The sequence below is a fragment of the Schistocerca serialis genome, chromosome 1 (assembly GCF_023864345.2).
Source record: "Schistocerca serialis cubense isolate TAMUIC-IGC-003099 chromosome 1, iqSchSeri2.2, whole genome shotgun sequence".
Taxonomy (NCBI): domain Eukaryota; kingdom Metazoa; phylum Arthropoda; class Insecta; order Orthoptera; family Acrididae; genus Schistocerca; species Schistocerca serialis.
In genome coordinates this window covers 696,585,916-696,824,055 of record NC_064638.1, presented here as the reverse complement: position 1 = coordinate 696,824,055, position 238,140 = coordinate 696,585,916, and the positions used below count along the sequence as shown (strand labels likewise).

The window sequence follows — 238,140 nt, the reverse complement described above, 5'->3', positions numbered from 1 at the left end:
GTCTTCAGTCCTGAGACTGGTTTGATGCAGCTCTCCATGCTACTCTATCCTGTGCAAGCTTCTTCATCTCCCAGTACCTACTGCAACCTACATCCTTCTGAATCTGCTTAGTGTATTCATCTCTTGGTCTCCCTCTACGATTTTTACCCTCCACGCTGCCCTCCAATACTAAATTGGTGATCCCTTGATGCCTCAGAACATGTCCTACCAACCGATCCCTTCTTCTGAGGCACTGCAAATAGTCTTCGATAGACAGAGCTCATGATGCCATCCGTCGAACCCCCTTAGCCCGTCTCTGAGTGGGACCTTCCAATGTGTGATATGCATACATCTTGGACCGAAGACCTACAAACAATTGACAATCCATTCGACTCGTCTTTCATGAGACTGATAACCTTCTTGTTTTGAGGAACAATACCATAAGGATTATCGGCCGCATAATAAGACGTGTCGAATTCATTGGCGTGGTACCTAATAACTTCATATACACTCCTGGAAATGGAAAAAAGAACACATTGACACCGGTGTGTCAGACCCACCATACTTGCTCCGGACACTGCGAGAGGGCTGTACAAGCAATGATCACACGCACGGCACAGCGGACACACCAGGAACCGCGGTGTTGGCCGTCGAATGGCGCTAGCTGCGCAGCATTTGTGCACCGCCGCCGTCAGTGTCAGCCAGTTTGCCGTGGCATACGGAGCTCCATCGCAGTCTTTAACACTGGTAGCATGCCGCGACAGCGTGGACGTGAACCGTATGTGCAGTTGACGGACTTTGAGCGAGGGCGTATAGTGGGCATGCGGGAGGCCGGGTGGACGTACCGCCGAATTGCTCAACACGTGGGGCGTGAGGTCTCCACAGTACATCGATGTTGTCGCCAGTGGTCGGCGGAAGGTGCACGTGCCCGTCGACCTGGGACCGGACCGCAGCGACGCACGGATGCACGCCAAGACCGTAGGATCCTACGCAGTGCCGTAGGGGACCGCACCGCCACTTCCCAGCAAATTAGGGACACTGTTGCTCCTGGGGTATCGGCGAGGACCATTCGCAACTGTCTCCATGAAGCTGGGCTACGGTCCCGCACACCGTTAGGCCGTCTTCCGCTCACGCCCCAACATCGTGCAGCCCGCCTCCAGTGGTGTCGCGACAGGCGTGAATGGAGGGACGAATGGAGACGTGTCGTCTTCAGCGATGAGAGTCGCTTCTGCCTTGGTGCCAATGATGGTCGTATGCGTGTTTGGCGCCGTGCAGGTGAGCGCCACAATCAGGACTGCATACGACCGAGGCACACAGGGCCAACACCCGGCATCATGGTGTGGGGAGCGATCTCCTACACTGGCCGTACACCACTGGTGATCGTCGAGGGGACACTGAATAGTGCACGGTACATCCAAACCGTCATCGAACCCATCGTTCTACCATTCCTAGACCGGCAAGGGAACTTGCTGTTCCAACAGGACAATGCACGTCCGCATGTATCCCGTGCTACCCAACGTGCTCTAGAAGGTGTAAGTCAACTACCCTGGCCAGCAAGATCTCCGGATCTGTCCCCCATTGAGCATGTTTGGGACTGGATGAAGCGTCGTCTCACGCGGTCTGCACGTCCAGCACGAACGCTGGTCCAACTGAGGCGCCAGGTGGAAATGGCATGGCAAGCCGTTCCACAGGACTACATCCAGCATCTCTACGATCGTCTCCATGGGAGAATAGCAGCCTGCATTGCTGCGGAAGGTGGATATACACTGTACTAGTGCCGACATTGTGCATGCTCTGTTGCCTGTGTCTATGTGCCTGTGGTTCTGTCAGTGTGATCATGTGATGTATCTGACCCCAGGAATGTGTCAATAAAGTTTCCCCTTCCTGGGACAGTGAATTCACGGTGTTCTTATTTCAATTTCCAGGAGTGTAGATTGCAGTTCTTCACCCTATAGATGAAACTATCTGTATCCTTATAAAGTAATTTAGGATCTGCGAAATGAGTTTTCGTGAACTCATAATCAAAGCGGTACATGTGGATTTTGGATAGGTCTAGTATGCACATCCCCACATAGATAGGTTTAGTAAACTCTACTGAAGTTTTATCCATCTCCACAGCAACAAAATTCTTATTGAAAATGGTGACCCGTTTAAAATTTGGTCTGGCAATGCATTTTCGTGCGCCATAATGCCCATCCCATTGCGTTCTAATAAAAATTTCACGTCGTTCCCTCAAATTCTCCATAGTTTTCCTAAAATTGAATTATTCATTAATTTATAAAAATCTTTCTCAAAGCCACACGACGCGGAAGTTCTCTGTCTCGTATTCAGATCAATATACTCCATCAACCAGGGGGACTGCTTGAAGGAGATGGCCCGGGTGATTTTAACCAGCTTCATACCCAAGCTGAGGCATTGCTGGAGATTAAGATAGTGAATGATGTACCTCTGCTCGTCCCCCAGTGTTGTCATCAGTTTCGGTGTGGAACCTCCTCGCGGAACTAGTCGCTCTGGACACAGTGGCAAATCGGCATGCGCGTCATGCAAACTAATAGGGGTATTTCTGCCTCCACAACATACCTTACATCAGAATCGGCGGCCATACGCCCCCCCCCCTCCCCCCCTCCCGATTTTTCCACCTAATCCCTTGCATCCATCTTCGGACAGCCACGTAAACTCGCCAATGGCAGACATTGCTTCTCAGGATGTCCGTATAAGTTATTCACATGGAGATACAATATATACACTCCTGGAAATGGAAAAAAGAACACATTGACACCGGTGTGTCAGACCCACCATACTTGCTCCGGACACTGCGAGAGGGCTGTACAAGCAATGATCACACGCACGGCACAGCGGACACACCAGGAACCGCGGTGTTGGCCGTCGAATGGCGCTAGCTGCGCAGCATTTGTGCACCGCCGCCGTCAGTGTCAGCCAGTTTGCCGTGGCATACGGAGCTCCATCGCAGTCTTTAACACTGGTAGCATGCCGCGACAGCGTGGACGTGAACCGTATGTGCAGTTGACGGACTTTGAGCGAGGGCGTATAGTGGGCATGCGGGAGGCCGGGTGGACGTACCGCCGAATTGCTCAACACGTGGGGCGTGAGGTCTCCAAAGTACATCGATGTTGTCGCCAGTGGTCGGCGGAAGGTGCACGTGCCCGTCGACCTGGGACCGGACCGCAGCGACGCACGGATGCACGCCAAGACCGTAGGATCCTACGCAGTGCCGTAGGGGACCGCACCGCCACTTCCCAGCAAATTAGGGACACTGTTGCTCCTGGGGTATCGGCGAGGACCATTCGCAACCGTCTCCATGAAGCTGGGCTACGGTCCCGCACACCGTTAGGCCGTCTTCCGCTCACGCCCCAACATCGTGCAGCCCGCCTCCAGTGGTGTCGCGACAGGCGTGAATGGAGGGACGAATGGAGACGTGTCGTCTTCAGCGATGAGAGTCGCTTCTGCCTTGGTTCCAATGATGGTCGTATGCGTGTTTGGCGCCGTGCAGGTGAGCGCCACAATCAGGACTGCATACGACCGAGGCACACAGGGCCAACACCCGGCAACATGGTGTGGGGAGCGATCTCCTACACTGGCCGTACACCACTGGTGATCGTCGAGGGGACACTGAATAGTGCACGGTACATCCAAACCGTCATCGAACCCATCGTTCTACCATTCCTAGACCGGCAAGGGAACTTGCTGTTCCAATAGGACAATGCACGTCCGCATGTATCCCGTGCCACCCAACGTGCTCTAGAAGGTGTAAGTCAACTACCCTGGCCAGCAAGATCTCCGGATCGGTCCCCCATTGAGCATGTTTGGGACTGGATGAAGCGTCGTCTCACGCGGTCTGCACGTCCAGCACGAACGCTGGTCCATCTGAGGCGCCAGGTGGAAATGGCATGGCAAGCCGTTCCACAGGACTACATCCAGCATCTCTACGATCGTCTCCATGGGAGAATAGCAGCCTGCATTGCTGCGAAAGGTGGATATACACTGTACTAGTGCCGACATTGTGCATGCTCTGTTGCCTGTGTCTATGTGCCTGTGGTTCTGTCAGTGTGATCATGTGATGTATCTGACCCCAGGAATGTGTCAATAAAGTTTCCCCTTCCTGGGACAATGAATTCACGGTGTTCTTATTTCAATTTCCAGGAGTGTAACTTGAATCAAGGGATGCGTTAAACCTGTCACCCATCCGCGGGTTATTTGCTTTCGCGTGTCTATGATTACATTGGCAGAGCCCCCCATGGATCCTTCGCTCAAAGAAAAGAAGCATGTCAGGATCAGTCAATAATTCGATACTGCACTTCGTTTTCTTGAACATCGCGTCCCAAGACAACCCAGGTGCCGTGTAATAAAAGGCAGGATCCAGAGAATATGTGGTCATACACAGACTCCGGAACTTCTCGAAAACGTCCGCAAGCAAGCGCACGTCTGTGTCCATGTAAAGACGTGCGTACTCTCCTAAATTAGAAATATTGAATTCCCGCCAGACATTCACGGCATGCTCATACTCTGCATTCGTTATCGTGTCGCCTGTGAGTTTGCTGGAGAATGCAGTTATGTCGGATAGCCTGGTTTCGTCAAGTTTGGCCATACTATTCACATACTCGTATGGAAAAACCTCTGTCCTAGTCACAAGTTGAAACTTTTCCTCATCTGGAAACGCAGCTCGAGTGATATGCATATCCGCCAGTGGTACAGCTTCAACAAGTTTCTGTAGTGGTGCCTGCATAAAACGTAGTGTATCGAGGAAGCGCAGCGTAATTCTTGGCGTCATTCGTTTGGAGAATGATGTATACTTCTCGTTGCTTTCAGGTAGGACACTCGTCTGATCTTTCTCCAAACCGAAATCTGCCAAGTGCTCAACTAGAAAATGGGCGTCATACCCAGTTAAATTATGAAAGAAAACTGGTATGTGCCTAGGTAATTGGTACTTCAAATTGCACGCGTTGTGAGCTGCGCCACGGAATTTCCCTGTAAGATGACAGTGGTCCCTAAGAGGAGTTTCCGCTTTTCTGTCCAACGGCAGCCCACAAATATGACACTCGGTGGCTATATTATACAAATCTTCATTCTCCTTCGATTTGGTCATTGGAACGTTGCCGCTGTTTAGTTTATCAACTTCCAGTGAAAATTTTTCAAGCTCAGAGAGCAACCAAATCGATGGATTATCGCAGATGTAAGATTTGTATCGGTTAAGGTTGGTGTCGTATGATGATACAATTTGGTACGCTGCTGCATACGGTACGTGTTCTTCTGTAAAGGTGGTGTGGGAGGTCGTAGGGTCACCCTCACAGCGGGTCACAGGAGCGAGGAGGCATTCAGAGTCGGCATACACTACAAACGGACATCGCTCCTGGTGGTGAGCATTCCTAAACTTTATGAATTTGTTTTCCTGGGTAGGCATAATAACACGTACCGCATCCTTGGAGGTACAGCCTACTAGATGCGAAGCTAATAACTGTTCAGGGGAGAAATAATTGAGGCACCTTAAAGAAATATGTTTTACACGACAATCAGTTGATAGTAGGGAGGAACTGGATCCGAGCTCGCGGCCGCAGACTATACGTACCTGGCGCGCCAACGTCCGAGGGCTTCTCCGCGGTCATTTCCGGTGCGGTTCTCCTCTTGCTACCTGCGACGGTCGTTCGCTGCAGTACGGAAAGCCAGGATCCTTTTACCTTAAGACTTTCCTCTTTCTTGTTGAAACTGTTCGCGTGTTTTTGGATTTCTACAGCTTCTCTGAACAAGCGCGTGTGATAGTGCTTCTCTACAGCCAGAACTTCCGTGTCGGCGAATTTTATTACGTGGTCGGTCTCATTCAGTGCGTGCTCTGCCACGGCCGATTTCTCCACCTGCCCCAACCTGCAGTGTCGCTTATGCATTTTGATCCTGGTGTTAATTGATCGTCCAGTCATTCCGACATAAATTTTTCCGCATGTGCATGGTATTCGAAGCACAGGCACTGGACTCGGCGACTTGGAAACCTAAGGTGTGGTACAGGTACGTCGATGATACTTTCGTGGTGTGGAGCCATGGTGAAGAACAGCTCGGTGACTTCCTAAGTCACTTGAACAGCCTCCAGGCCAACATAACATTTACCATGGAAGTAGAAAAAGACAAGAAACTGCCATTTCTAGATGTGCTGGTCACAAGGGAAGGCGAAAACCTGGGACACAGCGTGTATCGAAAACCGACACACACGGACCGATACCTGCACAAACTGTCAAACCACCACCCGAGCCAGAAAAGAGGCATGATTAACGCTCGTAACGAGCGCAGGACGAATATGTGAGCCGCAACACCTCAAACGAGAAACTGTTCTGAGGAGCAATGGGTACTCCACAAATTACATTAGAGGTGTAACAGAGCCAAACACTCGGCGAAGTAAGGAACCAGAAAAAGAAATGTCGGGTACGGCCTTTCTGCCATACATTCCCAGAGTGACGGACAGAATCGGCCGTATATTGCGCAAACATGGCGTAAAGACGATTTTCAAACCGACAAGGAAGATCAAAGAGTGTCTTAGAATGGCGAAGGAGAAAAGAGACCCACTTGCAATGTCGGGAATATACCGTATACCATGCACATGCGGAAAAGTTTATGTCGGAATGAGTGGACGATCAATTAACAACAGGATCAAAGAGCATAAGCGCCATTGCAGGTTGGGGCAGGTGGAGAAATCGGCCGTGGCAGAGCACGCACTGAATGAGACCGACCACGTAATAAAATTCGCCGACATGGAAGTTCTGGCTGTAGAGAAGCACTATCACACGCGCTTGTTCAGAGAAGCTGTAGAAATCCAAAAACACGCGAACAGTTTCAACAAGAAAGAGGAAAGCCTTAAGGTAAACGGATCCTGGCTTCCCGTACTGCAGCGAACGACCGTCGCAGGTAGCAAGAGGAGAACCGCACCGGAAATGACCGCGGAGAAGCCCTCGGACGTTGGCGCGCCAGGTACGTATAGTCTGCGGCCGCGAGCTCGGCTCCAGTTCACCACCGGCAATGGAGGGTGAAGCTTTGACAATGCCAGCCACTCGTGCTGGCGAAACGTCAGAAAAATCATTAGATGAACGTCGGCCGAAGAACCTGAGACAGAAGCCAATAGGCAGTTTGTCAACAAGTGGCCACGAAAGCCTTAACAATTTTCAGTCGGGACATGTCCTTGATCCAGACATAGTGATAATTGTCACCTTCAGAAAAGAGAAGCATATTTACATGCAGCTCACGCTCACCGGCAAATTTTGAGAAATTTTGTCTTGCTCGTCTGACTTGGTTTTCTTCTTCTCCAGGCCATAAACGTGTACCGATATTCCGGTATTTTGTGCGCTTTGACCGGTGATGCACGTCTCCGGGGGCGCTGCTGATTTGCCGGTTTAGCCGCCGCGACAGGCAAACTCGTAGCAGCGTGCTGAGAGTCGATCTCTGTAGAGATAAAGTAAATAAGTACATTGTATATGTACGTGAGTTGTAACGTCCTGGATCTTGACGGGGAACTCAATACCATCAAAGTTATAATATGCGTTAATATCAGTGACTTTGTATGTACCTGGACGACGAAGGCAAGCTCTATAATTATACTTTCTTTCGCAAGCCAGGATTGACCACGCAAAACAAGCCTGATCTTTTCTATTTTGGACATTAATGCATGCTTGTTTATTAGCTCTATCTTTAGGGAGCTTTATATAGCTAGACCCTCCATTTAACAGATTGTGGACATGTATATGGATGTCCAGGTGCAGAATTCTGCTGAGTGCCTTAGCTGAGCCGTTGACTTCCAACTCGGAAAACCGGCCCAATATGACACTCAAGCTGGATTTATGAAACCACTCGGCGATCGATGTGCTCCGCGTATATCACGCCATTATCCCCCCAAAGATAATGAATGTTGGTCTCTCCATCACCAGACTGATCTTTGGGGGGTACGATAACTCAATGCAGAGCACTGCACTGCACTTAACGGCGGGATAACGCGGATTTTGAACAACCATGAGGAGCTCGGTTTCTAGGACAGGGAGGCATGCGTTTAAAAATCCAACAGGATCGCGGTACCCCACTGCCGGGTTCTCGATCCTAGTGACCGAGATATGCTCCTCGAAGGCGTCGGCAGTCGCCGAGTACTGTAACTGCGGCATGGTGTCACCGACCTGATTTACTTCACTAAAAGGGTGGGAGAGAGAACTGCCACTAGCCATAGGATCACTAATACTAGAGCTATAAGTAGGTGAGGCGCGCTGTACCTCACACTATGGAGGTGATGCACGTGCTGGCCGCTGTGAGGAACTAGCGGGCGTGCCCCAGTGTGAGCAGCCGGGGGTGGGGTCCGTGATGTCCTTGATCCAGACATAGTGATAATTGTCACCTTCAGAAAAGAGAAGCATATTTACATGCAGCTCACGCTCACCGGCAAATTTTGAGAAATTTTGTCTTGCTCGTCTGACTTGGTTTTCTTCTTCTCCAGGCCATAAACGTGTACCGATATTCCGGTATTTTGTGCGCTTTGACCGGTGATGCACGTCTCCGGGGGCGCTGCTGATTTGCCGGTTTAGCCGCCGCGACAGGCAAACTCGTAGCAGCGTGCTGAGAGTCGATCTCTGTAGAGATAAAGTAAATAAGTACATTGTATATGTACGTGAGTTGTAACGTCCTGGATCTTGACGGGGAACTCAATACCATCAAAGTTATAATATGCGTTAATATCAGTGACTTTGTATGTACCTGGACGACGAAGGCAAGCTCTATAATTATACTTTCTTTCGCAAGCCAGGATTGACCACGCAAAACAAGCCTGATCTTTTCTATTTTGGACATTAATGCATGCTTGTTTATTAGCTCTATCTTTAGGGAGCTTTATATAGCTAGACCCTCCATTTAACAGATTGTGGACATGTATATGGATGTCCAGGTGCAGAATTCTGCTGAGTGCCTTAGCTGAGCCGTTGACTTCCAACTCGGAAAACCGGCCCAATATGACACTCAAGCTGGATTTATGAAACCACTCGGCGATCGATGTGCTCCGCGTATATCACGCCATTATCCCCCCAAAGATAATGAATGTTGGTCTCTCCATCACCAGACTGATCTTTGGGGGGTACGATAACTCAATGCAGAGCACTGCACTGCACTTAACGGCGGGATAACGCGGATTTTGAACAACCATGAGGAGCTCGGTTTCTAGGACAGGGAGGCATGCGTTTAAAAATCCAACAGGATCGCGGTACCCCACTGCCGGGTTCTCGATCCTAGTGACCGAGATATGCTCCTCGAAGGCGTCGGCAGTCGCCGAGTACTGTAACTGCGGCATGGTGTCACCGACCTGATTTACTTCACTAAAAGGGTGGGAGAGAGAACTGCCACTAGCCATAGGATCACTAATACTAGAGCTATAAGTAGGTGAGGCGCGCTGTACCTCACACTATGGAGGTGATGCACGTGCTGGCCGCTGTGAGGAACTAGCGGGCGTGCCCCAGTGTGAGCAGCCGGGGGTGGGGTCCGTGATGGCGGTTGATGCATGTATTGGCCTGGGGAAGTCTCAGCGGGAGAGCGGTCGGGCACAGCTTCAGTGGCCTTGACAGAGGCGGCAGCTTTGCGTGAGGCGACAAAGGGCGCTTTGACCGGTGATGCACGTCTCCGGGGGCGCTGCTGATTTGCCGGTTTAGCCGCCGCGACAGGCAAACTCGCAGCAGCGTGCTGAGAGTCGATCTCTGTAGAGATAAAGTAAATAAGTACATTGTATATGTACGTGAGTTGTAACGATCACACACATGGTTATAAGGAGAGGGACTAATTACATTTTGGCCCTGACTCCAAGGCGTGAACAACTGATCGGGGCAGTCTACTGCTCCCTCAAAAAATTCATCGAATCCATCGTCCATTACTTGTTTGTAATCATCTAGAACAAACAAACAAGATATTTTATAAATAGAATTGTTAGAGAAAAAGAAATAAGTATATTATTATTAAAGATAGGTATTTTTTTAAATAAAACTTACGAGTGGGCTGTTGTTGTTGTTGTTCTACACTCCTGGAAATTGAAATAAGAACACCGTGAATTCATTGTCCCAGGAAGGGGAAACTTTATTGACACATTCCTGGGGTCAGATACATCACATGATCACACTGACAGATCCACAGGCACATAGACACAGGCAACAGAGCATGCACAATGTCGGCACTAGTACAGTGTATATCCACCTTTCGCAGCAATGCAGGCTGCTATTCTCCCATGGAGACGATCGTAGAGATGCTGGATGTAGTCCTGTGGAACGGCTTTCCATGCCATTTCCACCTGGCGCCTCAGTTGGACCAGCGTTCGTGCTGGACGTGCAGACCGCGTGAGACGACGCTTCATCCAGTCCCAAACATGCTCAATGGGGGACAGATCCGGAGATCTTGCTGGCCAGGGTAGTTGACTTACACCTTCTAGAGCACGTTGGGTGGCACGGGATACATGCGGACGTGCATTGTCCTATTGGAACAGCAAGTTCCCTTGCCGGTCTAGGAATGGTAGAACGATGGGTTCGATGACGGTTTGGATGTACCGTGCACTATTCAGTGTCCCCTCGACGATCACCAGTGGTGTACGGCCAGTGTAGGAGATCGCTCCCCACACCATGATGCCGGGTGTTGGCCCTGTGTGCCTCGGTCGTATGCAGTCCTGATTGTGGCGCTCACCTGCACGGCGCCAAACACGCATACGACCATCATTGGCACCAAGGCAGAAGCGACTCTCATCGCTGAAGACGACACGTCTCCATTCGTCCCTCCATTCACGCCTGTCGCGACACCACTGGAGGCGGGCTGCACGATGTTGGGGCGTGAGCGGAAGACGGCCTAACGGTGTGCGGGACCGTAGCCCAGCTTCATGGAGACGGTTGCGAATGGTCCTCGCCGATACCCCAGGAGCAACAGTGTCCCTAATTTGCTGGGAAGTGGCGGTGCGGTCCCCTACGGCACTGCGTAGGATCCTACGGTCTTGGCGTGCATCCGTGCGTCGCTGCGGTCCGGTCCCAGGTCGACGGGCACGTGCACCTTCCGCCGACCACTGGCGACAACATCGATGTACTGTGGAGACCTCACGCCCCACGTGTTGAGCAATTCGGCGGTACGTCCACCCGGCCTCCCGCATGCCCACTATACGCCCTCGCTCAAAGTCCGTCAACTGCACATACGGTTCACGTCCACGCTGTCGCGGCATGCTACCAGTGTTAAAGACTGCGATGGAGCTCCGTATGCCACGGCAAACTGGCTGACACTGACGGCGGCGGTGCACAAATGCTGCGCAGCTAGCGCCATTCGACGGCCAACACCGCGGTTCCTGGTGTGTCCGCTGTGCCGTGCGTGTGATCATTGCTTGTACAGCCCTCTCGCAGTGTCCGGAGCAATTATGGTGGGTCTGACACACCGGTGTCAATGTGTTCTTTTTTCCATTTCCAGGAGTGTATTTGCCGTTGAATGGTCTTGATCTCACAATCAACGGCTATGAGATCATCAATCGAGGTTCCTGCAAGAGAACGAAATAAAAATTTTAATTATTTTGAAAAAAAAGGATAGATAGAATCAAAGAAGATTTATTTTTCAGTATACTCACGTGAGTGGCGGTGTTCTGGAGCTGGGGGCTGAGCCCAATTATGTAGGGGGCTATGTGGGACAGCCCTGAGGTCTGTTTCTAGCTCGAGCTGGAATTGCCTTAAGTGATGTAGAAACAAAGAAAAAAATAACAAGTACGAAATAAGAAAACAAATTTTTAAATGGTTAGTATAAACGATGAACAAGCTAGAATTAAAATTATACTCACAAGGCAAGCAGGCTGTCCGTCGAGCACAGGAGGCTGGGGCTGTGGAGCCTGTTGCGCTTCAGACCGTTCCTCGCAATCGAGGATAAAATGTGCGAGGTCCACTATAACAACGAGATATGTAATTAATAAGGAGAATAGATAAGATATACAGGAAAATTGATAATGAAAAAATAGAAATTATTTACTTACTCGGTAATGGCGTATCATGGACCCTGGACCTCTTGGCTGATGAGGACATGCTCGTAGAGGTAGCTCTCTTCATCTTATTCAGCAACGAAAAACAAACGAACGATGTGGCGGACAACGGACGAGTGAGAAAGATGAGTGGGGGGTGACTCCTTATATAAGTGTGATGACGTAGATCACGTGATCTTAGGATTAACGAATGGGGGTTGAGGATTCTGTAGGGGGGGGGGGGGGGGGGAATGAGTTCACTAGCAACTCTGGTGGCTGAAAGCTGAATTACACAGATGCTTCCAGGACATGGAGGAGAGCTGAGGATTTTATAAAATTATCGAAAAATAATTGATCGTATTTAGAATGGAGAGTGAATTGAAGATTTGAGATAATAAAGTGTATTAGGATGGGTGATTTATTATTAAAAGTATGTTATATAGGTGTAATTGGATGTTGACGGTATTAAGAATGGCTCTGAAGGAAATGTTTTTGGAGTTGAATATTGTTAGCTGTTTTTTTTTTCTTGGTAAAGAGAAGGTTAAGTATTTGTGAGCAGACATATAGAATTTGGTTGAGTTCTTATTTTGTGCAGATGGGGATTTGATTTGCGAACTTCGCGTTAGATCGACTTGCAGAGGGGAGTAGCTACGAGCGCGCGATGGATTTCAGTAGTCGCGGTTAACTACATGTGGAGCGAGCGATGTTGTCGGCGTAGGTACTGGAAGGCGTGCTCTGGCCATGTTCTAGATGGCGTGGATTGAACAACTGTATTCGGTTCATAGTTAGAATATTTACAGAGGAGTATGTGGGACGAGAGTGTAAAGGTGGAGACTGTGACGTGGGCGAAATCGAGCTCGTGGCACGAGAGAAGAGGCAAAGGCGACTTAGGTTAGCGTCTTTGTTTGCTAGAAGTGGAGTACACATTAGTACACGTTAGCGAATAAACATGGATCGGTAAGGGGACGTAGTGGTCGGTAGAGAGTTTAACTATTTCATTCGAAGTCCAGGTGGACGAAAATTGATTCGAGGTCGATGTGGTCTTCTCATTTTGGGACGAGAGAGGTTAATTAATTGGTCGATTTAATTAAGTACTGACGGGCAGTTTGTGTTAAATTAAATTGATTGCGCACTCGACTAGGGACGTGCGATCGCTCATGTGTACAGGAGTGTGTTTGTAATGGAAGGATATTGTTTGGATAATGAGAATAGGGTGATCTGTTAAGTTGGGGCCGAACACACGTGCTGTTGTGGAAGTTTCCAGTCTCAAGGAAATAGCTTTTGGCGCGAAAAGCGTGGCAGTGCGGTCTGTTTCCGAGAAACGCACGTGGTAGATGGTGAACGGTTGGTCTTGGCAGGTACTAACTTGTTAGGGAAAAAGAATTTTGGCGGGAAACGTGTAGACAGCATCTGTGAACAAAACAAATTTTTACAAGGGCGGTCGTGAGGTAGGTATGGACAGGGCGCAACATGTCCTGCAGGAAGAAAATTGGCAGGAAACGTGTGGCATGGCTTTCTTTCTTTCGTAGAGATGTGCAGTTTTCGACGTGCTGCTTTGGGGAGGGGGTGGACTCCCCTGTCCGGGAAAATATGTTGTTGTTGCCGACGAGAACGCTGGACCGGCTGTGACGTGGGGGTATGCAGTTGCTCCCTTACCTGCGGCGACCGTGGCAGGTAGGAGTAGGTCCCTCAGCTGGCGACGATTTCAACTAAACCAGTTTTTGTGTGAATGTCGTGGTGAGCTCACTGGGTGCAGCTGCCATCTCCAAGATGTGTGTACTAAGTGAGATGGAGAACAAGTGATGACCGTACTTACAGAAATAAAGACTTCCATCCTCTTTTCCTGCCAATTCACAGGAGGTGACTACGTTAGTACAAGTGCAATTTATTATTATTTGACACGATTTTGATAGGTTAGCAGTGAAAAAAAATAAGTGAGTGGGAATGTGGGCTATTTCGTACGTGTGATAGATTATGGTGTTGGAATTTGAAGTTGGGACAGATTTTTGTTGCGGGTGTAAAGGAAATGGTTTTCCTTTTCAGACATCTTGATTCTGTGTTAGTGGAGGCAGGCGAATAATAATAATAATAATAAATGATAAATAATAATAATAAAAGAGAAGTACAGTTTTGCATGCATTATCCCATTGGAATTGGAATTTGGAGCCTATTTTTCTGTAGGCGTAGATTAGTGGACGTAGTCCAATTGGTCTATTTAAATAATAATAAATGATAGTGAATGTTAATAAATGATAATCAATAATAATAAGGACAAGTATGGTTTTGCATCCATTATCCTGTTGGAATTCAAACTTCCCGCCATTTTTTCTTCTGGAGGCTTAGGTTAGTGGACATAGCACAATTGGTCTATTTTCCCGCCAAAATTCAAACTTCCTGCCATCTTTTCCTGAGGTTAGGTTACTGGACATAGAACAATTGACCTATTTCGCGCCAAAAGCCGCCATCTTGGATGATGTCATGTGCTGTTGCCAAGTCTACATGCTGCCATCTTGGATGACGTCATCGCCGCCATCTTGAATAAATTTGGCAACAATGCAGCGTGCCCTCATACATAGGTTGTCCCTCTACTATTGCTCCTCCCCCAAGTCTCTTACTCCATGTCAAACGAGCAATGTCAGTAAGTCATTATGTGGAAATCAACAGCGTACCAGTGGATTGATGGGATGGAAAAGACATCGTCGTTGTACTGTAATAATAGGCCTACACATCACAGTCGATAGTGTGATCACTTTTAGCAATTTTACAGTAATTTTAACACTGAACAATGATGCAACAGCATGCTTTCCAGTTTCAGTATCATCGCTTAACTGCCCCTTCTCTACTTTGCAAGTACCATTGCGAATGGTGCAGTATGACCATTCAATGTTAATTCTCGAACATATATGAGGGTTGAATGAAAAGTTATGTCTCCACCTTCGTTAATTGGGTTTGGATGGGAATATTTTAATAAGTCAAACGTAGAATTAATCCTTAGAATGTGATCTTTAATTACCAATATTCACATTTTCACATAATCACCAGTCAATTGAATACATTTCTGACAACGGTGAACAAGTTTTCTGAAGCCGTCACGGAAGAAGTTGACACTCTGTTTCTGCAGCCACAGTCTCACAGTTCTCCCAACGTCTTCATCAGAAGAATAATGGTGACCTGGCAGATTGTCTTTTATTATCGTGAACAGATAGAAGTCAGACGGGCTAAATCTGGACTGTATGGAGGATGCCGTACGGTGGTGAGATTCAGTCTCTGAAGTTCTGCTGTGGTTTCACGTGAAGTGTGTGGTTTGGGATTGTCATGCTGCAGGGAAACATCTCCCTTTTCCTTTCGAACCCTCGGTAGCCATCGTTTCAGAGTTCGCAGCGCTGTGATGTGACATTCTGAATTTGTTGTCGTTTCAAGATCAAGGAAATTAACATGGATAACACCATTTGAGTCCCAGAAGACTGTTGCCATGATTTTTCCAGTTGAGGGCTGCGTCTTGAATTTCTTTTTTGGGGGCGAATCTTTTTGTCGATATTCCAAAGACTGACGTTTCGTCTCTGGGTCGTAATGGAGTACCCAAGTCTCGTCTCCTGTCACAATTGAATGGAGAAAGGCGTCACCTTCATTCTCGTAACACGAGAGAAGTTCCTGCCAAATTTCAAGTCTGCGCGCTTTCATTTCAGGAGTCAGCATCCAGGGTATACCCATGGAGCAGAGATCTTCTGATAGCCAAGCAAAGCAATAATGTGACCCACATGTTCTTGTGAAAAGCCGATTGTGCTTGCAACTTCTCTCTGAGTGGTACGACGATTGTCTTGAATCAATCTGTCAACATTTTCTTTATGAAACTCGGTGGTTGCTGTCACAGGCCGTCCAACTCTTTGTTTGTCACACAGGTCAGATGGTCCCACCTGAACATCTAAAACTTACTCGCCCAACGACGCACAGTACTCACATCGACACAATCACCATAAAATGCTTTCATTCTCTGGTGAATCTCCTTTGGGGTGACGCTTTCTGCTGTCAAGAATTCAATGACTGCTCGTTGCTTAAATGTTATTGACTGACCGTCTGCACAGGGTTCCATACTTTACACTGTAACATCACAGCTGCCAACTGTTGAAGAGTTATGAAGGTGGTGGAATTACTTTCCAGTCAAGCCCCATACATCATACAGAAAACAGAGCAAACGCACAGAACATGTAGAATATGTGGGTGGAGGCGACTGGATGCAATCGAGTACAATGTTGTACTATGCTCCCCGATCAGAAAAATAGTGCATTTGTGCTAGGTGTTGGTAGCTGTACTACATTTACAAGTAACTTTAGAACACGGAAAGAGAAGTGGTGTCATGCTCACATGGGTAGAAGTGACATACAATCGACAGAATTACAAAAATGACGGAAAATACGTATAAACTGAGGGAAAATATGCGGAAATGTGAGGAAATTGAGGAAGTACTTGCGTGTCTTCTGGTTGGCACAGAACAATTCTTGTACATGGGAACAAGTATGTCACGGAAAGAGGAGTCCGAGAAAACGTTGACAAGGAAGTGCTGGGAATCAGTGAAACAGTCACTTTTTTTTTCCTTCGAGGTAGCAGTCTACTGTTTGTCTATTGAGGTAACAGTGATACACGCGAGTTGACTACTGTATTTGACGCTTTCCAGGAAAACAGAGAACCCTCTGCCTCTAAACTTACATGCATCTGCATTAAAGGATAACAGAGAGAGGATAGAGTGATCGGTTGAAATGGAGCTGTAACGAGGTACGATTTAATGGCAGACAGATGATGCATTCTACGGAGGTAGAGAGGGAGAGAGATGTTGCTGCAGGTCATTTGGCCATTTCTTTCTGCTGTTCTGTCAGTCATGTGACATAGCCTGCGTTTGACTCGTGTACAACCATGTGTTCTGTGTGTGACTTAGAGCACTGTCTACTTGTGATCGTGAACAGCAAACCTCTTGGTCATCAGAACACTTCCATCTCATGTGTGAGCCCGCATCTCGTGGTCGTGCGGTAGCGTTCTCGCTTCCCACGCCCGGGTTCCCGGGTTCGATTCCCGGCGGGGTCAGGGATTTTCTCTGCCTCGTGATGGCTGGGTTTTATGTGCTGTCCTTAGGTTAGTTAGGTTTAAGTAGTTCTAAGTTCTAGGGGACTGATGACCATAGATGTTAAGTCCCATAGTGCTCAGAGCCATCTCATGTGTGATGAAATGTGACCAGCCTGTTTCGACACATTCCTCTAAACAAACGAAGATTTATGTGATGTACTCCATTCCCCTGTCGCATCTTAGGTATAAAATCGAGACTTCGGTTTCGTAACTAAGATGATTCCAAGTTAGCGATAGATGTTTGTGAGGCAGTGCAGTCCCTGTGTATAAATCCGCTTGACAGATGTTCTGTTAACAGAATTGGTGGTGACATGACGTGTAATTTCACATGGCAGACGCTGCTGCTATGCATTTATCTGTTTCCTTGTAAGAGGTATTCTCCATTACTAACGATCATTTTATATAGGACTGATTCGGGCATAGTATGATTTCTGAACCGTGATCGGATGTGAACAGTGGATGCTATACATCTCGGGGAAGCTGTATTGTGCGCATATCACACAGAGCCGACGTTTTAAGGTAGAAGCTTTTTCATTTTACAGTTTGTTATCATAGTTTATAGTAGAGAACCTGCAAGAAGGATGTATCTCACGCACTGGAAATATATTTCTTTCATTAGAATATTAACAGCGCTACATTCCACATGACTAATAGGCCTGGAACTGAAGCGATCTAGCCGGCCGAAGTGGCCGAGCGGTTCTAGTTGCTACAGTCTGGAACCGCGCGACCGCTACGGTCGCAGGTTCGAATCCTGCCTCGGGCATGGATGTGTGTGATGTCCTTAGGTTAATTAGGTTTAAGTAGTTAAAAGTTCTAGGGGACTGATGACCTCAGAATTTAAGTCCCATAGTGCTCAGAACCATTTGAACCATTTTTTGAAGCGGTCTAACATTATACCCTCCCTGAAGTGCAGAACCGTATAGTCTTAGGAGTGCATGTGTTTATGTTCTCTCTTACCAATACCCTCCAGGTACTGATCCTAGACTCTAGAAGAATACTTTAGAATTGATATCATCGCTGATTTACATAAAATGCTTCACACTCCATCCGTCTGAAGCTCCATGATGCACAAAAACCACCCATTTCTTGTTCTTCTTGATCTTCTGCTATTACGTCACATTTTCAAATCTGCTACTATACACCGATAAGGGGTACTAACCCCCTCGATATGGGCACACCTGAAGAAATCTTGTGCACTTGGATGGGTGCGGACTCGGCAAGCTCGACTCATTCATGACACACGAAATGTAGCGGCCTACTCCTGGTCAGCTGCAGATTAAATCGAAAATGGTGCTGCAGGATGGGTTGGTCAATTACAGTGCAAGAGGATCTTTCAGTCTCTAACTTTATCCTAAGACTGCTAGAATGCCCTGTGACTCCCATCCACATAGAGAAGGTCGTAAATTATACACTATGCTCGAGGTGCTAGAAATATGTAGATCGCTGTTTGGTATGCTTTGATGATGTATATTTTTAAGAATTAACATTGAATAGTCGTACTCCACAGTCATCTATCTACCATTCGCAGTGGTACTCGCAAAGAAGAGAAGGGGCGGTTTAGTGATGTTACTGAAATTGGGAAGCATGCTGTTGCATCATTGGTCGGTGTTGACTTTACTGTAAAGTTGCTCAAATTGTTCGCACTATCAACTTTGATGCATATTATTACAATACATCGATGGTGTCTGTTCTATCCCATCTTTCCACTGGTATGCTGTCGATTACCAAATAATGACTGACTGAAATCGCTTGTTTGAGATGGAGAAAGAGTCTTGGTGGAGGAGCAACACTTTCTGGGGGTAGCTAGCACCATAACAGTGATCATGCACACGATTGCAGTATGAGGAATCAGTCAAACCAGAACACAGAGTCGTCAGCTATCACATCACTGTGACAGATGAACTTAAATGCAGAGGTCGTCAATCACCTTCGGACAGCAGTTTGGCATTGCTCCACAACACCGCAAAACTTTTCCAGTTTTCTTATGGTATAACTATCTTTTATTTAAAATCATCGAGTATGTGTGTGTGTTTCTGTGTGCTATGCAGCACCGACAACATGATTTACACCATGCGATGTCTAGTTTTCTGTGAGAGGCGATGGATCAGAACGTGTTGATGTCAGTTTAGAACCTGACCCGGCACAGACCACGAGTCATGGTGGTAAAAAAATGTATGGCACTATACAAAGCGTGATACAACAGCAAAAAAAAAAAAAAAAAGTGTTCCAAGCGACGACAAAGGCAGCTTCTCTTGCAACTGACAGTGTAGTCTGTGGGATACGGTCATCCTCCTAAAGTACGCCATTAACACATTCCACCGGTCTGTGCAAGCGACTTAGATCACTGGATACCTGCATCAATGGATCAATACCTGTTTATTTAATAGGATCGCCTCGTGCCCCCGATGCCAGCACACAGATGGTATTTGTTTTTGATGTATTGGAAGAGAGAGATGTGGTAAAATCTTGCCCAGTTCCTAATTTTCCCGATAAGAAACACCACCGTAACTGTTCTACTGTCTTTATACTACATAATGTTGCAGGAATGGGTGTCCTTTGGCATTGACCTTGCACATCGTACACTGTTAGTAGAGATACGACAACCTGTTCCCATTTCCATCAAATAGTCAAAACACGGTCCTGTCGCACTAACTCAGCTTAGTCTGTTTCTACACGGATTGCAGAATGTGATAGATATAGCTCTCTCTGACTTCAGTTCAGTTCTGACTTAAATTGTAACGATCACATGCGCAAAGCTGCAGGGTGGAAGCACAGAGTATGAGGGGCAGTTGCAAGATGCATAGGGACTATCTAAAGTTTTACTGTAGCAGATAGGTTCGAGAAAGGTGATTCGTTTCGAGATATGAGAGTGCCAGAAATATGATTCCCTAGTGGCTGTAATCATTAAAAGACTTATGCATAGGATCCAACGCAGGTATGTGGTTTAATGGAAAGACTTGATTGCAAATCACAGACATCATTTGTACTGGAAAGCGTAGCACTAGAGATCTGAAAAGCTAGTGTACATTTCTTACGACCCCAATCAGCATGCCATCTACTGTATGTGAATCTTCTCAATCAACCATCGCCTATAACCCAGTGGATATATCACAAAACCTCTGACATGGCATCGAGAAAGAATGCAACACAAATACTGGAGAAATAGCTAGCGGCTGCATGAGAGAGTTGCAAATACAGGCTTCATACCGCATTCCATAGCCGAAGCACTTTCTAAATTCGGTGATTATATTATGAGCTTAAACCCATCGGTAACGTGTAGCCGCACTGCTGCTCTGGTTATATACACTTTGGCAATCACTGTCTATATCCAGTGTCTTGGTATTTGTCTGGAAAAACTACTTCTCTCTGAGATAATGCCATACCTCAATTTATAAGGCTTGTACAGTTTTTAACACAGATATCGTTAGTGATATTTGTCGGCACCTATATAACTAAGACCGGTTCTGACAGTAATATAGTTGTTGCGATCGCGTTTTTGACGTCTGGCGGTTTGTAAGACGGTTACGCTTCTCTTTTTAAGACACTGTGGTATCACTTGCAAGGAAAACTTATGAGACATGTCCACCAATTGCTGATTTTTGGTCAGTATTGTTTCGTATCGCCAGCAATCAGTTATTGTCTATGTGTTATACTTAGTAGTAGGGGATATGTGATAGGTTCGCCTTAAGCATCAGGCTTATAAAGTATTTGTGTGTGTGTGTGTGTGTGTGTGTGTGTGTGTGTGTGTGTGTTCCAACATGATTATGTCCGATCATAGCCGGCCGAAGTGGCCGTGCGGTTAAAGGCGCTGCAGTCTGGAACCGCAAGACCGCTACGGTCGCAGGTTCGAATCCTGCCTCGGGCATGGATGTTTGTGATGTCCTTAGCTTAGTTAGGTTTAACTAGTTCTAAGTTCTAGGGGACTAATGACCTCAGCAGTTGAGTCCCATAGTGCTCAGAGCCATTTGAACCATTTTTTTTTGTCCGATCATAGAAAGGTACGGATTTGACGTGGAATACTGCGATAGCTGCAAAAGGAATGAAAGATTTTTTTTCTTGGAAAAGTATGTCAGGTCATAAGAATGGTACAGATATCTCTATTTTCAGAGCCACAGCCGTCAGCAGGTTGTATTAATGATACTTCGCTCTTTGTCGAATGTTGTCCAATTGAGACCGCGATCTAATTATTTAATTGTAAGTATAGTGATCAAATATGTATGTGCCGTTTTCCTAGGACGATTCTGTCTTGGGGTGCGTGGCAAGAATGATTCGCGTTTCTGGCTAATGGTAGGAGCTGTCCGAACGGAGAGGTCTGTTGGGGTGCAGGAATGTACTTGAACTAACTGTCTCGTCCTCTAGACAGCTGAATAGCGAACTAATACCACAGTCTCAGTATATGTTGGACTGTCTTCATGATCGCTTGGAAATTTGAGAAGATTCGGTATGGACAAGTGTTTGTGCTGCAGCATTATTTCCTTCCATGTAATTTATCTGGGGACTGTTTCTGCATATTTCCTGTCTTTATTTGGTTGAGAGAACATCGGCTGTGTTGTGTGCATCTAGCAGGTGGGAGAGGGGTGGAAGCACGTTAGCTGGTTCTCTAGACATGAGAAACACCTTAGTTGACTTTGTAAATTATAAGGGTGATTTGGAATCTGTTACATCACCGACATCGGTATTCGCAAGTGGAAATATCAGTTACCTCTATTTTTTTCGAGTTTTCACGTAAAAGTCTTCACAGACGAGATAAGTTTCTAGTTGCTCAGTGGATTACAGCACGCGCCACCTCGATAAAGTTTCGGGTTTCTAGAGAAATAATTTCCAGTCTATATCTTCGGAATTATACTGCCCAAGCGATACTGCTATGCAAGCGATATTGCTATGTGCTTGGAATAGAGAAGTATCGCGTAAATGGTATAATATTCCGGCAAACTATGTGTAAATACAGGTGTTCCTGTAATCCCAGTGTCTGGAGATCTGTGTAGAAAGCAAGCAAGCAGATCTGGTCCAGAAACAATGATGCTTTTGTTCCGCGGGGAACCTACCCAACCTTTGTAGAACAGTCTTTATGGTATATGTACTAGTGTCTGGTGGTCGCTAGCTATATGCAGGATACAGAAGTAATGATTTTGTATGGCGCAGGATACGTACTGTGTTTTTACTATATCACTACGGTATGTGGAGATCGTTTTCATGCTACAATATTGACGCTACCGTCGTCAGTGGCAGTGCAGTGTAATTGGAGAAGTGTCTTCCCGTATTTGACGATGTGTAGACAACTTTTGCAAGGTTTAACTGTTAGGACAAGAACTTTCGTGCAAACAAGCTGAGACATCACGAAACCCCCTACAAAGCGACTGTTAACTATTTCTGCGGCACTTTACTATTTCTGAGAGGTAGACTTGGCTTTTATTTACATAGGCATGTGATGTCAGTATAGCATAGAGAACCTTTCTAGCTGCACCTGCGATGGTGAGTAGCTAGTCAGACATCTCTCACTTGACGCTGGACCAAAGGTACAAAAACTATCCGTCAGCCATGGTAAACACGTGAATGGCTAGACACATCTCGCACCTCCCGTTAGGATCGCTAAGAGCGATATATCTTCTGCTATTTTCGAAAGTATTGCAAAAGCTGAAACTTCCTGGCAGATTAAAACTGTGTGCTGGACCGAGACTCAAAGGAGTGCTTCTGTGATCTTTGGAAGGTAGGAGACGTGGTACTGGCGGAATTAAAGCCATGAGGACGGGTCGTGAGTCATGCTTGGGTAACTCGGTAAGTAGAGCACTTGCCCGCGAAAGGCGAAGGTCACGATTTCGAGTCTCGATCCTGCACACAGTTTTGATCTGCCAGGAAGTTTCATAGCAGTGCACACTCCGCTGCAGAGTGAAAATTTAATTCTGGATTGCAAAAGATTTCTATAGCGTGTCCAGAGGGAGACTTGGCAGTTATTTACATAGATACATGACATTAGGGTAACATTTAGAACCTTTTAGCTGCTATGGTGAGTTGCTCATCAGTTAGGTCTTCGCTGGACCACAGATACAGAAGCTATGCATCATCGCGTCTACAACGGTGAACACAGAGTGCTTGGCCAGAGGTATCTTGCAGGCTGAATCGATGTGCTCGCGTCGCCCAGCGTACGCACCTTGGGGTCTCTGTAGGGTAGCGAATAGTTCGTTGATATGTTGCGATTGATTATAGTTCAAAAGCATTTTTACATGCAATTTGTGTTTGTGCAGTGCATTATTTTCGGCTGTTTAAGTGTTTTGAGCATGTTTGCACAGCCTTTTACATGCATTATTTTTACCAATTTTGCGTGTAGCAAACACATCTGTTGCATTATTTTGTGAACAGGTCTCTGGGCTGTTCAATGCATTATTTCGACAGTTTTTAATTAGTGAGCATGTCCACAGAGCGTTCTACATGCATTATTGTGACAACTTACGAGTTGTTTGCATCTCTGTACATCAGCATACTGCATTATCTCGGTAATTTAAGAGTAGTTTGCACGTCTGTAGGCTGTGCAATGCATTATTTCGACAGTTTATAGTTAGTGAGCGTGTGTGCAGAGCATTATACATGCATTGTTTTGACAATTTACGTAGATAAGTGTACTGCATTATTTCGATAATTTACTTGCAGTTTTCAGGTCTGTAGCCTATTTGCTGTGAACCAAAGCACGCCAGCGCGAGTGTTTTGTATCAGTGTAATAAATATACTACTTGAAACCCGTCCCTAAATAAATTGTTCCAATTTCCCACTGAAAATAAATAAAGTGCACTTCTTCCTCCCTCCAACATCTGGATACGGACTGAGCCCTTTTCCCACAATTTTTCCCCAGGCCACCATGGGACAAGAGTACCCTCTGGTGGCAGTACTGTATACTAGGTCAGTTGGACTCCAGAGCTCACGTTGAACACACACTGTATGGAGCTACTGCCAATGACAACTCAAAATGTTTAAACAAAGACTGTGTGCAAAATACTTACCTCCATCCTATCCAGCAGCCCAGCAGAGGCTGAGTCATTTTTCCATCAATCCCAAGGGAGAGGTGGCGGTCAGATGACTTATGTTAGTGGAGGTAGCCAAACTGACCTGTTTTCCCGTCAAAATTTGAACATCCCGCCATGATGTCATTGCGACATTGCCACATCCAATTCCACCATCTTGGATCCACCATCTTGAATAAATTTGGAAACAATGCAGACTGTTGCCCTACTACTGGCACCACATTACATTTTTTATGCATCTTGGGCATACCCCTTCTTCTACCGAAGAATTTAAAAGAAATATCAGTGGTTTCATCAACTGATGAAACAGTTTTATTGTACTATCTGGCCCTTCAGTGGTTTTGCTTTTAAGGTTAGATATTATTTCTGCCACTCCTGTTTAGTTTGTTGGGAATATGGAAAGATTTTGTGCTGTACTTGGAGCTTAGTTTAGCTTTTTGCTACGGCATTTCTAATATTCATGTAAATGTTCAGCACTTAGTCAGATATTGTACTAAGAAAATGTATTATATTTGCAATAATATATATTTTGCACCACAGTCAAGAGAATGCAGCTGTGGTCCGTGTAAGATGCAAATAAATTATTAACTTATTTACTTCCAGCTATGCTATAGTGGACACTCTAGTTCCCATCAGATCACTGAATTTAAGCACCATTGGTTGTGCCCATTACTTGGATGGGTGACTGTCTGGGTATGCCACATGCTGTTGATAATTTTTCCTTTGCCTTTAAGGCAGATCGACAGGACGGGTGCTGGCCTAAGGCCCCGGATCACCAGTCTTTGTGCCATTGTCCTGGATTAAGTTGCAAACTTCTCTGCATTGACTCATGAAGTGAGGGCATGTGACACTGTCGGTTGGGATTCGTCCATCAGATGGGAAAGCTAAGCTCAGTGGCCCCCTGAATGCTAATCAAGAGGAGTAGGTTATGTGCTAGCACTGGGTTTCTCCCTTTCTCTTCTCTCATTATCACTCATACAACACATACCTCACACCATACTACATAAAAACCCATTATAGTTGTAACACAGTGTCTTAGCCAAGCACATACTGCATGTCATGTGGCCAAAGTGTCTGTACAGACCAGTCCTCACCAAAACGAAGAGAGAGCAATAAATGTAATCCATTAATTCTGAGCACAGGTTCGAGCTCTCAATAGAGTTCAAAGTAAAATGATACCAAACTTAGACCGATCAGTTAAGTAACTAAGACATCCATCTTAACTATTCATTTACTACTGCTAAACTAATGTTTTCAGGTCCACAGACGCTAATGAGTCATGGTCTATGTAGAGAATCTTCAGTTGATTAGATTAGATTAGATTAATTACTCATTCCTTAGACCCATAAAAGAGGGAATCCTCCTGGGTGTTGAACATGTCAGATAAACACATTACAAAAATGTAATTCGAAAAACTTGAGTTTCATTGATTTTAATGATCCTCAGTCAATAAACAGTAAAATTATGTACATGAATTAAATTTAAACTTCTTATATTTACAGGTTTAATACTTACATCTGCTTTCATTTAATCCATCATTCAGACATTTGATAGTTTCTTGGCTATTACAACCAAGTATTGCCAAAAATTAAAGTAAATTATTCAGTTCAGTGATCCTCTGTTAAGAACAGTCAGATTATGTACAAGATTGGAAATTAAACTTCCGCTATTTACAGACATAAAACTTACGTCTGCTTTCCATACATCCATCATTCACACATTAGGTAGTTGCTTGGCTGTTACAACCAAGTATTGTCAAAAATTAAAGTATAATAAATTTTCATTAAAATCGTCTACTGCACTTGTTGAGAAGCTCATGGGTGGAATAGAAGGAGCTGGCCACCAAAAATTCTTTTAAATTATGGTGAAATTGTGCCTTGTCTGAAACTAAACTCTTAATGGTTACTGGTAGCTTATTGAAAATGTGCATTGCTGAATACTGGACTGCTTTGTGGGCAAGAGTAAGTGATTTTAAATCTTTATATATCTTTTTCTTATTTCTAGTATTGATACTGTGTACTAAGAAGTTAGTTGGAAAAAGAGATGTATTATTTACAACAAACTTCATTAAGGAATAAATATACTGAGAAGCTGTGGTTAATATGGCCAATTCTTTGAATAGGTTTCGACATGATGTTCTTGGATTTACACTACTCATTACTCTTATTATACGCTTCTGTACTCTAAAAATTTTTTCTCTGTTTGTGGAGTTACCCCAAAATATGATACCATATGACATAATGGAGTGAAAATAAGCAAAATATGCCACTTTTTATATTTATATCTCCTATGTCTGACATCATTCTCATTGCAAACACAGACTTGTTTAGGTGCTTTAGCAGTTGGTTTGTATGTTGCTCCCAAATGAATTTATAATCAAGTTGTAATCCCAAGAATTTTACACTCTCAACTTCTCCTATTTCCATGTCATCATATTTTAATACACACACCAGAAGGAAATCTCTTGAAAGCTCTGGACTGCATATAGTGGGTCTTTTCAAAGTTTAATGACAGTGAATTGGCTATGAACCACTTATTAATGTCAGTAACAATTTGATTAGCTGCCCTTTCTAAATTTATATTTGATTTACTATTTATTGCAGTGTTTGTATCATCTGCAAATAAGACAAACTTGGCATCTGGTAATGTAACAGATGACATGTCATTATTATACACAAGAAACAGTAGTGGACCTAGTATGGAACCTTGGGGAACACCACATGTAATTTCTTCCCAGTCAGATAATGTCTGATTGCCTAATGCTGAAGTGTTACGTAATGACACCCTTTGTTTTCTATTAGTAAGATATGACTGAAACCACTTTGCAGCAGTACCAGTGACGCCATAATATTTTAGTTTACTTAAAAGAATGCCAGCTGAAGTGGCCGAGCAGTTCTAGGCGCTTCTGTCTGGAACTGTGCGACCACTACAGTCGCAGGTTCGAATCCTGCCTCGGGCATGGTTGTGTGTGATGTCCTTAGGTTAGTTAGGTGTAAGTAGTTCTACATTCTAGGGGACTGATGACCTCAGCCGTTAAGTCCCATAGTGCTCAGAGCCATTTGAACCATTTTGAACTTAAAAGAATACTGTGATTCACACAGTCAAACGCCTTTGACAGGTTGGAGGGGGCAGGATAATTTTAGCATTCCCCATTTAATTAATATAGAAATTACCAAGATGGCGAACTCCAGCTTGGTTTATTGGCTGTTATATTGAATCTTCGTTGATGCCACGTAAAGAAGAGAGATAGCATTCTCCTGCATCCTAGGAATCTCCACCAGCTTGTGCCACTGAACTTGAAAGCAGGAACTTGGCTACTCCAATCGGCCAGAACAGCAGGAACGGTCACACGTCTAACCCCTTTCTGGCTGGCGACAAAGACCTTTTCGTATACCATGGAGGTGCACTGTAGTATTTCAAACAAGTCTTTAAGCAGCTTGGAGAACAGCTCTCCACCCCTCAGTCCACTGCAGTTTCTAAAGGTTTCGACATTGCGAGGTTCATCGTTTAGCAATTACCATCATTTTGTGGCAAGCATTGTTTTCCTTACATTGTGGACAACCTTGTGTTAGAATAGTTGCGACCATGTTGTCAGTACATTTGCTCCATGAGACACCAGAGCTACAAACTGACACATAGCATTGTAAGTTCTACTGTATGACCCCTGTTACTGTGGCCCCGTGTCTGGCTTCTTTCGTTATAGTGATTCATGTTAATTCACTTCTATACTCTCTCTAGGGACTGGTCTTTATTCGGAAAACATTATCGATTGCGTGAACTTTTGTTATTTTGACTTGTCCTACAGCAAATCAAATGTTTGCCCAATGGGTGCATTACTGGGAGTGATGGTTTAGGAAACTAGTGACAGGGATGCTTCTGATCTATGTGCCAATTTCTAAATGGATGAATTGCCAGACTACATACTGTCATTGGCCTGTAGCTTACCTACTGTTCATTTTTGTTAATAATTTCTTTACAAAGTGATGGTACACCTGCTGTAAGAAATGAAGTTTGATGCCATGGACAGAAGATTAACAAGTGAGTGAGCTGCTAAGGAAAAATGACAGTTGATGCATCTCTGTAGGCCATTTATTTTATCTTCGATAATCTGTATCTATTCAAATTCTTAAGTGGAGTAACTACGGAGACCGCAGTCAGAACTACAGTTACACACCCAACAAACAGGCTACACAGTCACCTACATCTACCAGTCACCACAAGTGACAAGGGGGGACAAGATAGGGCATTTGTCCGCTCCAGGAATATGGGTTACAGACGTATCTCACAGGCTGTGCAATAGAAATTATGCCCTTTCTTTTGACAGAGTGAATGTTTTTCGCATTGAAGCTGGTAAACCTAAAGTCGTTGTACAAGAAACTCTTCTGTTCTAGCCGGCTGGTTTGGCTGAGCGGTTCTAGGCGCTTCAGTCTGGAACCGCTACGGTCGCAGGTTCGAATCCTGCCTCGGGCATGGATGTGTGTGATGTCCTTAGGTTAGTTAGGTTTAAGTAGTTCTAAGTTCTAGGCGACTGATGACCTCAGATGTTAAGTCCCATAGTGCTCAGAGCCATTTGAACCATTTTTTTCTTCTGTTCTAATGTTTCATCCAAAACTGCGCTTGGCGTCTTCAGAGGCGCAACTCCTCCGTTGAGTCTTGCTAAATACCCAAAAAGGTTTATCAGTAGCAATGACTTGTCTTTGCCATGGCCGTGATTTGGCGTTTGTCCTGCATTCAAAGCTGATGTGAAGATTTACAGAACTTTGCCAAAATAGAGTCCCTTTTTTATACACTCCTTAACGAATCCGCCAGCGTGAACAGAAGAGTAGTTTCTTAAGTAATAGTGTTATTAGTGGCATAAGTTCAATAAGCATTTATAAAATTTATTTCCTGTTTCTTTCCTCTGAGTATTATTAATTGCTCCTTCTTGCACAATTTTCTGTGGGCATCAGGCCAGTTACATTTAAACTACTCACAATGCTCATACTTCGTGAGGGAATTACGCCTACGGGTGCGAAGGATAGACAACAACTGTTCTATGTAGGCGGTTGAAGCTGTTTTTCGGGGTCTTCCAGTCAATAATGTCATACGACTTTAATTTCAGCAATCCCTTCACCACCTACCTGCTGATCAATTTATTGCGCATGACAAGTCTTTTTGTTTTACTTCCTGTTTTTCTGTTGCGGGATTAGTAGCTCCCAGTTTTTTATACTCAAGTGAACAACGTTTTCTGTACGGTACGATGTATAAAATACCAGACAGACAATGTTGAATTTGCAAATAAAATAAAATTCTTCTTCTTGGCAGTTCCATCCAGTCCGTAGAATAATTTGAATTTGTATGATGTGTAAAAGGTAGGCATATTGGGTAGGAATTACTAACCTTTGTATTTTTATAATGTGTCAAAGGCAGGCATATTGGGAGGAATTATTAATACACACATCAGCATTGAATAAAAGAAATATGAATGTGAAATGACTCGATCAACAACATTACGATGAATCCTACAAATGATCCATGGAACATGAAACTGAGTCAACCTGCCAGACCCACTGCCTCTTACGCGATCCATAGTTTATGATGCGAAATCTCACGGGAAATTTCTAATTCAGATCTCGACCTCTGTTTTCTGTATAATTACAATAAGCGATAAGGCGACTAATTTTTTTTAGCAATAGAATAGCCGGTAAAAGTCAATTGATAGAAGTGCTGGATATATTGAATGTACGGCACTGAAACGGTTTTTCGTTACGTGAATTCCGATTGGTTGACTGCGTGCGTCGAGTGGAGCCCGACGGGAGAATATTGTAATATCTGTGCAGCGAAAACTTCTAATGTGGTTGTTGTAATTGAGTTAGAAACTAGGTGAGTTATGTTTGTAAATACGAACTTAAAAGTTGTCTTAGTGAACTGAATTTATTGTAGTGAGTTGAAGTGACTTTGATATGTGAAAAATTTGCGTCTGGGGAGTGGAGTGCTGCTTATTTTAAGAATCACACGCGGTGTAGTTTACAGTGAATAACGCGGCTTACATTCAGCTGTTGGAAAGTTGTAAGTTGTCAGAAATTATTTATATTCTGCGGTCATATTTGTCGCCTGTAGTAGGAGTAGGCCTTACACAATTTACAATAACATACCAATACCAGCTGTAATTGTTTATACGGTAATGCACAATATCTAGACAGTGTGCCGACCATTATTCCTCACGTAGTAGTAAGAAGCTCTGTGAAAGGTGAAAAGTGACCAAGAAATTTCGTTAGTTGGAATACCTTAGGTACATGCAAAATTCTTTTTTCATAATCGCAGGCCTATTCAATTATAGTGAAAATAAAGCGTCGTACAGTCGCAATGTTTTTCGTACTTGCAGCCATAGATCTCTTAGGGGAGGGATGTGTGGGCAGAAAGAGTGAGCAACAGAATGGAGACCTGATAATATAGTTGTCCTGCAATATACTGCAAAGATGAATGTAGAGTCTTGTTGGAATAGGGTTGATACAGTGACTTTCGGATATGAAATTCTTAATAGTATTTCCTTACTAGTAAATAATAGTGATGTTCATGCCCAAACACCACTCTGGGATGCACACTCTGTTGTTATTTTATCATTTAATACGTGAACTAAGTTTGGTCTTTCTGCTACTTTTTCTGATCATGTACTTTGGGTATGTCTGTTGTTTCAGTGTGTGCTTTTCATTTAATGTTGCTTATGTAAAATTGTGTGATATGTATTTTAGAACATGGGTGACAGCGATGACGAGTATGATCGAAAGCGTAGGGACAAATTTCGTGGTGAAAGAACAGAATCTTACCAGAGAGGTGAGGGTCGCCGTGGGGGTGGCAGTGAAGATAGACGGAGGGACGATTGGATTGAAAGGTATGATTTTCAGTCTTAAATGTGTCACACAGACGATTTATCTTGAGTAACTTGGCTTTTGTTCAGTTTGTAGTGTTGCAACATAATTACTATTGTGTTTAATTTTGCACACGAAAAGATAAGTTATGTTGTAGTAGTGAATACACTAGCAGAATTGGATGTGTTGCTTCTATGATATGAGTGTAAGTAAAGCTTACATACATATGTGATTTGTTAGCCAGTCACTGTCATAAGATTTTGGATAAATATAATACAATCTTTATTTTAAATTTCTGTTATGGCTGTTGAACATGAGCAGTGTTATGCTGTGTAGTCATATATGTTGGTTGTTATTTATTAGTTACAGTGTATTTCATAAGCATAGTTGTCATAAGACTGTTCTTGATTGGAAAAGATTTTGAAAAGTTTTGACTTTGACTTGAAGTAATTACTAGCTTGCTAAATTTAAGCAAGTTATAATAGGCTGGTCATACAAACTCTGGTCTTGAATTCACTGATCTTTTGATTCTAATTGACCTCACACCATTAGGTCAGGGGGGAAAGGAAACTGAAATTTATAAGAGTGAACTGCATATGGATTTTCTAGGAGGGTTAAGTGTAAACCAATGCTGTTCTGTGATGTCTGAATATTTTAAAGAATGATTATAATAGTCTTGACAATTACTCCAAGCTAGCCGAGTGGTTCTAGGCGCTTCAGTTTGGAACTGCGCGACCGCTATGATCGCAGGTTCAAATCCTGTCTCCGGCATGGGTGAGTGTGATGTTCTTAGGTTTAAGTAGTTCTAAGTTCTAGGGGACTGATGACCTCAGCTGTTACGTCTCATAGTGCCCAGAGCCATTTGAACCGTTTTGAATTACTCCAAGTAACATATTAAACATTCCAAAATATACAATTTTTGAGTGGAATGTATTAAATAACATTACATTTGAGGTAGTAGGTAACATGCTTCTTGCTATACATAAACAGAAAAATATGACTCTCTCATGGGCATCAATGGAATTTTGAAAAAAGATTGAAATTCAGTCTCCACATTTATGGAGAGCTGGTTATGGCAAAATAGCTAAAATGTCATGTTCCCATAAACACGAAATATGTCATATCGCCGTGTTTGGAATATCTTCTTAATTCTGTCCACAGTTTTGAGGATCTTAACTTTAATTTCCTGGTTCTTTATCTCTTGCACCACAGGTACATGGATGTAACAGGTCAATAGAGGCGTCCAATCCCACCCGTTGGCTTTGACCCGTCACGTAAGGGTGTTGTGTTGTGTGACATCATGATGGCGCGGAGTTTAGTTTATGAGTGTGTTGTTTGTAGAGGTCTTGTTGCAATTGGTGGTGTCCTCTGGTGGTGTATCGGGTTCATTTGGGTGTCAGTGTTTGAAGTCTGCATTTGTCGGTCGTGACTGTTATAGGAGAATGGAAATTAGTTTCAGTGAGTTAAGAATTAAGTTTCCATCGTGTTTATGTTATTGCAGTGTTGTTTGAAGTTATTGGTTTGCTGTTTGTCACGCGGTAAGTCGTTTAATTCAATTTGTGGCTTCTTTTGTTAGGTATGGATATGACTTCTAAGTTTAATGGTCCATCATTAAGTTTCTGCAACTTTTTGGGCTTGTGATGGAGATAGTGAAAGGCGGCGTATGCAAGCAGAATAGGCGAGTTGGGTTTTAGTGTGTAGCGCCGGAACTTTTTTATGGTAAGTAGTCGTTTTTTTAGGTCAATTGTTCGCGTGTTACGATGTTCGGTGGTGTTTGTGTGTTGTTGGGTCACTGCTATTTACTGCATGTGTTGGTGGTTGATGTTTTGGTATCTGCACTTGTGGTTGATTTATGTATCTTAGGGTGAAGTACTCGATTTCAATTTTTTTGGTATCGTGAGTTGTATTTGAGCTGCATAGGTGATGAGAAGTGTTTGATTCCAATGTGTCATCGTAGCTGTGTGTCTCTTGGTATCGTTAGTTGCTGTTGACCTATATAGGTCAAGGGAAGTGTCCAATTCCAATTTTGTTGTTTTAGGTGTTGGTTTTGTGGTATCGATAGATGCGGTGTGAGTATAATTTTTGGAGCAGTTGGTTTTCATTTTGTGGTATCGACAACTGCGGTTGAGCTATGTAGGTGAAGCGAAGTGACCAATTCCTGTCGATATTGTAAGTGTAGCGGAACTTGGGAATTTTGTGATGTTTTTATGTCATCGTTTTGTGTGGTTTGGGATTGTGGTGTGTGTGTGTGTGTGTGTGTGTGTGTGTGTGTGTGTGTGTGTGTGTGTGTGTGTGTGTGTGTTTATATATAGTTTGTCCCCACCCAAAAACCCCCAATTTCTCATGCTGGTCCCATTAGTTTGATTATGTTTTTGGAGAGAGATGTGTGTGTTGGTTTTATATGTATTTTCATGTTTGTTGTCATTTATGTAATGATGTCATAGACGCTGTATTGGAAACAGTGAGAATGGTCGTTTCTGCCTTATTGGTGATGTCATGGGTCAAAGCAGACAGATGGAATCTGACGCTTCTGTATTCCCGATGCAACTGACAGATTTTCTCTTCCCAGAAGAAACTCTTGACTAGTACATATGCTCTGGTATGAATTGAAGATTTGAGTTGGGATAGAATAATCAGGCTGATTCTGTTATCTTCACCAGACACTTCAGCATCTTCTGTTAATCATAAAGCTCTGGCAGCTGCTTCTCATCTTCACTGTTGTCTCTTAGTTGTATTTTTCTCTTTCTATTGGTGTTATACTTCCTTTTTCCATTTTTCTTCTCTTTGGCTTCATTCATCTGAAATAAAATTGTTTAATTTGTCCATACTAAAGCTTTTGCAAATGTGGGTGGATTGACTTTCCTTACAGTGTAATTCGATGTTTTGCAGAACAAATTTACAAGGCTAATAGGAATGAAAATGGACTTGTCTTGGATATTTTGCTTTTGTGGTGAGAAATGCAATTGTGTCCTTATATCCAAGATACCGTCTTGCTCTATGGTGCGAACTATTACATAGGCTAGGCTTACATTATAAAGAGCTGTAGGACTTGAATCTGGTTTGGGAAAGGGTAATGTGCCCGGCAAATTAATGGATGAAGTGCTGGGAGAGGTAGGGCTTGGGTCTGAGGAGAATATCTGTATCGTTGCAAGTCCTTAGTATCAAATAAATTTTCTGAAAAAACTTCAAAGTTAATTGGAAAAATCGCAGTGGTAAGGAATCTCCATGTAATGTTCTCCGATGTTAATGCAGTTGACCAAATCTAACCAAGAAGTTTAGCAAATTAATTTTTGTGCAAACAGCACACTGTTTTAGCTCTTTGCTATGCACCGAATTTCGCAAGATTTATTTATTGAAGGGTTGTTGTCTGTCAGGCCAAGGACTCGGCAAGTGCACTTAATGAATGTCATTTTGTACAGCTGTATCCACTAATTGCAGACTGACATGTCCATCAAATATCAAAATAGCAGTTCTGGGTAATTACTGGTTTGCTTTATAAATTTTTTTCTTTGTGAGGTATAAAAACCATAGTGAACCACTGGTAAGACTGGAGCTCCTCCAGCCACCCATTTGTTTAAAGCAGCATAAAATGTCCCTGGGTAGGTATTTTGCAGATTTCATCAACATTGAACTGCAACACTGTTGTATATGATCTATGGTGGCAAGTAAGTGTCATCTGCAGCAACACAGGCTAAAACAGCTGTTCATTGCCTACGTGATCCAGCAGACAATTCAGTGGCTTTACCTTTTTCCCCAAGAACTCGTACCCTAGTTGGGTCACTGCCAAACCCAGACTCGTCACCCAAGTTATTCAGTTCAATATTATCAAAAGGATGGATTGCTACTCATCATATAGTCGCTGCCTGCTGAGGCCAGAATGTGAGTAGCAGCATGTGTTGGCAGTAGCAGTCTGGGTGGTGAGGGTAAGGAGGAGGCTGGGAAGGGATATCAGGGTAGATGTGGGAGGCCGTAAAATGCTGCTTGTGGGAGTATACAGAGAAGAGGTGAGGAGATGTTAGGGCGGCTAGATGCAGTCAGGAGGGTAGACAGAGGGCGGGGTGGGGGGCAGCAGAAAAGTAAAAAGACTGTGGGTGTGTTGGTGGATTATAGAGCTGTGTAGTGCTGGAATGGGAACAGGGAAGCAGATAGGTGGGTAAAGGACAGTGGCTAACAAAGGTTGAGGCCAGGAAGGTTATGGGAACATAGTATTTACTGTAAGGAGAGTTCCCACCTGTGCGATTCGGAAAAGGTGGTGTTGGTGGGAAGGATACTGATGGCACAGGCTGTGAAGCAGTAATTGAAATGAAGAATGTCTTGTTGGGCAGCATGCTCAGAAACTGGGTGGTCAACTATTTCTGGGGAGAGAATTTGTCAGTGGCCATTCATGCAGACAGCTCGTTGGTTGTCACATCCACGTAGAATGCAGCACAGTGGTTGCGGCTTAGCTTGTAGATCACATGACTGGTGTCAGGTTGCCCTGCCTCTGATGGGATATGTGATGTTTGTGACCAGACTGGAGTAAGTGGTGATGGGAAGGTGTATGGGGCAGGTCTTGCATCTAGGTCTGTTACAGAGATATGAACCATGAGGCAAGGGATTGGGAGCGGGAGTTGTGTGGGGATGGGCAAGGATATTGTGTAGGTTTGGTGGGGGGGAGTGGAATACCACTGTGGGAGGGATGGGGAGGATAGTGGGTAGGAAATTTCTCATTTCAAGGCATGAAAAGTAGTAGAGACCCTGGCAGAAAATGTGATTCAGTTGCTCCAGTCTGAGGAGAATGCTCCTATGTGGCTGAACAGTAGGACATTGGGTGGTGGGGGTTGACTGGAGAGATAAGGCATAAAGGGATAAACTACAAATGGATCTCAAGAATTCTTTTGGAACTTCTGAAGGGTCTCAGGTTTCTTCAGAGAAGTAATGGGGTTGGGTTTCATAAAGGCCTGATACCAATCCTCTCCAAGATTGCCATTCTTAAGTGGTGTTTTCAGTTTGTTGTACAAACAACTTAAATTCTTCTTTGTGTGTTGATATTCCATTTCTGCACGAGCAATTAATCAGTTAGCCTGTGTAGCTTTAATATGTGGAGGAAGAGTTTGTGGATGCCGGGGACCTGGTTTATGCAGTGGTACCTTCCAACCACAAGAAAAAATTGGAATAAAATTGTGCACATCCTGTATAAAGCACCAGATTGAATTTCTTCTTTTTATTTTTTACTGTTAACTGGGAGAAAGATAATTCGGTGATATGTGACCAATTTTCGGGGCACCATAAGTTGCTTCTTTTTCCATATATGTTTTAACTTCATTTAAAGCATCACCCACAACCCTTGACATATCATTCACAGTATAACTGTAAGCTTTATAATTGGGGTCCTTGGCATTTTCCAAAACATAATGTGTAAAAAATCAATGTGTTTCATTCTCCACTCCGTATTTGCACCTAATTGCCACACTAAGTAATTTATTTGTGAGGAAACACTAAACATGCAGTGGTTCTTATCTGGTTTGAAATTAAGTAATTGTCATTGGTATAATCTTGTTTTGGAATGATAAAATAATTTGATAAATCATAAATCTGTTGAACTTGCCAATAATTCCAGGAGGAAAATACAATTTTCTTCCTTCAGAAATCTGTAGCTAATGAACTTGTACACATATCGAAACCTCAGCAATTAACAAAATCCATCAATAAAAAATAGAGGGAAGTGATATCAGAATAAAAAAGTTGTGAGTGAAAACAATGCTGCCAACAGTTACAGCAAACATCTCTCCAGCATAATTTTGTACCTGATGTTTCAAATTATGCCTACTGTACAAATAGCCCACCTGACCATAATAGTCTAGTCTAGTATTCCTGCTTTTAAAACCAAAATCCAAATCTGGGGCTTCTGGTTTGAAAAATCTTCATATATTGCCAGTGTTGCAAGATTGAGTGGAATATAGTTGAAATGGACTCACTGTTAGATGGTAGCATGATTGCGTGTCATAACCATACTAGAGAAAGATCTTGGTGCTGTGGACTTTGCATGCTGTTGTAGTAAAGTATCAAATTAGTATCTTGTATTTTTGGAGTCCTTTCAAAACAATATGGTTTTAGCGAACCATTGTGTTTTTTCACAGTCGTGCAAACCAGTGATGCTATGTACTACAGTTTCGGAACTGCATTGTACTCACAGTGTGGTAAAGTATTCATATTTTGAAATCTGAATTCATCTGTTAATGATATTGTCTTTGATGGGTTGTTACATCCGAATTTTCCTTGAATTCTCTACGGAAATAAGACCACAATACTGTAATGTTTAATGTACCCCAAAACAAGGATTAATTATGATATTCAGATGGTTTCATGTTTGAAGAGCTGTTGAAATAATCTGAAGTAATTGCTAGGCAGTTTTTAAGATTTATGTAAGCTGTCAGTACATGGGATGAGGCAGCTGTGCACGCAGACGGGATATCGAGTGTCACGAGAGACAGTGCTGTTGCACACGGGGCAAGCTGGTTAAGGTTATTTTGTGCTCTCAGTGCTGTCCAGTGTCCTTGTAACAAGCTCAGTAGAATTCAAGGTGTTATTTTCTGTTGGGATCTAATGCTACGAACTGCTGAAGAGCTGCATACTAATCTGGTGCGGCATGGAGTCCAGTTTGTTCACCACGTCCAGAGGGGACTTGAGGATAATAGAGTGGGCACTGGAGCTTTTATCCTAGTCTTCAAAGGCAACTTTTGCCTGAAAAGGTTAAGGTCATGGTTTATAGGTGTGATGGCAGTCCTTATTTTCCTCCTCTGATGTGTTTTAAATGCCAAAGGTTTGGACACACATCCTCTCACTGTTGTAATGAGGCTATCTGTGGGGCATGTGGATGGATGTCCCATGAGGGCAGCCATTGTGACCAACTCCTCAGTTTGTCAACTGTCCAGAACCGCACTCTCTTCGTTCACCGCAGTGCTCGGTGTTCAAGAGGGAGAAGAAAATTGAAGAGTATATAATACTTGACCACCTGTCATATCAAGAAGCAATGAAAAAGTTTGAAAGACTGTATCTGACTGGTATGGTCTCAAATTTTGTGACTGTTGTGTCACAGTCCATCTCTCACGCGGGTACAAGCTCTCGCATGCACCTCCTACCCCTGGCGATATCCCAGGGGCTGTCCTACCATTGGTGGAGGGGATGCCAGCTCTTTTGCCCCGTGCACTTATACCCCCATTGATTTCCACACCATTGGTCCGGCCAGAGATGCCTATTCACCCTTTGGTGTCATCAGGGATGGCTGAAGAGAAGTATGATCCTCTTCGTTCTTGGAAGACAGTGGGGAAATCTTCACAGAAATTGAAGTCTCACAAGGATAAGGTTATGTAGAAAGATAAACTACTTTCTGAAGCTTCAGATGTTACGCTTCCCAAAGAGGTTGAGCCTATGCACATTGATGATGGATTACACTATCATCGACTACGACCTGTTAGTGAAGTAATCACACCTATCTTTTCCACTCGCCACTTTCTCAGACCTGACTCCAATGCTCTTCAAATGAAACTGTAATGGCTATTATCACCATCTGGCTGAACTCCATCGTTTAATGGCTACTTACCGTTTAATCGGTATAGCACCTCAGGAAATGTGGTTTACAGCAATACAACTCCCTGCTCTGAAAACAAGAAACCTTGCTGTACCAATCATGTTAATATCGAGAGAGCCTGTCATGGGGTCTTTACCCTCTTATGCTGTGATGCTTCCAGTGAGCAGGTGCTCTGTACCACTGCACTAGAGGCCATGGCCATTAGTGTCTACACGTCAGTTCGGATGACAATATGTAATGTTTATCTACACCCTGGTGGACCTTTCCAGTATCATGAGCTGTCATATTTAATGGAACAGCTACCTTCCCCCTTCCTCTTATTTGGGGGATTTTAATGCCATAATCCTCTGTGAGGCGGCTACTAAGTCTCGCAGAGGCTGGGCACTAGATCGCCTCCTTTCAGAATTGGATGTCTACGTACTCAACACTGGAGGTGCAACAAATTTATTATGGCCCACAAAACATACTCAACTATTGATCACACAGTTTGCAGCCCGAGTATCTTATCCGTGATTCAGTGGCACGTCCATGACGATCTTTGTGACTGCAACCATTTTCCTATTGTTCTCTCCCTCTCCATTCATACATCCGGAACACACTCCACATTGGTCACTTCAGAAAGCTGACAGGCAGGCTTTCTCCTCTACAACCTCTGTTGCAGCCAGTCATGTGATGGATATTGACAAAGCAGTACGGGATATTATTGATCATTTTTGCTGCAGCAGCAATGGCACCCCGCTCCTCCAGCTCATCCCGACAACCACTGTTGGCAAGGTGGTCCACAGCTATCAGGGAATGCTGCAGGGCATTTCAGTGGCACAAGCACCTTCGCTCTATGGATAATTTAATAGCATTCAAGACCCTGGTGAAAGTGCAGTTTCTAATAAAGAAGAGGAAGCAGGAGTGTTGAGAGCAATAAGTGTCATCTACGCCATCCAACCACCCATTGTCCCAGGTGTAGACAAAACTCTGCCTCATTTGTGGCCATCTGCCATATTTGACGGTTCCTGGCAATCTTGTCAGTGGTAACACCTGCACTGATCCCATGGTACTTGCCAAATGGAAGATGATATTATTCTTGTCCTGAAACTCAGAAATGACCCGCTTATTTTAACTAACTACCGACCAGTCTGTCTGGCCGTCTTGGCTGTTTCCTTGAAGTCAGAGGGCATATATCATGATTCCAAAGTGGCTTTGGCTTTCTGGTCTGCGACAGATCGCCTGGTTCATCTTAAATACGGAGTGCGCAGTGCTTTCGCATGTCGCCAATATCTGATTGCCTTGTTCTTTGACCTACAGAAGGCATATGGTAACACCTGTTGACACACCACATCCTGTCTACACTGCATGAGTGGGATCTCTGGGTCAGTTTACCCATTTTTATCCAAAATTTCCTATCCCTCTGACTTTTTCGGGTCCAGATAGGTTAGACACTCAGCAACCAATATATACAGGAAAGAGAATCAGTTCTGCCTATAATGCTGTTTGCTGTTGTTATTAATGGCATTGTAAATGTAGTGGGCCCCATAGTCTCTCCCTCACTGTATGTGGATGATCTTTGTGTGTACTATGCCTCTACATCACTGCACACTGCTGAGCGCCAACTTCTGGGGACTGTCTGGAGACTACATGATTAGGCCTGAATTACAGCTATCAATTCTCTCCTGCAAAATCATGAGTTGTGCATATTTGCCGACTCCAGACTGTGCACCTGCACCCAGAAATTTCTCTTGGAGACCAGATACTTGAACTCGTTAAAACTTTTCAATTCTTAGGCATTATATTTGCCAGCAAGCCAACTTGGTTGCCACATGTCTGCTGGCTCAATGCAGCGTCAGTGAATAAGCTAAATACTCTCTGTTTTTTAGTAACTCCTCATGGGGCGTGGACTGCATAGTTCTTTTGAGATTTTACAGAGTGCTGATTTTATCCCAACTGCACTGTGGATGTGTTGCCTGTGGGTCGGCAGCATTGTCCATACTGAGCTTGCTGGACCCTGTAAACCACACTGGCATGAGGTTGGCAATGGATGCCTTCCGTAAGAGCCCTGTGACAGTGTCCTTGTGAAAGCCAGTGTCCCATTGCTGCGGGTGAGACAGCACCCACAAGTTCCTTCTGCGTCAGGAGTATCCTCCTCACAACAGCTGAAGCAGTCTACTGACGACAACGCATGTTCTTGTAGAGTGTGCCCTTCTGGCCTATCTGTAGCGCGCTCTCAGCTTGCCTAGCTCATTATCTCAGAGGGTTGCAGATGATGGGATGGGCACTACCAAAGTGTTGCATTTCCTGAGGGAGAGCAAATTCTACAGTACACTATAATACTCTGCCACTTTTAGTATTAGGAGTGGATATGTATGTGTGTGTGTGTGTGTGTGTGTGTGTGTGTGTGTGGTGAAACAACACTCTAGTGGGCGGTTTGCGGGTTTAAATCACTTCGGGGTATGACCATACGGTGCATTTGACCTGCGGTCGTCGCACGGTAGCACTGGCAGCAGTCCATATATGCAGAGGTGTGTTGGTGCATGTCAGAGTACCGTGCAGCGAGTAAGTGTGCAGACGTTTTCAGACATGCTAATGGTGACTGTGTGTTGAAAATGGCTCAAAGAACACATATCAATGAGGTTATGAGGGGCAGAATACTAGGGCAACTGGAGGCTGGTCAAACACAGCAGGTCGTAGCACGGTCCCTCCGTATGTCACTAAGTGTGATCTCAAGATTATGGCAATGATTCCAGCTGACAGGAAACGTGTCCAGGTGCTACAGTAGGGGACGTCCACAGTGTACAACATCACAAGAAGCCCGATATCTCACCATCAGTGCCCGTAGACGGCCACCGACTACTGCAGGTAGCTTTGCTCGGGACATTACTGCAGCCACTGGAATAGTTGTCTCCAGACACACAGTCTACAGATGACTGAACAGTCGTGGTTTATTTGCCTGGAGTCCTGCAAGGTGCATTTCAATGACCCCTGGTCACAGGAGAGCCTGTAAAGCCTGGTGTCAAGAAAACGGTGCATGGTCATCGGAACAGTGGTCGCAGGTTATGTTCACGAACGAGTCCAGGTATAGCCTGAACAGTGATTCTCACCGGGTTTTCATCTGGCGTGAACCAGGGACCAGATACCAACCCCTTAATGTCCTTGAAAAGGACCTGTATGGAGGTTGTGGTTGGTGGTGTGGGGTGGGATTATGATTGGTCCACATACACCCTTACATGTTTTTGACAGAGGAACTGTAACAGGTCAGGTGTATCGTGACGTCATTTTGCACCAATAGATCCGCATTTTCAGGGGTACAGTGGGTCCCACCTTCCTCCTGATGGATGACAACGCACGGCCCCACCGAGCTGCCATCGACACTTCAGGAGCTCCGACAGGCACTGGTGCAAGAATGGGACGCTATGCACCAGCAGCTGCTTGACCACCTGATCCAGAGTATGCCAACCCGTTGTGCGGGCTTTGTACGTGTGCATGGTGACCATATCCAATATTGATGTTGGGGTACATGCGCGGGAAACAGTGTCGTTTTGTAGCATGTGTTTTGGGATGGTTTTCTCAACTTATCACCAATACCGTGGATTTACAGGTCTGTGTCGTGTGTTCCGTATGTGCCTAATCTAAAGGCACAATAAGGTGAGGAGGGAAGAAATTAACCTGCGGTCACATGGGATGTACCCACAGCAGGGGGAGGCTCCTCCCCCCCTCCCACCGTCCTGAAACACGTGCTACAAAACGCCACTGCTTCCCGCGCATGTACCCCGACATCAGTATAGGATATGATTACCGTCTACACGTATACAGGCTGCGCAACAGGTTGCCATACTCTGGATCAGGTGGTCGAGCAGCTGCTGGGGTATAGCCTGCCATTCTCGCACAAGTGCCTGTCGGAGCTCCTGAAGTGTCCTAGGGGTTTGAAGACATGCAGCGATATGTCGACCAAGAGCGTCCCAGACGTGCTCGATGGGGTTTAGATCTGGAGAACAGGCAGGCCACTTCATTCGCCTGATATCTTCTGTTTCAAGGTACTCCTCCACAATGGCAGCTCACTGGGGACATGTGTTATCATCCATCAGGAGGAATGTGGGACCAACTGCGCCCCTGTAAAGGCAGACATACTGGTGCAAAATGACGTTCCGATACACTTGATGCATTACAGTTCCTCTGTCAAAGACATGCAGGGGTGTACGTGCACCAATCATAATCCCACCCCACACCATCAGACCACAACCTTCATACAGGTCCCTTTCAAGGACATTAAGAGGTTGGTATCTGGTACCTGGTACCTGGTTCACACCAGATGAAAACCTGGTGAGAATCACTGTTCAGACTACCTGGACTCGTTCGTGAACATAACCTGCGACCTCTGTTCCGATGACCATGCACTGTGTTCTTGACACCAGGCTTTACAGGCTCTCCTGTGACCAGGGGTAATTGGAATGCACCTTGCAGATCTCCAGGCAAATAAACCATGTCTGTTCAGATGTCTGTAGACTGTGTGTCTGGGGACAACTGTTCCAGTGGCTGCAGTAAGGTCCTGAGCAAAGCTACCTGCAGTAGTCGGTGACTGTCTGTGGGCACAAATGGTGAGATATCGGTCTTCTTGTTATGTTGTATACTGTGGACGTCCCGTAATGTAGCACCTGGACACATTTCCTGTCTGCTGGAATCATTGCCATAATCTTGAGATCACACTTAGTGGCATACGGAGGACCCGTGCTACGACCTGCTGTGTTTTTACCACCCTCCAGTCGCCCTAGTATTCTACCCCTCATAACCTCATTGATATGTGTTCTTTGAGCCACTTTCAACACACAGTCACCATTAGTACCTCTGAAAATGTCTGCACACTTACTCGCTGCACGGTACTCTGACATGCACCAACACACCTCTGCGTATATGGACTGCTGCCAGTGCCACCGTGGGACGACCGCAGGTCAAATGCACTGCATGGTCATACCCCGAAGTGATTTAAACCCGCAAACCGCCCACTAGAGCGTTGTTTCACCATGTATCAGCATTATCCTTCATTTATGAGCACGAGTGTAGTTGGAGCAGACAAGTCCCCACTTTTTTCGCTTTTTGCGGGATGTGTATACCCTGCGATGACCAGGAAATTGGGAAAACCCAGGAATTTTTTCATCTGGGAGAAAACAAGTAAAAATCTGGGATTTTTTTTGGAACTCCAGGAATTCTTAATTGTTTTAGCTGTCAGTTAAATATTTGTAATATTGACTTGTAAGAACTGATACCATAACAAAGAATATTACTGTATCCTGCTACTGCAGAATATTACTGCAGCAATAAATCATAAATGAGAGAATAAAAACTTAAGTTGCAAAGGAAATACACCATTTATAACAACAAAACACAATGCACACACAATTGTGTGTCAACAGCAAAATGTGTCAAAGGCCTTACAACAAAGACTATTCAGTACTTCATAAAAGACTATGCAGTACTACATAACAACAAACTGCTTCTGATGAGCATGACATCACAACCTTTTATGTGCTTACATTAGATTCATTTCGGCAATCGCCAATGGGCTCGTGTGCATGCATAGATGAGTCATGTATGAACAGTACCTTCTCCCACTTCTGGCTCCTTGAAATGTGGCTGTTAGCTGTGTCAACCGCAGCAGCAAGCAGGCAGATGCCAACTGGAAACGTTTTTCTGGCATACCTAAGCACCCAGATTCATGCATGTGCAGAGCAGTGAGAGTTATTGTTGGGAGGGGGTAGTCACCACATGACCCATGTTTACTTTTAGTGATTTTGTTGTTTCCTTTTCGTTTACAGCCTTCATGTTATCAGTTGTTAGTTTTTGAGACCATAAATTTTTATGAAGGAAGAGACACTCTAGTAATATGTTATTTCTGTGTTGCATACTTGCATAACAACCTGTTGTATAAGTTTTACTCCTGAGAATGTCATCCTGTTTTTTCTAGAGCTTTTATAAAATGTCTGAAAATCTTTGTCAATCTTCAGGAGTCAGTATCTAAAAAGGGACTGAATGAAAACAAGTGAGAATTTTACAGAATATTCTTCTTACTCATAGGTATATCCCACAAAGAATTATCACAGATTCAGCGAGATTGAGAGTAATAGAGCAGTGAATTTCAGTAAATACGCACCCTTCCACATGCTCACTCAGTGCCAAGTCGGCAAACAAAGGCTTGAAATTATTGCAGTTCACATTGCCTGAATGATTTTTAAATCATTGCATATACAATAATGAAATATTTATACCTTTAAATAACAGTAGGTAGTGATAACGAGAGGCGTGAGTTCTAATTCTTAAACTTAATTTACTTGCATACAATATACACACAATAATCATTCTCTATGTGTTTAGATTTAAACTTTACTTGTAACTACTTGCCAGCTGCAATTTTCGTCAGAGAGTTAAACAAACATGATATTTCATTGTATAGTTCATCAGTTATGTTGTGTGTTCTACCAGACACTGTTGTGAGTTCCAATGGAGTCACTTTTCATACTATTTTCTTTGCAGGCACCCAAGCAATATCATGTTTGGAAAGTTGAAAGGCAGTGTTTGGTCCAGATTGGTGGAAGAAATGCACCAAAACATCATTGTTATGTTCACTTTTGTCTTCAATTTTTCCGAGCCACCACTTCTCATCATACATATGAACAATATAGACATTATTTGTGAAAGATGATGTGTGTGTAAAAACAGTTGAACTTTGATGATCATCAAAGTTGGAGCCTTTGGAAGTATTGTCACTTATGGCCACATATCTGTGATAGCTTCTTTTTCCTTTGACTGGTAAACAACATTCAAATATCTCAGTCAGTTTTGCTTTCATTTGTTCAGTTTCAGGTGAAGAAACCAATATATATCCAACTCCAGTAATATTCTGTCGACAGTATTTAAACCTATCTTGTTGAGTCGGGGTATGTTCCGTGTAAGGTCTGTGAATGGAAGCTCATGTAACTTCTCATTTTGTTTTTCCGTCTACACCATTGCAAGAATTCTTTCTGTGTGATGAGGTAGAGAAATTTCACTCTGCTCGTGAACCAAAATAATTTTCATGTTGGCAAACACTAATGAAGTTTTCTTATTTTTGTACTTGCTGCTTGCACTATCGCTAAAGTTGGTGACCATTTCAACATTGCCTATGATATTCTTAATTTCCCTAATGAGGTGATGTTGAAGTTTGTATGCAGTCATAGTATTATGATTAAGGTGGTCACTAATTACACTACTAGATTTGCAACATACTTTGTCTTCTTCTTTAAAATATGTGACAAATGGATGAAGTGTCACTTGTGTATTAGTCCAGTGAAAGCTTTGAATGTACAGATTTCTGCAAAACCACCAATCAGTGGGTTTCTTCCAGGTTTTCTTTAATTTCCTTGAAATATTAGGCCTGAACTTTTGAGATAAAGTGATGGAATTTTAAAAACACCAGCTTACCAATAAGAGAATGTAAAAATTCATCACTGGGCATTACCTGTGTAATGAACTCAGCTCTGTCAGTTTGTACACACTGTTTGAAAATTACTTCATCAAGCAGTGTTATCTGGTCCAGAACATTCTGCACTGGAATAAAGCATACATATTTCATTATTAATGTCGCATACCATGAAAGCTATCAGGTCTTAATAATTTGTATTAAGCTTTGTGTTTTGATGATGCATGCAAACCCATACACTATGAGTTCCGGAAGGACGCAGCACTTTGGTCGTAGAGCACAAAAATAGAGCTGCCAATTTTGTGAGCTGGATATTTCCATTTATAGAGGCTGTAGAACTCATTTAACGAGAGAAGAATTAACCTTTTCTGCTTCTGGACCTTAACATTGTTAATCACAGTTGAAACACAATTAATAGCAACTTCACTTATTTTGTTGCCACTTGTCTTTTTGAAAGTTGTGGTAAGATACCTTGATCCTTTACTAGCTGCCTAGTTAACTTCCCCCAGTATTCAGATGCACCAAATTCCTCAATTATTTTTTCTTTGACCATGACCTAGGCGAGAGGTCAATTATCTTACTTTTATCATCTTTAGCAGAAACTTTGAATTTTTCTTTCATTTTGGTAATAAGTATATCATACTCTCTTTGTACATTTTCTTTACTATTTTGATTCTGAGCTTCTAAGTCATTATGGAAAGATTCTTGCAATTTTCACTTGACTGTGCTTGTGATTTTATCAGTTTTTCTTTGTAAAGCTGACACTGTTCTGTGTTGTAGTTTGTTATTTGACACAAAGGAGATAATTCTGAAGCTTCACAAATGGATTCTACTTGATACGGTGCATTATCCTCAACTAATTCAAAAGTCCCAGAAAGAAATTCATCATTATTTTCAACACTATTTGCTGATTCTTCAACTGATATTTGTACAAATATTCTTGATGCACAAGTTGAACTAGAGCTTGTCCAGGAATAAGGTTGATATCCACATTTGTACTCTTGGAAAGGTGTTCAACTAGTATTTTACGCAAACTGTTTTTAACTTTTTCTTGTGAGTACCAAATATTTTCTTCCAAAAAATGTGGTTGTATTGGTCTAAATATTTATCTTTGTGGTAATGGCGTATATTAATAATTTCTTCTGAAATGCTTAATTTTAACAGACATTGTTCTTCTTCTGGCAAGTCTTGAGCCAGTTATTGCTTGTAGTTTTCTTTATGGCAGTGTTCATCCACAAAACAGCTCTAACTTAATACTTGAACGATCTGTTGTTCCTGAAAACAGTTGCAAGTGGAAGAGTTTATGTCTATACTTGCAAAACTCTCACTGACTTGGTCATTGACTTGAGTGCTTGCAAAGAACACAGTAGGAAAAGTGACTTCATTAGAACTCACAACAGTGTCTGGTGGAACACACAACTGGTAAGCTATGCAATGAACTATCAGGTTTGCTTAAGTCTATAATGAAAATTGCAGCTGGCAACTAGTTAAAACTAAAGTTTAAATCTAAATACATAAAGGAAAATTATTGTGTGTATACTGTATGAAAGTGTAGTACAACAGATCTATTAGTAAGTTAAGTTTAGGAAGTAGAACCTCTTGTTATCACTGCCTATTGTTATTTAAAAGCAGAAATATTTGATCATTTATTGTATACAAAGATTTAAACATCATTCAACCAATGTCAGTTGTAATAAATAATATCAAGCCTTTGTTTGCTAACTTGGCACTGAACGAGTGCATGGAAGAGTTGTGTTTTTTACTGAAATTCTCTGCTCTGTTACTCTTAACGTAATTGAGACTCAGTCATAATTTTTTTGCGAGATATTCCTATGAGTATAAATAACATTCTGTGAAATTCTCACTTGTTTTCGTTCAGCCCCTTTTTTGATACTGGCTTATGAAAATTTATGTTCAAGGTCCTCCCCATGAACCATGGACCTTGGCCGTTGGTGGGGAGGCTTGCGTGCCTCAGCGATACAGATGGCCGTACCGTAGGTGCAACCACAATGGAGTGGTATCTGTTGAGAGGCCAGACAAACGTGCGGTTCCTGAAGAGGGGCAGCAGCCTTTTCAGTAGGTGCAGGGGCAACAGTCTGGATCATTGACTGATCTGGCCTTGTAACAATAACCAAAACGTCCTTGCTGTGCTGGTACGGCTGAAAGCAAGAGGAAACTACAGCCGTAATTTTTCCCGAGGGCATGCAGCTTTACTGTATGGTTAAATGATGATGGCGTCCTCTTGGGTAAAATATTCCTGAGGTAAAATAGTCCCCCATTCGGATCTCCGGGCGGGGACTACTCAAGAGGACGTTGTTATCAGGAGAAAGAAAACTGGCGTTCTAGGGATCGGAGCGTGGAATGTCAGATCCCTTAATTGAGCAGGTAGGTTAGAAAATTTAAAAAGGGAAATGGATAGGTTAAAGTTAGATATAGTGGGAATTAGTGAAGTTCGGTGGCAGGAGGAACAAGACTTTTGGTCAGGTGAATACAGGGTTATAAATACAAAATCAAATAGAAGTAATGGAGGAGTAGGTTTAATAATGAAAAAAAAAAATTGGCGTGTGGGTAAGCTACTCCAAACAGCATAGTGAATACATTATTGTGGCCAAGATAGACACGAAGCCCACAGACACGAAGCCCACGCCTACTACAGTAGTACAAGTTTATATGCCAATTAGCTCTGCAGGTGATGAAGAAATTTATGAAATGTGTGATGAGATAAAAGAAATTATTCAGATAGTGAAGGGAGACGAAAATTTAATAGTCATGGGTGACTGGAATTCGAGTGTAGGAAAAGGGAGAGAAGGAAACATAGTAGGTGAATATGGATTGGGGCTAAGAAATGAAAGAGGAAGCCGTCTGGTAGAATTTTGCACAGAGCATAACTTAATCATAGCTAACACTTGGTTCAAGAATCATAAAAGAAGATTGTATACATGGAAGAATCCCGGAGATACTAAAAGGTATCACATTTAGGACCCAGGCTTTAAATTGTAAGACATTTCCAGGAACAGATGTGGACTCTGACCACAATCTATTGGTTATGAACTGCAGATTAAAATTGAAGAAACTGCAAAAAGGTGGGAATTTAAGGAAATGGGACCTGGATAAACTGAAAGAACCAGAGGTTGTACAGAGTTTCAGGGAGAGCATAAGGGAACAATTGACAGGAATGGGGGAAGGAGAAAATATAAAAATGCAGTAAATGAAGCAGGCAAAAAGGAATACAAACGTCTCAAAAATGAGATCGGCAGGAAGTGCAAAATGGCTAAGCAGGGATGGCTAGAGGACAAATGTAAGGATGTAGAGGCTTATCTCACTAGGGGTAAGATAGACACTGCCTACAGGAAAATTAAAGAGACCTTTGGAGAAAAGAGAACCACTTGTATGAATATCAAGAGCTCAGATGGAAACCCAGTTCTAACCAAAGAAGGGAAAACAGAAAGATGGAAGGAGTATATAGAGGGTCTGTACAAGGGCGATGTATTTGAGGACAATATTATACAAATGGAAGAGAATGTAGATGAAGATGAAATGGGAGATACGATACTGCGTGAAGAGTTTGACAGAGCACTGAAAGACCTGAGCAGAAACAAGGCCCCGGGAGTAGACAACATTCCATTAGAACTACTGACAGCCTTGGGAGAGCCAGTCCTGACAAAACTCTACCATCTGGTGAGGAAGATGTATGAGACAGGTGAAGTACCCTCAGACTTCAAGAAGAATATAATAATTCCAATCCCAAAGAAAGCAGGTGTTGACAGATGTGAAAATTACCAAACTATCAGTTTAATAAGTCACAGCTGCAAAATACTAACACAAATTCTTTACAGACGAATGGAAAAACTGGTAGAAGCCAACATCGGGGAAGATCAGTTTGGATTCTGTAGAAGTATTGGAACACGTGAGGCAATACTGACCTTACGACTTATCTTAGAAGAAAGATTAAGGAAAGGCAAATGTACGTTTCTAGCATTTGTAGACTTAGAGAAAGCTTTTGACAATGTTGACTGGAATACTCTCTTCCAAATTCTGAAGGTGGCAGGGGTAAAATGCAGGGAGCGAAAGGCTATTTACAATTTGTACAGAAACCAGATGGCAGTTATAAGTCAAGGGACATGAAAGGGAAGCAGTGGTTGGGAAGGGAGTGAGAGAGGGTTGTAGCCTCTCCCTGATGTTATTCAATCTGTATATTGAGCAAGCAGTAAAGGAAACGAAAGAAAAATTTGGAGTAGGTATTAAAATCCATGGAAAAGAAATAAAAACTTTGAGGTTCGCCAATGACATTGTAATTCTGTCACAGACAGCAAAGGACTTGGAAGAGCAGTTGAACGGAATGGACAGTGTCTTGAAAGGAGGATATATGATGAACATCAACAAAAGCAAAACAAGGATAATGGAATGTAGTCGAATTAAGTCGGGTGATGCTGAGGGAACTAGAGTAGGAAATGAGACACTTAAAGCAGTAAAGGAGTTTTGCTATTTGGGGAGCAAAATAACTGATGATGGTCTAAGTAGAGAGGATATAAAATCTAGACTGGTAATGGCAAGGAAAGCGTTTATGAAGAAGGGAAATTTGTTAACATCGAGTATAAATTTAAGTGTCAGGAAGTCGTTTCTGAAAGTATTTGTATGGAGTGTAGCCATGTATGGAAGTGAAACATGCACGATAAATAGTTCAGACAGGAGGAGAATAGAAGCTTTCGAAATGTGGTGCTACAGAAGAATGCTGAAGATTAGATGGGTAGATCACATAACTAATGAGGAGGTATTGAATAGAATAGGGAGAAGAGGAGTTTGTGAAACAACTTGACGAGAAGAAGGGATTAGTTGGTAGGACATGTTCTGAGGGATCAAGGGATCACAAATTTAGCATTGGAGGGCAGCATGGAGGGTAAAAATCGTAGAGGGAGACCAAGAAATGAATACACTAAGCAGATTCAGAAGGATGTAGGTTGCAGTAGGTACTGGGAGATGAAGAAACTTGCACAGGATAGGGTAGCATGGAGAGCTGCATCAAACCAGTCTCAGGACTGAAGACCACAACAACAACAACAACAACATGTTAAAGGTTTTTGGCCATTTTTGTAAAGCTCAAAATAGGACTGCATTCTCAGGACTAAAACTTATATTGCAGGTAGTTACATAAGTACTCAACACAGAAATACCATACCGTTAGTAAGTGTCTCTTCCTTCGTAAAAAATGATGTTCTTATAAAGTAATGATTGGTAAATTTGTTTGGAGTGCTTTACAGAAAGAGTTTGACTGACTCTCTTGCATGACAGAAAAATTTAAAAAATCTATGCCTGAAGTTCATTTCATGCTGAACACATTGGTTTTTAGATTATTCTGGTATGTTTTAAAATAACTTGGCAATTAAACTTTCTGCAAACCACATTTTCCATTAAAATTTGCCAGACTGCCATTTTAAAAATGGCTGTCACAAAAACTATGGATTGAAAAAATTTTCAAACAGTGTTTTATGACTGTTTATAGGGAACTCATGATAAAAAACAGCAGGAACATAAAAAAAAGGTGAGCAACAAATTTTATTTATATTGGGTGATTTTAAATGGATTGACCTATCTTCAGAGGCTTACAGCACATCATCAGCATGCAGTAATGCCCAGGATGCAGTTTTCTGCAGATCTCTTGTGATCATATGAATGACTGTAGTGAAGAGGTGATTCCTGATGTATTCCTACAGAAACAGAAAAATCTCGCGACAGTCGAGCAGCTGATTGTATCCGGCTGGTTCTTGTCATATTAGAGCAGTCTGACCCATCTTACTAGTACTTCTGGTATTCCATGCTCTTGCAGGGCAATCCAAATCAACTTATGTGCCACTTGGTTAAGTGCTTTTTCGAGGCCGTGGAAGATGAGGCATAGATGCCTCAACTTTACAGTGTTTTTCGATAAGCAATCGAGCTACATGGGTAGCATCTATCTCCCACAACATGTTGGTGTTCTCCATGTCCGGTCAGCTGGGATCCTTCCCTCATCAATAATTTTGTTGAAGAAATGTGTGAACCGTTAAGTAGAATCCCAGTGCTTTGATTTCCACGGATCTGCTGGTATAATGTCTGCTACCGTTGCCCTTCTGCTTTTCATTTTATACAAAGCATCAACTACATTTTGTTTGTGGTTGATGCAGTGGCTTCCCGTGCAGGTGTTGACACTAGAATTGGAGCATGTGGAAACTCCTCATTGCAAAATTTCTCAAAGTTTTGCTGCCATCACTCTGCTACTTCCTTCCTATTTTTTTACAGGTTTGCCGTTTTCATTATGATGCTGCTTAAGTCAGTAGATTTCGTGCTCTCTGGTGGGTTTTTCTAGTTGATCACAGATTTCATTGAAGTGGATGGATGTTGCTGACACAACTGCCTTTTTTGTTGCACTCATAGTTCTCTGTCGTAGAAACGAATAAACTTTTGCTTTTTAATGTGCTCACCTTTCTTCACCTCTTCAGTCAATAGCCTTGTCTGTCCATCAAGTTTATGTTGTCCGGGTTTCGTGGTGCCTAATTTTTCATTAGCTTCTGCTATGACACATTCTTTTATTGATGTCGATAATAGGTGGAAGAGTGATGGCTGAAATGACATTTTTCACTTCTGTGAGTCGTCGTCATTTAGAGCATGATGGGCCATTGCATTCTCTCCCCCTTTTACATGGTTTGATGTGCATGTGGACAATTAATGTGCAGTGTTATGTAGCAATGAGTTTTGCATCCAAGACAACTTTTAAGACATGTCGCCGCACAAGAATGAAATTGAACTGGCTCAGTTTGTTACCACATTAACAAGTCCAAAGATGAGACATTCATTTCTTCATGTAGGTGTTTGTGATGAGTTCTCCCCAAAGTTCAGTATTCTCCCCATCTGAAAATTCTTCTGCCCAGAACAGAAGTAAATGTGCCACAGTGGAATAAACCGAAAGTTGCTGTATGCTAAGAACTTGCTTATTGATTGACACAGAGAGAAAAGTAATTATGAAATTGATATGGAATTGGAGAAACATGCTCAGTTGTGTTTATGCTTAGCTGTTGAGAGAGCCTACTCTCAGCACTGAAAATGAAGCACCCCTAACTGAACACTTGAAGGTATGTACATGTATAAGTTTTAAAGTTGTGAACTTGGTAGCAAATAATAGGTAGTTGCTTATACCCTTCTGTGGCACCATCCTCATTTGTCTTTCCTACGTTTAAACATTTCCTAGTTTCAAATTATTTTCCATGTGTACAGACTTTTCTTTCCTTTAATTCTGATTTGTGTTTCCTTTGTGTTTCATTCACACCTTTCCCACCTATCCTTGATGTGCTGTGGTGTCTGACCTAAAACACCGCCTGCTTAATAGACGTCATGGTACAGAGAAGGTAAAAAAAGATGTAATGTTTGATACAAAGAAAGGTCACTTGGTAACCCAAGGAACCATCCATAGGTAAGCTACAGTCTGTTGCTCTTAACATTGAGTAGACTTGTTTTTATAAGTACACTGTAGTTCGTAACTTAATGCTGGAATGAGAGCCATAGTACTTGATAAGTTCATTTGCATGAAGGTATTGTGCTCATTTCCACACATTTAAGGAAGAAACATATAGCAAAGAAACTGATAGCATACTTCAACATAATATTAACTAACAACATATTTACTCATTTATAGACAACAAGGGTACAGAAATCTTCGCACCTCTAACTGCTATTGGAAACCCTTCGAATTTAATTAAGAAAAATTCTGCACGATCACACATGCCACTCCTTGTAAATGAGTAAGCATGTTCCTACTTTTTAAGTAACCTAACTCATGTACAAAATATGATAATAGGAATTTTATTTTTCATTTGTATGTGACATAAACATAGTTCATATTTGTTTTTTCATCATTAATTTATTATCATTGTACTTAAAACATTTGTAGCATTATGTAGTGCTTCTTAAAAGCTAATAGTTCAAGTTACATCAGGTATGTAGCCATGAGTGATATATATTCACTTATTTTTGCTTAATTATTGAAGCTTAAACACTAACTAGATGCTATTTTGAGATATGTCACATATGACTTTTTACAATTTTTTTTTATTATAACAAATAGTTTATTGGATTTTCAGCATAGTGTTTTGTTCTTGTCTTCTATGTATCATTTTATTAATTATTTATTTCAAAATAAATTCAGGAAGTGTAAATTTCTTTATGGTGCTAAAATTTCTGAATACTTTATGTGGAAGCTACTTGCGCATTGCTTCAAATAGCCACTTACTTAAACCATTAAGTGTTTCAAAACATATCTTTATCATAAACTATTTGTACATTTCTTCAGTGCAGCTTAACATGTTGACTAAACTACAAAGATGGCTGGTTAGCCACTTACTATTCTTGCTTAATCTTATAGCCTAGTGAAATTGACTACTTGCAGAAGTGAAGCTAATTTCCTTTTAACAGAAGTATCTAAACCCAAATGTTGCATTTAGTAACCTCAAAACAGTAAAAATTCCCTTTTACAAAACCAATTCGAATCATTATTATTATCACACAGTAGAAAATAGTACATTACTAATTTAAACATTAAAAAGGCAGTAAATTAGTTTACTAAAATCTTCATCCATAACTTGCCATTGGATGCACACAATTATTAAATTAGAATAATGATTTTAATCGAATGCTTGTTAAGGATTATTATCGTTAAATTATACTGTCTCTCTCATAGTGGAAAAACTTTAGAGGCAGGTCTGTTTCTTCCAGCATTTCAACTACCACTAACATAACCATTTCTGGTGGACTCTCCTATCTGAGAAATTCCATCGAGGAATATGATCTCTCTCTGTTGCAAGGAGTATTGTTTTCCATCACAGGGTACAAAGACCACGGTAATAACCAGTAAATTGGTACTTTGCTGTAGCAAGGAAGGGAGAGTTCTTTCTTGTACTAAGACCATAGTAATTGTTGGTAGACTCTCCGTGAGTTCCCACTTCACCACGCAGGTGCAATACACATCACTCACCACTTAGCACTAGAACACCCAGTGTGTTCAAAATGACGTATTTCATTTTTAACTAATAGATTTGTTTTGCAGAATGATTGAAGCAACATTTCCTTTTATGAGTCCTGTTCATTTCGAATGTGTTTTAATTATATTTTATTAGGTGACTCTCTCTCCACTCCAGATAACGATAGCTGTAGAAAAGCCAGAAGAATCAGTATGAGCTTGAAAGAAATGCCTGGCACAGGTGAGATTATTAAAATCCTAATGTTAAACTGCTAGAGTTCGAAGTGCTCATGGGAAGCAAGTAAGCTCATGTAATACCCAGTACAGAAAGCTGGATGAAACTTGAAATTCATATAAGTGAGATTTTTTGGGAAAATTTTAGTGCACATCGAAAGGATAGGCAAATGGGAAATTGGAAGTGGTGTATTTGTTGCAGTAGACAAGAAACTCAAATCCACCGAGATACAAAGTGAAGATGCATGTGATGGGCAAGAGTCAGCATAAGGGATTGGCATAAAGGAATTGGATCCTTCTGTCCCCACCAGACTCATGTCCTGATGTAACAGAAAACTTTAGAGGAAACCTCAGTTCATTTGTATGTAAGGTACCCAATCATACTGTAATGATCAGTGGAGACTTTAATCATCCAACAGTTAATTGGGAAAATTACAGTTCTGTTAGTGGTGGGCATGATAAGACATCCTGTGAAACTTCACGAAATGCTTTCTCGGGAAACTACCTAAAAAGATAGTTAGGAACTCCACTCACGATGGAAATATATTGGATCTAATGGCAACAAGTAGACCTGTCTTTGAGGATGTCCGCATCGAAATTGGTATCAGTGACAATGACACAGTTTACTCTGGCCAAAGCTTAAGAGAACAATTGAGCATGCACTGGATAGATATGTACCTAGTAGAACAGTTCATAATGAGAGGGAACCTCCGTGGAGTACAGTCACTGTAAAGAAACTTCTAAAGAAACAAGAGATTACTGCATATTAGGTGTAAAACAAAGCATAGGGCTACAGATGGAGAGATGCTGACTGAAATGCATTTGGGTGTCAAGAGGGCAGCGAGTGTTGCCATCAGTGACTACCGTAGCAGAACACTGTGAAGTTATCTTTCACAGATCCAAAAGAAACTCGGGTCATATATAAAGGGTGTTCGTGGCACCGGTATTACTGTCCAGTCCCTAGTGAATGAGACAGGAACTGAAATTGAGGGTAGCAAAGGAAAACCCAGTCGAACTCCCCCAATGCAAGAGGAGAGTAGTGAGCTCCCATCATAATTCAGCATGGAAGAATTAGGGAAGGCTATCAAACATATCAAAAATGGAAAATCATCTAGCGTAGATGATATACTAACCAAGCAAACTAAACACTTTGGCTTAAGAACAAAGAACCGGGTTCTCCAATGTTTCAACAACTGTGTGAGCAGAAGCCAAATCCCAAAGATATGGCTGATGAACTGAGTGATTGCATTGCTCAAACCTGGGAAGGAAGGAAGAAATGACCCTAAGAATTTTAGACCCGTAACACTATTATGTCATCTTCACAAATTGCTGGAAAGATTGACTTCAAATCGCCGATATCACTTGTAATTGACCTCTTACCTATACCTCAGCACTCTGGATTTTGACCTGGTAAAAGCTGCACAGGGCAGTTGCTAAATCTCACACAGTTTGTAGAAGATTTATTTGAAGCTTGTGAGGTGACCAGAATGGCATTTGTTGACTTAACAGCGGGATACGATACTGTCAGTCACTTACTACTACTAGTCAAGTTCTATGACCTGGCCAAGGATTCTACCCTAACTAGGCTCTTCATCACTCTTTTGTAGAAGTGAAGGTTTTTTTATCGACTTTCAAGAACAGTGTAGCTGATGGAGACCACAGAAAAAACAGCCACCTGCAGGGAAGTGTGTGAGCTCGCATTCTGTTCAATATAAATGTGAATGACCAACCTACAGTACCCGATAGCAGGAACTCCTTGTATGCCAATGATCTTGCTATAACCACGTAGAGCACAGTTTTTGAATCAGTGGAGAACCGTCATGAATGATATTAAACAACTTTCCAGATAATACAACACAAACTAATTTAAATCAAACCCCTCAAAGACACAAGTGTTTGCTTTTCATTTGAGGAGCAGGGAAGTTAGTCGCAAATTAAAGGTAGGACAGTCTGGTGTTGAACTGGTACACTATGAGACCACAAAATGTCTAGATGTGGAAAGGTTTCCACCAGGCACAGTCTTTTTACAGAACCTGGCTGGATCACAGTGAGGTTGTCACCCTGAAACTATACAAACTTCTGCGATGGTACTATGCTATTCTGTGGCAAAGTACGCATGTCTTGTTTGTTATAATTCAGCACATGCCAAACGGGTGCACATAGCTCAATGTGACACGTGCAGAACAGATTGCATGAAATCCAGTCCTGTCGAATGGCTTTACTACCTCCTGTTTGAAGAGAAATGGCTGCAAATGAGGAAAGAAAAACATTGCAGCAGGAGAGAACCTATCCTCTGTATGGGTCCACACCACACCCACAACTATTGAAGTAAAGGAGCAGTTTTCTTAGAACATCGATGGCACTTGAAACAACTGCTGAAAAACTAAGTTACAACTATGGAGGGCTATGACCTACCTTCTCCCTGGTTGGAAAAAAGTTTCTGAAACTGTACATCCTGCCTATGATGAGAGCTGGATGACACGGAAGTCCTTAATCAACTGAGAGCTGGAATTTGCAGATCAAGGGATAATTTGGCAAGATGGGGCTACGCTGATCCAGGTAACATTCATTTTGACTGTGGAGAAGACCAGATTGTCAATTATATGCTTATTGCGTCAGGCCTTCTGCACAGAAGATGAACTTCATCAAAGAACAGAAAATGTCTTGGAAGTGGCCAATTTTGGGCAAAAGTAGTATGGTCATAACTGTGTATATAATATGTGTGTTTCTGATATGAGACTAAATGCAAAGTCTTTACTAGACCCTTGTCATCATGTTGTTGCCCAAGAAAGTAGACTTCAGTGGCAGCGGTTTCCCACGAATCAAGATAGTTGTGGTCACTCACAACCTGGTTACTGTCAAATGTCCTGAAATTGCCCTCGGTACAGTGTCCCACCTGTGGCTAGTACAGCATTTGATGAGCTCTACCATGTGACATTGAATTGTTGCTGAACAAGTGCTTCCAGTCAGGCATAGCAGGTCTCTTTTCATTAAATTGCTCATAATTGTAATACTTAATGCCATGTAATATACGAGAAAGAATCATTATTAATGACTCGGCTCCAACAGAATGTGAAAAGCATTACTCTTGTGATCATATTCAAAATTCATTTTTCCGTCTACGACAATTTATACAATTAAATCTGTTTCATTAGCAGGACAATGCTTAAATCTCACTTCTAGTATATGTAATTGGTACTGAAATTTTGATATCACAAGGTGATGGAAAAAGGCCTATTCATGGCAAGTTTTTAGCAGCTTTTGTTTTGAGTGTCAGCTTGTACACACTTTGACACTTAATATTGAGCTGTTGTATGCAAAAACTTCCTCTTGAGATTAGCGAAACAAATGAAAAAGCGTCGAAATGTCACATGTATTTTGAGAAGGAATGGGTGACAACATCCATAAATGAAAGTTATATACATAGGTTGGAACTTAAGTAGTGGCAACACTGCTGTGGAGACACTATGCAATGGAATCTACTATTGTTGCTGATAGCACATGTTGAAATACTACCTTACCTCTGAGGCAATGGACTCGCCCATCCCACGTCACCGGCGTGCGCACAATTGAGGGAAACACAGTCACATGTCAGCGAGCGGTGTAACGTAATGGTTTCACTATGTTTTTGAAACATGAACAACGGAGTTGGATTAAGATATAATGTTCCAGAGGTCATACAGAACGACAGTGTCATAAAGGTCTTCAGCAGGCGTGCAGGGAGTTGGCATTGCCGTACAGAACAGTGGCACGTTGGGTGAAAGTCTTCAGCGAAGTTCGGAAAACTGTGGCAGACAGGCATCGGGCAGGTCATCCTAGCGTCTTTGAAGTAGTAGTGCATGCTGTTGCCACATTAGTGGACAGTGATCGACACCATAAGATTTGTGAGCTCACCCACGGAACCAGATTAGCTCGTACGACTGTGCTTCGCATCCTGAAGGAACGCCTGGGCATGCAAAAAATTGCATCGCGACGGGTTCTGCATGACTTGATGGAAATGCGGAAATGGATGCATTATGACGCTGCTCAGACGGACTTGGAGTGCTATGAGCACAAAGGAGATGCTTTCTTATGCCGTATCGTAACACTGGGTGAGACATGGGCCACATTGTACGAGCCAAAACTGAAATGCCAATCCAACGAATGCCATCATTATGGGTCGCTGTGAAAGTCGAAAGTGCGTCAGAGCCCCAGTATGGTGAGAGTTATGGTGATTCTTGTGTATGACTGTGGTGATGTTATCCTAATGCATTACGTTCCTCCATGGCAGACCGTTAATGCACAGTATTACTGTTCGTTGTTGGAGCATCTCTTGCGACCAGCTTTGTGAAAGAAGCGGCGACACGTTCTGCGCAACCCACCCATCATTTTGCATGACAATGTGATAGCGCAAGCTATGGCTGTGGCTGCTCTGCTCGGTCAATGGGACTGGGAAGTACTGTACCATCCACAGCAGTAACAGAAGGGATTAGGCACTACAAATAAAATTGGTATGACCATTTCAAAAGGACGTCACCTGAACACCAGTCGTGACAGTCTGTTACATTTTAATCAAACTGGAAGATGGGGTATAGGACGGCCATTGAAGAGATGGGGACAACATTTCTGTTCTGTTAAATTTCTTTTGTTTCATAATGGGCCAACACACACTCTTTTGATGATGATGATGATGATGATGATGATGATGATGATGATGAGGAGGAGGTGGAGGAGGAGGAGGAGGATTGGTTTGAAGCTAGTGCTGTTTCTGTTGGATTAGGCACTTACAGGAGGGTTATTGTTTGTACAGGGTCCGGCATAAAAAACTCCCCGATTACAAAGTAACGTGCAGCGGACAGTAGAAGGAGCAGAGGGGTGGGGGGCGCGTCGTTAAGTAGCTGCCTACGTGCCGTTTTCAGTGTACGCCATGGCGTGGTCTGGTGAACATCGTGCCTTCGTAGTGGAAGATTATATTCAAAATGGCGAATCGCCTATTAATACTCAACGTGCTTTTCGCGTTCGCTTTGCGCTCGGACGACGGGACCCTGTTCCCGATAAGAAAACAATTTATTCTTGGGTTGCTAACTTTCGTGAGACAGGTTCCGCATTAAAAAGGAAACCACCTGGACGACCACGGACTGCAACAGGCCCCGGAAATGTTGATGCAGTTAGAGCTTCAGTTCAACAATCTCCTCGACGATCCGCTAAAAAGCATGCGGCAGCATTACGGATATCTGATCGAAGTGTGAGAAGAATCTTGCATCGAGATCTTAAAATGCATCCTTACAAAATTGTAACTACGCAGGAACTGAGTGAACGAGACTGTGGTGTCCGTGTAAGTTTGTGCCAAGACCTTCTTCGGAACATTCGTCCCAACGATATTGTGATTTTTTCTGATGAAGCACGCTTTCACCTAGCCGGAACAGTGAACAGCCAAAATTGCAGGTACTGGTGTGAACACAATCCCCAAGAACTTCATCAACGACCACTTCATAGCGCTAAAGTAACAGTATGGTGTGCTGTTTACAATTCCGGAGTGATCGGTCCTTACTTTTTCGAAGAAAATGACAGGAATTTAACCGTCAACAGTGAACGCTATTGTGCCATGCTCCGCGACTTTCTCCAACCGCAACTAAGGGAGCTTTTTGGTGAAATAGAGAACGTGTGGTTCCAGCAAGATGGTGCTACTGCCCACACAGCGCGGCAGTCACTGGCATTGGTGAAGGAAATGTTTCCTGGACATGTGATCTCGTTGCGTGGAGACGTTGGCTGGCCCCCACGATCGCCGGACTTAACGCCCAGTGATTTCTTTCTTTGGGGCTATTTAAAAGCAAAAGTTTGTGAACAACGTCCACAATCTTTACGAGCCCTGAAAGAAGCAATTACACAAGAGGTTGAAGCTATTCCACCTGAAATGACTCAAAGAGTAATGAATAACTTCAGGGAAAGACTCAAACAGTGTATCGACAGTGCAGGAAGCCATTTAAGGGATGTTTTATTTAAAAAGTAAGACCATAAGAGTATTTTCTAAAATGGCATAATATGTACTTTTATTTAGTATAAATAAAATTGTTCTACCTTATTTGGTTTTGTTTTTATTAGCTTTCCTTAAAGGGGAGGTTTTTCTGCCGGACCTTGTATTTGCCTCTTGAGATTTATCATGAATTATTTTGTGTCTGCTCTTCTAGTAACATACAGTTGCGTTGTAATTATTAGTGGTTGACATATTGAAAACTTCAGACTTTTCTCAGGAACATGCAGTTATATTTTTCTGTCTAAAGCTGAAATTCTTATGATTGAGACCCTACATACTGAATTTGTAAAAATAACTGGTTCCCTCCTCAGTGTTCTCCAGTAAGAAACTTGCACAAGAGGCATCTTGTACCTCTATCTTAACCAGGAGGAACAGTGTTCTAGACCGAAGCGATTCTCCTTTTAGTAATGGATCTGTACTGCCTCTAGCAGATTAACACCAACTGACACCTACAAATAGTTAAAGTTGAAACACTGCTATGCATCAGCTAGCTGAGAATGGCCAGTGATAAATTGCTTGAGAAGCAGGCATTTCCTCTTTTGCAACATAACAATACACATTAATTGGATGCTTACAAACATTACCTAGACTACAAGTTTTCTTGTCTTTCTTATTTTATCATGGAACATGACTTTATTTGACAGGTAGGTGGCACAATTTATTTCATTGCAGAGAACTCAGGAAGTGTGAAAATTGTCTGAAGATTGGGCTATTTAATTCCTTGTTTGTATTTATGAATCCATTTGTACTAGCAATATAAAACAAATTCACAATGAAGAGATGTGCAAAGGAATAATTGCATTTTTTGTTAACCAAAATGTTTGTGTTTAGTGTTCCAAAGTATCCTGTGCACTAGTTGCTCCGCAAGCATTGCACAGAAGATAGAGGAGAATGTCCACAGTAGTCTCAGACTTGGTCCTCATGTAATTTCAACAAGAGAATATCAGAAGACTGGAAGTACTTGGAAATTAGAGTTAATTTTCACTATGTTCTTATGTTACAAGATATGCAAACAAATTTATTTTTTGAGGCACCTGTAGATGTAATGTCACTTAATGCAGCAGTTGTCACGGTAATAGAAATAGGTGCAGAAACTCCATTCCAGATGTTCATCAAAGAGATGGAACAAAAACTGAAATCTTATAACTATGTAGGACAGAACTCAGAGTTAGCAAGTTGTAGTTGAGTTAATGTTCTATAAATCATATGTACAATCTATGCAAAAACACGATATGGACCAAGTCAGTTTAGAATTATTCCAATCAACTGCTTCTCCAGTTTCAAATATAGCCAATCTATTCAACTTACTGCACAAATGAGCAAATGGGGTATAAATTTAGGACAATATCATCACATATATGATTTAGAGAAACTGGTGTGCAAATTTTGGGCCATGTTATCATACATATGACTTACAGTAGCTACATCAGTTCATGCCCTATGGAAGATCTGAAAATTGGAACAAAAACTGATTTTAGATGTAAAAGGGTAAATAAAAAAAAACTGTCTAGGTTTGAATTCAAGCTTTCGCAACCCACGGTTGCTTCATCAGGAAAGAGGGAAAGACGAAAGGATGTGGGTTTTAAGGGAGAGGGTAAGGAGTCATTCCAATCCCGGGAGCGGAAAGACTTACCTTAGGGGGGAAAAAAGAACAAGTATACACTCGCGTGCGCGCGCACACACACACACACACACACACACACACACACACACACACACACACAGTTATACAGACACAAGCAGACATATGTAAAGGCAAAGAGTTTGGGCAGAGATGTCAGTCGAGGTGGAAGTACAGAGGCAAAGATGTTGTTGTGCCGCCACTCATATCTCACCTGTCATTCAACAACATCTTTGCCTCTGTACTTCCGCCTCGACTGACATCTCTGCCCGAACTCTTTGCCTTTGCATATGTCTGCTTGTGTCTGTATATGTACGGATGGATGTGTGTGTGTGTGTGTGTGTGTGTGTGTGTGTGTGTGCGCGCGCACGTGTATACCTGTCCTTTTTTCCCCCTAAGGTAAGTCATTCCACTCCCAGGATTGGAATGACTCCTTACCCTCTCCCTTAAAACCCACATCCTTTCGTCTTTCCCTCTCCTTCCCTCTTTCCTGATGAAGCAACCGTCGGTTGCGAAAGCTTGAATTTTGTGTGTGTGTGTGTGTGTGTGTGTGTGTGTGTGTGTGTGTGTGTGTGTGTCTCTATCAACATACCAACATTTTCGTTTGGTAAGTTACATCATCTTTGTTTTTAGATATATTTTTCCCCACTTGGGGTGTTACAGAAAGGTACGGCCAAACTTACAGGAAACATTCCTCACACACAAAGAAAGAAAATATGTTATGTTGACATGTGTCCGGAAATGCTTACTTTCCATATTAGAGCTCATTTTATTACTTCTCTTCAAATCACATTAATCATGGAATGGAAACACACAGCAACAGAACATACCAGTGTGACTTCAAACACTTTGTTTTAGGAAATGTTCAAAATGTCCTCCGTTAGCGAGGATACATGCATCCACCCTCCGTCGCATGGAATCCCTGATGCGCTGATGCAGCCCTGGAGAATGGCGTATTGTATCACAGCCGTCCACAATACGAGAACGAAGAGTCTCTACATTTGGTACCGGGGTTGCGTAGACAAGAGCTTTCAAATGCCCACATAAATGAAAGTCAAGAGGGTTGAGGTCAGGAGAGCGTGGGGGCCATGGAATTGGTCCGCCTCCACCAATCCATCGGTCACCGAATCTGTTGTTGAGAAGCGTACGAACACTTCGACTGAAATGTGCAGGAGCTCCATCATGCATGAACCACATGTTGTATCGTACTTGTAAAGGCACATGTTCTAGCAGCACAGGTAAAGTATCCCGTATGAAATCAGGCCGGTGAATCGAGGAAGTACAGTACATACTGACAAAATTAAAATGAGCTCTAACATGGAAATTAAGCGTTTCCGGACACATGTCCACATAACATCTTTTCTTTATTTGTGTGTGAGGAATGTTTCCTGAAAGTTTGGCCGTACCTTTTTGTAACACACTGTATATATCTGTGTGTGTGTGTGTGTGTGTGTGTGTGTGTGTGTGTGTGTAATATGCACAATTATATACTATATGGTGCTCCAGTAGGCATATAAAAACACGCTTATATTCAAATAAAATGTTGGCAGTATTTCAAAGGAATAGGTGAAGAACTTTGAGAGATATACGATTTTGAACTAATGAACTTTTGCATTTTTATTTATATATATGAAAGTAACAATTCTTTTTAAATAGCATAGAGTTGGTTTTGAATTGTGTTCATGAACTTATATCTGTTCCTATGAGGCTCCGTACTACTAAGATGTTCAGTGAGAAGAAACAGCTTAGATACCTATGAATGAAAGTATCTCAAATTCTTATGAAAAAACCTTCTCCATTGTGCCTCAAATTGCTGCATTATGATATCTCAAGAGTGTTCAAGGAACTTTACGCACATTTTCTGAAAAATGCAGAAGGTGGCATTCATTGTCTGATTTCTCAGAGCCAGTATGTGGTGTATTGTTGTATTCTGAGAAGTATACACTGTAAGATAATTTATTCAGCGCAGCTCCTTTTCCATATAACATAGCTGTTTTAATGCTTCTTTCTTTCTTATTTCTAGTGAATAATTGTTACAATCATTTACTAGTGTTAATATGTTTAGTTCATTGTTGATGTGGTGAAAACTTCTACATACCAGTTTTGCACCAGACTAAAAATTTTGATATTATGATTTCATTTATGATACTTTAATGGTTTGCTTTGAGATTATTGTAATAATTTAATGCTTGTTAATTGCAGAGATTCTTGGGGTGGCCGAAATCGTCCTCGCACTGACTATCGGGACTACAGAGGGGGAGGTAGAGAACGTTACAGCCCAGTTCGAACGCATGATATTTCACCACCAATGAAACGTGTTCGAACTGATTGGTATGTCAGAACAAAAGTTGTTTAAATGTTTTCTTGAATTTATTTTTGAAACAATAATTCACATTGAATTATAAGAATGGGAAATACATAATACTGCATGAATTTTTCTAATCATCTAAATAGTATACAGGGTGCATCACCAAAATACAGACATTTAAATTTCCTACAACAATATTCTTCTGCCAGAGGTCATTGTTAGTGCTGTGCATTGCCAGTTGTTTCTAGTAAACAATCAAGATCTCCATATGGCCAGGATGTTGAAATGAAGTGCAGATTATGATAAATGAATTGTGATTAGCAGAGGTCTTTGTGCTAGCTGCTTGGCCCTAGGTACACTTCTCTTCTTTTAACTACTCAAACTTCATGGCATTATTGCGAAATACAAGGTGTACCTATGGTCATAAAGTTTTAATCATGTCCCTGAAAAAAATCAAGGTGTAACCATGAAACTTGATGATTATGTCAGTCCTCCGCTTATTCCCTTTTCAGTGTGGCACATTTTTCCCAACAATTGATGAATGCCTCAGTTGTAGAAGTCTCAATTTTTGCTTTTCAGGAAACATTCAGACCTTGAAAGTCACCTCAGCATTTTCAAAGTACCTGCTGACAAAGCTTTCTTTGTCCAAGGAAAGAGCAAGAAGTCACTGTGTGCCATGTTCATAAAATACATGAGATGAGAAAAAAATTGCTGGTTCAAAATTATAGTGTGTGACTGTATCCTGTTCAGAAAGATCTATGTTGTTGTAGTGGATAAAAATACTCCCCCTTGGACGGCGTCTAGTGCTGCTTCATCCTGAGAGCCTCCTGTAACCTGATCAGGAAATTTCACTAATATGCGCGTGTGCTCGTTTGGCCCCTTACGAGCATATTAGTTATTAGCACCACACCAAAACTACCCCAAAAACACACATCACTTTGCCCACTGATGGTTAGGCCTTCATCTTTTTTGATGGTGCTGAATCCACGTTTCCTCCGCTTGCTTTGCTCATGTGTCCCAGGGCTACAGTGGTACACCAGGCACTAGGATAAGGTGATTAGGTAACTAAAGAAATTCTTTGGATTGGTCTGACACAGCTTCAAGACTGCCATTGCTGCTTCAGTTTGACAATTTTTTCTGAACAGACATGAACGTTCAAGGAACCGAATGAAAATCCACCTTTGTCATGTTCAAAATGTCTGCTAGGTGTGAAAAGCTGATCCATGGCTTTTTCATCATTTTCACTGTCACTTCAATTGTGAAATGCTCATCTTAAGAGCACCAGAACCTCAACTTCTCTTTGGTGTCATGTTTTTTCACAGAAAGATGATAAGCCAATTTGGTCTTTGTCATTGATATCTGTGTCGTGGTTCAGTGTTACTGTAGATTTCCACCAACTCAGAACAGATTGTTGAACCATTACTGTCCTTAAAATGCTGAAAATAAATTGAATTGCTGTGCAGTAATCCAATATATCATTGGGGTTTGCCACTTTGTTTTTACTCCTCTAGCAGCACACTGCAGCACTGTGGCATGGGGATTTCAGCATGTATGAATAGCTTTGTACCTGCAAACAAGCAGAACAGTAATGGTATAAGTTATTTCTAAGTATAATTAAAACTTTGTGATTACCACACATATTTGGCTTCAGAAAAGTAAAGTGAAGGTTCCAGTGTACTGACAAGGAAGCTTCACTTGAAAGACCATATTGTGAGGAACTTTGAAGTCTCAGAAGAGTTCAGGTGCTCATTTTGGAGCATCCAAGGCAGTAATGTTCATTAATAGATCATGATTTAGGGTGACTTAGATTCTTTTCTGATTAGAAGAGCTTTATGGTAGTCACACAAAGCAATTGGGAAAATGCCTGCTGGCTCACACGCAATATATGAGATGCCTTGTTGTTGTCAAAACAAAATACCTGCCAGCCTCGAGATGGTAAGTGTTGCCCAGGTAGGGGAGGAATAAAAAAACCTGTTTCAAAAGCAAATTTATTTTAATGTTATGTAGAATGTTGCGAAGCTGTGGATGGAAACAGTTGGGTCCATGTTTTCACGAGCCATTTAGTAAAAAATGGTAAGTTTAATATTTTTTGCCTAATAAATTCTGCCCCTGCCCCCAGTAGTCCTGATTTAAGTCTCTTTCTATGAAGCTTAGTTGAAATGATCTTGAAATCCTGGTATCCCATTATTGAGGACCACCATTGGGGCAGCATTCGCCGATATCAATACAGCATATGCGCACTGTAGATCTAATTGGAGGCTGTTATTCAAGCTAAAAGGTATACACTGAATGATGGTTCTCTAAAGAGAACCTCCTGCCCCTTGTACCACATAAAAGCCTTTTTTGTAATATGTAATGTTTTGATAGTAATTTTTCTTAAAGAAATTGGTAATTTGTCTGGATTATGGTGATGCACTGTGTGCATCCACCATTTTACTGCTGATCTGTTTGCTCGTACTTTGTGTCTTTTTTGCAAAAACTGACAATGAAGCCTATTTTCCCTCTGTGGTGCCTACAGCCTTTTTGCTAGTAGATCCTTTCTTCAGTGTTGTGTAAGAATTATTGAGGTGAAGGTTAAGTCGTCAACCCTAAGGTTGGTTTGATAAACACTGCAGTCCTCTGCTAGGCAAAAGTGCTATTGGAAGTGGGGCTAGTGTAACTGGTTATAACAAACCATAAAAAATGCACAGAAGTATGTTTTTTAACACAAACCTACGTTTTTTTAAATGGAACCCCGTTAGGTTTGTTAGCACATCTGAACATATAAACAAATACATAATCAGTGTCGTTTGTTGCATTGTAAAATTTTAATTATGTGGTTTCCGTTTTCAATTCCGGAGTGGAATAGATGTTCAATGTGGTGGCCATCATTTGCTGTACACAATTGCAATCTCTGGCGTAATGAATGTCGTACACGCCGCAGTACATCTGGTGTAATGTCGCCGCAGGCTGCCACAATACGTTGTTTCATATCCTCTGGGGTTGTAGGCACATCACGGTACACATTCTCCTTTAACGTACCCCACAGGAAGAAGTCCAGAGGTGTAAGATAAGGAGAACGGGCTGGCCAATTTATGCGTCCTCCACGTCCTATGAAACGCCCGTCGAACATCCTGTCAAGGGTCAGCCTTAGTGTTAATTGCGGAATGTGCAGGTGCACCATCATGCTGATACCACATACGTCGACGCGTTTCCAGTGGGACACACTCTATTCCACTTCGTAATTGAAAACGGAAACCACGTGTGTACGTTTACCTCACCCCTCATGGTAGTGTACATGTGCGTCAGTGAAAAAGACCAATAGAAAGGTGTTAGCATGTGGACGTAATGTGGTGTTCCAGTCTCTTCTGTACCTAAGGTCCATCACCGTTCCCGTTGGATCCCTACGTAATTCGGTACTCTCAGATACACACGATCGAACAGCGGAGGAGTGGTACTCAAGCATCAACTTTAGGTTACAATATCTCCGGATGTAATTAGCATTCTACAATGCAACAAACGGCACTGATTACGTATTTGTTTATATGTTCAGATGTGCTAACAAAACTAACGGAGTTCCATTTAAAAAAACATAGGTTTGTGTTAAAAAACATACTTCTGTGCATTTTTTTATGGTTTGTATTAACCAATTACACTAGCCCCTCTCCTCACATTCGGTCTGTGGAATCGATTCGTCAGTATTTGATGTGGTTTACGAAATATATCCAGCGGTATCGTTAGGTGACTCACCCTGTATATTCCATACATGGAAAAATAACAAAAGTGCACCTCGAAGTACTGGTCCTTTGAAGTGTTTCAAATTGCAGTGCATACATCCACACAAATTTTCGAAATGGTGGGCTGCGCTATTCTGTGGCTAAAAACCAGACTTTTAAAAGATTTCCCAGTCGCCAGGAAACGTAATAAACGTAATGTTACAACCAGCCTGCAACATAATAGGGCATGTACTGGTATTTTATCAGTGATCTAGGCTGGTATGATCAAAAAACATTTAAACATACGAAAGAATTCTTACTTTCGAGAAGGTGAGATAGCCTCCCTCGTGAGTGTGTCACACTTGCTAATTCCTTCTTCTATCATAGACAGCAGCATCTCAAAATCTCGGTTTTCATTGTTGTTCTGCCTTAATTGGAAGATTTACTGTCACTGCAAGGGCAATAGCTCTGAAAACAAGTGGGTCCTCCATGTGCAAAATGCTGTATAAATGCAAATTGAGATGTACATATACCTGTGTAACCAAGTGTTGTAATATAAAACTAAACGTTTTGCCTTAATTCATTACAGTAGTAACCTACATATGAGAATAACAATTTCTTAATAAATAATGATAAAAAAACAATGTGTTATGAAATAGGAACCTTGAGTTCACAGAAATAATTTGAGTGAATGACGTTTTAATGTATCACACGATCTCCCTTGTGTTTTGCGCAGTGGAACGAATGACTTTCCAAGAAATCAGACAGTTTTTCCATTTTTTCTTCTTTCATGTGTTATTACCATCTATTGGACATGTGCACCAGGTATATCCCATGCGGATGATGCCATATATCCTCATGCATGCTTGGGGTGCTTGTGCATAGGTGTATGGTTTAGGTGCATCATGTAATAGGGGATTTAACTCCCTTTCCCACTAACTAAACAACCACTTTTCATGAGGTTTTCTTCAAGGGACATAAGACCATGCTTGAATTCAGACTCATATTTATTGACGTATTGAAAATACGTAAACAGACGCTTTATAAACCTTCAACTGCTTTGGATGAGTTTCCGGTTTCCCTCTCCCCAAAAGAAGCTCACTTAATACAGTTACTTGAAAAAAAAAAAGTAAAGTTAATCAGCAATGATACACTACTGGCCATTAAAATTATTACATCAAGAAGATGACGTGTTACAGATGCGGAATTTAATCGACAGGAAGAAGATGCTGTGATATGCAAATGATTAGCTTTTCAGAGCATTCACACAAGTTTGGCACCGGTGGCGACACCTACAACGTGCTGACATGAGGAAAGTTTCCAACCGATTTCTCATACACAAACAGCAGTTGACCGGCGTTGCCTGGAGAAACATTGTTGTGATGCCTCGTGTAAGGAGGAGAAATGCGTACCATCATGGTTCCGACTTTGATAAAGATCGGATTGTAGCCTATCGCGATTGAGGTTTATCGTATTGCGACATTGCTGCTCGCGTTGGTCGAGATCCAATGACTGTTAACAGAATATGGAATCAGTGGGTTCAAGAGGGTAATACGGAACACCGTGCTGGATCCCAACGGCCTCGTATCACTAGCAGTCGAGATGACAGGCATCTTATCCACATGGCTGTAACGGATCGTGCAGTCACGTCTTGATCCCTGAGTCAACAGATGGGGATGTTTGCAAGACAACAATCATCTGCACGAACAGTTCGATGACGTTTGCAGTAGCATGGATTACCGGCTTGGAGACCGTGCTGCTGTTACCCTTGATGCTGCATCACAGACAGGAGTGCCTGCGGTGGTGTACTCAGCGACGAACCTGGGTGTAAGAATGGCAAAACGTAATTTTTTTTGGATGGTTCCAGGTTCTGTCTACAGCATCATGATGGTCTCACCCGTGATTGGCAACATCGCGGTAAACACACATTGGAAGCGTGTATTCGTCATCGCCATACCAGCGTATCACCCAGTGTGATGGTATGGGGTGCCATTGGTTACACGTCTCGGTCACCTCTTGTTCGCATTGACGGCACTCTGCACAGTCGACGTTACATTTCAGATGTGTTATGACCCGTGGCCCTACCCTTCATTCGATCCCTGAGAAACCCTACATTTCAGCAGGATAATGCACGACCACATGTTGCAGGTCCTTTACAGGCCTTTCTGGATACAGAAAATGTTCGACTGCTGCCCTGGGCAGCACATTCTCCAGATCTCTCACCACTTGAAAATGTCTGGTCAATGGTGGTCGAGCAACTGGCTCATCGCAATACGTGAGTCATGACTCTTGATGAACTGTGATATCGTGTTGAAGCTACATGGGCAGCTGTACCTGTAAACGCCATCCAAGCTCTGTTTGACTCAATGCCCAGGCGTATCAAGGCTGTTATTACAGCCAGAGATAGTTGTTCTGGGTAGGCCTACTGATTTCTCAGGATCTATGCACCCAAATTGTGTGAAAATGTAATCACATGTCAGTTCTAGTATAATATATTTGTCCAATGAATACCCGTTTATCATCTGCATTTCCTCTTGGTGTAGCAATTTTAATGGCCAGTAGTGTATATAAATTAATCAGTTACAGCAGGCGTGTGTGAGAAGTGTGTCAGCTTGTGTGTGTGTGTGTGTGTGTGTGTGTGTGTGTGTGTGTGTGTGTGTGTGTGAGAGAGAGAGAGAGAGAGAATCCGTCCCCCCTGCCTTCTGCAATTTGAAGCTGGTTTGGATGTTGAAGGATCTTTGAGCATGTCCACATTGAAGCTGCTATCAGTGACCATGACGCCATTGTAGTAACAATGATTACTGAAGTACAAAGGAAAACTCGAACAAGTATCATATCTCAGTGAGAAACTTGAAACTTTCAGCACAGGGCAGTAGCATGTAGAGGAGCTATGGCTCAGGTTTAAAAGAATAGTTGATCATGCACTGAATAGATATGTACCCAGTAGAACAGGTCATAATGGGAGGGATTCTCTGTGGTTTACTGTCACTATAAAGAAACTTCTAAAGAAACAGAAACTCTTGGCATAACAGGTGCAAAAGAAAGCATAGGACTATAGATTGAGAGGTGTGGAATGAAGTGCATTTGGCTGTCAAGAGAGCAATGCATGAAGACTTCAGTTCAGAAGAATATTATCAGCTGTCTTTCACAAAACCCAAAGAAATTCTGGTTGTATGTAAAGCCTGTTCGTAACACCAACATTAGTGTGCAGTCTTCAGCGAATGAGACAGGAACTGAAACTGAGGGTAGCAAAAGAAAACCCAGGAGAATTATCCCAAGGTAATCCTCATATCACTGAAAAGACGAGTGAAATCAGTATTAATGTCAGTGGTGTTGAGAAACAGCTGAAATCGTTAAAATTGAACAAAGCTCCAGAGCCCAGTGGAATGCCTGTCAGATTCTATATTGAATTTGTGGCCGGGTTAGCCACTTTTCTAAATATAATCTATTGTAGTTCCCTCGAACAAAAAACCATGCTCACTTTTTGGAAAAAGGCACAGGTGACACCTGTCTACAAGAAAGGTAGTAGAAGTGATCCACAAAACTACTGTGCAATATACTTGACATCAATTTGTTGTTGCTCTGAGGTTAAACATAATGAGGTATCTTGAATAGGATGACCTGTGCCAAGCCAACCAGCATGTATTCTGAAAATAAGTAGTGTGAAACCCAACTTGCACTTCTCTCACACGACATATTCTTCCAGTGCTCCATATGTGAATGGAACAGGGAGAAACCCTAATACAGTAACTTGCGCAATGGGAAGTTTCCTCTGCCATGCACTTCATAATGGTTTGCAGAGTATAGATATAGATGATGATTTGCTGTATTATCCTCTGCAATTTGTCCAAAAACACTTACTTTCACCCCCGTGACAGATTTCTTTAATATTCCACACTTGCTAATGATAACCTTCAGTCTCTGGTGGCGTATGTTGTAGTATGCATTTGTCAAGTCAAAGACTATGTTATGGACTACAATGTTTATTGCATCTTACAGGGGATATCGTCTTAACCACTGTTATATTTGGTGTAAAGTCTGTGGCAAATGGTTCTATCATCCAAAGCAGAAAGGTTGATGTGCAGAATTATAGTGATAACTTTCTGAGTATTATGTAGTAGGATGCTGCTTGGATTTGCCTTTTTAAAGGGAAGGTTGTTTCAAAGTGTGATTTTATATACCACCTCTGAGTCGTAGAGAATTTACTGTTTGAAATTAAGTAATTGTAATACATGTCTCACAGTCCGTTCTTGGTACGCCTTATGGTATGTTTTCAAGAAATGAGATAATTTTGTATTGTTGTTGTTTTCAGTCTGAAAACTGGTTTGATGCAGCTCTTCATGCTACTTTATCCTGTGCAGGCCTCATCTCTGAATAACTACTGCAACCTCCATCCTTCTGAATCTGCTTACTTTATTTGTGTCTTGGTTTCCCCTCTAAGATTTTTACTCCTAACACTTACCTCCAGTACTATATTGCTTATCTTTTGATGTCTCAGAACATATCCTATGAAACGATTCCTTCTTCTAAACAGGTTATGCCACAAATTTTTTTTCTCCCCAAGTCTGTTCAGTATCTCCTCATTAGTTATACAGTCTACCCATACAATCTTCAGCATTTGTGTGTAGTACCACATTTCAGAAGTTTCTATTCTCTTTTTGTCTAAACTGTTCATCGACCATGTTTCACTTCCATATATGGCCATATTCCATACAAATACTTTTAGAAATGACTTCCTAACACAACTCAGTCTGTAGCACAATAGTTGCTTGCTGTACAGCCAGCTACATAGCTCTTTAATGCAACAGCATCTTTTGGTGACCCATCAGGAAAGCATCATGTTACGTACCAAGGATTTTGTCTGCTTTTATAATTTATGTCTTCAGTTAGTCTTGCTAGGATGGTTAGGATGTGTGCATGCTGTTTGTGGATGCAAGAGGAGTTGGCTATACTTTTGGCTATGGTCAGTCACCTTCAGGCTGCTGTCTCGTGATGTAGTGGTGACGGAGAATCTGGCTTGTCACGTGGGACACCTCAGAGACAGCTTGTTTTGCCCATGGGCTGCGCTTCTGAGACACATTCTAGTGTACTTGCTGCAGTGGATCCGCCCTCACAGCAAGGTGAGTGGGAGGTGGTAACACGCTTGCGGTGCTCAAGATGAAGCGCCAGTGTGGAGACTGGTCACCTGACCTCACTTATTCACCCTGTGAGTGGCCAGGTCGCCACTCCTTCTGCGGGGTTCAAACAGACACTCAGGAGGAGGGGTTACTAATTGTCTGGAGCTCCAAAGTTAGGCACGTTATTGCAGCATTTCTCCCGGAGTTGATCGGGTCCTTTGGGTTGGAGCTGAGTGGAGGGTCTCAACCAAAAGCTTCATCTTCTCTGTGATGGTTTTGGCTGGAGATTTCTAGACCAGCGTTATCATATGAGGACTTTTAGAACTCCTCTTGATGAGTCAGTGGTGCACTACACAAAGGAAGCAGCTACTTGGATAGCAGTATGTGTGGAGTGCACATGAGAGCTTTTTAGGCTAGATGGTAGTTTGAGGTGCTCTGATGAACACTCACCAGTCGATATGCAGCAAGGGAAGTCAGATGGCATTCAGAGTAAAGAAACTTTTTGACTGTCAAAATTTTATCAGTAAACTGTCGAAGTACTTGTAATAAAGTTCACAAATTTACTGCCTTTCAGGTGAGTTGTCATGCTCAAATCATTCTTGGGACTGAGAGCTGGCTGAAACCGAAAGTGAAAAGCTCTGAGATATTTAGTAAGTCGTGGAGCATTTATTGTAAAGTCAGATTAGAGGCCATAAGAGGGGAGTGTTTGTTGCAGTTGACATAAATATTGACTCTATTGAAGTCGAAGTTGAGTGTGACAGTGAAGTTATGTGATCGTGTATCACAAGTATAGGTGAAACCAAGTTAATTGGTGGAAGTTTTTACCAACAACCTGATTTCCCTGTGACAGTTTTAGAGTCTTTCAAAGAAAGTCTACTGGTAGTAGCGCATAAACATCCAGATCATGCAACACTAGTTGGTGGTGACTTTAACTTACCGAGTATGGACTGATATGTCTATGGATTCATTGTGGGGGAGGGGATACAAACAGTCAGTCGTGTGAAATACTTTTGAACATTTTCTGAAAACTGTTTTGAGCAGCTAGCTCGGCAGCACACTAGCAATGGAAATATCTTTGACCTTGTAGCTACAATTAGGCCTTTTGACAATGTCAGTGTAGAAACAGGGATTAGCGACCATGATGTCATTGTGTCATTATAGCAATTATGGTTATGAAAGTTAATAAATGAGTCAAAAAGGCTTGGAAAGTATTTCTGCTAGATAGACAAGATAATCAGTTGTTGACATCTCACTTACACAGTGAACTGACATCACTTACTTCCAGTAAGATGAATGCAGAGGAATTATTGGCAAAGTTTAATCAGGTTGTAAATCATAGTCTGGAGAATTATGTACCTAGTAAGTGTATAAAGGATGGAAAAGACCCACCATGGTTTAATAATGAAATTCGGAAGATGTTGAGGAAGCAGATACTGTTTCACTCTCGGTTCAAAAGAGAACACACAAATGACAACAAACAAAGGTTAGTAGAGATTTGTGTGTCTTTGAAAAGATCTACACGTGAAGCACACATCATCTACCACTGTCATACCTTCGCAAAATATCTGCCAGACAACCCGAGAAAATTCTGGTCCTATGTAAGATCACAAAGCTGGTCTAAGGCTGCCCTGCAGTCCCTTGTTGATCAATCTGGTGTGGCAGTTGAAGATAGCAAAACAAAAGCCAAAGTTTTAAATTTTACTTTCAAGAAATAGTTCACACAGTTGAATAATTCAAACATACTGCCATTTGACCATTGAACAGATTCCCGTACAGATGCCACAGTAATAAGCATCCCTGGGATAGAGAAACAGTTGAAAGATTTGAAAGCAAATACATCACCAGGTCTGAATGGAATTCCAATTCTTTTTTGCACAGAATGCTCTACGGTATTGGTCTCTTACCTAGCCTGCATTTATCGCGAATCTCTTGCCGAGCCCAAAGTCCCAAGCAACTGGAAAAAAGTGAGGTAAAAGAATGGACATGTAAAATTCCAGATCAACGATATCCCCAATTTCGGTTTGCTGCAGAATCCTTGAACTTATTACAGATACTGAGAAGCTTATGTCCATGAATCGCATTGTTTTAGAAAGCCTTGCTTGTCCAAAACTCAGCATGCCCTTTTGTCACATGATATGCTGTGAACTATGGATGAAGGGCAATAGGCAGATGCCAGATTTCTAGATTTCTGTAAGATGTTTGACATGGTGTTCCATTGCAGGCTGTTAACAAAAGTATGAGCATATGGAATAAGTTCACGGATCTACATCTACATCTACATTGATACTCCGCAAGCCACCCAACGGTGTGTGGCGGAGGGCACTTTACGTGCCACTGTCATTACCTCCCTTTCCTGTTCCAGTCGCGTATGGTTCGCGGGAAGAACGACTGTCTGAAAGCCTCCGTGCGCGCTCTAATCTCTCTAATTTTACATTCGTGATCTCCTCGGGAAGTATAAGTAGGGGGAAGCAATATATTCGATACCTCATCCAGAAACGCACCCTCTCGAAACCTGGCGAGCAAGCTACACCGCGATGCAGAGCGCCTCTCTTGCAGAGTCTGCCACTTGAGTTTATTAAACATCTCCGTAACGCTATCACGGTTACCAAATAACCCAGTGACGAAACGCGCCGCTCTTCTTTGGATGTTCTCTATCTCCTCCGTCAACCCGACCTGGTACGGATCCCACACTGATGAGCAATACTCAAGTATAGGTCGAACGAGTGTTTTGTAAGCCACCTCCTTTGTTGATGGACTACATTTTCTAAGCACTCTCCCAATGAATCTCAACCTGGTACCCGCCATACCAACAATTAGTTTTATATGATCATTCCACTTCAAATCGTTCCGTACGCATACTCCCAGATATTTTACAGAAGTAACTGCTACCAGTGTTTGTTCCGCTATCATATAATCATACAATAAAGGATCCTTCTTTCTATGTATTCGCAATACATTACATTTGTCTATGTTAAGGGTCAGTTGCCACTCCCTGCACCAAGTGCCTATCCGCTGCAGATCTTCCTGCATCTCGCTACAATCTTCCAATGCAGCAACTTCTCTGTACACTACAGCATCATCCGCGAAAAGCCGCATGGAACTTCCGACACTATCTACTAAGTCATTTATATATATTGTGAAAAGCAATGGTCCCATAACACTCCCCTGTGGCACGCCAGAGGTCACTTTAACGTCTGTAGACGTCTCTCCATTGATAACAACATGCTGTGTTCTGTTTGCTAAAAACTCTTCAATCCAGCCACACAGCTGGTCTGATATTCCGTAGGCTCTTACTTTGTTTATCAGGCGACAGTGCGGAACTGTATCGAACGCCTTCCGGAAGTCAAGAAAAATAGCATCTACCTGGGAGCCTGTATCTAATATTTTCTGGGTCTCATGAACAAATAAGGCGAGTTGGGTCTCACACGATCGCTGTTTCCGGAATCCATGTTGATTCCTACATAGTAGATTCTGGGTTTCCAGAAATGACATGATACGCGAGCAAAAAACATGTTCTAAAATTCTACAAGAGATCGACGTAAGAGATATAGGTCTATAGTTTTGCGCATCTGCTCGACGACCCTTCTTGAAGACTGGGACTATCTGTGCTCTTTTCCAATCATTTGGAACCCTCCGTTCCTCTAGAGACTTGCGGTACACGGCTGTTAGAAGGGGTGCAAGTTCTTTCGCGTACTCTGTGTAGAATCGAATTGGTATCCCGTCAGGTCCAGTGGACTTTCCTCTATTGAGTGATTCCAGCTGCTTTTCTATTCCTTGGACACTTATTTCGATGTCAGCCATTTTTTCGTTTGTGCGAGGATTTAGAGAAGGAACTGCAGTGGGTCTTCCTCTGTGAAACAGCTTTGGAAAAAGGTGTTTAGTATTTCAGCTTTACGCGTGTCATCCTCTGTTTCAATGCCATCATCATCCCGTAGTGTCTGGATATGCTGTTTCGAGCCACTTACTGATTTAACGTAAGACCAGAACTTCCTAGGATTTTCTGTCAAGTCGGTACATAGAATTTTACTTTCGAATTCAATGAACGCTTCACGCATAGCCCTCCTTACGCTAACTTTGACATCGTTTAGCTTCTGTTTGTCTGAGAGGTTTTGGCTGCGTTTAAACTTGGAGTGGAGCTCTCTTTGCTTTTGCAGTAGTTTCCTAACTTTGTTGTTGTACCACGGTGGGTTTTTCCCGTCCCTCACAGTTTTACTCGGCACGTACCTGTCTAAAACGCATTTTACGATTGCCTTGAACTTTTTCCATAAACACTCAACATTGTCAGTGTCGGAACAGAAATTTTCATTTTGATCTGTTAGGTAGTCTGAAATCTGCCTTCTATTACTCTTGCTAAACAGATAAACCTTCCTCCCTTTTTTTATATTCCTATTAACTTCCATATTCAGGGATGCTGCAACGGCCTTATGATCACTGATTCCCTGTTCTGTACATACAGATTCGAAAAGTTCGGGTCTGTTTGTTATCAGTAGGTCCAATATGTTATCTCCACGAGTCGGTTCTCTGTTTAATTGCTCGAGGTAATTTTCGGATAGTGCACTCAGTATAATGTCACTCGATGCTCTGTCCCTACCACCCGTCCTAAACATCTGAGTGTCCCAGTCTATATCTGGTAAATTGAAATCTCCACCTAAGACTATAACATGCTGAGAAAATTTATGTGAAATGTATTCCAAATTTTCTCTCAGTTGTTCTGCCACTAATGCTGCTGAGTCGGGAGGTCGGTAAAAGGAGCCAATTATTAACCTAGTTCGGTTGTTTAGTGTAACCTCCACCCATAATAATTCACAGGAACTATCCACTTCTACTTCACTACAGGATAAACTACTACTAACAGCGATGAACACTCCACCACCGGTTGCATGCAATCTATCCTTTCTAAACACCGTCTGTACCTTTGTAAAAATTTCGGCAGAATTTATCTCTGGCTTAAGCCAGCTTTCTGTACCTATAACGATTTCAGCTTCGGTGCTTTCTATCAGCGCTTGAAGTTCCGGTACTTTACCAACGCAGCTTCGACAGTTGACAATTAGAATACCGGTTGCTGCTTGTTCCCCGCATGTCCTGACTTTGCCCCGCACCCGTTGAGGCTGTTGCCCTTTCTGTACTTGCCCAAGGCCATCTAACCTAAAAAACCGCCCAGCCCACGCCACACAACCCCTGCTACCCGTGTAGCCACTTGTTGCGTGTAGTGGACTCCTGACCTATCCAGCGGAACCCGAAACCCCACCACCCTATGGCGCAAGTCGAGGAATCTGCAGCCCACACGGTCGCAGAACCGTCTCAGCCTCTGATTCAGACCCTCCACTCGGCTCTGTACCAAAGGTCCGCAGTCAGTCCTGTCGACGATGCTGCAGATGGTGAGCTCTGCTTTCATCCCGCTAGCGAGACTGGCAGTCTTCACCAAATCAGATAGCCGCCGGAAGCCAGAGAGGATTTCCTCCGATCCATAGCGACACACATCATTGGTGCCGACATGAGCGACCACCTGCAGATGGGTGCACCCTGTACCCTTCATGGCATCCGGAAGGACCCTTTCCACATCTGGAATGACTCCCCCCGGTATGCACACGGAGTGCACATTGGTTTTCTTCCCCTCTCTTGCTGCCATTTCCCTAAGGGGCCCCATTACGCGCCTGACGTTGGAGCTCCCAACTACCAGTAAGCCCACCCTCTGCGACTGCCCGGATCTTGCAGACTGAGGGGCAACCTCTGGAACAGGACAAGCAGCCATGTCAGGCCGAAGATCAGTATCAGCCTGAGACAGAGCCTGAAACCGGTTCGTCAGACAAACTGGAGAGGCTTTCCGTTCAGCCCTCCGGAATGTCTTTCGCCCCCTGCCACACCTTGAAACGACCTCCCACTCTACCACAGGTGAGGGATCAGCCTCAATGCGGGCAGTATCCCGGGCAACCACAGTCGTAGTCCGATCAGGGGATGCGTGGGACGAGCTGGCCGTCCCCGACAAACCCCCATCCCGACCCCCACAGTGATGCCCATTGGCAACAGCCTCAAGCTGTGTGACCGAAGCCAACACTGCCTGAAGCTGGGAGCGAAGGGATGCCAACTCAGCCTGCATCCGAACACAGCAGTTGCAGTCCCTATACGTGAGTGGCTCAAAGACTTCTTAAGTAATTGGACCCAATATGTTGTCCTCGATAGTGAATATTCATCAGAGAAAAGAGGATCGTCAGGAGTGCCCCAAGGAAGTGTGATAGGACCACTGTTGTTCTCGTTACATGTAAATGATTTGGCAGACAGGGTGGGCAGCAGTCTGTGGTTGTTTGCTGATGATACACTGGTGTACAGTAAGGTATCGAGGGATGATTGACTGTAGGAAGATAGAAGATGATTTGGACAAAATTTCTAGTTGGTGTGATGTCTGACAGCTAGCTCTAAATGTGGAAAATGTAAGTTCGTGCAAGAACAAACCTGTTATGTTAATAAAGGAGACCGCATGTAGGGTGCTGGTTCAACCCATTCTTGAGTACTACTCGAGTGTTTGGAATCTGAACCAGGTCGAGTTGAAAGACATTGAAGCAATTCAGAGGCAGGCTGCTAGATTTGTTACCAGTAGGTTCAAACAACACATAAAGGTTACGGAGATGCTTTGGGAACTTAAATGGGAACCTCTGGAGGGAAAAAGATGTTCTTTTCAAGAAACACTGTTGAGAAAATTTAGGGAGCCAACATTTGAAAGTGGCTGCCAAATGATTTTACTGCCGCCAACATACATTGTGCATAAGGACCATGAAGATAAGATACAAGAAATTAGGGCTCATATGGAGGCGTGTAGATAGTTGTTTTTCCCTCACTCTATTTATGAGTGGAACAGGAAAGGAAATGACTAGCAGTGGTACAGGGTACGCTCTGTCATGTACCGTATGGTAGCTTGGAGAGTGTCTATGTAGATGCAGAAATCTGTATTTGATGTTAAGACATTTCTTTTCTTCAGAAATGCTTTTGTTGCCATTACCAGTTTACATTCTGTATCCCCTCTGTTTAACCATCATCTGTTATTCTGCTGTCCAAATAACAAGTCATCTGTGCTCTAATTGTCCCATTTCCTAATCTTAATTCCCTCAGCATCACCTGATTCAGTTCAACTACATTCCGTTAGCTATATTTTGCTGTTGTTGATGTTCATCTTTTATGCTCCTTTAAAGACACTGTCCATTCCATTCAACTGCATTTCCAAGTCCTCTGCTGTCTGTGACTTATTATTCTTATAATATTTAGCTGGTAATATATTAATGTTACTCTTTTTGTTATTTTCTTGACTATAGAATGATGTATATGGCAGGAGACATTTTGAGTATAGTTACTCCCCTTAACAATCAATTTTGTGCAGTGTGTGTTCATTAGTTAAGTTACATAAATTCTTAATAATATCTGTAAATTTACCTTTTATAGAATTTGTTTGTATATGCTCCATTCAGTTATTTCAATGCAGTTAAATTTGCAGAGTACCTCATACTATGTGAACTCACTATATAGCTTCGTGTTTTGTTGTATTTTGTTGAGAAAGAAACTTATTTATTCTCAATAAAGATCAGGGACTGACAAAAAGCGGTGAGTTTGGTTTTCAAATACTTAGATTTATTCCGAATCTGGAGGCACTGTTTACACAAGAAGTCACTTGACCAAGGAGCTTCTAAAAACACCTAAGAGTAAAAGTGCAAATGTTCTGACGCAAAATAAAAAACAGATAAACAAAACATTATGCTCACATATGATGTTGATTAATAATTTAATGCACAACTTTTTTTAAATACGTTAATAAAAAGAATTTACTTTAACATGTTATTTTCGTTCTGTGATTCACTTCACATATCATTACTAATGAATAAAGTTCTCATATCCTATTGTGTTACCAGTCCGCGTCATAGATGAGCAGTTTGTACTGTTTGTGTAAACTTCATGGTTCATGCGCTTTTATGTGGCTGGCAGAGACTAAACTATTTGATTTTTAATTAAATGTTCTGTTTGATTCATTGAATTTTTGTAATGCAGGAACCTTTGTATATCAACTTCTCACACTGCACTTTTATAAAAACTAATTTATCAAGTAAAATAATTGCATAAAATAAATATGTAGCTAAGGCATTGTTTATTTAAACAACAATGAAATAAGAGTTTTCATACTTTCTCGATGGATCTGTTGCAAATACATTTCTCGGATTTGCCGACGGATCATATTGTGTAACTCACACAATATCTCATCGATGCAACTATTTGACATCACCAGTTGGTACCTACTGCTGTCTCTGCTGCAAGGCATGACTGACGATAATCGCATGACGTCGTCGAAATTTATCATGCCGGGAGCAGGCAACATGCGTGTGCGGGAAGACGCTTGTTGTTGGTGGAAAACGGTGCTGCAGGTGCCCCCTGCTGGGAGCCGCAAAAAGGACATCTCCACTTGAGCTATGCCAATGACCACACTGCTGGACGCTCCTGTGGTTAAAGGCTGAATTAAATCTCAGTAGCGCATTGCGTCATGCGATTAATCGGATGTTCTTGTTTTCCCCATTTTTCATTTAATGGCAGCCAGTGCTCGATTCTAGGCAGTGCTTAGTTGAAAACCTGCATCCCTGTTGGTAAAATTGTCCGCCGTATAGATATATATGGCCTCCTTAACAGCACAGACCCAGAAAGATAACTGGGGATAAAATTTCAGTTTTCGTAAAACATACGAAGTCCCACATCCAGGCAATGCTCTGCTACTGCAGATTTAACAGGTTGCCCCAGGCCTGTATGATGATGGTGTTCGACTCAATGTTTCACCCAATTTAAGATTTTCCACATTGGCATAGGATTTTATACACACCAAGTTTCCTAAGGCCAAGGTCGTCTTTGACTGAGCACAATAGATTCCACAATTTCGCTGGCAGCCAGAGAACTCACTTGATACCCAGCCTTTGTGAGGATTCTTTATATTCTTGAAAACATGCTGCCAAAATAGAGCAAGAACGCTGTTGCAGTTAGTGCCTCTGCATCTTCACCTACATCTCGGCTTAGAACGGAATGCATGGCATATATGCCTATTGGAATAGCCATTCTGTTGGAATATCATTCTTAGGTGCTGCAGCTCACCAGGTAGACTGTCGGCATCTGAGACCACATGTGCTCTTTGCACCAAAGAGCATAAGACTGTACCATGTTGTGCAGGGTGATGACAATTTGTGGCCTGCAAATATAGTTCTGTATGAGTTGATTTCCGATAGATGCTATGTCCCAGTGTATCATCAACTTTTCATCTGACAATGATGTCCACGAATGGTAAAATGGCATCCATAGAAAGAATCCTCAGAAGGCACAAAATCAAGTGTGTTCTTCAGCCACCAGCAAAATTGAGTAATTTATTGTGCTCGGTCAAAGACGACCTTGGCCTTAGGAAATGTGGAAAGTCTTATATTGGGCAGACATGTTGAACTGTGTAAGAACATTGCGTTGAGCACCATCGTCATAAACGCCTGAGGCAACCTGATAAATCTGCAGTAGCGGAGCATTGCCTGGACGTGGGACTTCATTTGTTTTACAAAAACAATGTGATTTTATCCCCAGCATCATCTTTATGGGACTGTGTTGTTAAGGAGGCCATACATATACATACGGCAGACGAACTTATCGACAGGGATTCAGGTTTTCAGCTAAGCACCACCTGGAATCCAGCACTGGCTGCTATTAAATCAAAATGGGGAAAACAAGAACTTCAGATTCATTACGCGATGCAATGCACTACTGAGATTTAATTCAGTGTTTAACCACAGGTGTGTCCGGCAGCACAGTCATTGCCCATAGCGCACCAGGAGTACCACTTTCCTCTAACTACAAGCGTCTTTCCATGCATGCATATTGCCTGCTACTGGCATGATAAATTTCGATGCTGTCGCACGATTATCGCCAGTCGCACCTTGCAGCAGTGACGGCAGCAGCTACCACCACCTGATGATGTCGAGCAGTTGCATCGATGAAATATTGTGTGAGTTACACAATATGATCTGGCAGCAAACCTGAGAGGTGTATTTGCAACAATGAAATAAAGGTTCGTTGTGTCACGTGCAGGTGTTACCCCACAGTAATGAGATTCTTAAAGGCTAAACAACTCAGCTGTGTCAGATCCCAGCTAATCTCTTATTTGATTACTAATCATCTCTTGGACAACTGTGTCCATACGGGATTGTGCTGATAGCTCGTAATCTGGGATATTTTCTTGTACGGACTGTAAATTTTTTTCTCACCGTACCCGCTGTTTATTTTATATTGCTGCTGGTCCCTTGTATGCATGACAGCACGATCAAGCAATAATGAAGGAATGAGTATGGGCTCATAGTTGTGAAACAGCAATGGAATGGTGCAAATTAATTTTATTTGTGGTTGACACACTTTTTACGTAGGTGCACCCACTTGAGGGTTAAAAATATCAGGCAGAAAATTTAGTTTAGAAAACTTAAACTAATAAAATTTCTGGTGTGTGACTTTAGGAGGCAAAATTCCCAATGCTGTTTATTTAAATACTTACAGTAAAAAAAATGATTCTCCCTTTTGGAACATTTTACTTCATTATGGAGGAAGGGATTCGTTAGGGACTTGGAAGCTGGTGTTTAGATCGCTCTGAAACCAAGTTAAGAGTGTCTCACCTGTTATGAGGATGAGAGGGGATATATCTGAGTAATCTTTCACTGATTTGTAGAGTGAACATGTAAACTTCAAAAGTAAGGATTAATATTTTCTATTTTTAAATGTTTATTTGCAGTACTGGCAAGATTGCACTTTCTAGACAGTATTTGCCAGCCATTCTCTCTCTTCGTAATTTTAACAGTGTTAATTAAAATCCAGTTGGATCTGCTGTTTTAATACTAAATTGCCTTAACTAATTTTGCTTTTGATGAAAAGGGATGAAGGTGTCAGCTCCTAGGAGAATGCAGATAAAAATGTGATCTTACATTTTTGTATTGTTTTTTTCCCCACAATATTAATCCAAAACTCTGAAAACTGAATCATTTACAGATGGGAGCTCAAGTATTTACCACTAGGAAAATAATTCAGTTGCTAACTGTGCTTAAAGAGTGATTATTCATTAAACTTTAAACATATTACTGATAAAGAAAATTCCATTTCAAGCCTTGATACACATCCCTTTAGTATTATTCTTCAGATTTCAATGTACTTCACAGAGGAAATACGTGACATACATATCCAACTTAAACTCTGAAATTTTTCTATTAAAATATAAAAGAGTCTGTAACAGCATTTTGAAATTACTTCATGCTGAAAATACTAATTTTATCAGCTATAATCATGTCCATTTTTCAAAATATTCCTTTGGAGCAAATAGTTCTATAATTTTGGGTTCATCTTCTTCTGGCCCAGAAAGATAGGCATTTCCATCATTATTTAAAATTTTACCAGCGCATTTGTGTTTGGTACGTCTTAAAGGGTAACACGTGCAAGAAATACCCATATTATAAGTGAAAGCCTAGCTTGTCTTGCAGGTAAACTATATGTATATTAATTAAACCTTAACTTTTCCTGTTTGCATGTTTGCACTACTTAACATTGATGTTGCTATTGGCTGACTATATCACATGTGCTATGCTTTGAATATCTGCTGTCAGGCTGGCGAGATCATGTGATGTAAGGTCTGTCTGGCTGACAAAAGTGCATCACAATCTTGATTTCAAAGCTTCGGAAACTAATGTGCTGTGGTTTGTGGAATTTGCATTTATACTTTTGTAATATGAAAAATGTGCAGTGTACTGTTGCTATGCATCAAAAATGTTTCCAAATTCCTTTATTTATTTATTTTTGGCTGGGTTCATTTCCTAAAGTGCCACGAACTTCTGCGCCAGTGTATAAAACCTTTACCATTGAAAAGATTGACAGGTTTTACAATTCCGGGGGAAAGTATACAGTCACTTAATACAGAAACTGTGTGTTTTCGCCAGGGAAAACTGTGTGTTTTCGCCAGGGAAAACTGTGTGTTCACCTGGGAGGTTGTGTAGTTTTAACCAGGAAATCTGGGAAGGATCCAGGATTTTTTTTTTTTCCTCTTCGTCCGTGTATACCCCTGTATTTAACCCATTACTGCCCAAAACTCCATCGGATCATTTTTTGCAAACTTTTATACATAAATATGTTACATTGAGTGATCAATTGAATAAAAAGTTGTTTTGAAATTTTCAGTTTGTTAGAACTAAAACTACAGACTGTCCCATTTTTGGGAGATTGGCCAAATGCGCTATCCAAATTCACAACCTTATTCTCCATGCATAATATTGTAAGAAACAACACAAACAATAAATAAAGAATGTTTTAATATTATTGAATGTCTATTCAGTATGAAATGAAGCAGAACACTTGCATGTACACCAACATTGCACCTATCACAGATTTTTTTTTTTTTTTTTTTCTTGCAGTAAGCACATCTCTTCTGTGTTTTACTTGGCACAATGAAATGATTTCCTGGATCCAGTCATACATCTGTGCTCACCTGTCCTCCCATCAATTTGCTTCCTTGTGGCCCTCTGCGTTTTGGTACTGATCCTGTATTCTTTGATAGGTAAAACATCACTATTCTCCGTCGGACATCCAAAAGCGAGAGCTTCTCATTAGAGTCAGCAATTTGGTATGCACGCCATGCATGTGTTTACTCCGCAGATATCTATCATCTGTGTGAATAATGGCCACCACTATTTCTTTGACCTGATCCTCGTCCTATAAAGTGATATCTGCTTGCCAGTAGATCTACGCCACCCATATGGGCATTGTATTCTCCAATAAGATATGGCATTGTAACAGAGATTTCCTTTTTCTTTGCCTGTGAGTATCTTTTAGTAGAACTCAGAGGAGTAATAGTACTGTAATTTGTCGCTACACATACTGGTTTGTCTCCACTTCACAACCAGAACTTCGTTCTCTTTGTCAAACATGTAGTCATAGAAACCTCGTTCCTTTTCTTTTGCCATTCTTTTCGAGTCAGTCAAAGGACATGCATTAGTTCGGATCTCTCTTACTGTTCCTGTAGCTTTCATTTTACTCTTTCCGAGTGTGATCAGTGTGTCAACACTGGTGAAAAAGTTGTCAAAGAAAAGCTTATAATTCGGATACTCTGATCCTGGAATCATGCTGATTGGTTCATTTATTACCCTTGCACCTACTGGCTCCTGTTTGTTGTCAGTCTTGCCACAGTATGGCGAAAAATTATAAAGAAAGCCATTGGAACTTGTAAGACACCAAATTTTATATCCAAATATCCCCTCAGAAACATTTTAGCTGAATGTTTGCCATAATAACGTACCATCATTTCATCAATTGAGAGTTCTGAATGAAATACGCCACATTTACCAAATTCCTTTTTCAGCATTTCAAAGTACAACCTCAGTTTGTTAGTCTTGTCGTTTCTGTCTATTTTGGAGTTGTCATTCAGATGAATTTGTTGACGTGCAGTTGAAGACTAAAGGAACGACGACTTCCCGGTACATATTCTCATGGGGAAGCTTATGATAACCACTCAGATGTAGTATGCAAATAAATGATATTAGTTCTTCTTTGGTTAGCAGAAAATTTATTTTGTTATGTTGGCAAGCATGGATTTCGCTTTGTTCAATAATAGTATCCATTAGTTTCTCAGAAAAAAATCCTCAAACACCTGGGGCACTGTCTTATTTGCTAGACATTCCACAACATAATGTTCGTTGCTCTTCCATGGTTCACTAGTGTTTGTGTACGTTGGTTGACATTTATACCACTTACATTTATATTTTTTTGTAGATAACGTACCATTTTCTGCTCCATCTCCTAACACTTTCCCTCTTATGGCTTCTGGAGGTACAACTGTAGCACTCGCTTCATGTCGGCTGGTTATGACCTCTAAAGTACCGGCTGCATCTTGTACAACAGACTCGTTGTTCAGTACATTTTTGTCAATGTCTTCTTCATCTGTTATTAGATCTGCATCGGGTGGAATAATCGCCAGTTCTTTGTCATCATCTTCATCGTCACTCTCTTGATGGTTCTCTAGTTCTGCTAGAATTTCTTCAAGTGTAAGTCCACACGGCATGTTTTTATCCTGTTGGAATCGTAAAATTCGAATAGAATATGAAAAAAAAAGCAGACATAAAGAACATAAAATGCAATTCTTCTCTGTATAATACATGTATACAAGAATAGGGCACATCAACAATAAATGATAGTGTAACATGCCATTGTCCCATTATTGGGACGCATAAAATATATCGATATTGCACTTACTTCGTTGCAGCATCCCTGAATATGGAAGTTAATAGGAATATAAAAAAAGGGAGGAAGGTTTATCTGTTTAGCAAGAGTAATAGAAGGCAGATTTCAGACTACCTAACAGATCAAAATGAAAATTTCTGTTCCAACACTGACAATGTTGAGTGTTTATGGAAAAAGTTCAAGGCAATCGTAAAATGCGTTTTAGACAGGTACGTGCCGAGTAAAACTGTGAGGGACGGGAAAAACCCACTGTGGTACAACAACAAAGTTAGGAAACTACTGCAAAAGCAAAGAGAGCTCCACTCCAAGTTTAAACACAGCCAAAACCTCTCAGACAAACAGAAGCTAAACGATGTCAAAGTTAGCGTAAGGAGGGCTATGCGTGAAGCGTTCAGTGAATTCGAAAGTAGAATTCTATGTACCGACTAGACAGAAAATCCTAGGAAGTTCTGGTCTTACGTTAAATCAGTAAGTGGCTCGAAACAGCATATCCAGACACTATGGGATGATGATGGCATTGAAACAGAGGATGACACGCGTAAAGCTGAAATACTAAACACCTTTTTCCAAAGCTGTTTCACAGAGGAAGACCGCACTGCAGTTCCTTCTCTAAATCCTCGCACAAACGAAAAAATGGCTGACATCGAAATAAGTGTCCAAGGAATAGAAAAGCAACTGGAATCACTCAATAGAGGAAAGTCCACTGGACCTGACGGGATACCAATTCGATTCTACACAGAGTACGCGAAAGAACTTGCCCCCCTTCTAACAGCCGTGTACCGCAAGTCTCTAGAGGAACGGAAGGTTCCAAATGATTGGAAAAGAGCACAGGTAGTCCCAGTCTTCAAGAAGGGTCATCGTGCAGATGCGCAAACTTGAAAAAATCTGAAGTATACTTAATTTTACGCGGACATCCATATGTTCATAACAAACCCTCCCAGACACCTAAATCACAGCTCATTGTTGTCCAGGAACTACCAGCAGACATACAGTGCTGCCAACTGCGAGAACAAAAAATCGGCAAGTTTATAAGTTTCCTGACGTGAAGTACTTAGAAAAAGTTATTTATTTTACATTTACAGTTATTATAGCAGTTAGTTGAGCCTACAGGTGCAACAATAAAGGCTAAAAGCTCCATTGCTTATGTAGAAATAAGTAAAATATATGCGTCCCAAAAAAAGGGACAATGGCCAGTAATGGGTTAATACAGGTCCCACATACTTGAGCCATATTCTAGAAAGGTTTGCACGAGTGATATATAAGCAGTCACCTTCGTAAACTGATTGCAATTCCTCAGTATTCTACCAACAAACAGAAATCTGCCAACTTCTTTACCCTCGTCTGAGCATATGTGATGATTCTGTTTCATATCCCTACAATGCGCTACACCCCGGTACTTGTATGAGGTGATCAATATCAACTGAGACTCATTGATATTATAGTCATAGGATACTAAGGTTTTTTTACATTTTCTGAAGTACACAATTTACATTTCTGAACATTTAAAGCAAGTTGTCAATCCTGAGAAGGATTTGAGTCACAGACAGGCACAATGGAGGGGGGGAAATAGAAATGCTAGAAGTTTCTAGCATTCTGTTTCCTTGTGCTTGTCTTTGACTCAGTGCCTGCTGGTCATTACATTGATCATAGTTCGTCATATTAAAAATTCATGAGGAGGTATTATGGTTTTACATTATCCCGACTTTGATGTTGACATCTCAAAAAAGAAACATCTAGTTTTTGATTTTATGGTATGACCTTTATTGTGGAGATGTGTAGTGTCCACAGGAGACATCAGTATACATATTAATGGACAAATGACAAGCTGTGTAATAACTATTAAATTTTGTGGTAAGATTTATAGTTTGGCTGGTACATTAATTTTCTGTATACAGTTTGTCATACTCTTCTATAGCACACTTGGTGATAGTGAAAGAGGCCACCTTTGCTCCTCCTTAAGTGTCAAAAATACAGATGTTTTAACTTTTTCATCTGGACCTTGAGTTTTGGAACTGTATATTTCTGAAAGCAACAGTAAATGTCACGTTGTGATAAATGAGGTCCTTGAAGAGCATATGCCAGGAAACAAAGAGATCACGAGATCAAATCCCATTCGAAACATGGAAATTTTTTCAGTCTGTGTTCAAATTAGCCTTCATCTTTTATTATTATGAAAATTCATCAGGAATGACAGTGGTTTGGATTCCATGCTAAACTGTACTGTCTGTTTACAAGAAGAAAAACAAATTCTATGGAGTGGGGGTGGGGGGCGCTCTAGGAAGCCAGCTGCACCAACTGACTCCGAGCACACACGCTTCCGAGGAGTGGCAGGCACAGGTAGGGGAACAAGTCGTACTTGCTTTAGCAGTGCTGGCTCTACAGTGGCACTCAGATGTCAGTTTACACTCCAAGTGGTGTCGATTGTCTCATATATTGAACTCCATACCAGCTGTCAGTTGATATCTATTGCACCTCTAAAAAGTAAAAACATAGACAGGGATGTAACAAAACTAAACAGTATTCATGAAATGGAAATTAATAGTTTTATGTTGAGTGGTGGTGCTTGTTGCTACTACTCCCGTATTAGTTCTCACAGACAGTTTGAAATTAAAAAGAGGGATTAGTAAAACTTAAATTGTGACAATAATTGATTTTGCTATTGTGGCTTTAGTCGTGTAGTGGATGTGGGGAAATTCTTTTTTGTTTGCCACTCATAAATGATTGCCCACCAGGGTAAATGGTACCAGGGTGTCACAACTGCCTATATGGTTTCAAAAACAAGGGAAACAATGCCAAGAATTCCTTCAGTCAATGAAGGTGATTTCACACAACAAACAAAATTATCACTTTAAAGTAATTCAGGCAAATGGGAAGGCAATTCCAAAGTACTGGCAAACTGAATAATTTGAATCAAGATGTACGTCTTTTAGCTGGCAGTTTGTGATTTCGTAGAATTATCTTTGCAAAATTTCCAAACTTTTCTCACAGTGTTTAAACTTGCTTCTGCACATATCATTGTTCATCTCATCAGCTGAGGGACTGGATGGAGGAACTCTTTATTTTTGCTCTCCTGCTCCCAGCATTAATGGAATTACTAGCTATTTTTCTTGCTCCACCACACAAAGTAATACCACTTGCCCTACACTGATGGATAGAAAGTGTATCTGGCACTGCCCATGGTGGGCCAGGAACTGCTGTGACACTTAGCAATAGACGTATTCGTGAGTGACACAACACAAAATGGCACAACACTTATTTTGTAGTTGCTGTAAGTAAGGTCCTAGATTAGATTGCTGAGGTGGGCAGCAGATGGACATGAGCAGGTCGAAGTCATCCAGCTTGGACTGTCTTCAGTTGATTCAGAACTGCTGGGGCCCACTCTCTTCTCTTTGTGAACCAACTTTAGGTCCCGAATGATGATGATGATGATATGCCTTTTCTTTTTCACTGTTTGTAGATAGAATAGAATTTCATGTTCCTGTAACATACCAATTTGTGTAGGTTTTTGTAACGTAGGCTCAAACGGTGACCACAGATGCTTGAACAGACTTACGGGGCATTACGCTGGTGCGCAGTTTCAGTACTTGGTGGAGTTTCTGACATCACAGACAGCTCCTAGATATTGAAAGTCATCTTGGAAAGATATACAACCATAGCTGTTATTTGTGTTTAAAGTGAACAGTAATTATTTCACTTCATTTCTTCCAAGGAGAAATTTGAAATAGAAAGTTCTGAAAATCTGTTCTTTCTTGGTAGTGACTCTGTATATTCCTTGTTTTTTAGCAGTGGAATAATCTTATCTAAGCACCAGAAGTTGTAATGTTCCAGCGTATTATATTGTTCTAATTGAACTATTCATGTTAAGAGATCTTTTATAAATAACAAAGTCAATATACAATGATCTTTGTCTTTTTACTGGCAGTTCTTCATGATGATAATCACATCTGTGGTTGATCACCTAAAAATTTTACACACTTAATCACTTGTAGTCAATAAAAAATTATTTCCTTGCTGCAGTGTCATTATTATGTAGATTTCTGATCAAGAACTTCACATGTGCCTTTATTAAACTTGACAAAAATTCATCCACAGAGTGGCACGTGCTAGTCAATCCAAGTGCCATGCATCAGTTATGTACCAATCACCTATTATCAACTCACATCTGTGACTTATCTCACAATGAATCAACAGTTGCCTCCAATTATCTTTCAACTACCTCTCTGAATCTTACCCCTCAACAACTATCGCTCTAAAACTTATCCGGTTATAACTACCACTCCTTAACTACCTTCAACTGAGAATGCCCTCATGTCTTCTTTCATCATTCTACATCTAGTATATGTTGAAGTGTATACTAATACTTCCTAAATTATTTAAAAATTCTAATTTAATGACGTTTTAGTAAGCAACATTATATTAATTAACAAATGTCCTTATACCTGTCACAAATTCAAATATAAATTAATCTGGTTCTACTTTCTTAACAGATTTAAACAGTGCTCATTATTACATTTTTATACAAATGCTGAAATCTTTAAATTAAAATAACATAATAATTATTGAATATTAGGTCAAAATCTCTCACATTTCTGTAATAAGGAGTCTTAGTGCTTGAGATAAGTATTGATGAAATAAAAGTTTCTCAGTGAAACTAGCTACAATGGAGCAATCAGTGAAACACAAATTACTCTCTGAATTATGAGAAATTGGCAAACATGGCTTTTGGGGTAGTTTTGATATTTATTATGTAATTATTGTTCTAAATTGAATTGCTAAAAGGAAAGAAAAATTATCATTCATTTTCTCAAGTGGCAAGTGGAAATTATCCACTTTGTTACATTCCAAATTGAAAAACAGAAATTCTTAGAGCTCTTTCTGTTCAGGAGTTTGTTGTATTTTTTAAATAACTAAAGTTATTTTAGTCACTGTTTTTTAAGTCATATGTCACTACCTACATCAAGTACATAAATTCAATTGCTTCAGAAAACTATTACTTATATTTCAGTTTGATTGCTATTTTGGATTTCATCTCTTCATGTTTTTAGCACTTTTCAAGCACACTCTAAAATGTAGCTTTTAGATTTTTGTTGGATTTTCATAATAATGTATGCACTAATCTGAAGTATAGGTTTAAATAATATGTTTAGGAATTTTGCTACATTGTTTCACTATTTAAACTTACCACAGTTGAAATTGCAAAATGTTCTACAGATCATGTGAACGTTGTGTGTGTGTATTTTTAATTGGATAGTAGCCTTACAAAAGTGCTTGCTCCCACTTCTAGCATTGAGTAAAAATTTTGTGTGTGTCACAGCTTATGCTTTATTATGAGTAAACTGACACGTAACACAGCAAGTTAATGGAAGGAAAATAGAAATGTCTGATATGCTTTGGAATCATGCTGATGCTTGGGTATTATGCGATATTTTGTAACATAATTTAAAATTGGATTGTAATGTGGGTAGAATTGAAAGAGTCTTATGAATGCTGGTACCCGAGCTCACATGTGAGGCATATCTCACTTGACTTGAACATAGCTTCATCTTTGAGTTGTCCACTTGTTGTTTTGGTCCCTTCTTGTTGTGCTGTGCTACCTCATCCTTTCTTTTTATTCTCATGGAATTCTTTTCAGACTGACCTTGCTTGCACTCTTTTTGTTCTATACATCATGGTGCACTCTGACAATATTTCACTAAATATATGTGTTTTCTTGTGTGTTCATTCTTGGCTTATATCACATGCTGTGTTAGTGTTGTTATTTGGGTGGCAGGGATGACAGGAGAGGAGCCGGGGGATACGGCCATGAGGGTGCTGGTGGTGGGTATGGTGGAAACTATGGTGGCTCTTGGGCACATGAAAGCTATAATTCACAACATTCTTATGGAAATCACTCCAGTAGTCAAAGGTAATAATTGGCATTGTTTCTTAAGATATTTTGTATTATTTAAGATCTGCTTCTGTTGGTTTATTGGTTAAGATTAAATTTAGCATGCAGTTTTCATTTTGTACTGTCATAACATACTTCTGGTGCTAATCATTTGAACTGTTGCTCAAAGTTTTAACTCATGCACTGCTTATAGGTTTATGATAAATGTATTTCCAAAAGTTGGGCTATAGACATTGTTGTGTGTCGTGTGTCTTAAGGTTGTGTGCTTGTTGTTATAATGCATTTTAATTGAATATCCCATACATTACATTCTGTGACAATGAATTTCATGTGCTTTTATGTAGATTTTGTTAACTAGTGTTGCAACTAGAAATAAATATTCCTGTTGACAGTCATGTGTGACTTACAGACCAAGGTTGAAAAACTGGCGAAAAGGAAAGGAAAGGAAAGGAAAGGAAAGGAAAGGAAAGGAAAAGAAAAGAAAAAAACCACTTGTTCCTTGAAAAGAAAATTGAGAACTCAACTTCATTATTGCTTTATATGTATTTAAATGAGCATCTGTAGAGTTAACTGAAGGTGATAATTGGTTTTATGTCTCTTCTTTGCAGGAACATTAATTTATGAGTGTGCTGCTGTATGTGTGCACAATCAGTGCTGTAGTGTTCTTTCCTGTTTCCTTTGACCAAATGCGTGCATGCGCACGCACTCTTGTGTGTGTGTGTGTGTGTGTGTGTGTGTGTGTGTGTGTGTGTGTGTGTGTGTGTGTAAATGATTCATGAGCTGCATCACTTGAAGGTATTTAGGAGAGGTTTCCTGTTAAATCAGATGTGCACACCTCATTGTATCAGTCTGTTTTAAGGATATATTTAGCTGATTTCTCGTAACTAGTTATTACATCATGAATGTTGTAACTACTTTTTAGAGTGGTTATACAGAAACAGTATTAGATTAAATTCTGTAATACGAAATCCCCTAAGAGCCAAAAAACTGTAGTAGTATTTCGAAGTAATATTTAGTTAAAATTTTACAAAGAGTAGATATTCGAAATAGAGTAACGCAAAGTAGTACAAAGGGAATACAAGGAAGACATAACAGAGGTGCGTTTTGTTTTGGATGTAACATATAAACCAATGTGCAGCATTGTTAGGTCTCTTGAGTTTCTGTTTCCAGCGGTGACGAGTGTGTTCGCAGTTCTTCCATGGTAGTTGGAATTTTGGGATTAGAAGCCTAATTAAATTGCATTCTTACAACTGGATTAGACATTGGAGTGGTGGAGAATAGATTATTTTGGAATAAATTCAGAGACGGAGTCAGTTAAAGGTGATTGGGTGATTCGGTGTATGCGAATGATTATAGAGTATTGGGACCAAAAATAGTTTGGACCTTATCACATTAGTACCTTTGCCGCTCATTGTCAAGGTGATTCCGTTAATAAACGAGAAGTGAAAAATATTGCCCGTTAAAAGACTAAACTTGTGCTGAACAGACATTGAAAGGATTTGAACCCATAATTAATATCGTGTCGTGAGAACTGAGAAGCTTAGACATTGTAAGGCCCAGAGACATATTTATAATTTATCGGACATTAACGGCAAAGGACAGTTTTATGGGAAAGCATATCTTTGGTGATAGGTACAGGAAAGAACGTAGTACTGACTGACTGTTATCATACCGAAACAATACACACTAGGATCAACTCTCCTTTCATTGATCCGCCAGTGCCATCTCTCGTTAATTTAAGAACTTAATTGTGTCAATAAAACAGAAATATGTGAGACATTCACAGTGTTTACTAAATTCCATAATGAGCTAGTACATAGACAATAATATCTGTGAACATTCAAGGGTTATTGAAGGAAGCTGATAAACCTTTATACAGGGTGTTTCAAAAATGACCGGTATATTTGAAATGGCAATAAAAACTAAACGAGCAGCGATAGAAATACACCGTTTGTTGCAATATGCTTGGGACAACAGTACATTTTCAGGCAGACAAACTTTTGAAATTACAGTAGTTACAATTTTCAACAACAGATGGCGCTGCGGTCTGGGAAACTCTATAGTACGATATTTTCCACATATCCACCATGCGTAGCAATAATATGGCGTAGTCTCTGAATGAAATTACCCGAAACCTTTGACAACGTGTCTGGCGGAATGGCTTCACATGCAGATGAGATGTACTGCTGCAGCTGTTCAATTGTTTCTGGATTCTGGCGGTACACCTGGTCTTTCAAGTGTCCCCACAGAAAGAAGTCACAGGGGTTCATGTCTGGCGAATAGGGAGGCCAATCCACGCCGCCTCCTGTATGTTTCGGATAGCCCAAAGCAATCACACGATCATCGGAATATTCATTCAGGAAATTAAAGACGTCGGCCGTGCTATGTGGCCGGGCACCATCTTGCATAAACCACGAGGTGTTCGCAGTGTCGTCTAAGGCAGTTTGTACCGCCACAAATTCACGAAGAATGTCCAGATAGCGTGATGCAGTAATCGTTTCGGATCTGAAAAATGGGCCAATGATTCCTTTGGAAGAAATGGCGGCCCAGACCAGTACTTTTTGAGGATGCAGGGACGATGGGACTGCAACATGGGGCTTTTCGGTTCCCCATATGCGCCACTTCTGTTTATTGACGAAGCCGTCCAGGTAAAAATAAGCTTCGTCAGTAAACCAAATGCTGCCCACATGCATATCGCCGTCATCAATCCTGTGCACTATATCGTTAGCGAATGTCTCTCGTGCAGCAATGGTAGCGGCGCTGAGGGGTTGCCGCGTTTGAATTTTGTATGGATAGAGGTGTAAACTCTGGCGCATGAGACGATACGTGGACGTTGGCGTCATTTGGACCGCAGCTGCAACACGGGGAACGGAAACCCGAGGCCGCTGTTGGATCACCTGCTGCACTAGCTGCGCGTTGCCCTCTGTGGTTGCCGTACGCGGTCACCCTACCTTTCCAGCACGTTCATCCGTCACGTTCCCAGTCCGTTGAAATTTTTCAAACAGATCCTTTATTGTATCGCTTTTCGGTCCTTTGGTTACATTAAACCTCCGTTGAAAACTTCGTCTTGTTGCAACAACACTGTGTTCTAGGCGGTGGAATTCCAACACCAGAAAAATCCTCTGTTCTAAGGAATAAACCATGTTGTCTACAGCACACTTGCACGTTGTGAACAGCACACGCTTACAGCAGAAAGACGACGTACAGAATGGCGCACCCACAGACTGCGTTGTCTTCTATATCTTTCACATCACTTGCAGCGCCATCTGTTGTTGAACATTGTAACTACTGTAATTTCGAAAGTTTGTCCACCTGAAAATGTACCGTTGTCCCAAGCATATTGCAACAAACGGTGTATTTCTATCGCTGCTCGTTTAGTTTTTATTGCCGTTTCAAATATACCGGTCATTTTTGAAACACCCTGTACGAACAGATTTAATAGGATTCAACGAATGCATACAGACTGCTAAAGTAACTAAATCAGATTACTCAGGGGAACAAATTACTAAAAATAGACTAGAATTCAATTGATATCTCTCTCCAGAGTAATAAAAATAAAAACAAAACTGTCTTTGGATCCACCATGGTTGAAAGTGTATGAAATATCTCTGGAAAAATGCGTTCAATTTTCAACAGGTAGTTCGCACGACTAGATTCACAATGTGATTCAGAGATGTTTTATGCCCGACCCACATGACAGGGAATGGTTCTTAACTAGCCGGGACAATATATACGCAAACTTTTGAGATCAGCTCCGCTGCCTGGAGGTGGGGGGGGGGGGGGGGTTTCATGAAAGCGACATCTGTGCAGTCGCGACGACAGTGGGTGTGCGGGCATAATGTGGACCTACATTTCATTTACCAGTACAATTTCCTATCCACCACCAAGTACTGCAGTCATTCTGTTTAGTTTTAAATTTTTTGTATTGGTACTTGTTGGATGAATCATGCAGTTAGCATCTTTATTACATAGATGGCACATCTGATCATTAAAGAACGTGTGCAAGAACATGTAGTTCACAAAATAACTGATAACAGACCTTAACAAAGTATCATGGTAACTAGCCCTAAAAACAATTTTTTTAAATTATTGAGGGGGGGAAGGCAAATACATTAACTTGTTCAAAGTAAAATTGCTAGGTAAACTTCTGATTATACGGTAGATTCATTAAGGTATTGTCAGATATGTAAATATGGTATTATCACCTTAAAAACAAGTCCGTAGGATGACACAGGAGCCCTCCAGAAAATACAGACTTTATTATACGTGCAGGTTACACTCAGCACAGTAGTTCAATCTGCGAGTTTTAGCATTTTTTAAGGTGAATGGGCCTGTAGGGAATCAGGAAATGGCGTTTTCAAGTTGCTCAGTCCCTTTCACAAACTGACTTGCTTGTCTCAATGCTGTTCACATGAAAAGAGTAGGCTATATAGTCAACTTCAGGTATTAGGCCGCATGTACAAGTAGGGGAGTCATTGATGCCTATCCTGTGGAGATAGTTGGCGTAATTCCATTTATTGAAGCACATGCTCTTAAGTAGAGATAGACAAAACTATTCTTTTCAGAGATTGGATCAGAACTGGTCACTCACTGTAATAAACTAGTTCTTGTTCACGACTCACTGCTCACCATTCGCTCACAAAAATAAGAAAAGGAATGTACACTATCTTTTTAATTCACGTCACTAAATCTATATTTTTATCTGATTTGGCCCTGTTTTGAAAGAACATATATAGACGAGTAATAATTTTGTGCTATGTCCCCAGTAATTTTCAAATAAAGAGCTTTAAATTTTGTCTGCTGTAAAAAAAATTATAACTATTACAACAAAACCCTAAATATTTTTTATCAAGTGGAAGAATTTTAAGAATGAAGCCTGATTTGTGTTATATTTTGATACTTTTACTGGAAAAAATGCAATATAGGTGTTATAACAACAGTAATTCAAGTGTATCTGCAGTCATTATTTACAGTTAGTATTACTATATATGTTCCCATAAAGGAAAAATTAATCAATATTGTCATTTATAAATAATATTTGGCACATTTCAGGAGATGTGAGTCTCTCTCACTTCTCAGGGCATATTTGTCCTGCTTTTGAAAATATTTGTTCACGGGCCACTGATGTTGCTGTGATACATAACACTTTTAGAACCAATTGACATAGTGCTGAAGGAAAATATCCCTCCACTAAATATTTGTCCAGTTTGACAATTGGAGCACTTTGTGGGTTGTGACTTGCCAGAAGCTGACCAACAGTTTCATTGAACTTGTCCCAGATTGAAGAAGTCTCATGTGCCATCGTTGTAATTGGTTTAGAAATGAGCTCTGTTTTTTCTTCTTGAATAACAAATGCTTTCATTTCTGCAGTAGCCTTCATGCAATAGTCCTGAAATGTTTTTTTGTCATTTGAAAATCCTTGCCTTTGGATCGGGGTCCAATAACATTGCCTGACTAATCAATTCTTTTAATTTTTGGCGAGATCTCCATTTTTGAAAGCGAGACACTCATCTCTGAGGACATCTCTTTGGTTACCTCATCAAAAACTTTAAAAATATGTAAAGCATGTCGCATTATCTCCCAGTCTGTACCTTTTAAGTTTAAGGTCATCGATTTTACACTTCAAATAGTGAGAAAAGAAATTATGGGATCTTTATTTAAAGTAAGTGTTTGCAATATTTCATAAGTAGAGTTCCGTGTGGTTTGGACATCTTGTTTCACTTTGTCGGTCGGGATATGTGGAAGTTTCAGAAGCATGACAGTTAATTTCATATTTGATGCATTTTCTGTTATTATGGAAGTAATTTTAAAATTGATATTGTATTTGGGATAAAAGACTTTACCCAGTTTGAGATGTTTTCTGCTGTGCATCTGTTTTTGAATAGTATTATCTGAAAATCATTTTTAAAAGCTATATGTCTAATGTCCTACTTTTGTTTTTGAATAGTATTATCTGAAAATCATTTTTAAAAGCTATATGTCTAATGTCCTACTTTTATTTAATGTGAGCGTCTTTTTAATGTTGAAAAATTTACTTACTGGGTGTTGTAAATGAAAAGCACTTGAGGGTGAGGACACTACAAAAGGAAATAAATCAGGACTTGATCCAAAACCTGATGACACTTGTGGGCTGCATACTGCGTAAGACTCGTGTGCCTTTCTCGGAGGATATCTTCTCCCGAGATGGAAGCAGATGTCAGTGAGGACAGTTCAGAAGAAATGATTTTTTGAATTTCTGCACCGACTGATTGGCTTCCTGACCAACACTGTTCCAGAGGTACTGTAGGATCTTCGATTTTAGATATGTCATCAGGATTGATGATGAGCCAGAAGCCATGACAATTATCTGCTGTTAATAGCAGTGTTTTCCTTCTCCATCCATTTTGGTAAAATGGTACTGAACATTGCTCGTAATTCTTCTAGGCGAAGCAATGTGGATGACATATTGTGCAGCACTGTAAAGTACACTGGTAAAATTAAAATATTTGCTATTAACATAACCATTTTAAATTGTAAAAGCTTAAAGTGAGAGCAAATACACATGCAGCATGTTCTATAATCAGAAGTTACAGAGTAAGATGAAGGAAGTTGTGATCTGCGAAACCTAGAGCCACAATTGTGAAATTTGTATGGTATATGAAAAGGTCTGAAATAGTCAGAGCTATTAAGGAACTCGTAAAGACAAGCCTGACAATATGCGACGATTTCACCGCTGAAAGATGAAAATGTTCAATAATGTGATACCCGAATTTGGGCTACATCATGTGTGAACGAGAGATGGCAGGATAACGGTGCAGATAAAGGCTGGAAAAAAAGCAGTGCAAATGAATTCTAAAGTCTGTGGTTTAGGAGCTACAAACTGTTACTGTAGAACATAGTTGGCCATCACTTTCAACTCATTTTGACAAACTCCTCCATATATTTCAGAATATTGACATTCATGTCTTTCCTCTTAACGAATGTGGACAGCTGGCTCAAGCCAAGCATGGCCTCCAGTTCCTTAAATGTAGACTCCATTGTCCCAAGACACCACAGAAAGAACAGATAAGGTGGTGCAGTAGTGGCAAACAAAAGTTTTGACTTATTACCGACAGTGCTACATACGTACAATAGTAATGAAGACGAACAAGTCAAATACATCTTCATAAATATCAAATCCCTTAAGAAAATTTGTCTAATCTGCATCTTCTACAGACCTCCAAAAGTAGGCAGGATAGCCTGTTTCAAAATTGACCTTCCAAAATTTGATTCAACTTAGGAGCATACATATAATGCTAGGACCACTAACATAAGTATTCTGCCTCTTCACTGTGAAGTTCAAGTGTGCAGTTTCTTCATCAAATGTAACAGTATGTCAGCTTGTACCTACCCATAATGCAGCTTATAGTCAGGCCCCCATACATATATTTTACACAAAATTCACAAGCAGTAAAATTTGTACCTGGAATATCACATCATCATTTGATGACTGACTCCCTCTAAAATATGAAAGGAAGAAACTGTGACAACATACAGAGACTTTTAAGTGTATCAGTGTACCTGAACTTGTAGCAGAGCCACAAGAGATAATTTGGGAGATGATTTCCATACCATTCCTGGACATGAAAGACCAACTCCATGGATTTACTACCAAACTAACTATATTACACATTAAATATGCTCCCCCAAAGACTGGAAACATGAAGGGAAAACCTGCACCTTGGCTAATGCAAGAGATAAAATAGTTCATGAATCTCGGAGACACTGCACGTCGGACTTACAAATGGCCTGGTACCCTTGAAAATAGAATTGATTATAAGCATAAAGCAAACAGAGTCAGTCAGTCTGAGAGAAATGATAACTAAGACATGCCAATACATCAATCTAAAACATAAAGACCAGATGCTCTATGGAAAATCTTGTGCGATCTAGGGAGCAGCACGCAAAGTAGAAGCTCCAGCTGATCCCATTTTCCCAACCAAGGAACTAAACGAGAACTTTGCTTTAGTGATAACCTTCATTGAAATGTAAACAAAACATAGACTTACTATTTATTTCATGGAGGTAAATGGCAGTATCCGCAAAAAATTCTTTCCTGAGCTGACAATGCTGTTGAAAAATCCTTCAGCTCAGCGTTTACTGAACAGAACAACATCGCGTCCAAATGGTCAAGCTTATTATTGATCCACTATTGCTCATAACAACTACTGTCCCCTAGACAAATGTTGAAGCTTATTATTGATCCACTATTGCTCATAATAACTACTGTTCCCTAGAATTTGAAGCTTTTGCTTGGAGGCTGCACCTGAAACATCAGACCCGTCAGAATATAAGCACTCGAGATCCGATTGCCAAGAAGAGTAGCTGGGTCATTCTGTCTGACAGGAGAGTGAATGTAGACATCAGAAAAAAACTAAAAGTAAAAAACCTAAATGGGCAGATTAAAGAATACAGAAACAACTGGAAGGATTACGTCATGAGAGTGGAAGACAACGGATTACCAAAATTGATGATAATTATTATTCAGCTGGCAGAAGATATTTAGGAAGACTGAGGGAAATCAACAACTTCAGCTAAGAAAGCGTAACAGGCAAACGCCTAATACATGCAGAGGGAAGACTAAGAGATATCATATTAAAAATGTTATGATTTTTTAAGTAACTGTAATTACATATAAAACTCTGGTCCAGTGTAAGAGAGCTCCTAAAAGCATAAAAGCATTAATCTATTCAGTTTAAATGAATGAATATACAGCCTGTCACTGGATGAAAGGTAATTATTCAGAGATATGACAGGAAAGACTGTTTAAAGCAAGAAAACTTCATATGGTCAGATGCACTAATGTGAATGGTTTCCAAGATAGAAAATTATTAGTGTACATTGTTACTTATTTTCTTTATTTTTCAGTACACTATCATTGTTTACAATGGATCATAGTAGTGTAGTCGAAGTTGAGACAAATAATTTTGTATAGGGCACGTGGTCTATCAAGTCGGGGAAACTACCTCAAACTTTCTTATCTGCACCTCAGTGCACGTACATAGTGCAAGATTTTCAGTATTTTCTTGCTCTCTTCACGCAACCTATAAGTCCTTGAGTAAAAATGAATAGGACCTTTGTAAAGGAAATTAAATGTAATTAAATTTTGTACTGCACCAAGTTTTTGCTAGAGGCTACAGATTTCGTGTTATTCAAGAAAAATGTACAAAAGTAACTTTAAATATGTTCCATCTCAAAAACCATTTGGAATAGTGCATATGTCCAGATTTAGTTTTTTACTTCGAATGATCATTCCTGTTGTATCTCTGGATATTGACCATTCCTCCTGAGACAACATTATGCATGGATATCTTGTATGTTAAAATAATTATCTGTTTTGCATACTGTTATATTTAGTATCCTATTCATCCAAAGTAATTAAAGCCCTCATAAAGGCTACTGACACACCAACAGTAGCAACTATAAATGTAGCAGTCATAGAGGAAGACATAATAGTACACCTAAAAAGACCACCCACACAACAAGAAAACAGAAGAACAACAAGAGAAGACAAGACAATGATGACTAAACAAATCAAATAAGGATACAAAGAATAAAGAGCTGAACTCAGATGGAGAAGTACTCAATCAGAAAAATGAGTTGCCAAGCTGTATCACTGTGCCAAGAGTACAAACAAGATTGACACCTAAAGTCGCTGTGTGGTCTGCTACATGCTATCTTGTCTACGAGAGTGGTGTGGAGAGCAGTGAGCTAGTGAGACGGCCTGCAGTCCAATCGGTGAGAGTGGTGGGGAGTGCTGAGCTGTTGGAGGGTGGGGGGGGGGGGGGGTGATGCTTGTATCACTTTGTGATACACTACAACCATGCATTGGCTGAAGACTGCAGCTTTTATGGTTTTTGGCAGCATATTCCGTGTGCAGTGCTAAGTCAAAAGATAAGAAGTAGCAACACACTAAGTATGTAAACATTCGTTGAACTTCTGAAATTACAGAGATTCTTTTGAAATCAAGAGTGGAAACGTGATGCTGGAAGTGTTTTCTGCCTTAATGTATCATTCTGAAGAACTTCGGTATCATTTGCATCAGCGTGGTCGACGCAGTGGATTTTGAAGTGTTGAGACCCAGGTTCGACTCCCACCTGGGTAGAAGATTTTTTTCCATTCACGGACTGGCTGTTATCTTGTACTTACTTTCATGTCATCCTAATTAGCATTACTATTGAAATGGCTGAATAGGTACTGCCTGATAGCCAATAAATTGGGGGGGGGGGGGGGGGGAATGGAGCTTTTGTTATTTATCTCCATGGATGGGGAAAGCTACTAATAAGGTATGCTGATCCACACATATACAGGTCTATAACAGATTTTTTTGTAGCTTTTGTAACATTTTTGTAAGGATGTGGCGTGGTGTGCCTTTGTAGCAGCCTAGCACAAAATTTCCATCCCATTCATTATGAAGCCACCAGAGACGCATTTTGAAATCACTGAGCTACCACTCATTTTTTCCAAATAATACGTCATCCACTCTTTAGAAAGATCTGGTTCTTTGAATCTGTTCAGGAGCGGACTGCCCATCTGTACTCATAATAGACATTAGCTGCTGTCTGCTGCATATCCAGTTTGTAAAACACTGGTTTCTGGATGGGGCACTGTCCCATAAACTTATGTTTAATGTTGATTTTCCAAAAAGAATCCTATTGCTTTGGAATATAGTTTCACAGAAAGTATCCTTTTTAAAAATAAGAATGGGCCATCATGAAGCAAAGGATTTACAACTTTTTGCGTCAATGTAGCTTGTGATAAATGGTTTAGACAACTGATAATTTGTTAATTGAAGTAAAAATTGCATTTTCCATCCCAATTTCAGAAAGTTTAAATTCATTAATGGTTGGGTTACAAAGTACATAGTATCAGCTCTGAACACAAACCTGATCAGTGGAGGAGGAGGAAAGGCAGTGAAAATGTTTATTTTTGGAGGGGTTCATAATTTATTTTTGTGCTGACAGTAAAAATTCAAACTACTATAGGATCGTTGCAAAACATTTTTGGCTTTGCAGTTCATCTCTTCAGCAGGCAGCACATAAATATATCCAGTTTCTTATGATGTTCTGTTCATCAACTTGGTTTACTGACAGCACTTGGTGTTGTATCAAGGGGCGTTACACTTATTTTGAAGCCCAGGAGTGCACTCTAGGGATGAATGCTCATTCATTGCTCACCCACAGTAATCATTTCTCAAGCAGCCCCACTCAGCTTACTTGTACTACTTATGTTCTAGCGTTGCCCTTGTTGCAATTGTAGGTAATGGATTTGAAATGATAGCAACAGGGGTGATAAAACAAAATAAAAGCCAGAATGTGTTTTGAAATCACTGTTTAGTCATTGTATCAAAAACAATAAAATTGAGATAATCATCTGGAACAGGTAAATGGCCACAGGAAATGGTGAAGCATGAGATTCCAGAGTGTGCATTGATTTTTGGAGGCAGTTTCATGTGGAAAATTTGTGCATTGTAGCACACTGAAGTTAACATGGCCTTATTTCCATTCTGTGTGTTTCAGTGGCGAATACATTTCACAGAGATAGCTCACTTTTAACATAATTAAGCCTGAAATGAAATTTATTGAGCTGAATGTGGTGGAGTAATCATTCTGTTATGAAAATTAACTCGCTTCTATTGTACAATGCTTCATGATCTGATATAGGCGAAGAAACATGTTGAGGTGGATAGTAGTGCCTTTTCCAACTTCTTGAATTTTATTTAACTTTTTTGCCCCTTCATTTGTGTAGCAAGTGTGTGTGTGTGTGTGTGTGTGTGTGTGTGTGTGGTGGTGGTTTTTAAAAGAATAAGTTTGAAAGAACGACAGTCTTCTTGTTCTGGTTCATATTCAGTACAGATTATATAAGTTCCAAAAGCAAAATTTTATATTCAAAACATATATTTTAATGTTACTGCAGTGTATGACAACAGTGATAGTCTGACATCATTAACGACAAGTAGCTAATTTTGTGTAGTGCATGTTGGAGATGATAATGAAGTGTTCATCATAACTAAAGATTTTTTGTTTATATTTAACTGGTACTGATCAGAAGTATAATTAGTAACAAATACATTCCTTAATGGATTTTGAAAATCTGTTATTTAGTCATTTTTAAGAAAATTAATTTATCTATATGGCAAAAAATACAAACCTAGCATTTTTTAAAATTTGCAGCCGTGATATGCAGTCCATTGAGACACAGCCTCCAATGATGTCATTCAAAGCATACCTGCAAACCCAGGATGACAATATAACAGATGAAGAAGCTATCAGGAAGTACAATGAATACAAGTTAGAATTCAAGAGACAGCAACTAAATGAATTCTTTGTGGCACATAAAGAAGAAGAATGGTAATTTTACTTTTACGACAGTCATTCATGAATTTGAATATCTTGATCTGATGCAGATATCACTGCACAGTAGAAATGAGAAAGTTCTTGTTTAACCTTGTGACCTTTTTTTTCAGGGGTATTAACTTAGGAAAGAAAAGTGTCTTCCCCCGTTTTATATATAAATATGTGTATAACACAGAGTTTTCTGAGATGGAAATATCTAGTCATTAATTCATTTAATTTTGTCTTTTTGTGTTTTCTCTTAATTAGTGTAACTGCACTGCAGATTGTGCATATAAGTATTTTGTTACGATGCTGTTTGATCTCATTAATTTGTTGCAGCCTATGTTACAAATTAGCAGATAATAGATATAGTATGTATGCTGTCCAGGACAAAACACGTTAAAAAGAAAGTATATCTAAAAACAAAGATGATGTGACTTACCAAATGAAAGTGCTGGCAGGTCGACAGACACACAAACAAACACAAACATACACACAAGTCTGCTTGTGTCTGTATATGTGTGGATGGATATGTGTGTGTGTGCGAGTGTATACCCGTCCTTTTTTCCCCCTAAGGTAAGTCTTTCCGCTCCTGGGATTGGAATGACTCCTTACCCTCTCCCTTAAAACCCACATCCTTTCGTCTTTCCCTCCCCTTCCCTCTTTCCTGATGAGGCAACAGTTTGTTGCGAAAGCTTGAATTTTGTGTGTATGTTTGTGTTTGTTTGTGTGTCTGTCGACCTGCCAGCACTTTCATTTGGTAAGTCACATCATCTTTGTTTTTAGATATATTTTTCCTACGTGGAATGTTTCCCTCTATTATAAAAAGAAAGTATGTTGTTCATATTTACTTTTTATGCAGTTAAATTTATTCTAAAGTGACAGTCTGTGTTTTCATACCTTTTTTAATTATATTAGTCATTTTGCTATGGTACACATTTACACTGTGCTTTGAAGAATTCAGCTGTTTTATGGGCAGTCCAATAGTTAGCGAATAGTTTAGAATATGGATGGAAGCAACCTTGTGGTAGTTGTCGTGTTCCAGTTAACTGTTCGGGAAAATAACTATTACCAGACACTTGTAACTTACTGTGAGACATTATCCTTCTGAACGGCAATTTTGGGAGAGGGGTTTTGCTATGCTTACTGAAAAGCATAACTTTTTAGGCGCATTTCTTGTATTAATTTTCATATTGTATTTTGTACCAATGAATCCCATCTGGTAGATGTAGAGGCATCAGAATCAATATTTTGAAGATTACTCATTAAATTCACATTTCAGTTATTCTTTTGTGGTGAAGGGTGTGAAAGCTGTGAATGACGAAAGAAAATAAGTTTTTCTTGTGGTTTGTGACCACTGTCTCACTTGTTGATGCCAAGTTACTTACTTGCGAATTTTCATTTCATTGCTCAAAACAGTGTTACATTCATTTCATACCGTTTACATTTGCTACCTATTTCAAGAGAGAGCTGATCATTATTTGTCATTTTCAGAGAAAGAATTAAGATTTGAATATTTTGGCAAACAATCTTTTGTACGAGCTAGGATAGTTCAATTTATCTTTAGAAAGCACTCTCACACTCTCAACAGCTTTTGTGTTTAATGTTCTGCCTCTATAGGAGAACCTACAGTTTATCATGCACTTATCATGTTTTGCATGCATCAGTAGTTACTAGTTGTGATGGAAGTTGCATATGGTAGGAAAAAATCTGCAGCCAAACACTGGGTCAATCCTTCTACCTTTATATGTGATGTGAGGTCAACATAGCCAACAAATCACACCTCTGTGCATAAAAAAATTAAAGAAAATGACACAGAGTGCACTTACATTTATACACACATTTATCTTTATAATTTGAAACTGTGGAAGGATGCAGTCACACGATATTCTTCAATTTTGTGTCAGAAAGTCTTGCCACTCATTGCTAAGGCTGCAAAATAGAAGACATATAAAATTAGTTTGACCATTGTTGAATGGTTTGTTGAAATTAGTCAGTACACATTGTGTATGGATTGCTATTGCAGTGGAACAATGTCAACAGAAGTAGATTCATGTGAGGGAAATTTGTTTCGAAAATTAATGTTGGACTGAAGAAACAGTAGACTTTTAGGAATAATGTCTCTAAAAAATTGCATTAGCTAGCAAAACCTAACTTTGCATTTAACTGTAATGGAAATTCGTGGATGGGGCAGTATGTAAAATAAGGGAAAGGCAGTCACTCGCCTACAATGGATTGATGCATGGGGTACAATAACAGAAATCAGGGTTCACACTGACTTTTGAGAACCAACTCTTTTTTTTTGTGGCAAAAGTACACACATTAACACACACAACCACACAGACACCCAAATGCATGCTCCCATGGCCCCGGGAATAATGTGGCCACAGGAATGTGCATTTTGGTGTCTGTGTGGTTTTGTGTGTGTGAATGGGTGTACTCCTAGAGAAAGAGCTAGTGCGAATGCTGTTTTCTACTGTGTGCTACTGCGCTCCACGCATCGACCTGGTGTAGGTGCGTGGTTGTATTCCCTTATTTTATATTTATCTTATGTATCTTTTCTGCAAATATAATCTCTATTTTTGACAACACTAAATATTAAAATAGTTAAAATGCAAATTTAATGATGGTTTTTAACTATTTCAGCTTTGGAGGATTTCTCTTTAAAAGTATGTGCTCATATTTACCTCACTGTTCTCTCACTGGGGGAGTCACTGAAAGCGTAATTACTTTGCCTGCTAAATGTATCATGTTACTGGTGACACTGATACCGCATTTACTCGACTGTAAGAAGGGATTTTTTCCCAAATTTGTCATTCGAAAAATATTGGCCCTTCTTACATTCACAAATCAAGGTTTGGTTATGAACTCAGTGTTTTGACGTTATGTAATAGCTTAATATAAGGGTTCTCTTAAATTAGCAGAGGAGGCTTTGGTATTTCAGGTTACACACAGACTTAATTTGATGATTTCATAACGGTGGGTGATGGGATGCTGTGGCACCAGAGTGCCTGAATGTGAGAAGGGTAGTGGCGAGGGGGCAGCGAATCTCATCGTGCTGCCAGCTGTGGGAATACATCTCTTGTACCTGGACTTTGATGAACATTTACCACATTTAAACTGTACTTTGCTCAAATGTAAATGTAGTCAAAACTGAATGGACGTTACAAATGGACAAATAGTCAGCAACAGCATACATTTCTGCAGAACATCCAAAATGAAGGATAATGAACGAAAAACAAGATTCAATAGGCATTAAAGCAGCTACTGTGTAACAACACTGTTGATTTTCAAGACTTGAAAAGAAGGATGAAACACAGTGTTCTGTTAGTCTGAAGTGGACACATTTCTGTTGATTCCGCACTAAGAAGCCAAGTGCATAACATCTTTCTGTTATTCAGTTTGCTGTAAGAACAGTAAATTATAGCAATTTATCATCGATGTAAATAACAGCCATGATTCGGTTGAGAAACGTAGATGTATGAGTGTACAGTTCACAATTGATTCTCATTGACAGTGTTGTTTCTTGTGTTCTTCAGTCTGAAGCTAGGTTTAATGCAGCTTTCTTTATGCTGCTCTGTCCTGTGCATACCTCTGTATCTCCTGATAATAGCCCACCCTCTATCCCCCTGACACGCGCGCGCGCGCCCACACACACACACACACACACACACACACACACACACACACACACACACACAGTGGCTCACAGTTCCTTCACGAGTTTGTGCATGGCGCCCACAGGGCCCTGAGCTGTTGCAGTCCATTCTTCCTTTCCAGGCTGCATTTTCTTCCCAGCGCCCTTTCACCCTGTCCTCACTTCTTCCCCACCCTCTCCTACACCTCTTTGTGTTTTTACTTCTGTTAACTTGGCTATCCACAAGGTTTCCTGTATTCCTTGTGATTTTGTTTCTCTTGCCTTTTCTCCTTCATCCTTTTTTGGGTTGTTTTGTCCCTTTTTGGGCTTTGACCTCCACTGCTAAATGTATGTTCTGTCTGTAGTGTGAGCCATTTGGGGAAAAACACCCTTCCTAGCATCTACAGTGTGGATTCTTCCCTCTCCCCCCTCCCCCTCTTTACCCCCTCCTCCTCTACCGTAACCCCCCTCCCCCGCTATGCTAGGTCACCAGCATGTATATCCAGTCCGTATGGCGGGGGCGGGGCTGTCATGTACTCATCTGGCTGAGCCGTTTGTCAACACAGGGATCACACTTCTGATATTTGAGATGTTTTCTTCTCATGTGTGCCTAGAAGTGGTTGCTTGTCATTTTGGATCACTGTAAAACTCCCGGAAATGACTTCCGTGCCAGACGGTCCTTGCTGTGGCTGGGTGGCACCCGTAGAGAGAGCCCTTGATCGGAGTGGGTGGTATCAGAGTGGGTGCTTTGCTCATGAAGCATATCAAACTCAGGAAATGTGGCCATTCTCCTACGGCCATCGCCTAGAGTGGTAACTGATCACTGAATGGTGCTTCGTATGACCCTGCAGCCTTTCCTTCCCTGGCAACATCCTGAGAGGAGGCCAGGCTCGCTGGCTTGGGGCGAAACACTTTCCCTGCTATGTGGTCTATACTAGGACGGACGGAGACACATTCACCACCACAGATTCACTATTTTTTGTGGAAAATATCGAAGCCAAGTTTACCAAAGCTTCTTCTGCCACCCAGTCTGCAGTTCTTTGTACTTGTGATCATCTTTGCAACAGGCTCTCCTGTCTCTGAAATGGTCCTGGGAGGCATTTTTCATAGGGACCTCATCTTTCAAACTGATGAACTCCATGCTAATCTGGAATGACGAGGTGTTTGATGTGTGCAGAAAAGTTGCAAGGACAACCACACCAATACCAGCATCTTTATTCTGGCTTTGGAGGGAGATATCTTCTCAGGGAAGGCCAAGGTTATGTGTTATCGGTTTGATGTGAATCTGTACATGCCGCCAACCATGAGCCCCCTGTGGGTCCAGGGGTTCAAATAGGACCACACTATTCCTGCCTGTCGTAAGAGGCGACTGAAAGGAGTTCCAACATTTCGCCGTTTTTGTGATGGTCCCCTCTCAGATTTGACCTCCACCTTCTCCAAATTTCTGTTGCTAGTGCGTGCCAATTGGGGAAGGATGCCTTATGTGGTGTTTTTTGTTTGTCCAATGTGCACCAAGCTCTTGAATGCTACTTATTGTGTAGTGGGCTTTGCACCCAACGTCTTATGGGTTGCCTACTTCTCGTCTCCTGTGCCGTCCCATCCTTCGTGCCCACAACAATTCTGGACCATTTCGGCACCCAAAATCCAGCGCGGTAGCCAGTCCGTCATGGTGGGGTTGTCATGTACCCTCTTGGTGGTAGCCCCCTGACAACACAGGGATCGCACTGCTGATGCCTGAGCTGAGACTTCCCCACATATGCCAAGGAGTATGTGCCCATCCTTCCTGGGGCACCAGAATTCCCGGCAATGGCTATTCTTCCAGGTGGCCCTTGCTGAGGCTGGGTGGTGCCCTTGGGGAAGCCCCTGGTCAGAGTGGGTGGCATCAGGGTGGATGACCCACAATTAAACAGGTTAAATTGAATCAAGCTGGTGATCGCTCGGTCCCAGCAGTCTCAAAGCGAGTAAGGAATGATTTTGATGCTGTGAGCAGCAGGACTGATGAAGCGACCTTTCAGGCAATGAAGCCCCAGTTTTTTGTCGATAGGTTTGGGAAAGTGGAGGCATTGTCCAAAATGCGTAGCGGGTCGATTTTGATCCAAACAGCTGCCCCTGCCTAGTTGCGGGCGTTGTTCGCCTGTGATAAGCCTTAACATGGGCCAGGGTGTTATTTTCCATTGAGACCCTTTGCAGTCGGATGAGGAGCTACGTGCCAACTTAGAGCGATGGGGTGTCCTCTTTGTCCGGCGCATACATAGGGGACCCAAAGATAACAGGGAAGCTACCAGTGCCTTCATGTTGGTTTTGAGGGTGACTTGTTATCTGAAAAGGTCAAGGTGATGGTTTACCATTGTGACGTGAAACCATGTGTCCCCCCTCTTATGCGGTGCTTCCAGTGCTGGAAGTTTGGACACATGTCATCTTGCTGTACCTCCAGCACCACATGCAGGGATTGCAGTCGTCCTCTGCACCCAGGCGCTCCGTATATGCTTCCTCCCATGTGTGTTAGCTGTGGGAAGCACCACTACCCCTGCTCGTCTGACTGCCTTGTTCTCCATAAGGAGTGGCGAATAATGGAGATAAAAACCCTGGACAAGCTCACCTATCAAAATGCAAAGAGGAAATACGAAAGACTTCATCCTGTTCAAATGACTACATCATATGCTGCGACTGTGACTTTGTTGCCCCATTGGCAACAGCTGTCCCTGCATTTGTTAAACCTCCAGTGGGCCCTCAGAGCCGCACCGACTCTTCCCCCATGTCCATGATGGGGGACACTGCTTCTTCTGGTGCTCTCGAGGTACCTCCTTTGGGAGACCAACCCCCCCAAATTGATGGGGATATCGGACCCTGTCCCCAAGCCAGAGGCACGCCTGCCGCCTCCGGCTTCTCTCATGCGGAAAGGGTCCCTTGGAAATCTGCCTTCTAAGGCATCCTCCAGCACGACAGCTGCCACCAGTCAGTGGCTCGAGGAGCCACGAGTGGCAGATCGAAGAACTTCCTGCTCTTCGTCTGTCTGTGGCCCTCCTTCTGAGACTCCCTCCCAATTTGCTCTTAAGGAGCAGCGGGCTGGAGGAGGAGGAGGAGGAGGAGGAGGAGGAGAAGAAGCTGGGTTAGAAGGAAGAGGTTCAAGCTGCCTTTGTGCTACCTGTTACTAACAGCTCTGCGTCTGAGGACGATTTCCAGATTTTGGCATCCCCGACGACCTCGATCTCGCCTCTATCTCAGACGCAATGGTTCTCGATTCAGACTCACCTTCGGTGGTGGTAGATGACTCAATGGCGTAATCTGACTCCTCGGTCCCTTCATGATTTTTTCGGCTGCAGACAGTGTCATTCTCCAGTGGAATGCAGCAGTTTTTCCACCACCTTGCTGAGCTCCGACAACTTCTCAGCCCTGACCCTTTGTTCCGCATTGATCTCCAGTAAACCCCCATCCTCCATGGCTATCGGGGTTATTATAAGAATCGGGTAGCTTATACGAGGATATCTGGTGGAATCTGCATCTGCGTCCTTAACTCTCTTTACAGCGAGTGTGTACCTCTTCAAACATATTTAGAGGCTGTCACTGTTAGGGTGAGAACGCCACAGGCTGTTACTATCTGCAGTATGTATGTTCCACTGGATGGTGATGTCCCACAGCGTGTATCGGCTGCACTGATAGCCCAACTGCCGCCACCTTTTCTGTTACTGGGCGACTTCAACGCCTGTAATCCTTTGTGGGGTGGATTTGTGGCAACAGGCTGAGGCAGTGTCATTGTGCAAGTGTTGGTACAGCTCGACCTTTCTCTCTTAAATAATGATGCCGCCACACATTACAGTGTGGCGCATGGCACGTACTCAGCCATCAACCTTTCGGTCTGCAGCCCTGGCCTTCTAACATCTGTCCAGTGGAGTGTGCATGGTGACTTATGCGGTAGTGACCACTTTCTGATCTTTCTGTCACTGCCACAGCGTCATTCTTTTGGGCGCCTCCCCAGTGGGCCTTGAATATGACTGACTGGGACTCGTTCACCTCCATTGCCACTATTGAGCCTCTTTCTCATGATGCCATTGATGTGGTGGTTCACACGATAACCACTGGGCTCGTTTCTGCAGCAGAATCTGCAATTCCCTATTCTTCTGGGTCCCTTCGGCAGAGGACTGTGCTCTCGGCGGTCACCAGAGATCGCTGAAGCGATTACAGATTGCAGATGGGCTTTCCAAAGTCATAAGTGGCACCCATCACTGGAACACCTCATTGCCTTTAAACAGCTCCGTGTCCGAGCCCAACGCCTTATTCACTGACTGTAGCTGGAATGCTGGGAAAGGTAGTCTCCACCATTGGCATCCGTACCTCTCCATCACAGGTTTGGACCAAGATTAGGCGACTCTGTGGATATCAGATCCCCATCAGCATACCTGGTTTTCCCTGAATGGAGCAGTCTGTACTGAATCAGACACGATTGCAGAACTCTTAGCAGAGTATTATGCTAAGCGTTCCACTTCTACGAATTACCCGCTGGCCTTCCGCTCCCTGAAAGAGTGGTTGGAACATCGGAGCCTTTCATTCCATACGCACCACCCCGAATCGTACAATGTTCCATTCAGTGAGTGGGAATTCCAAAGTGCCGTAGCCCCTTGCCCTGAAAAGGCTCCCGCGCCGGATTGCATCCACTATCAGATGCTCAAACACTTCTCGGTGAACTGCCAGCAACACCTCCTAGACCTTTTCAACCGTATCTGGGTTGAGGATGAGTTCCCATCACAATTCCGGAAAAGCATCATCATACTGGTGTCGAAACCTGGCAAGAACTCCCTGTAGGTGGACAGCTACTGCCCCATTAGCCTCACCAATGTTCTGTGCAAGTTGCTTGAACGCATGGTGAGCCAGAGGTTGAGTTGGCTACTTGAGTCTTGGGGCCTTCTGGCTCCGTCTCAGGGTGGGTTCCGTAAGGGCCACCCTGCCTCCGATAATCTGGTATGCCAGGAGTCCAACGTCCGTACAGCATTTGCCCGCCATCAGCATCTGGTTGCTGTCTCTTTTGAGATGCGGAAGGCGTACGATACAACATGGCAACATCACATCCTCACCACGCTTCATGGGTGGGGTCTTACAGGCCCGCTCCCAATTTTTATTCAAAATTTTCTGTCGCTTCATTCCTTCTGCGTACAAGTTGGTCCCTCCCATAGTTCCCCCTGAGTCCATGAGAATGGGGTCCCGCAAGGCTCTGTCTTGAGTGTCTGCCACTTTTTAGTTGCTATCAATGGGCTAGCTGCAGCTGTGGGAACATCCGTATCAGCTTCTTTGTATGCTGATAACTTTTGCCTGTACTACAGCTCTACTGGAATTGTAGTTGCTGAATGGCAGCTGCAGGGCACTATCTGCAAGGTGCAGTCTTGGGCTGTAACATACAGCTTCCAGTTTTTGGCCGCCAAGACTTGCGTCATGCATTTCTGCCGGTGTCGCACTATTCATCCTGAGCCACAGCTTTATCTTGACGGCGAACCTCTTTCTGTGGTGGAGACGCATCGGTTTTTGGGATTGCTTTTTGATACTCAGTTGACTTGGCTCCCTAATATTCAGCAGCTTAAACAAATGTGCTGGCGGCATCTTAACGCTCTTCATTGCTTGAGTCACACCAGCTGGGGTGTCGATCAGTCTACCCTTCTATGACATATGTTCTCTGCCAGCTACGCATTGGCCACACCTGGTTGACGCACGCTCATTTATTGCGCTGCGAGAACCCACCTCTATGTCGCTGATTTCACTAAAGTCAGGTGTCGCAGGGTGTGGGTACTGCGATGTTTGCGTACTTCTGGTTAAGGTTATACGTTAACACATGCTCATCTGGAGATAGATTGGGTCGAAGTTGAATGAAGGGTAGCGGTTTGAAGGGCAGAGGGGAAAAAAAAGTGCCAAGGTAAGAACCAAGGTAAAAAAACCTCTGCGATAGTTAGGTCAGGTGGTAAGAGCAGTAGCGGATGTCTCGCTGCCTGCGATAGGTCATGCAAGGGTAGGCTTTGTTAGTAGTGGGTATCATTCATGTCGATACCTTGACATTGTGCGGTGCTGTTGCTTGGCAGTTGCCACTGGGTGCCAGTGTTGCACTCTCGATCAGCGTCAGCAACCTGCAAAAGTTAGGTTTATCATCGTTTTTGTGTCTGATAGGTCATATATATCGGATGCACAGTGTAGGGTGATGTTGGTGAATTGTTTGTGTGTCAGTGGGCAGGGCTCGTCTGTTTCCCTGCTGTTGCCTGTTGGTTGGCTCTAATAGCAGCTGGTAATTTCCAGTCAGCATTGCTGATATGCAGGGGCTTGCCGATGTTTGTCGCTTTTTGGCGTATGTTAGCTTGCCATAGGTGGTTATGCCCTAGCTAGTAGTGTCTTTGGCCGCTTGTGCTTCCACTTATGGTTGTTGGCCTGTCTGCTTTTAACTGCACTCAGGCAGAGGTTTGTGCTGCCTGATACAATCCCTGCACGTTTAACGGATGATGCTGCAATGACAGGCTTAGTCTTGAGTTTTATTCGAGCAGGGTTTTTTTTCGCTCAATCTGAGGGATTGTCTCTTTTGTGTGTTGAGTCTGGCCTCTGGTTTTAGATTGGGGTTTTTATTGTGTCTCTTGGTGGTTGGCCTTTTTTTTTTTTTTCTCATGGTCAGCCAACCATTGTAACACTCTGTGTTCTTTTATTTCTTTTTTTCTGGTCTTTGTTTGTGTCTTTCTTGTTCTGTGTTGTCCCTTGTCCTCTCCATTGCTTATTCCTTGTGGATGTTTAATGGTCGTGGATAAAGGGACTGATGACCTTTGCAGTCTGGTCCCTTCAACCCCACAAACCAACCAGCCAACCATGAGGTGCTTTCGGTGCTTGCATTTTGGGCACATGTCTTAATGAGATACCCTCTGTGTGGTGGCAATGGACACTAACTCCGTGAGGGGAGCCCCTGTGTTCTACTTTCCACGGTCACCAGATTTCCCAGTGTACAAGAAATAAAATAAGATACAAGAGTATAAGTGCCTGGATCATATATCTTACACTGAGGCTCATCAAAAATATGACCGACTCCACCCTGTGTCAATGACTTCTACTTTTGCCTCTGTTACTTACTCCCCCCCCCCCCCCCCCCCTCCCCTACCTCTTCCTTACCTCAGTCCCACCCCCCTCTCCTCTCCCCCTCTCGTGTGATTCCCACATCCTCCCCTCCAGGTTCCACTCACCCTGCTTGGCCAAAGAAGTGGCACCTCCCCCCCCCCCCCCCCCCCCCCCCCCCTTCTTCAGTGCCAACTGGTGATGGGACTCCCTCCCAGGATCCCTCCCCACAGTGTCTCACAGCCACCACAACTCGACTGCAGGACATACAGTCTGGGTCCCCCCAGGTTGCCTGCTCTTTTTTGGTTCCCGATCGTGCAGAAGCGTGCTGTCCCTCTGTGCCCTGCCCTCCTCAGTCTATGCAAAAGTGATGCCTTCCGGAGGTGCCATCTCCCCCCTCGTAACTTGAGCCTGACATCTTATTTATGTATGTCACCTTGTTGTTGTTGGTGACAGATGTTGACCCGGGACTTGATTGGCTCCAACCCATTCACCTCCCATTTGGATACTGACTTCATAATTATTCAGTGGAACTGTAATGGGTACTACCACCAATTCCCAGAGTTGCAGTGCCTCATTGCCTCTTACTCAGCAGCTTGTGTCGTTCTGTAGAGTCTCATTTTACTGACGCTCATTCACCAATTCTTAGTGGGTCCCATGCTTTATCAGAACCAGGTCAACCCTTTGAGGACTTCTGGTGGTGTCTGCATGTTGGTCCATACAGATACTGTTAGTACTTGGGTCCCACTTTTACCGCATTGGAAGAAGTTGCAATTCTGGTGCATTTGGACTCTGCTGTCACGATTTTCAATCTCTATCGTCGTCTTGACAGGCCACCTACATCTGGTACCTTAACTGCTCCACTGCAACAACTCCCCTCTCCCTTCCTCCTCCTTGGAGATTTTAATGCCCATCAACTTTTGTGGGGCATGCTTGTTCATTTAGTCGGGGGCTCCTCATTGATGAAATTCTTGTGGACCGTAACCTATGCCTTCTTAATGATGGTTCCCCCACTCATTTTAGTGCTGCGTATGAAACTTTCTCTGCAATTGATATTTTGCTTTCTTGCCCTCTTTGTCCCTCTTTTTCCCTCCCCTTCTTTCTTCCTTGCACTGGTCGCCACACAATGACCTATGTGATAGTAACCACTTCCATTGATTCTCTGATTCCCTTCCCACCTCCAAATGACCAGGTTTCCCTACTGGATCTTCTGTCGTGCTGATTGGCCTTTATATACCTCCTAGGTCGTGTTTCCTCCTTTTTGTCAGGTTGTATTGATGAAGCCGTTATTGCTCTCTCCGATAAGATAATCGACATTGTCGGTCCCCACTTGACGGGCTCCATTCACTGTCGGCTGTTGCCTCCACTATCTGTGATCATCACACATTGCAGCATCTTAAGCAGCACCCGTTCTCTGCTAGTCTTATTACCTTTAAACATCTTCACACCAAAGCCTGTTACTTAATCAAATAGAACATATGGGTGTGTTGGGAACACTTTGTCTCCTCTCTAGGTTCTTCTTTCCCTTTGTCACGGGTATGGGCTACACTCTGCATCCTCCTAGGTTGTCAGCGGCAATCTTCCATTCTGGGCCTTGCCCTTCCAGGTGGCCTTTGTACAGTTCCATCAGATCTCGCAGAACACGTCACGACCCGTTTTGTGATGGCATCAATATCAGTCTCCTACCCAGTTGCCTTCCACCTCCAGCTATAGTGGGTTGAAGCTTCCCACTAATGTTCTACGTATTGTCAGGTGGCATATTACAATGAACTTTCACTGACTGGGATCTTCTTCTGGTCCTCTCTTCTTCCCACGAGTCAGCTCCTGGCCTTGACACCATCCTTAACTAATTACTTCAATACCTCAGTCCTACACAGTGGCAGTATCTCCTCCAGGTGTTTAACCATATTTGGCTGTAAGGCATTCTCCCCTCTCAGTGGAGAGATAGTATTGTGGTTCCTGTCCTTAAGCCTGACAAGGGCCCGTCGTCCCTTGATATTTACTGGCCCATCAGCCAGACAGATGTCTCCTGCAAGTTAGTAGAATGGGGTGGTTCATTGGCACAGTTGGGTCCTTGAATCTCGGGACCTTTTATCTCCTTATCAGTGCGGCTTTCGAGAGGGATGGTCTTGGATCAATTATCTGCTTTGATTGGAAATCTTAGTTTGGTAGGCCTTTTCTCAGTGCTGCCATATTGTCAAGTTTTCTTCGATTTTCCTAAGGCCTACAACACAGCTTGGTGCCACCACATCATCCTTACAAACCATGAGTGGGGTCTTTGGGGCCCCCTCCTGATTTTTCTGGCAGTTCCTGTCCAACTGGTTGGTCAAACTCAGAGTTGGTACTGTTCTCACCTCTCCACGGGCCCAGTAGAATGGTGTTCCACAGGGCTCCATATTAAGTGTTCTTCTTTTTCTAATCGCTGTTAATGGAATTGTGGCTTTCCCAGGCTGTTGGTACCCCTGCTCTGTATGAGGATGATTGCAGTGTTTGGGCTAGCTCCCACTCGGTGGTCTCTGCAGAACGACAGCTCCAGGATGCCATCTGGCATGCCTCCACATGGACACTCTCACACTGTTTTCAGTTCTCTCCCCTTAAGTCAAGGGTGGTTCAGTTCTGTCACTCTACCGGTCCATCCTGATCAGAGCTCTACATCAATGCCCAATGCTTGACTGTGGTGCTCCAACTCAGTACTTGGGTCTTCTTTTTGACAACAAGCTGTTTGGGTTGCTCCATATCTATCATCTGAAGGTTGGCTGTTTTTGTAATCTCAGCATTTTTTGCTCCCCTGCCCACATCCTTTGGGGTGTGGATTGTTTGGCCCTTCTCCTCCTTTCCCAGGCATTAATTCTTTCCTGTATGGACTATGGTTGTAAAGTTTGTGGACCAACTGCCCCTTCTACACTGCTCCTCTTGGACTCAGTGTGCTATCCGTTAATCCACTGGAGCCTTTTGCACTAGCCTTATCAATAGTTTTGTGGTTGCCGCTGCAATCACTTCCCTTTTGATTCGGCAGTCCCAGCTACTGGTTTCTTATGCCATCACTATCCACTCTTCCCCAGCCCACCCTTCCTGTTCTATTGTTTTTGCGACTTCAGGCTGTCTTCCGCCATTGCCTGCCCTCAGTTGCATTTACCTCATGGACTCCACCTTGCTTCTCTCTGCTCTGACTTCCATCTCCCTTCCTTGTCGTCTTCCCTGCATTATCTCCCAAACCCCACCCCAGGTTAGTTCTTTGGCCACGGATTTGGATGGATATCTTCCAGGGACTGAAAGCCCCCATTGTTCCAATGGTGTTCTGTTGTTTGTCCCGAAAGCTCTTGCGTCAGGATGCCATTATTTTTTACACTAATGGCTTTAAATCCACTGATCATGTGGGATACACTTTCACATCTTCTGTTGGCATGGAACATCATCTCTTGCCTGCCATGCGTGGGGTGTTACTGTGGAATTGTTGGCCATCAATCGGGCCCTCTGCTTTATTAAACAGTCCTCCCTCATCCAAGTTTTGTTATGTACGGACTCAATGAGTGGCCTTCAGGCTATCACTCAGTTTTTTTTCCCGCCACCTGTTGGACTCTGCCATCCATGACCTTTTTGCTGATCTTGGTGATGCTGCTTGTTCAGTTGATTATCTTTGGGTTCTTGGCGACATAGGTATCCTGAGTAATGAACTGGCTGATCATCTGGCTGGAGGGGCAAATACTACCACCCCCCCCTTCCTCCCCTGCTTATTTCTATGACCCCTCCAGGGTGGGATTTGAGGCTTTACATCAAATACCGTTTTGCTCAGTTGTGGACTGTCTCTTGGGAGGCTACACCCTGTCTAATAACCCTCGTGCTGTCAAATAGGCTCACACATAGGGCGTCTTTCCCTCTGCCTCTCTGGGCAGGAATCTACCATCCTCTGGCATCTTCATATTGGCCATACTACATTGACCCATAGTTTTTTACTCCACTGTGTGGACACCCCCTCTCCCTTTAGCAAAGCTCACAGTCACCATATTTTGCTGGAGTGTCCCTGCCTGTTTGCCCTTCACACTAAATATGCCCTCCCACCTTCCTTGTTGTGAGTTTTAGCGGACAGCCTTGCATGTTTACATCTGTCCTCAGTTTTCTTCGCGAAAGCGGTATGCACTCCCAGGTATAAGTCATTGAATTTTCCTCTTAGTCCCTCAGCATATGCATTGGTTATGGAGACCTTAACCTTGTCTTTCATGGGCCAGATTCTCCTCACCTTTTCCCTATATTTTGTCTGATCTGTTGTGCTGTTTTGTTTCCCCTTTTCTAGTGTTATCTTCCCTTGGTGTTGTCCTCATTTTATTGTGATATTGGTGTGGTGTGGATGTCAGGATGTGTCAGTGGTGTTGCTGGTGCCCCAGCACATGTAGCTGACACTCCTGCTCTCCCTGTTTCCACCTCCCTCCCATTTTTTTTCCTCTTCCTGCTGCCCTGCCGTCCCTTTTCCCTCTTTGTTTGGATGTTATCCCTTCCCCTTGACTGGACTGTGCTGTTTTTGTTGATTTTCCCTTGATTCCTGCCATCCTAGACCATGGGACTGATGACCTCGGTATTTGGTGATCTGTTGATGTCTCATAATGTGTCCTACCAACTGATCCCTTCTAGTCAGATTGTGCTATTCAACATTCTTCTGTAGCAACATATTTCAAAAGCTTCTATTCTCTTCGCGTCTGAAAGTTTGTCGGTGTTTCACTTCCATATATGGCCACCTCCAAACAGATACTTTCAGAAAAGTCTTTCTGACACTTAAATCTGTAATCGATTTTAACAAACTTTTGTTCTTCGTAGTCAGGCTACACTTTATATCCTCTCTACTTCGGCTGTCAACAGTTATTTTGCTGCCCAAATAAGAAAACTCATCTACTACTTTAAGTGTCTTGTTTCGTAACCTAATTCCCTCAGCATTGCCAGATTTATGATTGGCTACATTCCATTACCCTTGTTTTGATTTTGTTGATGTTCATCTTATAACCTCCTTTCAGGACACTGTCCATTTCATTCATATGCTCTTTCAAGTCCTTTGCTGTCTCAGGCAGAATTATAATGTCACTGGCAGACCTCAAAAGTTTTTATTTTTTCTCTCTGAATTTTAATTCTTTCTCCAAATTTTTCTTTTGTTTCTTTTACTGCTTGCTCAGTGTATAGATTGAATATCAGCGATAGTCTCACTCTCTTCTCAACCACTTCTTCTTCTTGGTGCCCCTCAGTTGTTATAACTGCCATATGGTTTATGTGCAAGGTGTAAAAAGTCATTTGTTCCCTATTTTTTACCGTAGCTGCCTTCACAATTTCAGAGCATATCCCATCAACAAGGCCAAGGTTTCTCTCTGTCTGCAAATGCTATAAACAAAGCTCTGCCTTTCCTTAATCTACCTTCCCTTCTAAACGAATTTGTAGGGTCAGTATTGCCTCGCGTGTTCCTACATTTCTCTGCAAGAATTCGTGTTAGTATCTACAATTTACAATTTGGCGTTTGATTCATGTTAGTATTTTGCAGTGATAGTTTGGTAATATTCACATGTCAGCACCTGCTTTCTTTGCAATTGGAATTATTTCATTATTCTTGAAGTTTGAGGGTATTTCACCTGTGTCATACATCTTGCACCCTAGATGGAAGAGTTTTGTCTTGGCTAGCTCTCCCGAGGCTGAATAGTTCTGACAGGATGTCATATACTCCCAGATCCTTGTTTTGATTTGGGTCTTTCAGCACTCAGGCAAATTTTTGTCGCAATATCATATCTCCCATCTTGTGTTTACCTACGTCCTCCTCCCTTTCTATAATACTGCTTTCATGTTCATCTCCTTTATGTAGACACTCTCTATACTCCTTCCACCGTTTAGCTTTCCCTTCTTTGCTTAGTATCATAGACAGTAAAAAACTAATTTGGAGTGATTGTTATTTATGCTGCAGAGATTATTTATGAAGCAATGAGCACAGACAGTTGTGCAGCAGGTAGAGAGCTTGATGTAACAAAAGTGAATCTTTGTAGGTGGTGTCAGATGAAGACTAAATTATAGAAAACCAGTTCTACACACCGACTTTAAAGGACCGAGTCAGCGAGTGTATCTTGCATTGGAGCAAAATGTTCTTTTGTATGTATAAGAGAAATACAGTTAAGGTTTCCTGATTGCTTGATAAATTATTGGAATAAACATAAAGAAGACCTTTTCAACTTCATGCATTATGAAATTTAAGCGAAGTACAAACTAATATGCAACATTGATGAAGAGGGCGAGGCTTATGTTTTGGTGTATATCATTAAAACAGTTTCTAAATTAGGTTAGTCAGAATACATTAAGAACATAAAATTCTTAAGGAGCCTGTTCAAAAATGGTATCGTCTTATGCTCAGAATTGTCTTATTGTCAGGTAAATACATGAAGTGTCCATTAATGATAAATTAACATATATTCACTCCATTTCTTTTGTATATGTTGTCCAACTCTGAAATTTTTGGCAGAAACTTTGTCATTTTTACAATGTCAGCACCCCAACTTTCAAGGAAGTAGTAGTAAGTCCCTTACAGCACTGCAGAGGATTTTCCATTAGTCTTGTGTTTTTTTCTGCCTTTGTAATTCCAATGAATTTGATGTACACTTAGCCAAGGAAACTTGAGACTACTTTCCATGGGTTACAAATCATTATTGAGGTGGTGGTTCTAAAATTGTTTGTACATTTACAGACTTATCAGATGACATACTTTTATTTTGCTGTCGTTAAGATGTGAAAAATTCTTGCAAAGACACCAAAATGCTTTCTCAGTATCTCCTTCTATGTCCAGCAAACTTCTTCATAATGCCCAATTTTACACAAAGAGCAGAGTGCACAACTCTGCTTCATTCTGCAAGTGGTTTGTCATGTAGTGTTTTCTAGGTTGAAGTAAGTGATACGTGTACTAATATTGTTGTTGGTACTGACTTGCTGTCAAAGGATATCCCACAGACACAAGAAGCAATCATATTTCTATTTTGAAACCATAGAAATACAACACTGACTTTGGGATACTGGAAATTTCTCTTTTAACCTTATCACAGTTCACTGTGAATAATAGTTCTTCCACATTGTTATGTGCTTCCTGCTTTACAACTGATTTGAAATCATGAAAACACATTTACTTTATGCAGAACAGTCTTTGCACTGAATGGAGCTAAAGACAATCTCCAATTATCAGTTAAGTAGTTGATTTTCACAGCTGTTTGGAGACTTCCCATATGATTTCAAAATACCATGTTTTTGTAAAAGATTATAGGAGTGGGATACCATGGTAACAGAGTGTAGTCACATCCTCAGTCTGACCTAGACAGTCAGGATATAATATAGTGCTTTACTTTCAGGCAGTTCTAGATGTCTTAATAAAATCGCACGGTGTTGTCTCTTATATATTGTGACCTTAATTTTTTTTTTTTTTTTTTTTAAGAAGACCCCCTGTACATAGGATTCACTCTTAATCACTGCAGGTCACAGCTTACATCTATTTGAAGTGTGGAATTGACCTTTACTTTTAGTATATGACATGCCTACTTGCAAATGCTTGAGGGGCTGCCTATATTTTTAGATTGCATTCTATACCACGAGTTTGCTGTCGTAGGGGAAAAAAGTATTTTTAAATGTTTCTTAAAGAATTATTTTAACTGTGTACTTTGATTTTTTTTAAATCACAGAATGGCCTGATGATGGTACTTGATACCAAAATAGGTAGCCTATAGATGGTTGCTGTTCCAATTGTCAGTATGTCAGAAACAACTGTCTAAAAAATTAGTATTGCAGCAGCTGTAAATTTATTTATCTTATTTGAAATCTAGAACTCGTACAAATTTCTGCCAACAGGTCATATACATTTTAAAGGAAATAATTTTGTCCATTGTGATATTAATGCCAGAAAATTCCAGTGTGTGGCCCAGCTTCTCATGAATATCATCCATGATTAGAAATAAGGTACCTTTAATGTACATTAAGGAAAATTAATGTATGTATAAATTCATCACTTAATCACAGTCTTGAAAAAAATTAGGCTTAATCAACAGTGTTGACGCCATGTGCGACACTATTGTAGATATTTCAAAAGACAAACATTGCAAGTCAGTCACTTCATTATGGGTAGAGGATTCCCTGCAATGTAATTAGAAGCAACAGTTTCCACTATCAAAATTCAAAAAGTGACAATGACAGTTACGGTGTAATATGATAAAAGATATTTACTTTCCAGTGTCCAGTGCTGGGAACATGGAAAAGCTTCAGCTATCGCACTTTCAGTATCAACAACTATGTCATTAGAGATCCTTGTTTAACACTGTCTGTGAAAGTAAAATTTATAGCATTTTCATATATGACAGAAGTTGTCACCCTTGACAATATTTTATATCAGTATACCTACAGTCATGAGTAATTGCAGAAAATTTCTTGTGAAATCAAACAGCGGAAAATCCAGGATGGAGTGTAACAATATTATGAGAAGGAAAGTAGATACTCACCATATAGCGGAGATGCTGAGTCGCAGATAGGCACGACAAAAAGGTTTTCACACTTACAGCATTCGGCCAATGGCCTTTGTCAACAATACACACACACACACAAACGCAACTCTCACACGACTGCTGGTTTCAGTTGCAGTCATGTGTGTGAGTTGCGTTTGTGTGTGTGTGTGTGTGTGTGTGTGTGTGTGTGTGTGTGTTGTTGACAAAGGCAATTGGCTGAAAGCTTTTAAGTGTGAAAATCTTTTTGTTGTGCCTATCTGCGACTCAGCATCTCCACTATATGGTAAGTAGCAATTTCCTTGTGAAATAAAAACTAGTCAAATGATAAATTTATCAAGATTTCTGCAAGACAGGTAGGTTGTTACTAAAATCAGTAAAGGACAAAGTCACCTCTTATTCCAAATGTTGTCAGGAGAACTTTCTGTTTACTTATAAAATTTGGAACTATGTTTTTCTCCTAATGTTGTTCCATTTAGTTCGAGGTAGACAAATTCCTTTGCCTGTGTTTGATAAGATATGCGTATGAGGTCAGCTCTAAACATTGGATTTTTGGTGATTTACGAAATACACTTTTTATGGTTCGCTTTACATTTCTGTTAGTTAGGTTATTAGCTATCTGACATGAATTACTTTGTTTATTACTAGACAAAAAAGGTGTAGACCATGCACCAACTGACATCTATATGCTTATTTGCAACAATGCAGCTATAGCTCCCAAAAGGATTGTAATATTTCACCAAAATAATTTATTTAATATTTGGAAACTGCTTAATTTGTTTAGTTACATATTTTTTTATACAGCACTTTGTGGCCAAAAGTCTTTGGACATCTGATTTTTTGCCCCACAGGCCAAGCACACGCTGGTAGGGGTGGTCGGTTGTATATGTGCAGAATGCATGCAATAGGCAGTTAGCATACACTGGCTGGGCCTGCCAATGAGTGTGCTGACAACTGCCCTGGGGTGCCCTTCCTCTATTGGGCATTATTGGACTAGCAAATTATATGTGCCTCCCCAACCTTCCTGCCCCAGGTTACAGTACACATTCATCAGTGTCAGTGGACAGCAACATGATCTTAACCACAAAAGAAATAATCTTTTTCCATCTCGTGCTGTAGCAGACTTCTGTATCTTAGCTGTTTATGTAAGTCCTGTGCAGTAGCTGATTGGGATATGTGACATTCAGTTTTTCATTGTATTTTATTAGGTGCTCCATATCACTTTATTTCTTTGACCTTTCAGAAGAATGATTGGATTTATTGTTTTCCTGACTGGTCTACTTCAGAATTACACTGCTAACAGTGGTCCAGAACATGTCTATTCACATTGAGCCTGCATTTATATACCTTCAGAAGTGTAGCCTCTCATCACATGGAATGCTTTTACTGGGAAGTCCATAGACTTTTGACCATATTGTGTGTGTGTATATTATATAGTTTTGTGTTTATTCCAGATATGTTAGCAATTTTTTGAAACCATGCTTTAATTTGTATTGATTTTTCTTTAATGAACTGTTTCCTTATTTTCTCCTTGAATTAGAAGTATTATTTCTTCCTCTCTCAATCATTACTCCTACCTTTTGCCCACATGTCCTTCAAATCACATTTATTTCTCGCTGTTAGAAAATTTTGTGAGCAATAAAATGTTCATTTTGTAAAATTAGTTGTTGACTATCAGTATTCTGTTGATATGAAATAATTATTGTCCATGCATGTCTAGCTACTGCCAGAATATTATTTGCTATGTATTTATAATAATTTTTAAATCACTGGTGGCCCTTGTAAAATATATACAGTATATTTCCTGTTAGTCAAAATGTTCCAGAAAGCAGAGGATATTTTGTGCAATTGTATTGGCAAAACACAATACATTGAGCATCAACACTCACACTGTAAAATGGCTTAAGATGAAAAAGCTGATATTCCCTCTTCTGGAGTTTTGTACGGCAGATTATATTATTTCATGCATTTCAGATATGGAGACTGTTGTTTCCAACTTTTGTTTTATATCTGTATCTAATTTTGCTTCTGTTTGTTAATCTGCAGTGTTCTGCCATATGTGAGACAAATCATATGTAGAGAACAGTAGGTTGTTGTTATTATTGCTAAATTGTTACTTGTGACTGTCATAAACCTGCAAATATCCTGAATAATACCCTTTTCGTATCTTCTACACAAGCTATTTTGTTACATATAGTGTCCTGACTGTGTGTGTGTGTGTGTGTGTGTGTGTGTGTGTGTGTGTGTGTGTGTTAGGTCAAGTGTACTTGATAGTAAGTGCTACTCAAGATAAAATTATTTCTTAGGTATTCTTCTTAAATGTATGTACTCAAAAAGGCATTATGTGGTGTGTAGCACATTGGATACAAGAATCATTCCCTCTGTCCTACATACCAAATGTGGCTGCAACATGGTAGAACAGTTATTAATACTTCCATGTAAGTCGTCTCCTATCATAGAGATCCTTGAACATATTTGCAACACTCACACACTTGAGTAAATAAATTGGTGATGATTCATGGTACTTGTCTTGGAGTCAGTAGCAATTGCAGCCACCATCTGTAGTGTGTTGTGTTAGTGCACGCATGTCAACCCGAGTGCAAGTGTTAATTTTCACGCGTACACCAAGTTGGCACATTCTACTAGGGGCACTGTGTTTTGTTCTCGTTAGGTTCAGAGCTTTTATTTCTTGTTTCATTATATTTTGTAAGTTCGTTATTCTACTTTTTTGCCTTTAGTCTTGTATGGGTTCCTATGTACAGTGTCCTAGTAATGCAAGAAAACAATGAGATCACCAAGTGCAACTGATCTGTTCTCGCATTCTTAGTCTCACGTGCCCAGTATTTACTATTTGTCCTCACGAGCTCTGTATTTACTATTTGTCCTCACGAGCTCTGTATTTAGCATTCTGTGATCAAATAAAGTTATGTTGTTGTTATGAAGATATCGTGGTGTATGTGTTATTCGTGTAGCAGGCATAGTAGAATCTCAACGCTTGATTCTCGTACCCAGCAGCCAAATTGTGGACCCTAACATGATTGGCTGCCTACACGTACATAACACAAGTAAACAACATAATCAATGCCTGAACCCGACTCTGTCCAGACTATCTGTGGGGCTACTGCCATTCTGGCTTCACAGTTCGGCCTTGTGGTTCGCCCAGATGGAGGCAAAATTTTCCTATTTTTGTGTGACTACAGATGCTTCTAAATTGACATTGGTGGTGAGCCAATTGGAACAGCAGTACGCGGCAGGAGTTCAGGACTTCATCGTCGCACCACCTGAAGGGAATGCGTATGACCGCTTGAAGTCGGAACTCATCTTCAGTGTTTCTGCATCTCAAGAGGAACGCATCAAACAGGTACTGACCCAAGAGAATATTATGGAATGAACACTGCCACGGTATCTGGGCAGCATAGAAGCAGAATTGACATGGGTACTGTACCGGATCAGCTGTTGCGTGTGACCTGGAGTAGTTGCTTGAGTCCCTCTAACAAGAAAATTATTGTGACACAGTCAGAGGTGCCGCTAGACACCATGGGAGAACTGGTCGGCAAAGTACTGGATGCCATATAGCCTGCACCCATGACTGTATCAACTGCGCAGTGTGTGAGTACAACTACTGAATTAGTGCACACTGAGTATGAGGTGTTAGCGGTGAAAGTTGATCAGCTGATGCTACAAATTGGCCAACTGGTAGTGTGTTGCAGTGTTGGTGGAGGTCACAGCTGGCAAAGGGATAGAAGGTGCTCTCTCTCCTGCACCAATGCCTGATGCACAGAAGGAGATCTGGTGGTCCCATCAGCATTTCGGGGAATGTGCACAATGCTGCACCAAGCCGTGTGTGTACCCAAACGCCAGCAGCAATCGTCCGTAGGTGCTTTGTCAGATTACCGTCCAATGGTATAGTGCCTATTCATCAGCAATCGACACATCGGCCATAAGTACGTGATAGACACCAGCTCAGATTTATGCATTTACCCACCCATGCTGCTACATTGGTGTTGCCCATGTTCAACATTCTGCATAGTGGCCGCAAATAACTAGCCTACCCCCACGTATGGCCAGAACAGAATAGAACTGGACTTCGGCTTTTGCTGCGCGTCCCCATGGAATTTCACTGTGCAGACATGTGAGAGCCAATTATAGGTGCGCATTTCCTGACATACTATAACATTTTGCCACTCATGGCCAATGCCCACTTTCTAGACCAGACCACCAGGCTGATGGCTTCAAGCTTCCCTCGCCACACACCCATCCAGTCCACCTGGCTGACAACTACTGCAGACAACGAATATGCTGCACTGCTGAAAGACTTTCTGGCGTTACTGAAGCCACCAGGCATACCGAAGGATGTCCGACGCAGTACTGTCCATCACATAGCGTTCAACCAGTTGAAGGTAGCAAAAGCATAGTTTGATAACGGGATCAAAGAGGGCATTAAGTGTACATGTGATAGCCCATGGTCTTCACCCTGCACCTCATTCCTAAGAAGTGTGGTGCATGGTGACCTTGTGGAGATTACAGAGCTCTTAACACCTGCATGATTCCTGACAGATTCTCAGTACCTCTGCTCCATGAGTGCTACTATGCATTGAGCAGCGCTTATGTATGCATTGTACTAGATTGCACCAAGGCCTTCACACAGATTCCAGTGGTGGCAGATGAGGACATTCAAAGACAGCCATTATTATGCCATTTAGCTTATTTGAGAGCAAGGTCTTGACTTTCAGCTTCTGGAACGCGGCGTAGATGTGGAAGAAGTTTAAAGATTCATTGCTGCTTGGACGAGATCTTAGTGTTCTCTGCATCACCAGAACAACTCTACCAGCATCTCATCCAGGTTTTCCAATGACTGAGTGAAAATGGAATCATACTGAACATGCCAAAGTGCATCTTTGGACAGCTGCAGATAGACTATGTAGGGCACCTCATTACTCCCTCAGATTTGCTACCATTGCCGGACAAGTTTGAGGCTATCCACCAGCTGCTCTGGTGAGCCATATACAAAGAATTGAGGTGCTATTTAGACATGCTGAGCTTTTATTGACGATACCTGCCACTGACAGCTACCCACGTGGGTCCGAAGTTTAAAGTCAACTTAACAATTACCTCGACAGGCGATATGATCGTGACATTTGATAAGTCTAAACAATGCACAGTTGGCTGAATGCCGAATGCACAGTTAGCTGTAGTACTAGTAGTAGACTCGAGTCAGACGGCAATAGGCGGTGTACTTGAACAATGTGTTGACAAGAAGTGGCAGCTGCTAGCTTTATTTTCTAAAAATCTGATTGCCTTACAGAAGAAATGGAGTGCATACGACAGGGAGTTAGTGGCAATGTACAAAACCATCAAGTACTTCTGCCCTCATGTTGATGTTGAACTTCGAGCCTTCACAATGTTTACTGACCACAAGCCATTGACTTTCGCCTTCGGACAAAATAACCTTAGCTGCTCAGCGAAACAATACAATCAGAAGCTGTACATAGCCCATACACTGCTGACATCTCAGGTATGGACAGCAGCGTGGCAGACTGCCTCTCTCTTGTTGGAAGCACCTCTAGAATCGGTATACAGCACTCGCAGAAGCACAGATGTCGGATCAAGAGCTTACAAGACATGCGGTCATCATGACAACTACAACTGGTGGACATTCCTGGCACTGGCAAACAAGTGTATTTTGATGTGTCCACAGCCAAGCCACAACCATACCTGCCTCCAAACGTTTGTCAGCAAGCATTTGAATCCATGCACGACCTGAGCCACCCAGGTATGAGGTCTACGCTCTGTTTAGTTCTAGCTTGCTTCATGTGACAATGCATGTGACAGTCATCAAGTTTAGCTGGTATATTTCATGTACCAGTAGGTAATTTCTTCAATATTACAGTGAGCTTTAAACAAGTCCACATTGAAATCGGATCGCCTCAAACAGCCAGTGCTACTTGCTACCACTGTCGACACATCCACTCGTTAGCCTGAAGCAATTCTGATAGACAACACCTCAGTCGAAACCTTGGCGCAGGCCGTCATAGGACACTGGATATCGTAGTTAGGCGACTCTCTCCATGTCACAACCGATAGAGGCTGGCAGTTTGAGTCAGAGTTGTTCGCAAAACTGGCAACACTTTGTGGCATGAGCCATCATTGAATGACTGGCTACCACCTCGTCAGCAAAGGAATGATAGAACCATGGCACCACACCCTAAAAGCAGCCCTGATGTGCTGTGCAGTGGGATGGACTGAGGCAAAGGCTTTGCCAATCGTTGTCCTCGGGCTTTGCAGCACCTACGAGATCAGACCTGGGTGGTTCCTCGGCAGAGTTAGTGCGTGGGGAAACACTGAGACTATCCTGAGGTTTCATAGAAGCCATCGCATGACAAAAGATAGACCCATCTATGCTCAGAGAGTACATTGAGGAGTTATGCTCCCCACAACCACCCAAACACAGTACCAGTCCGCTGTTCGCGCACAAGGACCTCACCTCATGCTCACATGTCATGCTACCTAGGGAAGGCATTAGACTGGTCCTCAAGCTGCTGAACACTGGTCAGCATCAGGTTGTCAGCAGGGGAGAGTGCACCATGGACATTCCCTTCAATGGAAAATGTACCACAGTTGCCGGAAACAGTTAAGCCGGCCTATGTGTTGCGTGAGCCGCTATCCCCTGTGGACCAACTGCTAGCATGTCCTCCGCCACTTGGTCCAGTGCCCACCTGTGCCCCAGAAGTGACCCAGATAACTGCACTGCCTTCACCAGCAGCTTCTGTACCACACCGCACCTTGAGATCTGGCTGTCATGTGCACTTCCTGATGCACTTTCTAGGTGGCACTTGGCTCCTGCCAAGGGGGTTGTTGTAGCAACCATAGGCATCATCTAGTGTGTGTTGTGTTAGTGCCCAAGTGCCAGCCTCAGTGCAAGTGTCAATTTTTGTACCTGTGACCTCTGTCATGAGTGAATTACGAATACTTTTGATTCTACCAATATATTTTAGTCTGGCAGCTGTCTTCCCCACGGTTACGTTTATGAGGTCATCCAGTGTAATTCATTTCGGAAAGTCACATGACAGTTCTAACAGATTTCAGTGACCAACCAGTGATTTTTCCAGTCAAATAATCTTGGGCCCCTTCATTCCAGCAGTGTGATCCACATCTGTAAATCTGGATCAGCTGCAAACAGCCTCAAGGAGTTAAATTTGTGTCTGCCAGGTTACTTATATATAATCGTGAAGTATAATAATTAGAATAATTTACTGAGTTCTGTTTAGGGATAGTGTTCGATCCATTTGCGTATCCTTCCACCACCACCACCACCACCAACACAGAGTTACTTCTGTTGTTCAGAAAAGGTGAAAAGTTCTTATTATTCAGCAAAGCGTAGTGGTAATCTTGCCATGGTAGCAGCACCCTTATGTTGCCCAAAAAGCAGAGAGGGGCAGGTAATACTGGTATTTGCTTTGGTAGTTTTATGAGAGGTGTGGTGTCGCATACAGCGCCTCTGTCACCACGTTTACGTGGCACAGTTTGCCAAAGATGAAAATCTAATTTCAAAATCCAAATGCGATGTTTCCATGTGTTTAAGTGTTAGGCTTCTATCTCTTTTGCTAATCTGATCAAATACCGGTTTTCAAGTGTTCACTTGTCTAACACAAATAGATTATGCAAATTTATTGTTAAAATTTAGTCATCTCTGTTAAATGAGATTGTCAGCACCTTTGTAGGTTTTATGTATATATATGTAGGTATGTATATATAAAAAATAGATGGCATTCTTCAAGAAGAGATGTCTAAAAATTTTATCCATATGACATTTTTTTGCTTCTGCCAGATCACATGCACTGTGGAGAATAGTTGTGAAGGTGTCATGGTTTGACATTATTGTAATCAAACATTTTGGGCACTTGTAATGGCTAGACATGTACCAAAGCGTGAAGACATTTCGAGTAACCAACAAAAAGAATTTGCTTGATACTGTAGACTCGGGAGTCAACACAGAGTTGTCATGAATAGTGGTGTAGCTTAAGAGATGTAAGACATATACCTGACCTGTAAGAGGTTGTGAGTTGGAGACGCAGCAGGTGTGATGAAATTCTTAAATCTTTATCAAAATGACTCTATTCATTATTTATTTATTTACATTGTTTGGATGCAGAGAGGATCACATAAAGCAAATTATGAGCTGTGGCTGTTATTTTTCCTGCTCTTCGAGAATTGTTATTTTTCTTGCTCTTCCAGAATTGTTTCATCTCGCTATGCTTAGCTTGACGTTCACCGGACCCCTCTTTCTTCTAGATACCTTGGGTTTGTCTTCTGATGAAATTTCCCATCTGTAGACCTTATGTTTGAAGACATTTTGATCTTTGATGTCTGTCAGTGGGATTTAGGCCTTTTTTAGGTCAGTTTGGAACTGTTTTATCCAGACTGTTGCCGTTTTCAGTTTCTGTAAGTACATCAAAATTTTCTTTGTTAGTTGGTTGTCATCTAGATTCATAATGTGTCCATAGAATTTCAGTCGTTGTTTGTAGAAATCAGTTTCGATGTTGAATATTTTTCTGTGACTGTGAGTGAGTGTAGACGGTATCCTTTGTCTGTGAATTTTGGGACAAGGATTTTTTGGATGATTTTTCTTTCAGCCTTTTTGATATTTTCTAGGTCTCCTTTGTAATTAAGGTTTAGAGTCTTGCTGGTGTAGAGCGTTTCACGTTTGATAACAGTCGTGTAGTGTCAAACTTTTGTGTTGATGATTATGCATTTTTTATTGTAGATGCTGGCACCTTTCCCATACCTGCATTTTGAGTTTCCGTGTTTTCTGTGCTAAACTTTCTGTATCTGTAGGCTCAGTAATTTCTCCTATGTACTTGAAGTGGTTAACCTTTTTTACTGTGCTGTATTTTGTGATTAGATGTGTTTTGTAAGCATCAATTCGGTTTTAGAAAAATAAATTTGCAGTCCAACTTTCTCAGGATCTTCTTTGAGGACTTCAATCAGATGGATTGCTGTTTGTTAATCACCAGAAAAGATCGCAAGGTCATCAGCAAAGGCTAGGCATTTGACATCAATGTTATCCTTTTCTTTTCCTAGCCTGATGGGTCTCCAGATCTTTGGATTTTTCAGTTCTTGTTCCCATTCTTTGATGACTTTGTCTAAAAAGATGTTGAAAAGTAGTGGGGAGAAGCCATCACCCTGCTGGATGCCAGTCTTGATGGGAGAAGGTACTGAGATTTCTCCATTGAATTTGACTTTGGAAGTTGTCTCTCTTAGGGTGTGTAGGATGAGGCATTGTGCTTTTGGATCCAGATTGTTTTCTTTGAGTATATTAAACAGAAATTGTCAGCCAATGGAGTTGTAAGCTTTCTTGAAGTAGACAAATGTGCAGATGATTGGGAGATTTCATGTAGCTCGAATTTTCAGTATAGGCTTCAGGTTGAAAATTCGTTCAGTGTATGATCTGTGTGGTCTGAACTCCGCTTGGTATTCATGTATTAGGGGTTCGAATTGTAAGAGGCAAGGTAAGAAACAGAAAGGAGAGTGAGTCCTCTGTAGTTATTCATGTCAGATTTGTCTCCTTTTTTGTGAAGTGGGTGGATGAGTGCAAGTTTCCAATTGTCTGGGAGGGTTCCACTTTGCCATATGTCCTGAATGATCTGTATGATTTCCTGTAATGATCAGGTTCCAAGATTTTTCAGTAATTCTTTGGTGATTCCATCTTCTCCTGATGTCTTTCCGTTCTTCAGTTTTGCGATGTGATGTTGGATTTCTTCTTGTGTCAGCAGATCGGTGTTGGGTTTCGTGTGACTTGGGGATTTGTATGAGAATTGTTTGGACGGTTCCGGGCAATTAAGCATGTCAGAAAAGTAGTGTGCCAGTTCTTTGCAGTTTTCTTGGTAGATGAGTGCGAGTTTCCCATCTTTTCTCGTGAAGGTCAAATTTTGTGGTGAGTAAAATTTAAATCTGTTAGTGAAAGCGCTACAGAAATGTCTGCTGTTGTAATTTTTGAAGCTGCCCTCAATAGATTTGAGCAGTTTGGTGATGTAGTTGCGTTTGGTTTTTGTGATGGTTCTGTTTGCCTCTTTACGAATATCGAGGAAGTGTTTCAGGGTTTCTGGCCATTTGTTGCTGTTGTATTTTTGAAAGGCAATTCGGTGATTGATGATGACTTTCTTAAATGGGATTAATTCTTTGGCTTTTCTGATTATTTTGCTACAGAAGTCAGTCCAGTTGTTGGTTGGTTCTTTTTCCCATTCTTCTGGGATCCTTGTTTCTTGAATTCTAGATGTGTCAAACTTTTGGATATGTGATTTTTTTTTATGTTGTACTCTCGGAGAGAATTTTACTTTAACTCAGGTGAGGTAGTGGTCCAAGCTGATGTTTGCACATCTTTGGGCTTGTCATAGATGATTCTGTAGTGGGTGTAGGAGATGGCAATGTGGTCGACCTGATATTCACCAAGATGTTGGATGGGGGATCACAATGTTTTCTTTTTTTGTGGCAGTTTTCTGAAGTAGGTGGGCATAACTTTGAGGTTGCATTGTTGGAATGTCAATCAGATGTGTGCCATTAGTGTTAGTGTTTTGGTGTGCAGAATTTTTGCCGATAATTTTTCGATAAGCTTTTTCTTTCCCGAGATGAGTGTTGAAGTCTCCCATTAGGATTTTCATGTTGTGTTGTTGAATTTGGCCATAGTTTTTTCAAGCTTGTTCCAAAATTTTTCAACAGTTTTGGGATTTTTCTTGTTTTCGATATTAGTGGGCGCATACGCATTGATGAGTGTATATATTTTATTGGCATCTGAATGCACATGGTCATGAGTCGATTGTTGTTGGCTGTGATTTCTTTAACAGCATTGATGATGGGTTTGTGTACAAGAAAGGCCTTTCCAAAGATTGGTGCACCTTTCGCGACCTTCTGTTGTGTTTTGCTCTTGAAGGTGCGGTAATTCCTGTAGTCCGCAGTTTCATTGTCAGTCAGTCGTGTTTCTTGAAGAGCAAGTATAAGAATTTTTTGTCGGTCAATTTCTTGAGTGAAATTATGTAATTTTTCTGTCCGGATCAGTGTATGTTTAGTGTTCCAATGAAAGCTTTCTGCTTGTATGGAAGTTTACCTGATTTTATCTGCTGTGCTTGGCTGACTCTCTTGACTCTGAAAGTCCAGGTGCTGTCTGTCGACGGGTGGATTGTGTACCATCTTGGTAAAGTTGAATTTGCTTGCACAGTTCATGATTGCTTGTGTTTTACTGTCCTGTCCTGGTCAATACGAGGACCGGATAGGACCAAAGATTGTTGAGGCCTTCTGGAACAACCAAGCTCACTGAGCTAATAGACGCTGACCAGTCATTCTTTAATTAATTGTATTTATTTTATTCCTAAACCTTTGCTGCATCATTTACTCATCTTATTAACTTCTTTATTTCCTTTATTTGCCCACCACCATACAGTGTTTGGAAAATTGGAACCCACCCTTCCCCTTTTGAGTTATCGAATGTCTTGCATCCAGTAAATGATGGCGGTGAGAGCATTTGCCAGTAAAAGAAAATATGTACAATAATTTCCAAATTAGCCTGCTGTGAAGGCTAATATGGTTGTTGCTGGTTAGTTTTGTTAATTTGGAAAATATTTCAGCATTTGTATATCTTGTTGCATTAAAGATAGATACAATACCATTCTTCACAAATAAAGAAGACTACTTCACGGTCCATTTTTGAGTGATATTCCATTGTTTTGGTGTTTGTTGTATGTGAAAAGTGAACACTTAATTATCAACCCATGTCACTGCCTGCATGCACAATAATTAAACACTGACTAGCATTTTCGTTCAATAATATTTCTTGCACAGTGTTAAGTTTTGCCAAAATTCGTTTACACTGTAACATGTGCAAATCAATTGTGAATGTATGTGAATCAATGTTTCATATAGGTAAATCGAGGCCGCTTTGAATCGGATGGTTCATATTGCCGTTTTGCAACTGTGTCTTGTCACACATTTATTGTAGCACCTTTGAAAACTTCATCCCATGGGCAGAACAGTCTTTTTTAAGAGATTTGTTGCTAGACTTTAAGTTCATTTGTGTGCGAGATAAGCTGTGCAGTTTTCACAAAGTCGGCATTTCTTTATATTGTGTGTAGAAATTGCTGCTTGATAATACATTTATCCATATCGTTTGTGCAAGCATCTGATTTCTCCTCCTTCGGTGTAGAAACTTCGGCATCATGTTCTTCTTTCTGTAATTTGCAAAGCATCCTGTTGCTGAACTTAAACATGTTGACTGCTTGTTCAATTGCTGTCTTCTACAGGCATGATAATCCCCTCTCTGTCTTGTTGTCAGAAAATTTGATTGCGTTAACCAGAAGCCATTGGACCAGCCAGTGAAGTCATTTTCTGCACTCACATTCCATGCTTGCACTGCAATGTAACAACGGGTGCCACTTTAATCAGAGTGTGGCTGTACCTAGTCACATGAGCACATTAGTTCTACTACTGCTGCATTACCAGCTTGCCTTGTTGGGTATTACTGAACACTGATGTTTTTATTTGCATTGTGTTCGTATATATTGTGCACTTGGGCGGACGGGTGCAAAACAAAAAATAGAAAAGAAAAGAAAAATTGAGAAGCAGCAAGGATTGCAAAAGAAAAACAATTAATCTTTCAGGAAATGCTAATTCCCTTTAAAGTGCCATGGCAGTGGGAAAAATGGAAGGATTTGAGGTATGAATTGTTGTAACATCCACTCTGATGACCAAACTAATATCTCATCTTCCACAGATGCCTGGAAAAAATATTTAACTTAATGAAGAGATCATGACAGGTGTAAATGATAATTTTGAAGACATTCTAGAACCACACTTTGTGGGCAGAATCTACTTCAAGGAAATACACTGAACAAAGTTCATTAAATTAAAAATTGACTGCGTATTTCTAAATGTATTTTTGACCTCATAAACATGGTTACTTACTTCCAGGCCTAGAAATTTTCTTGTTACTTACATACATAGGTACATCATACAGTGATGTACGGAAAGACAGATTGCCACTTATAGTAAAGAGGACACGTTAGGTTGTTGTCAGGCACAATTAAAAGAGCTTTCGGATGCAGCTTTCATTAATAAAATACATCATATAAAACCTAGCTTACTTTTTTACTGCCCTCTGTACAGAGTTGTCAGCCATTGTTATTTACTACATGATAATGCTCTGTTCTTTCTTCATCTGATTATGTGTACTTTTATATATCTGACTGTTCATCTCTGATAACTGCTGGTAAACAACAGCCAAGTCTCTTATTGTTGAAATTTGTGTTTCAATGCCGTAAATTTAACAGCATTGATTTTCAAACTCTCTTATTTGTTGCCTATTGTACACCACTGTTGAGAACCTATATGTTACTTAATTGCATGCCAGTAATCTGTTGTTCCTGAATGAAAAAATCGTAATTTATAATTAAGTTTGGTAATGTGCGGGTTAAAGTAATGTACATTAGCGTTAGTAAGAAGTGAAATACTCAGAAGCAGTAGCCTACAACACACCACAATAAGGAGACATTTAGAACAGCTGAACCATAATAAGTGATTTATATAGCAGAGAGATGGTACCCATGTACGCCCAACAGCGCCCTCTTTTGGGTGACCGGACAGGTCAGTCGTAGGCAACATTCAGTCTGTGTAGAGCCATCATACGAAGTACCACAGGTAACCAAGTGCCACTATGCCTCGCCAACGTCACAGGGTGGAATATCAGAATGTGAATTCGTTCGGGAGAGCCTGAACGGCTGGTCTTCAGGAGGTGGGTCTGTCGTTTCGTTCGGCTCATACAGGGCACACTGCTTCAAAGGTGAGGTGTATGTGGGACCAGTGGAGAGAAGAGATCTGGAAACATTTCTGGCATGGCTAAGTTTGTGAACTGTAAAGTATACTGTGCAAGGCAAAATGGTGCTATACAGGGCATGTGTGGTGCATCATGAGCCGTAGAGACAGGGGTGAATGATGGCTGTGGATATGTTTACAAACAAATAGATGTGAATATGTTATGAACCAAGGGGCTACGAACAGTGTCTCCTTTAATTACTATTCGGTGAATGTTGCTGCGCACAGCCCTCTGCAGTAGGTGCATGGTTCATGCACCCATGTTGACTGCTTTTCATCAGTGACAAAGGCTGGAATTGGCATGCCAGTACCGCACCGCAACTGGATGTTCAGTGATTGGTGACAGGTGGGCTTTACAGATGAATCCTGTTATGCACTCCATCAGACAGATGGCCATTTGCTTGTATGGCATGAAATGTCTGAAAGCAAAGGTTCAGACCAGAGAAGGGAGAATGGTGGTCTGTGAAATGTTTCCATGGCACTCCCTGAGTGATTTCATCATTCTGGAAGGCACAATGGATCAACACAAGTATACATATATCTTCGGTGACCATGTCCAGCCCTAAAGCGCTTTCTTTCTCCTTGGCACAATAGGTTTCTTTCTCTTTGGCACAATAGCGCCTACCAGCAGAACAGTGCATTGTGTCACACAGCTTGCAGTATATGTGAGTATGATTCATGGAGCACCAGATTGAGTTTACTGTATTCCCCTAACCAGCAAACTCCATGGATTTCAACCCAGTTGAGAATCTGTGGGACCATCTTGTTCTGGCTCAACATGGCTCTACATCCCTGTCGATAACTTATCGAATCTCATTAACTTACTTCCTGCATGTCCCGCAGTGGTCCGTGCTGAAAAAACTGGTTATTCAGGCTTTTGACAGGTGATCACATTAAAGGGACTGGGCAGTGTAGTTTGTTGTGGACCAAAAAACGTTACAGTGTATAAACTGCACCTTTCCTTGTAGTCGACTTAGGAAGAGTTATGTATTTAGCATTATACAGTGCAAAATCTTATTTTGACTGTCTCCATAATTGTAGGTATGCATTACAAACAGATGATCATCTTGTTCTGGGCTCTTCTTCTCAGCATTAACTCGAAAGTGGTATTGTAAAGATTGCTTACAGATCTTTTGCAGCAAATATTGATATTTGTCTTTTACTTGCACCATAATTAGAATATCTGGCAATGAAAAGATTTTTCATTTTTTTTTCTCCCTCTTTCTTTCCACACAATAAAAATTGTTTGTTTTACGTATTATTGTATTCGTACCTAACAATGTTCCTGCTTCAGCTGGATGCATAGTATGATACTACCTGGAAATTATCAAACGTCCTTTTAGTCGTTGATGTGAGAAGAAATAATAATCTTGTGTTACAATAGCCATTCCAGCACTCAGATTTTATTTGTATATGGATTAGCAATATTACAAATAATCTTCACAAAACTCTTCTTTCAATGCAGCCTACATTTGTCTACATCCATATCTGTTTGGTTCATTATGGAGAATATTATAACTACTCTCCATGACAAAAAATAATTATGGTACACCATGAAGGAATTATTTGAGTGGGATGGAAATCATTAGATGTAATGTGTATGTACAGACAAACCAATGACTACAGTTTAAGAAAAAAATGGGTAATTTATCAAAAGAGATAACTTCACAAACTGAGCAAGTCAATAATGTGTTGGTCCACCTGTGAGTCTAATGCAAGCAGTTATTCAACTCTTCTGTACACAGTTTAATTATTTATGCTTTAGTCTTCATATGCTAGCTGCCTTTTTGTAGTGACAATAATTTATATCTACAGTCCACTGCTTTCTAGTGTTGTGTGCTGAAGATGACAATTTGCGGTCACCAGTATTTACTCTGTTAAAGATTAGCCCCTTATTTATAATTCTATAACATAGTAGACCCTCATATTGTATGAAGTCAGTAGTCTTTTATGTTTATGAATATTATGCTTGTAAGCACTGGTCAAAATAAGAAGTGATATTTTCAGATTGATTGGCTGTGTGTTTTGATGGAGTTACACTGATAGTAAAAAGTATTTAGGACAAGGAGTGGCAGATGTTACACACATTTAAAAATATCTGAATACGTTATGAACTATGGACCGGACCATACTTCTTCATGAACTGGTGTCTTTGTGAACTTTTTGAAGTGTTAACTACAGTTTCTTGATATGTATTCTTTTTGCTTTTATAGGAGCATACAATAGAAAGCTATGTCCAGTTTTCACAGGACTAGTAAACAGTGCAATTTTTGTTACTGACTTCAGTTGTTACTGGGTTGATCTTTGTCTATCAGACTCAACATTTACTCTGGTTTCACCCATTGCCCAAGGATGTTACTAATTGAGTCATCTAACTTTGTTGTCAGATGAATTAAAAATCCAGAAATCCTCATCATTGTCAATAAATTACAAGATTAACAAATTTTATGTGATCAAGATGTCAGACATTAATATAAAATAGAGAGAAAGCTCTGCTAGTGCATTCCATGAGGCTTTTGTGTAAAAATTCACTTACATTAGATTGGACGTGGAAATGCAGATGTACTTGTTATTGTTCCCGAATCTATCTTCCAGAAAGAATAGCATTTTATAGTAATTCATTAAAGGAAGCAGTGACACAATGTTATAGAGTCAGTGTAATGAATAATACTGGACAGTATTTGTCCGTAACAGAAATTGAGAAATGTGAAGTTTTAGTTGTACTCAAAGGAGTTTGTTACTTTAGAAGAGATTTTCATCTTACATCTTCCATTGTAATGCCTGGTCTCTTTAAGTATGTGGCTGATGATAATGCTTGTTTTGTACCTGGCTTGTCTACTGTTTTTGCCTTACAGATGTCTTTAGATATATTTTCTTTCATTCAGTTGTGTAGATACAGAAATCTGTTTGTACTTAACTGCAAATATGGGAGGACCAATAATTATGACCTCAGACCTTTGTTCGTAACTTACACTGCATTTGACTTCCTGTTACAAGCACTTCACACCAATTTCAGTGGCTGTTCAATACCATAGATTATATTATCTATTTATTTATAGCACTCATTGTGTTTTGTTACAAGTTAAAAAGTTTTATTCGGCAAATTCTGCTGTATATATTTTAGAGGGCCACCATGTAGTGAAACAGTTCTTCATTGTTCCTGTAGGCTATTAGTTTCAGGCATAAATGGCAGAAGGCAGAGGAGCAAAATATGAAATTTTTCAACAAGATTCTCTTATATTCTAAAATCAATTTTTTCCTACAGCCACCTTTCTTACATTAAGAGGACTCTACATCTCATCGAAGATGCAAAACAATTATTTGCTTTGTGTTAAATGTGTTTATGTGTTATGCTCCATTAAATGAAAGATGGAAAATGAATATGATGATACAGAAAAAAATGGAAAATATACAATGGAAGTTTAACTGCTTCAGTTTGTGATTAACTCATACTAAACTGAAAGTGAGAACTAATGGAATATGGAAGAAGATGTGAAGCCAAAGGATTTGTCTGATGTTTATTTTCAAATAAGTATTTGGTGCACCCAGATAATCATCTTTAGTTAGGTACCACTGAGCACAATGCAGTGGTCGTTTTGATACAATACCCAGACATAATTATGTCAATGGGTTTCGCGTAGGAGATAGGTATTTTCGCGTTTGTTCTGTATAGCTACGTCATGGTCTACAAAAAAATTCCAGCAAGCAGGTGAGACTTCATCAGTCAGATAATTTTTACAGTACCCCCATTAACATAATGTGTAAACAAAAGAGAAAGAAAAAAATCAGTACAGAATTAAAATCAAAGGTAAATTCAACACATGCCTGCATTTCCTGCTATAAAATTATTTGTGAAATTTATTTATGGCTAATAATATGAGGGTGAACAAATAAAATTATTCTTATTATTATTGTTGTTGTAGTTGTTGTGTTTTTGAAAGTTTATGGAGGGAGACTGTCACAGTCTCACGAAATTGTTTAGATATGGAGATGCATTGTGTGTGTTGAAAGAGCCTTTTATCAGAATATGAGTTAATTTCATTTTTTTAATGTAGAGGCTTAATTACAGATTAAAGTAACTTGTGGCTGTACGGGATTGTATATGAAGAAATAATAAGTACGTTTCGTGTATGTAGGCTATGTGGTGCTATCAAAATTGCATAGTAGTGTGAAGCTGGGGTAGAGCTACAAGTGCAGAATTAGTTTTGATGTGTAACAATAATTGAATGACATTAACAAATTGTGTACTTTGAGGTTAGTGCATCACACTAATTAAATGTTGTTACAGATAATAGCTATAGGTAATTATTGAAATGAAGAGAACTTTGTTATCCTATTAAACTGTGTTTTACATGATGTTTTATCATTTCAACAGGTTTAAAATTAAATATCATCCTGAAGATTCAGTGAAAAGAAAAGAAGAACAGATGAATGCTCTGAAGGTATGTTATAAGTTTTCTCAATTGTGAGCACTTTTCTTTTTGTTATTGTGTAGACTGTTACAGTAGATTCACTTTCACCCTATAAGCTTTGCTTCTGCCTGTAAGAAGGTCATATATATAAATATATTAAAAACAAAGATTCCATGACTTACCAAACGGGAAAGCGCTGTTAGATAGACACAATTAAAAAAACACAAACACACACACAAAATTTCAAGCCTGCACAACCAACAGTTGCTTCGTCAGGAAAGAGGGAAGGAGAGGGAAAGACGAAAGGATGTGGGTTTTAAGGCAGAGGGTAAGGAGTCATCCCAATCCCGGGATGTGTCTGGATGTGTGTGGATGGATATGTGTGTGTGTGTGTGTCTGTGCGCGCGAGTGTATACCTGTGCTTTTTTCCCACTAAGGTAAGTCTTTCCGCTCCCTTAAAACCCACATCCTTTTGTATTTCCCTCTCCTTCCCTCATTCCTGGCGAAGCAACCGTTGGTTGCGAAAGTGTGAAACTTTGTGTGTGTGTGTGTGTGTGTTTTGTTGTGTCTACCTACCAGCACTTTCCCGTTTGCTAAGTCATGGAATCTTTGTTTTTAATATATTTTTCCCGTGTGGAATGTTTCTTAAAATAGAGGGAAACATTCCACGTGGGAAAAATTTATCAAAAAACAAAGATGATGTGACTTACCAAACGAAAGCGCTGGCAGGTCGAAAGACACACGAACATACACACAAAATTCAAGCTTTTGCAACAAACTGTGGCCTCATCAGGAAAGAGGGAAGGAGAGGGAAAGACGAAAGGATGTGGGTTTTAAGGGAGAGGGTAAGGAGTCATTCCAATCCCAGGAGCGGAAAGACTTACCTTAGGGGGGAAAAAGGACGGGTATACACTCGCGCACACACACGTCTGCTTGTGTCTGTATATGTGTGAATGGATATGTGTGTGTGTGCGCGAGTGTATACCCGTCCTTTTTCCCCCTAAGGTAAGTCTTTCCGCTCCCGGGATTGGAATGACTCCTTACCCTCTCGTCTTTCCCTCTCCTTCCCTCTTTCCTGATGAGGCAACAGTTTGTTGCGAAAGCTTGAATTTTGTGTGTATGTTTGTGTTTGTTTGTGTGTCTATCGAGGTGCCAGCGCTTTCGTTTGGTAAGTCACATCATATATATATATATATATATATATGGTGAGTCACCTAACATTACCGCTGGATATATTTCGCAAACGACATCAAATACTGACGAATCGATTCCACAGACCGAACGTGAGGAGAGGGGCTAGTGTAATTGGTTAATACAAACCATAAAAAAATGCACGGAAGTATGTTTTTTAACACAAACCTAAGTTTTGTTAGCACATCTGAACATATAAACAAATACGTAATCAGTGCCATTTGTTGCATTGTAAAATGTTAATTACATCCGGAGATATTGTAACCTAAAGTTGACGCTTGAGTACCACTGCTCCGCTGTTCGATCGTGTGTATCAGAGAGCACCGAATTACGTAGGGATCCAAAGGGAATGGTGATGGACCTTAAGTACAGAAGAGACTGGAACAGCACATTACGTCCACATGCTAACACCTTTTTATTGGTCTTTTTCAGTGACGCACATGTACATTGCCATGAGGGGTGAGGTACATGTACACACATGGTTTCCGTTTTCAATTATGGAGTGGAAAAGAGTGTGTCCCGACATGTCAGGCCAATAGATGTTCAATGTGGTGGCCATCATTTGCTGCACACAATTGAAATCTCTGGCGTAATGAATGTCGTACACGCCGCAGTACATCTGGTGTAATGTCGCTGCAGGCTGCCACAATACGTTATTTCATATCCTCTGGGGTTGTAGGCACATCACGGTACACATTCTCCTTTAACGTACCCCACAGAAAGAAGTCCAGAGGTCTAAGATAAGGAGAACGGGCTGGCCAATTTATGCGTCCTCCACGTCCTATGAAACGCCCGTCGAACATCTTGTCAAGGGTCAGCCTGGTGTTAATTGCGGAATGTGCAGGTGCACCATCATGCCGATACCACATACGTCGACGCGTTTCCAGTGGGACATTTTCGAGCAACGTTGGCAGATCATTCTGTAGAAACGCGATGTATGTTGCAGCTGTTTGGGCCCCTGCAATGAAGTGAGGACTAATGAGGTGGTCGCCAATGATTCCGCACCATACATTTACAGTCTACGGTCACTGTCGCTCTACCTATCTGAGCCAGCGAGGATTGTCCACGGACCAGTAATGCATGTTCCGTAGATTCACTGCCCCGTGGTTTGTGAAACCTGCTTCATCAGTAAACAGGTAGAACTGCAACGCATTGTCTGTTAATGCCCATTGACAGAATTGCACTCGATGATTAAAGTCATCACCATGTAATTGCTGATGTAGCGACACATGAAACAGGTGAAAGCGGTGACGATGCAGTATGCGCATAACACTACTTTGACTCAGTCCACCGGCTCTCGCAATGTCCCGTGTACTCGTGTAGGTTCATGGCAACTGCACCCACTTCTCCTGTGACGGGCCTGTTACAGACCCGTTTGCGTTCTACGATCATACCTGTTGCATACAGTTGGCGGAAGATGTTTTTCCGGAAGATGTTTTTCAATGTGCGGCACGATGGATGCTCTCTGTCCGGGTACCGTTGTGCATACACCCTGCAGGCTTCAGCTGCATTTCGTCGACACTCGCCATAGATGAGTATCAACTCCGCCTTTTCAGAGTTCGAATACACCATGGTCACAGTTCCTACAACACTACACTATCACAGACGTCTGGTAACACGGTGTACTACAGTTGGTCTGCGTGCGGAGGTGAATGCAGAATAACAATAGCAGCAAGCGCTACATGCGGACACTGCGACAGCTAGACCAAACCACAACAGTGTACTACAGCCACACTCGTAAACACGGTCGTCATCGTAAACATGTCCCTGCAGATGCTGCTTGCCGACCGTGGCCCGTGTTTGTTACAACACGCAACTGAACGTCAGAGGTTTCAAGCGTCAATTTTAGGTTACAATATCTCCGGATGTAATTAACATTTTACAATGCAACAAACAGCACTGATTACGTATTTGTTTATACGTTCAGATGTGCTAACGAAAATGACGTGGTTCGATTTAAAAAAACGTAGGTTTGTGTTGAAAAAACATACTTCCGTGCATTTTTGTATGGTTTGTATTAACCAATTACACTAGCCCCTCTCCTCACGTTCGGTCTGTGGAATCGGTTCGTCAGTATTTGATGTGGTTTACGAAATATATCCAGCGGTAACGTTAGGTGACTCACCCTGTATATACTTATTTTACAGTGCATCATTGTAAGGAGTGTCAACTGGTCATGGGTATCAGTTCTCATCTGAATTTTGTTTGCTCTCAACATCATCATCTTGCTATTGTATGCATCTCGTATGTTTCTAGTAATTGCAATGAATTTTTCTTCCTTAAAATTGTCTTGTTTGTGTATTTCATTGCCATATCACGAAGGGCACTTCAAAAAGAGGAAGAAACATGAGGTCTTGGACTACTTTTCTATCATTGAGGAGGATGTTACTTTTGTGTTGTGTTTAAACAGGTCATGGCCGATAGTATGTGATTTGTACAAAAGAATTATCTTTGTGTGTTTCCAGAATCGTGTAAATGTGTTTTTGGAATTCCTCGACAATGGTCGCCTGGACAAAGTTTCAGTGGATGCTGATCAATCGGAACAATTAATTCGTCTTTTGGATGCAGTTGTCATACGTCTAGAAGGAGGTACAGACTTTGATCTTCAGGTATTAGATGAGCCAAAAACAACATCAACCTCTGCACAAAGTACTTCATCCAACCAGCAAGGAAAATCCAGTAGCTCAGCTCCACAGAATGTGGATAAACCACCTGATCCAGAAGCTCCCACAGACTCTGTCAAACAGGAAGAAGAGGAGGAATCCAAACCTTTCATTCTTGGTGAAGAGTAAGTTTCAGTATTTTTTTCCAGTCATTTCTAATTTTGTGTGTGTGTGTGTGTGTGTGTGTGTGTGTGTGTGTGTGTGAGAGAGAGAGAGAGAGAGAGAGAGAGAGAGAGAGAGATTGGATTTGGGGGGGGGGGGGGGATTGTTTAATTGTTTCCCTACAGAAATGAGGATTTAATAGTGTTAAGTAGATGCTCATTGTCGTCGTCATTGTGTATGATTTATATTCATTTTTATTTTATTTTAAGGTAAAACTGTTCAGAAAGATTTAATTATCCTGTACATTTCAGGGAAGAAAAGAAGAAAGAACGCGAGAAACCTGTCGAACAAGAGGTAAAGAAAGATCCTTCCCAGCCACTGAAATTGACAATCAGTTCTGAGCAAGTTGAGCTGCAGAAGAAAGCTAAAGAATTTTTAAAACAAAGATCCTTTGAAGAGGAAAGCAATTCATTAGGTTGGTTTTATTTACTCTCTCTCTCTCTCTCTCTCTCTTTCTCTTTCTGTGGTTTCCTGTTTTAGTGCCACATGCCTCATGTTGGAATTAAACAAAAAACACCTTTCAACATTAAGATACAAGCCAGAGCAAGACATACTCAAAACTTAATATTGTTGTTCAAACTCATATGAACAGGAAAGCTTTGATCAAAAAGTGTTTAATGGGCATGGTTTAGACACACACAAGAATATGTGGATGCTCAAATGATTGAGATGAAAGACACTGATGTGTAAAAATGACAGAAAGAGCAAGTGTATATGGGTGTGTCTGAATGTGTGAATGCATGCATATTATGAAACAGTTTTTGATTAAAGTACTTCTATCCATATGGCTAAAACAACAGTATACAGTTTGCATATACCTTTCTGCAGCATGTATCTTCAACCTGAAACGTGTTCCTGTCTGATCGTAAGGCATGTGACACTCCTCTACCTTCCCTTTGCTCACTTTGTTCTGCACTGAGCCAGGGGTGCATTCTGGAGTATTATTTTTGAGACCACAAACATGACTGTAATGACCCACCAGACCAATTCTGCAACTTAGTAAATTTTAGCAGATTTGGAAAAAAAAAAAGAACTGGAGTACCATTAGAGGCTATTCAGAATCAAAATAAAATAAAAATCTCATTGAAATATGATTTTTCATATGATCTTCAAAAGAATACCTCACTGAAAGTTTTTGAAGCTTTGAAATCTTATCGATACTACTGTATTTTCGAATTTGTGTGCCTGGCAAAAGGATTTACTCCTTTCCCATCACAAATATAGTTAAAATCAATTTATGACTTAGCTATATCTATCTGTAGGTCTACAAGCTGGCTTTACAGAAGTTGCTTTTGAAGGGAGAAAGTGAAAACAGGTCAGGAGTAATGTCAAGAGAACCAAAATGGATATCACTTAGGAGAAAATTTTCAGAGAAGGTTGAAGAGGTAATTTTTTTCAGTAGTCTCATTACTAGAGCTACTGATCTCATTCAGTTTCATATACAGCATTCTGCTTTCAGGTCTCTTGATGAATCTGAATTTCTTAATTTTTTTGGAGCAACTTAATTGATTTGTCGTAAATTCCATATAAACTTTCTTCAAATACTATCACTCACTGAACTGAAAGTGTCCTCTATACTTCAGTACACGTTAAGGACACAAAGAAACAACTTTCCACTTTTTCAGTTGGCAACAGTATGGTGTATGTTTCATCCCTCCCATACTTGAATGTCAACAGTGGGGCATCTGTTCTGTAGGGAACTCTCTTAGCAAATATACAAGAAATATAGTGAGTTCATGAGTCCTTTTATGCCCCAAAGATTTCCACATGAGCTTGTGCTCAGCAATTTCCTTGGACGATTGTGATACATACGATAAAAGGAAGTTTTCTGTTCTGCCAGTACCACACTATCACTTTAATTTACATCCAGTAGAACTCATTTGGGACCCGCACAAAAAGTTGTAGAAAGGAATAACATTTATTGAATTTGTAAAGAAACTGTCACAGAACTGCATAAAATAAATTACTATAAAAGACTAGGTAAAAGCATATTCACTCAGTAAAAATTTTGGTAAGGAATGGTGACACTCTGCATTCGTGAAGCACGAACTTGAAGATACATTGGTCTTGAATGTATTTTTGGGTGACTTGAAGACGCAATGCATGAGTGAAAAGCAAATTCTGCAGTTACAGCATGGATTCTATTGATATATCTAAATGAATTCACAATTTAAAGAATTAAAATCTAATACAGAATTCACAACTATTTTTGTTGCTTTATAAGGAAAGTCATTGGAAGAAAGGGAGGTTATGGTTTAATCCTGCTTTGATAATGAGGTCATTAGAGAAAGAACACAAGCTCTGATAGTTTGGAAAAGAAATTGATGTATTCTTTTTAAAAGTGGCATTTTCATTTATTTGTCAGTCACTCTCAAGTTGACAGTTGGGAAGATGAGAATTTTTGTATTGATAAAAATGCTGTGACTGATTTTTGTCTGTTTCCAGGTTACTGCCAGCTTCAGCTAACAGGAAACTCTGCATTCAGTCTGTCCAACTCATCAATAAATATGATTTCATCCTGAGTTGCATGTAGCATCACAGGGATCGATAGCTGTGTGTGCCACTTTTTTTCTTCATAGACATAGAGACTTTCTGTTTTTTATAAGAATTGTTTGCTTATGAAGCAGTGCTGGCAACTGATCAGAGCTTTTCTTTAATTTTCTTTTAGAATAGGATGATGTTTGCTTGCAAAGTCCTATATGAATGTGAAGTAATCTTGTTTGGATGTCTTGTAAGATCATAATGTTGTGTAATGTTATTCATGTAATTGTTTTGTTTTGATAACATGTTCCTACATCAGATTCATTTCTTTCATTTTACAGTGCAGAACAAAAAAAGGAAACGAGAGTATGAATATGAGAGTGGTAGTGAAAGTGGGGATGAACCTCCACCACCAGGTGAAAGCAATGGTAATGATAATTTGCTTTTAAGCTTGCTCTTATTTACGTGAAATATAGTAGTGATCATAATTTTTATGTCAGTGTGATGTACACGTTGTACCATGTGGACTTGGTAGGGGTAGGGGGGGGGGGTGGGTTGATGCCCCTATCCTGCTAATGGCATGACCTAAGCATGTTTGACACTGTTGCAGGGAAAGTGCACTAATATTAGCATTAACATATGAAAATGAATACCCTTTACCTACCAAGGAGGTGGAGCAGTGGTTAGCACACTGGACTCGAATTTGGGGATACGACGGTTCAATCCCGCATCCGGCCATCCTGATTTAGGTTTTCTGTGATTTCCCTGAATCGCTCCAGGCAAATGCCGGGATGGATCCTTTGAAAGGGCACTGACAACATCCTTTCCCGTCCTTCCCTAATCCGATGAGACTGATGACCTTGCAGTTTGGTCTCTTCCCCAAACAACCCAACTCCAACCCTTTACCCAAATAGATGTAAGTACTTCAGTATAGAGGTGGGCATTGAATTTCATGACTATTGTCTGTCAAAAGCACCCGCACTGTGGAACACGTGATAGCTCAACAAGTAAGTGTCCAACCCTCAAATGTATTCCAGATAAGTATGCACCACACATTTGTGTTTAGGTGCTCATATAAGCAATCACAGCCTCACTCAGCTTCATTCACAATAACAACTCATCTCAAAGAACACACACATCAGTAGATGGTTGATCATTTGAATAGTCTTAATTTTATCAAAGAAAAATTTGATCAAGAAAACTAATACAGTATGAGAAAGAATAGCTGGTCATTAATCGCCTTCAGGAGACAAAATGTGTAGTAGTCCTTTCCAGAGCCATGGCTCACCAGATGCATTAAAAGGGAAGATGATTATGTGGAAAAACAGTCAACAAGTGTATCAACAATGTCCAGCAATTTTGTTCAAATACACTTACTTTAAAAAAAAAAAAGAAAAAAATAGTACACTTACTTTCTGCACGTGCCTCATGGTGTGTAACCTCAATCATGATTGAAATATATTGGATCTAAAGGCAACAGACAGACATAATCTCTTGGAGGAAAGGGATATGTTGCTTGTGTGCCTAGCAGTAGTTCAATTGTTAAATGCAGAGTTTGTGTGGGGACTTCTCACGGTATCCTCTTTCAGTCGTAACTCCTAGCCTGCCTTTCTAATATTAGCTTGTAACATGCCTTAAATTATTGTACCTGACCAATTGTAAGATGAGCTATTGTATTTGCTGTCGTATTGGGTGTTCTGGCATAAATGGCCCACCCCACTTTCAAAAGTTTTTTAGGGAAAAAATGCTCACTTTATACTTCTAAAAAAACAGTGTGTACATACATCAGCGATCCAGGTTGAATAACTGCTCAACTTTTAATTCTCATCCGCAAATATGCAAAATTCATTCTCAGAACTGAAAGAAATGGATGAAGCTGCCGTATTAGAATCTGAATCCTCTTACAATAAATTATCCTCTGTACTATCCAGTGCATTACTGATTCCACACTTCTTGAATGATTCAATCACTGTTTCAGTTTTCATAGAGACCCATGAAGCATTAGCACCTCACAAACTAGAGAAATGCTAAGTATCTTCCTTCTTTCTGATTGCATAGTTTCAAAATCTGTAGATTGCATCCATTTGTTCCAGTCCTCCTTCATAAGTCTCATAAATGAGCAGTTGATACGTGCATCTAATGGTTGAAGAAAATTAGTTGACCCTCCTATAATTACAGCTGAGTCTCCAATCCATCCATTGTATTTTTAACATCATCTGTTCTCTGAGAATCAAACTGATCCTTTAATAATAGGTAAGGCTTCTTCAACCAGTAGGCCTCCATGTCACCTAGACCAAATTTTATCTGCCCACAATCTCATTTCTCTTCCATCCAGCCAGCTTTTATTATGTGTATGGACAAGTACTCCTTTAAACAATTGTTCCTTAGGAAATATCTTCCTTTTTAAAATAAAATGTGATGGCAATATTATTCCATTAGTTCAGCAGGATAAAATTACTATGTAATGAATCTTCCTGTGCTCTGAAGTTTTGACAATAATGCTCTTTGTACCCTTGAAATCCGCAGTTACGTTAGAAGGCACATCAAAGATTAGCAGAGTCTCGTCCCTGTTTCCAGTTTGTTAAAGTTCAAACTTTTCTCTTTTCCTTGCATTAATGACAAATTGATGAATTTCAACAATTTGTTCTTCATTCTCGGCTGGTATCTTCTGTGATATTTTTGTCTTGCTCTTTGTACCAAGCCGATATCTCTTCATAAGTCTTGAGCACCATGATGTAGATCCGATACAGTAAAGTCAGCTATCCCTTTGTTACAGCAGAGAGCAGCTACGAAGGCGGGTGAGGGTCGGATGCGCAAAAGCATGCGGAAGTGTACCACATGACTCACAGCCATTCGTGTGCCAGTGACATTCCTGTCTTCATTCTGTGGAGGTCGTGCTGTGTTTGGAAGTTCTATTTATTTCAGTCATAGCGTTCTGTGCTGAGTGCTGACTGCCTTCATAGTGTTCATTATGAGTGATGGCAAGCAATCATGCCAAGTGCTACACAAACAGGCAAGAGGAATAGTCCAGAATGAGATTTTCACTCTGTAGCGGAGTGTGCGCTGGCAGATTAAAACTGTGTGCCCGACCGAGACTCGAACTCGGGACCTTTTCCTTTCACAGGCAAGTGCTCTACCATCTGAGCTACCGAAGCACGACTCATGCCCGGTACTCACAGCTTTACTTCTGCCAGTATCTAGTCTCCTACCTTCCAAACTTAACAGAAGCTCTCCTGCGTGTGTTCCTTGTGTACCAATACTTTGAGACAATTGTCCGCTGAATCCACGCCAGCACAAGGTGCGGGTCGTGCCGTTGCCAAATGCCAAGAGCAGACAGCTGAAGCCTGTGGTGTTGGTGTGAAGACCTTTCAGAGAATACACAGTGAAGCTAAGGTGTCTGTGCATGCCTGCGGCTCAGATGTTTTCCCTGTTGTCAACAGCAGTAACTTTTCATTTCATTTTTACCTCTGTCATATATTCCATCAGTCAAAGTGTGTTCCTGATGGAAATAAATTGTAAAGTATCCCAAATCAACCCAGACAGGTCACATATGTGACGGGAACCTAAGAACAGCTGTCTGTGTCAACACACATACAAATATGAATTTGCTGACGCATTCTGGTGCTATATTTTGTATTTTCTTCGTAGTGATGTCGTAGTGATGTACTGCTTTGTTTGTCCGCATTGAGGCTAGTGCGGATTATCACTGTCTTTGTCAGTGAAGGTGATGATTGCCATCCATGCTAAAAACCCCTCTACACTTGCATGAGCCCATAATCCAGGTGGTAACGGAAAGAACATAACATAAAGAATAACTCACTGAAATCACACATCATATAACTTTAAATCATTTAGTACAACTGAATGCCACATATATAAGATAGTGCGTGTGACTTACCATTTTTACCTTACCTTAGCGGACCGTGAATATAAGACAACCTCCTCTTTTAAAAAGGTTTCTTGCAAAATTTTGGACTTGACATGAGCTAACTAATCAAAATTACAAACTGATCTACTCATATAAAATATCTGCCTAAAAAGTTAAAATTATACTTATTTTAAACTTCTGCCATTTATTGTCTACATTTTTATAAAACAAGGAGAAATAAAATAAATAAAAAGAAATGGTTTACATTAATTTTTATCTTCACTTCTGTGTTTTGCTTGCTATCTAAGCCATTCATTTGTGGTATTACTAAATCTCCAGCACCTTCACTCCGATAATTTTCTCTTGCACAGTCTGGACAAACTGCTGCTCCAACTCATGAAACCTTCTCTGCTTTTGTCTTCTGAAAATCTGGCATGTAGGATTCGTTTCTTCAATTTATTCTTTACCTGACTCTACCTACGAACATTTACTTCTGTGACACCAAATGTTCTTCCTGCTGTATGTTTGTTTGTAGCCCCTGCTTCATGAATAATAATTAATTTAAAATTAATGCTGTACTGTTTGTGTGAGCCAACTGTGAACAGTAAACTCTTAGATCCATGTTTCTCAACATAGTCATGGTTTTAATTGCTATATTTACAGTTCTTACAGCACTGACAACGTTAGCAAAGCAAATGATGACAATATGTTGTCCTCATGGCCCCCTAGAGTGGAATGGGCAGGAATTGAACCACTTCAGATTAACACCATAGCCAACTTGGAAAATCAACTGTGCTGTAGAGGAGTAGCAGCTATTGCACCACTGCTGGAGATTATGGTTCATTTGTTGTGCCATGTTTCGTGTGCTCTGTACCAACATTGCTCAGTTTTTGTCCAATTTTAAAGTCCACTCAATTGCAACTAATTACACGTTTCAGGCAAACTATACTTTAAATGTGATAGATGTTCATAAAAAGCCAAGGTACGCAGTATACATTCCCATTGTTGGCATCACAGGTGTTCAGGACTGGAATTAAACAGTAGGAAAAGGAAGAGAAGGAAAAACTGCAGGTGAATATGAACTGGGGGGAAAGGAATGAAAGATGAAGCTGCCAGGTTGAATTTAGCACAAAGCATAATTTAATCATAACTAACACTTAGTTTAAGACTCATGAAAGAAGGTTGTATATGTGGAAGAGTCCTGAAGACATTGGAAGGTTTCAGGGTTGGTAAGACAGAGTTTTTGGAACCCTATTTTAAACTGTAAGACATTTCCAGGAGAAGATGTGGCCTCTGACCAAAACTACAACAGTTTTGAATTGTATGTTAAAACTAAGGAAATTGCAAAAAGGCAGGAATTTAAGGAGACAGGGCCTGGATAGGAATAGAAACAGAAGTTATTGAGAGTTTCAGAGGAAGCATTAGGCAAGAACTGACAGAACAGGGGAAAGAAATACAGTAGAATATGAATGGCTAGCTTTGAGAGATGAAACACAGTTAGTAAAAAGACAAGGCACAGTAGAAATCCTTGGGTGACGTAGGAGATATTGAATTTCATTAATGACAGCAGAAAATATAAAAATGCAGCAAATGAAGGGAAAGGGAATACAAACATCTACAAAATGAGACTGACAGGAAGTGCAAAATGGCTAAGCAGGAGTGGCTAGACAACAAGGGTAAGGATTTAGAAGCATATTCGATTGTGGGAAACATTGATACCACCAACAGGAAGATTAAAGAGGCCTTTGGAGAAAAGAGAAGCACTTGTTTGAATATCAAGAGCTCAGATGAAAAACTAGTCCTAAATGAAGAAGAGAAACCTGAAAGGCGGAAAGAGTATATATTGAACTTCTCAAGGTAGCAGAGCTAAAATACAGAGAGCAAAAAGCTATTTATGACTTGTACAGTAACCAGTGGCAGTTATAAGCATCAAGGGACATGAAAGGGAAGCAGTGGTTTGAAGGGAGTAAGACAGGGTCTGTCACCAACGTTATTGAATCTATCCATTGAGTAAGCAGTAAAAGAAACAAAACAGACATTTGGAATAGGAATTAAAGTCCAGGAAGAAGAAATAAAAACTTTTGTGATTTGCTTATTAAATCGTAATTCTATCAGAGACAACAAAGAACTTGGAAGAGCAGTTGAACAGAATGGACAGTGCCTTGAAAGGAAGATGTAATGCGAACATTAACAAAGCAAAACGTGGCTATTGGAATGTAGTTGAATTAAATCAAGTGATGCTGAGGGCATTAGATTAGGATAAGAGACACTTGAGGTAGTAAACGAGTTTTGCTTTTTGGGCAGCAAAATAACTGATAACAGCCATAGCAGAGAGCCTTTCTGAAGAAAAGAAATTTGTTATTATCAAATATAAATTTGTGTGTAGCCAGTCTTTCCTGAAAGTATTTGTTTGGAGTGTCACCTTGTATGGTAGTGAAACATGGACATTTAACAGTTTAGACAAGAAGAGACTAGAAGCTTTGAAAATATGGTTTTTCAGAAGACTGCTCAAGATTATGTGGGTATATTACATAACTAATGAGAAGGTACTGGGTAAAATTGGGGAGGAAAGAAATTTCAGCACAATCTGACTAGAAGAAGGGATCAGTTGGTAGAACACATTCTCAGACACCAAGAGATCACCAATTTAGTATTGGGTGGGTGGTGGGAGGGGCAAGGCAGAGAGCAGAAGGCAGAGACAGATGGGGATACAGTAAGCAGATTCAGAAGGATGTAAGTGGCAGTAGTTATTCAGAGATGAAGAGGCTTGCACAGGTTAGAGTAGCATGGAGAGCTGAATCAAACCAGTCTTCGGGCTGAAGACCAGAACAAAAATTACCATTCATAAAGCAAAAGCAATAGCCACTAGAATGGAGAGCAGCTACGAAGGCGGGTGCATCACGCGTTCTGCACAGAGAGAGAAGGAATATATGCTGTGACACTGCCAATTTCCTTCCGTCAGTTCATGCACTCAGACAGCTGATGGCACGCTAGCGTAAACATCATTCCGCAGTGAACTTTAAGAACTGCACGCTTAGTAATGAAAATCCTTACGCACTTGTGCACACACAACATTCCACTTAGAATTAATTAAGGTTGAATTCAGTGACAACATTCCCAATCATTTAAAATATCGAGATAAATAATTTCTTCACAATTGCTCTCCATTTGCTTCCATTAAAATTTTCAGCTTCTTTCGTATGCTAAACTAGTTTCTCTGCTGTTGGATACTTGCCTTCGGCATACATGCTGAACACTATGCGCCGAAAAACGTTTGTTGCCAGCTCACCCACTCCTTTTTTGTGGTTGTGTTGCTTCCCTGGTGATTTGAAAACATCTGAGCCGCAGGCATGCACAGACATCTTAGCTTCACTGTATATTCTCTGAAAGGTCCTCAAACCAACACCACAGGCTTCAGCTGTCTGCTCCTGGCATTTGGCAACGGCACGACCCGCACCTTGTGCTGGCGTGGATTCAGCGGACAATTGTCTCAAAGTATTGGTACACAGGGAACACTATTCCTCTTGCCTGTTTGTGTAGCACTTGGCGTGATTGCTTACCATCACTCATAATGAACACTATGAAGGCAGTCAGCACTCAGCACAAAACACTATGACTGAAATAAACCGAACTTCCAAACGCAGCACGACCTGCACAGAACGAAGACAGGAATGTCACTGGCGCACGAATGCTGTGAGTCATGTGGTACACTTCCGCATGCTTTTGCGAATCCGACCCTCACCCGCCTTCGTAGCTGCTCTCTGCTGTAACAAAGGGATAGCTGACTTTACTGTATCAGATCTACATCATGGTGCTCAAGATTTATGAAGAGATATTGGCTTGGTACAAAGAGCAAGACAAAAATATCACAGAAGATACCAGCCGAGAATGAAGAACAAATTGTTGAAATTCATCAATTTGTCATTAATGCAAGGAAAAGAGAAAAGTTTGAACTTTAACAAACTGGAAACAGGGACGAGACTCTGCTAATCTTTGATGTGCCTTCTAACGTAACTGTGGATTTCAAGGGTACAAAAAGCATTATTGTCAAAACTTCAGAGCACAAAAAGATTCATTACATAGTAATTTTATCCTGCTGAACTGATGGAATAATATTGCCATCACATTTTATTTTCAAAAGGAAGATCCTTCCTAAGGAACAATTGTTTAAAGGAGTACTTGTCCATACACATAATAAAAGCTGGCTGGATGGAAGAGAAATGAGATTGTGGGCAGATAAAATTTGGTCTAGGTGACATGGAGGCCTACTGGTTGAAGAAGCCTTACCTATTATTAAAGGATCAGTTTGATTCTCAGAGAACAGTGATGTTAAAAATACAATGGATGGATTGGAGACTCAGCTGTAATTATAGGAGGGTCAACTAATTTTCTTCAACCATTAGATGCACGTATCAACTGCTCATTTATGAGACTTATGAAGGAGGACTGGAACAAATGGATGCAATCTACAGATTTTGAAACTATGCAATCAGAAAGAAGGAAGATACTTACAAGGGGACCTCCCCATCGCACCCCCCTCAGATTTAGTTATAAGTTGGCACAGGGATAGGCCTTGAAAAACTGGACACAGATCAATCGAGAAAACAGGAAGAAGTTGTGTGAAACTATGAAAAAAATAAGCAAAATATACAAACTGAGTAGTCCATGCGCAAGGTAGGCAACGTCAAGGAGAGTGTCAGCTTGCGAGCGCCGTGGTCCCGTGGTTAGCGTGAGCAGCTGCGGATCGAGAGGTCCTTGGTTCAAATCTACTCTTGAGTGAAAAGTTTAATTTTTTATTTTCAGACCATTATCAAAGTTCAGGCACTCACACATAATCAATTTCGCTCTCCAAAATTCCAGGACATGTTCAGATTTGCTTGGACATATGCAGGACTTGGCGGCCTACACACGGAAACATTTCAAAACGTAAAAAACATATGTTATGACAGAGCACAGGGAAAACTGTGCGACTGTGAAACTGTTGCATTCATTTGTTGCAGTTTATGTGACAAACTCTTATGTTTTCATCACTTTTTTGGGAGTGATTATCACATCCACAAGAAAACCTAAATCGAGCAAGGTAGAAGAATCTTTTTACCCATTCGCCAAGTGTGCAAGTTGGGTGGGTCGACAACATATTCCTGTCATGTGACGCACATGCCGTCACCAGTGTTGTATAGAATATATCAGACGTGTTTTCCTGTGGAGGAATCGGTTGACCTATGAACTTGCGATCAAATGTTTTCGGTTCCTATTGGAGAGGCACGTCCTTTCATCTACTAATCTCACAGTTTTGCGGTTCGGTCGCAAAACACAGACACTAAACTTATTACAGTGAACAGAGACATCAATGAATGAACGGTCAGATCGTAACTTTGCGAAAATAAAGAAAGTAAAATTTTCACTCGATGGAGGACTCGAACCAAGGACCTCTCGTTCCGCAGTTACTCACTGTAACCACGGGACCATGGCGCTCCTCAGCTTACAATCTCCTTGATGTTGCCTATCTGACACATGGACTACTCAGTTTGTATATTTTGCTTATTTTTTCATAGCTCCACACAACTTCTTCCTGTTTTCTCGATTGATCTGTGTTCAGTTTTTCAAGGCCTATCCACTGTGTCAATTTATAATTAAATCTGAGGGGGGTGCGATGGGGAGGTTCCCTTGTTAGAATTTCTCTAGTTTGTGAGGTGCTAATGCTTCATGGGTCTCTATGAAAACTGAAACAGTGATTGAATCATTCAAGCAGTGTGGAATCAGTAATGCGCTGGATAGTACAGAGGATAATTTATTGTAAGAGGATTCAGATTCTAATACGGCAGCTTCATCCATTTCTTTCAGTTCTGAGAATGAATTTTGCATATTTGCGGATGAGAATTAAAAGGTGAGCAGTTATTCAACCTGGATCGCTGATGTATGTACACACTGTTTTTTTAGAAGTATAAAGTGAGCATTTTTTCCCTAAAAAACTTTTGAAAGTGGGGTGGGCCATTTATGCCAGAACACCCAATACGACAGCAAATACAATAGCTCATCTTACAATTGGTCAGGTACAATAATTTAAGGCATGTTACAAGCTAATATTAGAAAGGCAGGCTAGGAGTTACGACTGAAAGAGGATACCGTGAGAAGTCCCCATACAAACTCTGCATTTAACAATTGAACTACAGCTAGGCACACATGCAACATATCCCTTTCCTCAAAGAGATCATGTCTGTCTGTTGCCTTTAGATCCACTATATTTCCGTCATGATTGAGGTTACACACCATGAGGCATGTCCAGAAAGTAAGTGTAATCTGGTTATCTAAGAGCATAACGTGAGGCAAAATTGCTTGTATGAACTTAGGAGATTAAATATTTAGTACTACTGAAGGGCATGCATAAAAGTGTAAGACCTTTATCTCAGGTTTCAGATCTATTAGTTCCATTGTTGGTGAAGAGAATGTGTTAGGTCGGGGAAGGTTAAATCCACAACAGAAGGGTCTCCCCCATCCTGGGGTCTGAGTGACCTGCCCTCCTCCTCTCCCACATTATCCCTTTCTTCATCCTGTGGATCGAACTGGTAGTACCTGCATTGTTGATCACCTTGAAGGCAATCACTGACCAGAAATTCTGTCTCATAATTTTATAGTTTTCATGAATGAATTTTCCTTTTGCTATAATTATGTACAGAAAACTTTATTTTACCAGGCAGCAAATGAGTGAGGACCTGCAGAAGCTACAGTCCACCTTAAGAAGTGATATGTTGGAAATTTGTTGAACATGTTGCAAGACTTGTAATTATGTTGTTTTTCCTTGTTAATTTTAGTGTAAAATGAAGGAAGAAGCACATAACAGTTCTTGAGATACAATGAAAATTCTGCATAGCATTCAGGATGGAATAGTGATTCTTGTGCTATGAAAGAAGTGAAAGAGGAAAATGATGATGATGATGATGATGATGATGATGATGGTACATGTGAATTAAATGATGTGTAGCTTATAAAGTTCTTGTGAATGTAACAACGAAAACAATCAGTTTTTAATAAAATAGTGTGATTGGATAGGCAAAAAAAAATCTACTTACCATGTAGCAGCAGAACACACACATGTAAAAGAAGGCTGTAACTAGGCAATCTCTGTCTTACGTATTACCCCGTCATCCACCTTTAAGCTATCACTTTTCCAAATTTCATCCAGTGCGGTCCCCAACAGTCTACATTCTTTTTCTTCCCATCTGGTAAGTCTCCCATGACCATTGGTTCTGGGCAACTTTCCAAAAATTTACCCCTTTTCCTAGACCTCTCCAGTCCTTTTTCGTTACCCTTCTTCCTTCCTCTTCAACCTTTCTGCCTGAAGGAGCAGCCTAGTTATAAAGTTATAACCTTCATTTATGTGTGTGTTCTGTTGTTGGTTGGTGAGTAGATGTTCTATCTATCCAAAGTTCTAGACGAGTATTTTATACAATATAAGAAACATATAAAGAAGATTGAAGTTGGTATTAGTGTCAAAGAAAATATTTTGATAACGTAGTAAGAGATATGATAGATACGGTACAGCGTACAATGGACAATGTATTCTTTTATTAAACACTTAGGGGCTATGGTTCCCCACAGAAGCAAAATTTCTAATATTCTAGAATAAACTTTTCTGTATCTGGGTTATGGTTGTTTTCTCCCAGTGATACCAAGTAGTGTAAAGAAACTGGTTTACAGATTATTATTATTATTGTTATTTGTAGATGGCCGTAACTCTGGTAACAACTATGGTAGTTGTTTTAGTTGTTAACATGGAGTTGTGGAATCTGTTGTATTTTGGCTGTAGATTGATGTTCATTTTTATTTTGCAGATATAGAAGAGGAAGAACCACCTCCACCTGGATTGGAAGAATCGAAAGATGACGAAAGTGAACTAGAAGATGATGAAAAATCCAAAGAAGTCAGTTCACCAGAAAAAGCTGAGAAAAATAAATCTGAAGATGAAGCAGATGAAAATGTAAGAATTAAGAATGATTGTTAAATGAAATTATTCAGTCAAAATGAAAAGTTTTCAAAGAAAAATAAGAAGAAATTTACTAACGCGCCCCCCCCCCCCCCCCCCCCCCCCTACACACACACACACACACACACACACACACTATAGTGATGACGTGTAACAAACATTCTGCTTTCCTTTCCTGTTACTCACTCAGACTCCAAAGGGAGTTAAACTGTTTATGTATGGAAGGAAATGTCCTGAATAATTTTGTTACCAAATACTTGGAGATTATACTTGAGAAAAAAATAATTTTTGGAGTCCTGTAAGGAAAGATGTAGCAAGACATTGAATTATTGTAACTTTTGTTACTTGACCATGGCTACCTCTGGCTTGCTTGACAACCTTAGGAATCTTAGATATTGTTTGTCGGTTCGTTGGTGCCAGGTCCATTTCCCATCACGTTTTTCAGTCTGATGGAGGATAACATGATTAATAATTCTTCACGTTTTGTCGAATTTGTTATTCACACAAAAGTAATTATGGATGTTTTAATTTTATAAAAGATTATTAATATAGATTCATATTGGAAAAAGCATGTTTTCATGACAAGCATTGAATATTCAGGCTTCAGCTCATTTTTACTACTTTAAATGCAAAACAGTACTTTGCCAACTTTATTGTAGTTACATGCTTCAAATGAGTGACCATAGTGTGAAGATGTGTCTGGTGTGGTAGATGCTGCGTCGTTGCTTAACAGAATCTATTGATATTTCTTTAGGACAGCACAATGGTGACTCAAAACTTGTCATCCTCAGCTATATGGCGTCATTCGGATATAGTATGGACAGGCCTGCACACTGCTGTCCTGGCCATTATCTGCATTTGAGACCTTGGAGGCACTGCTTCTCATTCAAGTAGCAACTCAGTTGTGTCAGTATGGCAACAACAAGCTGAGTGGACCCTATTGAAGCCAGGTCCTCTACATGGCAGTGAGACTTGGTGACCTCTTGGCTACAGAGGTGGATAAGCTTATAACAACATACAGAATTGTTAGTAAAAACCCCAGCTGAACTTGGAATAATCACAAATATATGGCATAGCAACTCAAAAAATTCTTTCACAACCATGACAATCCTTAAATTTCTTTTATGGTCATGAAAATTAGTTAATTTCTTCTCCCTGGAGGGGGGGGGATTTTAAGACAGTGGTATGGAAAGGGAAGAGAGAATGAACGAACATGAGTTGTTGGAGGCAATACTTTAAGCAGAGTTTGATGTAACACTGAAAGTCATAATCTGAAACAAGGCATCTGGGGTACACGACAGTCCCCCCAGAATTATTGAGGTCCTTGGGTGAATGTACCATGACAAAACTATTCCACCTAGTATGTAAGATAATGGAGACAGGTGAAATTCCCTCAGACTTCAAGAAGAATGTGTTAATTCCAGTTGTAAGAGAAGGCAAGTGCTTAAAAATACATTACTGAATTATCAATTCAATGAAGTCATGGTTGCAAAATACTAACATGTATTATCTTCAGAAGAACAGAACACTTTGTACAAGCCAGTTTGAAGCAAAAGGTTATCAACAGCTTGCACTGAAACCACACTGCAGTTGTGAGAGTCAAACAACATAAAAGAGAAGTCCTAGATCAAAACAGACTGAGGCAGGGTTGTAACCTATCCACCCCTCTGTCATTCAATTTGTGCATTGTGCGAATGATAAGGAAAGCAAAGAGAAACTTTGAAAGAGAAAGTACGGGGTAAGGAGATAAATATGTTGGAATGTGTCAAAGGACTTGGAAGATCAGGAACAGAATGGATATGTCATGAAAAGAGATCTTAAGATAAGCAATAGATGAGGAGGATTGCACTGGACATGCAAAATGGAGAGCTACATCAAACCAGTCTTCAGACTGAAGATCCCAAGTGTAGCTCCCTGTTGTTTCTTGCTTCACGTTCTCTGGTCTTAAACAGTTATTTCTCAGCAATGAAAGTTCCTTCTTAATGAAGTACTGCCTACCTTCTTGTGAGAATTCTGGATCTATGCCTCACTTGTGTTTTGCATTGCCATGGACACTTTTTTTCTTTATTCTGTGGACTGTATTGTACAAGAGTTCAAGGAACTGTGTTTAACTTGTTAATGTGTATAATAAATGTTACAGTTCCAAACAGATGCTGCCAGAAATCACTCTGCTAGCAGGTTATATACCTAGGCTATATAATTTGGTGTAATATACTAAAAAAATATTAGATTGGCTAACTGAAATGAGCACACCATGCATCAATTTGGAACCACATAATCACCAATACAATGGCTTCTCTAAATAGCAATTCACTGCCTCCAATTGAGAAACCATGGGAAGAGAAAACTATAATACTTGGCAGTTCTCTTTACAAATATGTCTAGAATGTGAACAATTGTGGGATTGGTTCAGTGCCGAAATACTGGATGTAACTAAAGTCTGCACAGCGAGAGCCAACATTATACACTCTGTCCAGCCGTCAGTATATATTCATTTGAAAGATATGTCTACAGCTAAAGAAGTGTGGGAACAAGCTAAAGCAAGTCTATGAAGATTCTCACATCTTCCAATGAATAGGTTTGCTGAAGACACTGCTGATGAGGAGACTAGAAAATTGTTCGTCAGTCGAAGAATATGTATCGAAGATAATTTCTACATCACAGAAATAAAATGGCTTGAGCTTCAAAGTTAAAGAAGAATGGATAGGTGTCTTCTTCCTGCAGGACTACCAAATGAATATAAACCTTTAGTTATGAGATTAGAAAATTCAGTTTTGCCAGTCACAGGAGAACCATAAAAAGAAATTATTGCTGGAAATAAGTGATGATGTCTGCAATAAATCTTTGACAAATGGCTCTGGTCCATGAGTCATCAAGAAAAAGAATGATGTTGTTACTTTGAAAAAAGTTCCCAGGTGCTACACTGTGATAAGTATGGATGTCTGGCAAAAAGTTGTCACAGCAAGAGCAAAAATGATGGGAAAACTTCAGCCAAGGTGCCCAGCTACCATATGTTCTTTTCAAATGTAGCTGCATGTAAAAATGCATTTACGGAATGGTTTGTAGACTCGGGCATGTCAGTGCATGTCTAAATACCTGTGTGACAAAATAATGTTACGACAGTGACTGGCTCACAAGTTGTAATAGCAGGTAATGACAACTTTTAGCAAATGGTATGTACCAACGAGGCCGATCATATGATCTAATTTTTTAACCAAATTCTGTATTACTGTCAAATTTTGCAGACTTGGGCCATAAAAGTCTAAGGTCATCTGCATTCTGAAGCTATGCATGCACTTTGGCTAGTAGAATTTCATTTGAGGGAGGAGTTAATGCTGTGGTCATGCAGTTTGCTTAGAAGGTGAAAAAACAAGACTTCCAACATCTGGCTCAGGAGCTGAGGAAATTCTTGAGCTAGTTCACTCAGATTTGTGTTGAGCAATGCAAACTAGGCCAATTGGAGGAACTAAATAGTTTCTTGCTTGATGAGTGTTCCAGGAAAGTATTTGTATATACTCTCTAAAACAAGAATCAACACAACAACTGATTTAAGACTTTAAAAATCTAGATGAAAGGCAAACTGAAATAAGGATCTGCTCTCTATGTATACATAGTGGCACAGAATATGTGAACGATAATCTGATAAACTTTTTGAGACAAGAAGTTATCTGACATCAAATTAAAGCACAATGTACACCAAAGCAAAACAGAGTAGCTGAGCATTATAACTGTACGATAGCAGAAAAAGCAAGATACCTGTTCTGTGAAGCAAATTTGACAAATAAATTCTCGGCTGAAGCAGTCTCGACTGAATTCTATCAATTAGCAGATCTCTGACTAAGGCACATACAAGACTCCAGAAGAAACTTGAACAAACAAGTAACCAGGTCTTCGACATCTCAAAATATTTGGAAGCAAGGCCAGTGTTCACATTCCGAGAGCCAACTGACAAAAATGGGACGATAAAAGTATTGAATGCATCTTGCTAGAATACTGTGAAGAATCAGTAGTGTATAGGCGTTTTGAACCAAATTGCTCGAGAATCAGAAAAACGAGGGACGTTATTTTTGTTGAAGGTACTTCTAAGCAGTGTAAAGAAGAAACTGAGTCACAAGAACCAAGTAGATTTTTTCTTCCACTGACGGAAAAGAAGCAGAATAAAGTAACTGAAGAAGAAGAAATTGAACCTGAGACTGTCACATCAAGTAGTACGAGGGCTATCCACAAAGTACATTACGTTTTGGAATTAAAAATAAATAAAGTATTGGAAATTTTTTTTATTATATACAGATGAAAGCCACACTTAAATACTACTTTTCTACATAGTTGCCATTTAAATTAAGGCACTTATCGTAGCGATGGACGAGCTTGGAAATTCCTTCATCATAAAATTCGGCCGCCTGCGCCTTCAACCACGTGGTTACCTCTTGTTGAAGCTGTGCGACTCATTACTCGATCGCATCGTTACTGGTGACGAAACATGGGTGACACAAAATTGCAGTCAATGCAGGGGGGGGCACACAAATTCCCCCCAAAAACCCAAGAAATGCATGCAGGCAATGTCGGCAAGGAAGGTGATGGCGACTGTCTTTTGGGACAGAAAAGGTGTGGTTTTTGTGGATTTCCTGGAAAGAGGCACTACAATAAACTCTCAAAGATATTGCCAGACTCTGCACAACCTCAGAAGAGCAATACAAAACAAGTGCAAGGGAAAGTTGGGCTCAAAGACCTTGCTGATTCACGACAACGCCCGGGCCCACATGGCAAATGCCACTCTTGAAGTTCTTGAATCTTTTAAGTGGGAGTTGTTTCCTCATCCGCTGTACAGTCCCGACCTGGCACCAAGCGACTTCCACTTATTCCCAGCAGAAGAAGTGGTTGGCTATGCAGCGTTTTGATGACGACGCACAGCTTCAAGAAGAGGTAACCACGTGGTTGAAGGCGCAGGCGGCCGAATTTTACGATGAAGGAATTTCCGAGCTCGTCCATCGCTACGATAAGAGCCTTAATTTAAATGGCAACTATATAGAAAAGTAGTATTTAAGTGTGGCTTTCATCTGTATATAATAAAAAAAAAATTCCAATACTTTATTTATTTTTAATTCCAAAACGTGATGTACTTTGTGGATAGCCCTCGTATTTTGAAGAATACTAACTGCAATTAGGAATCTAGTCCTATCATACTAAACGGTCAACAGGCACCTATGCTTTTGTCACTGGAAGAAGCAGTGATGCCAGACTACGTTGAAACTGGCTGCGAGCAATACAAGAAGACTTACAATCTCAAAAAGGGAACCACGCATGGGAGTCTGCTCTTTTACCTATTGATAAACCATTAGATGCAAAATGGGTGTTTCAAATGAAGGAAGATTTGAAAGGCATCATAGTACAATATAAAGAACTGTTAGTAATGAAAGGTTGTGAGTAGAAGCAAGGCTGGACTGTAATGATATATATGCACCAGTCGTAAGAGATAACCAATTAAGATATTTATTTGCAGATGTGAATCTATTGGGCGATGCGAGAATTTTAAATATACGTCTTTATTGTGTAAATATGTTTTGCGTTGCTATGGACATGTATTGTATAGAGTTCATGTAACTGTTTAATTTTTTAATTGTGTGTAACAAACCTTACAGTTCCACTCAGAAACTGCTAGAAAATTACTCTGCTAACAATGCTATTCTCATGTCCATTATAATTATCCGGGCTGTTATGCCGTGGTTGGTTGATGAATTCTGTGTCGATTCCCAACGTTTCGTCTCCGACTGCGGGAGACATCTTCAAGGGGGTCTGTAGCTTGATGGTAGGTCCAACACACCCACTGGCTCGCTACTGACTGCCGCTAAATTCCGTGTCCGCGCGCTCCCGCGTTGTGGCGTGATGTCACGTGTTTTGGAAACGTCAGTGCAATTGGCTGCTGTCCGTCGCCGTTGCCATCACCCAGTAGTGGATGGGTGGTACACATCTCCTTTAACACTGGCATCCATATACCATTTAATTTCACACCCTCCTCCTTTCGGTTGAAATTATTTGGGTGTTTAGCGATTTCGATTGCCTCCCTGTAGAGCCTTTCGTAATATCCGCTTGTGGCCGCTAGTACTTGCGTCTCCTCGAAACGAATATTGTGGTTCCCTGGCTGGAAAGCATGCTCCGCAACAGCTGATTGTTCCGTTTCTCCTCTTCTACAATTTCCCTTATGCTCTTCCAAACGTTTAGAAACAGTTCTTTTAGTGGTACCCACATAAACATCACCACAGCTGCATGGGATCCTATACACTCCAGCTTTTTCCAAATTAAACGGTATATGGATGCCAGTGTTAAAGAAGATGTGTACCACCCGTTCACTACTGGGTGATGGCAAAGGCGATCGACGACGATGGACAGCAGCCAATTGCACTGACGTTTTCAAAACACGTGACGTCACGCCGCGGCGCGGGAGCGTGGAGACATGGAATTTAGCGGCAGTCAGTAGCGAGCCAGTGGGTGTGTTGGACCTTCCATCGAGCTACGGACCCCCTTGAAGATGTCTCCCGCAGTCGGAGACACAGAATTCATCAACCGACCACGGCATAATTGCCCGGATAATTATAATGGACATGATATTTCCGGCTGTGAAAGTCTACATTTTAATGCTATTCTCGCAGTAATTTTAGAAAGTTTGTTTGAAACATCCATTTCAAGAAACATATTTTTTGTCCTATTTAAGATACTCCTTTCTGATTCAGATTAAAATTTGATATGGCATATGTATCGTACGTATTTAACGTGGAATCTGAAATAAATCTGATAGGTAACTTTTCATAGTATTTCAAGCTCGCCAATCCTCTAAACCCTAAAAAATGTCTGTATGTAAATAAAATTAATGTGTGTTACAATAGTCTCATGTGAAAATCTACTATTTTCTTCTGTGTGGGACTGAGACTTTATTTCAGGCAGTTTCTTTGTTACCTCATATCAGTATGTATTGTCATGTCTATTTCAATAGACTTTTTTTTCTAATTTTATACTCAGTTTTTTAAGCTGTTACATGCTCTTGCCTACAGTAGCATGTTACTCTTTAGATTCCACACTGCTTTTACATGCTGTTCCTGCCTCTTTGTTTCTCTTGCAGATTCTGTGTGCGTATTGTATAGGCGTCACAAAATTTGACATTTGCCTATAAATGTAATTTTCTAGTGTGTTTTACCATTATCGCATACTTATTTGATACAGTCAGTTTAACCATGAGTGGGTGCGTCTGTGTATAAAGTGCGCCAGCCACAAATAACATTGTCTTGTACCATTCCATTGTTGTTCCACAATTGCGAGCCCGTATCTGTTCTGTCATTATTGCTTTAGTTAACACTTTGATAAGTTGTGTTGTACATCCAAGAGAGCAGCAGTAATAGAAAAATTCTCAGTCTATGCCAGAAAATGACTCAGAATCTGAGCCAGCAGCACAAACCCACAATGAGGTAGTTGTCTACATGATGATTAGCAATCGAAAAAGCAGTTGGCTGGGATCTGAAACAACTGCGCTGTTTCATGCTTCGACTGGGTCATTAATGTGGTGTAACTTTTCTATACAGCAGTAGATTGATATAATGGAAGTTCATTTTATTATTGTTTAAGTAAACAGTGATGTAACTCATATAATATTGGTTTATTTTAACCTTCTGTAAATAACTAAGATTACGCTGTGATATTGTTTATTTTAGCAACATAAAGACAGCTATGCTTGACGTTTATACAAAGTATGCTGCACTCCCACTCATGTTATAAACAAAGGCGTGCCCACTTCATGGTTAATGATTGAGTTTTTATTTTGAGACACATTCTGCAGTATATATTAACCTCTTTGTTATCTTTGCTAATGGTTTTTTAAATTTTGTTTCTAGATGATGGAAAAGGAAGACGAGGGGAAACAAGAAAAAACCAAATCTGCTGAGTCAAAAAAAGATGACAATATGGAAGATGGTGAAGAGCCAATGGATATAGAGGATGCAGGAAAGGCTAGTGGAAAGTCTAGAGAGAAGAGTGAGGAGACAAATAAGCCAAGGCCATTACACCGCACAGCTTCTATTTTTCTGCGCAATTTGGCTCCTACAATAACAAAACAGGAAGTAGAAGCAGTAAGTATTTATTTTATCTTTTGGAATTATTTGATGACACAGATCAAAATTATTAATATTTTCAAATATTTTTATGAAAGCTGCACAGTAAAGTGCTGAGTTGAGTAATTAGAAACCCAGGTGATAGCTGAGCACTGTTGGTGATATGGCTGATTAATTTGCAGATGTGTAAGAGATATCCTGGATTCCTACGTGTGGCTATTGCTGACCCACAGCCTGAAAGGAGGTGGTTCAGGAGAGGTTGGGTAACATTTGAAAGACAAGTGAACATTAAAGAAATATGTTGGAACCTCAACAACATTCGGGTGAGATTTGGATAACATTTAAACAAGAGAATTCTTTTATCTTTTGTACTAATAAGATGTGTTTAAAATTGGAAGTTAGATTTTATTATGTTTATATTTCATAAATCATTAGTTGTCAGACCACAGTAAAACCTTACCAGATTGTAGAATTGGCTCCAAAATTTTATTTGGTAATTTTGTTTTGAATGTCCTATTGTGTAGATCTCCTCACAGATGCACAAGTCACTGAAGTGGGCATCAAATAGAAAAACTTGCAAATTTTCTGAAGCATTTTTGTTCTCTCGATTACAAATAATCCCATTCACTATTAATTGTGAGATTTTTTTTAAAGAGGGGCAGGCTGTCAAACGGGCCGACTGGAAGCAGGAGAGGCACCGCAGGACATTTCAATTTCCACTGTTCTGTGTAGGTGTAATGGCATCCATTACAAAATATACACATTTCAATTCCACAGAGCGAAGTACAGTGATGTGCTATAGAAGAATGCTGTATGAAGAGGTGCGGCACTGCACTTCAGTGCACTTAACACCAAATAATATGTCTTACATTTCCTCCAACACACATATTTTATGTTTCAGACTTTTTAGAAAGATGTGCGCTACAAGATGAACATGTTTTTGAAATTTTTTGACCTGGTTCGCAAATATCGTAGATCCAGGGCTGATGCGCAGAGCAGTCTGAGTCACAGTGAGTAGTCTCCACGTGACCCGTGTTTACATTCAGCGATTTTGCTGTTTTCCCTTCGTTTACTCTCACGTCAAATGAAAACAAAACGGATATCTGTGGCCGGGAGCTATCAAGTGAATTAAAATGTTGTTGTTGTTGTGGTCTTCAGTCCTGAGACTGGTTTGATGCAGCTCTCCATGCTACTCTATCCTGTGCAAGCTTTTTCATCTCCCAGTACCTACTGCAACCTACATCCTTCTGAATCTGCTTAGTGTATTCATCTCTTGGTCTCCCTCTACGATTTTTACCCTCCACGCTGCCCTCCAATACTAAATTGGTGATCCCTTGATGCCTCAGAACATGTCCTACCAACCGATCCCTTCTTCTGGTCAAGTTGTGCCACAAACTTCTCTTCTCCCCAATCCTATTCAATACTTCCTCATTAGTTATGTGATCTACCCATCTAATCTTCAGCATTCTTCTGTAGCACCACATTTCGAAAGCTTCTATTCTCTTCTTGTCCAAACTATTTATCGTCCATGTTTCACTTCCATACATGGCTACACTCCATACGAATACTTTCAGAAATGACTTCCTGACATTCACATAATTCCGGTAGGCTAAAATATGTTTTTAGTTTCAGATTTTATTTTATTTTCATATTTCTGACAAACATTAATTGCCGTGCTGAACAATGAAGTTATTTTTGTCTGTTTGCTAAAGAAATGTGACTTTCATTAACCTTTTCCGCAGAGGCAGTCAATGTATTTGAAACGAAATGTTTAATTCTGGAGTACTGGCTAGTTTCACCTGTTTGCTGCATTTCAAGTGCATGTTTTCATCTTCTAGCATGTATGGAATTATGCCATAATAAAGAACCAAACATGAGATAATACAGTACTGGTACTCCAAGAAAATTTACGTTCCGAAAATCACACCGAAAAGCTTAATATGTGCACTTTAAGGCGAACTACCCTTTTTAGTATGGTTCACGAAATTCCGATGCTCTTGGAGTATATCTCTGTCTTGTTTCTTTTATGACATATTGTAAGAAAGATCTTTTAATGTTTTACACATACGAACATAAGGGCTGGTCTGGCACTCTCTGGCAACTGCTGAAATCAATCTAACAGGTTGCAGGAAAATATTGCGAATTGTGGTTCGAAAAGTGTTATTTTCAAAGTAAATTTCCTTTTATGCAAGATGAACTACGTGCAAGAATGTACGATGAATTTCTTAAATCACAGAGCGTTTGATCTTTTTTAAAAATCAACTCTGATGACAAGCCCTTTAGAAGAATTTCGAGCCCAGAAGATCAGAGATTTATGTCGGTATTAAAAATTTTACTGGTGTATTTGTGTGATGTATCTTAAAGTGTAACATGCGCTAAACAGATCAACACTATATGTGAAAGCTTAGCTTCTCTTGTAGCGTATTAGCTTTGAGACAAATATTTGGGGTTAAGATCAGCTGCAGTGTCCTCTAGCACTACATATATATATTGGTAAATGTTTGTTCACCACATCCTACTTAGTTGACTTGCCCCACCTTGTCTTGTGCCTGTCCGCATCTTGCTGTTGCTGCTGTGGTACTGTTTATATTTTGTGTTTTTGAGTCTTCATACCACTTGTCCTTAAATCAAATATCACACCAGTCTATATTGAGACAGCTTTACTGTGTAAGTGTATAAAATTCCACTTAAAAACATTTCGTTGCAGCTAGTAAGAAGTTCACATTTTCATTGGTATGTGGACAGCACATGAAACATGATGTGCAGTATTGATTTGGACTTTACTATCTAAACATTGCAAAAACAAAATTTCAAGTACCAGATGAAACACACAAGAAAATACACCTGATGCCTTTTAGGAGACGCGTCCGACATACTTTTACAGGGTGTACAAGCCCTCGGAAATACGGGAAAAACCTTGGAATTTTTTCGTCTGGAAAAAACGGGGGAAACTCAGGAATTTTTAAGTATTCCAGGAATTTTTCATTGTTTCAACTTTCAGTTAATTTTTTATAATTTTAACTGACAAGAACTCATAATCTAACAAAGAATTTTACTTTAGCCTTTGTCAGCAGTAGACACACACACACACACACACACACACACACACACACACACACACACACACGCAAGCGCAACTTGCACTCACATCTGCAGTCTCAGAACACACACACACTCACGCAAGCGCAACTTGCACTCACATCTGCAGTCTCAGAGAGCTGAAACTACATTGCGATCAGCAGCATCAGTGCATGATGGGAGTTTTAAATAAAGATGGGGCCCCTCCACACCAGCACCAACGTGGTGACTAGGCCAAAAGTTCTACTGTCACCTCCGTCAACATGTTAGTTATCTGTAAGTGGATCACAGGATGCTGGGCTGTGATGTTATCCGTGTGTCTGGGTAAGACTACGCATTAACACGGTCCATCAGGTGATAGATAATGGACGAAATGCAAGTGAGGGAGCGATTTGAAGAGCAGAAGGAAAAAATTGCCAAGGCTCGTGCCGTGGGAAAAAGCCTCTGCGACAGTGGGATGGGTAGTAAGAGCAGTAGTGGCTTACTAGCTGCAATAGTTCATGTAAGGTTGGATTTGTTAGTATGGGTATCACGCATCATTACCGTGGCAAGCGATGGCGATGTATCCCAGTTGCTGCAGCTGCTACATTCCTGGAACAATCAAGATCGTTAGTAGTGGGAGATCGGCCATAGATCATCTCACTGTGTGGGGGATGTGTGGAGCTTGTCTGCATGCAGTATTCGGTACGGCTTCCTTGCGTGGTACCAGTTATTCGGCAGTGTGTTCCAGCTGGATATCCAGTAATGGCGTCCGATTAACAGGGGCTCACCTGTACTGTTGTGTTTGCGTGTGCTTGGCCATAGAGGTTAGGTCCTTACAAGTATGTCTTTTGGTCTTTTGTGTTTCCATCTATGGTTGTGGTCGTAGTTCCCCAGAGTCAGAATAAATGGGTTCTGCAAATGTCTGGAGTATCTGTATAGTCTTGTGGTGAGTTTGTGGATTACCTCCGTGAGAGTCTCAAGTCTGTATTCTCAGTGAAGGTCCGCGATGCGTGTGTATCGTGAAGCATTGCTTATGATTTTGAGTACTTTGTTTTGTATGAGCTGCAGACAGCGCAGGCGTGTAGGTGTAGCGTATCCCCAGACAGGAGCTGCGTACGTCATCAGGGGTCGAATAAGTGCCATGTACATGGACCTCGACACTCTTCTGCTCAGTGTGGTACACCTGCTGAACATAGGGTAGAGTTGTTTGAGCCTCGCACTAGCTCGGTTGGTCATGTGTTGTATGTGGTCCCCCCAGAGTAATTTCCGGTCCAGCCAGACACCGAGGTATTTGACTTTCTCACAGAAACGTATTGGGCGTGCATGTGGAGTTATTGGTCTGCAGTATCGGTGTTTGCCCAGTTGCTTCGGTCTTCTAGGGAACAGAATGGCTTCACACTTGTCGACGTTTACTCTAACACGCCATTTCTCCAACCAAGGCTCAGCCACTCTGAGTGCAGTCTTTAAGCGTGACGTAATGTTTGATGGTTTCCAATCTTGAGTGAGGATGGCTGTGTCATCTGCGTAGATGTCATCGTTGTGTTGTGTGTGGTTGGGAGATCGTTTATGTAGAGGGCCCTAGGATGCTTCCCTGGGGTACCGTATTTACTCGAATCTAAGCCACACTTTTTCCAGTTTTTGTAATCCAAAAAACTGCCTGCAGCTTAGAATCGAGTGCAAAGCAAGCGGAAGTTCTGAAAAACGTTGGTGGGTGCCGCCACAACTAACTTCTGCCGTCGAATATATGTAGTGCTACACAGGCATGCTTTGTAGGCACAAAGATAAATACTGGTACCAAATCCTCTGCGTCAGTAAATAAATTTAAAAAAAAGGTGGAAGACGAGCTTTTTTCTCCGCCCCGAGTTTCAACCACTGCATTTTCATACATTATCCAACGAAGTAAATACAAATTCCGTATTGTTCATCTTCGAATGTAGCAGCATTTTAATGTAGTACGAAAATCCAACTGGCAAGACTGTTTGGGATGTTTGTCAATATGGCCAAATCTACTCGTCAATATGGCCAACTCTACGTTCTGAATTTTTTCCTACCTGTGAGAAGAGATGGTTGCTAATAGGAACTTTTATGAATTGTGGATCACATGCAGTATTCTCTTCACCATAAGAATAATACGAATATAAACATTTTGCCATGTATTGTTCCGTGTTTGCTGCTATCTCATTTAAATCCTGTCTGCCTAATAAACTACGAAACTACAGTGAGACAACAGCAAACGCGGAAGAATATACATATCATGTCATGTTTATATTTGTATTATTCTTATGCCTAATAGTGATACAGTCAGAAATGAAGCACAGCAATTGACTAGACTTTTAAATCTAAGATAACTAATCTCTGTGCAGAATGTAATGTAGTAAAGAGGCGCCTGCAAAGATTTTCAGACGGAGAAAAATTTTCGCTAAACTCTCGTTCAGAACATCTTCTATCATATGCAGTTTATTATTTGGTTCTTGTTGATCATTATCAAAGAAAGCAGCAATGTAAGTAACAACAAATAGCAGTCTCTTGCCATTGTTTCGCTAATGAGACTTTTCCTCTCCTTTTTTTTTTGTGTAAGCGGCGTAGTGTGCACAAAAGCAAGCCATGCCGCGAGCGGCGACCGGCCGTAAACATGCATGACGCACTATCAGAATGCAGAATGCGACAAACAATGCATGACACAGTACAGTAATGAATTTTCAGCTTAGAGTGATGTAAACACCTATAACAAAGAAAACGGCGCTTATCAGATCAAAGAAAAATAAGCAATCAATTCAAACCAGACGAAGCACGTGAAAAAGAAAGGGTACCCATATAAATATGGCCGGAGCGCCTGACGCATTGCAATTGCTACCTGGTAAAGCTTAACTGCTAAGCTTACGACTCGAACCAAACTACTGTAGCTGTATCGTCATTCATTCGACCTAAATTGTGTCTCATATTACAGTGGACCAACTTTGTTTTGATTTGGAGATGTGGCCTAAAACTTTTCTCTCCCCTTGAATTTCGAGTCTCAAATTTCAGGTGTGGCTTAGATTCAAGAAATTTTTTTTTTTTTTTTTCCCTTGATTTCGAGTCTCATTTTTCAGGTGCGGCTTAGATTCGAGTGTGGCTTAGATTCAAGTACCGCGTGTATACCGTGTCGTGTTGATTGTTTTCCCTGCACGTCAGTGTTGAAACTCCTGTCTGTGAGGTATTAGTGTATTAGACGCACCTGCCCGTTGGGGAGTCCTGCGTCGCTGAGTTTGCGAATGAGGCCGTTGTGCCATAGACGGTCGAAAGCCTTTTCGATGTCCAGGAATACCGCCCTTGTTGGTTTGTTTGTGTTGAAGCCATGTGTTATATGTTCAACGACCCGTAAGAGTTGTTGTGTTGTGGAGTGGTGAGTCCTGAAGCCGAATTGCTCCGGTCTCAGGATGTCATTTGTTATGCAGTGCCTAGTGATGCGTTTGAAAATCACCTTCTCAACAATCTTACTGAGCGAGCACAGAAGGCTGATGGGTCAGTAATTTTGTGGGAGGCTGTGGTCTTTCCCTGGCTTCCTGAACATCAGGACCTTGGCCGTCTTCCAAAAGGCGGGGAAGTGTTGGTGTTTTAGTATGGCATTCGTTATGTGTGTTAGGTACTCAGTAGCTTTATCCGTGAACTCCTGTTTTAGTATGGCATTCGTTATGTGTGTTAGGTACTCAGTAGCTTTATCCGTGAACTCCTGGAAGACACGGTTTTGAATGCCGTCATGACCAGGGGCTTTCCTAGCAGCGGAATGCATTATAGCCTGGGAGACTTCGGCTGTGCTAGCATGTTGAATGTCGTCGCGCGATGGTTGGGCTAGAATGCGTGTAACCTCCTGGTCAGTAGCAAGTGTGAACACTGGATCTGATGGTACCAGGTTCGGTGTGAATGACGCTGTAAGTGTGCGGGCCATTAGTTCTGCTTTCTCTTCCTCTGAGTATGCAGGTCCATCAGGCCCTTGAAGCATTGGGTATATATTTTCTCCCTGGCGAAGTGTCGGGCTAATTTCCACACGCCAGGTCGCGTGGTGTCCAGCCCTTCGAGTTTTTGGTTCCACTGTTGTGTTTTATGTGTTTGTATTTTATCGTGTATGATGCCCTGTAGTCTGTTAATCTGCCGTTTGAAGTACTGATGCATGGTGCGCTGCCATTGTCTCCTGAGGCGATTCCTCATTGAGATTAGGCCCAAGATTTCCTGGGGCAGGGCCACACTGTGTTGTTGTGAGGTCCGATCAGGTATGGTGCCCGCCATTGCGTCCTGGACGGCGTTAGTGGGGGGTTTCTACTGCTTCGTCAATTTGTGCTGTTTCATTAATTTCATGTATGGGTGGGATGTGGCTATCGAGTGTTTCCTTGAACAATGTCCAATTCGCACGCCCATAGTCCAACATCCTGTGTTGTTCCATGTGCTGCAGTGTTTCCTCAATGTATAGTATTACAGGTTGGTGGTTTGAGGGCAGATCGTTTTCAACGACAATGTTGAGTGTCGATGTAATGCCCTTGATGAGGGCCATGTCTAACCTGTCTGGTCTGTGTCCCCTCTGATATGGAATGTGCGTAAGTTCAGTCGAACATCACCAGCCGCTCCCTTGCCTTTGGTGGTGGGCGGGGCGCGAGTTTCAGCGGGTGCAGTCGATCCTCTTACTGCGGGTAACAACACGTGAAGTGCTAGCAGCGTCCGCCATCTCGCACTTAGGAGTATTTATTAGGTGGGGAAGGGGAGATGATAATTTTGCTTTTCTCGATATGCGAGAAAAGTGTATGTTGTTCCCTATTGAAGTGGGAGTTCCCTACATTATACTAACATGCGCTGTTAGTGCAAGTGCGGCACCTAAAGTTGGTGCGGAAGAAGAAAGGCCTGCAGCACGTGGGCGTGGTCCTGTGAAGGAGCCCTGGTACTGCCTCAGAGTCCCTAAAAGAACGTGAGAATCACGTTGGGGGCGTTGGGTAACCGGAGGCTACCGGGAGCTGTGACCCGAAGCTATTTCCGCGACTGGTTGTGCAGCTTTGTGTCGAAGGGGAGTGAGCTCAACCCTTCGGCACTCGGCCGGTTGCCGCTGGGCGGCTGCGCCGGGAGCGGCTGATGCGCAGTGCCCGGGCGACTTGCTGCGGAGCACTGGTAGCGGCCGGCTTGCGCGCGGTTGGCTGGCCCGCGGCCGGCTGGAGGGGGAGTGGCGACTGGGTGGCGGTAAGGAGGAGGCTGGGGTGGGGAGGGGGAGGGATAGTATGGTGGGAGCGGCGGACAGTTAGTGTTGCAGTTTAGACAGATGGTAGGAAAGAAGGTGCGGAGAGGGGAGGGGGTAAGTAGCGGAAAGGGCAGAAATAAAAATAAAAGAAATTAAAAGACTGGGTATGGCGGTGAAATGACGGCTGTGTAGTGCTGGAACGGGAACGGGGAGGGAGTTGGATGGGTGAGGACAGTGACTAACGAAGGTTGAGGTCAGGAGGGTTGTGGGAACGTAGGATGTATTGCAGGGAAAGTTCCCACCTGTGCAATTCAGAAAAGCTGGTGTTGGTGGGAGGATCATATGGCACAGGCTGTGAAGCAGTCATTGAGATGAGGGGTATCATGTTTGGCAGCGTGTTCAGCTACAGGGTGGTCCACTTGTTTTTTGGCCACAGTTTTTCGGTGGCCGTTCATGCGGACAGACAGCTTTTTGGTTGTCATGCCTACATAGAATGCAACACAGTGGTTACAGCTTAGCTTGTAGATCACATGACTGGTTTCACAGGCAGCCCTGCCTCTGATGTGATAGGTAATGTTGGTGACCGGACTGGAGTAGTTGGTGGTAGGAGGATGTATGGGACAGGTCTTGCATCTAGGTCTATTACAGGGGTATGAGCTATGAGGTAAGGGATGGGGAGCTGGGGTTGTGTAAGGATGGACAAGTATATTGTGCAGGTTCAGTGGATGGCAGAATACCACGATAGGAGGGGAGGGAAGGATAGTGGATAGGACATTTCTCATTTCAGGGCACGACGAGAGGTAGTCGAAACCCAGGCGGAGAATGTAATTCAGTTGCTCCAGTCCCGGATGGTACTGAGTTATGAGGGGAGTGCTCCTCTTTGGCTGGACTGTGGGACTTTGGGAGGTGGTTGGAGACTGGAAAGATAAGGCACATGAGATTTGTTTTTGTACAAGGACAGGAGGATAATTAACGTTCAGAGAAGGCTTCAGTGAGACCCTCGGTATATTTAGGGAGGGTCTGCTCGTCACTGCAGATGCGACAACCACGGGTGGCATCTGTCGAAGTGGAGGTATTGCTGGTGGTTAGTAGGTTTGATATGGACGGAGGTACTGATGTAGCTGGGAGCTATTAAGTGAGTTAAAATATTTTCACATACTATACAAAAGACCAAAATATATTATTAGTTTCAGTTTTCTGATTTTGTTTCCATGTTATTGGGAATTGAGCATTAATCATCTTGCAGATTTTTGTTGGTTTGCCAAACAAATTTGGCTTTCATTAACCATTTCCATAGAGGCAGCCAAGTTATTCGAACTGTTCGTTGAGTTTCAAATTCATGCCATATGCAGCATAATGCCATAATAAAGAACCAAACATGAGAGAATAGATTACTGGTACTGGTACTAGCTTTTTCAGAAACTACACTGAAAAGCTTATTCCAGGTAGGGGCTTACTTCAGTGTGAATCTGGTCATACAATTGTCCACTGTAAGGTGAATTATGCATTCTAGTATGGTTTACGAAGTTCCGATGCTTGTGAAGCGTTCTGGTGTCTTGTGTATTTTTTTTTTATTTTTTTTTTTTTTTATGACATACTGTAAGATCTCTTAATGCTATTAACATACAGACATACACAAATGTTCACTTGAAGATGACTAAACAGACAGTAGTATTGAATATAAAATTTTGTTTGAAATATAGTGACAGTTTTAGCCGTATTTTACGAATCTCCCTAGCGTGAAATACAATGTTTTTTGATCGCAAAATGTATTTCAACAGTTGTCTGGTACCTTCTCTAGGCTTGATATTATTTCTTAATTTGGATTTTTTACATCTTAAGTTTACAGAAAGCCATTCTTTGGTAAATCATACTCCCCCACAAGGCTTTGTATTTACTCCTGGAGTAGGAATAAACTGTCAGTTACACTGTTTTATGGCTTCACAAATAACCTTGCTAAGTTTTTATAGAGTTTGACAAAACTCATGCAGAACTTATTGTTCCTAATTCTGGTGTTTATTGTTCCTAGTTCTGGTGCACAAAAACAACTTTTTTTATTTAATCAAGAAATTTGTATTCCTTTTTACTATTTTTTTGCAGTGTTGTGTGGATGTAAACCTGATTGGAAATACTACATAACAGTATTGCACAGTACGAATAAAGAAATATATGTCAAACCCACTAAATAGCTAAATATTAGGGTACTTTGAGTTGCAAAGTCTAGTTTTGAAATGAGTACTATGCCAAAGACTGCTTTCTTATTTTGCATTCCCTGTCTGGATAGGATATGATTAAACAATAACTCCTTATGTCTCCTCCAAACAATATCTGCAATGCTGCACATTGTCATGTGGTATCCCACCACAAATGAAATTCCAAACAGAAATGCAATGAAAGGCTTATGAACGTAGCAAACCACAAGCATGGGCTTCCTATGTCACTGTGGCAGCGTGAGCGCATTAATGCCTGTTTTCTGATGCTCTCTGGCAATTGTTCAGTTAAACCTATTTTTAATGTGTCGCGGAAAAGTATTGCGAATGGTAGGTTGAGGAGCATTATGCAAAATGAATTATGTTACTTGCGAGAATTTTTCGTGATGAATTTCTTAAATTGCGGAGTGTTTGACTCTCACTCAGAACTTAACACTTTGAGGACAAGCCACTTCGAAGAATTTTGGGCCCAGAAGATCAGCCATTTATGTAATTATTTAAAATTTTGCTGCACGTTTGTGTATGATGTATCTGAAAGCGTAACACATGCAGGAAAGGGTAACACATGTAGAAAAAGACCAGTATTATAGATGAAAGCTTAGCTTTGCTTGTAGCTACACTACACTGAAGAACCAAAGAAACTGGTACACCTACCTAATGTTGTGTAGGGCCTATGTGAGCATGCAGATGTGCCACAACACAAGGTTGCATGGACTCGAGTAATGTCCGAAGTAGTGCTGGAGGGAATTGACACCATGATCCTGCAGGACTGTCCACATATATGAGGGGGTAGAGATGTCCTCTTAACAGCACATTGCAAGTCATCCCAGATATATTCAGTAATGTTCAAGTCTGGGGAGTCTGGTGGCCAGTGGAAGTGTCTAAACTTGGAAGAGTGTTTGTGGAGCCACTCTGTAGCCATTCTGGATATGTGGTGTGTTGCATTGTCTTGCAGGAATTGTATAAGTGCGTTGGAATGCACAATGGACATGAATGGATGCAGGTGATCAGACAGGAAGCTTATGTACATATCACTTGCCAGAGAATCAGGGGTTCCATATCACTCCTACTGCACCCGCCCCACACTATCACAGAGCCTCCAGCAGCTTCACCAGTCCCCTGCTGACATGCGGGGTCCAAGGAGGTTGTCTCCATATCTGTACACATCTATCCACTCGATAAAATTTGAAACGAGACTTGTCTGACCAGGCAAAATGTTTCCAGTCATCAACATTCCAATGTCGGTGTTGACAGGACCTGGCAAGCTGTAAAGCTGTGTGTTGTGCAGTCATCAAGGCACAAAAGTGGGTATTCGGCTCCGAAAGCCCATATCGATGGTGTTTCATTGAATGGTTCATATGCTGACACTTGTTGATGGCCCAGCATTGAAATCTGCAGCAATTTGCAGAAGGGTTGCACTTCTGTCAGTTGCACTTCTCTTCAGTTATCATTGGTCACCTTCTTGCAGGATCTTCTTCCGGCTGCATTGATGTCAGAGATTCATTGTTTTACCGGATTCCTGATACTCGTGGTACACTTTTGAAATGGTTGTACGGGAATATCCCCACTTTTTCACTACCTCAGAGATGCTGTGTCCCATCGCTCATGTGCTGAGTGTAATATCACATTCAGAACCTCACTTAAATCTTTTAACCTACCATTGTAACAGCAGTAACTGACCTAACAACTGCGCCAGACACTTTTTGACTTACATAGGCTTTGCCAACCACAGTGCCATATTCTGCTGTTTACATAGCACTGTTCTTGAATACGCATGCCTATACCAGTTTCTGTGGTGCTTCACTGTGTATGTACATTACTTTAAACCATTAATGTTTTGTGTTTGTATGTTCGCACTATTTAACAGTGATGTTGCTATCAGCGGACTACATCACATGTCCTATGCTCTGAGTATGTGCTGTCATTGGCTGGCGAGGTCACATGACATGAGCTATGATTGGCTGAAAAAAGTGCTTCGCAATCTCCATTTCAGTGATTTGGTATCTAATATACTGTGTTTGGTGGAATTCATATTTACACTTTCATAATAAGAAACTGCGCAGTGTGCATGATTTGTACATAAAAGATCTTTCAAAAACACCTTTTTTCTTTGTTTTGTTTCCTAAAGTACTGTACTGATGTATAAAATCCTTTACCATTCAAAGGATTGATAAGTCCTGTAGCTCCGAGGGAAAGTACACTGTCACTTAACGTAGAAAAAGTGAATGTTCACCTGGGAAAAAGTGTGTTTTTAATCAGGAAATCTGGAAAAAATTGGAGTCTTCTTGTTTCTTGTCCACATATACACCCTGTTTTATTTTGGGGAGTGTTGTTGTTATGTTCTCTTACATATGCTGATTCCTTCAGTACATTATTCATAATACACTCCTGGAAATTGAAATAAGAACACCGTGAATTCATTGTCCCAGGAAGGGGAAACTTTATTGACACATTCCTGGGGTCAGATACATCACATGATCACACTGACAGAACCACAAGCACATAGACACAGGCAACAGAGCATGCACAATGTCGGCACTAGTACAGTGTATATTCACCTTTCGCAGCAATGCAGGCTGCTATTCTCCCATGGAGACGATCGTAGAGATGCTGGATGTAGTCCTGTGGAACGGCTTGTCATGCCATTTCCACCTGGCGCCTCAGTTGGACCAGCGTTCGTGCTGGACGTGCAGACCGCGTGAGACGACGCTTCATCCAGTCCCAAACATGCTCAATGGGGGACAGATCCGGAGATCTTGCTGGCCAGGGTAGTTGACTTACACCTTCTAGAGCACGTTGGGTGGCACGGGATACATGCGGACGTGCATTGTCCTGTTGGAACAGCAAGTTCCCTTGCCGGTCTAGGAATGGTAGAACGATGGGTTCGATGACGGTTTGGATGTACCGTGCACTATTCAGTGTCCCCTCGACGATCACCAGTGGTGTACGGCCAGTGTAGGAGATCGCTCCCCACACCATGATGCCGGGTGTTGGCCCTGTGTGCCTCGGTCGTATGCAGTCCTGATTGTGGCGCTCACCTGCACGGCGCCAAACACGCATACGACCATCATTGGCACCAAGGCAGAAGCGACTCTCATCGCTGAAGACGACACGTCTCCATTCGTCCCTCCATTCACGCCTGTCGCGACACCACTGGAGGCGGGCTGCACGATGTTGGGGCGTGAGCGGAAGACGGCCTAACGGTGTGCGGGACCGTAGCCCAGCTTCATGGAGACGGTTGCGAATGGTCCTCGCCGATACCCCAGGAGCAACAGTGTCCCTAATTTGCTGGGAAGTGGCGGTGCGGTCCCCTACGGCACTGCGTAGGATCCTACGGTCTTGGCGTGCATCCGTGCGGCGCTGCGGTCCGGTCCCAGGTCGACGGGCACGTGCACCTTCCGCCGACCACTGGCGACAACATCGATGTACTGTGGAGACCTCACGCCCCACGTGTTGAGCAATTCGGCGGTACGTCCACCCGGCCTCCCGCATGCCCACTATACGCCCTCGCTCAAAGTCCGTCAACTGCACATACGGTTCACGTCCACGCTGTCACGGCATGCTACCAGTGTTAAAGACTGCGATGGAGCTCCGTATGCCACGGCAAACTGGCTGACACTGACGGCGGCGGTGCACAAATGCTGCGCAGCTAGCGCCATTCGATGGCCAACACCGCGGTTCCTGGTGTGTCCGCTGTGCCGTGCGTGTGATCATTGCTTGTACAGCCCTCTCGCAGTGTCCGGAGCAAGTATGGTGGGTCTGACACACCGGTGTCAATGTGTTCTTTTTTCCATTTCCAGGAGTGTAGTTCGCCCACATTGCTGTTCTCTTGTTCATTATGAGACATAATCGTGAACTATCACTTTGATTTTGGGTTGATAATTGTATACTCTTCGTAATAGTGTGCTTCTGGGTGGTGTTGTGGATTGTTCCCATTTTATGCGCTATAGTCTGACAGCTGACCCAATCTTCTTCTTCAGGTGCTGAGAGTTTTGTTGTTATGTGCACTTGCTGTCATCTGGTTGGAGTCAAGGCAGCAAGCACACTAAGCAGAAAAACTCAGAGCATCTGAAGACAACTGGGTCAGTCCGTGAAATATAGTGCATAAAATGGAATCAACATCTTGACAGAACACCCAGACACGTTGTCTTCTGGTCAAAAAGTATAGCAGCTCTTGAATTATTTCTGCTGAATTGTAGAATGGTAAAATTGATGATTGACTGTTTGTTGTAGAAGAATAAGATAACAATCAGATCTTGGACTTTCTTGGCTTAATGTAGACAGAACTGGTGAATCCCAAAAACCAGAAAACCACTAACTAATGTCAAGGGAGTAAATAAAAAAAGAAAAAAAATCATCTTGTCGAAATTTGAAGCTCGTGTTACTATTTCTACCCATGTTTTGCAGAAGTCAAACATATAGGAATTATACAGCCAACTGGTTACGTATAACTGTTTGGTACAATTGATGTAGGTTTTGGCACCTACTAAGTGTGACTTCACAAGAATGAAATTTTGAGAACCCTATATAATAATGCATAGAAAATTTAAGTATGACAAGAAAACACAAAATTTTGTGAGTACTGGAACAACCAGTGAAAAATTTTGTGTTACGTAATTGTAATTGTTCATTATGGGTGAAGCCATCGTTCCTAGAAATATGCTTGAAAACCTTTAGCTCTTCGAGTACGTCCAGTCTATGACCTTTCTTTTCCCATTGTAAAATGGGAATTTCTTCAGTGCTTTTCAGTTTGTGACCAGAAATCAACAGATAATCAGCAAAAGTGGAATTATGTACATTAGTGCCTGTTTTTCCCAATAAATGTTCTTTGGTCCTGACATCATAAGATCTTCCAGTTCGTCCTATATAATAAATGGGACACGTACCACAGGTGATTTTATACACTCCTGAATTGTGAACTTGAGATTGTGAATAAGATTTTTATGCAAATTACTATTAGTGGAAAGGGTAACTTTGCATCCATATTTTTTTAATAAGACTACGCCGAATTTTATAAGAAACAGAGCCTAGAAATGGAAGCCAGAAAACATATTTGTGCTTGTCACTGACAGATACAGCACTGATACCTAAAATGATCACTTTAGCGTCAGTTTCAAGTTTGAAGATATTGTCAACCATCGAGAGATAACAGCTGTTATTAACTGCAGTGGTTTATATTATATTCATCTCGTTACTGAGCTTGTCAGATGACAAAGATACAGAAACTGCATGATGAATGACTGAATGGAAAAATGCTTTTTTATGTGAATGAGCATGCACTGAAGTAGCAGGCATAATTTGATCTGTATTAGTTGCTTTTTGAAAAATACCAAAAGTAAGTCTGTCATTGTCAGTAGCAGTTCTGAGGTCCAAGTAATTATTGTTATTTTCTAATTCACAAGTGAAGCTGATTTTTTTCAAGGAGTCTATAGAAAATTTCAAACGAATGGTGAATTCCATGCTGGGAACCACTGTATGTTATCAGAATCTTGTCCACATACCGAGCATAAGACAAAATGCCCAGATCAGCAGCAGAAAAATTATTGAAGAATTTCTCTTCTAGTGAAGTGATGAAAATAGGGCTAAGATGCCTGCCAGTTTGTTAGACATTGCCAGGCCATCAGGCTGATGGTATAGTTTGCCATAGAAAACAAAGTAATTGTATTTTACTACTGTTCTTAGAAAAATAATTGGGTCAGTGATCTGCTTGTCAGAAATATCTTTTTTAAAAGTATGTAGGTTTCTTTCAATGCTGTCAATGGTTGTTTGAACAAGTACATTAGTATAAAGGTTTGTAATATCTAATGAAAACAATTTACTATCTTGATCACGCTGCAGATCTTTGATTTTATCACTAGATTTTGACTATTTTGAAAAACAAAGGATTTTTATATTTGATCATGAAAAAACCATACTAACTCACAATATGAACTGTTCATACTGTTCACAGTCAGATGTATCGGATGGTGACTTTTATGTACTTCAAGCTGGGAACACAGTTTTGGGGCCTGTGGTTTCATATTAATAAGCTGTTTGTTATGAAATGGTTTAAGCAAATTCCTAGCACTGTTAATGACAAACCTAATTTCTTTTTGTATCATGGGGGTGGGATTCTCATCTAGCTCTGAAGCATTACTCTTTTCCAAAAATTGTAATGCGTTAGACACACATTCGTTATGAGTAGCAATGATTACAGCATTCCCTTCATCAGACTTCGTTATGAGGGCATTGTTTTCTTTTAGCTTGGCATTAATATTTTTAATCAATTTTTTATCACAATCATGTCGACAGAAGTTTGTTACTGCATGTTTCTCAAAAATACTACGTACATCGCTGAGCTACCGTCATTTGTCGAGAAGCATCCATTTTGACACTATCAAGGCCTATTTTAAGATCTATACTTTCTACAACATTTTTGTGTGACAGGTTAGGCATTATATCGTATTTAAGCCCTTTTTCCAACAAGGCAGTTTCTTTTGGTATAAAATTTATTTGAGTCTTATTCAGAATTTTGTTGAAAAATTTATGTTCAGAACTTTGGAAACTACGAGTAGGCATTTTTACAGGTAAAATGCTCTTTAGATTAGCCAGTTCCATCTCATGTCATTTTGCAGTACATTTGTTATAGTTATCCATCCCATCATTAATAAAATCCCCAAATGCATCAATTTGAAAATTAATCTGTAAGTGAAAAATTTTATTGAGTTCCAGATACAGAACATAGGCTTCTTCATTTAATCTGTCCTTTTTCTTATATAAAGCATTAATTTTGTTGGAAATAATTTTTTGACTAGGCACTGAGAACTTTTTGGATTATTTGTGCACTGTTTGATGTTAAAATGGAATTTAATGTAGCTTGGCAAAAGTCAATTTTCTTCGCAATGCTTGTTAAAATTAATAGACAAACCTGTGTTTACAATTTCCTTCTTATATCTTCGTACTTTTGATACAGCCTGGGATACTTGGGCCACTAGAAATCTTACAGTTTTAAACATGGCTGTTTCTCAGCAACTGTGTATAATTTTCGAACATAGGAATTATGGAAGCAATTGGTTGCAAATAACTGTTTGGTACAGTTGACCTAGTTTTCAACATCTGCTACAGATGTCTTCAGCAGAATGAAATTTTGAGAACTCTGCAAAGTAATTCATAAAAAATTAAGTATGAAAAAAAAGTCATCGTTATAAAGCCAAATCTATTTTTTCTGATTGAAGACTTATAACAAAAGAATAGCACTTGTCAGATGGTTGTCATTAAACTTTCCAAATTTAGTTATGGTTTAGGAAAGAAAACATATTACTTTGTGCAAAGAAGCTATTTTTGTGATATAATAATAATTGTGTTCGTTTTTGCTCCTAGTTCTGTGTCGCAGTTTATTAGTTTACTTGATGTTATCCAACAATTTATTGTGATGTTAAATGCAACTTATTTGTGGTCCTTTAAAACTTTCTTGTATTTTTCAGTTTTTCCTCGCCTACCATTGGTTACTGTTACTGTACCTTATTTTGCCATTTCTTTGCAGCTGCGGGATTGTGAACTGGGAGCTATTGTAAATCGTGACTTAAGCAGGAGGATTCGAACTGTAAACGGCATCACATCACATCGCCAGGTTGTCCGAAATGACATAAAGTTGTCAGCTCGTATAGTCCACAATTTGGATGCGAAATGTGGACTGTGGCTTGATGGAGAAAATAGTAATAATAAAACAGAATCAGCAGAAGCAGATAAGAAGAAAGATGAGCAGCATGTTCCAGTATGTTTTAATTGCATCCTGTTTATTATTTGTAATTTGTATGTTTTATAATGCTGGTGATCTAGTGAATAGTTCGGGATTTCTATCTTTTCAGCTGAAGGTTTCGACCATACATATGTGAGACATTAAATTAGCAAAAATATGAATGAGATTTATGGGAATGTTGTGGATCAGGGTGAAGCAAAAACTGCACAAGCTTGTAAATAAAATTTACGAAATCAGGTGAAGTTCCACTTATTTTTTTAAAAAAGGTCGTAAAGCAAGAGTGGACAGATGTGGAAATTACTACACAGTCAGTATGGTATCACATGAATTATAAAGATAGCACCCTTTTTTATATATGGCTTGGAGGAGACCAGTTTTTGGTTATATAATAGGTGCCACATTTATGAAAGACAAGGAAACCTTACGTAGCATTTGCATTTTGCTTGATCATGTGAAACTTAAGTGTGGTATCAACTACAGCAATAGAAGGGTCACATGTTCTCTTCATGTGAAGCATACTACTCCGCTTAGCACTGATGGGGTGGTGCAACAGGAATGAAGATGACTTGGTATGATTCAGTAAAGAATATGATGTGTCGAAGAGAGTGATGATGCATTTTAATTTTCTGCCATTTTAAAAAGGAACCTTTGCTCTCTTTAAGAGCACTCAAATATTCAGGATTGAATGTAGAACTTCAATGCCCTAAATTTTCTTACTTTTACTCTATGTGCTATATGTCTGCTTTTGTTTCTGGCTTCAAATTCTGTTATACACGGCTTTCATTTAATTGTGTGTAGCCTAAGTTTCAACATTTTTTAATGTATGGGCACTATTTGTTGCTTGCCATTTAATGTAGTTGACTTGTTTTTCTTGAAACCACTCACTTCAGTACTTGATGCCATAGACCTGCAGATATAGCTTCAGGGAATGTTTTTTCCACTCTGGTTGCAAGCTAAGACATTATGTCTAAATGTTCTTATCAATTTATTTTTAATGGACAATAATTTTACGTTTTAAAACTAAATGTGCATCAAGATTAACGTTTTAGTCACAAGAACCAATATGAATTTCACTTGGTCTCAGTCTGTCTCTCCTATAATTGAATTTTTATTCATAATCCACACTCACCACTTAATTTGATATTCTCACTTTCCTTGATGAAAAATCTGTTGTGCCAGTGGATGGAAGTACAGCACAGAAATAAAAATTATGATAGCAATGGCGAAAGAGGCAGGTTGTAAGAAAAGGAGAGTTTTCTGCAGTAATATGGTCCAAGATTTGAGGATAGGTTTGAGATGTGTGGGCATGGCAGAGGATGGAAAAAAATAGTTTTTCGGATAGAATTGAAAATGAGATGGCACTAATAAGAGTGAGAGAGCAGGGAGAACTTCTGAGTGTAACGAATGAAACAAAATAAAATGGCTAGGGCATATATTTGCACTTTCCACTTCAGTGAAGACCTGCACTTGACATTGAGAATTTGTTTCTCCACTCTGATGTCAAGCCCCATTCGACATGATTTTTTATAACTCTCAGATGCACCATTCAGGAAGCACAGAATTGCTACTTCTTGATGCACAATCCTTTCTGAGGAAGAGATTGTACAGCTCTTAGAAGAATGTCTAAGTGAAAATGGGAGTGACAATGATTTTGATGGCAGTGATTCATTTGTAAACAACTAGTGAAATGCCAGTGGAAACATGCCCCCCCCCCTCCCCCCCTCCCTCCCCCCCATGAAAAGTTTCAAAAAATATTACACTGCGAAAAGTTTGTGTTGTAATGCTTATGTAAATACATTTGCTGAAAACGCGCTTTTTTGTTCTAGTATATACTCTGTTGGTCAGCGGCCTCATTGTTTCTACAAAGAGACTCGCACAATTCTCTGTGGCACACTTGCTGCCCGGGCAGCGGTGATTTAAATAAGAATGTATGGAGACACCTTGTGTCTGCCTTATGGATTGTAAAGGGTTAAGAGAGGAGGAGGGGCTTATAAGATTAGTCTTAGAAGAGTATGTGGAAGTGAGGAGGAGGCTAAAGATAATCTTTCAGACCCTGACAAGTTGCTGGATAGCAGCACATGCAGCAGCATCAAGAATGAAGCAGTGGACTGTCAGAAATGAAGAAACTTAAGAGCTACTACAGGAAACTGGTGGTGGTGGTGGTATTTATTTGTTTATTTTCAACATACCTCATTACAGTGTTTAGGTTTAATTTTTATATAAGATAAATAAGAAAAATTTCTGAGTGAGGTGGTGCAGTGCTTAACATGCTGGACTCACATTTGGGAGGATAATGGTTCAAACCAACGTCTGGCCATCCTGATTTAAGTTTTCTGTGATTTCCCCAAATTGCTTCAGGTGAATGCCAGAATGTTTCCTTTCAAAGGGCACCACTGATTTCCTTCCCCATCCCTCCCTCATCCAATGGGACCGAGACCTTGCTGTCTGGTTCCCTCCTCCAAATCATCCAACCAACCAAACATGTCTAACTGTAGTTAGTTATAATAGTATAAATAGAAAAATATGCAGTTAATTGTATGCACAATAGTTAACTTCTGAGTAATCTATATTCATTTAAGGCGGTGTTTCACAGTAATACAGGTACATACCATATTGTCATTATAAAGTTTTCAGATGGAATTTTTTTTTTTTAATCTTCAGTTGACAGAATTATTCATGTGCTGGGAGAGGTTATTACATTACAAAACTTGTGAAATTTTTTTCACTTCTTAATTGGTTTATCGATGGGTCAGTTGCCTCCCTTTTCTGTAATACACTTCCTTAGTGTGTCACTCTCGTATTAAGTTCACGCCACACATGTGAGTGGTAATCTACAGTTAGATCACATTCTTTACATACGCAAGCAACAATGGGGTGGCTAGCTTGAACTGATGAAAGTAAGACATTCATTTTTTTGGCTTGTAGCTTGCATTGTTGTAAGATGACTGTGGCAACTTTATGGAAATATGATGTAGTCAGCCCATTCCCTTTCCCAGTTTTCTTTTGATGTGCTGCTTAATTTTATTTTGTTCACGGATGGAGAAATTCCCTTGTAGCTTTCTGTTGCATGTTCTTGAGCTGCTTGTTCAGCCAGTTCATTCCCAAGAGTTGCTACATGGGCTTTCATCTATTCAGAGTTCATATGCCATTTCCTCTAATCCAGTGGTTCCCAACATGGGGGTAATAACTCCTTTCAGGGGTAAAATTTAATTTTCGGAGGGCTAAAAACAGAAAGATTAAACTGTTTTGGTCATGAAACTTAAAAATTTTTTTTAAAAGTCCGTTACTGTTACCACTATTTCACAAGACTGTAATATTGATTACCTTAGTTATCAACAGTAACATTTTTGTTCAAACACTAGCATTAATGCTTGACACAAAATGGTGGAAATTAAAACTTGTTAAACGAATGTATTAACAACAGCTTCCTCAAATAGTCCACCCACCATACATATGCATCCATGGCAGGAAAAGTGAGACACATCACATGTGCTGAAATGTCTCATGAAGACACCTTGTCAGTGTTGTAGGAAGTTTCTGCAATAGACCAGATATTGTTTGAAAGTCCCTTGGGCGTGCAGCTGGATTGATTGATTATTGTTGAACAAATTTTTGATGGCGTATCTTGCCATCATCATCAGGTTACTCATTGAAAATTTATTCTACAACAATTAACCAATCCGGTTGCACGCCCCAGAGATGCTCAAGCTGGGAAAACATACGAGCACACAAGCTACATATATGCTTTGTTTCTCACTTTGCAACAATAAACAAACTAATTGACCGCACAACACAACAGTAATTCTGTGATGGTTGCTACACTGCTATAGACCCGACACTTTATTATTATGTAATGGCAGTTATAGCATACAAGGCATAGATAGCCTGAAGTCTTCCATTTTCCGCCAGTGAAGAAGTAAAGAGTTCAACAATTAAGCGATTTACAAGCAGTAACTCTAGTTGTATTAAACTGATTTTAATTTACTTGATTCTAAATGAAGTTGCTGGATGGTGGAGAAACAAGTGCTGCTGGGGAGAGAAGTGGTGTAGAGGAAGCATTTTTTGTCAGTGTCTACCCTCAGTGCGAACCATTAACATTCTTTTTAGAGGAGGAGTTGTAGGTAGGACTTGCGATGCACTGGAAATTGCTTCAAAAAGTTATTAGAAATAAGCAATACCAGTTGTCTCATTGACTCATTAGTTACTGGTTTAGTAAAACATATACAGAAACTAAATATGATTTATCTTTCATTATTTTTTAAAATTAAACTCTTGAAAGTAATTTATTTTTCATTCTAAAGTTCAGTTAGGCACTAATGTTGATGGTGAAGGGGCAGGTGGCGGCAGGGGGAGGAGGGGGGGGGGTGAGATAATGCCTAATGTTGATTGCACATAGGGGTAATTGTCTCAGAAAGGTTGGGAACCACTGCTCTAATGCAGTTCCCTAATTTTGTTTCTGGTCTCTTCTGTTTAACATGCATAATTCTTGGAATTTAACAAATTCAGCAGGTGTATTACAACAGTCATTTTAACTTTAATTTCTTATATGTTATCTAGTTACTCTAAAAGTCACAAAATTGCTAATCATTCTTCTTGGCTAATAATGCCCCCTTTCTGTAGTCTGAATTTTAACTGATAGGAAAGTGTGCTATTAATTGTTATTGCCACTCATGAATCTGTTCTTAGTCCAAATACCCATCCATGTAAACCGCTACTGGGTACTCCTTGAGGTTGTAATCTTCTTCTGCTCCTTTACTTGTGGCAAGGACCACTGTTTGCAGTCTAAAGGAGTATCTATAGAATGGACCAAGTGTTCAATGTTTATAATTTCATATTCTTCAGCTATTGCCTGAAGTTTAAAAATGTCGATGTAAGACCTGTTATAATGTACAACACTTCAGAAGATGATGTTCTGTGAGGATTAGCAATCTTAATGTTGATAAAAGTTTGGATTTCAGCAGATGACGTTGGGTAAGGATTAGCAATCTTAATGTGGATAAAGCTTTGGATTCTTCAAATCCTTACATTTTCTTCTTAGTGCATAAAAACAAACGGGAGCTGCTTATGCCACTGTTTGTTGTGTAGCTCCATTTTAAAGTCCCCATTTAAGCCTCACCAATTTGGGTAAAGAATGAATTAGTTTCATGCACATTTCAGTCGTGTGTTGTATATATTCATTAAAGGTAAATATAGAATCAGTGATTATTCCAAGTATTTCAGTAATTCAGCCTGTTGCAAAACAGTATTGTTTAGAGCTACACTAACTGTTGTTTCGACTTTCTGATCTATCCTCATTATTTGCATTACTTTAGACTTCTGGTCATGAAATCAGATTTTGTTGTTTTGGGCCCAAGGTGTGTGATATTTTTCCATTTCTGTGTTGTTGTGCTCCTCAGCAATAATGAAAATGCTAATAAAATGTCAGTTTGGCTTTCAGAAAGACTTTTCAACAGGAAATGCTATATTTGCTTTCACTGGTCAATATTAAGTGCTCAGAATAACCGAACATCGCCCTTTTGGATTTTTTGTGGTCTCCTAAAGACTTGTTGTATTAATAGCACCGAGCACAAATGGTTTAATTCATATTTAACTGGAAGAATGCCGAAGGTCGAAATTAACAGTACACGTTGTCTGCAAAAATCAGCAGAGCCTCTTAACTGGGGAGGTATCAAGAACTGTGTTCCACAGGGTTCAGTCTTGGGTCCCTTATTGTTTTTAATCTCATTATATAAAAAGGCAATGTCTCGACTGACTGGCTCATCATCCCCAGCCCAAACTGCTAAGGATACAAACTTGAAATTTGAAGGAGGTGTGGATCTTTTACTGTAGGCGTCGTTTAAGAAGGGATTTTTCGAAATTCCATTGCTGAGGGGGCGAAATAGAGGATGAATTTTTTTAGCGTCACTATTAAGGCAGTTTTGAAGATAGACCTTTAAAGATTGGTATTTGGTTTCCCAGTCAGAACTAAAGAAATACATGTTTAAGCACTTTTGGAATTTATTTTAATGCCATGGATGTGGAATAGGAGGTGAAAGTTTTTTTTAAGTCATTCATTAAGAACTACCAAAGTATTTTTTAAAGTTACATCTATGAACAACTTCTCGGTTATAAATTTGTTTCATTGTGTTTGGAAATTGAACGCCTAAGGTGGTGAAATACGGGAATGAGATTTTTTGTGGAAATATTTTATTATAAAAGCGTTTTTTAAGCTAAATCTATGAAATTTTAAATTTGGTATCTCAGAAAAAAAAACTAGCTTTTTAATTCGACCCCTTTGGGGGTGAAACAGGATGAAAGTTTTTATGGAAACATTTCATTGTGAAAGCATTTTTGAAGTTAAATCTTTGAAAATTTGTATTTCACTTTTCTGTTAGAAATAAAATATACATGTCTAACAGTTTTTGGAAATTCAGTCCCTAAGGGCGTGAAACGTTTCATGAAAATACTTCATTGTAAAATTATTTTTAATGCTACACTTTTGAAAATTGGTGTTTGGCTTATCGATTAGAGATTAAAAAATAGGTGTTTCACTGTTTTTGGAAATTCAGCCCCTAAGGGGGTGAAATGGGGTCAGACTGATTCAGTGAGTCATCATTGCCCACCCCAAACTGCTAAGGATAGTGTGAAGAGGATGTGCATCATATACTGTAGGCATAGTTGAAGAAGGGATTGACCAAAATTCCACTTGTAAGGGGGTGAAATAGGGGATGAAAGGCGTTTTGAAAGTATGTCGCTGTTAAGGGAATTTTGAAGCTAGACCTATGAGAATTGGTATTTCATTTCTCAGTCGGAAAATTAAAAAACAAAAAAAAAGCTTATTTCAACATTTTTGGAAATTCAACCACTAATGGGAAAAAATAATGGGTGAAAGTTTTTTGAAAATAAATAACTAAAGAACTACTAAAGAATTTTTAAGGCTACATCTATGACAATTAGTATTTGACTTTTTGGTTAAAAATAAAAAAAAATTGAAGCTAAATTTATGAAAATTGGTATTTCACTTGTCAGTTAGCTATAAAGAAATATTTGTTAGGGGATGAAAGTTGCTATGGAACTATCTCCACAAGAGTGCGAAAGGCATGATTAACAAAAGCTTTGGACTCCAGCTACTGGAATCACTTTTTGATCAGAAGTAAATTTGGAAAAGACCATGCTTATATGGCCTTAATTAGCATGAAAAGCTTAGATGATGATGCTGTTCGTGAACAACATAATGATTCGATTAAATAAGGTGGGGGGGGGGGGGGGGGGATCTCTTCAGGCCATACAGTCTACGCAAGCAAACAATGGGCACTAAGCTAATGTATATTGATGACTTGTTACTCAGTATTCATAAAAACGCAAAGTAAGTTCTTTATGCTGATCATACAAGTATAGTAATCACGCTCAACAAACAACAATTATCTGAGGAAATTGTTAATAATGTCATCCAGAAAATGATCAACTGGTTCTATCCAAATTGACTCTCGCTAAAGTTTGAGAAAACACAGTATATACAGTTCTGTAGAGGAAATGGCATAATACCATTGATAAATATAGGATTTGAATGGAAGTCTGTTGCTAAATTAGAATATTCAAAATTTCTGGATGTGTGCATTGATGAGAAATTGAGTTGGAAGAAACACATTGATGATGATCTGCTGAAATGTTTGAGTTCCGCTACTTCTGCTATTACTGTCTCTTTTATATGTTCCCCTGACAGCCAGCAATGCATTTACTGTCCTTAGCCACAGAGAAAATTTGTACTGACTGTTGCATAGAAGATCTGTAGCTCCTTCAGCTGTTCACTGATCCTTTTTTCCCTCCACTTTGCTGTTAACTCAGATGTCTACCAGGAGACAGATTTTCTCCCAATTCTGCACTTCAGGTGGAGTGCCTTGAATGCTTTATTGTAAGCAGTATCTAAAGCATCTTCAAATTCTGTGAGAAGAATTTCAGTATTTGTTTGTGCTAGAACTTTTTCTGCCAGCTTCTGGTCTTTCCGTTAGTTTGCTTGCATGTCACATTTTCAGCAATCTCCAATGATTTATGCAAAGGCAGGTCAGTGGAATTCCAATTCTTTGACTTTGGATGTATGCCAAAGCATTTTCAATTTTAGGTTCAGGTAAAGTATTTTATGCGTTGTACAGGAAGTACAGATTATCTCAGAAATGAATCAGTTTGTAAATGTTCTTTATAAAAACCAACAGCTTCACTTCATGTACCCCACCTCATTAGGAGATGTTTGGGGACAATGCTGCATTCAGCGGCAGTTCTCTGTAGAGTGACAAATCATGTGGAGCTTTTAGAAACACTCTTTTGGTGTATTTTATTTACTTCTGGGTGGCTACCATGGACTTCTTCAGCAATACGTTCCAGTTCATGGGCCAAACAGGTGAAGTGGATTAAACATGGACATAATACACGAAGGGCAATTCCCACCATCAGCCTGTAGATTGAAGCATCTGAATACATAACAAGAACTTTGTTTTCTTGAATGTTCCTCAGGACACAACACTTTAAGATTGTCATGCACAAAATCGGTTACTGTTGAATGATTTGCGTGTTCCAGCTACATTGCTAGAATTGCTTTGAGAGTGCCACCAATAAGGTCAGCAGTGAAACTTCCACACACATCTGTTTTTTGTCAATGGCTATCCATATTTGGTTGTTGCTTACATAGAGCCACACATTTTTCAGAGCATTCTGGTAACAAAAAGCTTTTCATCGGGAATCTGTTGCCTGAAGAACTTTTTTGTAAATGCGCGATATTCAGTCACTCAGAGTTTGTACCAATGAATGTTTGCAGCAACCATAATGGAGCACATATCAGGAAAAATTCATTTATGTGGATTGGGAGTTTTTTGCATGTGCGTTAATAACATTTGCTTCTAGGACAATTGCTCACTTTGCTCTTTGTTGACTCATTGCAATGTGTTGGGATGTTATAGAGCAGTCAATCTCCTTATTGCATGCTTGACATAGAACAATCTCTCTCTGTCAGTGGTGAAAACATTGTCCATTGTAATCCAAGATCTTAATGTAGATGATAATTTTGATGCAACAGTGGTATTCATGAATACAGCCATGACTTCATAAGAAACGCTATTTGGCAAACTTTTCTTGGTGCACACACTCTTTAGTTCTGAATTGGTAAAAATTGCTAATATTCAGAAAACTTTGTACTGCTAGTCTTTTGTTTGCCCAGCTACCAGTCTCAACATCACATGAAACCCTTTACAGTACAATACAGTAATGGCCGCGACAATGCTAAACACAATACAACTTGTAGTAAACCTGATTCTGATATTTTTCTAATTAGCAGCCTAGTGAGAGTTAAAAAAAAGTTATCTAATTTCATGTAGCTTGAAGCTGAAACATATAAAAATGTGTAATTATAGTAAAATGTGTAAAAAAAAATGTAATGATGAATTGAAATATATCAACAGTGGCAACATAATTCATGAACATTTACACTTTCCATATGCATAGGAGCAAAGGAAAATAATATGTAATTATATAAACATCTTGGCTCAAGTTTCCTTATGTTAACTGTGCTAAATATCTTAGTGCGTCTAGTGTTTCAAGTTAAGTTGTGTTGATAACAATATAGTTCTTCGATGAAAACATTGTCAATCTGCTGTTGCATAATAAGCTGCATTAGGTTAATTGTTGCTGCTCTGGAGTGCCATAGTTTTATTTGTATGTACCTGATTTGATTTCAAAGAGACCAAGTCACTTGCGTAGTATTGGCTTTGCCATTAGTGATACTTGGGACATACTGACACCACTGCAGAAGTGACGAACACATATCTCATTTAACGACTGCTTCTGTTTTAATCACAGTTAACAATTGCTTTATGCGACAACGTTCAGTGATCACTTTAGTTTTTAGGATTTGTTTATCAGTTAATTGTTCGAGAGCTACAAAATGTTGAGTCTACTGTTTTGCGGTCAGAAATATTATTTCCTGATTTCTAGTTGCTTCCAAAAAGGCATCAAATTCTTTTGAAGGCGTGAGGTTATCCTTAGGGAGCTACTCTGCCAGCAGTACACAGCTTATTGAGGAATCTGATACTGGTGGGCCACAATTATGTCCTGCATCTATCATTTCATCATTTTGTTGTTTAGCACCAGAAGCAGATGCTGTGTAAGTAGCAGCTATTATGCCTGGCACTATGTGAGCTGCAGTATTAGCTGGAGATGACAAAGTCACATCAGGTAATGGGAAACATGTGCGCCCCCCCCCCCCCCCCCCCCCACACACACACACACACACAAGCCCGCACACAACTTAATTACTTACATTACAATTTTTAGACATAAAGAATTTTCTAGACTTAACATAGGTTTGAATAGTGTTTGATTCCTTAGGGAAGAAATACTTGAACATGTGATAGACTATCAGTGAATGAAAAATATTATTACTTCATTCCACGTGTCATGTAACTTTTACTTTCTATGCCTGTTTTTTGAAGCAAGTAGAACTTTGTTCTGCTAGACTACCAGAGGTAAATTATAATGTATAATAGAGATAAATGGTTTGAATCTTGATTTCAGGTTTGTTGTTATCACTTGCTTTGTAGCTTCTTTGTATTTACGGTTTCATAAATTTATTGTTGTAAATATTTTCAGTCTGCACTGTTGGACCATAAGAAAGATGTAAGTAGCATATTTTTAAACAACAGAAGCAATGTTTTGAATATTATATGCTATTGTATGGATTCAGTAATAATGTATGTAATCAGTAATGTCTATGTACATATTTCCAATGTGATTCTCTAATGCATGGGGCAATTGTAACTAATGTCTTGGTGTGGAAGGGTGGGGGTGAATTAAAAAAAATAATAATAATAATAAAATAAAATAAAATAAAAATGAAAAAAATTGAAACAGTCAGTATTGCTGTTGAAATGACAGATTTTGTGGTCCATTAGCTTATCATTGATAGTTACTCGACATTTAAGTCCAACTTTAGTTGAAGAGAACTGTAAACAAACCTTCTAAAGAAGCTGAATGTGCAGGGGAAACTATATCCTACCTGTTTATAACATGAGCTGTATCAAATGAGTAATATGACTGGAGATGAAAATGAGAATGGGTATGTTGTAACTAATGAGCAGGTATTGTTCGTTTGAAGAGAATGGTAATGGCTTTTTTCCCATGTGATATGGCCATGGTGTTCTAATATCTTCTATCAGGTTGAATTTCAATATTAGTGGCTGTAACAGAAAATAATCACAGGCAGTCCGCAACATTTTCTGATGTAATTCAGACTTAATATGATGATGATCTGGATATATTTCACACAGCCCCAAACAACCACTACATGAGTCACTGTAAAAATTATTATCATTGTACATGCACAACGGAGAACCCAAAAGTAACCGGAATTGTAATGCTGCACTTCGTGTACTTGGAGTAGCAGCTTGCGCCACCAGAGGGTTGTAGTAGGAGCTCTGCTGAGTCATTGTGCCACGTGGCATCACCCAACAGTGAGAAGTGTGGTTTCTTTGGCAGTTCTTTGAATGTGCATACAGTGCAGACGTGACACGAGGAAATGGCTAGTTCTTACAAGCAGGGTGCGGCAGTGAAGTTTTGTTTCTTGCTCGGCAAGAACTCAGCAGAAACTGTTGCGATGATTCAGAGAGCCTACAAAGACCATGCTCTTAGTAAAACACAAGAGTAAGAATGGTTTTCTGGGTTTAAAAAGGGAGAAATGGTGGTTGAAGATCAGCCCAGTTCCAGTCGACCTTCAACTGCTTGAAGCGAAGACAACATCGACAAAATCCATTATCTCATCAGTGAAGATTGACACAGGGCAATCGACCAACTCGAGAACTTGTCTGGGTTGTCCTGGAGCTCAGTTCAGCGCATCTTGACCATCGATTTGGGGATGCGAAGAGTGGCAGCAAAATTCATGCCAAAGCTTCTTACCGGAGATCTAAGGGATCGTTGCGTACAAGCCTGTCTTGAAATGAAGGATGGGTTCAAAGATGAACCACATTTTTTCAACAAAATCATTACAGGTGATAAGTCATGGTGCTATAGGTATGATCCAGAAAGTAAACAACAGTCATCACAATGGAAGTCACCTGGCTCACCTCGACCAAAAAAAGCTCTACAAGTGAAATCGAATGTGAAAACAATGTTGATATTTTTTTTTTACATCAGAGGGATTGTACACTCTGAATTCGTCCCTGAAAACCAGACAGTAAACCAACAATTCTATTTGGAGGTTATGAAATGGCTTCGCAGAAGTTTGTCGCAAAAACGTCCGGCTTTGTGGGATTCTGGCGTGTGGTTCCTGCATCACGACAATGCTCCCGCGCACACAGCTCTCAGCATTCGCCAGTTTTTGGCCTCAACGAAGATGACTACTTTGACCCACATGCCCTATTCACCAGATTCAGCACCCTCGGACTTCTTCCTATTCCCGAGGATGAAAAGAGACTTGAGAGGGAAGCGTTTTGCGGATGTGGAATACATAAAACGGAATGTCATGAAAGTGCTAGCAGGTATCAAAGAGGACGAATTTAAAAGGTGCTTCAAACACTGGAATGAATGCTAATGGAGAGTACTTCGAAGGAGATTAAGGTTGTATTTGAAAAGAATAAAGTATATGCCTTCTAGAAAGAAATTCTGGTTTTTTTGCCCCCCCCCCCCCCCCCCCCCCCCCCCCCCCCCCCCCTTGTATAAGTGTGCTACTGATGATGCATGGCTCGGTGTAACTGTAGACAGAGTTGATTTTACCTATAGCAGTGTGGAACCTCTACATGTAGTGCTGCATTTAGCTCCATTTTATTGTGACAATTTTCAGGTCTGTAGTTTGCAGTCACTAAACTTCTAGGCACATCTTACCATGTAAATTGTAAACAATGCTTAAATTTTCCAAGGTAACATTGCCATCATATCCAACTTTGTTAGTGTTCTCCCACTCTGTTGCTGATTTATAAATGTGTGTATGAGATTTATATTTCAAGAATTGCTGTTGTTGTGACTTGATGTCCGCAGCTCATGGTCTAATGACTAGCATTGCTGCCTCTGGATCACAGGGTTCAGCGTTCAATTCCTGACTGGGTTGGGGATTTTCTCTGTCCTGGGACTGGGTGTTCGTGTTATTGTCATCATCATCATCATCATCATCATCATCATCATCATTCGGGACAGTGGCTTGATTGGACTGTGTGTAAAAAAAATTGGACTGTGTGTAAAAAAAAAATTGGACTGTGTGTAAAAAAAATTGGACTGTGTGTAAAAAAAATTGGACTGTGTGTAAAAAAAATTGGACTGTGTGTAAAAAAATTGGACTGTGTGTAAAAAAAATTGGACTGTGTGTAAAAAAAATTGGACTGTGTGTAAAAAAAATTGGACTGTGTGAAAAAAAAATTGGACTGTGTTAAAAAAATTGGAATTTGTATGGGCACTTATGACAGCACAGTTGAGTGCCCTGCAAACCGAACATTATCATCATTGTGACCTGGCAAATGTAACAGCTCCCCCAGATATTTGTCCTGTTATAGCTGGGTATGAAGTGAAGTGTTAGTCAGGGAATTTAAAATCGTAGTTTGCTACTTCTCCACTTCCAGTAAGATCCTTTTTTTCTTAAATCATTGAGTCTACTGTTCTCTTTACGTTGCAAGGAATAACTGTATATATTTGTGGTTGTTTTCAAAATGTGTTGTCATCATGCATGCTGCTATTATTTTGGGTACTTATTATTTGACACTGAAATACAAAGTTTAGCAAATTGTTAAAACTGTATTCAACTATTTACCTGAGTATTATAAAACTCAAGATGTACTGTTAATGTAACCATTGCTAGTTGTTTGTCACCAATAATTTTTACTGAAGGTCTTAAAAAATGTTGTAATGTTGATGTTTATGGCATAGCATGTGTTGGGCTTTCTCTTGGGGCACTTTATATGCATTATCAAGAGCTCTGCAGAATTTATTTTGCTCTTTCCATTTGTACAAGGCATATTGCTATGATGCAGTCAATAAATTAAAACACTTTTTATACTAAGGCATGTACTGGCGGCTGGAAACATGTGTAATATGAGTTTTCTCTCTGTTTGTAGACTTTTGGACTGGTATCCAAGAATCCCATATTGAAAAACATCACTGATTACCTAATTGAAGAAGCTTCAGCAGAGGAAGAGGAACTCTTGGGGCACAGTTCTGAACAAGAAGAGTCTCAACAAACAGAAGAAACAGCGACAGTGGAGCGAGATGAAACTCTTATAAAGGTGCAACAGTAAATATGAACTCTTCCTGCCATTCCTACCCTCCCTCCGTCTCCCCCTCACCCTGTCCTCCCCCCCCCCCCCCCAACCCATCTCCCCACCACCTCCCCATCTCCCCCCCACCTCCCCATCTCCCCCCCCACCACCACCACCCCGTCTTCCCCCCCCCCCCCCCACCACCACCACCACATCGACTCCCTCCCACCACTACGTCTCCCCAACCCCACCCCCATTTCCCCCCACCACCACACCACACCACACCACACCTCACCACCACCACCACTACATCACGTCCCACCACCACCACCACCACACCACGTCTCCCCACCACCACCACAACCACACCACGTCTCCCCACCACCACCACAACCACACCACGTCTCCCCACCACCACCATCACCACCACCACAACCACACCACGTCTCCCCCCCACCACCACCACCACCACCACCACCACCATCACCACACCACGTCTCCCCACCACCACCACCTCTCTCTCTCTCTCTCTCTCTCTCTCTCTCTCTCTCTCTCTCTCTCTCTCTCTCTCTCCACCCTCTATTCCCTCTCCCCCTCCCTCTGTTCAGTTGAAAGAATTCGTTTGTTTGTTTGTACCACACACTGGCACAAAGGCAGTTTTATTTATGTGTCATCATTGTTACAGGTGCTCGACAAACTACTTTTATATCTGCGTATTGTTCACTCTGTTGACTACTACAATCACTGTGAATATCCAAATGAAGATGAAATGCCGAACAGATGTGGTATTATGCATGCCCGTGGCATTCCTCCATCTTCCAAGGTATGTATCACATTGATACAAACTTGCCATTGAATGGTGGCTTACAGTATTATCTCAGTAAACCAAGTACATTGATTTACTTTCCAGGTTACACCACAGGAGCTGAGTGATTATTGCCGTACATTTGAACAGAAAATTGCATCATTCCTCCAGCCAATCACGCTGATTTCAGATGAAGAATATAACAAACTTGGGCATAAAGATCCTGACATGTATCCTTTCTCATTTTGGTTTTGTCATTGTCATTGACTTTTTGTTAGCAGTCCATCATTGTTGAATTTAGATGTTATGATGAGAGGAAAGAAGTGATCTTTTTCTTGTTTTGGGAAAAATTCATTTGTAGTATATTTTGCATTACCTTCTTTTCACATCTATGGCTACATGAGTACTCTGCAGTTCACAGTTAAATACCTGGCTGGCAGTTCATCAAACCAACTTCAAGACAACCTCTCCAACATTATACTCTCAAACAGCATGTGGAGAAAAAAGAACACTTAACTCGTTCCATGTGAATTCTGCTTTCTCTTATTTTATGATAATGGTAACTTCTCCCTATGTAGGTGGGCCCAACAAAATATTTAAACATTTTAAGGAGAAAGTTGGTGATTCAAATTTTACGTGGAGATCCTGCCACTACAAAAATGTCTTTTGTTTTAATGATTGCCCCAATTCCTGTATCATACCTGTGGCACTCGCCCCCTATTTTGCGATAATACAAATTGAGCTACCCTTCTATGAACAATTTGCGTGTTTCCCATCTATCCTATGTGCTGTGGATCCCACACTGCACAACAATACTTCAGAGGAGGATGGATGGATGGGTGTAGTGAATGCAGTCTCTTTCTTTAGAAGACCTGTTACATTGTTTAAGTGTTCTGCCAATAAATCAGTTGTTTCCAACATCATTGTCTGTGTGATCGTCCCAATTTTAAGATATTCATAATTGCAATCCCTAAGTATTTAGTCGATTTTACAGCCTTTAGATTTGTGAGATTTATTGTGTAACCAAAATTTAGCAGATTCATTTTGGTACTCATGTGGATTACTTCATACTTTTTATTATTTAGAATCAATTGCCACTTTTCGCACTATTCAGATATCTTTTCTAAATCATTTTTCTATTGGTTTTGAAGAACTGACAACTGTAGAAGACATGGCAGCATCATCTGCAAATAGCCTAAGAGAGACGCTCGAATTATTTATATAGATCGGGAAGAGCATAGGGCCTCTTCCTTGGTAAACAGTAGATACTTTTTACGTTCTCCTCAATGACTTTTCATGACTTACGTGACGCTTCTGACAGCAAATCATGAATCCAGTTGCACATCTGAGGCTATACTGTGTAGCCATGCAGTCTGAATAGAACTCTCTTTTGAGCAGTGGTGTAAAAAAGCCTCCTGAAAATCTAAAACTGTGGAATCAATTTGACATCCTCTGTCGATAGCACTCATTACTTTGTGAGAGTAAAAAGATAGTTGTGTTTCACAAGAATGATATCTTCTGAATCTATGTTGACTATTTGTCAATAAATTGTATTCTTCAAGATGATTCATAATGTTGGAATGCAGTTTATGTTCCAAAATCCTACTACAAATAGACGTTACTGATACGGGTCTGTAATTCAGTGGATTACTTCTATTTCCTTTCTTGACTATTGATATGGCCTGTGCTACTGTGCTACTGTACTGTGTTTAGTTACGGATATTTTGACAAGTGAGGTGTTGTACTGTGTGGAGCAGAGGGAAAGCGTGTTTTTTTTTTAATCAGTAGTACTTGGTGATGGGTGAGGGTATTGACCTTAAGTGGTCGTTGGCAGATAGCTGAGACAATGCAGTTTGTCACTATCGAGCATTGGAGAACAGAGAATCATACGTTCACGGTTGAGCAGTTCTTTAGAAACAGTGATTCTGTTGTCATGACTCAATGTTTTTTCTGTCGAAAGTTTAATGTCGGACATGCATTTAGGAGCAGTGGATCCGTGATGAAAATGGAACCACCTGGTCTTCCCCGTTCATTCTGAACTCCAGAGTGAGAACGGCAGTTTTTGCTAGTCTGATTCGGTCTACTAGGCGACAGGCTATATTATTGGGCGTATTATGTCATTTGCTTCATTGCATCTTACATCGTGATCTCAGATTTCACCAGTACAAAATAATGATTGTCCAGAAGCTAAGTGAAATTGATTTTGTGCAGCATGAGAATTTTGTGTACGGTGGATGCTATTCTTATGAAAAATGTAGGTATCCTGTTATTCATGAGTGATGAAGCCCATTTTCACCTAGGTAGTTAAGTTAATGTGCAGAGCTGTCAATACTGGTGTTGGAGAACCGACATGAACTACACCAGAAACCTCTCCACAACCCAAAAGTAACAGTTTGGTGTGTTATCTCCAAGATAAGGATTCTAGGACCTTACTTTATTGAAGAGGAAGGAACCACAGTTACTGTGACATCAGCACAATACGTTGAAGTGTTACACAGCTTTCTTTGTCCAGAATTTGAAAGAAATTGAACGACAAAGTGTGGTTCCAACAAGATGGTGCCACAGCTCACACTGCGAGAGCATCCATGGAAGTAGTTTGACAAATGTTCCCAGGACATCTCATTTCACGGCATGGCAATCTGTCACCCAATCTGTCAATCTGTGACTTTTTTGTGGGGCTGCTTGAAATCAAATGTTTGAATAAACCCTGCACCATCAGTGATCAGCAGTGAAAAACATGCGTTTTGTCTGCTTCGTCTTGTATATGATTCCTAAGTCTGGAGCTATTGTATCACCATACTCTGAAGGGACCATGATTCGTATGCTGCCCAGACTGGAGGCCTTGCATTTATTAAGTGATTCTAGATGCTTTGCTACACTGAGGAGGATATCTATGTCTAAATTACTGATGTTTTTCATGATTTGATTTCTAGATATTTACTTCATCGCCTTTGTTCAAGGAATTTCAGAAAAGTGTTTTTATTACATCTACTTTAGTGGCACTGCCATCTGTAATGTTACCGTTGCCATTGTGCAGTGAATGTATTGTTTGCTGTTTGCTGCTAGTGTGCTTTACTTATAACCAGAGTGTCTTAGGGCCTTCTGCCAGATTTTGAGACAGACATTCATTGTGGAAACTATTAAAGCATCTTGCATTGAAAATTGCGCTAAGTTTGAGCTTCTGTAAAACTACACCAATCTTTAGGATTTTGCATTCTTTTCCAGTTGGTTCTGCAACAGTTTTCTGATCTCTTTTGTTCATCACTGAGCATCAGTACCATCTCTTATTAATTTATTTGGAATATATCTCTCCAACTGCCATTGATACTATTTCTTTGGATAAAAACCACATCTGGTCCACACTTACATAGTCAGATTGGAAGGAGTGGAGAACCTCTCTTCGGAAAGGCGCAGGCAGAATTTTTATCTGTTTCTGTAAATAGATACGTTTTATATTTAGTTTTGGTGGGTTTCGATGGTACAGTATTTAGTCTTGCTACAAGAACCTTGTGGTTATTAATTGCTGTATCTGTTATGATTCTCCAAATTTGCTCATGATTATTTGTTGCTAGCAAGTCAAGTATGTTTCTGCAACCATTCACACTTTGAGTGGGCTCCTGCACTAAATATTCAAAATAGTTATCAGAGAAAGCATTCAGTATGATTGCAGCCGATGTTTTATGCCTATTGCCACCTTAAAACATGTATTTTTGCCTACAAATCGAGATTAGATTGAAGTTGCTACCAATTATAATGTACGAGTGGGGTACCTATTTGAAATGAGACTCAAGTTTTATTTGAACTGTGTCATCAAGTTGAGGGGTCGGTAAAAGGAGCCAATTATTAACGTATTCCACTTGTCAAGTATAACCACTATCCATACTAACTCACAAGACCTATCTTCTTCACTTTCACAACAAGGGAAAATACTTCTGACAGCAATAAACACTCCACCACCAACTGTATTTAATATATCCTTTCTGAACTTGGCTAAGTCCATTGCAAAAATTTCGGCTGAACATATCTCCAGCTTTTGCCAGCTTACCATACCTGTAACGATTTGAGCTTCAGTGCTTCCTGTCAGCACTTGGAGCTCTGATTCTTTCTGAACACAACTATGACAGTTCACAGCTACAATAAAGATTGTTGCCAGATCTACCCTCATCCTGTGTGTGCCGTGCATCTTTGTGGACTGATGCCTCTCTAGCCTAAAAAGATTCAAAGTCTCGGCCACACATCCCCAGCTACCTGTATAGCCACTTCATCTGTGTAGTGGACCCTTGACCTAGTAACCAGAATGTGAAAATTCACCATCCTGTTGAGCAAGTCAAGGAATCTGCAGCTTACACGGTTGCAAAACCATGTTAAGCCTCTGATTTAGACCCTACACTCAGCTCTGTGCCAAAGAGCTGCAACTGGTCCTCTTGATAATGCTACATATTGTGAGCTCCACCGTCATCTTGCAAGCAAGACTGATAGTCTCTTATCACTACAGCTAACTACTCAAAACTAGATAGGAACATTTCTGATCCAAGGACACACATTGTTGGTACTGACATGAGCCACCACCCACAATTCGCTGCAATCTGCGCTCTTCAAGGAACCTGGAACCATCTGTTCTGCACGTAGGGTGACTCCTCCTGGAATGCATACAGACTGCACACTGGATACCTCCCCTCATTGGCAGCCATATCCCTAAGAAGCTCCATTACACACCTAACATTGGAGCTCCCAACTACCAGTAATCATACCCTCTGTGAGACGGCCCAGATATTGTGGCCTGAGAGGTTGCCCCTGAAGAAGGGCAAACAACTGCACCTGACTCAGGACGTTTGTCGGACACAGACAATGCATGAAACCTATTCGGCAGACAAATAATGGAGGTCCTCCGAAAGTTTTTCGCAACGTGCCACACCTTGCAATGATTCCCACTTGACCCAGGTTGAGGAGTCAACCTCGAAAAGCGCAATATGTGGCAGCCTCAATAGTGGACTGATCGATGGACATTTGGGGCGTCCATCAGATCCTCAGGTCTGGCCTGCCACAACGATGCCCATTGGCAACAGCCCTCAAGCTGCATTACCGAAGCCAGCATTGCCTGGAGCTGTGAGTGAAGTATCACCAACTCACAACTCAGCTAGCATCTGAACACAGCAATCGCACTCCCTATCCATACTAAAGACAGCAAAACGTACTCTGGACAGTTATTAAAATGCGGAACTGTGCCTAATAAATACACAAACACGCACAAAATTTAGGAGTTTAAACCAAAGAGCACAGAGGCTATTCAAAATAAGTTGCTTCGTATAACAAGCTGTGTCAACTCACAAGCAGCACAGTGTACTCAATGGTGCACTTCAGTGCACTGCTGCAATAAAGCTACCACTGAACTGACTTACATGAAATTAGTTGTTTGTATAAAGTAAGTGGCGTGGTAGCTCAATGAATAAATGTCATGCTACTAAATCCTAGGCCCAGAGTTTGGCCCACAGTTGGTCCTAGGATACAGTTTATTACTTATTACATGTGATAATGATTTATTAATATGAAAAAATACTAAGTTTCACTATAGTTTTAAGTTACGCTGTAGCAAAAGGTGGCAGAAAAAAGGGGCAGACCATTTCCAGTAGGATTATGCCTAAAAAAGCACTGCAATGTTCGAATCAGCCTTTGGGATGGGAGCAAATTTAAGCTTTCTTCTTGTGTACAACAACAGCTTAGTTCATAGCAAATTGCCCATGTACAACATATGTACTGGAGCTTTGTCATTTTTTGCTAGCTAAAGTTACAGTTAACTAGAAACAAGTCAGTAGTGGCCGTAAAGTCATCAGAATTATTTAGATTCCTATACTCCCAGCAGCTCCTACAAAAAGTGGAAATGCTCAGTATATACCTGTGATAATGTAGTTTTAACTGTACTAATACATCGTTACATATGTACGTGCATGCTATACGCTTACATACATGGAAACCCCTATTTTACATTTTCGTATGATCCAGGCGTAAAAAATGCTAAGTTGAGGGAAATGCAGAATTGAGAAAAACTTTAAAACCCACAAAATACGAGCAAAAACATATGTAATTGGCATACATGATCAGAAACTGTAATCCTGTCCAATATGTTGTACAAACTCCGTATAAGGGAAGGAAATTAAATGTAGAATACAATATTTGTACAACAATTAGTTGTAATGAATTTAATTAATTCTTAAATAGTTACAGGTGTATTACAGCAAGTGAAAGCTCATCAAAAAATTTAAATTAGTAGTTCGGTACATGTCAGTCGAGTTATTTTCCTGCATGCTACAACCACAAATTGTACAGCAAAACATGGGAGAGGTCTTTTCTTTGTGCTCACCCAGAAAAACAGCAAAAGTTGATGAACGTGATGAATTGAACCAAAAACTGTGAAGTACTGCAGAAGACCTTAGGATCTCAACATGTGGGTGTGTGTATTTTCCTTCTGTAGCCAGTGGCGGTGCAGTGTACTCTGGTGACGCAAGCAGAGTAACCTGTAGTGTTTGCTTGTAAACTTTTCCTTGTTAATTGTGCTGAGTGGTCAGAAGTGGGATCAAGTAGACTTCACACTGCTTTATCAAGTTGTGGCGTCACTGGTGGGCTTTTGACTATTGATTTTAGTGAGCAGTTGCAAAACGACCCATGTAAAGGCGCGTTGAAAATGCCCCACAGACATGTCACACTTTTTTATTAAATGTCAGTTAATAAAGCATCAAAGCTGTAAGGCGTCAAAATGTATTATGATAAATGAGGCATGAGACAAAATTTATGTATTTAAGCCATAATGTAAGGTGTAACATGGTGGTTTACTGTGTCAGAGGTAGAAGCTTCGCATTCTGCTACTTGCTACTATCCCCCCCCCCCCCCCCAACCTTGCCATCCTAGTGTTTTAACATATTGTGGATTATTGTCATGAATGTAATGCAGTTATATTCTGCTATATTTGATGTTACTTAATATTTCCATGTGATAAGAGAACAAAGGATGGAATAAATATTTGGCTGTTTATTTCCGAATAGGTGGTGATTTCCGAGTGTGTCGTTAGGCAGGAACCGAAGAGGATGGCTTATATTGCTGCTTGTTTCACTCATAGCAGTAAAATTTATATTCTTCCTTGTTACAAATACTTCACTGTTTTTATCCTAATTTTTTGGCGGTTTCTGAGTGTGTGGTTAGGCACAAGTCACAGGGGACACCTTTAATTGCTGAAACTTAAATGAGCAGCAGTAAAATTCATACTTTTTTGTTCCTTTAAATATTTAGAACTTTGTTTCCAAATATGTGGTGATATCTGAGTGAGTGCATGGTAAGGCAGGAACCTGAGAGGAGAGTTTAAGTTGTTGCAAGTGGAACGATGAGCAGTAGCACTCATATTCTTCTTTGTTACAAATATTTTGCAAGTTGCACAAGCACAAACACATTCCCATAAAGAGTTCTCACTACAATTGAAATTCTCCTGTAACTAACACATCCATAAACGTCGACTCAACGCTACTGAAATCAACAAATCGACAGCCTAATTCCTTGTCACCTTCACTGCACCTCTACACTATGTGATCAAAAGTATCCGGACACCTGGTTGAAAATGACTTACAAGTTTGTTGCGCCCTCCATTGGTAATGCTGGAATTCACTATGGTGTTGGCCCACCCTCAGCCTTTATGACAGCTTCCACTCTCGCAGACTTGTTCAGTCAGATTCTGTAAGGTTTCTTGGGAAATGGCAGCCCAATCTTCACGGAGTGCTGCGCTGAGAGAGGTATCGATGTCGTTTGTTGAGGCCTGGCACGAGGTGGGCATTTCAAAACATCCCAAACGTGTCTGTAGGATTCAGGTCAGAACTCTGTGCAGGCCAATCCATTACAGGGATGTAACTGTCGTGTAACGTCTCCGTCATAGCACTTGCACTTTGAACAGATGCTCGATCTTGTTGAAAGATGCAGTCGCCATCCAGCTTATGAGTTGCCGCATGACCATGAAATCCAAGTTTTCTCACCTCTTGCCTAACTGTCATTGTACTTGCAATGGATCCTAATGCAGTTTGGAATTCCTGTGTGATGGTCTGGACTCCCAAAAACATACCATTTTCATATTAGGTGCACTGTGGTGCCACCTACTGCCAAGTACTCCATATCGGCGACCTCAGTAGTCATTAGACATCATGAGAGCACAGAATAGAGTGCTCTGCGGAACTCGCAGACTTCGAACATGGTCAGGTGATAGGGTGTCACTTGTGTCAAAAGTCTATATGTGAGATTTCCACACTCCTAAGCACCCCTAGGTCCACTGTTTCCAATGTGATAGTGAGGTGGAAACGTGAAGGAACATGTGCAGCACAAAAGCGTGCAGGCCGACTTCGTCTGTTGACGAGGGGGTCACAAAATTTTAAAAATTACAAATCTGATTAGGCTTTCAAAACACTATATTTCAGATACTTTCTGACAAAATAAAGATGATTTTCCAGGAATTAAACATGTGAATGGAAAAATCATTTAAAGTGAAAAAGGCTAAAAATTAGTAAAAATCAAGGGTGCTTTAGAAACATTACTATAATTTTCAAATACTGCAAAATCAGTAAACATACATACTACAAAATATTTACGAAAGTGAGGGAAAATATGAGAACAAAATTTACTTACCGAATTAAATGAGAGGCCTGTCTTAAATAATTTATATTCACAACCCTTCCCCATCAACTGTCTCCTCTTTGTTTGTCTCGAGTGATAATCTTGTTGCACTCTTCGCAGCACTAATCTGATCCTTTGGGGAATTATTTTGGTAACATGCTCTTCCTGAAAACAAATGGTTCATTTTGCTGCTCTCCAAAGCAGTCTCACAGGCAGCAGTACTGGGTGGAACAATCAGTGATGCAAATGTAAGTTTGGTCGGTGACACTCTTTTTAATATATAATGCATTGAATGTAGCAGATATTTTACCGGCTCATGCAATATCAGCCCTCTCTTCTTCCACTGTTCGAAAGTCATCAAATTGGAATCTTGAAAACTCCAATTCTAATGTTTCTTTTTTTCTGTAATCAGGTAGGATGTCAGGAAATAGCTTATTCAACTTGACAACTTATGAAAAAGATTTACTTTGTCTAGATTCAATGACTGTGACTTTAATGTTTTTCTAAGAAGTCATCTATTGAAAATTTTTCTTTGGTGTAACTAAAAGATCTGTTATCTTCATAACAGATTTTCAAAACTTGGTATGGCGAATGTAGCTTCTAGTGTCTACACCAATGACAATATCTTCATCTCATGTGTAATATTTATTTGTTTGAAGTTTTAGTTCCAGCTGACAACCAGAAGTAGGTACTGCAGAAGGTTTGATAAATCCCACAATCAAATATGTAAATCAGTTAACTACTAACTAGTGTGCTATGAAGTTTATGAATTACTGGCTCTTCTTTTGGAAGGGATGCATTTGCTTTGGTGAATAACAAAAGAGTGTTGAGCAAGAAAAGAATTTAGAGTTTAGTAACTGGATCACTTAGAATAGGCTGTACTCTACATAAGTGAGAGTTGTTTATATTGTTTGAAGATTGAAAAATTTTACCAGAGGTTCCCATTGTTCAATTATTCTTTCTGTTGATTGGAGTGACGAGAGTCATCTTATACAAACATACTTCAGTATTTTATGGGGTTTATTGCTATATGTATTTTGACAAAGTTTAAAAAGTAGACTTTTTTGAGCTTTGTTGGCAAAAGTAGTAAATGTCCATTTCAAAATCTTCAACATCAAAATATTCAAGGCTTTTCACACCTGTTTGTGGAGCTAAATGAAGCAAGAGGCAGGAACAGGTTCGTATTCTTGTATGCTGTTGAACTTTCTGAAATGACTCCTTTTATATGCCCCATCATTGTACATTTGCAATGAAATGCAATGTTTCCAAGAAATTCCTTCTCCTAGCAATTCCTCACTCAAGAGATTAAAAATTCTCTCATCAGTATTTAAACTTGATTCCACAAGAGTAGTATTGTGGTGCACATCTTTCTCGGTTTATCTTTAAAGTAAATAATGGGTAATTGGACACTAACAACTTTAATATCAGTGATGCTACCCGGTGTATAGGGCCTGGGACATCCAGGAGAAATGTGGGGAATTTTTTAGAATTCCGGAAAATTTTCAATATTTTAGCCTTCAGTTAATTTTTGTAATTTTGACTGGTAAGAACTAATAAACAGGAAAATGTTTCAAAGGCTTTAGGGTGAAGGCTATGCAATACTTCATAACAGTAAACTGCTGCCAACGAGCGTAATGTCACAACTGTTTACATTAAGTTCGTTTGAGCAGTTGCCCATGGGCTCACACACATGTGCAGTTTATTTGTGTATGGGCAGTACCTTCTCCTGCTTCCGGCTACTTGAAGTGGGGCTGTTAGCTGTATCAGCAGTGGCAACAAGCAGCCAGATGCTACCCAGAAAAAATTTTCTGTCAAGCCAAAGCTGCCAGATTGCCACATGCACATAGCTATCTGGGTTGTAGTGGGGAGGGGATTAGTGTCCACATAAGCCGTGTTTCCATTTAGTGATTTTTCTGTTTCCTTTTTGTTTACACTTCTCATATCGAATGAAAACATAACAGATTTCTTTGGTTGGGAGCTATCAAGTGAATAAAATACCTTCACATAATTATGGAAGGCTAACATTTGTTATTAGTTTCAGTTTTCTGATTTTAATTTATTTCCATGTTGTTGGTAGTCAATCACCTTGTAGAACAATGAAGTTATTTTTATCGGTTTGCTAAATAAATGTGGCTTTTATTAATTTTTTCCCCAGAGGCAGTAAATTTATTAGAAACAAAGTGTTTCATCCCGCACTATTGTCTAGTTTCGACTGTTCACTGAATTTCAAGTGTACCTTTTCATCATCTGGCACGTGTGGCAGTATGCCATAATGAAGAACCAAGCATTACATTATACAGTACTGGTACTCCAAGAAAATTTGCATCCCGAAAACCACACTGAAATCTTAATATCAGGTTGGGGCTTACTTCATTGTGAATCTGGACATATGAATGTGCATTTTAAGCTGAATTGTGCATTTTAGTATGGTGTAGGAAATTCCATTGCTCTTGGAGCATCCTAGTTCTTTTATGACATCATGTAAGACCTCTTAATGCCAAATATGTATGAACATATGCGCTTCCTCCTTCATTGTAGCTGGCCACGCGCAGTAGTGCATGTGTTCTGGCACTCTGGCAACTGCTGAAACAAAGCATTTCTAACAGGCCGTGGGAAAATATTGTGAACGGTGCTTTGAAAAGCATTAGTTCCAAATTAAATTTCCTTTTACGCAAGATTATGTTATCTGAGCGAATGTGCAATGAATTTGTTAAATCACAGAGCATTTGACTCTCATTTAAAACTCAACACATTGAGAGGACTAGCCACTTAGAAGACTTTCGAGCCCAAAAAGACCAGACATTAATGTCATTATTTAAAATATTACTGGCACATTTGTGTGACGTATCTTGTGTGTTTAACACACGCAAAAAAGACCACTTCTTACTACAATTGTCGAGATAAGCAAATCCATGTTTACTGGTACTTGGAACATCTACAAAGCTTCTACCCATTTTTCTTTACTCAAAATATCATTTACACTGTTTAATTTCATATTGTCGTTTGTGTGAGGTTTGTGTTTATTTGAACTGTTTACAATAGCTGAAGGAACAAAAAAAGTGTAATTCATCACATTTTTGACAAAACAACAAAATAAATTCTTAGCAACTAATACTATAAACATAGTGTTTTTGATTCCTAAAACTATGAATAAAACCATTATATGCAGATAATGTCACAAAATTACTGAAAATTTCATTGGTCTATAGTAATTAACCCCTGGGACAGTTTTAAAAAAATTCAAGGACGTGGCCATTACTATAAAAGTGTCAGTGTGGTGCATGTTATTAAGAAGGGATAAATAGGTGAACTGCGCACCTTTTGATGTCACTTGGTTAGAAGAACCACTACAGCTTACAGACAAATGCCTTGAAATTTGTGATGTCATTTGGTTGGAAAGCAGTTTTCTTTGTGTCCTTTAAACTGAAATGCAGAGAAGGAAAAATTTTCATCTCTCAACATAACCCATTTTGGTAAGGCCGGTATTACACTATCAAATTTCTTTGTCAAAGATGTGATCAAATATTCCGTCAAATATATTTGACAAAGATCTTTGATGTAGCGCTAGAAGGGGTATTACACTGTCATCAAATTTTTCGTCAAAGTTCAAGATGGCCGACAACAACTTGTTATTAACCGCAGCAGTTGCACGTACCGCAATTGCATTGTGTGCACATGCAGAAAAGAAGTGGAGGAAAAAAAGAACCATACATATGAGGTTGACAGTCTTAAATTCCTGGGATTACAACTTGATAATAAATTCAGTTGGGAGGAGCACACCACAGAACTGCAGAAACGCTTTAACAAATCTGTATTTGCAATTCGGGTGTTAATAGCAGACATAGGCCACATAAAAATGAAAAAGCTTGCATACTTTGCCTACTTTCATTCCATAATGATATACGGGATAATATTTTGGAGTAAATCTTCAAGTCAAACAAAAGTTTTCAGAGTCCAAAAGCGTGTAATACGTATTATTTGTGGAGTAAATTCATGGACGTCCTGCAGAAACCTCTTCAAAGAACTGGGTATACTAACTACTGCCTCTCAGTATATTTACTCCTTAATGAAATTTGTCCTAAATAATATCTCTTTTTTCCAACAAACAACTCAGTTCATACATACAATACCAGGAACAAAAATGATCTGAACAAGGACTTAAAAGCACTTACTTTAGTTCAAAAATGGGTCCACTACTCAGGAACACTCATCTTCAATAATTTGCCAGCAAACATAAAAAATTTAGTTACAAATAAAGATCAGTTGAAAAGGAGCCTGAAATACTTACTAGTGCCCAACTCATTCTACTCCATTGACGAAATTTTTAATAGAAACAAATGATGTATACTATTAGTATTCTTATTTCAGCTTTAAAAAATTGACATTTTCCACATCCACGAGGATCTCCTCAGCACGGGGCTATGGAACGAAAAACTAATCTAATCTGGGTGAAGCCGTGGGTTTTACGACGACACGATAAAAGCATTCAACAAAACTTGTTACGTGAGCTTACAGTGGATGACGTCAAGTCGTACATCAATTACTTAAGAATGGATGAGCATACATTTCTGTATGTGCTCAGTGAAGTGTATCCTCATATCACAAAGCACAATATTCACTTAAGAACTGCCCATCTTAAGAAGACAGGCTCACTGTAACACTCCGATTCCTTGCTACAGGAGAGGGTTGGGTCAGGTCAGGTCAGGTCAGGTCAGGTCAGGTCTCCAATCTTCTTAATCTATTTTTGTATTCAGGGTGCCTCACGTTCTAAAGCGCCTCATCAGCTTCATACATCTCTACTAATTTTGTAGTTGTCGGCACACACCAATTGTATTTACCGGCAATGTTTATAAAAACTCTACAGACGACAGACAGATGACAGAACGCTACAGCGATGCTAGAGCTCCATGTGGTAACATGTCACATTGCAGTGAAGTGTGAACAGAAGACAAGCGATTTCTTTGATCAAATTTACAGCGAGGCCCTAGATTTGATCAAATATTGGACGACATTTGACAAAGTCCCTATTACACCATCAAAAATCTTTGACAAAGATATTGGACAAAGAAATTTGATAGTGTAATACCGGCCTAAGCCGTGGCAACAATGTCATTCATAGGCAGTTTACTACGTACTTGGAAAGTAAATTTTTACAACCTGTAAAACATTTCAAAATCATATGAGTAGTGAAATTTAAACAGTACCTTTTCCACTGTTTTAAAACATCTAATTGTAAAATGTCCTTTTTTGTGATTTTTTTAGTAACTTCCCATAGTTCTGTAACTAAAGTGATCAAACATAATAGTTGGCAGCCATGCATTTTACAAGGTATCAATTGAAAAACATGTATTTTTAAGACATTCATGTCTAGGAATTGTTGTACACCTCGCATTACAGCTGTTATGCAGTTCAGGATAATTGTTTGAATATCCTACCATCGCTTCAGTACATTTGTGCATTCTTGGGAGAAGATGTTGTGTTTGCTTGTATGAATGCCTGTGTACATTCCTTAATGAGGACAGTAGTGTCTATGATGTAATCTAGCAGTTAATCACGCATATTCACCTTTCATTTGTACTACGCAGACTTCGTCCAGCCCCTGAAACAAAAATCTTAACAGTGTAAGGTCTGATGGTCGTGGTCACCAGTTAATTGCCCTACATCACCAGTTCAGTCATTGTGCTAAGTGCTATTGAGATGTTACCTCACATCTGGTAACGTGCGGAGGGGCTCCATCATGCAGAAAGTACATTGTAGTCCACATGGCCAAAGGAACTTCCTCAAGCTGTTCAGTAAATAAATTTTCCTAGAAATGCGAGTAATTTTGCCGCGTCATTTGCTCTTCTAAAATGACTGAACCTGTCGATGTATTATTGATCATGCCACACCAAACTTTGATCAAAAAATGAATTTGGAAAGTGGTCCCCCCCCCCCCCCCCCCCCCCCTTGAAAACTATTGGCAAATGCTAATCAGTCATCTGTCCCTGCTATCGATAAAGCCACATACCGATAAGTTATCAAAGAATATACCACAATGATGACAATGAGGTAAATCGACACTGTTGAACAGTTAAAATGTGCAAATTCATGATGATTTGTGTCCAGTGGAGCTCGTGTAACTTGTTTAACAAAGTAAGTCTCAGTTAAAACAGTATGACATTGATGAGGTGACAAAGGAAGCAAGGTCACAGGATTGTGAGGATTCCACTGTAATACTGCCATTCCAGTGCTATCAAAATTATGTAGGCTTAGAACAAGCTTTGCATGGCAACAAAGGAAAGCTTTACTGCGGCCAAAATTCAAAAGTAGTTTGAGGAACCAATGGCACAAATAACACTAGAAAAGTGGAGTGTGTTGTACATCACACAGAGAATATATATGAAAGCCTGGGAAGTGCAAGGCAATTCTAGTGATTCTTGGATGTACCGTAGCACAGATAACAAATGTGTTGAGAAAGGAAGTTACTAAACTGAGCGGCATTTACCCCTTGGTGTAATTTAAGTTTCTTCATTGTTTGAAGACGTGGCTTGTATTTTGAGTGACTAGCCCCTGCAGTGCTTCAGTAATAATATTTCTCCTCTGCACAAGTCAACATACTAAGTATACAGTACAGTGATGATACCTGTTTAAGCAGTTTATAATTTTAATGTTGTTAATTCTATTCATATGAATAATTCACATCCATTGGAGCAGTGCTTTCTTACAAGGTACACCAAATAAACAGGAGTCACACAGACTATGCCAAAAGACAGCACATGTCCTGCTCCTTTTTCTGAGATACACGAATAACAAGGAAACGTTAGTATCATGTTACCCACAAGAATGCCCAAAGTGATTTGGTTACTACAGTACTGCCAGGTGCATTCAATAGTGCACATTAACAAGGAGTGTCAAGTTAAATCCAGCAAAGCAGTGCATAGCTCTTGCTGCAGCAGCCATTTTCGTGCACATGTAGCAGTGACCTGTCGCGTTGCCCCTTCCACTTTCAATTGTGTTTCACTGTTAATCACTTTGGTATTCTGATCCAGGTGTAATACCTACTTTATAAATTAATGCAGACCTTATTAGTAAGTATTGTTCCTCAGCTATTATTCATTGTTGACATTTCTCTCCGTTGCCTCTGTCAACCATCAGTTTGGTACACCTAATTCAGTGTAAACAGTTCTCTTCCCCTTCAGATTTACACACAAATAAATTAAGTTAGAGCAAGTAACAGTGTTAATAAATTAATTGTGATGAACTGAAATACACACTACTTGGTTTTTCCTTATACTGTTATCATTTGTAGCATCTCTATTGCATTCATGTGTACTCCTGTATCTCTTCCTTAATTGTATACCAGTGAAGTTGAGAAATTTATACAGGCAAATACTCAAGAATTAGCCAAAGATAAATGGTTATGTCCGCTGTCTGGTAAAAAGTTTAAAGGACCAGAATTTGTTAGGAAGCACATTTTCAACAAGCACGCAGAAAAAGTTGAAGAAGTGAAGAAGGAGGTAATTTTTGCTCATTATATTTTCTTTGATTATAATTTTTTTTTTTTTTTTTTTTTTTTTTTTTTTTTTTAATGTGGTGGAGACTTAGAAGAAAATTAGTCAAGCAGCGTTTTAAAATTTAATAAATTGTAGAATTATGTGAGAGCACGCCTGAGACTGTGCTGGTTAAATGTATGTTTTTCAGTTGTTTTGGTAAAAAAGTAGCCAATAGTTTTCATACATCAAAATTTCTTTGCCATATGAAAGTTCAACTTCCTTGTAATTCTGTGAAATTTTCTTATAATGTTCTCCTGAGAACTGGGCAACCGAATTATTACAGTGGTCTGCTTAACACTTTCATGGTTGCGTGGCTAGTGTGCCATTCGGCTGGCTGATGCTGTACATTTCCAGTTTTTTTTAATTTTGTGCAGCAGACTCTACTGTACAGGTCTTTATTATTTTATTGCATTTGGAAGGGGGGCAATTTTTCTATGAAACGCTGCAAAGAAACATCGACTTACACCAGTGACTATTTTTTTGTATTGAAATGAAAATGTGTTTTCACAACAACAAAAGCTTTTTCACCCTTTACTTTTGTACAGAAAGATCAGTTTAGAATTTGTTTGTATAAAAAGTGAAATTGTTCGAAAATGTGGTTTTCTTCATTTAAAATTACTTAGTAACTTTTGGCCCTGTTTTCTGGAAAACTTACTCATACATCACATTCTTCACAATAGTACCTTATATCTCTTCTTGTCACTTTCTGTGCAAACTTGATATCTCCTCGGAGGCTATTTTGACTTTTTTCAAGCACTTAATCAGTTCTGGGAGTCTTCCACTGATTCTATATACAGGTGAACTGTTTTGAGTGAAAGTATATTCAAGTAGTCTACCTTTGTTTAGTATAGTCTCTGCCAATTCAGTAATGAACTAAACAATCTGTTTATTAGTAGGTCTGTACTTTTATATAAAACATACGAGTTTACATCCATCTTCATAAAAACCAACTAACTTTCATCAACCACTGTATTTGCCTCCTTTCAAATTAGTAGTAGCCCATTAGTTGGTCATGTGGTTCTATCATTCATAACTTTGTTGTGACACTGACATTGGATGCAGTCAGCAGTCATTTTGTGTTTTGCTGTCGAAATAAATACAGCCCTGGTATTTTTCCATTTCACAAACAACAAACAAAAGTTTATTTTGTAAGCACGTGGGCTACTACATTTTTAGCTACTACTTTTCTGTTTTTATAACTGAACCCACTGCCCTAGTTTTGCTTTTCCATAAAAGCTAGAGTAGATCAGGGCTAGGTAAAAGTGATCCACGTATAGAATATGGCCTTTACCATAGGAAATTTCACTCTTGCCTGTTTACTACACGCAAAGTGCTTTTATTAGCATTTGCCTGACTACCAGAATATATTTCACATTTCATAATTTATCTACCATCACTTCCACATAACATAAAAAATTTTATGCCTTATTTGTTTGGCTTATGTTTTGTATCATCTTTGAAACTAGTTTGCCACAAAAAAGGCAAATTCTTTCATCTATAGGGAGATTTTCTCTCGGTTTGCATGTCGTTTTGCTTTTTGTCATGAATGTATGAAAAGATGGGTCTCACTTTGTGAATATGGTTGTGCCCATCTTGATATTTTTAATAAAAAGTCATATTATCTATGAGGCGAAACATTCACAAATTGACAGAAAACAATCTCTTGGTTAACACTTCTCTGCAGAGAACGTCTGCAGTAGAGAATTTGTAGACAAATAATCAGTCATTTTCAGTTTACTAACAAAGCACAAATGTAAAACCACATCAAAAATCTTCAGTTCTCTGAGTTTCACAGTAATCCACTTGTAGCTTTGCTCTCTTTGTGCTTCATCAAAAACGTTGGTGAAACAATTAAACACAAACAGGTTCTGGTCAATTTGAATTTGGCATGATTCTTCAGAAATTGGAGGCTGTGGAGCTGTACTGTCATCATCTATCCACTGCCCATATGAAAGAGGCAGATTGATAGCTTGAGACAGAGGGATTTCTGATACAGCATCAACATCAGGAGTTTCACCTTGAGCACATTTGTTCATCAAGCTCTGAACCGCTATTGTTCAGCAAAAACTCTTATCTGATTATCATGTAAACCGGTTGGTCAGCATTTCAATCTTTCTTGCTGTTTATTATTTATGTTTGTTCTCAACATGACACCTGAGAATACTTTTGGTTTCCTGTTCAAGTAATCCTGTTTCAGATTATTTGTGATCGTCATTGAAACAGGGTTTTGGACAATTGTGAAACTTTTGTTACTCACTGAAGACATCCCATTCTGTTAAGAAATATGAATTTTTTGTTAAGGAAATCATGTACTGTAATAATAAATATAAGTAACCTTTATTATGAGATGTTATTATAGCATTACTACGTTCTCTCTTTCAGCTGTATTGTTATTTCTATAGAGGAATTTTTAATTCACCTCTGTGTTCCAGGTTGAATATTTTAACAACTACTTACGAGATCCAAAGAGACCACAACTGCCAGAACATCCAGGGAATCGACAGGGGAGAAAGGATTCAGGAGCGGATAGCAGAGAAGGCTTTCCTGCACCTGCTCCGTATGTTCCTCAGTGAGTTCTTTAATAGATGTAATGGGCAGCTGAAGTTTTATCACATACTGGTTTGTGGGCAGCAAATACTGCAATTGAACAGGGTTGTTATGTCAACAGAACAGTGATGGATTCATTGAAACTGGACCTGCAATTCAGCACCTGTCATACTACTAATTTAAGACAAATATGAAAATAAGTCCTATGGTGTGGCCAAGGTGTATGCCTTCCGGGAGCCTTATTCAACTGACACTGTGCTCAGTCTTTATTGACATCATATTTGCTATACTTTTAAATTAACAATTCTTGCTTCTTATGCTCTTTGAAGATTGGGTATAGTTATTGATGTACTTACAGCATTATTAAAGAAATAATATTATTGCTTGATTGTTCATCAGTAGGAATAGATAACCACTTATCATGTAAAAGGGCATTGATCAGCAGATTACCTTCCAGTATTTTACTAGTGTCATAGAAGTCTGGGCAACACTGTTAGTCATTCTTAGCCAATGTAAACAATGAAAATAGTATCAGCGTTTGGTCTACCTTGAATGCTTTTAGATAAAAAAAAAGTTGGGATTTAAATGTTACCCAACCACTTAACTTTCATAATTATATGTAGATTTAGTGTGCAGGCTACCGCACATCTGTGTAGCTGTAGGTGATCTTGAAACTCTAATTTATGTACAGATTTGGGTAATATAATTTCACAAGTGCTGTAGTTGTGTGTTGCCAGAGTGCAGAATTGCTGATTGAGTAGGTTTTACCTACATTTGCTGTATACATTAAACTGCAGCAGTCTCAGAATGTCAGAGTCCTTGTGTATCAGCTGTGTGTGGATATACCTTCTTGTTGGGAATATGTCCCTTGAAGACCTTGTACTAGCCCATAGGGATGACCACATTTTGATATAATACAGGGTGTATATGACCCGGGACATCCGGGAGATCTGGGAAAAACCTAGGAATTTTTTCATCCGGGGGAAAACCGGGATGAACCCGGGAATTTTTCAGTATTCCAGGAATTTTTCATTGTTTTAATTTTCAGTTAAATTTTTGTGATTTTGAGAGGTATGAACCAATGCTCTAACAAAGGATATTACTGTATCCTGTTTCTGCAGAATAATACTGCAGCAACAAAACATGAAGGAGAGAAAAAAAATGAAAATAAAACTTAAGTCGCAAAACAAATACACCATATACAACAATAAAACACAGTGCTCATACAAGCATTTGCCAACTGCAAAGTGTGTCAAAGGCTTTACGAAGACCATGCAATGCTCCCTAACAACAAATTGTCTCTGATGAGCGAGACGTCACAACTGTTCACTTTGGATTTGTTTGAGCAGTTACGGGCGGGCTCTTGTGCATGTGCAGTTGAGTCGCGTTTGAGAAGTATCTATCTATATTTGGATCCCGCTCCAGCTACTACTAGGTCTGGGTGCTGAAGAGTCCTCTCCATTTGGCCCAGTCCTCCCACCACTTTTCTTCCTCCACTTGCTGCCTTGTCACACCCCTCCTTTCCACAGATATTCTCACTCCCATTTTCCACCATGTTCTTGGATGCTCTTAACATGTCCAATCTCTCTCTCTCTCTCTCTCTCTCTCTCTCTCTCTCTCTCTCTCTCTCTCTCTCACTCACTCACTCGCTCATACTTAAATGTTTAAGGTCCTTTCTAATATCTACATTCCTTACTCTGTCCATTCTTGTTTTTCCGTAACTGCTCTGAGAAATTTCCTTTCCCTTGCTTGCAGTCTGCTCTAGTCCCTTTCTGTCATTGTCCATGTTTCTCCTCCATAGGTGGCAATATACATAAGAAGTTTTGCTTTTTCTGAAACTATTAATTTTGTTGGTTATTCTTCCATGACTAGATATTTCACTCCCTAAATAAGTGAAACTGTCTGCCACTTTGAGGGGTTCTCCACCCAAAGTAATATTACCACTGCAAGCTCTTTGCTTTGCATATTTTGAGAAGTGGTAATGTATCCAAAGGTCTTGGGTTGGATCCTCAATTAATCCTAGGATCTTTATCTGTCACATACCACGTCATTCACCTCCAGCAGTATTTGTTTGATGTGAAAAATGCCAAGTTGTACAATGGGGAATCCATGCTAAACTGTAGGTCCCCCTATAACTTACTGGGTACGTCAGTTCAAAGGTCAAAGGAAGGCAGTGGCATATGATCTCCAACAGGACTATGCCTAGTAAAGCACCATGGTGTTCAAAACAATATTCAGGGTGATGATTGCTTTACTTACTATCAAAGATAAAATGGTGCTTATAGCCCGTAAGGTATGCATTTTAGAGCCCATGCCTACTCGATTCTCTTGCTTTGAAAGATCATTCTTGTAATATTGCTAAATATCAACCGTTTCTCCAGGGACGCCCTGTATACCATTTTACGAAGTCGTATTGTCTACAAAATGGAACTTCATATATACTACGTCCTCAAAAACAAACAAACAACCGTACCAGCTTTAGACATTTTACACTTACAGCAAGTATAACTACACATTGGTTTATAACTAAAGAAATTATCAAGAATATCAGTTTGTCTTGCGACTTCAGATTCTGTAACCATAAACATCCTGTATGCCAATACATCACAGTGTAGAAAGTTCTCCAAACTAGTCACTAATGAACTGAAAGCAGAGTTTACAGAGAAGGTGACTTTGGGGAAGATCAATTTGGATTCTGGAGAAATGTAGGAACACACAAGGCAGTACTGACAATACGACTTCTCATAGAAGATAGGTTAAGGAAAGGTAAACCTACATTTATTGCATTTGCAGACCTAGAGAAAGCTTCTGGTAATGTTGACTGGAATACTCTTTTTTTTCATGTTCTAAAGGGGGCAAGGGTAAAACACAGAAAGTGAAAGGCTGTTTACAGTCTGTACAGGGTTGTACCCTATCCTCAATGTAATTCACTATTGAGCAAGCAGTAAAGGAAACAAAAGAAAAATTTGGAGTAGGAATTGAAGTCCAGGGAGAAGAAATAAAAAAATTGAGATATGCTCATGACATTGTAATTCTGCTGGAGACGGCAAAGGACATGAAAGAGCAATTGAACGGAATGGAAATGGTCTTGAAAGGAGGATATAAGATGAACATCAACAGAAGCAAAAGAGGATAGTGGAACGTAGTCGAATTAAATCAGGTGATGCTGAGGGAGTTAGATTATGAAATGAGAAACCTAAGGTGTAATGAGATTTGTTATTTGGGCAGCAAAATAACAGATGATAACCAAAGTAGAGAAGATATAAAATGTAGACTAGCAATGGCAAGAAAAGTATTTCTGAAATAAAGAGATTTGTTAACATCAAATGTAAATGTACGTGTGTCAAGTCTTTCCTGAAAGTATTTGTATGGAGTGTAGCCATGCAGGGAAGCAAAACACGGACGGTTAACAGTTTAGACAAGAAGAGAATAGAAGCTTTTGAAATGTGGTGCTACAGAAGAATGCTGAAGATTAGATGGGCAGATCACATAAATAATGAAAAGGTACTGAATTGAATTGGGGAGAAAAGATACTTGTGACACAACCTGACTAGAAGAAGGGATGACACATACTGAGACATTGAAGGATCACCAATTTAGTACTGGAGGGAAGCATGGGGGGTAAAAATCATAAAGGGAGACCAAGAGATAAATACAGTAAACAGATCCAGAAGGCTGTAGGTTGCAGTTGCTACTTGGAGATGAAGAGGCTTGCACAGGATAGAGTAGCAGGCATCAAACCAGTCTCGGGACTGAAGACGACAACAACAACAACAAAAACAACAATGTTGATCAATCCAGGTTAGCTTCGACAATACTTTTGATTGATAATCAGCAGGTTTGCAATAATTTGGTAGTTTTGTACATTGTGGGCAAAGTTCACATACTTAATGTACTAAGGAACAGAGAGCAATTCTAAAAAGTCTCCACTCCTTCCTTCGTGAAACTATTAACGATCATACAGATGTGTACCATATAAATATTTTAGCTAGTTCACTTTACCGCCTAAATTAGGTTTTCAAGTATTTGGAGTATTTCATAATTTAACTGTGATTTTGTTAACTTTCTGATTTTTTTCTGTAAAACTGATAAATGTGGTGGTAGCACACTCATGTGGTTTTTACCTTGATATATAGGTTCTCTTTCTCTGTAGTGTTTAGAGTATCCATACTCTTCTGTTTGTTTTCCTCCTCATGGTTTTAAACCTTCCACCTGCCATAGCTGCACTCAACAATGTTGTTTGCCCCATATGTGGCATGTGCCCTCGCAGGTCTCTCACTGTCGTCTGTTTGTGGTTTTCCCGTTAGTACAGCATGATAAACAAGATGGTGGTTGCTGTCGGGATCCTACTTAAGGTTCTTTCGCATATTGTGTGGTCCTTTTCCTCACTGTAACATTTCTAGAGTGTTTTGTGATACTGCAAATAATCATTTTCTAACAGAGTTTTTCATCTCGATAACGTTTTATGTTCTCTATTTTATAAAATAGACACAGAAGTTTCATTCCACAGACAACATATGGTGGAAGACACCCTTAGTTCTTTCACGCTTAATGTGGGTAATGCCTGGTCATCAATTTGTTGTTAATTTTTCATTTTTGAATGACTGCTTGGTCGTAATGGTAATATGTTGTTCCCATCATTACAGTGTATGCCAGAAGGTGAAATTTTATTATTCTGAAACTGGCCATAAACAATAAAATATTGGTTCAACAACTGTTGCACTATCTTTCATTTTATGAAAATAGACTTGTACAGTTGCAATTGCGCTACCCAAAGAACTCTTTAAAAACATAGTAATATTATCACTCATCATTTAATTCATTGCTATTCTGCTGCTTGTTTATACAGACAGTTTTATGTTGAAAATTTTTTTTGCAGTTACCAGTATAATTATGGGGGTCGTCACGCTGGTTATGGAGGCCACGGCTTTGGATATGGTTATAATCAGGGCTACAACCAAGGGTATGCAAGACCAAACCGGGGAGGATACAGTCGCGGCAGGTAAGGTAGCTACTACACTTTTCTAATCATTGTTTGATATTAGTAGAGTATTCCTCAATTTCTATAACACAGTATAAAGCTTCTTTTACAACCACTTATAAGATGGTACCTTTTTATCTGTGAATTGGTTGGTGTGTAATTTTAGACTCATAAATAAAAATGAAAGTGGGGCAGGGAGAAGATTACATTGCTTAAGTTCTAGGCAACTCCTACAAGTTTGTGGTGCTTTTGTGAAAAACTGAGTGTGTGCACTGGAAAAATTATTGCTATATATAATTTCATTATCTGCAGCTTGTGGTCTTGTAGTAAGTGTTGCTGCCTCTATATCACGGGGTCCTGGGTTTGATTCCTGACCAGGTCAGAGATTTTCTTTTCGTCGGGACTGGATATTTGTGGTGTTCTAACAATTGCATCTCATCAAATGGTATAATCAACTCAGAAAGACTTGCACCAGTGAACCAAAAGCCCAGATGGGGTCTCCTCGTTAATAATGCTGTACAATCATTTCATATTTCATTCCATTTTTATTAATTTTTTTACTTCATAGCAGCATTTATTTTCATTTGAGATGGATTTGACACTGCACCCCCCCCCCCCCCTCTCTCTCTCTCTCTCTCTCTCTCTCTCTCTCTCTCTCTCTCTCTCTCTCCTCCACAAGCTATAAAAAGGTAAAAATATAAATATTTTCTTGGATTATGTGGTAAGTTTACACTGTTCATCTTTCCCACTATTTTGCACATATTTTCCACGTTCGACTTAGAAAATTCATAACCTAACATTAAACCTTTTCATGAGAGGAATATGCATTTCACCTCTTTCAAGAGAAGAAATAGAGCTTGTATTAAGACAAATTACACCTGATGATAGACCCACAGGGTCCAAATATAGATAAAATTAAATTAATATTTGGTTTAAGTTAGAAAATTTCTTATTCAAAGAATATATTTCTCCACTTAATGTGTCAGCATGTAACACTGTTGTCATCTGTTTGTTACTTATGATCCTCTGTGACATACAAAACATTTACTTCAGGCATACTAACAGACTGGAAAGCGTTGTTGGAATGCAAATGATTAAATTTTATTTGCACTCTAAAATTTATCGTCGACATTGCTTGCCTTAGTTCCCTAGTTTCATTGTATTCTTTTGCCAGTACTGACCTCTGTTTATTGATATATAAGAGCTACCAATAACGGAAAAGTTGCAAGAAGACCGGTATATGATTAAACAGAACTTGAAAACAATTTTTACTTTTATGAATAACATAAATGGAATAGAGAAATGACATGATCATTTACATAAATAATTTTAATCATCCTTTATATTGAGTAAACCCTCAGAGATGCAGGAAAGCTAGTGCAACTTCTCTTTGTGGATTCAGAAGTGGGAGGAGTGATACATAATTTATAGCTTCGTTGGGGAACTACAGTAGCCTTATTGATTTTCCTGTATCTTGTTGTTGATGCCCAAGTTATCTGTCTCAATTATTGATGGAATGCATTGTATCTCTGAATACCTTGGCAGATTTAGCAGCTGTAGGAGAAAAAATTAGGTGTTAATTTTTTAAGCGTCACTCCTCAGTAGATGAAATCATTTTTGTCCCGTTGCAGTCATGTATACTTAGGTTTTCTGTTGTTTGAGAATGGGGCAGGAATTAAATCACATGAGATTGTAAAATATCTGTGGACTTTTTGTTTCATTCGTTCTACCTGCTGTAGAAAGAAATATTGTACATTACCTTGTGGTAAAACTACTTCTGTTGACAACTGAAAACTGAGGTTATTGAAAATTCCTACTAATGAAGTGGTGAACACAGCAGGCTACAGAGTGAAACAAACAGTTGTTTTAGGTATGGAAGAGAAATTACTAAGAAAATTAAGATGTAAAACTGCAAGAAATGCCAAAAAAATATAAGTTTGAAAGTGGAAAATTACTGGGAAAACAGTTTCATTATGTGGACATACACACATTAGAAAAAGTTATACATCATCCCGGTTCCTAGCACTCCTGAAAATAGACGTTGATTGTGGATATTGTATCACAGACACAATCCCTTTGACTGTTCAGAGATGTCACTAAACCTGCCCAAAGATGTAAACAACCATGCATGAGTAGCACCTATTAGGGGGGGGGGGGGGGGGGGGGGTCCAACAGCCGATTAGTTCCAGTCATTCCACCAGGAAGGAGGTACACAGTTTGTGTTGTCTGTAGTTCAACCATGCCCAGACGGTCAATGCCGCAGCTCGATCGCGTATGCATTGTTACTTTGTACCAGGAAGGGCTATCAACAAGGGAAGTGTCCAGGTGTCTCAGAGTGAAACAAAGTTATGTTCTCGGGCATGGAGGAGATGCAGCGAGACAGGAACTGTCAATGACATGCCTCCCTCAGGCCGCCCAAGGGCTACTACTGCAGTGAATGACCATTGCCTACAGATTATGGTTCGGAGGAACCATGGCAGCAACACCACCATGTTGAATAATGCTTTTTGTGCAGCCACAGGACGTCATGTTACGACTCAAACTGTACGCAATAGGTTGCATGATGTGCAACTTTACTGCCAACGTCCAGGGTGAGGTCCACCTTTGCAACCACGCCACTATGCAGCATGGTACAGATGGGCCCAGTATCATGCCCAATGGACCGTTCAGGATTGGCATCACATTCTCTTCATCGATAAGTGCCGCATATGCCTTCAACCAGACAATCGTCGGAGACGTGTTTGGAGGCAACCCTGTCCAGCGAGTGCAGCAAGGTGAAGGTTCCCTGCTGTTTTGGGGCAGTGTTATGTGGGGCCGACGTATGCTGGTGGTGGTCATGGAAGGCGCTGTAATGGCTTTACGATACGTGAATGCCATTCTGCAACCGATAATGGAACCATATAGGCAGCATATTGGCGAGGCATTCATCTTCACGGACAATTCACACCCCTGTCATGCACATGTTGTGCATGGTTCCCTCCATGATAATGACATCACTCAACTAGAGCGGCCAGTATGTTCGCCAGACATAAACCCTATCGAACATGCCTGGGATAGATTGAAAAGGGCTGCTTATGGACGATGTGACCCACCAACCACTCTGAGGGATCTAGACTGAATTGCCGTTGAGGAGTGGGACAATCTGGACCAACAGTGCCTTGATGAACTTGTGGATAGTATGCCACGACGAATACAGGCATCCATCAGTGCAAGAGTACGTGCTACTGGGTATTAGAGGTACCGGTGTGTACAGAAATCAGGAACACCACCTCTGAAGGTCTCACTGTATGGTCGTACAACATGCAGTGTGTGGTATTCATGAGCAGTAAAAAGGGAGGAAATGATGTTTACGTTGATCTCTATTCCAATTTTCTGCACAGGTTCTGCAACTCTTGGAACTGAGGTGATGAAAAACTATTTTTTGATGTGTGTATTTACAATAAGTGGAATTATAACCCTTTTTATTGTCTGCAGAACATGTGGCATTTGTTTCCCATCCTAGTATCCGTGCATATAGTATCTGTACTGTTGGTAAAGATCACCGTTTGTCAGAATAAGCAGTATTATAGTTTAAGTGTGTTGTAATTACTTTGCAATACTCAAACATATTAATTTTTATTACACCAAATTGTCATATGGTCGGATGAGGGCTAGACTTTTTTTTTGTTTGTTTATTTTGGTTTTCAGGTCCCCGCCTATTGAATCTGCTCGTCCAATAGTTTCTTATAAAGATGTAGATGTGCCAGAGGTTCCAGAGATCTTCTGATTATAATTTATTTTTACATAATGACGTGCACACCCTTTGTGCATATTTTATTTGCTGGTGGCAGAAATTAGAAATGTTAACACTTTTTCTTGAATATATTATTGTTACTAAAGCTATAAAGAAGTATAAATCGTGGTTTGTATTGAGACATTTACTATATGTATGTTGTGACATGGTATGCACCACTTCATTGTTAGGTGCAAGCTGACTTTCTGCTTTCTGTGACCAAAATAATTCATTTGCACCCAAATGTCTGACAGAATTGTTGTAGTAACTGGGGGCTCAATTTGTACTGAATTCATCATATAGTTCAAAAATTTTGCATTGTCTACAGTTTAGGGCATGTTCTTTGTTTGTTTGTTTGTTTGTTTGAAGTATTACAGTTATGTTGTGAAATCTACATAAGCCTAATAATGGGCATATCTTGTCACAGTTTGTTATTTCTTACAGTTCTAATGATGTTACATAAATTTGTTAAGAAAAAATTGAATGGTATTGTGATGTGTTGTATAGACAAATTTAACATGTCAGATGCTTAAGGATAATAAAACACTTTTGTTATTTTAGTTAACTTCCTTAGTAAATTAATTTCAGACATATGTAATCCTCCAGCTCTTGAACCTTTATTGAAATGATCTGTGAACCATTTTGCATGGTGTGTATAGAATGTTTACTTGGAATGGATGAATATTTTCCCCTCAGGACGGATTGCTATTTTTGTTGTTTTGTGTTTAAGTATGTATTTGTGTGAAAGATTTTAAACATAAATTTCTGACTCATCACTACCAGTTAAATGTTCTAATCAGATTTTTTTCTTGTCAGGGGTGGTGGTGAATATCGTCCAGTAATTCATTACCGAGACTTGGATGCTCCAAGAGAACCTGAAGAGTTTATTTGATATGATAACACAAATCAGTCTTTGTGTGCTTGGTATTCTTTTATGTATGGTACTAGAATGTGATGTTGTCAGAACAGGCTTTAGTTTCTGCTGTGTTGCTAGAGACTGTCACCTCAACTGCAGCAATTCACTTTTGTACTCACATTAAAACTTAGCTGCTTTAGCCTCTTGAATTATTTCAGATATATCTATCAACATTGACAGAAATGTTAGGTGTTTATAGTCCTTCACTATATGCTGCAATGTGGCAATGTCTTGCATTTAATCATAGACATATGTAAGACATACTGATTGTTTTGTTGTCATTATGTAAAAGAATAGTCTGCTAATACTTCCAGTACATCACCCCAGGGAACATATGCAATTGTGAAATTTTTTTTACAAAGCTAGGAAGTATTTATTGTCTCTCACATGTGTTTTGGTAACACAAGTGTGTGTGTGTGTGTGTGTGTGTGTGTGTGTGTGTGTGCGCGCGCGCACATTTCTACAGAACAGGGAGGAGACTGAGACACTAATCAATGTAATATACATCTTCCATAATTTAAGCAATTTTCAGAGTATGTTTAGCAAGTAAAATGTTATTTGTACATTATTTTTACCCCAACCAGTATGAAAATTATGAACACTTTGTTCGTAGAATTAAATGGCTGTAAATTTTCGTGCAATGTGGGACAGTATTTGAAAATATGTTATGACTTTAAATTACATCTGCTGACAATTTGAATCCCAACACTTTTAATGCTTGTAGCTGATAGCATTTTACTGCAAGAAGCATTGATCGTGATGACTCATGGGATGATATGAATTTCCCATTTGTGATGAATAAATTTATGATGGCTTACTTTTACATGTCTGTTTCCTTTCTTGTTTACCTCTTATGAGACAAGGGTTCCATGAGCACTTTGTGTATGCATTATTTGACCCCACTAGTTGTATGCTGTAATTCTTGGGAGGAAGTAATCGATTTCAGAGGATACCTGTATGAACGGTACCACAGTTTTCAATTAATAATGTACTGTTATATAGACTATGGTGATAGTCCGATAGAGATGTTTGCTTACAGTTTCGTAGCAATAAATCAGTGTTAACGCATTATGTGTAAAGAGTAGTTTTTATAGGGAATTCATCTAAATTTTGGGGACACTGATAAGTTTGTATTTGAGGTAGCAGAAGAAATACTAAGATAATGTTGAAATTAAAATTTAAGATAATTTCTAGACAGTTTCTAAAAATCATGTCCATTTTTATTTACAACTGCATAGAAGTATGTCAGCCAAATTTGAAATTTGAGAACAGGTGGTTTCGTACTAAATGAAATAACTGAAAAAATAAGCATACTTCATACCTCATATTAGCTGACAGGTATCTGCATTCTATTAGATATGTTGACCTGTTTAACATACAGATGAATTTCAGCAGACCTGTTTAACGTACAGATGAATTTCAGCACAGCTCCAATCATGTATCTCAGTCCCACAAGTTCAGAGTTACAAAAATAGTGAGCAGTAAAGTGATCGTCAGAAGTCCTAAATATTCTATTTTACAGTTTGTGAAGAGTGACTCAGTCTTAAAAATTGGTTTATACTTCATTTTTAAATGCAAATTGTGGTCCTTACTTCTTGGTGGAAGAAATTTATTTGTAGCTCATTCTGATGCAAGCAGTCTTTTCATCATTCAGATGATGATACAGGACTTGAATAATCATCAGTAGCTGCAAGATGCACTGATGTAATGTCTGTGATGTATTAACTGTGTTGAGCAATACATTAATGTAAACTCAAGTATGAAAAAAAAAATGATCAGTTGCACAACAGCCATTTCTAAGCCTTGGCCTTGTGAAGCAGATTATTCTTTCCTTTCCTGTTTGGTGCTGATTTTCTCCAATTCTGAATCCCAGTTCACCTTATGTCATCCCTGACACCTTCCTGTCTACTTAGCTTTAGTTTTCCAACTCTTCCAGTTTCTTTGGCCACATTACATTACATTATATTGATACTTGTTCTATAGACCATGAATGCAACATTTCGTGATGATGTAGAATCTGTCAGTGTAATATAAAGTCTTCTTTACACAATATAATTAAGTTTTATTTGTTACATATTTAAATGTTGGTTGGCTCTCTGTCAGACTTATAATGCTATTGGGCAAATGACCAATTTTTGTGGCAGCATTAATTCATCTTGTTCTGTGCCAAAGTCTGATTTAACCCAGAATAGTAGGGGGAATGGAATTCGATAGTAGGAAAAGGAAGAGCAGGAAAAGTAGCAGGTGAATATGGACTGGGGGGTAGAGAATGAAAGAGGAAGCTGCCTGGTAGAATTTTGCACAGAGCATAACCTAATCATAGCTAACACTTGGTTTAAGAATCATGGAAGAAGGTTGTATACGTGGAAGAGGCGTGGAGAGACTGGAAGGTTTCAGATGGATTATATAATGGTAAGACAGCTTTAGGAACCTGATTTTAAATTGTAAGAAATTTCAAGGTATGGATGTGGACACAGACCACAATTTATTGGTTATGAATTGTAGATTAAAACTGAAGAAACTGCAAAAAGGTGAGAACGGAGGTGGAACCTGGATAAACTGAAAGAACCAGAGAGTTTCAGAGAGAGCATTAGGGAATGATTGGCAAGAACAGGGGAAAGAAATAGAGGAGAAGAAGAATGGGTAGCTTTGAGAGATGTAATATTGAAGGCAGCAGAGGGTCAAGTAGGTAAAAAGGTGAGGGCTAGTAGAAATCCTGGGGTAACAGAAGTGATACTGAATTTATTTGCTGAAAAGAGAAAATATAAAAATGCATGAAATGAAGCGGGCAAAAAGGAGTACAAATGTCTCAAAAATGAGATTGACATGAAGTGTAGAATGGCTAAGCAAGGATGGCTCGAGGAAAAGTGCAAGGATGTAGAGGCATATATCACTAGGGGTAAGATAGATACTGCGTACAGAAAAATTAAAAAGAGACCTTTGGAGAAAATAGAACCACTTGTATGAATATCAAGAGCTCAGGTGGAAAACCAGTCCTAGGCAAAGAAGGGAATGCAGAAAAGTGGAAAGAATATGTAGGTGGTGTATAGAAGGGTGATGTACTTCAGGGAAATATTATGGAAACTGAAGAGGACCTACATGAAGATGAAATGGGTGCTATGGCACTGCATGAAGAATTTGACAGAGCACTGAAAGACTTATGTTGAAACAAGGCCCCAAGAGTAAGTAACATTCCATTAGAACTACCGATAGCCTCAGGAGAGCCAACCATGACAAAACTCTACTGTCTGGTGAGCAAGATGTTTGATACAGGTGAAATACCATCCGACTTCAAGAAAAATATAATAATTCCAATCTCGAAGAGAGCAGGTGTTGATAGGTGCGAAAATTACCAAACTATCAGTTTAATAAGTCATAGTTGCAAAATACTAACATGAATTCTTTACAGATGAATGGAAAAACTGGTAGAAGCTGACCTCGGGGAAGATCAGTTTGGATTCCGTATAAATGTTGGAACATGTGAGGCAATACTGACCCTACAACTTATCTTAGAAAATAGATTAAGGAAAGGCAAACCTACGTTTCTAGCATTTGTAAACTTAGAGAAAGCTTTTGGAAATGTTGACTGGAATAATCTCTTTCAAATTCTGAAGGTGGCAGGGAGCGAAAGGCTATTTACAATTTGTAGCCTATCCCTGATGTCATTCAATCTGTATATTGAGCAAGCAGTAAAGGAAACAAAAGAAAAAATTAAAATCCATGGAGAAGAAACAAAAACTTTGAGCTTTGCCGATGCCATTGTAATTATGGATTTGGAAGAGCAGCTGAACGGAATGGACAGTGTCTTGAAAGGAGAATATAAGATGAACATTAACAAGAGCAAAATGAGGATAATGGAATGTAGTCAAATTAAATCAGGTGATGCTGAGGGAATTAGATTAGGAAATGAGACACTTAAAGTAGTAGATGAGTTTTGCTATTTGGAGAGCATAATAACTGATGGTGGTCGAAGTAGAGATGATATAAAATGTAGACTGGCAATGGCAAGAAAGTGTTTCTGAAGAAGAGAATAAAATTGTTAATGTCAAATATAGATTTAAGTGTCAGGAACTCCTTTCTGAAAGTATTTTTATGGAGTGTAGCCCTGTATGGGAATAAAACATGGATGATAAATTGTGTAGAGAAGAAGAGAATAGAAGCTTTCGAAATGTGGTGCTCTAGAAGAATGCTGAAGATTAGATGGGTAGATCACATAAGTAATGAGGTGATACTGAATAGAGTTGGATAGAAAAGGAATTTGTGGCACAACTAGACTAGAAGACGGGATCGGTTGATAGGTCACATTCTGAGGCATCAAGGGATCGCCAATCTAGTGCTGGAGGGTGGAAGGTAAAAATCGTAGAGGGAGACCAAGAGGGGAATACACTAAGCAGATTCAGAAGGAAGTAGGTTGCAATAGTTACTCAGAGATGAAGCTTCCGCAATATAGAGTAGCATGGAGAGCTGCATCAAACCAGCCTCTGGACTGAAGACAATGATGACAACAACAACAACAACAGTGAAGATCATCCTTCACTACGCTTTTTGAATTGGGATGGATTATTAATTACAAATTTCGTAAGTGAATATATGTATTGCAAAGGTACTGTGAATATCCTAAGTTCCTTAAATAAATATCTGCAAGGTGATCTTGGGTGTTCTTCAGCTATTATTCTGATTACATGAATTTATGCAATGAATACTTTTTCTCATAGTTATGAATCACCCCAAAATATGATGCAATATGAAAGCAGGGAATGAAAATAGGTGTAGTAGGCTAATTCACCGATATGTTTATTACCAAAATTTGCTATAACTGTAATAGCGTAATTAGCTGAACTAACCATTCCAGCAGATCATCAATGTGTTTCTTCCAATTCAAATATCTCAATAAGTCTATATTTATCAATAGTGTTAGTACATTTACTGTACATAATTATATGTAATGTGTTTTCTCAAAATTTAGTGAGAGCCCATTTGCAGAGAAAGTTTCTGAAAGACATTATTTATAACTTCCTCAGCTGATTCTTGTTTGTTGGATGTGATTATTATACTCGTATCAGCAGCAAAAAGAACTAGCTTTGCATCTTCATGAATATAGTGGAAAGTCATAAATTTATATTGAGAACAATAAGGGACCCAAGACTGGACTGTGTGGAACACCATTCTTGATACCTCCACAGTTAGAGGGCTCTGCTGATTTTTAGAGGCTATCTATACTGTTAATTTCAGCCTTCTGCATTCTTCCAGTTAAATAACAATTAAATCATTTGTGCACTACCCCACTCATACCACAGTACTTAAGCTTATTTAGAAGAATTTCGCAATTTATGCAGTTAAAACTCTTTGAGAGATTACAATATATCCCAATGGATGAGGTTCGGTAATTCAGAGCAGTTAATATTTCATCAGTGGAAGCATATATAACATTTTCCATTGTAAAGCCTTTCTGAAAACCAAATTGACGTTTTGTTAGTACTTCATTCTTACGAATATGTGATGCTTTTCTTGAATATATTACATTTTCAAGAATTTTGGATAAAGCTGCCAGAAGTTAGATTTGGCAGTGATTGTCAGCGTCAGATCTATCCCCCTTTTATGCAATGGTTTAACAATAGCATGTTTCAGTGAGCTACGACATATGTGGCTGAGAATCCTACTTATCAGTTGGCAAAAAGTTTTTAGTACCTTGTTGGAAATGCCGTCAATTCCATATGAGCTTTTACTTTTGAGTGAATTTATTATTTTCCAAATTTCAGAAGGAGAAGCGGGTTGAATTTCAATTGCATCAATTGCTTAGGTATTCTCTCTTTCATGTACTGCCTTGCATTTTCTAACGAAAAGCTGGGTACTGTTTTCCCTACAACACTTAAAAACTGATTATTAAAAAAGTTTTCTACTTGTGGCTTTTTGTTGAAAAACTTTTCATTGAGTTTAGTGTAAATGGACAGATACAAAAAATCTACTCACCAGGCGGCGGCAGGGGATCACAAACACAAAAGGGTTTAACATTTACAAGCTTTTGGGGCCAGTGGCCTCTTCTTCTGGCAGAAGAGTTGAAGGGGAAGGGAGAGACGTGAAGGAAAAGGACTGAAGAAATTTAGGGAAAGAAGTACAGTTCAGAAAAGTCACCCAGAACTCCAGGCCAGGGGACACTTATCGGATGAGAGAGAAGGAAAGATTGATTATTAGGGACTGCAGCAGACGA

General features: G+C 40.6%; 1 protein-coding gene across 8 annotated transcripts; it reads left to right on the top strand.

The window, feature by feature from the left end:
- The first annotated feature begins 29,858 nt into the window (after nucleotides 1–29,858).
- On the top strand, nucleotides 29,859–232,755 carry LOC126480797 (serrate RNA effector molecule homolog). 8 transcript variants are annotated; one of them, XM_050104125.1, is made up of 20 exons: nucleotides 29,859–29,952; nucleotides 30,822–30,961; nucleotides 65,000–65,128; nucleotides 93,950–94,084; nucleotides 106,258–106,434; nucleotides 143,849–143,915; nucleotides 147,542–147,864; nucleotides 148,153–148,316; nucleotides 150,724–150,810; nucleotides 162,083–162,228; nucleotides 170,115–170,348; nucleotides 170,513–170,653; nucleotides 188,320–188,550; nucleotides 202,596–202,763; nucleotides 203,422–203,559; nucleotides 203,647–203,771; nucleotides 219,527–219,680; nucleotides 222,149–222,285; nucleotides 227,143–227,265; nucleotides 230,932–231,455. In XM_050104125.1, the coding sequence occupies exons 2-20, from the start codon at nucleotides 30,825–30,827 to the stop codon at nucleotides 231,008–231,010; spliced, it is 2,895 nt and encodes a 964-aa protein (XP_049960082.1). In that variant the 5' UTR covers nucleotides 29,859–29,952; nucleotides 30,822–30,824; the 3' UTR covers nucleotides 231,011–231,455. The 8 variants fall into 8 exon arrangements, with proteins under 8 accessions (XP_049960082.1, XP_049960108.1, XP_049960099.1 ...); XM_050104151.1 differs by lacking the exons at nucleotides 29,859–29,952; nucleotides 230,932–231,455 and adding exons at nucleotides 30,118–30,138; nucleotides 231,833–232,755 and having other exon boundaries at nucleotides 222,149–222,273; XM_050104142.1 differs by lacking the exon at nucleotides 29,859–29,952 and adding an exon at nucleotides 30,118–30,138 and having other exon boundaries at nucleotides 222,149–222,273; nucleotides 230,932–231,457.
- Nucleotides 232,756–238,140: the final 5,385 nt, after the last annotated feature.

Bases quoted from the DNA above. Each gene is read 5' to 3' on its own strand.
- LOC126480797 (XM_050104125.1), top strand. From the start codon at position 30,825: ATGGGTGACAGCGATGACGAGTATGATCGAAAGCGTAGGGACAAATTT. The intron at 148,317-150,723 runs GTTGGTTTTATT...TTCATTTTACAG, and splicing joins AGAGGAAAGCAATTCATTAG to TGCAGAACAAAAAAAGGAAA. The intron at 227,266-230,931 runs GTAAGGTAGCTA...TTTGGTTTTCAG, and splicing joins GGAGGATACAGTCGCGGCAG to GTCCCCGCCTATTGAATCTG.